The sequence below is a fragment of the Misgurnus anguillicaudatus genome, chromosome 23 (genome assembly GCF_027580225.2).
Source record: "Misgurnus anguillicaudatus chromosome 23, ASM2758022v2, whole genome shotgun sequence".
In the NCBI taxonomy this organism is placed as follows: domain Eukaryota; kingdom Metazoa; phylum Chordata; class Actinopteri; order Cypriniformes; family Cobitidae; genus Misgurnus; species Misgurnus anguillicaudatus.
The window spans coordinates 31,420,139-31,708,496 of record NC_073359.2 but is presented as its reverse complement, the minus strand read 5'-3'; the positions used below and the strand labels follow the sequence as shown (position 1 = coordinate 31,708,496).

Below are 288,358 nucleotides of genomic sequence, written 5' to 3'. Positions count from 1 at the left end.
GATGAGAGCAATCACGTGTACTAAGTAGAATTTTCATAGATCAAGCGGATCAGCAGTTATAACCATTTGAACATTGAATTTTTGCACTGCTGGTGGCGCTATAGAGTTAGTGCTAGAGACCCCATTTTTGGTCACTTGACTTTTCAGTACCACCTCTACAACTGTGCCAAATTTCATCATTTTCCTATGTACGGTTCATAGGGCTGCCATAGACTCCCATTGCGGAAAAATAATAATAAATATAGCTGCAAGCAGCAACACGGGGTCAAGCACCTTCGGCGCAATGCACACAAAGCACAGCAAGCACACAAAGCACAGCAAGCTCACAATGCACAGCAAGCACACAAAGCACAGCAGGCACACAAAGCACAGCAAGCACACAAAGCACAGCAATTACACAAATCACAGCATGCACACAAAGCACAGCAAGCTCACAAAGCACAGCAAGCACACAAAGCACACAAAGCATAGCAAGCTCACAAAGCACAGCAAGCACACAAAGCACAGCAAGCTCACAAAGCACAGCAAGCTCACAAAGCACAGCAAGAACCACCATAATGCAGAGCAACAACAGCAAACATGGAAAAATAGAACACATGTGAACTACAGACAGGTTGAGAAGAATTGATGAGGAAGAACAAAACGTCATGACTCAGGTGGGATTTGAACCCAGGAACTCAGAATCTCAATGCATATGATTAACTAGTTGCACCACTCAGTTGACACAGTTCATTGGGCAGCAGAAAAGAGATAACAGTATAATATCAATAAGAATTTTTATAGTTTATAACCCATAGGTGGCGCTGTACTCTGACTTCCCAGGTAACTTCAGGACATCATGTCAAAGTTTCTTACCAATTTTTGCGCGGATATCTCGAATAGTTCAAAAAATATAACAATTTATGTGAAATTTCAAAATGGCGGACAGGCGGTTTGGTCAAACCCGGCATAATACATATCGACAGATGCGGCATGAGGTAAGCAATCCATAGACATCAAGATCATAATTTTCTGACAAACAGTTCAGAAGTTATGGGCAAAAATAGCCTATTTTCCTATCTCATTACCCATAGGTGGCGCTGTCACCAAATTTGGCATGAACCCCAAGTTCATGGTCCACATGAAGTGTACCAAATTTCATTTCAATTGATCAAAGAATGACCAAGCTACAGCTTCAGAACCATTTTTGCGTCAACCTCGTTAAGTTTGCGCATTTATTACTTTTGAACAAAGATGAATATCAAAATTCTGTTCAGTCATTTCTATGCGGCTCACTCCAAAGATCACATGTGCCAAATCTCATAAGAATTGAACCACATTTGAAGGAGGAGTAGCGAAAAAACAAAATACTGTACATTTCAAAATGGCCGTTACTGTAATGGGTGGAGTCTTACTGTAAAGTATCAAATTCAATAAGCGGGATGAGAGCAATCACGTGTACTAAGTAGAATTTTCATAGATCAAATGGTTCACTATTTATAACAGTTTGAACATTGTTTTTTTGCACTGCTGGTGGCGCTATAGAGTTATTGCTAGAGACCCCATTTTTGGTCACATGACTATTTATGACCACCTCTACAACTGTGCCAAATTTCATCATTTTCCTATGTACGGTTCATAGGGCTGCCATAGACTCCCATGGGACGATAATAATAATAATAATAATAATACTAACAATTCCAATAGGTGTCTCAGCACCTTCGGTGCTTGACCCCTAATAATACTGACAATTCCAATAGGTGTCTCAGCACCTTCGGTGCTTGACCCCTAATGAATGGCTGTCTCTTTAGAAGAATCGCAAAGGCTAGAATTGACATCTATATCCCTCTTATATCTAACAAGAAAACATTTGACAGGGTATATTCTATGGATAAGTCTAAAGGTCACCTCTTTAATCTTGTTTGTGACAAAGTAATGATTAGGCAAAAGCCAAACCTTTTTCCAATTAACATCATTCACAAACCGATTCCAGTATGAAATTACCTTTGGTTGTGTAACAATATTATTTTGGAACAGTGCTCTGATTGGTTTATTATTATTGAGATAATGAAAAGATAAGCATATTTCACCAACAAAAAATTGTATGTGTGTAAAATGAGGATGTTGATTATAGTCCAGTCTTCTCTGTTGTTTAAATAGCATGCAAACTCCATCAGAGATTGCACCAAAATCTTTAGCAAATTCTCCAGGTGGTATAGGTATGTTATAATGTCTCATAAATATGTCATATGTAAAAAGAAAACCATCTGCATCAAACAACTGATCCACTAAAACAATGTTATTTAGAAACCAATTCTCAAAAAAAGTGTTTTTTTTTGTTTATATAAAATGTCCTTGTTGTTCCATATAAAATATCTATGATGTCAAAATTATGTTTGTAAATTAGTTTCCATGCCAAAAGTGCCTGGCGGTGAAAATTAAAAAGATTAAGGTATTTTGTTGACAACATAGTTACAAGCTAGGGAAAATCCATTCCACCTAAAGATGTGGAAGGGGATAACATTCTAGATGGGGTTAGGGCTTCTGATAAATAGTGCCATCCAGTTAATTTTGAATTTATTTTTCAAAGAACTAAAGTCTATAACATTAAGGCCACCATTTTCATATGAGTTCATTATAACCGTTTTTTATATAGTGTATTTTGCGCCTCCAGGTGAAATTAAACAGCATTTTATTAACCTCCTTAGTTACTTTATTGTCCACATAAAGAGCCACATAGGAAGAGCCAGAGCTGCATACGACGAAGCAGTCACGTGGGTGTGTGAAACGAAACTGCGGACGTCATTGGTCACGTGATTTTATAGAACGAATCAAGCATCGTTCGATGTCATGCTGCCTGCGCCGCAAGAACTGACAGATGGATGACGTCAAAGTACCACGAGAGCGAGTCGAAATTAGACATCTTCGTATAACGCTTTCACTTTTTAAACAGGCCTTTCTGTGTCACGGCTATCATATGCTGCATTCACTTTTTTCCGTGTAGGCGGTGTATTAAAAGGCTTCAAGCATGAACAGAAACATTACAGAGAACATCGCATTAATTTGTTTTATAACATTATTCATCAAGGGTAAGTATACATTTTCCTATTTATATGCTGTGATTTGCATAGTCACATCGTGTATAACAAGGTAAAACGAGACGCCATCTTTTAACCGTATATACGCCTACTGGGAACTATATTAGAAAACGAAGCACTGCTACTTGGGTGTTTTCATCAATTGGATCAAAAGTGGCCAGAGAGACACATTCTGTTCGTACCTGGTATTTAAATCCGTCACTTTTGTCTACTTTGGATTTCTTCCGGATTGTTGTGTAGTAGGCTTGCCGCGATAGTCGGTGAAACGGTGATAACCGGTGCTTCAGCCTCTCACCGGTTATATCACTTGCCCACCGCGACACCGTCTTTCACCGTCGTTTTGATATTTTCATGTAATTAAATCATTTAGTTTCGTTAGAGAGAGCAAACACTTACAACTGAATGTGTTTGTTGTCTGAATTCAGCGGAGCTGAAGGCGCGTGACGTCACAGAGCAGCAGGTGTCAGATTTCATTTATTTCTGTCAGAGTTTGCGAGGCTAGCTGACTGACCAGATGATGACAGAAGCTGCGTGCTTACTCGTTTTTGTTATAATATACATATATGATGTTTAATATAAGCGAGATCATTTTGTTGTTGTGTTTTTCATCAAGAAAAATATTAAACCCATCATTTAAGCAGCGCTTTTATGGAGAAGTAGCCGGTTGCTCTGCTTGGGACTGGCGGGTTCTTTGAGAATTACCTGCGCACATTGACTCAAGCACTTAAGTAAACCAGCTGTTGCACTCAAATTCATACGCGATTTAACACAGCTTACGCAAGCTCTGCATTTAAACAGTTGCGTAATTCAAAAGTGAAAGTAAAATGTGCACGTCTGCATGCGCATTTATAAGCCCCTCCCACTCGGTGATACCGGGGGCCCGTACCATGAAAATGGTTAAACAAACTCAGGGGCTGAATCCCAAACCGCCTACCTCCATACCATACAGTACGCAAAGTAGCGCATTTTACATACCATATAGTATGGAAGTAGGCGGCTTGGGATTCAGCCAGGGTTACAGGATTAGTTTCAGGTTGACAAAACCAAGCCAATGTGCAGGCCTTGTTGTTATACGCTATTTTCATGGTACCCAAAACCCAGGATTTGCACAAACTAATCCTAAACAAAGCTGGCTAACCAACTAAACCAGCTTCATGGTATAGGCCCCGGGATCACCGAGTTTGTGACGCGCCGATTAACCAGTGGGAAAATTACGTCACCGCGGCAACCCTATTGTGTAGACTGTGGGAGTCACTCTGTTTTCGTTTTGACGCGAGTGGACGTAATGACGGGTTTAAATGGACGCGAACTAATATTCCCACTAAACACAGGACGTCGAATAGACGTGCAGATCGTGTCTATATTGGGTCCGTCGGTCCATGACCAATTCTGGACATCTATTCGACGTCCAAACTAGGTCCACTATTTGGACGTCCAACCATGACCCTACTTGGACGTCATATTTACGGGCAACATATGACGTTTAAACTGGGTAATTTTTTGGACGTCATATGGACGTCATATTTACAGGCAAAATTTGCCGTTTGAACTGGGTAATTCTTTGGAGGTCATTTGGACGTCTATGGCCTATGTCTATATTACATGATTAGGCCTATAACATTTTTTTTATTTACAAATATGAGCATTATTGTACCAACATGATTAATACTTACGAATGTCTATATTATTTATACAGTAACTTACTGTTTTTTCTGCTTTCTTGAATTATATACAAATTCATCTAAATGTTCAATTAAAAATCTGTAATTAAATGCGTAGTTCGTTATATTAAAATATATGACCATACTAACAATTAAACATGAAAATATTCTCACCTATTCACATAATGTTGCGTTCGTGTTATGAATGCAATAAGTGTGCCTTATATTCAAAATTAGCATATGGCCATGTGGCCGAGTGGTTAGCGAGACTTGCTTGAAACCCAGAGATCGGTGGTTCGAATCCCACAGCCGGCAGGAAATGACTGAAGCGTTCGGTGTTGCAATGGATGGGTGAAGTGCAGAGATAGTTGTTTCTTTTCGCTTTTTTCATGTCTTTTTTCCTTACACGGAGGTCCTACGGATGTAAACTTTTAGACATGCAGAAGACGTCGAAAAAAAGACGTCGCCTGGCGTTACAAAACAACCCCTTTTATGTACCGAATTCGGACGTCCAAAAATTACATGAAAAAGACGTCATTCCGACGTCACTTTGCGCAGTGGGTTATGTCAGAGTCCACTGCTTGTGTTGTAACTAAACATGCTGCACAGTGTTTTGTACATGAATATGTAAGAGGTTTCTCTGATATTTTAGCGCAATTGATTAAATAAGATCGCGCAACTTTCACTTGCTTGCAAAATGAAACTAAAGATACGAAGAAGAACATCCGCTTTCGTTTAATCAATGAAAGGCTAAAAATAGCGCTGTACACTGTGTGTTCCTGCTAGAAGTCAGAAAAGATGTAAAAGCTCAAGCATGTACTGGCCATCGGGACTACCGGGTAGGGTTGCCAACTGTCCCATATTAGCCGGGACGTCCCATATATTTTAAGCCTAATTTTTGAGGCCGTTTTTTACTGCTACGCTGATCTAACCAGTGACTGATACCAGTGGCGGCTCCAGAGATTTTCTGATGCAGGTGCTATGGGGATGCTCAACACTTAAGAGAAGGTGCTTTACATTTTGGGGTGTTTTAAGGAGGTCGCATCGGACCACCCTTTATACACGCGTACACGCCCGCTTTAACTAGCCTATACTCGTTCCACGACTAGGTAAAAGTATTCAACACAAGGGCTATAGAAACAACATACATAAGCCTGCCAATGTAAACCTCTGAAAATAATATTTCACAGATCTGTCACAGTCTAGCCCTGATTACAACGGAGCAGCAAACGCAGCAAACGCAGCAACAGACACTGTGCACGCTTCGGCTTAAAATGCTCAGATCACGAAATCACACAGCCAGTTACCAACACTAGTGATGAATCAGCATTGTTTCTATTGTTGAAGCATCTTAGGGTGACCATACGTGCCATTCTTACCGGAGCCGGACGCTTCCTGTCCAGGATTTCGGGTGCATCTTCTGGAAGTCGTGTTTGTCTGCCGCATACGTCATAGAGGATTATTATTATTATTACAGAAAAGCAACTGTTACATTTTAAGGTAAGAATGAAACTACGAATGTATATCTTATGTTTTTAACTGAATGGCGTATGCGGTCAACAAATACGACTTCCGGAGGACGCACCAAAATCCTGGACACGACGCGTCTGGGAAGAATGACACGTATGGGCACCCTATAGATGTAACAAAGCAGAGCCAAGATTTGTTCTTTAAACACCAAATTAGTTAAATTTGTAATAGCCAACAGAGGGGAAAATCAAGCACTTATCATAGACGTCTTCACAACAAAACAGCATCATCAGTTTACTGGTCCTAGTGTGTCCACTGCTGTTCCTCGGGTAGTTTTTGGTGTATCCATTTTGGTGTATTTTACTTGGCTAAATTTCTAAACTTGCTATCAAAAACAAACTGCCGTGCGTTAAGGTCAAAAGTTCACCAGGCGCTGCATCCACCTGTCAGTCCTTGCAGCGCCACAAGCAGCAACACAACAGCAGCAGTGCTGATCACGACACTTGATAATGATCTCCAACATTTTTCATCCAATCACAATCAGTATACGTTTAAGAGGGTAAAATAATACGATCTCAAGTTTTCTTTTATATATATATATATATATATATATATATATATATATATGAAGAGTTTGGTTCCAAAACGCAATAAATCCATTTTGACAAATTTTGGTAAAAACTTGTTTTCTATACCAAGAAAGTGACAAGATGAAAACAACTATTTTCTGTTACAAACTTTCACACAGCATCTTTAGGTTATAAAAACTAGGGATCGACCGATATGGATTTTTTTGTGCCGATGCCGATACCGATTTTTTTCCCATCAGCCTTACACTGTAAAAAATTTCCCTGTAAAAAAACGGTATTATGCTGGAAGCTGTGGTTGCCAGCATTGCACTGTTAATTTACAGCGGGATACTGTTATTAGGAAAAACAGCATGATACTGTTTTGTTACCTACAGCAGTCAACTGTTATTTTAACAGCATGGTACTGTTTGTGTTATCTACAGCGGTTCTGCCTCTGTTAAATACAGTTCTACTTCCGTTAATTTACAGCTCCCCTATTTTAACAGTATGTTAATGTTATAATGCCCTGAAAGCAACTCATTTCATTTAGGAAACCAATAGCAGGATCCATTCAAGTTTATAAATAGATATATTTACATGGTGGTGTTAGTATTGTGAACTTAATTCATTTGAGTCCACTGAAAACAAATATTACTTCTAAAATTGAACTCCAAACATTTAAACTTTCACACAAATCTCATGTAGTTCATCACAAGTAAACTACACAATTACTGCTTTAAAATAAAATAACAGGCAGCATAACATCAATGATTTACTGCCCATCCTTGACCTAAACAACCACACTACTCTTCAGCACAATGGTAACCCAAAAACTGAGACAAATCCTAACAAAACAGAACATTAAACACTAAGACATATCTCACATTATCATCTTGTGTAAATCCCCTGAACAGTTTTTAAGTTAACATGATTTAAAAAAACAAAATACAAGGACTTTTCTCTAATGTCTGTGTGAAATTAACATATTTCTGTATGCAAATTTGACTGTTAGGTTTTCTGTTTCTAACAGCACATTCTGTTAAATAACAGTAATCAACTGGAAGCTTGGTTGCCAGCAAGATACTGTTTTTTTACGGTCTCCTTCGGACTGTTAAAAAACATTAGCATTCTGTGTTTTTATATCTTACACATTTAACCCTTTAAACCCCATCGCAAAATCCTTGGAACACTGCTTAATGTGTCCACACTACAAAGAGTAAAAGAAACAGACCCAATGTTGAAATTAATGAGATAATGAAGTGATGATTAAGTGATTAATGATGAACAGCTGCTTTTGGCGGGCACAATCACTGAATGAAAGATGAACAAGAACCGAATTAAAGAGAAAACAAGCAGAAACTCAACTTACAGACTTAGATGAGACTCAAACTTACTCAGATTTCCTAAGATCTCACAAGAAGATCATCAAACAACTCCACAAACAGCATTACCATCTTCACTTATTACAAACCAGTATGATTTTATTTTAAATGTACATTAGCTCTTACTGAGAAGTAAATCATAAGGTGTGGTTTCCTGGACAGGGATTATCTTAAACCAGGAATAGTTTAATTAGAAAATATAACTAGTTTTAACAAACATGCCTAACATTACTTCTGTGCATTTTCAGGCAAAACAAAGGGCATTGATGTATTTTAAGATATGTCAGTGCAAGTTGTTTTGAGTTTGGACAGCTGTAGTCTAATAGTCTGATCCCTAAATAATAGTTACCATTCTCGTGATCAGCGGTTGCTTTAGTAGGTCTCTTGATCCTTGGGTTTGCCCTTTGGTGTTATATTTATTCAGGCCTTTTCAATGTGATTTGAAAGACATTGAATATGGCAAAAAAGTATAAGTAAAGCATTATCACTGACTAATGACCATTATGGTGTTAGTGTCATGAGTTAAAAGTAATTTACTGACTTTATGCAGAAGCTCATAAGTGGTTAGATGGTACGAAACTCTTTGTAGTAGTCTTATAATGTGACAGAAACTGAGTATTGAGGTAGCCAGAGGAATCTTAAAAACATTGGGAATAAATGAAATAAAAAACACGAGCAAACTACACACACAGACATCAAGAATCAGGCTATGAATCTCAACAATGGTGACTATCAAATGAAAAGCTTCATGCTGCAATGCATGCTGGGTATCAGCATAGTACAAAACTCATTCATGACTCCCAGCATGCATTGCAGCATGAATAAATTATGCAGATGAACTGTTTTCCCATTTTCTTTTGTCACCATAGTTGAGAATCATACTCTGATTCTTGATGTCTGTGTGTGTCAGCTGAGGGCTAGGGTTTCACGTTCACCAAAGTCCATATGTATACAATTCTGTCAAGACATCAAATTACTGTAATAATAGTTGTAATGATTCTGATTCAAATATGTAAATACTCGATCATAAACATCCCTAAGTACTATTAATTGTTATGTTTAAGCTTCTTAAGGCTGGCGAGAGAAACTACTGATCAATAATCAGACACCCAACCTCATGAGACTCTATCATCTCTTGGTTTTCTTTACCATAACAAACATGCATCATAAAGACACAGTTATAGCTACCAGACTGAACACCAAGTCAAGAGCCCAACTAATGAAAACAGTGATCACCATAATGGTGACTTTAAAGAAAATGCTTGTAAAGTCTAGTAAACACCTGTTTGTTCTCAGTAAGAACTTTTGTAAATGTATAACAGAAATAAAGTCAAAGTGGTTTATAAGTGAAGATGGTAATGGTGTTTGTGTAAATGTTTAATTCTCCTCTGGTGATATATGGAGATGTTTAATGTTTTGTGTTATTTTTAGTTGATGTTCATCTAAGTCTTTGTGTCTGTAAGTGTTTCTGCTCATGTCTTCTCTTTTTTTGTTTATGTTTTCTTTAGTGATTTTTTAGCAGCAGGTGTCCATCATTAATGCTTCAGTTTCTGAACTCATTGACTTGATTTCAGGTGGATCATTAGGAAACTAATGTAGGGAATAGTGAATGAGGGTGTAGGGTGATTTGGGACGCAGTCTTAAACGGTGGACTCTCAGGGCTGTAAATTCACATTATTCTGAGAACTGATTTTTTACAGAATGCAGAATTTAACAGTATACTTCTGTTTTTGTTAAAAAACAGAATTATACTGTTAAATTTGGCTGTTTTTTAACAGCAATTTTTTACAGTGTAGCCGATGACCGATACAGTCTGCCGATTTTCTTTAGCCGATATTTGGAGCCGATACTGCTTTTGCTCATTCAGTTTTTATCATAAAAATGACACAATGATTTTACATTTAAAAAAGGAACATTTATTGAACTATATTTAACAAATAGTAAAAACAGGTGAGGTAGAACAAGTAAGAAAATTCAGGGCTGCTTAAAATATATAAATAAAATAATTACACCATTGCACACAGTAGCAGCAACCAAGCAGCATAACAAGGGGAACACTTTACTTTATCCATGAAAGTAACCAACTATTTACAACCTATTTAATGCTTAGGTCTTAAGTTTTAGTGCACTTAACTTAATCTTTTGTAGAGCAAATGTCTTTCATAAGAAGACAAGGAAAATGTAAACAGCAATACTGATCAAAAAACAACTTAAAAAGAATTCTGAATAACATGCGGATTGCCCCACTTCTGTATCTCACACACCCTAGTGCCCTATAATAAATGCGAGGGATAGTTAGTTTGCCTCAGCTCGCTTGAAATGCATAAAACTGAACAAACACATGAGGATTTGTGTACGGACTTCGGTCAGATAGTAGAGCGCGTGCACGTGGGAGAGGTGCAGTGAGAGAGACATGGATGAGAGAGTGCATGTATCTTTGCGCTCCCAGTGAACGGAAATGTTGACAAAACTTACAAAATAACACTTCTCCGGTCACATAAAAGTCATGTGGGAACTGCTCGGAACTAAGTGCTTTGGGTCGAATTCCTTATTTTTTTTTCGCTGACGAACATTCCGCGAAACTCCGCGTTAACAACCATAAACGTATGCAACCATGAACTGCGCTATCCACAATGACGAGAAACTATCAGCAATGGATATTGATTTTTAGCCTTTTACTACTACATATATTTATGGAGATGAGAATTAAAAACCCAGCATGTCCAGCTATGATCAGCTGTTCGGTTGATCACATGACCTGCGTTTGCTTGCGGCATTATGAGCACGCGTCGCGTCCAAATGTCAGACTGGTGGTCGCTGAATAAAACTCCTACAAATACCACGGAATCACGGAACAACGTCGGCATTATTTAATCCTATGACCAGTTTTCGTAACAGCTGCCGTATGTATACGGTTAGCCTAAAAGCTATTTGAAGCTCCCTAAATACAATGGCAAGCAGTTTTATAAGCATTCGCGTTTTCCATTATGACCACCAAACTTTCTTAGCTATGATTGCACGCACATATAGAGCAACGTGTTTACACTTTCAAGGTATATGGCAATATTTCAGTCAAACAGTTAAAAGATGCTATGAAGTTTAAAACTTACCAGCGCAGGCTTGGAGCGCTCCGCTCTGCTAGTGGGGGGAGGGGGACTGCACGTGCTGCAGGCAGCCTCCAGCAACACAGAGCTGCCTGTGGGCGCCTGTCTGTAATTAATGCCGGGGAAAAACTATCGGCGAACGCAAGCCGCGAATCGGCCGATGCCGATACACCTAAAACCTAGTAAAATCGGCCCGATGTATCGGCCGGCCGATATATCGGTCGATCACTAATAAAAACATAAAAAATTCAAATCCATAAGTTGATTTTCAAAGATTTATTATAAAAACGGATTATTTTTTCCACAAAATGCAATAAATCCATGACAAGTTTTTATTCAAAATGCTATAAATCTATTGAATCAATAGCCTATATAAATGTGCATTCATCTTTGCCATGTTATATTCATTTAGTTGACTAGTTGTACACACTAATTAAAAATATAAACATTAATGTCATTAATAAAAACACTTACTTTGTCATATTAAGATCACTGTCATTGCGGTTACTTGACGTCTTCGCTTAACGTCTTTCCCAGCGATCACCTGTAAAATGTTTTTGGTCCTGCTCGATTTTCGTTGACTTTGAGTAAAATTATGTACAGTTTTTCATAAGATCCTCTGGGGTCAATGTGTTAGCATGAGAAGCTTGATGCTGTCGGGAGAAGAAGCACCCGTCTCCCGAGTGCCTCTCAGGGAAATTGTTAGATGTTGATGGCTTACGTTTCTTTCCCATCACAGAAAACCATCACAGGTTTAGCGATGCAATTAAAGTATTATTTTGTTTTGTTTGTTGATCACGTAGTACAAAGTAGATGAGGAAAACCAGGACTCCGTGTACTACGCGCGTCCGCCATTGTTTGTTTACATTGCGTGAACGGTGGGCTGTAATATCAGAAATGGAGTTATTGCGTTCTGTAAAAAAGTGGGAGTGGCGTTTGTCGCATTTTGGGAAAAAAGGCAGAAAAGATGACAGAATAACACGGCGGATATTGGATTTTGCGTAAAATTAAGAATTTACTTTTAACTACTGACCTGATATAATACTGATTTTGGCAGTAACTCATTTTTTTCAAAAATGGCGTTTATTGCGTTTTGGAACCAAACTCTTCATATTATATATATATATATATATATATATATATATATATATATATATATATATATATATATATATATATATATATATATATATATATATATATATATATATATATATATATATATATATATATATTTAGCTGTTTGTGCATGCATAAGATCTGCAAAGTTAGAAAGTTCGTTCCTTATGCATGCACAATCTGCAAATTTAGAAAGTTCGTTCTCAATTCTGAAGAGATGGCTGATCCAGAGACCTACCTAAAACGCCTAAATCTGAAATGCCCCAAGGCAGTTCCAACTTTGCGAAATTCTCGCTCTTGTGATTTACAGACTGTAACAGTGTGTTTTAATTATTTAATGTTAACTCAAAACTCAATAACTAAAAAAAAATCAGCTCACAGAATCTATGTTAGTTTAAGTTTGTCACATGTAATATTAACATCAAGAGGATAACATTTTACCCTTAGTCAGGGGTTAAATTGGGATTTGTTATGTGGGGGGGGGGGGGCTCTGCGGGGAGGGTACTTTAAGGGGTAACATGTTTAATACTGATGACAGAAAAGCCACTGGTGTGTTTTAATGACATTCTGGACCTCTGATAGGATTTGATAAGTTTCAACTTTAATTCTGTGCCAGAGATTGACCACAAATATTTTATAAAGAGTGTCTGAATTTTAAATTATGCAAATCTATGAGTTTGACACCCTATATCCATTTGTTGCACATGTCATTATGCACAATTGATCAATCTTTAAATGAAGTAAAAGGAATCAACCTCCTTGAATAATTCTATATGCATAAGATAGGCTACCCAAAAAGATTAAATTAACAAGAAAAGGTACAACACACAGTACTGTTTTATCAACATGTCTAATAAATTAGCAATAGAGATTCCCTATGCTGGTCAGCAACTAAAACAATCGTAAGGTTTGATTTGTGTAATCAAAATACATAAATGTATTAAACTATACAATGAGTTATATGAAGTGTTATCCAGATAACATACTGTAATTAGATGAGTGACAAACATACTTTAGTCCTTAACACGTTTCTAGTCTTCTATTAAGTTTCCTCAACGTGGGCACCATTATTACCCCCCCCTCTCTCTCTCTCTCTCACGCTCTCTCTCTCTCTGTCTCTACAATGTCAAATGATCCTGTGTGAAAGCGCGTTCTTGAACTTCCTTAATTTTTTCGCTCGAGTTGCATAACTTGCGCGAAGACGCGTTTAAAAGGAAAAGCGCTTGTTTCCGCGGCAATTGCGCCGCCCAATTCGCGTCATTTGCATCGCCTCGTGCGAGGACGCGTCTGATTGCGTCTTTGCATTGACTTTGTATGTAATCTACTCGCGCAAATCGTTGAACTTGCGTTGGTGAGTATGCCCCATAATTGCACTAGCCCAGCCCAGCGAGTACACACGCACCAGCGCAGCGGGTAAACTGGCTAGAGCAGAGCGAGACCTTCAGCCTATGTGCCGGAGCTTAGCCCCGGACAGCCCCGGCCCAATTTAAACCCTGCCCTTAGTGCAGGAGTCAAGTGTTTTGTTTTAGCCAGATATTAAAGGTAATATTCAATTAAAGAGGACTGTGTAAAAAGTACCAGCTGTAAATTGACAAACTAGGCTATTAAAAAACCTGTTGCCAAGGCATAAGAGTTATAAATGAATAATATTTAATTAGGAGATAAGCTATCATTTTGACAAATGAATTAAATACACTGTATACACAAAACCAACGCTGCCTCTGAAAACTCAAGGCAGTGACTCGTTGCCTCACTGCCTCATGAGGAAATTACTTCGGAGGCCTGAAGGCAGCTCAGAGAAATACTTTCGGACACACTTCAAAGGCAGCGTGTTTGAAATTTAAACAGAGAGCGCCTTTGTGATAACTAATCACATATTTGAAAAATACAATACTAATTTCTCACTAGAAATGCAATTAAAAGGCGTAAAAAATCTACCTTTATTTACACTAAATTGGAGGTCCAGTCGCGTCCTTGGCCGCCATTTTATTTTTTCGAACTCAACCAAGCTCGACCAATCACATTCTTAATGTACGTCCACTCATAGGTATCTCAGGAGACAGGAAGTAAACCAAACATTGAATTCGGACATGCCTTGATGCCTTCCTGCCTTGGAAAGCTGCCTCAGAAGGCAGCAATTTAGAGTTTTCGGACGCAGCCCATATCATCACTGCTGCGACAGGCCATCCTTTGTCCCGTATTTCAGAGTGAGAAATTAGGCAACCCTACTACCGGGAGATACGCAGCTACTACTGCGTATGTAATATTAGGCTGGTTTGAGATGCACCTTGCCTCGCCTGAAATTTGGGCCCTGTCCCAAATGGAGCACTTCAGGTGGACTTTCGGTCTCGTGGCCTGAAATTGCACGTGCTCGCTTAGTCTACGAGTACGTAGCGTGTCCCTTCTGTAATTTTTACGTTCCGAAGTGTGCTAATCAGCGCACCCTTTATGCGGTTTTCAGCGAAACCCGCACTGCAGCAGGCTTCGCGCACTTTGCCAACCCAGAAGTCCTTGCGAAAGAAGAATCGGACCAATCAGACAACGGAAGGAATGAGTTCACACTGATGGGCAAGGCCGCTTTAATGCATGGGCTTACCTGGCTGAAGCCCTGGGGCCTCCCAAGCTCAGGGGCCTCCCATGTTCATGTTCATGATGAGCTGAAAAGGTCATATTGTTTTGTAACTTGTCAGGATTTCTGTCAATCACTCTAATTGCACATTACATGGCTGCTGATTGATCCGTGGTAACTTGCTGTGAAATAAAATGTCAGACATAAAATATTTTTTATTCCGTGTAATGTAAATAAGTGGGGGTGGTCCACTTGGCATTCCTGCATGTTTGACTGAGTGTGACAGAGAATTGGGAAATAATCCACTAACAAATGAAAGAGTAATTTCTGAAATTTCATAATAAGCACCAGCGAGGTGCAGGTCTCTCTCTCTCGTGCGCACTCGCTCTCTCTGTGCTTGTGCAGCTGAGTCTCTGGCATGCAGAAGTTTCTTGAACCGTTTAAACTGTGCCGCCAAATAAAGAAAGAAATTTCCGCACATAACGCTGTTAATTGTTGTAAAGTTTTCTGAACTTTAAGCAAGCCAAAACAAAACTCGCGTTTATATTAGTTACGCGTGCATAGCTGAAACGATGTAGTTTTGATGAGTCGTTTGCTCACAGAAGGTTACACAAATCTTGTTTTAGAAAGACGAGAAAGAGACGCAATGGTTAAGGTGCAAGTAAAGAGCGACAAGACCTCCTCAAAACAGACTCCATTATCATCACCGGATAGCACCATTTATATTTATAATCTCCTTATCTAAAGATCTTATACAGGTATGTTCTAGGGTTGCCGCGGTGACGTAATTTTCCCACCGGTTAATCAGCGCGTCACAAACTCGGTGATCCCGGTATCACCGAGTGGGAGGGGCTTATAAATGCGCATGCAGACGTGCACATTTTACTTTCACTTTTGAATTACGCAACTGTTTAAATGCATCACTTGCGTAAGCTGCGTTAAATCGCCTATGAATTTGCGTGCAATGTGAGTGCAACAGCTGGTTTACTTAAGTGCTTGAGTCAATGTGCGCAGGTAATTCTCACAGAACCCGCCAGTCCCAAGCAGAGCAACCGGCTACTTCTCCATAAAAGCGCTGCTTGAATGATGGGTTTAATATCTTTCTTGATGAAAAACACAACAACAAAACGATCTCGCTTATATTAAACATCATATATGTATATTATACAAAAACGAGCAAAGCACGCGGCTTCTGTCATCATCTGGTCAGTCAGCTCGCCTTGCAAACTCTGACAGAATGAAATCTGACACCTGCGGCTGCTCTGTGACGTGACGCGCGTTCAGCCCCGCTGATCAGACAACAGACACATTCAGTTGTAAGTGTTTGCTCTCTCTAACGAAACTAAATGATTTAATTACACGAAAATATTAAAACGACGGTGAAAGACGGTGTCGCGGTGGGCAAGTGATATAACCGGTGAGAGGCTAAAGCACCGGTTATCACCGTTTCACCGACTATCGCGGCAAGCCTAGTATGTTCCCTGTCTGTTTTGTGCATATTCACTTGTTCGTTTTACATGCTTATGTATGCATAAATACAAAATACAATGCATACTTCAATAGCCTAGAAAATAAATAACTGATTTAAAAACAAGATTCTGACTATAAAGTAGAGATCGACCGATATATCTGTTTTCCGATATTTTCCCAGATATTTGCGCATTTTCCAATGATTGGATATCGTTTTTGTAATATCGGACTGACAGATAAACGAGAGAATTGAGAATTGCGCGCTGGACGCATCTGAGGAGAGGAGCTCACAGCAGCAGCAGCAACGTGCACAGCAAATATGACAGCGGAGTGATGCGACTTCATGAAAAGGTCTTTGAGTATACTTACTTTGCATATGAGGCATTTATAACACATCTTATTTGTGCATTAATGTATGTTATGTAAAATAATTTGATATATTAAAAGCAATGTATGCAGCTTGTCCAAGAATAGAGACGAACTCACAGAGTCACGCTGATCCATAAAATCCGGTCCCAATAATGACGGAGCTTTAATGCTTTGTGTAATTAAAAACGCAAAATTAAATTTGTTTTTCTGTTATTTATGCTTATCATTAGCATCGTAAAATCACGTTCATTTGCTGTTCACTTACCAGGGTTGAAGGCTAATGCACATCTACCACTTTTAACAAGATTTACCCTAAGTTATATTAACATTTCCCAGATAGACATTATTTTGCTAAAATATCTAAATAAATGTTTGTGGATATTAATTAATTTTTTATTACCTCCGCAAGCGGTCACAGTTTGATACAGTTAATGCATGAGTAAATGCATAGATAAACAGCGCTGTCAACAGCCATTTCATAAGCTATAACAACAAAATATTCATTATTCTGACATCAAATAACATTACCAGTTAAGAAATTCAGTGATATTTAAGCCATTTTGTTTGTTATTTTCCTGAATGTAGTATTCCAGTGAGTGATATTATTTGTAAAATCTCTTTGCTAACTACTTGTTGGACTGCTGAAGACTACAGGCTGCTGGTCAAAACAACAATATTATATCCCAAAAAAGGCACTTAATCCACCTGTTTTACTTTATAAACTATGTATAACAAGCTGCCAACTCCGCTATACTTTTCTCTCTCTCCCGCTCCGTTACCTGGGGCACGTTCAATCTCACACCGGTGTGCAACGTTTTGCTACGGTTTCCAGGTTGAACGACATGTTTCCTGGAAACGGTGTGCAACGGAATGCAACAGGTTTTAGAAGCGTTTTCTCTTGTTTGGTGGGTGTGTCAGAAATGTCGGCCCAATCAGCGGCAAGATGTATAAAACCACACGGTAGTAAAGAGACAGCTCGCTCAATGGGTTCTAGTTAGAATATTGTCTTTCATTCTGGACGGCAAGATCAGTGACCGTAACATCAAGGGTATTTTACAGTATTAAACACACATTTATAACGATTTCATCAGGCTTCAGAAACATTTAAAGAGTAACCAAACACTTAACCAACTTTTTTTAGTTAATGATCTGTAAGAATGATGCTTTATTAGTAGGGATGCACCGATAGGATTTTTTTTGGGCCGATACCGATTTAAACCGATTTAAAGACTTCTGGCCGATACCGATGCCGATACCGATATTAAACACTTGTATACAATACTATACAGTTGGTCTATTAGCTAGTTTATTTCTGCATCAAATTATTTTTACTGAACATGGATTGGATCTAATTAACATTCAACTGACCAACATAATAAGAGAGGCACAAATTAAGCTAAAACAAATATAATAAGACAGCATGACAACCTTCAAAGGTGGTTTTTGCTATTCAGCATTTATTTTATTAACAACATCAACTCATTTTTTACATATAATGGATTTCTTTATGCAGTTAATTAATAAACAATCGGTATCGGCCTTTCGTGCTATTGCCGATATGCCGATGGTTTCAAATTCATCAAATATCGTCCGATTAATATCGGCGGCCCATACATCGGTGCATCACTATTTATTAGTGCGGTTCATTGATTTTAGTAAGTTTTTTGACATTTGGATGTAAAGTGTTTCAATACTACAATATATGGTCTAAAAACGTCTGAGTGCTGCCCTCTTCAGGTTGAACGGTGGCTACTGCAGTTGAATTTTCCTATTGGATGTTGGGTCCAAAAAGTAACTTGTGACGTAAGCAGGTTCAAGCTCACCACGCCCTTGTTACATCTCACCACATGCTTGGTACGAGCTTAGTTCGTCCCCTCTATCTCCGTTGGGATCTGCCTACTTTTCTTGCATTTTTCAAATATTGCCAGTGGGTGGAGTCAGGTTCTTACCAGGGGTTTAGTTACGCTTTAAAAAAGAACACAAAGAATGGCCTCTCAGCTACCGTAGTTGCAACTCTTGCGTCATTACAACAGAGTGTTCAATGCATCACCGTTTCTGTTTAATAAACGTTGTGCAATGTTTTGTCGGGGCTGAACGCAGCCCTGGAAACCACAGCGCGAACTTTGGATCAGTCCATGTCTGACGAAATGATAGGGGTGTTTGGAATGGTCCATGTATTGGAAATATAGTTTCTACATTATTCATTAAATTAATATTATTCTTCACTCTTTCAGACCCCTCTATTTATTACTTTGTATGCAAAGAGGGAGTGATTGTGATGATGATTATTAAGGGTTTGTTCAGTTCAGTAGTGTTTTAGTAATTATGTCAAAAACAGAAGTATAACAGTAAATAAAAATCGGTTCAGCATATCAGTTATCGGGCACATAAGCATCCAAATAGTTGTTATTGGCATCGGTTTAAAAAATGAGTATCGGTCGATCTCTACTATAAAGACTTATCTTTTGTTATCTTTAGTGCGTTTTCACTTTAAAGGCAGGGTATCTAATTTGATTCAGAAACTTTTTTAGTTATGCTGGTTAAAAGTCTCCTCACAGCCTGATAGCAATCACTGTGTTAAGTTGTTTAAATGTATTTGTAGAAATTTATGTCATCTGTGAAGGGCGTAGGACCAAAACATTTTCGACCAAAACATTTTCAACCAATCATAGATCTTGGTCCGAACGTACGTTGCATTTTTTGTACCTCATCCCTAAGCGTAATTTGAATGCCCACCGCGCAGCAAGTCCATGCAGACACCATACGTTCACGTGCGCTCACCTCCTGTCTGTAAACAGAGGGAGAATGGCAAACTTTTCTGCTAAATTGACAACCAGCACAGGAGCCACAAAACGAAAGACATATTTTATAACAACAACAGCAAAACTGCCTGGATCAGCAAAGAGCAAAAACCCAAATGAACATCGGTAACTTTACTGCTTTACCACGAGATGCAAACAGCTGCAAGAGGCAAAGGGTCTGAAAGGGTCGTTGCACTGTTTGTTTTGGTATGGTGGGTACGAGATATGTTTGTATTGGGGTGGATTCAGATATTCTACTTTGATGAAAGATTGTGTTGCTTATGAAATTTGGGTTCGTTTACGGATTAGCGTAACGATATAGTTACTACGTCTACCCAACCAAAAGTGTGCTTTAACTAATTCTGATGTAAACCAGTTGTTTATGTTGGTTATTTTGGTAATGTTATTCACTTTGTACTGCAAAGTTTTCTCACTGGTGAATGAGACATGAGATGTGACTTTCTGATCTGTGCGTGTTCACATGTTTTGAAAGAGGCGTGACTTTGGATGGCGATCTGAATGGAGAGTGGGATCATTATTTCACTGATAGTTGGCTACCGTTAGCATTTTTCAAAATGTGATACCCTACCTTTAACACTAAGTTTAACTTATTATATTTTTAAAACTGTGGTGAGCATTTAGTTATTAAGTAACTAAAAATTCTTTATAAGAAATAAACATTACGGTTTTTGAGGCTCAGATCAGATCATTTTTCGGATCAGCAAGAAAAGTGGTGGGAAAAATCTAATAAATAAATAAATAAATTACAAACATTTATAAAAAAAGGAAAGTTGCACACCAAAAGCGCTTTAAACGCTTGGAAACGAAAGGCACGACGCACTGCCTTTTTTAAAAACAGCAGTGCGACGCGGCTTTTTATATTGCTAAGCAACCACCGAGTCAGCTGTTTTGTCAATCAAATACTTAAGCGTGAGCACCCTTTTGCTGTGAACTGTCAAATTAGTAAAAAATTTTAAAAGAGGGCACTTGCTCTGACCTTGTTTGAGGGTGAGAGGTGCACAAACACAGAGGAGAAAGTGAGCGAGTGGAGTCCCGTTCTTCAAAGCAACTGTAAACCGAAAGCCCCGCCTCTCCCCTCATTCGATTAATATCACCAAGACATAATATAGAAAATTATGGCTTGGTGATATTAATCAATACACCATAAAACCATGGTTAATTTCGTAAGGGTAGGGTCTGCAGCCGTACGCTGCTTTGACGGGGACAGACCAAGCACTCGGACGAAAAGGAGAGACATCTCCTTTAACACAGAAACACTTGTAGCAGCTCACCACATGCACGCAGGGTGCCAGTTACGTATGTTTTTACAGGGTAAACGCTGTATATCACAGGCGCGTTAGGTTAAATATTGCAGAATTTACAGGGACAGTGTGCTTCACATGCTTCCTGCACCAAGGTGCAATACATGGCAGAGTCCTGCACAGGTCCATTTTTGGAGACCCGCTCCCGCCCGTACTCGCAAAGTTTAGCACCAGAGCCGTCCCGACACCCGTGATAATATCAAAATTAAATCTGCACCTGTCCAGACCCATTAATATTTGGCCGGTTAGCAAAATCTGGGTTGGTTTTCTTTTCAGATTTAGTGTCTTTCTCAACTCCTCTGTGCAGAATGTAGCTGTACTTCCTGCGTCCAAGAAAGCATACGTTTCCACGTATCTGTCACTTTTGCTGGATTTGACCTTTACCGGCACAATGGACAAGACACAGCTATTTCCTTCTGATTCTACAGCTGACTGATGGTTAAGAGAAACTTGAGCACAAGAGATCTTTTTGTCTGATATTTCAACATCCTTTCCTTCATCTTTGATATGCAAGATGTCAGGGTGTCTTTGAGAACATTCTTTGCATTCCATTCTTTTCTTGCACATTCTACTAAGATGACCTTGAGTTAAGCATCCAAAACATAAACCCTTAGATTTCAGAAACTCCACACGTGCTTGGTGTGGCTGTTCTTTAATCTCTCTGGATGACTCCTGTTAGATCTGGTCTCCACACCACAGACAAAATAAAAAACGATCCAGCCCCGGACACCAGATCACGTCAGAAAATATAAGTTTACTTTGTTAAAGCATCTGTCAGCTACAAGACTGATCAGTCGTTGCTAGAGGAGAGCATAAACAGAGGCGTAAACAGAGTCGTGAGACGGAGGTTTTAGATGATAAAATAGAACAGTGTTTTTATTGATGGACAGTCAGTTTCAGTTGCATATGCCTCAATGTTCAAACCTCGTCTACCCAGGAATACAGCATGCACTTGTTATATCCAGATTGCTCAGCTGCATCATCCCTTAGACCTTGGGCTTTCATAAACATTCTCTTTATCTATCTTGTTTACACATAGACAGAACAGCTCTATGAAACTTCCCAAATGTGAAACTGAACCACAAAGAGACATATAAAATATAGAAATACAATGAATTAATGAATGATATAATAAAATATAGAAATATAATAATGAATGAATAAATGAATAATGAATAAAAACAATAATGAAAAAATGAATTAATAAACAATAATGTAATAATAAAAATGATAATAATGAAATTGATAATGATAAAATAATATTAAATAATCAAATACAATAATTAAATGGATAATAACTAATGATTATAAAATGATTATGTAAATAAATGATTAAAGATAAAAAAACACAATAATAAAAACATTCTGCACATGAGGATCTAAGGTAGGGTCCTTCACTCCAAAGCATGATCTTTTAAGCAGAATATGCACGGTTTCTCGAAGGCATTGTCGGTTTTGGTCAAACCAACCTGTTTTCCTGACCAATTTGAATTTCCTTTCTCTTCAACGCAAATGCTGGTTGCAAAACTGCTCCTTTTTATTCCTTTCTTTATTGGAACTTTCTCTTTCATCTTTGATGTTGCAATATGGGTTTCCAGTATGTTTCCAAAGAGAGGGTCCATGGCCACATTAGCTTGCTGCTCTATAAAGTCAACGAGATGAGTAAATCTTGCCCTTTTTCCTTTATGTCATAAGCTTCTGATCGCCACCTCTCCTTCATCTTGTATGGCAATTTTGCAATTACAGCTCTCATATTGGTAGGATTATCCATTTCCTCCATAACTCCACGTCATCCATTGCATTACGACAACCAACGAGAAACATAGCATATGCGCTTAAAGCCCGGGATACACTGCACGATTATTGGCTGTCCCAGACAAAAGATTACCATCGTGAAACTATCGTCGCGATTTCTGTGATCGTGGCTCCCCACCGGTGATCCCACGTCGCACAGCGAGAGAGGTTCAAACACGGCCGCCCTCCCGGTCTTGCGTCCAAAGATAGCCTACGATAGTTTTCTGACAGTGTCAGAAATTCGGCATGATCACCGCACAGTGTGTTTGCTGCTACGACCTGCGCGCCAGTATTTGTTTACCACGAGCGCATGCTGGTGACGTTGTGCAACGTGTGACACTGCTGCCGAAGCTTCCGTGTCATCATCGTACAGTCTACATGCCTCTCGTACCCGAGTTTAAACGATACATGTTGCACAGTGTGATAAGGTAATGATCTTATAAGAGGACAAAAATCGTGCAGTGTATTCCGGGCTTAAGGCTTTTGCATCATCAGGTTTGATCTGAGGCCACTTTACAGCTTCGTCAACATTAGCACTTGCAATGATAAGCTCATCTCCATAATGCCTTTGAAGCAATCGTTTTGCCTCCTTGAATCCTCTGCTTGTTGGCATATTCTCACAGCTTCTGACAATTTCTTGTGGCTCTCCAGTAGTGTATTGTTCCAAATAATACAACTTATCCTTTTCATTGTCTGTATTTTGCTCAATGGTATGCTCAAAAGATCTGATGAAGGATTTGTATGTCAATGGATCTCCAGTGAACACTAACTGCTTTACTAAGCTTCACTTGTCTTTGCTGTTTTGCAAGTAACTCAGTTGAGTCATTTTGTTTTTGCATAACTTGAATGATCTCGTTGTCTGCTTTTGGCTCTATTTTTTGTCTAGGTTCTTTTGTGTGAGTTCTACTTTGCCTGGATTGGACACTGCTTTTTCCTTCTTCTGACCGTTCATACTCCTTTAATACTTTCAATTTAGCATCACTTTCTGCTAGTGCTGTCTCTATTTCAAGTGCTTCCATTTTAGCTCTTAGATGCATCTCTTCCATTTCAAGTTGTTGCTTTTTCTTTAATGATGCTGCTCTTGCGAACAAAACTGCACATTTTGATTCTTCTTTAGCACATGCAGATGATACAGAAGAAGAAACTGATCCACTTCCAATATCAGAACCACACTCCTGTTTAGGCTTTCCTTTGATTATAGATACTTGTGAGGCACTGTCATGAGGACTAACATCATCTTCCATGTCATTATCATCATTTTGGCCTTCTTTATTCTTTACAGCACCTATCCAGGTTTCCACTTTATTTTCAAAGAGTCGTAAAGAATCCATTTTAGGCTGATACCAATTTTTCTGATCTGCTATCCTTTCTTCTTCATTCAAAAGATCTTGAACTTGATGATTTAGATCACTGAACTCAATACACATCTTTGCATATTCAACCTGCATTAACTGTTGCACATTTTGTAGATTTTTCTCATCAGTCATCAATTTTTCAATTGTTTTTATTTTATTGGTTAGAGCAGAATATTTCCCTCTTCTCATTCCAATGCGTTTACGAAGCTGTTCACTTAAAGCCTTTTCAGTGGGCTTTGGTGCCCTCTTGTGTTCATCTACGGCAACCGCATCTTTACCTCCTTCAGCCATTTTAAGTCAATGAGCGCACAAACCACATGCGATGATTAAAAGTAGTTTACATACTTTTCTGTATGAATCATACGCAGATAATTTCTTCACACATGCATCAATGAAACTTTACAATTTTAGTTGGCTTTACCTTCATTAAGTTGCCGGATTGTCATGAGCAAGAGAGCTCTGGTTGTGGCTGTTTAAATCCACCAAAGTTTTTTACCGCAATTAAACAATCAATGTGCATCCGTCATCAAACTTTTCTGTACTGTTATACAACAGTTCGATGGCACACGTTTTAAAAACGAAAACTAGAAATCAACAACGGAGTAATTTTAAAAGCCTCTTTGTTTGAGAACTACTTCTTCCGCCACGGATTTGAGGGCGGCCAGAATGACAGGTAACACTTTCGACTGCTTTGAATCTCATATTAACTCAATGGACGGAAAAGCCATTTCTTTATATTACCGTTTCTTGGTCACAAAGTGTAGTTTTAAGATTAGTTCAGTCGAGAATATATATGTATTATATTTAAATCTGCAGTCGATTAGTAAAGATAGCGCCTGTATGAACGTTTGCTTAGTGAGATTCGGTACGAATGAGAACCAAAGCATGAGCGGACGTCAGTGTTCACTCGCCCCGCTGACCACCGCCCTCTCTGGGCTACATCTCTGACAGGGATTCCCTGGCTCTCATGCTGGCCTGATGGTCAAAAATTAGATCAAATCAGCAGTATTTGGTGTCATGATGAAACTATTACTTGTTCTCTTATTCATATTTAGTGTCTTTTGTGTTGTTGTTGTTTTGGCGCGAGGTAAAAGTTAATAAAACTATACTATAATGTTACTATTGGTTTACCATTTCATCTTAATGCGATATGAGCACTCGGTTATTATTAGACTTCGTTCTTGTCAGTACTATATAAAAATGTTTTTTTTATAAGTGTCAGAGAGATGTTGTTGCATGCTGCTTTTAAATATATCAGTGGCGATATCTCATAACATGTTTTAATAGTCACATCGCGATTAAATAAATGATCAATTTATTACCTGCAGTTCCACTGTGTTTTTGCGTTCTGAGAAGAGATATAGCTCCAGAAAAAAAGAGTGTTTACATTCCTCTTTCCAAGTGTTAATCGTCCACAAATGTGACAAGACATTACTCCCATTAACTTTAACGTAACATCCAAGAGCGCTGATCTTTGACGAAATAATAACTTCCGATTGGGGATTCACAGACTGATTTATGAGCTAGTGAACTAATGAGAGACACGGAGAGTGTTTAAAAACAGGGCGTCTGTGTTTTTCCATTCAGAGATGAGCCTGTTTAGGACCTCCATTCACTAGGTGGCGGAATGATACGAAAGGTGAAGCGGTTACTGTGCCGTTATCAGTACAATATCGTATAGCTCTTAGCCAATCAGATTCGAGAACCAGAAAGAACTGTTGTATAAAATAGGATATAGCATTATGAATAAATAATAATAATATGTATTCCTATGGGAGTGGGGGCATGTAACAAAAAACTGTCACTAAATTATTTCTATCATCAGATGACTTTGACATATGAAAACTACATTCTGAGAGCTTTCCAGTGATATATAGTTTATCAAGATTTTTGGGGTTTATGGTGTGGGTTTAGTGTTAGAAAAATGTAAAAACATATTGGGCCTACATGTGGGCCCGTGACCTTTTTGAAACTGACTTTCACTACGTCATTTTTTTCTCAAAATGGTAAAGATATATGATAACTACACTCTTAGAGCTTTCCAATGATATATAGTTTGTCAAAATTGTTTATGTTTGGAATAGGGTATTGGTGCTATAATACAGTCGTGGCCAAAAATATTAGCACCCTTGGTAAATATGATCAAATAAGGCTGTGAAAATTAATCTGCATTGTTAATCCTTTTGATTTTTCATTAAAAAAATTCACAAAATGTATTCTTTTATTGGATAATAATAATTTAAAATGGGGGGAAATATGATTATGAAATAAATGTTTTTCTCTAATACACATTGTCCAAAATTATTAGCACCCTTTTATTCAATACTTTTTAAAACCTTCATTTGCCAGTTTAACACGTCTAAATTTTCTCCTATAATGCCTGATGAGGTAAGAAATCACCTAACAAGAGATCAGAGACCATTTCTACATCCAGAATCACTTCAGACCTTTTAGATTCCCAGCTACATGTTGTTGCTTCTCTTCTTCAGTTCACTCCTCTCATTTTCTGTGGGGTTCAGGTCAGAAGAGTGGAATGTCTTTAGCAGAAGCTTGGTTTTGAGCTCAGTGACCCATTTTTGTGTTGTTTTTGAGGTTTCTGTTTTGGTTATTGTACAGTTAGAGGATCCAAACATGGCCCATTATAAGAATTCTAACAGAGTCAGTCACTTACGGATTTTTTATCTGTTGGTATTTGATAGAATCCATGATGCCATGTATTTTAACAAGATGTCCAGAACCTCCAGCAGAAATATAGGCCCACAACAGTAGTATATTTCATGGTACACATGGGGTACTTTTTTTCTCTGTGTTTACCAAACCCATCTTGAGTGTTTGCTGCTAAAAGCTCATTTTTTTGTTTCATCTGACCATAGAAGCCATTCCCATTTAAAGTTCCAGTCATGACTGATAACTGAATATGCTTTAGTTTGTTTTTGAATGAGCTAGGAGAATTTTTCTTGTAACCCTCCCAAACAACATGTGTTGATGTAGGTTCTGTTTGACAATTTTTTTAAAGGTTTTCTGAAACGGAGAATCAACAATTTTCTGCAATTCTTCAGCTGTGACCCTAGGAGAGTCTTTAGCTACTCAAACTCTCCTTCTCACCGCACATTAGGACCATATAGGCACACGTCCTCTTCCAGGCAGTTTTGTAACATTTTCTGATGGTTGGAAATTCTTAATTATTGCCCTGATGATTGAAATGGTCATTTTCACTGCTCTAGCTCTTTTCTTAAAGCCACTTCACCAATTTGTGAAGATCAATTATCTTTTGCTGCACATCAGAAATATATTCTTTGGTTTTTCTCATTGTGATGGATTATTAAGGGAATTTAGGCTTTGTATCCTCTCCTCTTTATATTTTTGTGAAACAGAAGCCAGAGCTGAATGATTTTGTGTTTACAATCATGCTGGAGTTCTGAAAATTGTGAAAATTAATGGGAATATACTTCAGAGATATTTTACCAATAAGAATTTCTAGGGGTGCTAATAATTGTGTCCAACGAGTATTTGAGAAAAACATTAATTTCATAATGATATTTCCCCTCCATTTTAAATTCCTATTATCCAATGAAAGTATACATTTTTGTGAATTTTTTAAATAAAAAATCAAAAGGATTTACAATGCAGATGAATTTTTTACCCCCTTATTTGATCATATTTACCAAGGGTGCTAATATTTGTGACCACGACTGTATGTTAAAACAAACTGGGTCCACCTGTGGCCCGGTGACATTTTAGAATCTGACTCTCACTCTGTTATAATTTCTCCAAAATGGGGATAAAATATGAATACTACACTCTTAGAGCTTTCCAATGATATATAGTTTGTCAAGATATTTTAGGTTTAGATAGGGTATTCGTGTCCCCAATATATAATAACAACATGGGCCCACCTGTGGACCTGTGGCATTTTAGAAAATGGCTCTCCCTATGTAATTTCTTTCCCAAAATTCTGATGCTAAATGGAAACTACACCCTTAGAGCTTTCAAACGATATATAGTTTGTCATGATTGGATAAGAATTCACATGGAAAACACTGAAGTAAATGTAGGCGCCCCGGTGGCGAGACAGTGACATTTAGCAGTATATAAATGTTTTGAGGCGCACTCTCTTTATAAATGAATCAATTACTCTCCCTATATAATTTATTTTATAAAACACTGCTGAAATATGTATTCTAGAGACTTAGACCTTTCCAACAATATATAGTTTGTAGTGATAGATTAACATTTACCTCAACAATATTGAAGTAAACTTAGGTGTCCCGTATACGGGACGGTGACGCTTAACACTTTTACTCAGACAATAATCAAAGTTTGTAATTATAGGGATTCCTCATCAAAACATATTTACCACTAAAGACTCGATGATCTGAATTTAATCTTTGTACTAACAGTGTTATAGATGTGAGTTTAATCTCTTTCTGTTTGTGTGTGCAGGTGTGTTTGGTGATGAAGTGAAGTCAGTGTCACTGTATGTGGGAGATTCTGTTACTCTATACACTAATCTAACCTACATATTGAGCAATGGTCTGATAGAGTGGAGAATTGGTAATCATCAGGATCTCCTAGCAAGAATCAATGGGTTTGACAATATCGCAATACATGACGATGTTCTTAATGGGAGATTTAGTGACAGACTGAAGCTGGACAATCAGACCGGAGATCTCACCATCACAGACATCACAACTCAACACACTGGAGATTATCAACTAGACATCAGTGAAAAGAGTATCACGAGAAAGACATTCAATGTCTGTAAGTATATAAATATAATCTCACTAGATTATCATATTTTATCATCATTTTTAGCACTCTAAATAAAATGTACAGTATGCAGTAATATATATATTCAGTGTTAAAATGATCACATCAGTAAAGTTGATGTATGTTACGGTCACAACCACAACACAATAAGGGAACACGAAGGCTCAGTAAATTTGGGGTATTTATTAGAGGTAATGTAAAGCAAAAGCTGGGAAGCGAAACACACACAGCCGCAGCACCACAGGCTTTCGTCTGATAGACGCCGACACCAAGTGCTCCCCCATTTCCTCGCCAGTCTTTGGTTTTTAAAGGCACATGTGGAGGAGACGCAGGTGCAGCGGATCACCTAATTAAAGGAACAATAACACAGCCACAGACACTAGAGGGTGACAAATGTTTATAAACAATACAATAAACTAAAACATTACATTCTAAATGTAACACTTTTACCCCCAAAAGAAAAAAAAATCATCTTTTTTTTCAATAAACAGAAGTGAACAAACTTTACGACATGGAAAGGGCATCTGCGACTTTATTGTCTTTGCCTCGAACATGCTGAATGTGGAGGTTGTAGGGTTGTAAAAACAAACTCCAGCGCATAAGACGGTGATTTGAATTTCACATTGAATTCAGAAATTTTAAGGGGTTGTGGTCAGGGCCTGAAGTTAACTTTTTTGACCACCAGCCACTGTGGCAGGTGGATTTAGAAATCCACCTGCCACAGAGACTTTTTACCAGCCAGTGTTTTTTTTACCTGAATAGTGAATTATAACACTGTCTTTAATGTATGAATTAAATATAATTTTTTTTCAGAGCTACAAAAGTGAATTTCTCTTTGTCCTAGGTTGTTTGATTAACATTAATGACACATACTTAAGTAGGTTTATTGACGTTACTGTCTCTTTAAGACCAGCACAGACTGGTTTTTGACTATCTATACATACACTTAAGACATAAAGAAATGTTTTATTAGAGAATGAATACTGTTGAGATCATTTTGTTTATATGTGCCCGTTCAAGAGCAGAAAGATTTTATATACGCATGCTTTTAGGAACGCGTCTCTCCGATGTGCTCTATTGAGTCCCTTTAAACCAGCGCACGCACACAGAGACAGAGGGGCACAAACTGCGCACATAAACGCCGCACATACGTTGTTTTTCATTAATACATTCGCAAAATGTATGTTAATGTACTACAGTATAAGACACAGTTGCGCAACTCTCTCTAAAGTTTACACATCAAGATTTCTGATCCGTCACAGCAGCACTACACATCTGTGCAACTGTGATTGTACAGTAGCCTATGTCAGCATTGCATTCTCTTCCCATCTCACCAACAGTTTAATACTTACTCGCACATCCAAACGTAGTCAGAGAAGTGCCTCATCTTCTTTACAATCCCATGAACGTTGCGAAACAGCAGTCGCATCCTCTCAATGAATCACTCAATTTGCATCGTTGATATGCGCAGGTTGATAAGAAATGAGCGGGTGCCGGTTACGAGTCATCCAAAAATATTTTAATGATATTCAGGCCGCAGTCAGTCGGTCGAGTTTAAAAACTATTTTGAACAATTGCGGGCAGGTTAGTTGAAAATGTCGGTCGGGAGTGGGTTGTTCATACAATGACCCGCGCATCACTGATTTGCATTGGCTACCCGCCAATGTGGCTGGTAGATTGACAGTGTTACCCGCCAATTGCAAAATCCACCCGCATTTGGCGCGTGGTCGGGTGTTAATTTCATGCCCTGGTTGTGGTCACAATATACAATTACGAAATGTGAACCCCCCAAATACACTTCGAAATGCTTAACTGCAAGAACTAAAGCCAATGCCTCTTTTTCAATGGTGGAATACCTACGCTGGGCAGCCGTAAATTTCTTTGAAAAATAAGACACGGGGTGAGTTATACAATCAGCACCACTCTGCTGAAGAACAGCTCCTATTCCCGTATCACTGGCATCCACTGCAAGGCTAAACTGTTTAGAATGGTCTGGGGCGGCTAAAACAGGTGCGGACATCATTAAGGTTTTAACATTTTCAAACGCACACTGACGAACACCTGACCATTCAAATTTCGTTTTGGGGCTTAGCAGATCAGTAAGGGGAGATACCACAGTCGTGAAATTTTTGCAAAATGCGCGGTAGTACCCTACCATTCCGAGGAAACGACGCAACTGTTTACGGTCAGCTGGAGGTGGAAAATCACAGATGGCACTAACTTTGACAGCAACTGGACGAACTTGTCCCCTCCCTACTACTTTACCCAAGTATATCAAAGTGGCCTTTCCAAACTCACACTTTGCTAGATTAATAGTAAGTTTTGCATCCACAAAACGACTAAAAACTTCTTGAAGCAAAGTTAAATGCTTAGTCCAAGATGAACTATATAGCACAATGTCATCAAGATAGGCTTCACAGCCAGAAAGACCAGATAATATAGTAGCAATTAAACGTTGAAAGGTGGCGGGTGCGTTTTTCATTCCGAAAGCTAAAACGTTGTACTGCAGGAAAGTATCAGGCGTCACGAAGGCGGAAATTTCTTTCGCACGCTCCGTCAAAGGAACCTGCCAATACCCTTTTAACAGATCGAGCTTGGAAACATACTTCGCAGAGCCGACTCGATCTATACAGTCCTCGATTCTCGGTAAAGGGTAACAATCAGTTTTGGTTACTGCATTTAACCGTCGATAGTCAGTACAGAAACGATAAGTACCATCCGGCTTACTAACCAGTATGCACGGAGAACTCCACGGACGTGAGCTAGGCTCTGCAATATTATTTTCCAACATGTATTCAACTTCCTTTTGTAGAAGAGTTCGTTTTAATGGGTTCACGCGATATGGATGTTGTTTTATAGGCAAAGTAGAGCCTACATCAATATCGTGTTCCATAATTAAAGTCTGACTAGAAATATCAGTGAACAACGTCGGAAATTGTGTCACAAGATTTTTAACATCATCTCTCTCAACGGGAGACAAGTGCGGTAAGTGGGAAGACAAAGTAGATAACATTTCGGAGTTTCTTAGTCTACCTTCATTTGTGCACCTGGAAGGTTCGACCTCGATCTCCTCCCCAATCTCCTCTAACTCTGCAAGTGCAACAGAACACACCAGATTTTGTTTCTCATCCTGGAAAACATCCTTCTCAGAACTGAATTTTCTCTCATGATAAGCTTTAAGCATATTCACATGACAAACTCGAATATTTTGGCGGCGATCGGGAGTATGGATAACGTAATCTCGATCGGAGAGTTTACTGTCAATCACGTATGGACCAGAATATCGAGCTTGTAGCGATCCACCAGACACAGGTAAAAGCATTAAAACTTTATCACCAGGTTTGAAATTTCGTTCTTTGGCTTTCCTATCGAATATGGTCTTCATTTTTACTTGTGCCTTTTCAAAGTTTTGCTTTGCTAAATCACGAGCTCTGTACAGACGTGTACGAAATGTTGAAACATACTCAGGAAGAGTAGAGCATTTAGGATCATCGAGCCATTTCTGTTTGAGCACAGCCAATGGACCACGCGGTGTGTGTCCAAATACTAACTCCGCGGGACTAAATCCCAATGACTCCTGAACTACTTCGCGAGAGGCAAAAAGTAACCAGGGAACACCTTCTTCCCAATCTCGTTCAAGTTCGAAACAGTACGCACGCAACATGGACTTCAAGGTCTGATGATATCTTTCCAAAGCACCCTGACTTTCAGGATGGTAAGCAGTAGAGATGTTATGTTGAATACCAAGTTGCTTAAGCATACGAGAAAAAAACAGAGAAGACAAATTCGTTCCCTGGTCAGTCTGAACTACCCTCGGCAAACCGAAAAGTGTGAAAAACTTAATGAGTGCCTTTGAAATTGCTTAAGTAGTAATAGAACGCAACGGGATTGCCTCGGGAAACCACGTTGCAGCGCATATGATCGTTAATAGATATTTGTGACCAGACTTTGACCGTGGAAACGGACCCACACAATCAAGAATAATGTGTTCAAACGGCTCGGACACCATCGGAATTGGATACAGAGGAGCAGGAGGAATATTTTGGTTGGGTTTTCCAACCATTTGGCAAACATGACACGTTCGGCAGTAACGAGACACATCCTTTTTCAGACTGGGCCAAAAGAAGTTTCGCAGAATTCGATCGTAGGTTTTTAATATGCCTAGATGGCCAGCTGCACCATCATGGGCTACACTTAATATCATCTCTGGGTAGACTTTAGGAACTACTATTTGATTCACAGTATTCCAGTTACCAGGAGAGTTGCTAGGCATCCACTTCCTTATTAGAACTGAATTTTTAAGAAAGTAACCTTGAGACATACTTTCGATTTCTTGTTCTGAACGAACCAAATCAAACAATGATGCCAGAGTAGGATCAGAATTCTGCGCAGCAACTAACCTCTGAGGTGGTAGTACAGCATCTAGATCTTTAAAATCTGTTTTAGTAGAATAAGGAGAGGAATTAACTTTCTCCGGAGGAGAAACCCGAGAGTTCTTAACCACATTTGAATCCGAAAAAGACAAACTTTTCATTTCCACATCTTTCGAAACACTATTTGCGGATCTGGTCACGGAGCGTGTAACAGCGCAGGCGGAGAACACATCGGGGTATTCTTTCACACAGTTATCGTTAGAAACAACGAGTGGCACGGAGACAACAATAGGAGGCACATTTGGGCAACACCACACATTTCCTCCAGCCAAATCATTTCCCAATATGAACGATACATCTGTAATTGGAAGTGACGGACGAACGCCGACTACTACATCTCCAGAAACCAATTCAGAATTTAAATTTACCTGGTGTAAAGGGACTTTCATTACGCCTATTTCAAATCCTCGGACAAGGACATCACTACCGGTTGCGGTTTCATCAGATAACGGCAGCACTCCTTCCAAAATAAATGATTGAGCTGCACCAGTATCACGCAGAATGCGAATAGGTACAGGAACAGAAAGACCAGGAACGGAGACGGAGCCATTATGCATAAAAGGCGCATAACTGTTTTTACTATGTAAAGAAAAATCCGGAGAAACATTAGAAATTGGAGTCTTGACGCTAAACCAACAGGTTTTGCGGTATACTTCTTTTTCAGGACAGGACAATTTGCAATCATATGTCCCGAGGTTTTACAATAGACCCGGTTACGAGTTGGGCTGACAGTTTTGTTAATTTGTGGAGTTCGAAGCTCTGAGCTGAACGGAACAGTAACAGTCTTGTCACGCGGTTTCTCCCTAACGAAGTGTTTGTGAGTTAAGACAAAATCATCAGCTAAAGACGCAGCTTTTTGGAGTGTATCTGCCTTTTGCTCATTTAAGTATGTAGATGTGCAGTAGGTAAACAATTTTTAAAATCTTCTACAAGAATTAATTGTCTTACCTGTTCTTTACTTTCTGCTTTTTGTGCCGCACACCAACGATCAAATAAAATCTCTTTCTCCCGTGCAAACTCGACATAAGTTTTATCAGGAGGCTTTACATGATGTCTGAATCATTGCCTATATGCCTCCGGGACCAATTCATACGCTTTCAGAATAGCAGCTTTGACTAATCTATAATCTTTAGATTCCTCCAGGGACAAAGTCGCATAGGTTTCTTGCGCCCTACCCGTAATTACGCACTGAAGTAGCAGTGGCCAAACACTTTCAGGCCACTTCAAAGAAGTAGCAACTCTTTCGAAATGGCCGAAATATTTCTTGACGTCTTTTTCACAAAACGGAGGAACCATCCTCCGATTCCGGCCAACATCAAATTCACTAGAAGCAGCAGTCGCCTGGGCACTTAATTCCAACTCCATTTTCCTTAACTAAAATTCATGGTCCATTTCATGTTTCCGCAATTCTAGTTTTGCTGCTTCCAACTCAATCTGCTTTTCTTGCAGAGCTAGCTCTTTTAAACGAACGGCGACTGCACTTTCAGGGGGAACAGACACATCCTCATGGGGATCCTCCTTGGGTTTCTCTAAAACACCTAACTCAACAAGACTGCCCTTTAGGACATCTAACAGTTTCTTTCAGTGTCTTGCGTCGGGGAGCTAATTTAACTTTGTAAAACTCTGCAATTTGCAAGAGCTGTTCTTTTGTACACGTTAAAAGTAGCTCTTCAGATGGAGACTCTTGAAAGACATCCACTATTGATGTCATGTTAACCACGAATGTAATTAAAAATAGCAAAATTTCAGGCATTTAAATCCCCATTTAATTTATATTATTACCAAAGACCATGAACTTCATGCAAACCACGCGATTCACAAAGTTTTAAATGACTTTTACCGAAATACAGTCCCAAAATACTAAATTTACCCACTTTTAAAAAAATTAAAACAAAACGAAACAAAAGTTCCCTAGACTCGGGGTTACTTTAAACGTTGAACTCATGAACAGCTGCGCACCATCCCATTGACGAGATGAGCGACAGCTGAACTGAAACGTACCCCCACTCCGAATAACCACCAGAAAATTAAAAAGGCAAAATAAAAAAAATGGTGGGTCCACAGACTCACCCGATGACTAAAAAAAAAGGGTAATCACTTACATGAGACTGCAGAAGGTATCTTAATGTCACACGTCGGGGCTGGCTGCTACTAGAATAAAGCCACGCCCCTTTTAGTTTCCACCTCGAGGAGGTCCCCAAAGCCAACCCAATGACCAGACAACACAAGAGCATGTGAGTATAAAAACATAAACTTTATTTAAATTAATTAAAATGAATATGGGAAATGGGGAGGGAAAGGGGATTTAAAACTAAGGGTCTTTGTTCTGCCCTCCAGGTGGGCCATGGTCGGAAGAGTAAGGGGGGGGGATGGGACCAAGTGTCCGAGGTCCAAGCACTATAAAGGGGGTGCAACTCAGGCTCCTCCGCCTGGTTTCGTGATCCCGTGGCGCCCTCCTCTTCCTCCTGGAGGCAAAATGGAAATAGCAAGATAAGTGCCGGGTCAATGAACTTTCACTCCGTAGACGTACCCTTCTCTACTTGATACTGTGGCTCTCCAGTACGTGATGTGGTGGCCAGCCTACGTTGGTATTCCTCTAATCACGAGTATCTCCCTCTCCTTTCTCTTCACAGATCACTGGCTGGGACACAAAGATCGGTTAGATACACAACTGGGGGTTTTTTCTCACCTCTCCAACAGAGTACAACATACAGTAAGTATGGTACGGGTAGGTTTCACTTTCTTTCTCTCACTCTGCACAGGCTGCTGGCCGGGACACACAGATCAGTTAGATACACAACTGGGGGTTTTCTCTCACCTCTCCAGCAGGATACAACATACAGTAAGTATGGTACAGGTAGGTTTCACTCTCTTTCTCTCACTCTACACAGGCTGCTGGCTGGGACACACAGATCGGTTAGATACACAACTGGGGGTTTTCTCTCACCTCTCCAGCAGGATACAACATACAGTAAGTATGGTACAGGTAGGTTTCACTCTCTTTCTCTCACTCTACACAGGCTGCTGGCTGGGACACACAGATCGGTTAGATACACAACTGGGGGTTTTCTCTCACCTCTCCAGCAGGATACAACATACAGTAAGTATGGTACAGGTAGGTTTCACTCTCTTTCTCTCACTCTACACACGTGGCAAATCGACAATCGGTTTATGCATATGTTTCGTTTTGGGTTGATGGAAAATGGTGGACTTACAGTGACCGTTGTTTTCACAGCTCGCCTGAAGCCTCGAAGCGAGGTGACGATGATGGTGTCAGGGAATTAATCCTCCCAGCGGCCTGCTGCTACGGCGGGGGCACAATACACGCTGTCGCACCGAGCCGAGCGCTGCCCTCTCCTCTCCACTTCTTCAACTATCGAGCACTGGACAGGGGCGCCCTTTCGAAGAGGCTACGGGACAGGTGAGTTCTAGCTCCGCCTCACTCCGCAACAGTAGCTGTTATGGACAGACATACACAAGCAACATGCATCCTCAAATGTACTCACACAGTCCCCTGCGGTCAAAACGCTTCACCACCACTCCACCGAACAACCCAGATCCACCAGAAGTCTGCCGATTTCCACCACTGTAATATTTCCACTCGGGGCTTGCCTACAGCGTATACCAGCAATATTCAGCAACCGAGGCCGGCAGCCTTCCCGTATTTCCATGGTAAAGGGGAAGGAGGCGGGGGTTTAGCTGACAATACACACATGCACAGCAAAGACACTGCACCACTTCAAAAGTGAATTTTTCCACAGCAATACAGACTCACCCACCGCACTCAAGTGAACACTTAGAGACCCTGTCTTCTCCTCCTTCTCCTCAATTGGCGTTGTTTAGCACGGCTCAGCCTACGTTCGTGGAGCTATAGCAGCCACTAGCTCGTCCTCTTCCGGCGCTCCCACCACACTGCTCCGTGGTAGGGCCGTCCTCCCTTTTCTAGAGTGGTCTGTCACACAACGGGTTAACACACAATGTCTCAAAACCACAATTATTGTACTCACAACCACCGTGAAATCTGCTCCGTTGCTTTCCTCTTCAGCACACACACACAGGTCAGTATTCCTAGCTTCACACGGTAAGGTGTAGCACCCCTATGACGATACTTTACACAATGATGATAATAACTTTCAGTTTCTTGAGATCAGTGACCACTCACACTGACTCCGTTCCACTTCCTGTTCTGTTTCAGATCACAGCAACTATGCTTTCCTTCGTCCACACAGCCACGCCAGCCCAGCCTGGAAAATGTACGAGCGAGAACAACAACGCAACACAGCGTCAACAATGACTTCAGCAACAAACTCCAAACTGTGTTTTTGGATGGTCTCTTTATACTCCCTTGCTTGTTGTTTCTTCCAATCACCAACCGCTAGCGTAAATCAGCTGCACCTGCATTGAATCAGCTGATTTTCTTCTCGCGGCCTTCACCGGAAGTTCTAGACGGAAGCACTTCCGGGCGGAACCAAAACTCTCCAAATTTTGGTTCTGCCCCTGGAAAGATCGTCACCGTGTGACATCAACGCAAAGTCTTACTCAGAGTATTTAACAAAGACGAAACGGTATAGAAAAAACGGGGCGGCAGCACTCTCTTTGCTTTCATCCCTCCTTACAAAAGTTTATAAATGTGTGGACGAGCCCCCAAATTATGTTACGGTCACAACCACAACACAATAAGGGAACACGAGGGCTCAGTAAATTAGGGGTATTTATTTAAGGTAATGTAAAGCGAAAGCTGGGAAGCGATACACACACAGCCGCAGCACCGCAAGCTTTCGTCTGACAGACGCCGACACCAAGTGCTCCCCCGTTTCCTCGCCAGTCTTTGGTTTTTTTAAAGGCACATGTGGAGGAGACGCAGGATCACCTAATTAAAGGAAAAATAACACAGCCACAGACACTAAAGGGTGACAAATGTTTATAAACAATACAATAAACTAAAACATTACATTCTAAATGTAACAATGTAGGATATATAAAAACTGTCCTGTAACTTGCATCTTTCTTGACATAATAATACATAACATGTTGGGGTGGGACGATTCTCGGGAAAATTCAAAGTTTCGTTCACCTCCCACGGGTCGGTAAGTATATAATCCGTGGTTCATCACCGCATTTATAATGAATGTTTTATAATGAATGTCGAAGCTCCACTAAGCCCTGCATAACTGTAGATTCTGAGCGTTCGCTCACGTTCATCACAGCTACAGTAGAGCTGTTTAATTGTATATCAATCACTTGATGAGACTGTATGCGACAAACAGTTAACATCATATAATTTTACTGTGTAATTGCACACAGCAGCAATGATCATAATATGAAGAAATAAAACCTGTGAATGGAAACATTGCTCAAATTCCGCGGGCTTTGACAATACATTACACTTTTGACGAGTCCGGGCATAAGATTACACGTGAGCAAAGGTATCGCTGAAACCAAAGCACCTATACACTATAAAGCACCTTAAAACATCTATAAACATTACATAGATAGACGGACCAGATATTTCTAACACTTTGTTAACTCTTTCCCCGCCATTGACGAGATTTTCCATCTTTCTGCAATACCGCTTTTATCTGAATAAACTTCCGCAACTTATACAACCTGGAAGTATTGCCCTCTGACAAGCTGCTGCATGTCCGTGTCTGTTTTAAAGATCGCTCTGAATGGGAACTCTATGAAAAGTTCGTCACAAAAATGGAATTATCTCTGCTTTTTGCTCAAAATGTGGTGTTTTTGCAGAAACCTACCCATATTCAAAAGCTGATTACAAAAGAACTACTCAAGGTAGGATGAAACGGTTTTTTTTTTTTTGAAAGCACACTGTAAAAAGATTCCGTAGAAATTACAGTATTACTGGCAGCTGGTTGCCAGTAACTTACTGTAGATTTATGTTAATTGCCTGCCACAGTTTGTTCAAAGTTGGATGAAAATTAAACATTAGCAAGTCTTTATCTTTATAGAATAAAGGTAGAATAACGGCCTCAGGCAAAGCATTCTGGGAAACAAAATCTGAAGGAAAAAACAGAAAACGGTTGATGAGGATTTTTGGTTCCCAGAGTGCTTTGCATGAGGCTGTTGTTTTATATTTTTATTCTGTAAGACAAAGACTTGTTCATGTTTAATGTTCATTTAACTTTGAACAAACTGTTGCCAGTAAGTGACATAAAATTGAATTTGCGGTGAGTTGCTGGCATCCAGCTGCCAGTGATGCTGTGGTTTCTGCGGAATCTTTTTACAGTGCAGAGGGTCTGTTCTTTCATTTGGTATATTGTATGTTTATATATCTGAAGAAGAACATTTTCTGGAAGGCATTAAACTTTGGTGAAAATTAGTGATCGACCGATATATCGGCCGGCCGATACATCGGGCCGATTTTAGCAGGTTTTATGTGTATCGGCATCGGCCGATTCGCGGCTTGCGTTCGTCGATAGCTTTTCCCCGGCATTAATTACAGACAGGCGCCCACAGGCAGCTCTGTGTTCCTGGAGGCTGCCTGCAGCCCGTGCATTGCCCCTCCCCCCACTAGCAGAGCGGAGCGCTCCAAGCCTGCTCTGGTAAGTTTTAAACTTCAAAGCATCTTTTAACTGTTTGACTGAAATATTGCCATATACTTTGAAAGTGTAAGCACGTTGCTCTATATGTGCATGCAATCATAGCTAAGAAAGTTTGGTGGTCATAATGGAAAACGCGAATGCCTATAAAACTGCTTGCCATTGTATTTAGGGAGCTTCAAATAGCCTTTAGGCTAACCGTATGCATACGGCAGCTGTTACGAACACTGGTCATAGGATTAAATAATGCTGACGTTGTTCCGTGATTTCGTGGTATTTATAGGAGTTTTATTCCGCGACCACCAGTCTGACGTTTGGACGCGACGCCTGCTCATAATGCCGCAAGCGAACGCAGGTCATCAGCCGAACAGCTGATCATAGCTGGACATGCTGGGTTTTTAATTTTCATCTCCATAAATATATGTAGTAGTAAAAGGCTAAAAATTAATATCCATTGCTGATAGTTTCTCGTCATTGTGGAGAGCGCAGTTCATGGTTGCATACGTTTATGGTTGTTAACACGGAGTTTCGCGGAATTTTCGTCAGCGAAAAAAAATAAGAAATTCGACTCAAAGCACTTAGTTCCAAACAGTTCCCACATGACTTTTATGTGACCGGAGAAGTGTTTATTTGTAAGTTTTGTCAACATTTCTGTTCACTGGGAGCGCAAAGATACATGCACTCTCTCATCCATGTCCCACGTGCACGCGCTCTACTATCTGACCGAAGTCCGTACACAAATCCTCATGTATTTGTTCAGTTTTATGCGTTTTAAGCGAGCTGAGGCAAACTAACTATCCCTCGCATTTATTATAGGGCAAGAGGGTGTGTGAGGTACAGAAGTGGGGCAATTGGCATGTTAATCAGAATTCTTTTTAAGTTGTTTTTTGATCAGTATTGCTGTTTACATTTTCCTTGTCTTCTTATTAAAGACTTTTGCTCTACAAGAGATTAAGTTAAGTGCACTAAAACTTAGACCTAAGCATTAAATAGGTTGTTAATAGTTGGTTACTTTCATGGATAAAGTAAAGTGTTCGCCTTGTTATGCTGCTTGGTTGCTGCTACTGTGTGCAATGGTGTAATTATTATTTTATTTATGTATTTTAAGCAGCACTGAATTTTTTTACTTGTTCTACCTCACCTGTTTTTACTATTTGTTAAATATAGTTCAATAAATGTTCCTTTTTTAAATTAAGAGCTGTAACATTTGGTTTTATCATTGTGTCATTTTCATGATATAAACTGAATGAGAAAAAGCAGTATCGGCTCCAAATATCGGCTAAAGAAAATCGGCAGCCTGTATCGGTCATCGGCTAAGGCTGATGAAAAAAGATCGGCATCGGCACAAAAAAATCCATATCGGTCGATCCCTAGTGAAAATCATGAAAAACGCTGGCGCTGGCTGGCAACTTTTTAAAAAAATGCTGGCGGTGAAAGAGTTAAGGGTTATTAGTTGGTTTTGTTAGATTTTCTTGAATTTGGCTGCTCAGTCTTTTGTGGCTCGCTAACGCATTAAGCATCTAATACGTAAAATAAGGAAGCAGAACCAAGTGCTTATGGGGAAAAGATATTTAATAAAGATTCTTATGTAGCATAGTTCTTCAGGAGCTATGTTGTCATGTCTACCTTCTACATTCTTAACCCAAAGTTCTAGTGATGCAAAGTCCAATTCATTTCCGCGAACCGGCTCTTTTTGGACAGTTCGGCTCATTGAACAGGTTCAAAAAGCCGATTCACCAATTCCTGACGTCATCAAGAAATGACATCACTATGCATTTATTTTCTTGTATCAATGAAACATTCACAAGTCGTTTTTGTCAACACATTAAAACATTCAAATGAAAAGTTGTTTTTGTGAAGGCATAGCTGATTTTTTGCCTTTCATTCACACATTAGTAATGTTTGTGGTCACAGTATCAATCACGGATCGTAAATGCCAGATACAACTGACCAGTTTTGACTAAACTACAAACTATAAGATTCCTAAAAAACTGATGATATCCTAAGTATAAAGAATAAATAAACTTGTCTTTTAAACTTGGTAAAATTGGTTTTCCTTAAAGGGACACCATGAAACTTTTTGGCCACTAGGGGGTGCTAGACACGTTTTTTTCACTTCTAGCGCCCCTAGAGCCCACAAGCGCCGCAGCACTGTCGCAAAGGAAAGGAACTGGCCAACCTTAAAACTAAACTAAAAACTAAACATTTAAAATGCTAAACGATCAACATTTTGAGACAACAGGGAGAAACGCAGTCATGTTACAACTTTCTGATGAGGAACTCGTCGTGGCAGAAGCCATTTCTCAATCTGAAGGTTGCCGCCTCCGGATGTCGTATTTCTAAGCTGTATACGTCATCAAGACTTTCTTATTTCACAATATTAACAATTACAAAGTTGACTATTATACTTAGTTAATCGTAAATTGTTGCAGTATGCTTATGACTTGCGAATGTAATGCTCAGTTTACCTTAATAACCCAGGCTTGATGACGTGTGCAGCCTGCATATTTGACCTCCGGAGGCTGCAGCCTTCCAATTCAGAAACGACCAGACGTATTTCCTTGCCTTTTTCCAAACAAATATTGTTGCATCCTCTCTCTCTCCCTCGCCACCAGGATTTTCCGCAATGGCGCTCGTTATTCCTCTTTTTTGTGTGAAAATCGCTCCAAATCCAAGTAAACCGATGCGTTTAGGTATGCCGCTTTGTAATACGTCACGCGAGTGACAGCGGAACGCAGCAAATGAGGAAGAGAGAAGAGAGAAACGCTCGGATCTGATTGGTGAATGAATAAGGTTTGGTTTTACACTGTGAGCAAGTTTGAGTGCTATAGCATCCTGGATTGTAATTTAAATATCATAGACACAGTAAAAGAAAGGTAAATACGTGAACACAGCATCTGAATACAGGGAACTATATGCAATATAATCGCCGTAATTTATAAAGAACATCGCATTTATGTATGAATCAACAGTTTATATAAAAAATTGCCTTAAAGGGGAATCGAACCCGGGTCGCCCGTGTCATAGGTCCGTGACACTAAAGACTGTGCCACAGAGTCACATAATAGAAACTGCTCTCTACACTCCTTAAGTAGCCTCCAGCAAAATTCACGTTAAAAACAAATTGTGTGGAGGAAGTGACGTATGCCGTAAAGCAGTCGAATTTTGTAGTTTTTTTGTGCTCTGGTTACTACCAGAAACCCTAAGTTTTAAAATACGAGTAAAAGAGATACAGACCCCGTCAGGCTATGGTAGACATGTCATTCAATCTATTTAAAGTCGATGTACTATCACAAGGGTCTTGAAAATGTATTATGAAGGTTGAAAAATTACATGGTGTCACTTTAAACAATTAAAATATGATTTGCATGCTAAATATATTGTACTAAAAATAAAGCTTTTTAATAAAACAAGCATATCAAGAAACTAATAAAACAAGAAACTTCGTGCATTAGGCTCGTTCAAATCCTCTGTGATACACACTCAGTGTCAGCAACTCATCTGTCAGAATCGTCAGCAATCCTCGCCTCGGCAATCATTGATAAACTTTGGTTCTTTTTGAGTCCGACGTGCTATACCCGGAACCTATGCCCAAAACTAAAGTTTGATTTGTGAACCGGCTCCACCGATTACTTCCTGAGAACCGGCTCAAAAGAATGATTAGTTCAAGAATCTAACATCACTACAAAGTTCTGCCTGTGTGAGCAGACCTTTATACATCTTACACAAACAATACAATGGCACCCCATGGAGACTTTGATCTCTGAGGTAACAATCACACCCAAAGAGAACCTACGAGAATGTGACCTTTTATGACGCTTTTCCATTGCATGGTACCCCACGGTTTGGTTTAGTTTGGGTCGGGTCAGCTTACTTTTGGGAGCTTTTCCATTAGGTGCAGTACGTAGTACCCGATACTTTTTTCGTACAACTTTGGTTGGGGTTCCAAGCGACCCGAGCTGACACCAAACGTGACGCGAAAACACTGTAGGTCACTGATTGGTCTGAGAGAAGCGTCATTGCTATAATGCGCTTTAGCTTACTGCTAGCTTGCGCTGTCTTGAGCAAACATGTTGTTATCCGTGTTCTGCTATAAGTTTCCAAACACCCTTTTAGCAATGAAACACATTCACAGGTTGAGAATCCGGGACACCCTAACAGTTTTTTCCAAACTTGCAGTTTGTGGCGGCACATTCGGGATGTGCACATCCGCATTATATATGCTTAAATGCAACTTGAATGAGGCTCAGCAGAGTGCCGCCGACTGACACCACGGGTGTTTGAACAGAAACTGTTATGTGAGACAGAGGTAGTTATAAACGCGATGTGCAATCATCTATTTGTGGTGGCCAATTTTAATTTTGTGGCGGACTGAGAAATAAATGAATGTATGGGAATGTACAACAACGCTCTCACTTGTATGATGTCACAGCAGTAGGCAGCGCAAATATAACAAATAATCCCTCCCACTTCAAAGTGATACTAAACTCAATGGAAAAGCTAACCAAGCCAAAGTGAGGTGAGCTGACCTGACCCAAACTAAACTAAACCGTGGGGTACTATGCAATGGAAAAGCGCCATTAGTGACCTGAGGGGCTAATTGTATGGACCATTTGCGTAAACAGTAATAAAGTTGATAAAATCAGGGCACAGTTGCAAAGTAACACATCAGACATTGATTACACTGAAAGGAAATGTACACAAAATCCTTCAATTTTTGAACTGTCTATAAACATTATCTGGGTGGTTATTATAAAGTTGCAACAGATGTCTATAATACATTGCTAAATAGTTTATAAGCAGTACCAGTAAAACATGTGTTGTCCTGATACTGTAACAGTGTAAAAATTGCCACACAGAAGATCCTTTGGTAAATATAAAAAATAATGCCATATTTGCGTAAACTGTCACTACCGTATATCCCGACACTACCACATTAAGATAAGCTATGAAAATCATGTTCCTATGCCTTTTTCTGGTTAAAGGAACACACCCAGATTTTGGGAATTTAGCTTATTCACCGTATCCCCCAGAGTAAGATAAGTCCATACATAAACTGAAAAAACGAACTTTTTGGTGTAGTAATATTTATTAGATTAACTCTCATAATTTCTACATAATAATATTAACATTTATTGAGAACTAGATTTTCCTAAGTAAAATGATGATAAATAACAATTAATTCATGTAAAAAATGAACTGTGTGGGAATAGTAAGTCTTATTAGATATTTTCTTGTATTATTTAACTGTTTTATAGTCACTGCACATAGTCCTAAAATAATTAAGTAAATTTTAATCAAAAACTTTAGCAGATTCAAGTAAAAAATCTTAGTTCATTTTACTTAAAAATATTAAATCCATTAAACTAAAAATTTTTTAAAAAGTAAAATTTACTTACATTTATTCGCACATGTTGTAAGGAATACCCACAATTCTTTGCGCCTGAATATTTTTATTTTTTAAGCTTTATCACAGAATAAGAACTGATAAGAACTTTAACTACTTTAATATTTGTTAGCAAAATGTCATAAATGTTTAAGCTCTTATATTATTGATGTTGTTTTATAATAATAATAATATCTTTATTTTGTATAGCGCCTTTAAAACTCATTTCTTAAAGCGCTTAACATAAGTAAAAAAGTTAGATATATAAAATAGACATGGTGATAAAAAATAAAAAAACACATAATAATAAAACAATGGAAGTAAAGAATTAAAAGGAAGAATAAATAAAAGTAAAATAATAAAACAATTAAAAGTAACCATTAGAAGCCATAAAATAAACATTTAAGATACAATCATAAAAAACAAGAAGAAACACTATGGGCGTTTTCACATCTGTAATGCGGTTCATTTGGTCCAGACCAAAGCAAAATATGATAGATTGTAACTGTTGTAGCCGAGTTGGTTCCATTTCACACCACACTGATTGCTCTTATCTGCACCAATTGAAACGAACCAAAATTCTGTCATGTGATAAGATCAACATCACTCATTGGCCACATGTATTTGAACGTATTTCCTAAACGGCTTCACGATTGGTCAGAATCCACGTGCGGCAAATTCCAACGGAACCCCCGGAAGTAAACAAAAGAAGGATTATACAGCAGACACCATGGATAGACGGCTGCGCGCTGGAATTATGTCTCCGTGTTTGTTATACATAGTTTGTATACAGCACTCTAGACAAACTGTTCATTTTCAGAATGAATCGCGGATGTGGCTTGAAAACAACGGTTTAATGCACTACAAACGGCGAAGACAAAAAATTTTCGAGGCTCCGCCTGCACCTCCTCGCAACTCCAGGTATGTCCGCGATTTGTCATTGTGCTAATATTGCTCATAGGAACGGTCAACAAACACTTCCTCATCTGATAATGCACTGCGCAGTTGACTACGGCAGCTGGTTTAGTTCAAAATGCGCAGTACTTTTGCAGTTAGGTCGGTTCGATCTCGGATCGTGTTCTCACCACAAACGAACCGCTCTAGAGTTTGTTTGAAAGCGTACCGAGACCACCTCTGCAAGCTGGTTTCGGTCCGCTTGTTTGGTCCGCTTTTGGTGCGCACCAGAGTTCGATTGCTGCATTCTCACCTGCCCAAACGAACTGCACCAACTGAGCAATCGAACTCTGGTACGATTCAATCGAACTAAACAAGGCAGGTGTGAAAACCCCCTATATCAACCAAATGCTTCCTTAAAATAATGAGTTTTAAGTGATGTTTTAAACCTTTTCAGGGAAGCTGCATTTCTGATCTCAGAAGGCAAAGAGTTCCATAACTTTGGGGCATAACTTCTTAAGCGTGTAACCGGAACAATTAAAAGACCAGCATCAGCCGAGCGAAGATCACGTGCCGGGATGTAGTGTTTTAAAAGCTCAGAGAAATATTGAGGAGTAAGGCCATTTAGTGCCTTGTAAGTCAACATCAGAATTTTAAAATCAACACGGAATTTGACAGGGAGCCAATGCAGGGTCTCTAAAATGGGTGTTATATGATCTCTTTGCCTTGTCCTCGTCAGAATACGCGCTGCAGAGTTTTGAACCCACTGTAGTTTATTCAATGTAGATTTTGAAGCTCCTGCTAGCAATGCATTACAATAATCAAGTCTAGAGAACACCAGGGTATTAACTAATTTTTCAGCCACCGGAAAACTCAGCATGGGACGTAATCTGGATATATTTTTAAGATGAAAGAATGAAACTTTAACAGTATTCTGTACGTGAAGATCAAATGTTAAATTAGGATCAAAAATTACTCCCAAGTTTTTTAGTTTGCTTGGAACTGAATGACGGAGTCATCCACATGAAAAGCTACAGGTTTCACTCTGCGTAACTGGTGGGGCGAACCAATAAGCATCACTTCAGTCTTATTACTGTTTAGACATAGAAAATTATCAGACATCCATTTTTTGATTTCTGTGATACAGTCAGAAAGACATGAAAGAGCAGCATTAACATCAGGCTTTGAGTGTATGTATATCTGAGTGTCATCAGCATAAAAATGAAAGTCAAGACCAAGAGACCTCAAAAGTTGGCCAAGAGGGAAAATATAGAGACTAAAAAGTAGAGGGCCTAAAATTGAACCCTGAGGAACACCATATTTTATCACACCAACCTCAGACCTACAGCCACCCAACACAACAAATTGTTTGCGATCTGTAAAATAGGACATAAACCAGCTTAAAGCAGTGTCTGATACACCAAAGACAGACTCCAAGCGGGTAAGTAAGGTACAATGATCTATAGTGTCAAATGCAGCACTGAGATCAAGCAAAATCAGTATTGATAAGCATCCTGAATCAGAGGCCATCAATAAGTCATTTGTGACTTTAACTAATGCAGTCTCAGTGCTATGCATTTTTCGGAAGCCAGATTGAAGAGGCTCAAAAAGATCATTTGCAGAGAGATGGGAGAGTAATTGTGAAGCAACAATACGTTCCAATATTTTAGCAACGAAGGGGAGATTTGAAATTGGGCGGAAATTATTTAAATTCTCAAGGTCAAAGCTATTTGATTTTGGAACAGGGGTTACAGCAGCAATTTTAAGTGCAGATGGCACCATACCACAAATCAAGGAATCATTTATAATATTCAAAGTAACAGGACACAAGGAGGAAAAACATGACTGAAACAATTTAGCAGGTATGGGATCAACTACCGAGGTGGTAGCTCTCATTTTTAAAACCACGTTACACAGAGATTGAGAATCTAATGTGGAGAATTTTGAGAGAGTAACACCAGAGAATTCTGTGTTATGTACTATAGAATTAACAGATACATGTGACATAGCAATCTGATCTCTAACCACCTCAATCTTTTTGCTAAAGTACACAAGAAACCTGTTACATAAATGAACAGAAGAAGAAACATTAGACATGTTATTTCTGTTTAAAAGTGTGTTGATTGTATGAAACAGTTTTTTTGGATTATCTTGATTACATGCAATAATCTGAGAGAAATGAGCAGATCTTGTTGATGCAATTTCAGACCTATAATCACACAAACTATCTTTCCAGGCCTGATGATACACAGTTAAACCCGTGAAGCGCCACATGCGCTCCATTTTGCGACACTGGGTTTTCATAGCACGAAGATCATCAGTATACCAGGGGGCAGATTGTTTAAAAGAAACAGTTCGTGTCTTAAAAGTAGACAAAGTATCAAGTCCGGACAAGAGAATTTTGTTTAGGCCGTTAACTTTGTCATCCAATGTAGCAGGTGGTAAAATGCAGCTTGTAGCAGAGTCAATAAAGTCAGAGAAGTCACTAGGCGTGATAGATTTCCATTTGCGGTAGCTGATAATACGGGATGTGGAAGCAGAAATATCAGGTAGCTCCAGATTAAATAGTATGGCTAGATGATCAGATATCCCAAAAGAGACCAAGAGTTGAGACACAAATGTGTTTTGTTGTAAATAATAATTTTGTGAAGTCACTGTTCATGTGATCAGTGTTTCTTTACATGAACCCTGTTCAAAACATTCTATTGTAATTCTCTCCACAGTGCTGATAATGCATGTCAGAAACAAAGTTTATTCAATGACTGACTTGTTGTCAGTCACGAATTTTGTGTTATAATGCCATTTATAACACTAAAAATAACTAGGTCCATAGGAATATGTTAAAGAAAATAACAAACAGAAAATACGATTTATTTAATATCATTAGGACAGCAGTGCTTAAATTTAAAAAAAAAAACCTAATAGACTTTACCTAAACGATTAAAATAAATCTAACTTCTACATAAAATAATTAAGTAACATTTAATTAATTATTTAACATATGTTTTATCATGCAATTTTAAGTAAATTTTATTTGATTTTAGTAGGTAAGTTTTACTTATAAAAAAGCAGTACATTTTACTTAAAAAAGTTCGTGCAAATTGTTACGAGGATTTTTTAAGTAAATTCTACAAGTTGTTTTTTTCAGTGTACCTTTCTCATCTCCGTGTGTGCTGTAACTTTGTCTGACGCAGCCCCCGATAGCTTAGCTTAGCACATAGACTGGAAGTAAATAGCTTCAGCTAGCATACTGCTCCCAATAAGTGACAAAATAACGCGAACATTTTCTTATGTATGTGTTGTGATTTGTACAGTCACACCGTGTACAAATAGCAAGGTCATATGAGACACAGCTATCTTTTACATACTGGAAACTATATTCTCAGAAGACGAAACACTGCTACTTGGGTGGAGTGATTCGCACAACTACCGCACTCTCTGCTCCTCACCAGGGGGCTTCACGGGTGCTGCGAGCAAATCACTCCGCCCAAGTAGCAGTGCTTCACCTTTTCCTGATCTGCGTCTTTTTTTCCCGTTAAAAACCACATTACAGTATGCAACCATATTCCGTTTGTTCGAAAAAAAAGTTGCACTAACTGTTCGTTACAAGCAGCATTTGTCGTCAGGCAAGACAAGTAAAGCTATTTTATCCAGTGTAATTTATCACTTACCACTATCTTGTTTTTTCTTCTCCTCTTCTTCCTTTCTCTTCTTTCTTTTCTGGCTTCCTGAAGCATAACTTCACTTCATGATCACTGCCAAGGAAGTTTTGTATTTTGCCGTGGTTGGCTGGCTGCTGTCAGCGACTACTGAAAGGGTGGCCACAGGTTAAGAATAAGGAACACCACACCATGTTTTCCATGCTTGCGGTTTGTGGCAAGCCTGGAAAACACTGGTGTGTTCCTTATTCTTAACCTGTGGATTTTTTTCACCACTAAATGGGAGTTTGGGAACTGGCAACAAACCACAGATGACAACAGGCAAGCATGAAGGTAAAGCTTTCATTATACTTAAGCTTTCTTTCATTATAGTGATGACACTGGTAGTGACGATTCTCTCAGACCATTCAGTGGGTCTACAGTGTTTTCACATCATGCTTTAGTATCCGCTCAGCTCGCTTGGAACCTACGTACTTTAACCAGTGGAAACCCCCCAAAAGTAAGCCGACCCAAACAGTGGGGTACTTTGCAATGGAAATGTGCCAAAAGAGAAGGCAAAGAGAGTTTGGGGTGGTTGTATTTATAAAATTAATATAAATGTTCAATAAATCAAAGTATTGGGCCAGGGTCCCTGCAGGTCCTTAAAAAGTTTTGAAACGTCTTAAATAAAATGTTCAATTCTTAAGGTCTAAAAATGTCTTAAGATCTGGAATTTCCGTTAAGGATGTCTTAAAGGCGGACTCCACGATGTTTGAAAAACCCGTTGGAAAAGGAGACGGGCCGACTACCAAAACACACTTATAGCCAATCAAATCAAATCAAATGCCGGTTTGCGTATGTGTGGGGCGGGTCTATCAACAGAAGGTCCAGATTCTATTGGGGTAGGGGCGTGTTTGTTTAGGTGATTTCAAATATCAACATTGGCTTTCAAACATCATGGACTCCGCCTTTAAATGTCATGTGGGACCTTAATTTTAATTTGATTCATCATCCAGTGTTTCCCATACATTGTTATATTTTATACATTTTCTATATGTTTTTGTAGTATTATAATTGTAATATATACTCTCAAACTGGCGTAATAATCAAGGACTTTGCTGATGTAACATGGCTGCAGCAGGCGTAGTGATTTTACACACTGCCCGAAAATAGTCCCCCTGGTTATTCTCAGTAGCAGGGGACTATTTTCGGGCAGTATGTAATATCACTATGCCTCCAGCAGTCATGTTACGGCAGCAAAGTCCTTGATTATTATTCCAGAATGAGAGTATAGTTCCTAGCCATATCTGCCTAGAAAATCGCAACTTTTAATTTTCCGTCAGTCTTACAAGTTTTAAATAGGAAAAACATCCAAACTCCTTTGATTATTTTTGAGGGCTAATGGGCTAATCAGATTCAATGGATTGTGCTAAGCAATGCTAAAACTGCTAGCGCCAGACCCAGAGATCAGCTGAATAGATTCCAAAACGGTAAGAATCAAATGTTTAACTCTTGGGAAACTGAGCATATTTTCAAAATAGGAGGAATGTCCCTATAACACTACACCAACCGCAAACACTTGTGACGTCACACATATGCTAAGTACGTGACGGCATCAGTTTTCAAAATTCTGTGATTTTTTTTTATTATTTTTTTTTTTATAATTTTTTTTTAAACTGAAATATTTTCTTCGGGGAGAACTCCTAAACCCCCCTCAAGGCTATTTGGCAAACACATTTACCAATAATTTAGAGAAAGATGATGAATACTTAAACTTCGGTGTATTCGTGGGCTTTTGTAATAGTGCTGTGATGGATCGCAGTATGGATCACGTCCCACGTGCAGATCAATATGCATATTTAAGAAAGTTTATCATTTTCACATGTTTCAAAGGCTTGCAAATATTAACATTCAAGTGACACGCATGTGCAGTTAAATGTGTCTGGTCAAGCTCCAATCAGACGTGATCATCACTATGCCATTCAAAGATCAGTTTCTAAATAATATCAATCTTTTTCTGACTTAATTGTTACTGGCTCGTGTAGATGGACATCAGATTTTTTGTGCAGAGCAGGGAAAAAGAAGTAGAAAGTAGATGATGAAGGAGGTCAAACAAACTGCTCAGCCAGTCAAAACCATAGTCAAGTTTAGAGAATGGCATTATTGCTAAGAAAAGTTTACTCTTGCTAAGTAGTTTACTCATTTATTTATTTGTTAATTTTTTTTTTACTCCTCTATGACAAGTCACTTGGTGGTAAAGAAGAAACAAGGGCAAAACTGTCATGAATGCAACCTTCTTAAAACTGATGCCATTAATCTGTGCACGTCATTAAAGCCCAGGCGCGCTAAAATTTCCTGTGTTCCGGGGAGCGGGAACAACACGCTCACTGGTTTTAAACCTAACAACCTCTTTAGTGCAATGAAATATACGCATATAACTTTTCATATGCATGTGCACGTGGCCGTCAGTACTTTTTTGTAATGTTGGACTTGCGTCCATTTCTCGTCATGGATTTCAAACACTGAAAAGCGCCTTATTAGAGCGCAAGCAGGTTGCATTAAAGCCCGGAACATAGCAGACAGAAAAGGTACATTATACTTTCTTCACATGTCCGTCTTGCATGCACACGTGTCAGCACCGCTTTTAAAGTATATTTACAGGACATTCTCAAATTTAAAAAAGTAGCGGATCCACCGCTGCAGTGAATATACTGTACTGAATGAGGGCGCGACTGTGCGTTTCCGGCCCGACTGTGCGTTTCCAGCGTGACTTTTGACACCTGTTTACCAGCGTATATAGCTTGTATGTTCCTCAGACATGAGGGCTCACAAAGCACGTACACAGTGAGCAACACATGCGTGATCACTAAACTAAGTTTTCTTTCTAGTTTAACCGAACATAAACAGCTAGATGTTTATCAGTATATTGACACAGTGCATTCTGTCTTGGGTCTTAAAGCGACTGTAGCCTGCTGCTTTCTGTATCAGAAATGTTCATTACACACAAAAAAATGAACATTCCTGACTACTGTTAACTGAATACATTATGCAGCTACACATTTAATTCATACAGTGAGGACTGTGCAGTGTTTTAATTTTTTGCTAATGTTAAATCATGTTGACAGACAAGTTCATAACTAATAAATTTATATTTATGACAGATGCCTGAAAAGTAAAACAAGATGAGTATAGTGTTATGATTGAGAGGGAAATGTAAAGATTTGGTTGCTTGTCAGTAGCATTGTTGTAGTGACAGCCAAAATACATCGGCCTATATGTAATACACAATTATCCAAAGATGATGAAATTGTAGACAAAAAAGGTAGCATAAATTCCATTATATGGAAATGGTTGGGCTATAAAAAAATGACGAGGCGCAGATCAAAATTTTATTGAATGAACCCTCCTATTTTTGTGGCGTCAGCCATTGTTGGCATACTGTCTTAAAGCTGAAAGCCTAAATATATTATATCGAAATATATATATATATATATATATATATCGTTATCGGTCAATATGGATTTTTTCGATATAACATTTACCCATATCGTCCAGCCCTAGATACTATAGTCTATCGGCACAATCCTACTAGTGGCAAAGAAAAAGAATTTTAAATTGGATGTGTGGAATATTTTGGGTTCACTGTGACTAAAACAAGAAAAACAATGAAAGATGACAGACATACATAAAATGAGTGTGAGTGAATCCATGAGTGAGGAGAGCATATGAGTGTTGCCAGTTCTCAATTGGAAGGCTTCAGCCTTCCTGCGTCGCATAATGCAGGCTGCATACGTCATTAAGCCTGATTTATTTAAAGAGCCACTAATTTGACCACCAAAAGTTTATATATTTATTGTTGGGGTATGTCACAATGCTGTTGTGTGATTTAAAGTTAAAAAAACACATTATTTTTTTTCAAAATGTAAATATTTGCAACACCTCTCTCTAAAACGCTTTATTGCAGTGCATGTCTCGTCAAAGCCAGTACCTTATCCTCAGTCATTAAAATATATTATCTGCTTGTGGCTGTTTGTCTGTATGTATTCTTATACAATGTTACAATCAAGCACATTTTAAGCGTTACAAACATTAACTTCTGAGAAATGTCATGAGGTTTGTCCTTTTGACCTTATTGGTTGTTGTGAACGCTATAGCATGTGTCGTGTTACGTCAACTGATAGAGCAAAAATACATTAGGATGACAGCGCCCTCTTTTAACTTTTAATTTTTTAACATCTTGGAAGCAGACATTTAAAGGGGTAAAACACGACAAAAGAAATTATGCGAGGTGTTGCAGTTTGCCATCAGGTTTCGAGAAAAGCAGACAAGTTGAAAGCCTTTTTCGTTAGAACAAGCAACTAACGTAAACAAATCCTCGAAGCTCATGAGAAAAACCGACAGCACATAGCGCTACTCAAATCTTTTTTTGGTGGGGCCAGTGAAAATCTTGGCAGGGCAAGTAAAAACCAGTATAAAACATTATCTCCGTTTGAGCCTTGCAGCGTCTTCTAGACCTATTGAAATTAATAACTAGGCAATACCGTTAGCAAACAGATTGGGCTAATTAACAAAACAGGTCTCCTTGGCAACAGAAAGTAGGGGGCTAAGTCATGACGTAAGGAATACTGTTTCCGGGTCCAAGCATCCACTCATTTTAATAGAAAATATTATTTAAACAGACTTTTATGAGCACTATTTATTCATATTACACATTGAAGTGAAAACTTTATGAACAGAACAGAATCACTGACAGCAATATATTAATAATTCATGCAAAATCCATGTCCATGTCTGGTCAACTCGGATTTTGTTATGGAGATAAAAGTTTGGATCTGGTCGTTTTGCATTATTATATAAGTGTATATTAGCATGATTTTTTGTTATTTCCCTATGGCTTTGAGATCGGTTTGACCCAGAAAGGATGCATGACGTCAAACTTAACAACCGGAAAAGCAGCTATTAGGCGGGCATTATTCAAATGAACACGTCCACGTAATCAGGTCACGGAAATAACTGTACACTCTAAAAAAATAATCCGTAAAAAAACGGATAATGTCCTGGCAGAAAATTACCGGTACCTTTTCCGTTATGTTTACAGACATTTCGTTTATTCAAAAACTGAACATTCTGTAGATTTATAGAACACTGTCCGTAGATTTACAGAACATTGTCCGTAACCTTTAGGGACACTTCAATCTGCCTATGAAACGCAACAATGGTGACAATCAACAACAAAGCTTCATGCCGCAATGCATGCTGGGTACCAGGACAGAAAACTTTCTTAACATTTACTCTCACCATTGTTGAGATTTGTATCCAAAGTGTTGATGTCTCTGAAGCAAAAACCACAGCTGACACATTTGGTGTTTTAGATCAGCATAGAGTGTCACTCTAAAACATTTCAGTTCTTTGTTCTTATTTTATCATTTCATATTTAAATGTTAGGCAGAAAAACATAAAAACAACTAAGCTTATATGATATTATAAACAATTCTCCTTCCTCAAGCATCAAACAAGTTGTAATTGCTACCAGCAAAAACACTGTTGCAATGCTAAAAGAGCAGAGTCAGTTCTGTGAAGGTCAAGGGACAAAAGCCTAACTAAAGGGAACACTAATCTCCATAGTGGTGACTTTAAATGAATCTAAAAGAAACACAAACTTTAGATTTAATGTGATAAATGTTGTGGTAAATATCCATTTGACTTACACGTCACGTCAGAAAGAAGATTTGTCTACTAAATCACATGTGTGGATGCTGGAATAGTTGAACACTTGTATCTTGTTCTGACAGCATTTGTTTAGAAGTTAAACATCATCCATGTTTAGAAAATATCTCTGCTAGCACGTTGTAATTTTATGTTTTAAACAGAGATGATGATAGAGAGGCAAAAGTGAAAGATTGCAGCAGGAGTTATTGTACCCATAATGCAACATGTTATTAAAAAAACAGATACATGCACTCTAAAAAAATAATCCGTAAAAAAACGGATAATGTCCTGGCAGAAAATTACCGGTACCTTTTCCGTTATGTTTACAGACATTTCCGTTTATTCAAAAACTGATCAGTCTGTAGATTTATAGAACATTGTCCGTAGATTTACAGAACATTTTCCGTAACCTTTATGGACACTTCAATCTGCCTATGAAACGCAACGATGGTGACAATCAACAACGAAGCTTCATGCCGCAATGCATGCTGGGTACCAGGATTGTGGAAAACTCTTTCTTAAAGGGGACATATTATGAAAATCTGACTTTTTTCATGTTTAAGTGCTATAATTGTGTCCCCAGTGCTTCTATCAACCTAGAAAATGTTAAAAAGATCAACCCAATAACTTAGTTTTGGTAAACCATTTTCTGCAAGCATGTGAAAAAATAGGTCATTGTAATTTGGCCCTTATTGTGATGTCAGAATAAGGTAATACCGCCCCCTTTATCTGCACTATCCAACCACAGCACAACCATTTAGTATGGAGAGAAAGAGAGAGATAAAATATTTCACAGCACAATAGAGTTTCAATTGCAACAAACCACCATCATTGTGATCAGTGGTTGCACTTCATCCGCTCATTTGCATTTTAAATGACACACCTAAAACGGCACACTTTTGCTCAGACCTATTTTAGACTTAGTTTACATCTTAAAAAAAATCTCATAATATGTCCCCTTTAACATTTACTCTCACCATTGTTGAGATTTGTATCCAAAGTGTTGATGTCTCTGAGGCAAAAACCACAGCCGACAAATTTTCAGCCATCTTATTCAATACATTGTGTTTTTAGATCAGCATACAATCTCACTCTTATACATTTCAGTTCATTATTCTTATTTTATCATTTCATATTTAAATGTTAGACAGCATAACATAAAAACAACTTAGCTTATATGACATCACAGACAATTCTCCTTCCTCAAGCAACAAACAAGTTGTAATTGCTACAACCAAAAACACTGTTGCAATGCTAAAAGAGCAGAGTCAGTTCTGTGAAGGTCAAGGGACAAAAGCCTAACTAAAGAGAACACTAATCACCATAGTGGTGACTTCAAATGAATCTAAAACAAACACAAACTGGAGATTTAATGTGATAAATTTTGTGGTAAATATGCATTTGACTTACACGTCACGTCAGAAAGAAGATTTGTCTACTAAATCAAATGTGTCGATGCTGGAATAGTTTAACACTTGTATCTTGTTCTGACAGCATTTGTTAAGAAGTTAAACATCATCCATGTTAGAAAATAACTCTGCAAGCAAGTTGTAATTTTAGGTTTCAAACAGAGATGGTGATAGAGAGGCAAAAGTGAAAGATTGCAGCAGGGGTTATTGTACCCATAATGCAACATGTTATTAAAAAACGGATAAATGCCTGTAAAACATAAATACGGAAAATTCCTTCATATTTACACAGTACTTTGTCCGTTTTTTTACGGATTTTTTTTAGAGTGTGTGTAAATATGAAGGAATTTTCCGTATTTATGTTTTACAGGAGTTTTACCTGTTTTTTTTATTAACATGTTGCATTATGGGTGCAACAACTCCTGCTGCAATCTTTCACTTTTGCCTCTCTATCTTCATCTCTGTTTGAAACCTAAAATTACAACTTGCTTGCAGAGTTATTTTCTAATATGGATGATGTTTAACTTCTAAACAAATGCTGTCAGAACAAGGTACAAGTGTTAAACTATTCCAGCATCGACACATGTGATTTGGTAGACAAATCTTCTTTCTGACGTGACGTGTAAGTCAAATGGATATTTGCCACAAAATTTATCACATTAAATCTACACTTTGTGTTTGTTTTAGATTCATTTGAAGTCACCACTATGGAGATTAGTGTTCCCTTTAGTTAGGCTTTTGTCCCTTGACCTTCCAGAACTTACTCTGCTCTTTTAACATTGCAACAGTGATTTTGCTTGTAGCAATTACACATTGTTTGTTGCTTGAGGAAGGAGAATTTCTATGATGTTATATAAGCTTGGTTGTTTTTATGTTTTACTGCGTAACATTTAAATATGAAGTAGTAAAATAAGAATAAATAACTGAAATGTATAAGAGTGACACTCTATGCTGATCTAAAAACACACTATATTTAATAAGATTGCTGCAAATGTGTCAGCTGTGGTTTTTGCTTCAGAGACATCAACACTTTGGATACAAATCTCAACAATGGTGAGAGTAAATGTTAAGAGAGTTTTCTACAATCCTGGTACCCAGCATGCATTGCGGCATGAAGCTTTGTTGTTGATTGTCACCATTGTTGCGTTTCATAGGCAGATTGAAGTGTCCCTAAAGGTTACGGAAAATGTTCTGTAAATCTACGGACAGTGTTCTATAAATCTACAAAATGTTCCCTTTTTGAATAAACGGAAGTGTCTGTAAACGTAACGGAAAAGGTACCAGTAATTTTCTGCCAGGACATTATCCGTTTTTTTACGGATTATTTTTTTAGAGTGTGGGCTTTGTGAACCATGCCACCCCTACTACATAATAATGTATTGCTTATCTTTGTTGAAGATTAATACAGATGATGAACAGCAAAAAAATATATATATTAAATCGCAAATTGTCTTGACCAATTACTTAAATTTGTATATATTTGGAGTGACGCATGCTACATTTACTGCATGTTGCTTGCTTATTTTACTTAACACTAATACAAAACTACACTCTTAGAACGGATGTGTTAAAAACAACACATTAGTGTTGATTCTAGGACAACACACTAAATTTGCTGTCCCAGAATCCACCCATCTCTGTGTTATTATTGAAACAACACATTTTGTGTTACTTAGTGTTACACAACTTGTGTTTTAATTTAACACAAAATCAACAGAAAATTACACAATGTGTTAAAAGCTCAACACAAAAAATTAACACATCCTTTCTAAGAGTGTATGCTTTTAGCCACGGCTTGAGAAAAACCTGCAACCATGAGTGACGAATAATGTATTTGGGAATTATACAGTTGTAGTGGGTCATTTAGGCCTGCATCTCAGTTTCCTCTGAAAATATTAAAATACATATAAACTTTATTCTTTCTTATTCAGGAAGATGTCATTTGAAACTTCTTGTTTTTTACAGTGGTTAGTTGACAGGTGAATATGCGGTCATTCACTGTTGTCAGGAAAACAAGATGATATTAGCGTTTTTTTTTAATCTGGTTTGCGACTCTGTTTACACCTCTATCAGTGCTGTTTGTTTGTGTCTGTATTACCTAAATTTTGAATTTGACACGACGTTTATATGTCTAATGTTTATTTACTTCTGCAGCTTTTGACTCTCTCTGTTTGTTCTTCAGATGTGTTTGGTGTGATTGTGAAGACAGAGATGAAGGGAGATTCATTCATTCTACACAATAATGTTACCAAGAAATCAGGAGATGAGAAGATTGTGTGGAGGATTCGACACAACAACTCTCCTGTAGCTGAAATAATCAGAAATGGAAAGGAGATAAATGATGAAGTTCATGATGAGAGATTTAGAGACAGACTGCAGGTGGATGATCAGACTGGATCTCTCAACATCACAAACATCACAACTGATGACTTTGGATCTTATGACGTCAATATCACTGTCGGCAACAATTCCTATACTATACACAGATCATTCAGTGTCCCTGATAAAGGTGGGCAGATTGTATCATTCAATTAAAAAAAGTATACCAAAACAAGGTTATAAGTGTTAGAAATAACTAGTCAAGTAAGTGATAATAAAAGTGCAGTCAGTCAGTGTTTGATTATACTTCACTGTCTCATCAGTGATGATCACTTAGACACAAATATATATAAACTTCTTTACACTCTTACAGTCCTTAGGTAATTTGAGCCAAGAAAGATGGAAAATAATAATCAGAATTTATTGTTTTATCGATTTTCTTTAGTAACTTAATTTTAATTTATATTTTAAAAGAAATATATACATGAGTACAATTTATTTAGTTTCACACTGCAAAAGATGACTTTCTTAGTATTTTTGTCTTGTTTTCAGTAAAAATATTTTAAAAATTCTTAAATCAAGATGTATTTTCTTGATGAGCAAATTGACATAGGAGAATAAGTCTAGTTTTTAGACAAATAATATAAAATTTAAGCGAATTTGTGCTTAAAACAAGCAAAAAAATCTGCCAAATTTCCTTAAACATTCATCACAATGGGTAAACCAAAAGTAAATACAGTAGTTCAGATGTCAATAAAAGATTGTCGAGCTTCACAAAATAGAAAGTAATTAACAAAACAGCAAAAACATAAAAAAAATCACATTTCCATCATCAAAACTGTAAATAAAATACAAGCTAATTTTACAAGTCTGCTGGAAAGAAGACACTTGTATATACTGACTTGATGCAGAATAAGAGGACCAGTTAAATGAGACAAAAATTATTATAGCTGGAGAATTGAATTCGGAGGAACAAAGCCTCAAAAAATGTTAGTTCATATTTGTACTCTTGTGAAACAGAAAGAGGACACTCTTATGTTCCTGGTCATGATGTTGTGCTGTAAATATAAATGAGAGCAAATTTCAGAGATTTTTTGCTCATAATATTTTTTACAGATTATTGTGGTCATTGTGTTTCAGAGAATAAAAATATTTAAAATAAAGTGAGATTTTACCCTCACTTTTGTAAGGGATCTCAGGTTTCAGAAGGGTAACAAAAGTGCAATCGTTCCCGGGTTTCGGACACAATATGTCTGAGAGCGTTGCTAAAGTAAGAATATATTGTATTGCAATATGGAGTGTTTAAGTATTGACACTAAATCAAAACTAAACAACAGTTTTGTAAATGAAAAGGTTTAATAACAGTACTGACTTAAGTTACAGTTGAAATGGTTACACTATAAATGCATGAAATGGTAAATAATACAAACAATTGACTGTTTCCAATGTATGTGAGATATTACCTGATAAGATAGAGAACAGAGAAAGAAAGTTTAGAAGAAAGAGATTCAGACTTGTGAACTGGAACCCCAGAGCTCAGGTGAAGAAGAAAAGGAAAGAGAGAAGGACAATGCAAAAAGCAAAAGCCCAGAGCTCATAAAAACATTGACCTTTATCCTCTATCTCTTGACCATGTGACTAAACCTAACTTGATACATTCAAATAGACCAATCAGAAGATCACCTTTAACCCCCACTGTATTGGATAAACAGCTGTGACAATAGTCTTTAATCACTATCAGCACAGGGGGTTGTGACAAGTTGTGACCAAGTATTAAATTCCTATATTTTTAATCTTACACTTTCAATTGTTTTTTTAATAAAACATTTGTTAAAAATATCAAAAGGATAAACAATGCAGATTTATCTTTACATCTCAATCATTTTGACCAGGACTTTATATCTTGTTTGTTAATTTATTTAGGTTATTTGTCACATGATGTCTTAACTGAAGAGCTGAATAGTTCTAGTATAAGTATTCATTTTTTTTCATGTTTTTTCTCCAGATCCACAGAAAGATCATCATGGAGGTAATAAAGGTAATAGTGTACGATGTTCTTAACTCTGCATTGATAAATTAACCCAACATGGTTTAAAGCAGAGGTGGGCAAACTTTTAACTGGCCCTTCACCTCTGTTTCAAAACCTGATGTGGTTTTTAATGTTATATGTCTGCAAAGTGTTTATTAAGACAATGATGTCCAGACGTATTGGTGAAAAAAACATTGCTGAGCATTTTCTCTTTTTTAAACTGCAGTTGAAGTTGTTTAAAAGAACCTTCATTTTCTGCGTCACAAACCTGTAACTTCACTTCGGTGTCCAGGGCGGGACTTTTAACTGTTATATATTATTAACTATAGTTAAATTCAATTCGGTTTTATTTATATATTGGTTTTTTAATGCAAAAATGCAGCGTGCTTTATCCAGAGATAAAGCATGAAAAAAGTACAAAGTCAAAGTTGAGTTGGAGAAAGTTGTTTTTAAGAAGTTTTCAGATATAGGGAAAGAAAACACACTTTTTGAAAGGCACACTTTAATTGACCAAATTGTGACTGTGGGTTGAACCAACAAGTATTAGGCTTAAATATGGTTTAAATCCAGGCTTATTTTATAATTCTCTTGCATCAAACTTTAAATCTTTTTTTTAATTAACAGGGTTGCATTTTAACTCTCATTTTGATCCAGGTTTAAATTTTACAGTAAACCTGATTATCTGTTGCTCCATTACTTTAAACTCTGTTTCATATCTCAGTTAGGGATTAACTTTAAACTTGCATATGAGTAGGTTTAAAGATGCAATTTGTATTTATGCACCGCTAGATGGCGCCAGATCAAACAATAAGAATGATGTTGTTTAATGACGCTCTGAAGCAGCGTGGAATTATGGGATTTGTAGTCTTTAACTCAACCACTGATGGCCATCAATCAGACGCGAACGAGAAATAACGGATAAGGATAAGGTAATCAAGTCTTATAAATGTTGCGTTTGATGACACGTTTATTTCATTATGTAAGTTTATATGTGATGTTCAAAACGAAATTGTTAGTCATAGATATTACAGTATTAGTCCAAATTCAATGGTTAACACAGCACAGGATTAAGTTTTCAACTTACAATCTTCAATGATTTTTCACATAATGTATTGACAGTACAAATCTTATTGTCTTAAGTGTCTTAAAATTACCATTTATATTGCTGTACAATACCTTTTGATGTGCATATTGTCCGCGGGAAGTTATAAGGTTCTAACTGACATTTTTGTCAAAATTGAGTTATTCACATATTCTTATTGTGTGACAACTTATTTACATTAAGTGATGTTTTTTTTTAAGTTGTGTTCATTTTGGAATGTTTTATTAAAAAAACAAAAAGGTTCTATCTACAAAATCGAACTCTAACTTGGCTCTATCTAAAAGGTTCTATCTGCGTGAGCTAATCAGCACTTTGAATTCACAGAAGAGGTCCAATCAGGATCAACTTTATGGGGTGGTTTATCAGACAGGGATTAGTTTAAGCCAGAACTAGACCTTAGTTTCACTGGGAAATATAACTAGTTTTGTTCTTACTAAAAACATTACTTGTGTTCATTTTGAGGCAAAACAAAGAGCACTCCCAGCTAGAAATAAAAAGTTCTAAGAACGTTCCCTGAAAGTTCCCGAATGTTCCCAAAACATTCTGCCAACGTTAAAAGCAGCTAGTTTTTTTTAAGTTCTAGGAACGTTTCTGTTGTCTGAACGTTAGAGTAATGTTACATTTTACCATTTTAAACGCTATGACAATGTCATGCCTCAATGCCCAAACAATGTTCAAAACAACAGCTGTTTATTATATTGACTTGTTTAATTGTTATGTAAATGATAGAGAAACACTGCACCCCATTATTTAACAAAACATTATTTCTGTATGCAGTAAATATATTGCTGTAGAAAACTCAATTCACTTACTAGGTGTAGATGTTGATGTTTGTTTCATTTTAAGTCACCCTTATTGTGATTAGTGTTTGTTTTAGTTGGTCTCTTGACACTTGACTTTTTGCTTGCTAGTTTTTTCCTGGTTGTGTTAACTTTGTGTTAATGCACCACCTTTGTTATGAACATGCCAAGTTAATGGTGTTATTCTGTGGTTGTTGGTGCATGGTGGTGAAGATCATCACCTAGTTCATTTGCTAGTCAAGACTTTATTTTCTGTCAAGAATGTGGATGGGATCCAGCACTTTCGCGGCATTTTGTCATTGGGGAGTTTTAGAGGCTTTGGACAGGGAATATCTGCTGTGTAGCTGGGATGCACAAACATCAAGAATCAGACTATGAATCTCAATCATGGTGACAATTAAATGAAAAACTTCATGCTGCAATGCATGCTGGGTATTAACAAATTACAAATCTCATTCAGGACTCCCAGCATGCACTGCTGCATGGATAAATAAGGATTTTTTTAACAATTTTAATTGTCACCATGGTTGAGATTCATAGTCTGATTCTTGATGTTTGGGCATCCCAACTATACAGCGGATATTTTTTGTCCAAAGTTTCTAAAACTCCTTAATGACAAACTGCTGTGAAACAGTTGGATCTAATATACAATATTGGCAGAGAATGGACTTTTGATTGGTGGATGAACTGGGTGATGATCTTTGCCATTGTGTGCCAACAGCCACAGAAGTACACTAATAACTTTTCGTGGCAAATGTGGTGCATTACCACAAAGTCAACACAACCAGGAAAAAACCAGCAGGCAAAAAGTCAAGTGTCAAGAGACCAACTAAAACAAACACGAATCACAATAAGGGTGACTTAAAATGAAACATCAACATCTAAACCTAGTAAGTGAATTGAGTTTTCTACAGCAATATATTTACTGAACATTCAGAAACAATGTCTTCCAAAACAACAAAATGCAATCATTCTCCACCATCCACATAACAACCAAACAAGTCAACACAACAAACAGCCGTTGTCCCAAACATCGCGTGAACATCAAAACATGACATTGTCATAACGTTTAAAAATGGTAAAATGTAACATTACTCTAACGTTCAGACAACAGAAACGTTCCTAGAACTTAAAAAAAACTGGCCGCTTTTGGCGTTGGCGGAGTGTTTTTGGGAACATTCGGGAACTTTCAGGGAACGTTCTTAGAACTTTTTATTTCTAGCTGGGCTGATGTATTATGTATATATGTATATGTCAGTGCAAGTTGTTTTCAGTTTGGACAGCTCTTAAAAATATTTTAATCCTGGACTAGTCTAATCCGTGTCTGGGAAACCGCCACTATATGTCGTGTCGCTGTCTTTTTTTTGAAAAATCACAGACACGCAATATCTGTGAGTATTATGGCATGCAACGCGACATTTTTAAGAAACCTTAAGATCGACAGCCCGAATTCCAGGCAAGTTCACCCTACTGTAAAATCCAGCTTAAGCCGGTGAGATGGTTTTAGCTGGTCTCCCAGCTTGGTTTTAGCTTGCTGGTGTAGCAAGCTGTTCTAGCTGTGTTTTGGACACTTTTTAAGATGTTCTAGCTGGACTTAGCAGGTCATGCTGGAAGGCCAGCTGACCCACCAGCTTGACCAGCTTTGCGAGGCTGGTTGGACCAGTTTAGACCAGCTACTGCCACCTTAAACCAGCTTAAACCAGCTACCAGCTTATGTTGGTCTTTGCTGGATTTTTCATTTTCAGTAGGGGCAGTGTTTTTTTGTTTTGTTTTAGGTCTTGCTGAGGAGATTGTTTTCATAGTTAGACTAGGGTGGGCATTCGTGCCAGTTCTGCTGGACACGTCCCGAACATGTTTTCGGGTTCGTTCTCCGGAAGTCCCGTTGGTCGACCACATACGTCATCACGGTGTATTATTTCAGGTTCTATTTCAGAAAGTCAACCGTTACATTTCAAGGTAAGAATGAAACTACAATGATTGTATATCTTAAAAGAAATAAATCTTAATGTATTTTAACTAAAATCTGAGAACCTTGATGACGTATGCGGTCAAGCAACGCGACTTCCGGAGAACGCACCCGAAAACATGTTCGGGACGTGTCCGGCGGAACTGGCACGAATGGCCACCGTAAGTTAGACACCACACTAGCCAGCAGTGCTAGCTTCATAGTTCCTGATAATAAGAAACAAGCACTAAGATAAAAATCCTACTCGAAATAGTGCTGTTACAGTAAGTTATGATAAACATGTGAAAGATCATTAAAGCAGTTACCTCAGTATTAAAATGATTTTAGAATGATTGTAGCCTGTAGCTGCTCAATGCTAAAAAAAATTGTCTATTTTTGTAATGAACCCGACATACCCAGCAGAAGAAAAAGTAATGCTAGAAACAACACCAGGAGAATGAGAAAGAGAGCACCAGGCAAAGAAAAAAAAAACATCATCAGAGAACGGGAGAGAAACTGAGGCAGAAGAGGGAAGTAGCAATGTTGTAAATGAGCAATGTAAGATTTTTAGAGATATAAGTGCTAAGAATATAAAATAAATGTCATAGAAGGATTAAAATGTTACTTTCTAACACATGTTGAAAAATTGTTAACAACATTAATTTTATATTTAATGTTTAAATAATGTTTTGGCAGATAGAACCTTATAATTCTAAGCAAAGTGGTTTTTTTTAGAATTAGAAGGTTCTATCTGCATTTGACCCCTTCCAAAAATCCACATTTAGAAATTTGAGAGGATTTTGATATTTTATATTTACAATACATTTAGGGTCCCTGTTATTTTCATGTTTGAAAGAAACTTCTTCCCCATATATAAGGTTTCTTATATGTAATGCAAAAACTTTAAAGCTCAATATCTCAAAACTCTTCAGAACGTAGAACCTTATAATTCTAAGGGGACGACTTGTCCACGACACTGGCTGCGTCCTAAAACTCAAGGCAGTGAGAACTTGTTGCCTCGCTGCTCATGAGGAAATGACTTTGGAGGCATGAAATGAAGGCCGCTCAGAGAAAGACTTTCCGACGCACTTCAAAGGCAGCGTGTTTGAAATATAAACAGAGAGCGCCTTTGTTATAACTAATCACATACTGTATTTGAAAACTACAATACTAATTTCTCGCTAGAAATGCAATTAATGTGTACAAATGAAAATATAACTTTATTTACAATAAATTTGTGCTCCAGTCGCTTTCTTGGCCGCCATTTTATTTTTTCGAGCTCGACCAGTGTTGTCATGTGGTTTACGTCAGTAAAGGCATTGACAACGGGTCACATGGATATTAACGTCATTGACAGGAGACTGCACTGCCCCGTAACAATGTTTTGAATGGAAATTTTCTCACGATTTACAAGTAGTTGAAAACATTACAGATATTGATAGTTATCAGCTGGACAAAATATATAACACTGGCCTAGTGGTTTTTGGACATTTTACTGCAAATATCTTACAAATTGCACATTTAAATCATTTTTTTACGCTGCAGGTAAAAACGGACACAATGAAGCTTCGTAACAAATGCGTTGATACATCTTGTTCATTATATTACAATATCTGACCTTCTCAATATTTCCTGCCACATTGCTTTGTTAATCAGTACAATAGATTGTTTTAATAGATTGCCAAGTGTTTGATTTTGAATCATCCCTTTAGATTACTGATGTATGTAGGTAGTGATTTATATTTTAACACAAAAAATACATCATACCTTTATTATGAAACAGAGCGTCCATAGTAACTCCAGTTATTGTTATGAGAAATATTGATATTCCATCGGATTTTTCCTCCAATAATTGCGCACGCAGCACGATTCTACTGTGGAGAAGGCATAACGCTACGCAATCAGGGCAGATTCAAATTCTTCTCCGTTTTCAGTCGTTTTCCATCTTTCAAAAGCATCTCCTATACAAATCCTTGTTTTAGACTTTGTCACAACGTATTTTGGATTCATATCAAGGTCTTTTTGGTTTCGTAACATTAGACATTTTTATGCGACACGTTCATAGCTGCAGCTGTGGTAACTAGAGCAGGGCTGGCAACTCAGATGCCGAAACACTACTGACTTCGTGATTGGTAGATAGAAGGAGGGTGGCGCATCAGACCAAAACACAACATGACAACATCAACATCAGTTGAGGGCTGCAACTCCACTTTTTAAATGACAATATCTGTGCCGGGCCACTGTTGTAAGTGATATAAGTATTTGAAATGAACATGATTTCTTAATGTCTAGTGACATATCAGGGCCATTTTATGATTAATTGATTTACATTTCTTACATACTGTTCCTTTAACTTAATCCTTGTTGGTGCAACCCACCCTGTGACATAAAATGACAAGGCCTTTGCAGCCAGATGAAACCTCCTGATGCTGAGATCTCAATGCCCAGATAAGTGTAGTGCAGTTAGTGCTGTTCATACAACTTAATTTCTGAGTTATATAGAGATAGACCTGGAGCGGTCCAGAACTTCTGCCAGCTCATTGATGTAGATTATAACAAAATTGGTTTCAGTTTGGTCTCAGACTACATCCTTGCCTTACTTCACGATCCCTGATGGAAGATTTCAAATGTTTCTCCACCAATGCCAATAAACCATCATGCCAAATAGTGTTGAGCTGCCTAAATGGGATCTCTCTCCCCCTCTCTCTCTCTCTCCCTAGATCAAGGTCAGTCTTCTGGTTCAAAACCATTTACAACAGGAGAAATCGTCGGTATTGTTGTGGGTGTTCTTGTTGCTGTTGCTGCTGTTGGTTTGATCATTTACTGCAAGCGTTCTAGGACTGCTAGGCAAGAAACATCTTCAGCTAATACAAGATTAATATAATGACATTTATTCTGCTAATGTGCAGATTTAATTTTAAGATGTAAACATGTTTGTGTATTCAGGGGATTTGTTTAGGTTTTTATCCAGATACCAAACATATCATTATACTGATTTAGACTAAAGAACAGCACTGTTAATACATTTATAGTAGTGCTATCAGTTGAAATCGTGTTATAAAACTGGTTGAAACAACCGGCTAGAATCCCTCCTGACATAAATGTATTAACCAGGGGGTGTATTACAGAAACTTTCTATCTTAGGTCTTAACTTAAAATATGATGTGTTAAATTAAGATATTCACAAATTCAAATTACAGAAGCAAATCTTAAGTTGATGTAGGATCTTATCTCACCAAATCTTATCTCATCTTTAGTTAGAAAATCTTAAATCGCTTAATCATGTTCGGCTATCAACTCTTAGGTCTGTAAGCAAGCAACCAACAATGCGTGAGCTGCTGCTACAGTACACAAAAAAATTGTCCTTTTCATTTCAATGGGACAGAAAAAGCATCATCAGAATAGCCCATCATGTGTGTCGTTCGTCATTTCAAAATGTGCTTGACGCGTCATGTGAGCCATGTGCATCATGTGTCTAGTCAAAATAAGTGCCTGCTGTACATGCATTTGTAGATGTTTGTCAATGTTTCTGCTGTTCATTTTCTACATTTATCTCTCATCTGTGTCTAACACAGGCAAGAAGTCCCCACAGAAATTCCCCTTGAGGACCTCCAGCTCCAGCAAGAGTGATGTTTCTCCAGTGTACTGTGACCAACATTCCACAGGGTTTTTCATGGGTCATTGAAACTGCCCACCCTGGCAACTACCTCTTCACTTTTTTTCACTCTTGCAGACCTGCCAACCTGTAGGCATTTTGCGTAGCAGGTACTCATTTTGACCTCAAAGTACAGTGATACGATTTGTCTCTCTAAACTATGCAAAAACCAGGTAACGCGCGCAGTACTCAAAACAAGCAACAGAAAGAAGAACAATATGTCTAATCATAGCACTAGGTTCATCCACCAAATACAAAGTGGGGATGATTGACAGGTTGTATGGCCTATCAGTAACAAGGGTCCGCAATCAACGGAACCACAAAATTCTGTATGATTTCAAGTTCCACCCGTACTTTCTGACGATTCTTTTAACAGAGAGTCAAGACGTCTGACCCCCTAAGGTAAACTCGTCTAATCGAATGTACAAAGTTGAAATACTGAATTAGCTTAATCCTGTGAAGTTGACTGTCTCGCGGGCTTTTTTCATTACATGCACTTGACCGCAAGATGCGCTAACATTACTTCAGATTTGTAAATGACCATAATTTATAAATGAGCACTGGTGGATTCTCACACTGAATAACGTGCACTCATATCTGCGAGAAAGCATCCAGTGTTCACATAAAACAGAAAGTTATCTCTCAGTGAAGGGAATCTGCCTTACATTTGAGCGGAGTGGATTAATGTGCTTTATAACGTGCTCTTGATAATTGTCAAGAAAATAAAACATTACATACAAACCAACTTGTATTAAGTTTTATACATGGAGAAAATATCTCGTGTCTCAAGCACCCACGTGAATGGCGCCTATACTGTTGTGTAGTGTAGTGTACTGCATTATCTTTGTTTAAAGAATAAATATATAAAAGACATACAGTAAATTTCAGTACTGTCATAGTTATTGTTGAATTTTAAGCAGTGTTAACTCTAAAATACTGTCTTAAAGGGATAGTTCATTCGAAAATTTTAATTCAGTCATAATTTACATAACAGGCCGTCCAAACCTTTATGAGTTTCTTTATTGTGTGAAACACAAAATATGTTATTTTGAAGTGTTGGACAAGTGTGTGGCCTCACTTCTCTCCATTTGTATTTTTTTCGTAGTCAGGGAAAACCAGCAACTATTTTTTTCAATAAATAAATAAATATTAATAAATAAACTTTTATAAATAAATAAATTGACATGATTTTATTCACATTTATACATATTTCAAAAGCAGATTATGGCAGGATGGGAAAAAGTGAGTGCATGTGGAGCATGTCGCGTTGAAAGTTACCAAGAGAGGTTTGTCTGTCTCTGTGTGTGTGCGTGCATTAAATTATATGTTAAAACCTGTGTTCAGTCCTTTCGGCTGATGCTACTAAAAAAAATTCCAAGGTTGGCAGGTCTGCCTCTGGGAGGGTTCTCTTTTATTATCCTCTTTACCCATTTTCGGTTATCTGCAAGTGATGCACGGTGACGGGAGGCTTCCCCAATGATTAGCTTCAAAAAAGCTCTTCACAAACTATGGTTCACATTATGGACATTACATCTATATCTTTTAAAGTCTATGCTTCAGCCACAATTATTTTATTGTGTAAACTGTACAGCACATTGGTCAACAATTGTTCTTTTTAAACCTGGAGAACACACGGGTCAAATTTGACCAATGTTAATTGCTGCTAAGAAAAGCGTTCTTAGGTTATTAGTGCTGTAAAAAGAAATTGACATTGAATATCCACAAGGTTGCACAGTAATCCACCTTGTTTTTTGCTATGTCAGTGCCAAAGAATGGATTGTGTAGACAATTATGCATTTACATCATGTTACTTCATACATGAAGAGCATCTGTAGGATTGTACTATTTATTCTATGTGCTATGCTTTCTGATAAATGTGCCTTTATATAAGACATCTCATCTTATCATCTCAGGACTTTTTAAATGTGAAGTAAATCTTTTGTGTGCCCAGAGTACGTATGTGAAGGTCTAGCTCAAAATATCATATAGATAATTTATTATAGATTAATATATTAAAAGTGCCACTGTATAGGTGTGAGCAAAAATGTGAAATTTTTGGGCATTTCATTTAAAAGCAAATTAGCTGATATCTGCACTAGGGTTGTGACAATTAATCGGGCAAATGCGTGTTTTCTCAATGAATGAATTACAGTGAAATGCCGCCACATTCAAAAGCCAGAGGGCGCTTTCGTGCAGAAACTCCATTTGTGCCATAGAAGAAGTATCATTACAAACACTATTCCAGGAAATGTCTACAGGAATATTTATATCGCTGTTCTTCAGATTGTTTCAGGTATTTTCATGATAATAGAGAATATTTTGAATGATTGTGTTTGACGAGTGTTGCTTTTTTAAATTCTCGTTATAAATGAGTCAAACTCGTAATGATTTTAGATTGATAAGGACTTCCTGCTGATCACGGAGCCGTAGTACATGCATAAGCTGTGCATGAAACACAGAATTGGAGCCTTACGATTCAGAATCGATTTTTAGACGGGTCTTTTCAATGGGAACGCGATGCACATCCCTAATCTGCACTAAATGGCAGTGCCGTGTTGGATAGTGCCAATTAAGGGGCGGTATTATCTCCTTCTGACATCACAAGGTGGGGGGCCAAATTTCAATTATCTATTTTTCAAATGCTTGCAAGAATGATTTACCAAAACTAAGTTAGTGGGTTGATCTTTTTTACATTTTCTAGGTTGATTGAAGCACTGGGGACCCAATTATTGCACTGAAACATGGACAAAGTTAGATTTTCATCACATGTTCTCTTTAACATGTAAAATGTTAAGCACAGATGACACGTAGCTTCATACATTCCTCGGTAATGGCTTCTGCTCCCGGAAAAGTATGTGACAATCGACACGACTGATTGAGCAGACCCATAGCGTTCCAAAATGGTCCAAAAATATGACACTCGTGTCACTGAATGTCTAACTCAATGTCTTATGTTTTTTCCTTTTCTGTTATATACTTTTATTTGTATTTATACTTGAATCATGTGTGCCAGTGAATTGTCCAGAGAGAACTTAAATTGAAACTGTAATTGACCCATTTACCTGTTTTAAGATGTTGATTTTTAAGATGTTGAATTTTGAAATACCCTTTTAATATTCTTGCCTGCCTATTGTAAGAATTACAGACTGCCTCTAAACAGATTCCACTTCAACTTACAACAAGCTCATCATTAATCAGATCAATTTGATTTGATTAAGTACTCCTTTGGTGACTGTAAGGAATTGAGACATTTACATTGGTACTCATATGTTATTGGGGTACAGCATTCGCATTTGGAAATGAGTACAAAGAGTTAGAGAGTGGCCATTTACATGAGTATTCTTGGTTTACATCTCAAAGGGTACAGCATTGGCATTAGGGGAGGGTAAACTGATTTCAAATTGTATAAAATGTTAAAACTGACTTTGTTCAGGGTTCACTCCAATTCCTGAATACTTCATGTACTTTTCTACTGTTTTGATTAAATAAACCTCCTTTTGATTGAGACCTTCAATGTCTTCCTCATTTTTCCTTACACTAAATATATTGTAAATACTAATTATTTGAGAAAGTAGGGAGTCTGACGCCATTTTTGGGGGTTTGTATATTGTATTTTTTTCCCCTTTGCTTTGGGCTAGGATAGGGCTTAAAGAAGTTTTAAAATAAGGAATTTTTGTTTTTTATTTTGGCTTGGTCAGCTCCTGAATCACAAGTGCCAAATAGAAATCAATAAATTTATCATTGTTCAATTTTATTACCTTTCTCGGAGTCTTTCGTGTTGCACCCTTTCCCTAAACGGAGCATAACAACAACTGAATGTTATCTGAATGTAAAAGTGCACATCTGAATCCAATTCTGGCTATATTTCTCAGATGGTAGTAAACTGGTTGGCTTATTCCTTTGACACGACTGCTAAAACTAAGGTCTATATACTTTTTAAATTCTTGAGTCACATAAAAGTATTCATAAATATTATTGTTATCAAGAGTATTTGTTGGCTTGATGTATTTATTCATTAACTGATGTAACAAACACATGTGTCTCTTGAAGGATTGTGGTGGTGGTATCTGATTTTGGTATTCTTTATTCTAGTAGATTGACATCTGTCAGTCAAAGGTTAAATTGTAGAGGTGAACATCTGCTGTGGACACAAGATGGCGCTCCACTGATGCTTTATGGATCCCCCTTAAACTCTCTTTTATTTCAGTTTCAAAACGCGCAAATGTGTTACTATGTTGTGCATGTAGTTCAATTAGATGAATTTGATATTATTGTCAAATGTATTGGTTAAAGAAGCAGACCACGTATTCGAGCTCATCGGCGCAGGCGCAGATCGACGTCACTATCGGGACACGCCCCCTCAGTCAGCACACAACGTTCTGAGGTAAACAAACGATTATATGCTAAGATTAATGTCAATTGAAGTCGACATTGATCAGACTGAGTGACTAAGTTAAGGTTCAGCTTAAAGAAACAAGAAATAACTGTTAGTTCACCCAAAAAATAGAAACAATTTCATACAGATTTAGAACAACATGAGGATGAGAAAATGATGATTTCATTTTAGGGTGAACTATATATTTAGATTTATTGTTTCAGAAGTAAATCTATGAGAGGTAAACACTGTATATATGTCCACACAAGTTAAGTGTAGTAAAATTGCTTATTTATCTATATAAAGTTATATCAATAAAACAAAATTGTGTAAATGTATAAACTTTTAATATAACTTTACACAAACAATAATGTTGATTTCATCACACAAAAGTAGTGTTTACATTTTAAACATTTGAGAAGTTTTTCTGTTTATTTACTTTATATTGAAAATGTCCCACTAAAATCATGTTTTTTATATATAAGACCCAGATTCATATTAGCACTGACAATAAAAATGTAAAAAAGAAGTTATAAGTGATTATTTTGTGGTCTTTGGTAGCTGTGAAATGTGTTTGATCACAGTCAGATCTTATCATGATGAAGAGGTGAATTCCTGTAGTGTACACTAGATGACTCTCTACTCAACATAAAATATTAAGGGATCTTAACAGCATATACTATCTTGTTTATGTGTGTATTGCACTTTGAATTGCAGTGTGTGTCATTTATAGCTTGAGTGACTGCATCACTATGTTAGTGAGTTACTCCCTAAAACTAAAGAAACAGATGACTAAAAATATACTGATCAAGTCTTTTGTGCCCTGTTCTGATCATTTAATATTGAGCATCTCCCAATACCCAGTTCCAATCTTATATGTGGGTATATATATATATATATATATATATATATATATATATATATATATATATATATATATATATATATATATATATGTCTCATCAATGGTGTGAAAAGTGTTGGCTTCCTTCCTGATTTTTTTTGCATGTTTGTCATAATGTTTCAGATTAGGAAACTAATTTAAATATTAATAAAACAAAGATAATACAAGTTAATACAACATGCAGATTTTAAATAAAGGTTTTTATTATGAAGGGAAAACAAAATCCAAAACCACATGGCCCTGTGTGGAAAAATTCTTGTCTCCTAAACCTAATAACTGTTTGGGCCACCTTTAGCAGCAACATCTGCTATCAAGTGTTTGCGATAACTTGCAATGAGTCTGTTACAGCGCTGTGGATGCATTTTGGTACACTCATCTTTGCAGAATTGTTGTAATTCAGCCACATTGGAGGGTTTTCCAGCATAAAACCACATTTCTAGTCAGGACTTTGACTAGGCCACCCCAAAGACTTTATTTTGTTTTTCTTCAGCCATTCAGATGTGGACTTGCTGGTGTGTTTTGGATCATTGTCCTTGCTGCTCCAAGTTCACTTCAGCTTGAGATCACGAACAGATGGCCGGACGTTGTCCTTTAGGATTTTTTGGTAGACAGTAGATATCATGGTCCATTTATCACAGCAAGTCTTCCAGGTCCTTAGTGCAAAGCCCACTTTTTCACACCACTGTATGTTTTTTCCTATTGTTATAAGTGCACTATTCAAGTACGTTAAGGTTATTGTGATGTAAATACTTGACAAATTATTATGATTTAACTACTGTTTATTAACAATAACTTAGTGCAGTGTTCTTGTATGTAACTAGTAGCCTGGCTCACACCAGACCAGTCCCATAGAGAATAAGACGTCTGGTCTGGGAACCATATGCTAATTTTTTCGTATTTGAGGCGTGGTTTGCGAATGCCCAGAGCGCTACGGATGTCTATCAAATGCGTCTGTACGTAGCTCATAGCCAATCGTTTCAATTTTACCAGATGACGTATGTAGAGCGACATGAATTCAACAACTTTTATCTGTACTTTTAAGGCTGCATTGAAAAGTAACTTTGCGTCTGCTCCTGCGTTGGATAAACAAAACTGCTTTGGTGTGTCACATATATGTCATCATCGTCTTGCTGCCCCTCCCCGTTCTGTGATTGGTTCCCTATTTCAGGTGCCAAAAAGGGCCATAGTTTCCATGATAGACTTGCAGCGTGAATAAATTTGCGCGCAAGGCAGCATGGGGAAACCCAGGCTATGTAACTAGTCAATATTAGTCAAAATACTTATAATTCTAGCAGCAGCATAAACTAGAATGGGATTAAGCGTGGGCTTTACATATGAATCAATCAGGTAGCAGCCGCCTGCATATATGAACCAATCAGAAGTAAGGGAGCCAACATTTTTACAGGCAGTAAAATTTCAGTACAACACTGTGTGACAACTGATGTAAAATAAAGGATCTGGTTTAATAAAGAAATATTGCGGCTTTCAGGACATCATATGCATATACTCCTCATAATTAGGGCCCGAGCACCGAGGAGCAGGCCAGAATGGCCTGCACCGAAAGGTGCGAAGCCCTATTGTTTTTGCTCGAATTTATTATTTTATTTTTTTTTATTTTTTTCAACACTTGTGCTAATTTGGGAGCCTTAACATACTCGAAAAGTCTTGAAATTTGGCACACACGTCAGAGTCGCGTGCCACTAGGCTCATGCAAAGGCTGGAATACGGGCGTGGCAAGGGAGCTCTGTAGCGCCCCCTGTAATTCAAAAACAAACATTGGGGCACAGATCGGGCAAAAATGTACGCACATGTACGAGAGTTGGTACACATATAGATCTCATCGACCCGAACAACTTTCGCCCTCTAACATTTAAGCTCCGCCCAACAGGAAGTCGGCTATTTCGGATTGTTTAAAAAATGCATGCGGTGAACTTTTGAATACTCCTTCTAGGGGATTCATGGGATTGACACCAAACGTGGTGATCATGATGTCGAGACATTGTACTTGCTAAATTGCGAAGGGATTTTTGATATCTCGAACGGTTCTGCCATGGCGAAGCGTCAAAGTCATGGCGAAATCAGAGAAACAGGAAGTGTGTAATATCTAAGGCAAAAAATGTCTTATTGTGATGACACGCGGGGCGTTTGTTCGTCTGAAGATTCCGATCGCATTGATGTGCCTATTGTGAGTCTCGGGTATAGCGCCACCAGCAGGCGCCAGGAAGTGTGTCAGTCACAAAGGTGGATTTTTTTGACAGTTCCATCCGATGTTCTTTTAAATACTCCTTCTAGGATATTCATTCGATTGACACCAAAAGTGGTCAACATGATGCTGAGACATTGTAGATGATAAATTGCGAAGGGATTTTTGATATCTCGAATGCTGTTCCCATGGCAACGTGTCAAACTTTACTTTCATTTTAAAGGCATATTGAAGCCTTTCAGTTCCATGCAGTGAACTTTTAAATACTCCTTCTAGAATATTCATTCGATTGACACCAAAAGTGGTCAACATGATGCCAAGACATTGTAGATGATAAATTGCGAAGGGAATTTTGATATCTCAAACGGTGTTCCCATGGCAACGTGTCAAAATTTGCTTTCATTTTCCGGCATATTTAAGGCTTACAGTTACATGCAGTGAACTTTTCAATACTCCTTCTAGGACATTCATGCGATTGACACCAAATGTGGTCAACATGATGCTGAGACATTGTAGATGATAAATTGCGAAGGGATTTTTGACATTTCGAACGCTGTCGCCATGGCAACGGATCAAAGTTTACTATTTTTTCAGGAATATTTAAGCCTCTTGGCATGCTTAGATTAACTTCAAATTTGGCACACACATCAGAGTTGTCAACTGTTAAGTGTTGACAAACAGGTCAGACATAGGCGTGTCTTTTAAGTCACTCACTAGCGCCCCCATTTGTCCAAAATGTGGGGTTTCTTTTACCTACAGTCCCCAAATGGGTCAGTAACAACATAAATAGTCCACCGATATTTACCCATTTGATGCAATTGCCCATCGTGCATTGTTTTCTCGGAGGCACCGTGTAGCGGTAAAAATACGTGCGAGGGCCTGCCATCGCTGCTTGCAGCTATATTTATTATTATTAGGGCCCGAGCACCGAGGAGCAGGCCAGAATGGCCTGCACCGAAAGGTGCGAAGCCCTATTGTTTTTCTTAGGATTTATTATTATTTTTTTTTTTTTTATTATTATTTTTATTTTTTTTAACACTTTTGGGCATTTTGGGTGCCTAAACATACTCGAAAACTCTTGAAATTTGGCACAGACGTCAAAGTCGTCTGTCATTGCGAACGGGCAAAGGCTGGAACACGGGCGTGGCACAGGGGCTCTGTAGCGCCCCCTGTAATGCAAAAAAAAACATTGGTGCACAGATCGGGCAAACATGTACGCACATGTACGAGAGTTGGTACGCATATAGATCTCATCGACCCGAACAACTTTCGCCCTCTAACATTTTAGCTCCGCCCAACAGGAAGTCTGCCATTTTGGATTGTTTAAAAAATGCATGCGGTGAACTTTTAAATACTCCTTCTAGGGGATTTATGGGATTGACACCAAACGTGGTGATCATGATGTCAAGACATTGTACTTGCTAAATTGCGAAGGGATTTTTGATATCTCGAACGGTTCTGCCATGGCGAGGTGACAAAATCATGGCGAATTTAGAGAAACAGGAAGTGTCTAATATCTATGGCAAAAAATATCTTATTGTGATGCCATGCGGGATGTTTGTTTGTCTGATGATTCCGATCGCATCGATGTGCCTATTGTGACTCCCGGGTATAGCGCCACCACCAGGCGCCAGGAAGTGTGTCAGTCATGAACTTTTAAATACTTCTCCTAGGGAATTCATACGATTGACACCAAACGTGGTGAAGATGATGCTGAGACATTGGACTTGCTAAATTGAGAAGGGATTTTTGATATCTCGAACGGTGTTGCCATGGCGAGGCGACAAATTTATGGCGAATTCAGAGAAACAGGAAGTGTCTAATATCTAAAGCAAAAAATGTCTTATTGGGATGAAACGCAGTGTGTATGTTCGGCCAAGGATTCCGATCGCATCGATGTGCCTATTGTGAGTCTCGGGTATAGCGCCACCACCAGGCGCCAGGAAGTGTGACAGTCACAAAAGGTGGATTTTTTGACAGTTGCATGCGGTTAACTTTTAAATACTCCTCCTAGGATTTTCATGCGATTGACACCAAAAGTGGTCAACATGATGCTGAGACATTGTAGATGATAAATTGCGCAGGGATTTTTGATATCTCGAATGCTGCTTCATTGGCAACACGTCAAATTTTACTTTCATTTTCAGGGATATTTAAGCACTTGGCATGCACTTTGGGTGCCTTAACATGCTCGAAAACACCGGGAATTTGGCACAGACCTCAAAGTCGTCGGCCATTAGGACTGGGCAAACGCTGGAACACGGGTGTGGCAGTAGGGCTCTGTAGCGCCCCCTGTAATGCAAAAAAAATATTGGTGCACAAATCGGGCAAACATGTACGCACATGCACGAAAGTTGGCACGTATATAGATCTCATCAACCCGAACAACTTTCACAATCAAACCTATTAGCTCCGCCACACAGGAAGTCGGCCATTTTGGATGGTTTCAAAAATGCATACGGTGAACTTTTGAATACTCCTTCTAGGGGATTCATGGGATTGACACCAAACGTGGTGATCATGATGTCGAGACATTGTACTTGCTAAATTGCGAAGGGATTTTTGATATCTCGAACGGTTCTGCCATGGCGAGGCGACAAATTCATGGCGAAATCAGAGAAACAGGAAGTGTCTAATATCTAAGGTAAAAAATGTCTTTTTATGATGACACACGGGGTGTTTGTTCGTCTGAAGATTCTGATCGCATCGATGTGCCTATTGTAAGTCTCGGGTATAGCGCCACCACCAGGCGCCAGAAAGTGTTGCAGTCACAAAGGTTGATTTTTTTGACAGTTCCATGTGATGTTCTTTTAAATACTTCTCCTAGATTGTTTATGTGATTGACACGAAAAGTGGTCAACATGATGCTGAGTCATTGTAGATGCTAAATTGCGAAGGAATTTTTGACATCTCGAACGCTGTTGCCATGGCAACGCTTCAAACTTTACTTTAATTTCAGGCATGTTTAAGGCTCTTTGCATGCTTAGATTAACTTTAAATTTGGCACACACATGAGAGTTGTCGGCTGTTAAGTGTTGACAAAAAGGTCAGATAAAGGCGTGTCTATTTAGTGGCTCACTAGCGCCCCCGTTTGTCTAAAATATGGGGTTTCTTTTACCTACAGTACCCAAATTGGTCAGTAGCAACATGAAATAGTCCACTGATATTTACCCACTTGATGCACGTGCCCACTTTGCGTCGTTTTCTCGGAGGCACCGTGTAGCGGTAAAAAAACGTGCGAGGGCCCGCCATTGCTGCTTGCAGCTATATTTAGGGCCCGAGCACCGAGGAGCAGGCCAGAATGGCCTGCACCGAAAGGTGCGAAGCCCTATTGTTTTTGCTCGGATTATTATTTTTATTATTTTTTTTTTTTTTTTTTTTATTATTTTTTTCAACACTTTTGGGAATTTTGAGTGCCTTAACATACTCGAAAACTCTTGAAATTTGGCACAGATGTCAGAGTCGTCCGTCATCGCAGAAAACCAAAGGCTGGAACACGGGCGTGGCAGGGGGGCTCTGTAGCGCCCCCTGTAATGGAAAAAAAAACATTGGTGCATAGATCGGACAAACATGCACGCACATGTACGAAAGTTGGTACGCATATAGATCTTATCGACCCGAACAACTTTCGTACTCTAACATATTAGCTCCGCCCAACAGGAAGTCGGCCATTTTGGATTGTTTAAAAAATGCATGCGGTGAACTTTTAAATACTCCTCCTAGTGGATTAATGGGATTGACACCAAACGTGGTGAACGTGATGTCAAGACATTGTACTTGCTAAATTGCGAAGGGATTTTTGATATCTCGAACGGTTCTGCCATGGCGAGGCGACAAATTCATGGCGAAATCAGAGAAACAGGAAGTGTCTAATATCTAAGGCAAAAAATGTCTTATTGTGATGACACGCAAGGTGTTTGTTCGTCTGAAGATTCCGATTGCATCGATGTGCCTATTGTGACTCCCGGGTATAGCGCCACCACCAGGCGCCAGGAAGTGTTGCAGTCATAAAGGTTGATTTTTTTGACTGTTCCATCCAATGTTCTTTTAAATACTCCTTCTAGGATATTCATGCGATTGACACCAAAAGTGGTCAACATGATACTGAGACATTGTAGATGATAAATTGCGAAGGAATTTTTGACATCTCGAACGCTGTTCCCATGCCAACGCCCCAAACTTTACTTTTATTTCAGGCATATTTAGGGCTCTTGGCGTGCTTAGATTAACCTAAAAGTTAACACACATCAGAGTTGTCATCTGTTAAGTGTGGTCAAAAAGGTCAGACATAGGCGTGTCTCTTAAGTGGCTCTCTAGCGCCCCCTTTGTCTAAAATGTGGGGTTTCTTTTACCTACAGTCCACAAATGGGTCAGTAACAACATAAAATAATTCACTGATATTTACCCACTTGATGCACTTGCCCACCGTGCATCGTTTTCTCTAAGGCACCGTATAGCGGTATATAAACGTGCGAGGGCCCGCCATCGCTGCTTGCAGCTATATTTAGGGCCCGAGCACCGAGGAGCAGGCCAGAATGGCCTGCACCGAAAGGTGCGAAGCCCTATTGTTTTTGCTCGAATTTATTATTATTTTTTTTTTTATTTTTATTTTTTTTTTTATTTTTATTTTTTTTAACACTTTTGGGCATTTTGGGTGCCTTAACATACTCGAAAACTCTTGAAATTTGGCACAGACGTTAGAGTCGTCCGTCATTGCGAACAGACAAAGGCTGGAACACGGGCGTGGCACGGGGGCTCTGTAGCGCCCCCTGTAATGCAAAAACAAACAGTAGTACGCAGATCGGGCAAACATGTACGCACATTTACGAAAGTTGGTACACATATAGATCTCATCGACCCGAACAACTTTCGCCCTCTAACATTTTAGCTCCGCCCAACAGGAAGTCCGCCATTTTGGATTGTTTAAAAAATGCATGCGGTGAACTTTTGAATACTCCTCCTAGGGGATTCAAGCAAATGACACCAAACGTGGTGATCATGATGTCAAGACATTGGACTTGCTAAATTGCGAAGGGATTTTTGATATCTCGAACGGTGTTGCAATGGCGAAGCGGCAAAGTCATGGCGAAATCAGAGAAACAGAAAGTGTCTAATATCTAAGGCAAAAAATGTCTTATAGTGATGACACGCGGGGTATTTGTTCGTCTGAAGATTCCGATCGCATCGATGTGCCTATTGTAAGTCTCGGGTATAGCGCCACCACCAGGCGCCAGGAAGTGTTGCAGTCACAAAGGTTGATTTTTTTGACAGTTCCATGTGATGTTCTTTTAAATACTCCTCCTAGAATGTTTATGCGATTGACACCAAAAGTGGTCAACATGATGCCAAGACATAGTAGATGATAAATTGCGAAGGGATTTTTGATATTTCGAACGTTGTTCCCATGACAACGCGTCAAACTTTACTTTCATTTTAAAAGCATATTTAAGCCCTTCAGTTGCATGCATTGAACTTTTCAATACTCCTTCTAGGATATTCATGCGATTGACACCAAACGTGGTCAACATGATGCTGAGACATTGGAGATGATAAAATGCGAAGGGATTTTTGACATCTCGAACGCTGTTGCCATGGCAACGCATCAAAGTTTACTATTATTTCAGGAATATTTAAGCCTCTTGGCATGCTTAGATTAACTTCAAATTTGGCACACACATCAAATTTGTCAACTGTTAAGTGTTGACAAACAGGTCAGACATAGGTGTGCCTCTTAAGTCGCTCACTAGCGCCCCCGTTTGTCCAAAATGTGAGGTTTCTTTTACCTACAGTCCCCAATTGAGTCAGTAACAACATAAATAGTCCACCGATATTTACCCACTTGATGCACTTGCCCACCGTGCATCGTTTTCTCGGAGGCACCGTGTAGCGGTAAAAAAAACGTGCGAGGGCCCGCCATCGCTGCTTGCAGCTATATTTTTTATTTATTTTTTTTTTTTTCAACACTTGACCTAATTTGGGTCCCTTAACATACTCAAAAACTCTTGAAACTTGGCACACATGTCAGAGTCCCGTACCACTAGGCTCATGCAAAGGCTGAAACACGGGCGTGGCACTGGGGCTCTGTAGCGCCCCCTGTAATGCAAAAACAAACATTGGTGCACAGATTGGGCAAGCATGTACGCACATGTACGAAAGTTGGTACACATATAGATCTCATCGACCCGAACAACTTTCGCCCTCTAACATTTTAGCTCCGCCCAACAGGAAGTCCGCCATTTTGGATTGTTTAAAAAATGCATGCGGTGAACTTTTGAAAACTCCTCCTAGGGGATTCATGCAAATGACACCAAAAGTGGTGATCATGATGTCAAGACATTGGACTTCCTAAATTGCGAAGGGATTTTTGAGATCTCGAACGGTGTTGCCATGGCGAAGCGGCAAAGTATCAAACTTTACTTTAATTTCAGGCATGTTTAAGGCTCTTGGCGTGCTTAGTTGAACTTTAAATTTGGCACACACATCAGAGTTTTCAGCTGTTAAGTGTTGACAAAAAAGGTCAGACATAGGTGGTCTCTTAAGTGGCTCACTAGTGCCCCTGTTTGTCTAAAATGTGGGGTTTTTTTTGCCTACAGTCCCCAAATGGCTCAGAAACAACATTAAATTGACACCAAAAGTGGTCAACATGATGCCGAGGCATAGTAGATGATAAATTGCGAAGGGATTTTTGATATCTCTAACGCTGTTCCCATGGTAACGCGTCAAATTTTACTTTAATTTTAGGCATGTTTAAGGCTCTTGGCGTGCTTAGATTAACCTAAAACTTGGCACACACATCAGAGTTGTCGACTGTTAAGTGTGCACAAAAAGGCCAGACATAGGCATGTCTCTTAAGTGGCTCACCAGCGCCCCCGTTTGTCTAAAATGTGGGGTTTCTTTTACCTACAGTCCCCAAATTGGTCAATAACAACATGAAATAGCCCACTGATATTTACCCACTTGATGCACTTGCCCACCGTGCATCGTTTTCTCGGAGGCACCGTGTAGCGGTAAAAATACGTGCGAGGGCCCGCCATCGCTGCTTGCAGCTATATTTATTATTATTTTTATTTTTTTTAACACTTTTGGGCATTTTGGGTGCCTTAACATACTCGAAAACTCTTGAAATTTGGCACAGACGTCAGAGTCGTCCGTCATTGCAAACGGGCAAAGGCTGGAACACGGGCGTGGCACGGGGGCTCTGTAGCGCCCCCTGTAATGCAAAAACAAACAGGAGTGCGCAGATCGGGCAAACATGTACGCACATTTACGAAAGTTGGTACACATATAGATCTCATCGACCCGAACAACTTTCGCCCTCTAACATTTTAGCTCCGCCCAACAGGAAGTCCGCCATTTTGGATTGTTTAAAAAATGCACGCGGTGAACTTCTGAATACTCCTCCCAGGGGACCCAAGCAAACGACACCAAACGTGGTGATCATGATGCCAAGACACTGGACTTGCCAAACCGCGAAGGGATTCCTGACATCCCGAACGGTGCTGCAACGGCGAAGCGGCAAAGTCATGGCGAAATCAGAGAAACAGAAAGTGTCTAATATCTAAGGCAAAAAATGTCTTATAGTGATGACACGCGGGGTGTTTGTTCGTCTGAAGATTCCGATCGCATCGATGTGCCTATTGTAAGTCTCGGGTATAGCGCCACCACCAGGCGCCAGGAAGTGTTGCAGTCACAAAGGTTGATTTTTTTTGACAGTTCCATGTGATGTTCTTTTAAATACTCCTCCTAGAATGTTTATGCGATTGACACCAAAAGTGGTCAACATGACGCCAAGACACAGCAGATGACAAATTGCGAAGGGACTTTTGATATCTCGAACGTTGTTCCCATGACAACGCGTCAAACTTTACTTTCATTTTAAAAGCATATTTAAGCCCTTGAGTTGCATGCAGTGAACTTTTCAATACTCCTTTTAGGATATTCATGCGATTGACACCAAACGTGGTCAACATGATGCTGAGACATTGGAGATGATAAAATACGAAGGGATTTTTGACATCTCGAACGCTGTTGCCATGGCAACGCATCAAAGTTTACTATTATTTCAGGAATATTTAAGCCTCTTGGCATGCTTAGATTAACTTCAAATTTGGCACACACATCAGAGTTGTCAACTGTTAAGTGTTGACAAACAGGTCAGACATAGGTGTGCCTCTTAAGTCGCTCACTAGTGCCTCCGTTCGTCCTAAATGTGGGGTTTCTTTTACCTACAGTCCCCAAATGGGTCAATAACAACATAAATAGTCCACCGATATTTACCCACTTGATGCACTTGCCCACCGTGCATCGTTTTCTCGGAGGCACAGTGTAGCGGAAAAAATATGTGCGAGGGCCCGCCATCGCTGCTTGCAGCTATATTTAGGGCCCGAGCACACAAGTGTGAGGACCCTATTGTTTTTGCTCCGTTTATTATTATTATTATTATTATTATTATTTATTCTTCTTCTTCTCCAAAGTGAATCGCATTTTTGAGGGGCGAAACATGCTCGAAAACTCATGAAATTTTGCACACATGTCAGGAGTGGCGAAAATTTACATGTGGCATAGGCGCCAGAAGTGGGCGTGTAGAAATGGCTCGATAGCGCCACCTGCAAAATTTCAAGAGAACAGCCCCCCCACTACGAAAAACGTACAGATACGAAATTTGGTAGGATCATCTATCACCCCAAGACCTACAAAAAAGTCTCTTGGAGCGAAGCTCTAAACCCAACAGGGAGTCGGCCATTTTGAATTTTTGCCTTGATTTTTGTGCAAATTTTGTCATTTCCAGCCTTCATACTTTAACGAACTCCTTCTACAGATTTAATCCGATCATCGTCATATTTGGTCAATCTCATCTAAAGGCCTTTGCGGTGTTAAATTGCGGAGATCTTGACTTTTCGTCAGAGGGTGTGTCCGTGGCGGCCTGACAAATTTCGGCATTTTCGCCATGAAACAGGAAGTGGCTCTAACTCAGGCATACAATGTCCAATCTGGCCCACGCTTCATACGTTTGATAAGGGTCTTGGCCTGAACACATTTCAATGCCAATATTTAACATCACTCATAGCGCCACCTAGAGGTAGGAGGAAATACCATGTTTTATGCTCTGATTTACTGCTCTTAGAGATTTAATCAAATCATCATCATATTTGGTCTGACTGATGTTAAGCCCTTTTCCTTGATAAATTGCGAAGATCTTGACTTTTCGTTGAAGGGCGTGTCCGTGGCGGCCTGGCAAAGTGTGATGTTTCGCCATGAAACAGGAAGTTGTTATAACTCAGGCATACAATGTCCGATCTGCCCCTGACTTCACACGTTTGATAAGGGTCCAGGCCTGAACACATCAACATGGCATAATTCAGTAACACTCATAGCGCCACCTAGAGGCAGCAGGAAATACCATGTTTTACGCTGTGATTTACTGCTCTTAGATATTTAACCATATCAACATCATATTTCACCAGTGTAATCTCAAGACCTTGTGTGATGATAAAAAACAACGACCTTGACTTTTCATTAAAGGGCGTGTCCATGGCGGCCTCGCCAAGTATCGCTAAATGAATCGCATTTTTGACAGGCTAAACAAGCCCAAAAAGTCATAAAACGTTGCACACACGTCAGAAGTGGCGAAAATTTACATGTGGCATAGGCGCCAGAAGTGGGCGTGTAGAAATGGCTCGATAGCGCCACCTGCAAAATTTCAAAAGAACAGCCCCCCCACTACGAAAAACATACAAATATGAAATTTGGTAGGATCATCTATCACCCCAAGACTTACAAAAAAGTCTCTTGAAGCTAAGCTCTAAACCCCACAGGAAGTCAGCCATTTTGAATTTTCGCTGTGATTTCTGTGCAAATTTGGTCATTTCCAGGCTTCATACTTTAACGAACTCCTCCTACAGATTTAATCCAATCATCGTAATATTTGGTCAATGTCATCTAAAGGCCTTTGCGATGTTAAATTGCGGAGATCTTGACTTTTCGTTTGAGGGTGTGTCCGTGGCAGCCTGACAAATTTCGGCATTTTCGCCATGAAAAAGGAAGTGGCTCTAACTCAGGCATACAATGTCCAATCTGCCCCATGCTTCACAAGTTTGATAAGGGTCTTGGCCTGAACACATTTCAATGCCAATATTCAGCTTTAATCATAGCGCCACCTAGAGGTTGCAGGAAATTACATGTTTTACGCTGTGATTTACTGCTCTTAGATATTTAATCAAATCATCATCATTTTTGGTAATACTGATCTTAAGGACTTTAATATGATATATTCAGAAGATCTTGACTTTTCGTTGAAGGGCGTGTCCGTGGCGGCCTGGCAAAGTGTGATGTTTCGCCATGAAACAGAAAGCTGTTGTAATTCAGACATACATTGTTCGATCTGCTCGAGACTTCACACGTGTGTTAAGGGTCCCGGCCTGAACACGTCAATATAATAATAATCATGTACAGTCATAGCGCCACCTGCTGCACATTTTCCTTTGAATATCTACCTATATTTACCCACTTTAATTCATATCTCCCTGGTTCACTGCTTTACTAATGCCATAGGGTAGCGGTGCACATGCGTGCGAGGGCCCTTCCATCGCTGCTTGCAGCTTTAATTATTATTTATTCTTCTTCTTCTCCAAAGTGAATCGCATTTTTGAGGGGCGAAACATGCTCGAAAACTCATGAAATTTTGCACACATGTCAGGAGTGGCGAAAATTTACATGTGGCATACGCGCCAGAAGTGGGCGTGTAGAAATGGCTCGATAGCGCCACCTGCAAAATTTCAAGAGAACAGCCCCCCCACTACGAAAAACGTACAGATACGAAATTTGGTAGGATCATCTATCACCCCAAGACCTACAAAAAAGTCTCTTGGAGCGAAGCTCTAAACCCAACAGGAAGTCGGCCATTTTGAATTTTTGCCTTGATTTTTGTGCAAATTTGGTCATTTCCAGCCTTCATACTTTAACGAACTCCTCCTACAGATTTAATCCGATCATCGTCATATTTGGTCAATCTCATGTAAAGGCCTTTGCGATGTTAAATTGCGGAGATCTTGACTTTTCGTCAGAGGGTGTGTCCGTGGCGGCCTGACAAATTTCGGCATTTTCGCCATGAAACAGGAAGTGGCTCTAACTCAGGCATACAATGTCCAATCTGGCCCACGCTTCATACGTTTGATAAGGGTCTTGGCCTGAACACATTTCAATGCCAATATTCAACTTCACTCATAGCGCCACCTAGAGGTAGGAGGAAATACCATGTTTTATGCTCTGATTTACTGCTCTTAGAGATTTAATCAAATCATCATCATATTTGGTCTGACTGATGTTAAGCCCTTTTCCTTGATAAATTGCGAAGATCTTGACTTTTCGTTGAAGGGCGTGTCCGTGGCGGCCTGGCAAAGTGTGATGTTTCACCATGAAACAGGAAGTTGTTATAACTCAGGCATACAATGTCCGATCTGCCCCTGACTTCACACGTTTGATAAGGGTCCAGGCCTGAACACATCAACATGGCATAATTCAGTAACACTCATAGCGCCACCTAGAGGCAGCAGGAAATACCATGTTTTACGCTGTGATTTACTGCTCTTAGATATTTAACCATATCAACATCATATTTCACCAGTGTAATCTCAAGACCTTGTGTGATGATAAAAAACAACGACCTTGACTTTTCATTAAAGGGCGTGTCCATGGCGGCCTCGCCAAGTATCGCTAAATGAATCGCATTTTTGACAGGCTTAACAAGCCCAAAAAGTCATAAAACGTTGCACAAACGTCAGAAGTGGCGAAAATTTACATGTGGCATAGGCGCCAGAAGTGGGCGTGTAGAAATGGCTCGATAGCGCCACCTGCAAAATTTCAAAAGAACAGCCCCCCCACTACGAAAAACATACAGATATGAAATTTAGTAGGATCATCTATCACTCCAAGACTTACAAAAAAGTCTCTTGAAGCTAAGCTCTAAACCCCACAGGAAGTCTGCCATTTTGAATTTTTGCTGTGATTTCTGTGCAAATTTGGTCATTTCCAGGCTTCATACTTTAACGAACTCCTCCTACAGATTTAATTCAATCATCGTAATATTTGGTCAATGTCATCTAAAGGCCTTTGCGATGTTAAATTGCGGAGATCTTGACTTTTCGTTAGAGGGTGTGTCCGTGGCAGCCTGACAAATTTCGGCATTTTCGCCATGAAACAGGAAGTGGCTCTAACTCAGGCATACAATGTTCAATCTGCCCCACACTTCACAAGTTTGATAAGGGTCTTGGCCTGAACACATTTCAATGCCAATATTCAGCTTTAATCATAGCGCCACCTAGAGGTTGCAGGAAATTACATGTTTTACGCTGTGATTTACTGCTCTTAGATATTTAATCAAATCATCATCATTTTTGGTAATACTGATCTTAAGGACTTTAATATGATATATTCAGAAGATCTTGACTTTTCGTTGAAGGGCGTGTCCGTGGCGGCTTGGCAAAGTGTGATGTTTTGCCCTGAAACAGAAAGCTGTTGTAATTCAGACAAACATTGTTCGATTTGCTCGAGACTTCACACGTGTGTTAAGGGTCCCGGCCTGAACACGTCAATATAATAATAATCATGTACAGTCATAGCGCCACCTGCTGCACATTTTCCTTTGAATATCTACCTATATTTACCCACTTTAATTCATATCCCCCTGGTTCACTGCTTTACTAATGCCATAGGGTAGCGGTGCACATGCGTGCGAGGGCCCTTCCATCGCTGCTTGCAGCTTTAATTATTTATTTGCTCCTTTATAGCTCAGTTGTAGAGAATTGCGTTAGCAACGTGTGAGGTCATGGGTTCAAACCCAGGGAACATATTCTGATGTACCTAGTAATGCAATGTATTAAGTCACCTTGCATAAATAGATTTGTCCCTGACATTGACAAAAACAGGATGTGCTCTTTTATAAAAGGGTTAAGGATGGCAAATGTGGTTAATGTGTGAGGTGAAGAGGTGTGAGGCCAAGATATGAAGAATAGATATTTGCTAATACTGGAAAAAGTTTTGTTCTTTACACGATCAAAGCATGAGCAAAACATTTATGCCTTTTGCAAGTGACTTATAATGCATTACAAGATGTACAGTTTATCAGTATTTATGTTTACTGAGAATGAAACAATGCTTTACCAACTGAGCAACTGCATTAAAGTGACAAATATATCATAAATTTCATTATTTTACATTCACAGAGTAAGAGCTCAAAGTAACAACACTGTTTGATTAAAAAAAACATCATTTATTTGTAAAACGTTAGCATTGATGAATTTACTAATTCATTTTAAAGCTGCTTTGTGTAGAGTTACAACGAAAGACACAAACACAGGTCACACCTCTTACACCGATACGATATACATCAACCACAAACAGCCACTATTAGTCACATCTCCAACAGATGTCCAACAACAGAATATAACCACATTTCTTTAGACATCTGTTGAACCCAGAAATGAAGCATTCAGTTACAAACATAAAACATTTAACATACTGTGGGCCTCATTTATGAAACGAGCGTATAACAGAAAACTGGGTGTACGGCCGTTTTCACCCAAGAAAAAATATGGCATTTATCAATATGGACGTGAGCGGCGGCTACAACAAAATGTCACTTTATTTCTCACCTTGTTTATGCAAGTTTTGAGTTACTTGAAGATGTGTTTTACCTGTTTCCTGTCTGAAAAAAATGAGAAAAACTTAATAGCGAGAGGGGAGTTTGTTTTTAGTCCGTCTGAAGAGAACCGTAATCATATAATTCGTCATAAGTACTACATACACTGTTATATTTATTGACATGTTGTGTTGTTGCATGAATGTAAACAAAGAACAGCGCTGTTTTGCTCTGCTAGCCAGTTAGCTACATGCTAATTCATAATTATCTGACAAATACCTACAAACCGTAGACTGTAAAAATAGCTACAAACACTTGCAAACTTCTTTTTAATCCCACTAGCGAACTTAGAATGTTGCCGTTTGTGTGATCTGTGTAAATTAAGATTTAATCAGAGCGTTTATGTAGTGTTTACTCAAAGGCTGTAGTAAAGCCACTGTACTAAGTAAAGCCATGGTTTGTTTTTATATTGGGCTCGTATCTGGCGACAGATATTTAGCTAAACTCATTCTATAGACCATTTCATCGGGCGCACGTGCGGTGATGCGATAAGCGTCTGGCCCGACTAGTTGCTGAAACTGAACTCTTAAACAAATACCTTGTTGAAAATAACAAATGTTTTGGGTTCCTATGTAATCTACTTATTTATTTTGCTTGTTATATAAATAAACTACTTTTAAAGGACTTTCTTGTTACTTATTCTTCGTAGAGTTTACCGGACGTTACGTGATGACCACGAAAGCTCTGTGTTTATGTTGTTACTGCTGAAACGGTGCTATACATGCCTTAATGATCCACAGTCTGTAATCAAATAATACTGTTTCAGACTCAAATTGATAAGGAAATATTGACGTCACTGTTTACAATTAGGGTTAGGCCAGCTAACCAATCTGAGCATATTGCGTATTTCCGATGGAGGGGCTTAATGGTTCTTATGCGTGGCCGAGCGTTTCTTCGTGTAGTAAACTCTAGATGCGAGGCTTTATTTATATGGTCATGATATTCAAATAATTATCGTTTTCATCCGCAACATTTATCAACGGGGATTATTCATATGATGAGATTGACAGCATGTTTTATCAATCCCACGTCACTCCGTCGTAAAGTGACATTTGTGGATGGATTTACGCTTGTTTCTAAATTAGATTGATAAATGAGGCCCATTGTGTTTTAAAACCACTTTGATTCTTTTTAGCACAGTGTTATTGATAATATTTTAATATTCAGTTGAGTTTTACAATATCTTGACTCCGTCATACAGCACATTATCCTCCATTGGAACGCTCTGTACACAACATAAAAACAAAACATTAAATAAAAATTACTGTTTAATCATCACATTTTTACAAATCTATATGTAAAGTATACATGAAATGTGATTATAGACAGCATGTTAAGTTTGAAATAATCTGACATCAGAGCTGGGTATGGTAAAAACATTTAGGTGTCATTATAGATGCTGTTGTTTGATGCACCTTTTTAGTTTTTAATAACTCAATTAAAATAAATAAATGTAATCTAATTGCCCTACATTATGTCTGCTTTGCGTCTGATTTAAAGTGGATGCATGCCGTAACTTACAGAATAGCTTTAATTGTACCCATTTGGTCAAATACTGCACTGCAAAGAGCATTGCTAATTTTAACATTTCTATAACTTGACAAAGTACCTTGTGGCACTTTTACATTGCATAGTACCCCATGAGTCGGGTCGTGAAAGCTCACTTTACTTTGGCTCGGTAAGCTTTTCCATTGGGTTTAGTTAAACTTTAGACTGGTAGGGATATAGGCACTTTTCAAAAAGTGGGAGCGAACAAGGGGAGCATCATTCTGCTAAAAAAACCAATAGACACCATCATAGAAATTCGATTTGTTATATTGGTTTTATTGGGAATTTTATTGGTTCTAATGGAATATGGCCAGTGTATTGGTCTTTGTTGGTCTCTAATGGTATGTACTGGCTATATTGGTTCTATGTATTGGTTCTAATGGAAAATGGCCCAAAACACACTACAGTGTAGTGGTTTTAATGGTAAAAGCTAATGGTTCCTGTTGGTATTTTAATGTAAACCATTAGAATTTTCTGTAATGGTTTTATAGACCCCTTCACGGTTCACGTCACAGGCAGTTTCCATTGCGCATGTCGGGGTCAGAAAAGCCATTACAGCAGATAGAGTTGCGTATTATTCGGTATCGTCAAAAATGCCTACTTACGTCGTGGGCTGTGAAAATCGCACCAGGTCTGCCGTTAAGTTTTCGCGATTCATGCAGAATCTCAAAAACAAAAAAATACAACATCTGCAGCTGCAAGCAATTAACGTGCAGACTGGGACAATGCAAGTATCAAAGAGGCTTATGTTTGTAGTGCTCGCTTCATTTGAGGTAAGTCATCATTTTTCAACCCTGTTAGATTACATTATAAAGCCTGGATGGTATGAACAGTTTGACCCCATGCTGCGCGCGCACCTTATAGTCATTCAATGTTTACAAACTTTGAAGGGGTCTATTGTTTTTGCAATATTTCCCATTTATTTATTTATTTATTTCTCAGTCTGTCACAAAATTTACCACCACATAGATGTTTGCACGTCACGTTTATCACCAATGTTACCTCTGTCTCACATGACAGTTTCTGTACAAACAACCGTGTTATCAGTCATGCTCTGCTAAGTTGCTAAAATGTTGTGCATACATATACAGATTAGCAAACGAGGAAACGCTGCTCCGTGCATTGGAGCTCCGTCGAGTTCATAATCTAAATCCTATTTTCTTACTATCTCGTTCCTATCTATATAATATAACGTACTAGTTTATCTTAGGAATACTTTACCGTGACGATTTTTTGAACAGTATTAATAAGTAAAACGATCTATCACTAGTAAACACCTAGTGCTAGCATATAGCCCACTAGCATAAACAAACGTGCCGGTTGAAGTTAGCACTTGCTCACTGTCTGTTTACTGTAAATCTGCCTTTTTCGATCTAATGGCGGACTCATCCGATGTATGTTTTTCAGACCTTTCCTCACCAGAGCGGGAAGCTGTGGAGGAGTTGTGTCCCGGCATTAGCACCAGGCGGTACAGCATGCCTCACATCACCCTGGCTCCAGGCACCCGGAGACGACCGAGGCACGCAACGAGCGAGCACCCATCTCGATGCAGCTTCACGGACCGCTGTCTGGCGAACGGAGACGCCATCGCCCAGCATGAAAACGGTAAGACTCCGCTTGTCATTGTAACCTGCACTACTTGCCACATGTACAGTTTAGCTTCTTCCGTCAGCATAGAGGGGTTTACATGTGCTAAGTGTATTGAAGTAGTAAGGCTGACGGAGAAGGTTGCAGAACTAGAAGCGCGCATCCGAACGCTAGTTGAGGACAGTAAGACCGCTAATGTTAATGTTACAAACACTGTTTCGGGTGCGCCTAGTGTTAAACGTAATACACATGGCTCGGTTCCGACTTCAGAGTCAAGGCGGCTGACTAACTGGGTGACTGTCAGGCGGCCTAGTCGCATTCGGCATCCAAATCACGTTCCTGTTTTAATATCAAACAGATTTTCTCCACTCAGCAATACACCGGCTGAGACATCTGTTAAAGGTGCCCTGGTTATTGGAGATTCTATACTCAGGAACGTTGGCATTGAGGCACCAGCCACCATAGTCGATTGTATACCGGGAGCCAGAGCGTCTGACATTAGATCCAAACTTAAAGTGCTGGCTAATGCTAACCGTAAGTTTTCTAAGATTGTTATTCACGCCGGCACGAATGACACCAGACTCCGCCAGTCGGAGATCACCAAAGATACTATTAAAGAGGTGTGTGAAATTGCAAAAACAATGTCAGACAATGTAATTTGCTCTGGTCCCCTCCCCGCCTACCGGGGGGATGAAACTTACAGTAGATTAGTGTCTCTTCATGGCTGGATGTCAAAGTGGTGCCCTCAGCATAACGTAGGGTTTATAGACAATTGGAAGCATTTCCGGGGAAGACCTGACCTGCTAAAGAGAGATGGCCTCCATCCGTCTCCGGAAGGAAGTGCTATACTCTCTAGAAATCTGACCAATAGTCTTACTTTTGATATTGTCTGACTATCCAGGGCCCAGGTCAGGAAACAGACAGATCGGCTTACCCATCAGTCTGTTAGCTGCCTTGACATGTCAAGATCACATATATCCCAGCACATAGAGCCTTTTTTAACAGAGTACCAACACATCTCGACTGTGTCTGTTCCTCGAACAAATAAATACAGAGCACCGTTTACCCCGTCTCGCACAAATCTTATTAACATAAAACTAGAACATAATACATTAACAGATGAAACTCAAATGTTAAAATTCGGCCTTCTTAACATTAGATCACTTACCAACAAAGAACCAATTATCAATGAAATAATTACTGACCAAAACTTAGATGCACTCTGTTTAACAGAAACCTGGCTTAAAGCAGACGATTACACCAGTTTAAACGAATCCACCCCACAAGACTATTATTATAAACATGTTCCTCGTCTAATAGGGAGAGGGGGTGGTGTAGCTACAATATACAATAAAATATTCAAAGTAAACCATAAATCCAACCTAAAATTTAATTCGTTTGAAATAATACTGTTAAATATGGAAATAACTGATCGCAACAACAAACGACTTTCGTTCATTTTAGCTACCATATATAGGCCTCCAGGCCACCACACAGATTTTCTTAAAGAAATAGCAGACTTCCTATCTGAGCTTACAGTCACTGTAGATAAAGCTCTTATCGTTGGTGATTTTAATATCCATGTGGATAATCCAAAAGATGCATTAGGACGTGCGTTTATGGATGTTCTAAATTCTCTCGGCATTAAACAAAATGTGTCAGGGCCCACGCATACTCGTAATCACACACTAGACTTAATTCTGTCACTCGGACTCAATATTAATGACATCGAAATATCACCCCAGAGCGATGCCGTTTCAGACCATTGCCTTGTGTCATGCACAATACTTCTAGATAGGACCGCTCAGTCTACAACATGCTACAGATTAGCCAGAACAATAATTTCCACCACTAAAGATAGCTTTATTAGCACTCTTCCAGACCTGTCCCAAATGAAACATGTAGCAGATAATCGTGAAGATCTAGATATTATAATAGAAAACCTGAACAACGTCTGCTCTAGCACGTTGGATGCCGTTGCTCCCATTCGAAAAAAGAGAATCAAAGAAAAACCGCCAGCTCCATGGTATGACCATCATACTGCAGCCCTTAAAAAAGTAGCTAGAAAAATGGAAAGAAACTACCGAAGCACAAAGTTAGAGGTATGGCGTTCAGCATGGAAAGAGAGTGTTCAACACTACAGACAGGCTATTAAAACTGCCAGATCTACCTATCTCAGTACGCTTATTAAAGAAAATCATAACAACCCTCGTTTTCTATTTAGCACAGTTGCGAAACTGACTAGAAACAAAGAACAAACAGAAACCAATAGTAAACTCCAACACAATAGTGACGACTTCATGAACTTCTTTACTAACAAAATTATGTTTATTAGGGAAAACATAGAAACTATGCAAGCAGCCATCACTCTACCCAATAGTACATTTTCCACTAGATTACCAAACGAACATCTTGAGTCATTTAATCCTACTACAATAGAAGAGCTCTCTAAACTAGTAACGTCATCCAAATCATCGTCCTGTATACTAGACCCCGTTCCCACAAAATTACTAAAAGAGGTATTTCATGTAGTGGCAGACACTGTACTTAATATCTTTAACTCATCTCTAGAATTAGGATACGTTCCAACAGCTTTCAAACTAGCAGTTATTAGACCGCTCATTAAAAAGCAAAACCTTGACCAGGGAGATCTTAATAACTTTAGACCAATCTCAAATCTACCTTTTCTTTCTAAAATATTAGAAAAAGTAGTGGCAAGCCAGCTACGCACATTCGTAGAAAATAATAATACATATGAAAAGTTCCAATCAGGATTCAGGCCCCACCATAGCACAGAGACAGCGCTGCTTAGAGTTACAAATGACCTCCTATTAACATCCGATCGTGGTGAAATCTCAATCCTTATATTACTAGACCTTAGTGCAGCCTTTGACACAATAGATCACACAATCTTACTCAATAGACTAGAAAACTATGTTGGCATCAGTGGTCAGGCGTTAGCCTGGTTCAGATCGTATCTAACCAATCGATATCACTTTGTTTATGTAAATGAGGAAGAGTCATATCACTCCCCCGTTAAATACGGCATACCTCAGGGATCAGTTTTAGGCCCTATCCTATTCTCGTTATATATGTTACCTCTAGGAGACATTATCAGGAAACATAACATAAGTTTTCACTGCTATGCGGATGATACCCAGCTTTACATCTCGTCGCATCCTAGCGAAACCCACCAGTTTTCTAAGCTAACAGACTGCATTAGTGATATTAGGGACTGGATGGCACAAAACTTTCTTATGCTAAACTCCAATAAAACAGAGATACTTATTATTGAACCGAATCGCTACAAACATAATATGTCAGATTACAAGTTGCCCATAGATGGCTGCACGGTGGTGCCATCTTCCACGGTTAAGAATTTAGGCGTAATGTTCGACAGCAATCTATCTTTTGATAGTCATATCGCCAACATCTGCCGCACAGCATTCTTCCATCTTAGAAATATCTCAAAAATACGCCATATGCTGTCTGCATCAGACGCAGAAAAGCTTATACATGCTTTTATGACCTCTAGAATAGACTATTGTAACTCGTTACTCGGGGGATGCCATGCAAATCAGGTAAACAAGCTACAGCTGGTTCAAAACGCCGCCGCAAGAGTGCTTACTCGATCTAAAAAGTATGACCGCATCAGTCCAATTCTGGCATCTTTACACTGGCTACCAGTTAAATATCGTATACAATTTAAAATATTACTAATCACCTACAAAGCCTTAAATGACCTAGCGCCTTCGTATATTAAAGAACTACTATCAGAATACAATCCATCACGTAAACTGCGCTCACAAAATTCTGGTCACTTAATTATCCCTAGAATATCAAAAGTGTCTAAAGGTGGTAGATCCTTTTCCTACTTAGCCCCTAAGCTCTGGAATGATTTACCAAACAATGTTCGAGTATCAGACACAGTCGATCAATTTAAATCTAAACTTAAGACATTCTTCTTTAACAAAGCATTCACATAAAATGTCCAGTAAATGTACATTTCCCGCAGTAGTTAGTTTGTCCAGAACAAAGCACTCACATACCTCATATGGGTAATATACTTATGCCGCAATAGTTAGCCTGTCTGGAACCGAGCCGACTTGAACCACTATAATGTTTGACACTTGCATTGCATGTGAACGGCCCCTACGCTAATAGAATTCTGTTTTTCTCTCCCTGTCTCGTCCTCAACCACGAGGACCATGAGACAAACAGACCCAGTTCCGGTTGCTGTGAAGATCATTGCATCACTGATCCACTGGCTGTCCTTCAACGTGATGACCAGCCGATGCCCGACCAACGACCACCGGCTAAACCAGTTTAATTCGCTTACCCGCCTCCTATCCCTACTGTTTCTATATATATATATATATATATATATATAAATATATATTAATTCCTCCCAAGGGTTTTTGTCCTTCTAGGACTTTTTCCCATTGGGTTTTTTTTCCTAGAGGGTTTTTAATCCCAGGGAGAGTCAGCCAACTTTGGCTTAATTTAGCACTTTACAGTATACGTTACTTTATTAATATGCTCGCTTGTACGGTTTAACCGCTTTCTCTACTTCTTATATTATCTATTGATTTTTTGTGTTCTCCTCTACATCTTCTCATGTAAAGCTGCTTTGCAACAATTAACACTTGTGAAAAGCGCTATATAAATAAAATTGAATTGAATTGAATTGAATTGAACAGATGTGCACGTTGCAGATGTACCGCCACAAATTGCAAGGTAAACACTGGTATGGTGTTCCTGATTCTCAACCTTTGGATGTTTTTCATCGCTAAAAGGGAGTTTGGAAACTTACAACAAAGCACAGATGACAACAGGTGTGCTCGAGACAGCGTAGGCACGAAGGTAAAGCTAATCTTGTGTTTAGCGATTGCGCTGGTAGTGACGATTCTCTCAAACCAATCAGTGATCTACAGTGTTTTTTACGTCACATTTTAGTATCAGCTCAGCTCGCTTGGAACCCCAACCGAGGTGATACTAAAAAAGTATCGGGTACTACGTACTGAACCCAGTGGAAAAGCCCAAGTGCAAAACTGCTTCTGTGTGTCGCATAGACGTCGTCATCGTCTTGCTGCCCCCTCCCCATTCTGTGATTGGTTCCCTCTTTCAGGGGCAAAAAAGGGCCATAGTTGCCATGCTAGACTTGCAGCATGGGGAAACCCAGGATACATTTTCATGTATAATCATCTCAAAGCGCGCAGACAAAACTGCAAAGTATTTTCTTGTAAAGTAATATTACTGAACCCTTGAAATGACAGACTTGTTAATTTCAGAACTTCCAAAACTTTATTTTAGATTATTTAAATGATTGCTGTATGTTGGTTAATCCAGTTATGCCATCAAACGCACTTTTTTTAACGCGCATAGGTTATAAGTGTTTCCATCGTAGTTTATGTGCACATTTCTCATTGGATAAAAAATTATCCGACTTAAAGGCGGAGTCCATGATGTTTGAAAGCCAATGTTGATATTTGAAATCACCTAAACAAACACGCCCCTACCCCAATAGAATCTGGACCTTCTGTTGATAGACCGCCCCACACATTCGCAACCCGGCATTTGATTTGATTTGATTGGCTATAAGTGTGTTTTGGTAGTCGGCCCGTCTTCTTTTCCAAAGCGTTTTTCAAACATCGTGGACTCCGCCTTTAACTGAGTTCATGCGTTTTTATGCACATTTTTAGAATCGCCGTTTCCATCCGGCATTTTTTCCGAAATTTGCACCAAAATAGGTGTATGGAAACATGGCTAACATAGTATGAAAACAGCTCCAGTCAAGACTGCAAAGCCTTGCAGAGAGTTGTGAATGTAGCTGACCGCATCTCTTGGTTTGCCCTATACCACCTTTGCATGACCTCCACCACAACTGTTGCAAAAGCAAAGCTGTTAAAATCATAAAGGACTCAAACACCCCTTTTAGCTGTCTTTTCACCCTGCTGCCATCTGGTAAGCGCGTCCGTAGGCTGATGGCAAAAACTAAGAAACTTAGGAGGACCTTCTTTCCCCAGGCTCTTAAACTCTTAACACTAACATGTATCACCTTGATCATTTAGATATTTAATATACCGACATTGTAACTTGCATACGGCACTTTCTGTTTTTCTGTTGCTGCTACGAACCAACATTATACAACCTATTTGCATGTCTCTGCTCATCTCATCTATTTATTATGTTAACAGTATACTCTCGTATTTTATGGAGCTGTCCTGATTATTTATTTCACTACTGGTTATATAGTCTCTATACAACTGTGATTTTATATTTGACAAATAAAACCCTTGAAACCTTGAGCTTCACTTGCTAAGTGCAAGCTGTTGTGTGTTTATGAGTGATAGAAATAAATCTGACAGATTTCAGGTAATTATATAAACAAAAAAGATTGATCTTACTGGTTTATGTCTTTGATGGAAAGTTGTTTCTGTGTAAGTGATTTCCTCTTCACCAGTCTGAACTGTTTTTACAACACAGAAAAAAAAACATTGGAAAAAATCTCTAAACTTTCTTCACAAAATGTATTGTTGAGTATTTACCCTGTTGCTTTGTGTTTTTGTGTTTTCTGTAGATCCAGAAGATCAGAACTGCAGCTACAATAATCAGACATCCAACAACAGCACAACAGATCAGAAGTTGAAGAACAAAGGTGAGCGCTGTAATAAATAATAGAAGACCCTTCAGTACCTGAATCTGATCTAAGATCAGTAAAAATCATTACTGTAAGTAAATCTTTTGGACTCATCTGATATCATCTTAAGGTCTAAGCAGTAATAATCACACCTGTTGTATCTGAACGCGTTTGACAGAGATCCTTGATGTTGTAGAGATGTTGAGTTTGGTTTGTGATGGTATTGTTGAGTACACATCTGTATGTGTCTGTATCCTGATATTCAACCTCCAGAGGTAGAGAGAGTCTGATGTTGAGATCAGACACACTGATGATGGACAATAAACTGTTTCCTTTATACCAGGACAGACTCACATCTGTCACATTCAACACTGAACACAATAATGAACAATTTGAACATTGTGAAGAGTTTTGTGTGGTGATGACAGGAATGGGCAGATGAGCTGAATAACATGAGAGAATAAGCAGAAATAAGAATCAAAACAAATATTATCAATATTAGTCAAGAGGTCTGATCTATTCACCGTGTTTAATGTCTTAAGTCATGAATTCCTAAATAAAATAGACTTAAACTTTAAGGATTGCCCAAACAAATAACAAAACTGAAAGTCTGAAAAAATGAGGTGCATTAATATTCAATTAAAAGTCCTAATAAATTTGTTAACATTGCTAAGATAAATATGACGGTAAATATGAATAGGTAACCAGCAAATCTTTACTCACCATAGACAGTAACATTGAATCTGTGTGAGGTTATTTTGTTGCCTTTGATGGTTACATTATAAATTCCAGTGTGTTGAGTTGTGATGTTTGTGATGGTGAGATCTCCAGTCTGATTATTCACCTGCAGTCTGTCTCTGAATCTCCCATCAAGATCATCATCATATATAGTATTGTTTTCTTTGTTGATTGTAGCTAAACGAGCCCCTTGAGGTTCAAACCTCCACTGTATCCGATCATCTCTCTGTATTTCAGTAATATTACTGTATAGAGTAAGAGAATCTCCCTCCATCACTGACACTGACTTCACTTCATCACCAAACACACCTAAAACACACAAACACATTCACACAGATTAAACATCTTCAGTCAGTTTAAGTTGGTACAATAAAGCTTAGAAACGTAGCAGTCGTTTTAAAAAATTACAATTTCGAGTTCTGTCTTTGCAAATTAGATTTCATGAATTTTCTCACCTTTGCGCAACAGCATGAAAAAATGTATATTTAATGCATTTATTTAATATAACTTACAAACAATACTTTACGTTAGAAAGGCTGACTTTAGTTTTTGAGTGTGTCATTATTTATATAAAATATAAAAATTTTAATGAGATATTGATTTAACAATATTTTATTATTTATATGAGATCATAGATATAAAATCAGATTGCGTTAAATCAGACACAAAATAAAAGCAAGTGCAGATCTGCTGAGTAACATATCGTTATTATTCTGGATTAACTGCTCCAAAAAATGATATAGGGGTGGTTTACGGACAACGATTAGATTAATCCAGGACTAGGCCTTAGTTTAATTAGGAAATCTAACTAGTTTTAACAAGCATGTCTTACTAACATTACTTGTGTGCATTTGATGCAAAACAAAGGGCACTGATGTATTTTAAGATATGTCAGTGTAAGTTGTTTTCCGTTTGGACAGCTCTTACATTTATTTTTAGTCTAGGACTAGTCTAATCCCTCTCTGTCCGGGAAACCGCCCCTCAAAGCATATTTTATAACTCACCCATCAGACAGCAGAAACACAAAGAGACATAAACAAACATGAGAAACATTTTCTTCATCAGGTGTTGTGTTGTTGTCTGCAGTGAATGAGATGAAGACGACTCTGTGAGCTCTCCCTTATTCTTCATGTGCTTCATACTTCCAGTTTTACACCCCTGTGGGTTTTTTCTCTCTGATGTTTCCACTGAACTTGTGTGACATCATCATATGTTGTGTTTGAAACAAACCTCACAGACTGTTGTATGGACTTTATTATACACGTGTTTGATGAGCACACGATTACATTACACAGTGTTATTTGTATTGTCTCACCACAATAACCATAACCATTGTAGTAAAACTAGGGTAATACAAATCGTAATCAATCTGCCAAATAAAATTCACTATAATAAAAGCATGGTAATTTTTCTAATGAAGTAACTATACAAAATAATGTTTGTTTGACAGACGGGGAACAAACACCTGTCATTCAGGGCTATAACATAACAGAGACGAATGTGCTCAGTAAACGGAAGTTATATAATGTAACTGTAAGAATACAATTTCTTTAAATATAACAGCGTGTTTGGTGCATTTACCTTAGTTTAATTCAATAATATTGTTCTGGTAATAATAATACAATTTGCATGTCAATCATGTTTCCTTGTCTGTTCATGTCATTATGCTGTTATTTTAAGTTATGTGAACATATTTTTTGTTATATGAATACTCGTGTATACGTAGTAGGAAATGTATAATGTAGTATACTTCAAAATCTTATACAAATCTGCCTGTTACCTTTTCAAGCGCAACAGGTGGATCCCACTGCATGCATGCAATGCCCCAGCTAACAGAAAAAAGTTCTAAGAACGTTCCCTGAAAGTTCTTTACGTTCCCAAAAACGTTCTGCCAACGTTAAAAGTGTCCAGTTTTCTTGACGTTCTAAGAACGTTTTTGTGTTGTCTCAACGTTAGAGTAATGTTACATTTGACCATTTTTAAACGTTATGACAATGTCATGTTTTAATGTTCACACAATGTTTACAACAACAACTGTTTATTATATTGACTTATATGATCGTTATGTAAATGATAGAGAAACATTGCATTTTGTTATGTTTGTTTTTTATATTTGTATTATTTTATTATATTTGTTGTATATTGTATGTTTATTATATGTTGTGTATCTATTGTGTGTGGGTTTGGATGTTGATGTTTCGTTTCATTTTGAGTCACCATTGTTGTGGTTGGTGTTCGTTTTGGTTGGGCTCTTGGGCCTTGTCTTTTGCTTGCTGGTTTTTTCCCTGGTTGTGTTAACTTTGTGTTAATACACCACATTTGTTATGAACATGTTAAGTTAGTAGCGTAATTCTGTGGTGTGGTGGTTGGTACATAATGGTAAAAAAATCATTCCTAATTAATTTACTAATCAAAAGTTTATTTTCTGTCAATAATGTAAATGAGATCCAGCACTTTCACAGCAGTTTGTCATTAAGGAGTTTAAGAAACTTTGGACAAAAAATATCTGCTGTATAATTGGGACGCACAAACATCAAGAATCAGACTATGAATCTCAACCATGGTGACAAAGAAAATTGAAAAAAAAAATCTTTATTTATCCATGCTGCAGTGCATGCTGGGAGTCCTGAATGAGATTTGTAATTTGTTAATACCCAGCATGCATTGCAGCATGAAGTTTTTCATTTAATTGTCACCATGGTTGAGATTCATACTCTGATTCTTGATGTTTGTACGTCCCAATTAAATAGCGGATATTTTTTGTCCAAAGTTTCTAAAACTCTTTAATGACAAACTGCTGTGAAAGTGCTGGATCTCATTTACATTATTGACAGAAAATACACTTTTGATTAGTAAATTAATTAGGAATGATTTTTTACCATTATGTACCAACCACCACACCACAGAATTACACTACTAACTTAACATGTTCATAACAAATGTGGTGTATTAACAAAAAGTTAACACAACCAGGGAAAAACTAGCAAGTAAGGGACAAGGCTCAAGAGTCCAACTAAAATGAACACTAATCACAATAATGGTGACTTAAAATGAAACAAAACATCAACATCTAAACTTACATATAATAGATATATAATATATAATAAATATATAAGATATAATAAATATATAATATATAATAAATATAATAAAATAATATAAATATAAAAAATAAATATAATAAAATGCAATGTTTCTCTATCATTTACATAACAATCAAAGAAGTCAATATAATAAACAGTTGTTGTTTTAAACATTGTTTGAACATTAAAACATGACATTGTCATAACGTTTAAAAATGGTAAAATGTAACATTACTCTAACGTTCAGACAACAAAAAAACGTTCTTAGAACGTCAAGAAAACTGGACACTTTTAACGTTGGCAGAACGTTTTTGGGAACGTTAAAAACTTTCAGGGAACGTTCTTAGAACTTTTTTCTGTTAGCTGGGGCGCACCGCAAACGCACTGCACACAGAGTATGTGTGAATCAGGCGTAACTTGTGAATATTTTGCTAACAACTATGTTGTTTGTCACTAGTAATTATGCTGAAATTCTCACAAATTTGAAAACTATCCTTCTATTTAGGTAGTTGAAGTATGTGAATGTGTGTTTTTCATGCCTCCACAGGTGAGGTGAATTTATATCATTTACTGTTTTTTCAATAAATTGCATTGTGCCATTTAAATAGAGAATTGTAATGTTATGTGGTTGTATGTGTATGTGTATGCTGTATGCGGTTTCTTTTGTCAGTACATCGAAAATGGTAGGTTAAAAGAAAACACTGCCCCATGCACATGAAACATGTTTAACCTTAACATAAACAAACCGATTTGAAAAGCTATATGTCCCTGATTGGCAAGCTAATCTTACGTTGTGACTGGCCTGAATATGACGTCTGACGTCAGCAGGAAATGTGACGCTCCTTACCATGTTTAAAAGATTCGCCCACAATGCAATGCTAACAGAAGTTAACTTACAGGTCTTTTGTCTACATTACCAATTCCACGAAATAAACTTTTGCTTACAACAGTGTGTTTGATGTAGTCCAAGAAAACAGCTTTATTTTGGAGATGATATTTTGTGTCATTTTGACAAGTTTACATCTTCTGAAATTATACATGTACGTATATTTTTGAACAGGCTTTTATAAATTATTTACTTTTCGAAAGTAACTCAAATATTAATGTGTACATTTATAGAGTAATGTGTTACTTTACTCGTTACTTCAGAAAAGTAATATTATTACGTAATGTAAATTACTTGTAATGCGTTACCCCCAACACTGCTCAATATGAGTGTATAATGAAGTATATTGTGCTTGCTATACAGTTACACAGAGCAGTAATGTTCAATTTTGCAGAGAGGGATCAATCAAGTTAATACTGAATCAAAACAAATCAAAACAGAAACACATTCTTTGGTGGAAAATAATGTAGGCTATAATAGTTCATAAATGTATTCAGGAATTGAATTTGTTCAGTGCAAGGTTTTAATAGAGAATGTTATTTATTAAAATATTTATACTGTTATAAAATAATATAAAACAATGTTATTGTTAAGTATTGTTTTTATAAATAATACATTTTTTATGTTTTTATGTCTGCGGCAGAAACGAAGTTTTGATAAAACGAATCACGCAACGATACAAAGCTGCACTAAGAATTATTTCATTTTTTGGACACACGCCTCGGGGCAGATGGTGCCAAAGAGGCATCAACACGCCGATAAAGTAGTGATGGGAGAAACTAAGCTTTTCGAAGCTTCGAATCAATTGAACCAATTGCTTCGCAAACGGATTCAGTTTTTCGAAGCGTTCGAAACATAGATATGTATAAAGGCTAGATGTGTTACAGTGGAGAATCTAATGTCATCACCTGGTGGCCATCTTACCACAGGGTGCTCGTTCACTCGTAGCATTGAGTTTTAATGGTGCAGGTACTTTAAAGTGACCATAACTTGCTCAATTTTCTACCGATTTTAAACGTTTTGGTTTCTTACAAACGTTATTAACGTGGCTATAATTCTGCTTTTTTATAAGTATGCAGGGTACATCTTTGACGTTTATAACAAACCAAACCGTTTGAAAATCGGTAGAAAATTAAGCAAGTTATGGTCATTTAAAAGTACCTGCGCCATTAAATCTCAATGCTAGGAGTGAGCGAGCTGCCTGTGGTAAGATGGCCGCCAAATGCGGACGTTCCACTCAGCCTTTATACATATCTATGGTTCGAAACACCACACACGCTGGCGACCATAGATATGTATAAAGGCTAGATGGCTCAAGGCGGAGTCCCTAACGGCATCACCTGGCGGCCATCTTGCGGCGGGGCGCTCGCTCACTCGTGGCATTCGGTTTGATGGTGCAGGTGCTTTTAAATGACCATAACTTGCTCAATTTTCTACCGATTTTCAAATGGTTTGGGTTTTTACAAACGTTATTAACGTGGCTATAATGCTGGATGCTTTAACATGTTTCATGAATTTATTTTTTATTTTTAGTATAGGTAGCCTATGCAGTGTCATAGGTACATCTTTGACGTTTATAACAAACCAAACCGTTTGAAAATCGGTAAAAAATTAAGCAAGTTATGGTCATTTAAAAGTAACTGCATCATTAAAACTCAATGCTACGAGTGAGCGAGCGCCCTGTCGTAAGATGGCCGCCAAAATGCGGACGTTGCCCTCAATTGGCCAGCAGCGCGGACGAGCCATCTAGCCTTTATACATATCTATGCTGGCGACACCTGCTGGTCAAAATAGTGTAAAAGCAGGAAGATCTGTCCAAACATTTTACACTTTTTACAAAATAATAGCAAGATTGTTCTAATAATATGTTTTTGAGAAAAATACATTATATAATTTAAGACATAATTAAAAGTGTATGTTTTATTTATGGCAAACAAATAATTAAAACGAACTCCCTTTTTAATTATGCACATTTTTGTCATTAAATCTGTCTATAAACAAAGTAGACACACTGGTAGTGTTATTAGTCAGAAGGATAAATGTTTTATGAACTTTTATAATCGTCGGATTTTCGAAACAGTTATGACGTAATGAAGCCTCATGAGGCGTGCTTCGAAGTCGAAATCGCTCATCACTCCTGTACAGTTATCCAGTAGATGACAGTATATCGTGAAGATATGATCCGCTATTAAGAAGAAGAAGTAGTTTACAGAAGTAGTTTACTGAATCAGCCAAGCGCGAGAGACGGTTGGTGGTTGGCATTTCGCAAACCGTCGAGATCCGGAAATGGAGCATATGTTTGAGGGAGATGATGAAGAAAGCACAAGTTGGTGGAAAATGGTTAAAAGAAAGAAAAGTCGAGATTTATTTTCAGACACGGACGGCAACAAGAAGTCATCTGAACGCAAGGAAAAGTTTGCTACCAACTCTGTAAGTAACATAATCAATTTATGCAAATCTAATGTATTTTCCGAATAGTAAAAAAACAGACTAGCAACTGTGACAAATCGGTTGATCATATATTAAACTGCGAGCCTTACATAATGTAATAGAAAGATTTAAGTTTGCTCTGAAAATTTAGTTTCGAGCCAGTTAGGTAATGGCCCATAAAATATATGAAGAAGTATCTAATTTCTTAAAAGATACTCATTTATTTAACAGAATTTAGGTCACTACCATAATTAGGGATGGCTGTCTGGGTGCTTCTTTCTGCGTCCCAAACCGCCCACCCCCACACTACATAGTAGGCAAAGAGCACGAAAAGTAGTGCTTTTCGCCCACTATATAGTATGGAAGTATGCGGTTTGGGACGCAGCCTCTGTTTCCTTTCCCCGCTTTAACTCCACCCTGCTAGGATGCAAGCGAGGAAAGACGAAAGGGCGGAGGAGACAAAGTATTAAGTGAAATGACATCCTCTTTCCTTACCCTCTTTATAACGTTTATGCTCCGTTATCAAATTATCAAGTGCATTTAAAAACCCAAATATTTAATAAAATAAAGGTAAATACATACTTGAGTTATAGGTTATATCCTTACTACATTAAAATTGAGACATTCTTAAAAGTGCTGTAAAATTAATATATATGTCTATACCACTGATCATTTATATCAGGGGTGGGAACCCTGTTCCTGGAGGGCCACTGGCCTGCATAGCCTAGTTCAAACTATAATCAAACACACCTGAAAAATCAAACTAAATTATTTAGGATCACTTAGAAATGAAATACAGATGTGTTTCTTTAGGATCACTTCGAAATGAAATACAGATGTGTTTCTTTAGGATCACTTAGAAATGAAAAACAGATGTGTTTGATTAGGGTTAGAACTAAACTCTGCAGGAGAGTGGCCCTCCAGGGCTGCGTTCCACTCCAGTTTTAGACACGCACTCGTGAACTTCCCTAAACACTTCCCCTCGGGGGAATCCCTGTCGCCATTTTGAAGTGCGTTCCAGTTCGTCAAGTGGACGAGGGAAGTTTATATGGACAGACCCTCACTTCCCTTGATTTTGACTAAGGGAGCGAGTCTACTTCATATGTACACTTCAGGCAGCTTCATATCCCACAATGCAACACGATTGAGGTGGATTTATATTGGTATTGTATTTGTAACAATATAAAGTGGGTTAAAAATCTGCAAACTTGCGCTTTAGGGCAGTAATTACAATATTACATTTTGCAGTTTTGTATGTCCATCTGTAGTTGCCATCATCTAAAGTCTTTGTGAGTGTTGCTTCATCTATTGTTGCCATCGTCTGTAGCCTCTGTGAGTGTTGCCGTCTTCTGAAGTCTTCACAAATGAGGCTGGATCCAAAAAGGAGCTTCCGTAACCTCTAGTTAATTTAGGATACATATCCTGTTGGACAAAAAAAAACAGGAAAGCAAAATTGGAAGGATTAGGATTGCTGCTGTTCATATTATTTCAAGCAAAAACTTGTGGGCACTTCTTAACATTTCATTACTGGAAAACAAGGTCATAAGATGTGTATGTGAATGGTTGGTTCAGAAGAGGGGTTTTTTCTAGATTAAGAATGGGAGAGTTTAGGAGTTTTAGTATATTTTTGTTAAAGAGCAACTCCGACTCACGATTTTACGTTTCCTTTGGTGTAAGTGTGTATTAGTAAATGTTAATGATATGCACAAGGTACAAACCCCAAAGGGACCGATGACGCAAGTTATTGTCTCCAACGTAAATCTCTTTTCTTGGACTACAACAAACACGCGAACTGTAGGCAACAGTTTACTTCCTGGGCTTGTTGACGTAGAGTAGACCGACATTATCATAATGCAAATACCGGTATACAAAAGATGATTGTCCGAAGAAGAGATGATTGATTGATTTATTGGTCTGTCTGTCTGTACAATGTTATATCAACTAACTTATCATCTACAACTAAGTTGTTGGCCACCCACATGACTCTCTTCCAGTCACTGTGACATCGACATCCCACTTAGTGTGTACTGAAATAAATACTGGTCCATGTTGGTCCTTTATACGAATGACTAAAAAAAAAATATTGACTCACCATATACTGCTATGTTTAGATTCTGATTCTGCGCATGCGTAAAAGATCAACGTGGTTTACGACCCTACCTGTACAGATCGAGCAGGCACGGATCGGGTACTGACAGGGGGCAGAATTGCTCATGACAGGTGTCGGATTATTTGGCTAAAGCAGTGCTTCTCAATTATTTTCTGTCACGCCCCCCCTAGGAAGAGGTAAACATTTCGCGCCCCCCCCTCCCAACTCTCCGCCGCGACTGTAAATAGTATAATTTGCCTATAAAATTACACATCTGCAAAACATTGTATCCTTATTAACATTGAGAAAACACAAAAAGAAAACAAAAAAAGAAATATCGATCAACTTACAACAAAGAATAACTTTATTAACATTGTTTTTAGTCTGTAACAGAAAAGACTTTAAATAAGGATTGATTTTTTTTATTTCAGGCAAATTGATGCATTTTAAGTATAATATTTTTTGACCATTTGATACTGAAAAATTAAATATAATCAATAAATAACACAAGCGGTTTACATTGTGATTGGGGTGTAATGTCTTTAAAAATCACTTCCTGAAAAAGTATTTTCCCTGGGGGTCCCGCCCCACTTTTTGAGAAGCACTGGGCTAAAGGGTGGCCATTCGTGCCAGTTCCGCCGGACACATCCCGAACATGTTTTCGGTTCGAGTCGCGTTTCTCGACCGCATACGTCATCGAGGTTCTCACATTTCAGTTAAAATACATTATGTGGCATGACAAGGGGGTTGGGGGATAACTTCATGACGAAAGCAAAGATTTTCCATAAAACTCCGACTATGCCACCCCGGGACTTACACCCAGGGAAATATTCAAACACCCAAAAAAGGGGCATCACTCTACTTCAAATGCACCCCAAGCACACACACACAAATCTCAAAATTAAAATGTAACAAAAACAAACAGTAACCGGCAGAGCTGAGGTTCCCAACAGGAGAAATTACCTAATCACGACTTGTGTTTACAAAAAGGCGCACACACACCCCGCTGTGCAGTCAGATTACACAACCACACCCTTCAAGTGTTACACCACACATACTGAGGAGGAAGCACTAGGCCTGGCAAACTCGATTCCTTTTAAGGATCCAGGTTATTGTGAGTCACTCACTAAAATGATCCGGGTTGTGCGAGTCACTTGAGTCAGTATTGCTGAATCGCCAAGGAAACTCAGTACAGACCCACTTGTAACCGGCTGATCCATGCAACTCAAGATTCTCAGAGCCGGAATCATTGCAGACTCGGAGACCATGGGACTCACTCTACAGATCCACTAACAGTCTGATTCGCGTGGATCAGCCGGAGCCGGTTAGTGGATCTATAGAGCATCTGAAGTCTACTCAAAAGCAAATCCACAACAAAAGCCTTTCACTTCTGAAATAACATGCTTATAGGTTTTGGGTTTGCTGTGTATGGTAGGCTTGCCGCGATAGTCGGTGAAACGGTGATAACCGGTGCTTCAGCCTCTCACCGGTTAGATCACTTGCCCACCGCGACACCGCCTTTCACCGTCGCTTTGATATTTTCGTGTAATTTAATCATGTAGTTTCGTTAGAGAGAGCAAACTGAATGTGTCTGGTGCCTGAATTCAGCGGAGCTGAACGCGCGTCACGTCACATAGCAGCCGGTGTCAGATTTAATTTATTCCTGTCAGAGTTTGCGAGGCGAGTTGACTGACCAGACGAAGGCAGAAGCCACGTGCTTACTCGTTTTTGTTATAATATACATATATGATGTTTAATATAAGCGAGATCGTTTTGTTGTTGTGTTTATCATCAAGAAAAATAATAAACACATCATTCAAGCAGCGCTTTATGGAGAAGTAGCCGGTTGCTCTGCTTGGGACTGGCTGGTTCTTTGAGAATTACCTGCGCACACTGACTCAAGCACTTAACCAGCTGTTGCACTCGCATTGCATGCAAATTCATACGCAATTTAACGCAGCGTACGCAAGCACTGCATTTAAACAGTTGCGTAATTCAAAAGTGAAAGTAAAATGTGCACATCTGCATGCGCATTTATAAGCCCCTCCCACACGGTGACACCGGTACCACCGGGTTTGTGACGCGCTGATTAACCGGTGGAAAAATTACGTCACCGCGGCAACCCTAGTGTATGGGCGACCATTTAAAAAAAATAGGCCTAATAGTAATAATAGCATAATAATATAGAGAAAATATAGAAAAAAAAACGGTGTCCTGATTATGTAGTCGATTGAACTAACTCAGATCCGCTGTTCTGTAACCGAAAACTCAAGAGTTTTCTATATCAGAGTAAGTCAACTCAGAGTTCAAGTTTAACTCAGAGTTGGTTGAACCTCCTTATTGAAACGGGCCCCAGGTGCGTCTGATTATTGTTGTTGTGACTACTGAGGTCAGGCACACCTGGATTAATCAGTTTGTCCAATAATGGCAGACAGGAAACAAGGAGCTGGCTGAAGTTCAGGAAGTAGTGCAGCTGGGCATAAAACCTATTCTCGCGCAGATCAGCCGGTTACGAGTGGATCTGTAGAGCGAGCAAAGTCTCATTAATAATGTTGAAAGAGGTTTGTGTGTGTGGTGGCGCTGTTTATGGTTTTACATTGAATTGTAGTAGGACTCAACTGATCCGGGTTATTGATACTAGAGACTCACGACTCATGAGTTAAAGATCCGGGTGAAAGATCCGAGTGAGACACGACTCAAACAGGTCTAGGAAGCACCACCACCGGACAGATCCATCCACCCGTGGGACCCCGGCTCCTGCAACAAATCATAACAATATAAATAATTGGTTCACACAAAACAAAATGGTGGCAACCAGCCTTATCACAAGGCCGTCAACCACCACAAGCAATAAAAGAATCACAAATTAAATAATGAATTTAATAAATCACAATTAAACCACATCTATACAGTAAGGCAATATACAAGATGTATATGGTAACAATGTAGCAGTCAATGTTATGAACAGAGCACAGTTCTCAAGAACCAGCTGCAATGAGCAAGCCAACATATTAGAACCTTTGGGTCATATGAACAAAGACAGGTTCACAGACACATGTGATTGTCAACTATGACAATAAGGAAAAATAAACAAATACACAAAAGCTACTCGTTCACACGCCGAGAGCGAACCACGGCTCTGTAATATAGTCAAGTTAAAAGTGGAGCGTTAACTCTAGACGCCCACCAGAACCAGACAGTGTACTGTCCAGATTATAGTAGTGCAGATAATAACATTGTTAAAAGCGGTGCAACACTGCAGTGCAATAGTTAAACACACAGCGCAAGGAGAGACACGGCGTAGAACGAAACGGAGAAACCTAGAAAAAACAAATATCATTTTAAAACTAATCGCTACATCATACACTCAAACATTGACCTCGTGCTGGACACTTACCGAACAGTGGTATCACCCCAAACAATTCACTCTTTTACGGCACCGGTTAACCAACAGCAGGAAAACCAGCAGCCAACTGAGGGTACACAATCACATACACCACTAACAGTGCGACAAGGGCACCAGCACGATGGACAATCACACTAAAACCAGCGCAACATTAGTTTTAAATGACAAACAAAGATAAATACTATTAACAATAACACGTTAGCAAAAACTCACCTGTTGCTATCGTTGTGAACACACGGGGGGGGGGGGGGAGTCGGACATGACGCATTCAGAGCAGCAGCCTAGTGATGGTCGCTTTCGAAGCAGTGCTTCATGAGGCTTCGAAACATTTACGAATCTTTTGTTTCGAATCATTGGTTCGGAGCTTGTTTCAAACTGGCCCAAGTCACGTGATTTTAGCAAACGAGGCTTCATTACGTCATAACTGTTTCGAAACGTTTCGAAAATCCGATGGTTCACCAGTAGGGGGAGTTGATCACATGACCGGTGTCTAATAAGTTTAGGTGAACTCGGGTCAGTTTTATTATGAAAGTTCATAAAACATTTATCCTTCTGACTAATAACACTGCCATGTTGTCTACTTTTTGTTTATAGACATATTTAATGACAACAATGTGCATAATTAAAAGGGTAGTTAGTTTTATTAATTTGTTTTCCCTAAATAAAACTAGAAACACATAATACACTTTTAACTATGTCTTAATTAAGTTAAATACTTTTTTTAAACATATTTTAATAAAAATATTGCTATTATTTTGTAAAAAAAAAAGGTGTAAAATGTTTTGACACATCTGCTTTTACACTATTTTGACCAACAGGGGTCGCCAGCGTGTGTGGGTTTCGAACTGCTTCGAAAAACTGAATCAATTTTCAAAGCAATTGGTTCAATTGATTCGAAGCTTCGAAAAGCTTCGTTTCTCCCATCACTACAGCAGCCAATCACCGTTTAAAAAGGGGACTGCCACTCTCTGATAGGTGATATCGGCTGTCAGTCACAGCTCACCTAATCCTGCTACAATTAAAAAATTAAGATTTATTTATTTTAAGACAGACAATCATTGTAGTTTCATTCGTGCCTTGAAGTGTCGGTTGCCTTTCTGAAATGGAACCCGAAATATTAAACCTTGATGACGTATGGGGTCGACCAACGCAACTTCCGGAGAACCCACCCAAAAACATGTTCGGGATAGTGATGGGAGAAACGAAGCTTTTCGAAACTTCGAATCAATTGAACCAATTGCTTTGAAAATTGATTCAGTTTTTCGAAGCAGTTCGAAACCCACACAGGCTGGCGACCCCTGCTGGTCAAAATAGTGTAAAAGCAGATGTATCCAAACATTTTACACATTTTTTTACAAAATAATAGCAAGATTTTTATTAAAATATGTTACAAAAAATGATTTAACTTAATTAAGACATAGTTAAAAGTGTATTATGTGTTTTTAGATTTATTTAGGGCAAACAAATGAATAAAACTAACTACCCTTTTAATTATGCATATTTTTGTCATTAAATCTGTCTATAAACAAAAAGTAGACAACATGGCAGTGTTATTAGTCAGAAGGATACATGTTTTATGAAGTTTCATAATAAAACTGACGCGAGTTCATCTAAACATATTAGACACTGGTCATGTGATCAACTCCCCCTAGTGGTGAACTATCGGATTTTCGAAACGTTTCGAAACCGTTATGATGTAGTGAATCCTCGTTTGCTAAAATCACGTGACTTGGCCAGTTCGAAACAAGCTCCGAACCACTGATTCGAAACAAAAGATTCGTAAATGTTTCGAAGCCTCATGAAGCAGTGTTTCGAAAACGGCCATCACTAGTTCGGGATGTCCGGCGAGACTGGCATGAATGGCCACCCTATTTGGCTGTCATATTTTTGATGATATTTAAAATTCGCCCATCAATACGTTAAATTCGCAACGTCATTAAAATATGTGATGGAAACCAGTCGGACACCCAGAGAAATACTGAAATACCTGGCGATCCTTTTACTCATCATCTCTTTGTTGATCAACGGTAAGTTCCAGACACAAGTAGACGTAGGGATTCGTTTTCCAAACGACGTTTGAGTTTCAACATGTCCCCCACGACGTCTGTGATTTTATGTACCGATTCGGACCAGGGGGGCAGGGTTTCGTATTTTATTGAAGCTTCCCCGGGCGCCGCCATTTAGCGAACCCTCAGCTGCTGTTAGAATCCCATTGACTCCCATTCATTTTGTCATTACTTTGACAGCGAATAACTTTACATCTGAGGCGTTTAAAGACTCCATTTGTCCATTAATTATTTCTAAAGAAACACGAAAATGTATAAAAAGCTCCGTTACCATGTATCTAACGTTATGGCCCAGTAGAAGCAGTTTTTGTAAAAATAGGCTAACGATTGCGTCATAACCTGCTACTCTAGTTCACGCGATCGCCGTCTTTGCAAGATTCGGTGGGTGATTCAGATTTCTCGTGGCACGGCTGTTAGAAGACCATAGATGTACACTCGGGCTGCGTCCGAAACCGCATACTGTATAGTAGGTACTGAATTAGATGAAGTACCTACTTACTTGGTAACTTGGCGTTAAAACAGTAGGTACTGTATAGTATGAATCCTGGTAGTATGAATTAGATTTGGACGTACTACATCCGCCATGTTGCTACATCACGTGACATACGTCGTCATCACGTCGTGTCATTTCAGCGCGAAAACAGCCGCATGCCTCTTCTTCTTCGTTGGATAACTCCTCTCTCGGGGCATCATGGGATAGTGAAGCGTCCATCGTATGCACACTGCAAAATCTAACTGGAAGTAGTAGGTCATCCGGGTACTTTTCGCATACTGTTTTTCGAATACTATGTATTCGGACATACTTCTCGCCTCGCCTACTGCTTTTCGCGTACTATATAGTATAAAGTAGGCGGTTTCGGACGCAGCATCCAGATAGCATATTGTAATGAGATGAGTAGGGCAAAATACATACTTGGACTGTATCCTTTACACGTTTCTTGTATTCAATCCATTTTTTCTTAACTGGGCACTGATGTCTAAAGCCCGGAATACACTGCACGATTTTTGTCCTCTTATAAGATGATTACCTTATCACACTGTGCGACATGTATCGTTTAAACTCGGGTACGAGAGGCGTGTAGACTGTACGATGATGACACGGAAGCTTCGGCGGCTGCATCACACATTGCGCAACGTCACCAGCATGCGCTCGTGGTAAACAAATACCGGCGTGCAGGTCGTAGCAGCAAACACACTGCGCGGTGATCATGCCGAATTTCTGACACTGCCAGAAAACTATCGTAGGCTATCTTTGAACGCAAGACCGGGAAAACGGCCGTCTTTGAACCTCTCTCACTGTACGACATAGGACCACCGATGGAGAGCCACGATCACAGAAATCGCGACGATAGTTTCACGATGGCAATCTTTCGTCTGGGACAGCCAATTATCGTGCAGTGTATCCCGGGCTTAAGACATTTATTCTCATCTGTAATGCTTTTGGTGTTAATGTAGACTAGAAGTTCTCCCGTTCTTTCTCTCCGTCATCTCTGAAGTGTCTAATTAAACTCACGCGGGAGCGTCTTTTCACGGTTTTGAGTGAGTGAGATGTGATGACATTACCCGGGCTGCTTAGAGACCCATCGGTAGATTAAACTGAGCACGTGTGTGGTAAAAACCCGACCGCGCTTTCCGTATTTTTGTCACAGGTGCCTGCACATTCGCGAGTACTTCTTAAAAAAAAGTACTGTGCTTCTTTTGGGCACTAGATGATCCTGCTGCTCAGTTAAACAGTGTTTGAGTTCTCCTCCATGTTTCGCTGTGCCACTGACAGGACGGGGCGGAGTTACGCAACATCACACGCAGCAGTTTGTTTTTAAAGGGAAAGTATTAACAGGATTAAAAACCGAAATAACCGACATGATAAAATAATGTCGGTTAGAGGTTCTGAATTTCGGTTTCGGTTATTTTTCAATTAATCGCCCAGCCCTAGTTTCACGATTGGTCGGATTTACCACATGATAACAATCACATGTGTTTTTCGTGTTTATTTTCACGCCCTCAGTTCCACAAATGCTCACAAATCTGTATTTTTGATAACAGTTAAAGCGCTCTTCATGTAGTTGCGATGTTATATTGTGTCATGTTCATCAAAATAAAATGGATACAAAATGTAGAGCCCACTACATAGGTACTTAAATAATATATGCTTATGTTAAACTTTATTCCTGTAAAAACAGATGCTGTAAGCCTCTTCAGTTCCACTCATGCTCATACACGGACATTCAAAACAGTATAATTCACTTTTTATGTAGTTTACATGTTACAAATCATGTTTACTGTCTGCGATAAAGCAAGCACGTGATCAGCCATGCCTGACGTAAATGCAGCAAACTATGGGAACCACAGCGTGTCCGACTTCTGGTCTCCGTTTTCAGCTCCTCCCCACCTGCACGCGGCTAATCTCGCCGATCGGTTACATCCAGCCGCAGCCGATGTCGAACACACATTTTTTGAAATGTGACATAACTTTTAAAAAGACAAATGTTTGTTTTAGTTTTAAATATAAACACACATCTCTAGTCTACACAGTAAGGGACCACAATCTACTCAATATTTAAAACAATAATATTTATTTAAAATTGTAAAAAAATATATACATTTTAAGGTATAGCGGAAGATTTTCCCGAATTATTTAAAAGAACCGCCCCTTGATATTTTTACAAAAATGCAAACGCAACACTCCCGAGAGGGAACGCCTGTTAAACGCGTGCACGAGACAGAGAGAGAGCATGCAGGAGCTCAGTTCTTCTCTTCGCTCTGTTTACAAGTTGCTGTCGGCATGTTTACCGTGTCTGTGCGGTTCGTGACTTGTGCCAGGGCTAGCATCACTAATCATAGCTTACATCAACTTTTACTAGCAGTGATTTGAAATGGATTTCTCCAAATAGCATGACAAAATGTACCTTTCCAGTAGAAACTTTGCGTGGGAAGCCCAATCTGTCCTTTTAGCTCACGCCAGTGTGTGAAATAGTCTCCCATAAACACTCTGGTCTTGTTTCTTTCTTTAGTCCTTTCTCTTCTTGTCATACAATTCGTAGACACTTTTTCTCTTGCGACCCTCAGACATTTTGAAAAAAAACACAGCGAGAACGCGAGCATCAATGAATGGTTGAAACCGTAGCACAACACACATACACGTGAAAGTGCCCATGTGCAGCAAGCGAACCTAGAGGCGAGCACGTACGACGGTTATACGTCAACATATAATCAGAATGACTGACATCTGGGATGACCAATAGTCCTGATGATCCACCCGGAAAACGGAAATCTTCCGCTATACCTTTAAAATTAAGTAATTATATTCCGCAATTTTGTGCACGGATATGTAAGAGAATAATGACAGCGTTTTTCCACAATGTACTGTTTAAAATTGAGTCAGAGAGATGTTGGTTTTCTCGGTTGTTGATGAGTAACAGCTGTGAGTGATTACAACGCGCTTAAGCAACCACAGCTGTGAGTGATCACAATGCGCTTAAGCAGCCACGTGACAGAAAAGTAAGTGAACAGTGTCCCAATGTGAAGTGAACTAGGGTCCTTACCAGTGCCCGAACCTGTGTACACGATATACTGATTAACGACCCTGGGAGCTAGGGAACGAATTGAGACACAGGGTATGATTCGGACGGGTTAATGATTCTCAGCCTGTTCCAGAGATGGGAGTGTCTGTTTCATGTGTTGGGGGTTGCAGAAGAGTGCTCTGGATATGCATGTTTGTAATGTTTGATATTTTGCTTAAAATGTTGAATTATTACAGAACATGTAATTTATTAATTTAATTTTAACAAATCAAAATAACTTATACAAATCCTACTAAAGTAGCCTATGTGTTTTATATAACCGGCTGCTTATAATAAACACAAACAAATGAAGAAATAATGATTAATAACAATTTATTTTCTTTATTAATTGAACAAAATAAGGTTGAGTTTACCTTGTACTGAAATTACAGTGGCCACACTTGACTGTGTTTAATATTCAGATTGTCTTGATTCAATTATTTTATTTCGCCGAATGTAAAAAAAAAACATCCATATCTGAATAATTGGGACTCAGTAAGTACAATATAAGCGCGTTAGCAAATAACTTATTTTGAAACGAAGTTAAAGTCAATAGAAGGTTCCATTGGAACACCTGGGCCCAGCAGCAGCCCTAAAAATCTGCCATTTTGTATTTAGAGCGACTCGGGAGTCGACTAGAAGTGATGGCAATATCAGCTACTTTGTATTAAAAAAGTACATATATAGCATATATATGTACTATACTATAGTATATATTGCACATTTATTCGCAAATTGCATGCGAGCCGAACTGTGGGTCGTGATCTGTACGGATCATGGATCAACTGCGATCCGTTACACCACTAATTAGTAAAAAACAACATCTTAAAGGTATTGCGGAAGATTTTCTTTTTCCGGGGGGATCATCCAGACTATTGGTCCTCCTAGTTGTCAATCAGGAGTGTTGCGCAATTGCATTTTTTAAAAAAGTGGAGAAGGCGGTTCTTTTTTAAAATTCGAGAAAATCCTCCGCTATACCTTTAAGAAACTTGGTAGCCTACAATATTTCCCTCTTATGATTGAGCATTAGAGACTTGGGCTTGAGTAGGCTACTTGCTGGTGGCAAGCTTCTCATTTCTCCGATGAGTCAACGACGACATTAGACAGAAATCTTGTCAAAGAACGAAAAAAATAATGGTATTAACTGATTACCATTATTTTAAATAAACGTTTCTGTTCCATGCAAAACATCAAAAGTTTCTGGTTTTTGTTTTTGTTCCATGAACCGGTTCAAAGCCTTGTCTTGCCTCTAGCGAAACGCTGCAGTTCATTTTATTTTACCAAGTAATCTGGCAAGACATAAAGTAGTATTTCTGTGGAACAAATGGAAGAAGAATGGATTAAGGAAGAAGAAGTGCTCTACAATTCAGTTGTTACTAGTAAGAATACAATTGCAGAGCTCTAATAATTCTATTAGAGAGGTCTACAATCATAATTGTTAATAGTAATAATTGAATTATAGAGCTTTGTAATTGTTACTAGTAAAAATTAAATCATAGAGCTCTTAAATTTAATTCTTACTAGTAAAAATATAATTACGATGAGTAACGCTGGCTACAATAAAAGATAATTCGGCTTCCCATATGCCCCAGAACCGACATTATCAGGATCAGCAGGTTTAATGTTAATCAACCGAAAGTTTAGGGTTTTGCTGATGGGAAGTTAACCTCGCTTTCTGGAGTTAATTTATCAACATTTCTGTCTGCCCCATGATCAACCCATGCGCACAAACACACATATTATTTATACAAGTCTGCACTCAGCTACCTTGAAAAAATAGTTTTTTCTTTTCAGACAACTATCACACAAATGCTGCAGTCTTGGTCCTCAAAATCTGTCTTCTGGTGTGTTTCAAAAGTACTGTATTGTTATAAGCTAAGGCAGAATACAAATGTTTTATTGATTTTTATTATTAAAACATTAAAGGCGCTCTAAGCGAATTGAAGCGTTTTAGACCATAAAACATTTTTTGTTACATACCGGAAACATCTCCTCACTATCTGCTTGCTGCCTGTCCGCTGATCAAACTGTAAAAAAAACGTGATCTCTGTAGACAGTCCAGGCTTCACAAACGGCAATATCAACATAGTGGCCAAACCTAGCATCACAAAACAAAACAAAGTATTCCAGCCAATAAACGACAAAAAGGATTTGGGGGGTGGGGTTTGGGCGCGTTCATGAAAGCACGGAAGGGAGGGGGAGGAGTTAGCTACGCTCCGTCTGTTTGAAAACAGTTTCAAACGTCAACAATAACTAACGTCTCGCAGATTCGCTTAGAGAGCCTTTAACAGTAAAGGTATTAGTAATCCTTTATATAATTTTTGTACTGGCAATGTTATAGAAGTGATTTTAATCTATGACACTCTCTGTTTGGTTCTAGGTGTTGTTAGTGATGTGTCTGTGTCACTATATGAGGGAGATTCTGTTTCTCTACACACTAATACTAAAACACAAAAAGATCATCTGATCGAGTGGAGGTTTGGCAAGCAACAGGATCTTATAGCGAGAATCAACGGGGAACCTACCTCACTCAAAATATATGATGATGTTCTTGATGGGAGATTCAAAGACAAACTGAAGGTGAACACTGAGAATGGAGATCTCACCATCACAAACATCACAACTAATAATAACACTGGAGATTATAAGCTAGAGATCAGCAACAGAGCAATCACGAGAGAGACATTCATCATAAGTGAGTATCTCAAGCTTTACTTTAAAGGTCCCATTTAACATGTTTCGAAGCTATGATTTTGTTTATGGTACAATATTAAAGCAATAAACCCCAAGAAGCGGTGGGTTACCAGTGCATTTTATAACAGCTAAGGGGCGTTGTTACGCATGACGCGAAGCGGAGTGCCTAAACCCCCTTAGCTGTTATAAAATGCACTGGTAACCCACTGCTTTGTGGGGTTTATTGCGTTTATAAAACGGTTACATCATATGCATAGCAGGATTTCATAAAATTAAACACAAATAAGTTGTAATTATATTAGTACAAATATTATTCTTCCGCCAAACAAAGTAGTTCCTCAGAATCAAGTGTAACTGAAACAGAGCGCAGTTCACAAACAACACAGATGCAGCAAAGACACAATGAAAACATGATTAAAGACTGTGGTGCAGTGATACTTGTGATGCGGTCTGAACCGTGGGTTTACCGGGGTATTTTATCATGCCTTAGAACGCGTTTCAACCAATCAGAATGATGAACCAGAATGAGCCGTTTTATAAAACATGTTTTTTGATCCTTGGGAGTCTTAATTTGTAAACGTTTTAAAGCCTTATGAAGCAGTGTTTTGAAAGCGACCATCACTACCTGTTAGTGATGCACCGAAATGAAAATTCTTGGCCGAAACCGAAAACCGAAAAAAGGAAACCAAGGCCGAAAAACCGAAACCGAAACACCGAAATAAATTATTATGCCAATTATTAGTACAATTGCATTTATGGCTATCACTGTGTGCTAACTTTACTAGGGGTGTGTGACGGATAAAAAAACTCACAGTTCGGATCACATTACAGTTTTTGAGGCACAGATCAGATTATTTAAGCAGGTGGGAAAAATCTAATAAACAATAAAGAAATTGCAAACATTTATAAAAGAGAACAAAGTTGTACATTAATAAGGTCTGAAATTAGCATTAGGGACAGAAATCAAATTAAATTAATTAACACAATAAATTAAATATATTATTATTTTTGAGAGCTATTTGTCTCTTTGTCATGGGTTGTTTGATCAACATTAATGACACAGACTTCAGTAGGTTAATCTGACTAATCTATACAGACATAAACAAATGTTTTTATTAGAAAAAGAATACTGAACTGAGAATTTTGTTTATATGTGCCCTGTCAATAACAGAGAGAAATTATGTTTGCTTGTTTTTTTTTTAAACGCGTCTCTATTCAAATTATTATTCTAGTGCAGCACTGATTTGGAGACATTTACAGTACATTAAAACATTAGGATAGGTGAAGAAAAGAAACCAATCCACCATTGCAAACACAGTTTAGAACAAACAAGAAGACAACAAAGAACAGGAATCAAACAATATGGTAACAAACATGCTCCACAGCTTTCTGTTTATGGATGAAATAAAATTAAAGAAGAAAAACGATAGTATGTGTGCAAATGCTGTCTATTTCCTTTGTATAATTGTTTGTAGTGGAGTGTCCTGTCTAAATATTTTCACGCGCATGCGATTTTGTACGCGGACTGTACGCACACTGTCCGTGCGGTCTCAAATTTTGGGCTGCACGCAGACGGTCCGCGCGGCCGGCCGCGGACCCTCCTGATGACGAAAATGATGGCGCGCATACGCGGACGTCCCTAGTGTACTTTCGGCTTTAAGGGCACTTAAACGCATGCATATACAGAGACTGATGGTGAATCCCAAACAGCGCAACAGTCGCTCCACATAAAAACGTTACGTTGTGTTTCATTGCTTTATTCGCCAAATGTACGTTAATGGATTACAGTAAGAGACACATAGCGCGACTCTCTCTAAAGTTTACACATCAAGACATTCTTAATCTTTGCAGACGCGTGCAAACAGCTGGACCCTGAGTGAAACCTGCTTGAGCACGAAGGGGAGGGGTGGGAGACGACTGATCACCGTGAGGCTGAGTGAAACCCACGCGCTAGCGCACAGATGAAAGGGGCGCGGTTGACATTCATTTTCGGTTTACATTTTCGGCTGGATTTTTTATTTCGGCCCGAAACCGATAATGGCATTTTCGGCGACCGAAATTTCGGTGCACCCCTACTACCTGTACATCTTTTTTATTGCATGATAGCAATAACCACTAAAATAAATGTTACGCTTTGTTCTTCAGATGTGTCTGGTGACAAAGTGACAGTGATTGTGGGAGATTCTGTCATTACAGTCAAAAATGTTATCAAGAAACCAGGAGATGAGAAGATAATGTGGAGGATTCGACACAACAACTCTCTTGTAGCTGAAATGAATGAGACGGTCTTAACTTATAATGTTAATAATGAGAGATTCAGAGACAGACTTCAGGTTAATGATCAGACTGGAGATCTCACCATCACAAATATCAGACCTGATGACTCTGGATCTTATAAAGTAGATATCACTGTCGGCAGTCACACACATACTATACACAGATCATTCAATGTCAGTGTCAAAGATCAGTAGATTGTTTCAGTATAATAAAGATTTTAAAATGTATAAATTCAGTTTTCTTAAAGTAAAATATCTTAATGTAGATAAAATGGTGGAATTAAATTAAAAATAGAAGAAAAAAGACTGATAAAAACTGAAAAAAGAAAATAAAAACTGAGCTTATATTTGCTTCATTACTGATAATATAAAAGTAATCAAATTAAATGTCTCTCTCTCTCTCTCTCTCTCTCTCTCTCAGATCAGCCATCTGGTTTGTCTTCAGGCGTTATAGCAGGAATTTGTGTTGGTGTTGTTCTCGGTGTTGTTGCTGCTGCTGCTGCTGTTGGTTTTATCATTTACCGCAAATCTTTTAAGGCTAATGGGTAAGAAACTTTTTGAGCTAACACAAAATTTATATATTGATCTTTATTCTGCTACAGTAGAGATTAAGTTTAAAGATGCAAAATGTTTGTTCATATTTAGTTGTGTTGTGTATTTTGTGTGTGTTTGGGTTTTTGTTCAAATATCAAACATATAATTATACTATCACTATACTAATTTAGACTAAAAAAGAGCAGCACTGCTAATACATATTGGGCGGTTCTCCAGACAGGGATTAGTTTAAGCCAGGACTAGACTTTAGTTTTATTAGCAAATACAACTAGTTTTAACAAACATTATTTGTGTACGTTTTGAGGCAAAACAAAGGGCACTGATGTATTTTAAGATATTTTCAGTTTGGACAGCTCTAACATTTATTTTAGTCTAGGACTAGCGCCTTACAATATAATAATTTTTACTGCATAATAGTTTAACAGTTAATTTGTTAATGTTTTTTATAATTAATCCTGTTTATTACAGTAAAGTAGTAGTGTTCATGCAGCAACTGAAAATACAAATGCAGAAATCCAAATTTAATTGATAGGTTTCATGTGTCGTCACGCACTCCGGGATCGCCCCACTGGCAGGCAAGAAAGCATTATCTGCCATTGACCGCAGGTTAAGAAGTGCGAAAAAGTAAAAATTTATTATTTTCGTTATGTGTTATATGTTTTGGGGTGTCCCCTAGCTAAGCCAACCCACCCCGCCGTCATTATAGAGTCGCTGTGATTTCACAAAGTAAGATGTGATCAACTTTTTATTTAAAGAAACCCAAAATCACCCTTAACTCAAACACTAACCATTTTCACTCCTCAAATTAGTGTAAAATAATAGTTTGATAGAATTTTTTGAAGCCCCAATCCTAAATCTAACAATCTGTCAATTCCTTTAGAAAACAGCTTGAGGCGCACTTTAGATTTTACATTAATTTCAGACAGAAATCATTTGGATTCGTTTATTGCGAAATTGGGACAAATAATGGAGAGTATTGCTTTATGGCAGTGCAGCATGAGAATTTTAAATATATGTAGTATTTTAATTTGAATAAAAACCAGGGGACCCCCTAATATTTTTTTGTCTTTTATTATTAGGGAGTACAGGCCCACCTCAGGCCCCGTTTGATTCAAACACTGATTTACATGGACCACTTCATCAAAGGTAACCTCACGTAAACACTGTATATTTTATTAATCATTGCATTTTTGCATATCTTTGCATCATTTTCAAAAGGGCAACTTAGCAAGCAAACAACAACAAAATATCCATATTTGTCTTATCAAATTCATGTTCCCATTCAGATGTAATATCAATAAATTTGCTGTTGTTGGCACACTTCGTAGACAAAAATACAAAAAACCCAATGCCTTCACAAAATAAAGACAGAGAGATTAAAGTGAAACTGTAAATCATATACAATATTTAGCAGATTGTCACACTTTAATTCTTATTATTATATTTCCCATTTTAATCGTGTGTCTTTGTTGATGCAAGTAATCTAAAATAACACATTATATTTATAATACTTCATTAAAACTACCCCCCTTAGGGCCTGTTTACACGAGAACGCTCGTGCCATAGCAGCTCTGATAAATATACAAGTCTTTCCAGCAGTTGTACGAATTATACACAGCTAGTATTACTGATCAGAGAAGGCGCATTAATTACCTCAGTGAAACTGTTGATGCGCCAATTCGTTGGAGGCAAACCAGACGGCTTTGGACGAGACCTGGGAGAACCAGGAAGAAGGTTGTACGCAGGCACATGGACTTGGTGTTGTTGTGTGTCAGTGCTTCACATTGCCACCTAGCCGCCTGGAGTAAATACTACATCAAATATCACACACTTTTGATTTCCCCCTCAAAATGCTTGTATAAACGCGGAATAAAAAGTGATAACGCAACGCCACTTTTGCGGTTTCTTTTCAGATTGTTTCCATGTAAACGTAGCCTAAGTTCCCTTTTTGGTTTGGGCCACTACCCCATTATGCATTTTCAGTTCCTAAATGACGTTCTCATTACAAATATATTTTCAAAGAAAGTAAATGGTTTATAAATGATTTTGGTATTATTAAAGCATAATACTGTTAAGTTATCATGCATAGGAAGTTAAATTAAGGAAGTTCATCCCAAGGCCATTAGGCCAATAATGGGTTTTGTACAGATGTAAAGTTTATGTTTATGTACAGAGCTGTGTCTGCAAATACTTTATTTGTTGTACTTTGACTGGACTAAACTTTATTGTTTTTCATTAATATGATTTAATAAAATACAATATGATAGCATAATATAATACTGGTGATAGTATAAGTCGAGTTAAAGAGGTCTGGCGTTAATCTAATGGTTTTTAGTGAGTATAAAATATGGAATTGGGTGCTGTGTATAATTGCAAGTACCCATTTTTTTTATTCTGTTAAGAGGTTATTTCAATAATTGTGGCTTGAAACCGAAGGAAAATTGTCTGACTGAGCGAGAGAGTTGTAATGTCAGATTAATAAATCAATTAAATGAAATTTGTTAATGTGTTACATCACCTGCTTTAATATTAATATTTCAGAAATGAGCGGGAAGGTGTAGGCCCCTCAATAAACAATGAAGCGACAGGTAAGCATGCTGATTTTTATAATAGTGATGATTTTTATTGTAGTGCTGAAGTGGTTAAGGAGTCAGACTGCAATAAACATGCAGCATTATAAACTCAAACCTTATATTCAGTTTTACTTTTAGAATGGAAATAAAGTGTCTGTATATGTTATTAATAATAATAATTCACTTCAAGCTCTTAATTCTCAATTACTCATATCTGCTCTCTCGCTGTTACATGAGCTTGTGATATGATGACTTATTATTGTAATTCTAAATTAATTAAATATTAATTTATTAATAATAATTCAATGCTTGCAAAAATACTTGTCAATGGCAGATGATATAAGTAGAGGAGTCATTGCCATTTTTAAGAGCATTTAATTGAATCGGTGTAACACTTTATTTACAGCATCTTTGGTACACGTGGTACACATGTACTTCTTATATTAATAACTGTTAATTATGCTTAATTAAATGCAGCTTACCCTAAACCAAACCCTAACTCTACAGTGAGTACATGTTGTTAGTTTATATTACACATCACTTAAACATGTATTTACACTGTAAAATAAAACAGGCATGGACTACAAACTAAAAAGAAACCTTTAATGAAGTCTTAATTTTTAGTTGAGATCTTGTACCTCAATGATTGTGAACCTGAGAATTACAATCATTACAATCCAACAATGAAAACACAATTAATGTCTCACATTTATGCATTTGGTAGACATTTTTATCCAAAGCAACAGAGTCCAATTCCACAACCTTTGAGCTGCTAAAATAATACTCAACCAAATGAGCTACAGTAATGCATTTGTAGATGTTCATCTTCTGATTTTCTCTCTTGTCTATGTCCAACGCAGGAGAAGAGTCAACAGAGATGAACAAACCATTGAGGACTGGAGATCACAGCAGCAGTGATGTTCCTTAAAAGTGTAAAATGATCAATATTACAAACACATCAACATTATTGACTTATAACATCACTCTCATTTCAATGACTTTAAAACCTGTCTGCCTGTATGCTGATGAGGAACTGAACCAAAAGAAAAGCTCAAGACTACTGAAACACTAAAAAAATAAAAAGTCAAGTTTATAGAGCACTTAACAGACACTGTATACGATGTACACTATATACACACATGCATTAACATTACCTCATAATAGATGAGGTACTACACTGGAAAGACTTGTGTGTTTTGAATGTACTATTTGCTGTTTCATGCTCATATCTGCATAGCTATGATAACTCTGTATAATTGCAATGTAACAGCCTGAATGAACACAGATGCAAATGTAACTAGCATTGCAAAGTGCAAGCGGCCTTAACATTTTCTTTAAAATAAGTTTTGACAATCTGGTGCTACTACTTTGATATGTGTGAGATGGCTTTGTTTAATTTAAAGATTTGATTTAAAAAGTAAATAATAACTTTCTTTACACCAGGAGTGGGGAGCCCTGGGTCCTGGAGGGCCGCTGTCCTGCAGAGTTTAGTTCCAGCGCTAATCAAACACACCTGAATTTAATTTCCAAGTGATCGTGAAGACTTGAATTCGATTTTTCAGGTGTGTTTGATTGGGGTTGGAGCGGGGCTCTGCAGGACAGTGGCCCTCCAGGACCAGGGTTCCCCACCCCTGCTTTACACCAACTCTAAGCTATGTTTTTATTATTTGGGTACAGTTTTTAGTTTTAAACAACTTTAAAAGAATTATTACGGTACTTGTATTTTCTCAATCATTGAAGAACTTTGTAAATTAAAATCTAAAGTTCTTACTGTGATTTTTTTTTCTTACTTTTATTTTGTTAATGTTAAAACTGTTTAACAGATCGCTTCAGATCTCTGGACCTCAATTAAATCTCTGTTCTGATCTCAGTGTGTACTTTTTTGAACAGTGTGTTGTTTGGCATTAATTAATTTGTTATATTAATTGTGTGTTAAAAATAAAAGCTGGGTTAAGTGAAAGAATTTATAGAAATATTTTTGTTTCTCTGACGTCATTCTAATACCCGCACTCCAGTCTAGTAGGTGGCGGTAATGCCCCTTTGAGACGAGTTGCCAACCGCCTGAAAGAAGAAGACGGATTGATGCGTTTATTTATTTTTTAAATAAATAGATAAATGTCCAGGGATGAAAAATGCGAATGACCATTCTTTTAAACTTAAACACCTACATCAACATGAAGACGATACCTCTACTCATAATCATCATATCTTTATTTATTAACGATTCATTTATCAACAATTTTGTGACGTTTACACTTCTCTACAGAAGTGCACACGATGTTATTTATTTTTATGAGTTCGGTTTTGTAAATCAATTAAGCTCAAATCGTTGCGCAAACACAGAACGTCATGTCTTATAGATGGGAATCACTAAAATATATGTTAGTTCTCACATATAAATTACTAAATTAAGAAAGAAAATAAAAATTGCTAGAAAAATGTAAGATTGAGGTGAAACCTATTGACAAATACATAAACATTTCATTCAGTTTAGGTTAACAGATCAGTTTAACGTTAGCCGCCTAGCTCTCAGTTTTACAACAATCAAAAGCTTCCAACATCATATTCTTGTCATGGAAATCATCAAAAAAAAAAAATTTCACATATTAAAGTTAATTTAAGAAAGATAAAAGAATTTGCGCCTTTTGCTGAGCACAAGAGAAAGCGGGTACTCGTGAAGAGCACGCGCATTTCAGACGTGCACCCTAAAAGAATAATGTGTTTAATTATTTAATTATTAATTTCCTCCCAAAAAAAAACAACAACCAAAAAAGTAGTTCCAAAAATTGTATAGTTCCAAAAATAACCATTAGAGAACGTTCTGTAGAAGTTATTTTTAGGTTATTTAAAAATAACCATCCTGCGTTATGGGTCCGTTATGGGAACGTTATTTTATGGTTCTAAAAAAAATAACCATTAGAGAATGTTCTAATAAGTTTTTTTTTAAATAACCACCCTGCAACGTTATGGAAACGTTATTATTTGCTTCCCAAAAAATAACCAAAAACTAACAGTAACGTTCTGTGTTGCTGGGTTAATACAAAACATAACTTATAATTCTAAAGCACAAAAACACATTTCTGCTAAATACACACTTTTTGTAATGAAGGTTTTAAATGTTTATTTTAAAATATCCAGCCGTTATATTCGACCGCAAGAGGCGCGCAATGAATCTGATAGGCTGTGAAGAATCCATTCGTTCTATGCTTTAACAGCGAGGAGAAATAAGGAGGCGTTTTTTTAAGTATCACGGGATGCATTAATCCCGGAATACTGCACGATTTTTGACATCTTATAAGATCATTACCTTATCACACTTTGCGACGTGTATCGTTTAAACTCGGGTACGAGAGGCATGTAGACTGTACGATGATGACACGGAAGCTTCGGCGGCTGCGTCACACGTTGCGCAACATTGCCAGCATGCGCTCGTGGTAAACAAATACCGGCGCGCAGGTCGTAGCAGCAACACACTGTGCGGTGATCATGCCGAATTTCTGACACTGCCAGAAAACTATCGTAGGCTATCTTTGGACGCAAGACCGGGGACACGGCCGTCTTTGAACCTCTCTCACTGTACGACATAGGACCACCGATGGAGAGCCACGATCACAGAAATCGCGACGATAGTTTCACGATGGCAATCTTTCGTCTGGGACAGCCAATTATCGTGCAGTGTATCCCGGGCTTTATTCGTTCAAGGTAGCTTATGTTTGCCATGCTGTAATGTTTGCAAACATAATGATTCATGTTGTTCCTGTGAGATTGAGCATGTTTTTCAGAGGTCATGTTGGACACGGCTTGTGTGCCATCCCTACACAACAAACAGCATGAAGACGATCGCTTTACTGTTCATCATCTCTTTATCCATCAACGGTAAGTTCATTCATTATTCAACCCTTTTGCTTTCGCTTCTCAAACCGGAAGTATCCAGATGAGCGTTACAAGCTACAACCCAGCTAGAAATAAAAAGTTCTAAGAACGTTCCCTGAAAGTTCCCGAATGTTCCCAAAAACATTCTGCCAACGTTAAAAGCGGTCAGTTTTTTTAAGTTCTAGGAACGTTTCTGTTGTCTGAACGTTGGAGTGATGTTGCATTTTGCCATTTTTGGGCGTTATGACGGTGTCATGTTTTGATGTTCACACAATGTTTAAAACAGCGGCTGGTTGTTGTATTGACTTGTTTAATTGTTGTGTAAATGATGAGAAGCGTTGCATTTTATTATTTTGTAAAACATTATTTCTGTATGCAGTAAATATATTGCTGTAGAAAACTCAATTCACTTACTAGGTTTAGATGTTGATGTTTGTTTCATTTTAAGTCACCATTATTGTGATTAGTGTTTGTTTTAGTTGGTCTCTTGACACTTGACTTTTTGCTTTCTGGTTTTTTTCCTGGTTGTGTTGACTTTGTGTTGGTGAACCACATTTGTTGTGAGGGTTGATGGTGTGTTTCTGTGGTTGTTGGTGCATGGTGGTAAAGATCATCACCTAATTAATTTACTACTCAAAAGTTTATTTCCTGTCAAAAATGTAAATGAGATCCAGTGCTTTCACAGCCGTTTGTCATTAAAGGGCGATTTATAGTCGTGCGTAGGTCCTACGGCGTAGCAGTGACGGCGTAGGTTCCGCGTCGGTTTTCATTTATACTTGTGCGTCGCCGTCCGCGTCGACGTGCAAACACACGCGAAACCGCTGGTTGGCAGTAATCACGCGTGTAACCACAGTAGCAGCAGAAGTCGTCACAGAAGAAGAAGCTAAGCAAGTAAACCCACAAACGAAGAAGAAATAGCAACTTGTTGTGTATAATTTGAGAAGACCAGCAATGATGGAAGTAAATAAACAGCGACTTATGTTTCAGTTTGAGTCAAATCACTCCTCAACTTGGCTCATCTTTGTTTTCACCGTCTCAAACGGAAATACCTATGACGCAGTTTTTTTTACCTGACGAGAGGGGTTCTGGTGGACCAATCACAGCGCTTACGGTCCGCGTAGAGCCGTCGCGCTGTTAGAAATTTTGTGAGGTGCGCGTCAGGCTACGCAGAGCTACGCACAGGCTACGGATAGCCTACGCCGTAGCTACGCCGTAGGACCTACGCACGACTATAAATCGCCCTTAAGGAGTTTTAGAAACTTTGGACAAAAAAAATCTGCTGTATAACTGGGATGCACAAACATCAAGAATCAGACTATGAATCTCAATCATGGTGACAATTTAAAGAAAAACTTCATGCTGCAATGCATGCTGGGTATTAACAAATTACAAATCTCATTCAGGACTCCCAGCATGCATTGCAGCATGGATAAATAAGGATTTTTTAAACAATTTTAATTGTCACCATGGTTGAGATTCATAGTCTGATTCTTGATGTTTGTGCATCCCAACTATACAGCGGATATTTTTTGTCCAAAGTTTCCAAAACTCCCCAATGACAAACCGCTGTGAAAGAGCCGGATCTAATACACACCATCGGCAGAAAACAAACTTCTGACTAGTAAACGAATTAGGTGATGATCTCTACCATTATGTACCAACAACCACAGAAACACACTAATAACTTTTCATAACAAATGTGGTGCATCAACACAAAGTTGACACAACCAGGAAAAAACCAGCAGGCAAAAAGTCAAGTGTCAAGAGCCCAACCAAAACAAACACAAATCACAACAAGGGTGACTTAAAATGAAACAAAACCTCAACATCTAAACCTAGTAAGTGAATTGAGTTTTCTACAGCAATATATTTACTGAACATTCAGAAATAATGTTTTATAAAATAATAAAATGCAATGTTTCTCTATCATTAACATAACAGTCAAACAAGTCAATATAATAAACAGCTGTTGTTTTAAACATTGTGTGAACATTAAAACATGACATTGTCATAACGTTTAAAAATGGTAAAATGTAACATTACTTTAACGTTCAGACAACAGAAACGTTCCTAGAACTTAAAAAAACTGGCCACTTTTAACATTGGCAGAATGTTTTTGGGAATTTGGGAGCTTTCGGGGAACGTTCTTAGAACTTTTTATTTCTAGCTGGGAAGCAGCAGATTACTCTAAAAATAAATCCAAATTTAATTGTAACAGAATGATGATTAGTTGTATCGCTGTGTGATGCAACCTAAACAGATGACGTGTATTAGGCGAGACAATGTTTACTGTAACATTTTTTTTATTGTGCATTAACAGACAATTACAAGGCAAAAAACGTGTTACAATCTCAGAACAGCACGGTTTTAAGGAATGAGTCAAACAAAGGAAAGCAGATAAAGTTCAAAGACCGAAATTAAGTCTGGACCTTATACTCTTTTATACGGGTTTATTAAATGTTATGGTCCTTTGAGAATATATTTTAAAATGGTAGCTAGAATGTGAGGGATGTACTCACTTTCGTGAGATAGGCCTACTGTAAGTTTGAATTAGTGTAAACACTGAATAATAATAATACAGATTCAAAAACGCATTGAATTTTTTTCCCCGTTATTTGCACATTTATTTTCTAATCATGATAGTGACTTTTAGATGTTTTGTTTCTCACGTGACTGTCAAATGGATAGACTTTAAAGGAAAACACCACCGTTTTGCAATATTTTGCTGTGTTCTTGCCTTATCTTGGACGGATGGATGCATACCTTTCTTTTTTCAACGCGTGCACTTAATATTTGTACAGCGTCTCGTGAATGTGTTAGCATTTAGGCTAGCCCCATTCATTCTGTAGGATCCAAACAGATGAATTAAGAAGCCACTAATCATTTTCATGTTTTCTCTATTTAAAGACTGTTACATGAGTAGTTACACGAGTAAGTATGGTGGCACAAAATAAAACGTGGCCAAAAGTGGATAAAAATGAGACACAGATTAAGTGTATGCATTGAAAAAAGAAAGGTATGCATTAATTCATCTAAGTTGAGGTAAGAACATACTAGTAAAATGTTGGAAAAGGGTGGTGTTTTCCATTAATACAGCATGTTTATCTCTCACTGTCTCTGTTTGTGTGTGCAGGTGTGTTTGGTGATGAAGTGAAGTCAGTGTCAGTAATAGAGGGAGATTCTGTTACTCTACACACTGATCTTACTAAAATACAGAGAGATTATTTGATACTTTGGAGGTTTAGAGATGAACCAGACCCCATAGCTACAATTGACAGAGTGGTAAATAATATCTCAATATATGATGATGTTCTTGATGGGAGATTCAGAGACAGACTGCAGGTGAATGATCAGACTGGAGATCTCACCATCACAAACATCACAACTCAACACACTGGACTTTATATATTACAGCTCAAGGGAGTTATTGTTACAACAAAGAATTTCAGTGTTAATGGTGAGTATTTGAAGCATTTGCCTTAATTTTTGTCTTATTTACATTATTATGCAGCACCTTGAACAGGAATAAGAACATTAATTAATTCAGACTCTTCCTTTATTTGTGTGAGCAGGTGTGGTTGGTGCAGGTGGAGTGAATTCAGTGTCTCTGTTGGAAGGAGATTCTCTTACTCTACACACCGATGTTCCTGATATCAATAAATATGATGAGATACGGTGGAAATTTCATCATGAAAACTCTCCTCTAGCTGAAATCAACAGAAATGCTGCTATTTTCTCTTCATATGATGATGCTCATGATGGGATATTTAAAGGTAGAATGCAGCTAAATTGTCAGACTGGATCTCTCACCATCACAAACATCAGAATCAAACACTCTGGATTTTATGAAGTAAACATCACCTCCAGCGGTAGTTATACCATACATCAGTCATTCACAGTTATTGTCAGTGGTGAGTAAATTAAATCCAATATAATAAAAAAAATGATTCATACTAACATGGTTTATATTTTGTTTCTTTCATATGTTTTTCTCTGTCTTACCCACATTGACATTTATGGATTTGGCATATGCTTTTATCCTGCAAACTGCAACAAAAACAAAGTGGTCAAACCTACCACCAGGAAACATAACAAACGTGCTCTAGCTAGTGATGGTCATTTTCAAAGCACTGCTTCATGAGGCTTCGAAACATTTACGAATCTTTTGTTTCGAATCAGTGGTTCGGAGCTTGTTTCAAACTGGCCCAAGTCACGTGATTTTAGCAAACGAGGCTTCATTACATCATAACAGTGTTTCGAAAATCTGATGGTTCATCACTAGGTGGAGTTGATCACATGACCAGTGTCTAATATGTTTAGGTGAACTCGGGTCGGTTTTATTATGCAAGTTCATAAAACATTTATCCTTCCGACTAATAATAACACTGCCATTTGTAAAATGTTAGGACATATCTGCTTTTACACTATTTAGACCAGCAGGGGTCGCCAGCGTGTGTGGTGTTTCGAACTGCTTTGAAAAACTGAATCAATTTGAACCAATTGCTTCGAAGCTTCAAAAAGCTCCATTTCTCCCATTACTAGTTCTAGCCAATAAAACGATAAGAAGAATTTGGGAGTGGAGTTTGGGCGCGTTCATGACTCGTTCAGAAAGCGCGGAAGGGATGGGAGGAGTTAGCTACGCTCTGTTTTGTTTGACAAATTCGAACGTCAACAAGAAGTGACGTTACACATATTCGCTTAGAGCGCCTTTAATAGGAGATATTTCATAATAGTTTAGTAAAGGGATGTGCAGAGGGGTTACTAAAAGGCAAAGCCCAGTTGCATGAAAGTCCTTAAGCTGGGAAATGTTAGAATGTGTTGAAGCATCGAAAATACATTAATCCATACTTTTCCCATATGTATTCCCTGGGAATCAAGCTTGCAACCTTTCCACTGTGATCCCAAAACTCTACTAATTGAGCTACAGAAGCACAACATGTTGAAATAACCTACTTTTGTAATTCTGTTTTTGTAGTTGCTCATTCAGTTGGTGCTGATGCATGATGTGCATGAATGTGCCTATATGAATAAAGTAGAGGTTAAATTGTAGATATTTAAATGATTCATATGAGGCATTCGTGATGATAATGAGATGTGTTTTAAGTTTGTGTTTAACGCGATGGGTGTTTTAAGTGTTTTATATCTCTTCTTTAATGTTCTTCTGTTTTATGTTGCTATAGGTAAAGTGAAGTCGGTGTCAGTGATGGAGGGAGATCCTGTTACTCTACACACTGATAGTAAACTACAGACAGATGAACTGATAGTGTGGATGTTTTTACCTGATGACTCTCAGATAGCTCAAATATATAAACTAAACAAACTGTCTACAACATATGATGGTGATGATGGGAGATTCAGAGGCAGACTGAAGCTGAATAATCAGACTGGAGATCTCACCATCAGCAACATCAGACCTGAACACAGTGGAGATTATGAAGTAAAGATGAACATCAGAAGACGATCCATTCAGAGAAGATTCAGTATTCATGTCAGTGGTAAGTCTTGTGTTTTCAGATTTATGAGGATTTCGGCATTAAATACTTTTGGTTTTTAAACAATTTAAAGCTACAGTCCATAACTTCAGCCTTTTAATTGATATTTTTGCTTAAAGGCGGAGTCCACGATGTTTGAAAAACGCTTTGGAAAAGGAGACGGGCCGACTACCAAAACACACTTATAGCCAATCAGCAGTAAGGAGCATGTCTACTAACCGACATACTTGCCGGGTTGCGTATGTGTGGGGCGGGTCTATCAACAGAAGGTCCAGATTCTATTGGGGTAGGGGTGTGTTTGTTTAGGTGATTTCAAATATCAACATTGGCTTTCAAACATCATGGACTCCGCCTTTAACCCTTGTGCATTGTTCAAAGTAACTACCCTTTTGTTATGTTATATAAAAAGTTTTTTGCAAAAGTCTGTAAATCAACCTCAGTCTTGATCAAAACTACTAAATATTTACAAATATTCCATGATTTTAACTCTTTAATTGCCAAGTTCAATAATGATGTCACTGATTTGGGGAAAAACACACAAAATTACTTATTTTCAATAGAAAAAAATGTGGATTTGATTCTTTTAACTTTAACATGACCTGTAGTATACTATACCTTTTTAACTTGGTTTTACATCCATGCACGATGTATCACTAATACCTGCGGTCCCTAGGATCACAAGTTAGTTAGTTTTCATTTCACTAAAAGGCTATCTACTACTTTGTAATGCAGAGCAGTAGCAAAGCTTCCCTGCTGGCTTCCCTGTTGCAAATGCAAACGAAAGTAACTATCATGCGAAATTTTCGATCGTGTTCCCCTCAAATGTATACAGCATAAAGAAATTTAAATGTAGTTATGTGTTTCTCTAAAGGTTATGTAAAAAGAGGAGGATTCATTCACTGCAGGGTAGAGATTGCTGTCTTTTAAAATTGTCAAAAAAAATGTGACTGTTTAAAACACCATAGTCATCACATTCACGAGTTTATGTTGTAAAATTGCGATAAAAACTGACCTTTTTCATGTTTAGGTGCTATAATTGGGTCCCCGGTGCTTCTATCAACCTAGAAAATGTAAAAAAAAAAAACAGTAACTTAGTTTTGGTAAACCATTCTCTGCAAGCATGTAAAAAAATAGTTCATTGAAATTTGACTCCCCTTGTGATTTCATAAGGGGATGTTATTATAATAATACAGTTGCTTAATCTGCACTATCCAACCATGGCACTGATGTTTAGTGCAGAGAGAAAATAATTGACAGCACAATTGAGTTTCAATTTCAACAAACCACCGTTATGGTGATCAGTGTTGCATTTCATCAGCTCATTTGCATTTTAAAGGGGACACCCAAAAACTGCTAATTTTTGCTCACATCTACAAAGTGCCAATTTTAACATACTATAATAAATTATCTATATGTTATTAAGCAAAATCTTCACATAACTTCACATATGTGCTCTGGGGACACCAAATATTTATTTGACATCTTAAAAAAGTCTTGTGAAATGTCCACTTTAAAGGGATGGTTCACCCCAAAATAAAAATTCCCTCATTATTTACTAACTCTAATGTTGTTACAAACCTGTATAAATTTCTTTGTTCTGATGAACACAAAGGAAGATATTTTGAAGATTTTTTGTAACCAAACCAATCATAAGCCATAGTATTCTTTTTCCTACTTTGAATGTTAAGATTACCGATGACAGAATTTTAAATTTTGGGTGAACCAGGGACGTCGTTAGGCCTATTTTAGGGGGGCTGAAGCTACCCCAAAATGTTCCTAAGCCCCCCTAAATGACAGGGCTCTCAAGTGTCACGCATTGAGCGTGACAGTCACTCATTTCGGTCTTTTGTCACGCACTCCCGCCACACATTGTATTTCTCACGCAGAAAGACTATTTATAATATATTTAATATATGCCGCAGCGCACAAAAGTTATCTGGTCGCGCCGCTCTCACTATGGAAACCGGCAGGAATCAAGCGCGTATCCCCTAGAGCCTGCCACTTATCAGCCAATCCAAAAAAAAGAAATAGGCTACACAATAGCCAATCAGAAAATAGCACTATTGTATCTGGGTAAGATTTAACGCAACAACCAATGAAAGGCGGCATGCTGCGTCAAGTTTCGTCTCCTCCCCTGATCTGAGTCAGCAGCATGGATTTAGCGCGTTTATCAATCCGCAGGGGGCCGAGCAGAGCGAACATCAGTAGTACAAGGTGTGTGCAGGGCGGACTGGCCATGTTGACCTGGCGGCTGTTCTGACCCGCCGTGCAGTCATCTCAGGTTGACATGTGAAAGAGAGAAAGAGACAGACGCAGCGAGATGCTGCAAAATCAATCACAGAAATATTCTCCAGGAAGGGAGCAGGTCAGTCACCAGTAAAAGCACACATCTATATATTGCTTATTAACGTAACAGGTTTTAAAGTCATGTGCTGGCGTGATGCATTGCATTATGTACAGTTGTTGTACTGAACGCATCAGGCAGATCATTTCATGCAGCGAAACACCAGGTGATTGTGAAGTGTATCCTTTTATAAAACTAGTTTTTTTTTGTGGAAAAACTGGATCAAACGTGCAAATTGAGCTTTTAATGGGCATTTCACCTTATATTTGCAGTAAAATAACTTTTTTAAAATCTAATAATATAATTAAATTATAGCTTATTAAATATGTTTGTTTCATTTCATTTAAAATATTAATATTTTAACATTTGAACTCCTTCCTTTTAAAAAGTGTAAGGCACCTGTGTATTTGTCTTTGGTATGGTAGTATAATGTGTATTCCTAGTAAGTTTTTGAGGGTTCAACATGGTATTTTTAATATTAGCTTGGCTTGGTTTACCTATCTTAACATTTTAAACAATACTAAAACGTATCAACAAGTAAAGTAAAATAAAACAACAAGTAAAAGAAAAACGTTTTGATTAAACTATATCAGAAAGTAGTAAGTACCCATCCAGATAGTTTTATCCATTGTGGTAGCCCTTGCTTATAAAAAGGTTGGAGACCCCTGACCTACAGTATAGACATAGGGGCTGTTTCCCAAACAGGGCTTAAGTCTTGTTCAAGACTAAAATGCCTGTTTGAGTTTTAGTTCTTAACTAAAAGTAGCTTGCACTAACATATCTTAAAATACATCAGTCACGTTGTTTTGTCTCAAGATGCACACCTGTACTATTTTTGTGCTTGTAAAAACTACATAAACATCCTAATATAACTAAGGCCTTGTCCTGGCTTAATCTAAACCCTGTCCTGAAAACCAAATCATACTGCATCTTGACAACTCAGTATTAAGGTAGATCACTTGTTGGTCATTCCCCTTTTCTAAATTTTAGATCTGTATAATTTCCAGATTAACACAGTGGCTATCAACTAATAATATTAACCTATAAGATTAGCAAATCCGGTTTATGTTTACATTTATGTGAACACACACATTTATCTTATTTTCTGGTTAAAAGTTTATTTTGTCAAAAAAATCCTTGGCTAAGGTTTCTATGTGAGCATAGAAATGCAAACAGTAAAATGATGTGTTTGTACTGGAAATGTGTACGTGTATTTACACAGTGAATAATGAATCAGGAAGTCTTCATTGTAAAAAAATCTCCATTCCCAAATGAAAATTAGTCCCATTTATGACACACAGGGAATACAATGGAATAGTGGATTGCAATAAGGTTAGTAGTATACAACCTAATAGTTAAATAATATTTGGGGTGGTGGGGGGGGGTGTTTGGAGGGGTGTCACTCTTGCCTGTCTTCAAAACTTGAGAGCCCTGGTCAATAGCTTACCTGGTAAAGTATGCAGTGATGCCAATTTTTTTCTATTTCTTGTACTGCTTTTTCTCATTTGTTTAACTTACCAACTTTTTAGCTGTCTGACCTCTGTTTATGGACATTTTGGGTGTTTCATGTGACCAATTTGCAGATAGCATTTAAGTCATTGCTTATAGAATAACTAATCAGGAGCAAAGTCTGGCCTAAATTCCCCCATGCAGCTTTGATGTGTCTAAAAGCTAACAGTAACTTTTATTTAACAGAGTAGAAATGGAAGAGGAGGATATGTCTGTCATGTTTTACTTGTTAACATCTTGGTTTCTTGACTGGTTGTTGACATAATTGTAGCTCAGATGTGAGTGTAAAAATTTTGCAAACACAAGTTACAAATACTCTGTGGGCTGAGTCCCCCCTGTCTTCCAATCCTAGTGACGTCCCTGGGGTGAACTATCCCTTAAAACCATAAACAATGTCTTTAAGCGTGAGTACTGCGGCAAAAATAGCCCCGTGACCAAAACCCAAAAGGGTACTGATGCGCCACTGCTGTGATGTGAGCATGTGCTACTTTCATGTGCAGTATGAATGCTCTAAGGCTATGTTTACATTAATGCGTTTATCTTTTAAAACGCGTTACTTTTGCTATGTTTACGCCTTTCATCTACACTACATCACCGTTTTCGACCCTCATAAACGGATTCGTTTGCAAACGCTGAAGACCCTGTTTTAGTTTGAGAACTCAGACGTTGCTCTGAGTGTAAATGAACGTAGACGGAGTCTTATGTAAACGAACAGCTGATGTTAACGTGACAGCGCATCATTTTCAAAGTAAAAATTATTTTATTGATGTAAATGTTGGTTTGCAATGGAGGTTTTGCCAAAAATAGTAAACATCTACCAACCAGCTATTATAAGCGCTATATCGGATTGTTTTAACATGTATCCTTATAGATAATGTCTGTTTTATATTAATGTTTGAGTATTGTTGTAATGTGTTTATGTTTTGTTTAAATTTAGTTAGCTTACGAAAGATAGACTGTAATTTTAAACGCCAAATAGGGCGTTGTAAAGGCCAATATGAAGGGAGAATTGTAATGGGTCAGACATTATTTTCCAATTTAATGTAAGTTTTGTTTGCTACTTTAAAATTAATTTCGTTTCAGATAATTTGTCTCTTAATTTTAATCGATGTTTTGTTGATAAGTTTTGTGAATATAAATTAATAAAAACAATAAACTCATCGTCATTAATATATAATGCTCGTTTAGGCGTTGCGCTTTTAGCTATTTCTGTGTTGCTAGCGGAGGACGTGCACGGACCTCGCACACTTTTAAAAATGAATGCAATAAGCATAGTAACCTCTTACTATGTTTGATTGAAGTTTGCATTTTCTGAAATTTATTTTTGCTTCAAGTTCGCTACTGTTTAGTACTGTTCACTTGAATGCTTTCTTTTTAAATCATAAAGATCGTTCTGTTTAGTTATAAAATCAAAATTAACCTATTAATCATATTAATATGTTGTAGGGGGGAGCTAGAACAGTATAAGACTTTCCCAAACACATTTTTATAGGTTCAAAAATAGTGTCTGTAATAGTTGCCAGCAAAGGACCCAGGTATGACTTTTTGTCAATATCGCACACCCCTAGGCTGCATAAACGCGCAAAGGTAAGCTTTTATTAGAGTAATAAGTTATTTTACACTTTAATGCGCATGCCCAGTTACATGATTGGGCATGTTTCATGCATTTATGGTGGTGTATAGTGTGGATGAAGATTCTTTTTAAAATGCCAGTATAAACGAGGATCGTTTTCATTTTAAAATGCCATTAACAGATTCAGTTACAATATTGATGGTGTGTTTTTATTATTACAGAGCGAGGTCTGTCTCCAGGTGCTATAGTAGGAATATGTGTTTTCTTGCTCTTGCTTATTGCTGCTGTTCCTGTTGCTGGTTTGATTTACTATCGCCGCAAGATCTTGGAATTGGGTAAGAATTTTCTACAGCTGAGGGAATATAATGATCTTTATTTTTTGAGTGTGCGGATTTTACCCTCCCTTTATTCTTAAGGTGGATGTCAGATTTAACAAAGTAGGGGAAGTCCTTTTTCAGAATCAAGGGGGTCAGGTGAGACCCATTGCCTACACAAGCCATGGCCTGAGACCCAAAGAACGTAATATGATGAACTGTAGTTCCATGAAATTAGCATTTTTGGCACTGAAATGGGTAATGGCAAAGAAGTTTAGGGAATATTTGTTAGGCCAGAAATGTGTAATGTTTACAGATGACAACTCTCTCAGCCATTGGTCTTCAACTAAGTTGGGGATCATTAAACAATGCTGGGCAACACAGTTCCCACTCAAGACTAGCGAGCGGAAACTGTAGTGTAATTGCTGGTGAATTAGGTTTTTTTTAAGTTTGGGGTTCCAGTGAGAATTCATTCTGACCAGCGCTCTAACTTTGAGTCCTTGTCCAACAACTTTGTATGCCCTATGGGGTAGAGAAATCTTACACTACACAGTGCCACCTAGGGATGCACAGAAATGAAAATTCTTGGCCGAAACCGAAAACCCAAAATGAGGAAACCAAGGCCGAAACCGAAACACCGAAATAAATTATTATGCCAATTATTAGTACAAATGCATTTTTGGCTGTCACTGTGTACTAACTTTACTAGGGGTCGTTTGTTATTTGTTTTATTTGCTGTGTTAAATAGTTTAATTCTATAGATTAATATTTCACTGAAAAAATAAATTTATTAATTTTATTTATATACTGATAAAGAATCTGAAAGATTGAGTTAATAAACAGAAATTCATTTATGAGAATATGAGCTAATGTTTATAATCTGTAAATAAAACACTTATTAGATAAAAATAAGTGTGAAATATTTAATTTCTTTGATTTTGTTTTCTGCTGTTACAGGTGAAATAGAACGCCTGCAAGTAGATGAGAGACGATCTGTCTATCTGAAGACTGAAGTTACCGACATAGAGAGAGATGATCTGATAGAGTGGAGATTTGGAGAAACTCTCATAGCTGAAATCAATCCTGCCCGCAATATCTTCAGTACATATGATGATCTATTCAGAGATATGCTGATGCTTAATCATCAGACAGGGGATCTCGTCATACATGGCATCAAACCGGAACACCAAGGAGATTATAAACTGAAGATCATCAGAGATGGAAAAACCTCATACAAGAGATTCAGAGTTCATGTCACAGGTGAGTAACTCAAATGTTTCAGTGTAATAATGATTTTATGATCACCTGTTTACCGTATACTGTAGATGTAAGAGGGATATATGACTAGTAACTTACACTGGAGATTTTTTATTTTCTGTTTAAACCTGAAAATGTACATCATTTTGAGTTAGTAACACCAATGTTAAACAACTAATATTTTAATATAAGTTTGCCCATTAGATGTTTTTACATTTTCAGGACAGTCATAAATTCGACAAATTGATTTATGCTGGTGTTTAGATATAAATAAATACTGAGAGACTCTGAAAGATAAATAAGAGTATAGATGAAAATCACCTGAATTGATTTCATTTCTGTTATTCTGTTTCTGTCTGCTGCTGTAAAAGGTGAAAGAGAAATACTGGAAGTGTTTGAGGGAGAATCTGCTGATCTGGAGACTGAAGTTAAAGACATACATAGAGTTGATCTGATAGAGTGGAGATTTGAAGAAAAAAAACCTCTTATAGCTGAAATCAATCCTGCAAACAAGATCTTCAGTACATATGATGGTGATGATGATCTATTCAGAGATAAACTGAAGCTGAATCCTCAGACTGGAGATCTCATCATCAGTGACATCAGAATGAAACATCGTGGAGATTATAAACTGAAACTCATTAGAGATGGACAAACATCATATAAAAAATTCAGACTGGTTGTCAGAGGTGAGTAAACACGTGAGTCATACGCTCGTCTTTGACTGGTCACACACACAAGGAAAAACGCGCTGTTTTTAAACAGTTTCTGTGTGTCTCGATAAGTTCCCTAGCTTGTGAATCAGTCTGTGAATCCCAATCGGAAATAATTATCTCTATGCCCGTCGAAGATCAGCGCTCTTGGATGTAAACTGAAGTGCAATAATGTAACATTGTGTGGACTAAAAGTGGATTAACATACACTTGGAATAAATTAAACAATAATTTTCTCTGGAGCGATCTTTCTACGCTCTCGTTTCCAATAAAAAGGAGACGAAGTTATATGATGGTTGGTAAATAGGAACAGAGTTTATTGAACAAACTAACCAGCATGAATTCAACATACACTGTTATACCAAAACTGCTTAATAGCAACATCCCATAAACCTTGAGCTTCCATAAACATTCTCTTTATTTATCTATGTTAACACAGACAAGACATCTCATGAAACTTTACAAATATGAGATTGAATAACAATGAAATGAATAAGACATATAAAATAGGAGTTTCATATATTCATCATCTAGATGTTATAGTTGTGTTTATATTTATATACTGATAGAGAATCTGAAAGATTAAGTTAATAAACAGAAATTCATTTATGAGAATATGAGCTGATGTTTATAATCAGTAAATAAGACACTTAATAGATGAAAATCACTTGAATTGATTTCATTTCAGTGCTTCTGTTTCTGTCGGCTGCTGTTACAGGTAATTTAGAAGTATTGCGAGTGAATGAGGGAGAATCTGTTCTTTTGAAGATTCATCTTACTGACATACAGAGAGATGATGTGATAGAGTGGAGATTTGAAGAAACTCTCATAGCTGAAATCAATCCTGCAAACAATATCTTCAGGACACATGATAAAGGTCTATTCAGAGATCAACTGAATCTGAATCATCAGACTGGAGATCTCAAAATCAATGATGTCAGTTGGGAACACACTGGATTTTATATACTGAAGATCATCAGAGGTGAAAAAACCTCATACAAGACAATATCTATGTCGGTTACAAGTGAGTAACTCAAATCTATCAATAATAATTTTATGATCATCTGTACTCTGTTGACAGTATACTGTAGATGTAAGAGTGATTTATGACTATTAACTTACAGTGGAGATTTTCACACTGTGTTTAACTCTAACTTATCATCTGTTTAAACCTGAAAAAAATTAACTGCAGCTAAAGCCACTCTTCACACTTGTCATATTTAAAGTGTTAACTGTGACAACACATGTGAACTCTGTACATAACTGTTGATATTTGTTTGGTTTTATAATAACATTGACTTGATCATACTTGACAAATTGTTATGGAAACCCACAGACCAGGTAGAGACAGATGTTATGTATATAAAACAAGTTAAAACCCCTTCAAGTCAACCAGATATTTGAGGAGACCACCTCGACGTCTAGAGTCCAGGATCTCCCAAACGATATAGATTCCATCTTTCTCCTCCAGAGGGGGACTTCTTCTTCACCAGGTTCTGTTGAGAGAGACAGGTGAGTAATACAGTTTAACTCGTGACATGTAGAAGACAGTGTGAATCCATTAGTGTTGTGGGAGTTGCAGTTAAAAGGTTTCCGGATTGATCTCCTTGAGGATTTTGAAGATGTATCTATTATTCCGCTTTTTTCATGGAAGCAGAGGCAAAGTTCTTCATGGACAGCCACACCATCTGTCCCAGCACGATGAGCATCCGCAGTTTGTTGTTGTCGCCTCACAGCCCCCTGCAGATGGTGGTAAGCTGATCCCCTGCCCCTCTCAATTTCTTGGAGCCATTGATGCACTAAGGGGACTTCCGACAGCTCCTAAGTCCAAGGGAAAAGAGGTAGTTGATACCCAAGCAGGCACTGAAACTGAGTGAGACCAGGCGTATGCTGATGGAGGGAGTTCTGTGCGTACTTGGTCCAGGGGAAAATTGGCTCCAGGAGTTCTGGTAGCTATGGCAGAAGGTTCAAAGGAATTAACCAACCTCTTGTATCTTGAGTTCTGTTTGTCCATTGGTTTTTGTGGATGATAGCCAGAGGAAAGACTTAGGATCACAACTACGAGCTTCATAAAGGATTTCCAGACTTGTTATATAAACTGAGGACCACTTCAGTCGATGGGACAAAGGAAAAAAGTATCAGGGAGGATACTTTCAGAAGTGGTCATTTCCTCTTTAGAGGCATACAAACAAGAAAGAGCATCAGCTTTGCTGTTTTTATTTTCTGGAAGGTAGGTTATGGTGGAAGTTGAACCTGGTGAAGTTTCACTTCATGTAAGTATTGCAGATTTTTGTGGTCTAAGTATTCTGAAAGGATGCCTTACACCTTCTAGCCCATGTCTCTATTTTTCTAAAGCTAGTTTTATGGCAAGTAACTTACGGTTTACAATGTCATAATTCACTTCCACCAAACTGAATTTATAGGAATAGAAGGCACATGGATAAAGTAGCAGTGGATTCCCCTGCTGCTGCAAAAGGACGGCTCCAACCCCTGTCAATGAAGCATCCACTTCTATAGCAAATGGTTTCATTGTATCTGAATGGACAAGGATAAAAGCAGAGGTAAACACAGTCTTGAGGGTTTGAAAGGCTTGGTTGGCTTCAGGGTTTCATGTTAGAGTTTTGGGTTCACCTCGGAGTAAGGTGGTTAATGGTTTGGACTATTGAGCTGTATTAGTGAATTAAGTGGCGATAGAAATTGGCAAATCCCAGGAATCTTTGAAGGTCTTTGATGATGGGTGTTGGCCAGGATATGATGGTTTCCACCTTCCTCTTTACCATACTTACACCTTCTGGAGGAAAATTATAGCTCATGAATTGGATGGATGCTTGGTGAAACTCTATTTTACTGCTTTAAGGTACAGCTGATGTTGTTATAGGTGTTGAATGACTTCTCCCACATGGCAATGATGTTCTGTTGGATTTGTGGAATAGATTAGAATGTCATCAATATATATTAATACAAATATTGGAAGATGTATCTTTATTAATTAGTACGGCATGATCAAATATTCAAAATGGCCGGTATGGGTCACAGAAGCAGTCTTCCATTCATCTCCACTTCTTGGGGAATCAAAGTTTGGATGTATCATTGAGTGCTTTTTCGATATACTTCTCCATGGCCTCCTGTGGTTAGTGGATATATATTACCCGGCAGGAAAACCATTGCACAGTCCCATGAGGTGGTAACTGGGAAAGGGTCACTTGGGACAGAAGGCATTTTGTAAGACTAAATACTCCTTAGGAATAGAGACTGGAACATCTACCTTCAAGCTTTCAATAGATGTAGAACACATAGGCAAAGGCATGAGATAGTGATGACGATATAGAGGTAACTGTGGGAAACAGGGAGGGAAACCGTAATCCCTCCATATTCATTCTTCACGGGTGTGAGCTGCAGATGGTGTAACATTAACAACGATGACTTCTGCTGTTGAGTTTTCCAAAAACAGGAACTTGATGTTTTCTTGATGATGTACCCTCACTGTCAGAACGATGTTCACAGTACATTTATGGATGGATGAACTGTTGAGGAGTTTTCCAGTTATTGACTGTATTTGAGGCTTTGGGTGGATCCATTCCTTACAGATTTGAAGGTTTGAGCAGAGTTTTGAGAAAATTAAGTTGAGACAATAAAAGCGATCTTTATACAGTCTGTGGAGAAATAGGGTGCCTTTCAAATATCTTGTTGGGGGAGAGTGCCCTGTGAACCTGGTGAATCTGTAAAACAACTACATCACTAATATTTTATATTAGAGAGTCTAACAGAGTGACTAAATATTTAGTGAGTTAGTTACACTAATATTGAACAACGGAAGTCATTTACCAAATTGATGAATTCTTACTGTTAGGAGATTTATGAAATTCATCACCTAGATGTTATACTTGTGTTTAGATTTATATACTTGTATAGAATCTGAAAGATTGAGCTAATAAACAGAAAATCACCTGAATTGATTTCATTTCTGTGTTTCTGTCTGCTGCTGTTACAAATGAAATAAAAATACTGGAAGTGGATGAGGGGAAATCTGTCAATCTGGAAACCGAAGTTACTGACATACAGAGAGATCTGATACAGTGGAGATTTGGACGTAAAGAAACTCTGATAGCTGATATCAATCCTGCCTGCAGTATCTTCAGTACATATGATGGTGATGATGGTCTGTTCAGAGATAAAATAGAGGTAAATCCTCAGAATGGAAATCTGACCATCAATGACATCAGATGGGAACACACTGGAGTTTATAAACTGAAGATCATCAGAGGTGAAAAAGCCTCATACAGGAGATTCAGTGTGTTTGTCAGATGTGAGTAACTCAAATCTTTCTGTGTCATAATGATTTTTTTAACATCTGTACTCTGTTGATAGTATACTGACTCATTTTAGGTTAAGGGCCAGATATTAAATAATGTCACCATGTGAGGGCCAGATCATTATTTTAAGTTTTAGTGTGCTGATAATCTTGCTAAAGGGGTCATATAATGATATTTTTTTTAAAGATGTAATATAACTATTTGATGTCCCCATAGTACATATGTGAAGTTTTAGCCCAAAATTGCCACCTTGTAGCCCTGAGCAAAAGTGTACAGTGTTGGGTGTTTCCTATAAAATGCAAATGAGCTAATGAAATGAAAACACTGATGATGATGGTGGTTTGTTGCAATTGAAACTCAATTATGCTGTTAATTCTTTTTTTACTCTTATTTATTTATTTATTTATTTATTTATCTCTGCACTGAATGGCAGTGCTGTGGTTGGATAGTGCAGAGGAAGGAGTGGTATTATTGTTACCTACCTCACAAAGCAGAAGAAATCTGAAAGATCAAAATTGTCACATGCTTGCACAGAATGGCTTACCAAAACAAAATTACTGGGTTGTTCTTTTTCACGTTTTCTAGGTTGATAGAATTACTGGGCACCTAATTATAGCACTTAAACATGGAAAAAGTCAGATTAATTAGCAAGAAAACGTCTCTGTTACGGATGTAACCTCTCATTGCCTGAAGGAAGGGAACGGAGACGTTTCTTATCCCACGATAGTGAACCAGCTAACTAGGAATCGATCTGACTGAGCGGAGCTAGGAACGCTGCGGAAGCCATGATATGAACAACCGATGGGTTGGTATAAATAGACTGTAAAAAGACATACAGGGGAGACACAGAGCGGGCTCTGCTGAGGAAAAACGTGGGCCAGGAGGATTAACCCCCACGGAAAATACTCACAAAGAAACCCTGGGTAGGGGACACAATGTGGAGGCCCAAGCCAAACACACAGAATCACAGAGAATACAGCTAGTGAGAGGCTGACAGATTTCAAGGCAGTGGAGGGAGGTCAATTGGCCGCTTTTTGACCATACGGCCTTTCATACTGGTACTACGGTGGAGCTCCAAATGGGGGCTGCAAAGCCGACACACGAGAAGTCTGTAATCTAGTGAATGTGTTAGGTGTCGCCCAACCAGCAGCTCTGCGAATATCTGTTAGCAAGGAACCACGAGTGAGTGCCCAAGATGAGGCAACACTCCTGGTAGAGTGCGCTCTCAAATTAAAGGGGCAAGGGGTGCCCTGCAGATTATAAGCAAGAGCGATAGTGGCTACTATCCAATGAGAAATCCTCTGCTTGGTGACAGCTTTCCCTCTCTGCTGACCACCGTAAAAAAAACAAAGAGCTGGTCTGAGGTCCTAAAGCTTTGCGTCTGGTCCATGTAGAGGCGCAGTGCACGTACGGGACATAACAAAGCCATGGTTGGGTCTGCCGCCTCTGGCAGCAGTGCTTGCAAGTTCACCACCTGATCTCTGAAAGTAGTGGTGGGAACCTTGGGCATGTAGCCTGGCTTGGGTCTTAGCTTTACACTAGAGACAGCAGGTCCAAACTGAAGGCATGAATCGCCAACCGAAAATGCGTAGAGGTCCCCTACCCTCTTAATGTAGGCCAATGCAAGTAGGGTCAGTTTTAATAGAGAGAAATCCACAGCTCGCGGCAGTTGATGTGTCAATGCAGCTGGGGTGCTGTCCACACTGTATGTGGCCCCCACCCTGTGTTGGAGGCATCCGTGTGTACCTGTCTCAAGGGCACAACAGCCCAAAAAAATGTTGAGTCTATCCATGGAGCGAAAGTGAGACGACACGCAGGTAACGGCACTAACGTTGTACCCGTGGTAGGCAGCCAAGCGAAACAAAGGTGATCCCCGATGTGTGCGCCGTGGCAACAGGATCATCTGCGATGTGTGGTGTAACCCTGACCTGAGTCCGCTGATGGGTGGCAGGGTTGTTGGGACTCTGAAATGAAGTACCCAGACTCCTGGAATCACCTGCTGGTGACAGAGGAAGAGGAGGGTGAGTGGGAATGGGCCCACTTAAGACTCTCACGTTCTTTTGGAGACCTGGAGAAAAAAGGGGGAATGCAAGGGGGTTTGTGGGTGCTGGCTGAAAAGCCGTAGGAACAGAAACTAAGTGACCTTTTTAGAGTGATCCCCTGCATCTCCAGCTTGCCCGTCTCAGGGTCGCTAGGACTTTAGTTTACCTTCACGGGTGGCAGGCTGAGAGGGCAGGCTGGCTACGGCGGGTTCCTCAGCGCTGCCTGGAGGAACAATAGTAGCCATAGCGTAGATGGACCAGAAGGTGTGTGACACACTCTATGCTGAAAAGGCCAGTCTGCACGTTCAGGAGACGATTCTTATTGTCCTCCTTCATGTCCGCAAGACACAGCCCGAGATGGCGTTCCTGGACCAATAGAGTGGACATCGCACGACCAACAACCTTGGTGGTGACCTTGGACGCACAAAGTGTCAGATCAGTAGCTGCACGTAGGTCTGAAAAGATAGCTGAGTTATGACCTCCAGCAACGGCATGACGTCCAGTGCAGAGGCCGCTTCCCCGCGAACCCAATACGCAGACACCGTTCAGTGCGGACGACTGCTACTGGTCGGTGAGGGAAGGGCAGGCTTATCTGTCCAGGTGTCCGGGTGGCTGGACGCAGCTGCGTCTCAACCAACCCCTTGAGTGTCGGGACATATCCTTTAGCGGCCCCGTGAATCGAGAGAGGTGAGGGATAAGGGCTGAAAAGGTCTGAGAAGAGAACAGGGTTCTCCATGACCTAGCCTAGGGGAAGAAAGGTATTGGAGATGAGTGTTAAGATGCACAAGCAGCTCCGAGTACCAATCGTGAAGGCAGGACAGTTCGGGTGGGGGAGGTTGAGTGGACTTGTGTTATACTTGTATTAAGAATTATATACTGATAGAGAATCTGAAAAATGGAGTTAATAAACAGAAATTAATTAATGAGAATATGAGCTGTTTATAATCAGTAAATAAGACACTTAATAGATGAAAATCACCTGAATTAATTTAATTTCTGTTTCTGTCTGCTGTTCCAGTTGAAACAGAAACACTGCGAGTGAAAAAGGGAGACTCTGTCGATCTGGAGACTGATCTTACTGAAATACAGAGAGATGATCTGATAGAGTGGAGATTTGGAGTTGAAGAAACACTTATAGCTGAAATCAATCCTGCCAACAATATTTTCAGTACATATGATGGTGATGATGATCTATTCAGAGATAAACTGGAGCTGAATCCTCGGACTGGAGATCTCACCATCAATGACATACTAAAGAAACACACCAGAGTTTATATACTGAAGATCATCAGCGATGGAGAAACATCATATAAGAGATTCAGGGTGGTTGTCAGAGGTAACTTAAATCTTTCACTGTAATATCACTGAAAAAAAAATGCATTAACCGAGAGCTTTGTTCAATACGCTAAATGCTGTGGTTAATCCTCCAGTTTCAGACTGCCTTGTTGCCCCCACACTAACTTGAGGAAATGTTATGTTATGGACAAAATTATTTTATGGACAAAATTTATGTAATTAAATTAGTTTGATGTAATTAAATTAGTTTTAGCATCCTGCCCACAATCCATCATTCCCATATACCTGCTCTGCTGTCTTTTTGTCTATAAAGACAAAGTAGGCAAAATTTCCAGTTTGATAGGGTACACTGACGCAGTTTGGCTTCACCGTTTGTTTGTTTTATGTTAATGCTGGATTTTCAAACCTGCTAATTTTACACTTGTTTTAGTAATGTTGCGGGTCTTTTTCACATTTCTTGGATTATTGCTTTTTCTGGCTGTGTTCTCTGGAGGACTTTGTAGCTAAATCTACCTTAGTCTACCCTGTTGCTGCTGTGGATTTGTTGCGCTCCTGGCCTCACGAAGTATGGCTTTAAGGTACACAGCACACCAGTTGCTTAACCTAAAACAGAACTACAGGTTACAAAAATATTCCTATGATCTAAGTTGTAATGCTGGCCTGCTGAGGCAAAGGCAGTACATACATCGGAGTTCAGGACTGAGTCGGCGTCTGACTTTTTTTAGTCTGCAATCTAGTGCAGTCTTCGAAAATTTATCTTCGTTCGTTCGATTGGAGTTGCCTTGTTCTGAGCATTTCTGGAACATTTAAAGGCTAATTATTTTTCAGTATGTCTCTGTAATGTAAAACTATGTTAGAAATGTTACACATAACGTTATGGATTGTTGAAAATACATTATTGCTCCCAAACTCAGGTGACTTTGGCCTAATGTTGATATCAAGAGACCTTATGAGATTTAGAGGGAAATTTAGTTATGATATATAATGCAACCTTAAATCAGATCCATAACGCTACATCTTTGTCTGAAACATTATCTTTAAAAATTAAGTTCTTCTTAAAAATGGCACTTTCATCCCTGCTCTTTCCTACGGTATATGTTAGAGTGATTTATGACTATAAACTTACAGTGGAGATTTCCATACTGTGTTTAACTCTTTAGATCGTCAATTCTAAGAAACTCTCTGCTACTGAAAGCTCTTAACTACACTTTATTAATATTTGTGAATTTATGTGAGTATAATATATATATATATCATGCATATATGTTTTTTAGATGGTAAGTATATTCTGAAAGACATTCTGAGAGGTTGAGATCATGTGATCATGAGATCAAGTTTATTATGAGAGTCTGGGCTGGTATTTATAATGACGAAAAATACATTTGACAGAATGTGTTTCTGTTCTGTTTCTTTATATGTGCAGATTATGCAGTTGAAGTGAAAAGAGTGAATGAGGGGGAGTCTTGCACTCTGAAGAATGATCTTACTGACAAAGAGAGAGATGATGTGATGGAGTGGAGATTTGAAGGGACTGTCATAGCTCAAACGAATCCTGACAACTGTATCTCAAGGCAATTTAATGGTGATGATAGACTTAAGCTGAATTATCAGAATGGAGATATCAACATCAGTAACATCACAGTGGAACATGATGGAGTTTATACACTGTGGATCATCAGAGGTGGACTACCACAACCTACATACAAGAGTTTCAGAGTATTTGTCAAAGGTGAGTAACTCAAATATTTCAGTGTTATAATGATTTTATCATCTGTACTCTGTTGGCAGTATACTCTAGATGTAAGAGTGATTTATGACTATTAACTTAAAGTGGTTACAGTATTTTTTGCTAATGATAAAGATCAGGATTGTTATGATTCTGAGAAAGTTTTAGCTACAGAATACTTTACACTACACCTTATTAATATGTGTGAATCTTTTGTGAAAGCATTTAATCTATAAATGACAACAAAGAGGTTTCTTTACTGGTGGAACTGCTGTACATGACTTTATCAAGCTGAAGTCATTTTAATTTTGTATTTGTATAATATGTTGTCATTTGTCATCCCATTTACATTTATACTAATTTAACATGTTGTGAATAAGAGTGATTAATGTGCTGTTTTAATCGGCAGAAAACGAAACCATAAATAATATATCCACTTGATGCAACAATACTTCACTATTTGCGCTGCATTTGTTTCTGATGCATTACATGCATCATTTACTTATTTCATTCTTGAAATGAATTCATGATGACTAGCTAAAAAGTGATCTGATCTAAACCAGACTGGGAGACCAACTAAAACTAGCATTAGATAAGAAGATTAATTTCTTACAAACTAGGATTGCCTGAAGGGTTGTGATTTTTTAACCATTAATTGTGCAGCTGTGTGTGACATGTGGGTGAAGCAGTTTTTCACATTTGTGATTTTACATTTTTAATACGTCATTTAGTTTATTTATAAACTACAATTTAACTCCAAGGACTGAATATTTATCAACTCATTTGTCTGTTGAGTGGATTCTGACCTGAGAATAATTGAAGAGTTTCGTTTCAAAACGAGAGAAATCCATTTTTTAACATTTTTGTCAAAACATGTTATCTTATCATGTTATTATTTTGTTTTATGGTACTTAGCTGTATTTTTTAAGTTATGAAGGTTTAAATTAAAAAAACCCAACTGCAGTTCAATTGATGTTAATTTGAATGCACAACCAAAAAACGAGATCTCTGAACAATTAAAAAAATGGTGGTTATCTCGTTTTGCAACGAAACTCTTCAATTCATGTTACAGATTCACTAATCTGAAAAAGTCACAGCTTTTGACTTCAAATACAATGCATGTATATTTCTTTATGTAAATTATATTCTGAAAGACATTCTGAGAGGTTGATATCTTTATTATGACTTAGTTGATACCCAAGTCCAGTTTAATTAAAAGAAAACATAACCAAAAAAATCAACTTGACTCAAACATGAACAAAACAAAGGCATGACAGCATGAAAACAATGTAAACTCACCAAACTAATAGATTTACAGATGAACAACACTTGATGGAGACAATGTGAACATGAGGGGAATATAAATAGACACTGGACCAATCACAACATGAAATATCAGGGAAATAGGGAAACTATTTTTCAAAATAAAAAACCTGAACATGAAACAAGAACTTTAAAATAAAAGACATGATCATGACAAGACAGAACCCCTTATGATGAGGAAAAATACATTTGACAAATATAAAGCAAATGATTGTTCTGTGTTTCTGTTCCATTTCTTTATATGTGCTGCTTGTTCAAATTAAATGGAGTCAGTCTCTGTGTATGAGGGGAAATCTCTTTATCTGAAGACTAAAGTTACCGACGTACAGAGAGCTGAGAAGATAGAATGGAGATTCAGAAAAACTCTCATAGCTGAAATCAATCCTGCCAACAATATCTTCATTACATCTGATGATGATCTATTCAGATATAAACTGAAGCTGAATCATCAGACTGGAGATCTCACCATCAATGACATCAGAGAGAAACATGATGGAGTTTATAAACTGAGGATCATCAAAGGTAGAGAAACCTCAGACAGGAGATTCAGAGTGATTGTCACCGGTGAGTAACTCAAATCTTTCAGTGTAATAATGATTTTATTAAAAACCATTCACAGTATCAATGAACTATGAGTTTCTGTATGCAACATGATCTCACAAAGTTCCGTGGGATAGTCACAGAATTTTTGCTCACTTTTCCGTGGCATTCTCACGGATTGGTTACTCAACAGCTTTTTCCTATTTTCAAACCATTGTCGCTTCGGTTTAGGGTTAGATTTGGTGTTTGCGTTAGTATGTCACTAAGTATTGGTTTATACAATTTTTTCTAATTTATTATTTTATATTTTCTAAACTTTAAACAATTGTCGCCTGGCGTTGGGGTTAGAGTTGGGTTTGGGGAGGGATATCATTTTATGTAAATCTAACACTAAACCAAAGCGACAATGGTAAGAAAATAGGTGAGCAAAAAAACTCTGTGACTATGCCACGGAAATTCGTAAGATCAGGTTGCTGTATGACATTACTTCACACTTTCATTTTAAATCATATAAACAGTACTGTATAATATTTAATTTTTATTTGGTCATGTATTTTTTGTTTCTGTGTTATGGCTATATGACACTGAGATGTTGTTTGAGCTCTTGACCTCTTTTGTTGTTGTAGTTCAGTTATTATACTTTTTAGTGTTATATGACTCACAGCCTTTAGTTTATGAAACATCATCAAACCATTTACTTGATCATATCAGTGAAATTATTACAAGATACATTCTTAATATTGAGAGCTTCTAAGTGAATGAGTGTTATCAGATCATTTTAAAAACTAAACTGCAAAACTACAATCATTGACTGAGATCACCTTCATTTAAAGATGTTTATCGCTGCTGCTTTCTCTCTAAACAACTTTTGATTTGATCTATCATTTCTGTTTCTTACAGGTATCGAAATAGAAGATTCAGTGAGGAAGAGAAGAGAAGATTCAGTGGGGAACAGAGGAAAAGATTCAGTTGAGATAGAGATGGAGCCTTTGTTGCCTAATAGCAGTCAGTAGCAGTGATCTTCCTCTTATGTAACATCATCAACATTACAAACACATCAGCATCACATCTAAGCTGGCTAGCACCAGACCAGTATCATAGAGAATGAGACGTGGTTTGGGAACCACATGCTAATTTTCTCGTATTTGAAGCATGGTTTACAGAATGGCAGATGATAGGTGTGATAATAACCAGTCATTTGTTCAATGTTTTCCCTCTGATTATGATTATTACCAGGGTATGATTTGCTGGGGGGGATTATCCCCCCTCAGGGCTTTATATACCTGCCTCTGATTCTTTTTTTATCCCCATTGGGGACAAAATGTATCCCCCCATGATTAATGGTCATCAAACGGCCATATAAACAGCTTAAAATAAAGATTATTTAATATGAGTGTAAGTAAAAATGTGGCCAGGCAGTTAAATCAGGAATGGAGTATTACTGTCAGCGCTTCCGCTACTGTGACAATAGGTGAAATCCGAGTCATGTCCTTTTTTTAATCCAAGCCCGGATTTTCTAAATGTCGCTAAGCACCAATAGTTTATTTCAGTGCAAAAACAGCCAAATAATAAATGAAAGAGATTCCAAGCAGCATATCATTGTATTTTACTGGAAACTATCGTCGTTAGAATCGATGATAACTCCGAGGATGACAGAAGGAAAGCAAACAAAAAGGTCATATTCTATTTCACCAGCTACAAGAAATATCTTAATACTCTGAATAACTAATTTAAGCAATTTATATATAATATGATGTTTTTCACAAATTACACACTTGATTATTAGTGTGCATCACTGACAATCATAAGTGACCATTGTATCACCGCTATGTTTGGTAGTCGATCTGTAGTTAAGATTGTATACCAGTGGCGAGGCTACATAGAGCCTCAGATTGATGGCTACACCACCCCCCCCCCCCCCTCAGTCAGAAAAGACACAAAATAAAAGTAAAAGTTTCATAATAATCATTTATAAAAATCTCCAATGGTTATCGATTGAAGTGCCTATCAGGTACAGCAAGATGCTACTACTCACCTAAAACTTTCACTGGGACCACACCGGCATACTTTCACACTTCGTTACTGAAAATTCCAGCTAAGACTAGCATAAGCTGGTGAGCTGGTTTTATCTTTGCTGTTCCTCATTGTCCAGACATAACTGAAGATCTTCCTCACATGTGTGTATAATGTTTATCATCCAAATACAAAGTAAATTCTTTAAATCTGATAAAACTCTATGCTTTGTTTGTCATTATTTGAACTGTTCGTCTGTTCATTACCATGTGAACAGCGGGTACTGCCTGTGGGCGTGACCGCATTAGAGATAATGAAGTCAGCCAGAAAAAACTGTACTCTGTTTACTTCAATGCAGATTATATAAACAGGCAATATTTGTTTTCGATAACTAGCTTGTTTAAAAGTAAACATTTCAGGCTTTCTTTGGATATGTGTATCATGTTTGTGTGACGAGTATTCGAGTTTCAATTGATTTTTGTAACGTGTTTTGAGAGAAAGCTGGCAGAGACAGAAATGTCTGAATGCACACCCTGTTTATTTTCTTTATTTGACAAAAACACAAAGATTTGTTGTTATTGTGAATGAACACAAATTAAAGAAGACCCTTCACAGTTTCAAATGATGTATTAATATTATTAATGATGAAGTATTTTAAGTTGATTCTGCTATAATAATAAGAAAACAGGTCAAAATGCGGTGCCTCGTTTTTGGACCCCAGGGAGTTAAACATTAATAAGTCTTTGTTATTATATTTTATTCTGTAAAGACAGTCTCATGCAAATCATTCTGAGAACCAAATCCCCATCAATGTTTCTGTTTTTTCCTTTAAATTTTGGTTGCCAAAACCAAAGGCATGGATGGACATATTCCATATTCTTTGTTCAACTGTAAAATAAATCCAGATTTCTTATCTGTTAAGCAAACTGTGTGTACTGTACTGCACATAATATTTGTTGTTTCATACTTACAACTTTACTGAGTTCATTAAATTGTATGCCTGAATAATATAGCCTTTAGACTTCGTATAATTTCTCTAATTGTTCTCGCGGTACTTTGACGTCACCTGGCTGTCGGTTCTTGCGGCGCCGCACAAAGTCGAACAAGCCTATAAACACATAAAATAGCAAATGGAATAAAATGGCTAAGAAAACATGTAAAACCTATTTAAAACTCAAATATACATAAAACCAACTGCAACTTAAAGGGATACTCCACTTTTTTTAATATGCTAATTTTCCAGCTCCGCTAGAGTTAAACATGTGATTTTTTTACCCTTTTAGAAAACATTCCAAACGGTACCACTTTTAGCATAAAATCCATAGAATCTGATTAGTCTTATAAGCATCGCTCCTAAAAAATATTCAAAGAGTTTCAATATTTTTCGTATTTAAAACTTAACTCTTCTGTAGTTAGATCATGTACTAAGACTGACGGGAAATTAAAAGTTGTGATTTTCTAGGCAGATGTCTAGGAGCTATACTCTCATTCTGGCATAATAATCAAGGACTTTGCTGCTATAACATGACTGCACTCTAAAAAAATAATCCGTAAAAAAACGGATAATGTTCTGGCAGAAAATTACCGGCACCTTTTCCGTTATGTTTACAGAATTTCCCTTTATTCAAAAACTGAACATTCTGTAGATTTACAGAACATTGTCCGTAGATTTACAGAACATTTTCCGTAGTCTTTAGGGACACTTCAGTCCGCCTATAAACGCAACGATGGTGACAATCAACAACAAAGCTTCATGCCGCAATGCATGCTGGGTACCAGGATTGCAGAAAACTCTTTCTTAACATTTACTCTCACCATTGTTGAGATTTGTATCCAAAGTATTGATGTCTCTCTGAAGCAAAAACAACAGCTGACACATTTGCAGCGATCTTATTAAATTTAGTGTGTTTTAGATCAGCGTAGAGTGTCACTTTTATACATTTCAGTTCTTTATTCTTATTTTATCATTTCATATTTAAATGTTAGGCAGTAAAACATAAAAACAACCAAGCTTAAACAACATCATAGACAATTCTCCTTCCTCAAGCAACAAACAAGTTGCAATTGCTACAAGCAAAAACACTGTTGTAATGCCAAAAGAGCAAAGACAGTTCTGTGAAGGTCAAGGGACAAAAGCCTAACTAAAGGGAACACTAATCACCATAGTGGTGACTTCAAATGAATCTTAAAAAACCACAAACTGTAGATTTAATGTGATAAATGTTGTGGTAAATGTCCATTTGACTTACACGTCACGTCAGAAAGAAGATTTGTCTACTAAATCACATGTGTGGATGCTGGAATAGTTGAGCATTTGTATCTTGTTCTGGCAGCATTTGTTTAGAAGTTAAACATCATCCATGTTAGAAAATAACTCTGCAAGCAAGTTGTAATTTTAGGTTTCAAACAGAGATGGTGATAGAGAGGCAAAAGTGAAAGATTGTAGCAGGGGTTATTGTACCCATAATGCAACATGTTATTAAAAAAAACGGATAAATGCCTGTAAAACATAAATACGGAAAATTCCTTCATATTTACACAGTACTTTGTCCGTTTTTTTACGGATTTTTTTTAGAGTGTGCAGCCAGCCAAAGGTTCTTAACAGTTAAACTGTTTGTTTGTTTATTTAATACTTTGGTGCATGTGTTACATGCAGTATACATTTGAAAATAAGGTGCCGCAAGTTGTGTTGTGTTTTTTTTTTTTGCTTTAAAGGTAAATATTACAAAACGCTAATAAAAATATTTTTGTCACATTTGGCAATTAGCCTACTTCAGCATTAGCATTACTCTAATCTTATTCAAATGCAATCATGTTTAATGTCTGCCCAGCTAACAGAAAAAAGTTCTAAGAACGTTCCCTGAAAGTTTTTAACGTTCCCAAAAACGTTCTGCCAACGTTAAAAGTGTCCAGTTTTCTTGACGTTCTAAGAACGTTTTTGTGTTGTCTCAACGTTAGAGGAATGTTACATTTTACCATTTTTAAACGTTATGACAATGTCATGTTTTAATGTTCACACAATGTTTAAAACAACAACTGTTTATTATATTGACTTCTTTGATTGTTATGTAAATGATAGAGAAACATTGCATTTTATTATATTTATTTTTTATATTTATATTATTTTATTATATTTATTATATATTATATATTTATTATATATTATATATCTATTATATGTAAGTTTAGATGTTGATGTTTTGTTTCATTTTAAGTCACCATTATTGTGATTAGTGTTCGTTTTAGTTGGGCTCTTGAGCCTTGTCTTTTGCTTGCTAGTTTTTTCCCTGGTTGTGTTAACTTCTTGTTAATACAAAACATTTGTTGTGAACATGTTAAGTTAGTAGTGTCATTCTGTGGTGTGGTGGTTGGTACATAATGGTAAAAAATCATTCCTAATTAATTTACTAATCAAAAGTTTATTTTCTGTCAATAATGTAAATGAGATCCAGCACTTTCACAGCAGTTTGTCATTAAAGAGTTTTAGAAACTTTGGACAAAAAACATCCGCTGTATAACTGGGACGCACAAACATCAAGAACCAGACCACGAATCTCAACCATGGCGACAACCAAATGAAAAACTTCATGCTGCAATGCATGCTGGGTATTAACAAATTACAAACCTCATTCAGGACTCCCAGCATGCACTGCAGCATGGATAAATAAGGATTCTTTTTCCCAATTTTCTTTGTCACCATGGTTGGGATTCGTGGTCTGGTTCTTGATGTTTGTGCGTCCCAATTGTGCAGCGGATGTTTTTTGTCCAGGGTTTCTTGGGCTCCTTGATGGCGGGCTGCTGTGAAAGTGCTGGATCTCGTTTGCATTGTTGACAGAAAATAAACTTTTGATTGGTTCATTGATTGGGAATGTTTTTTTGCCATTGTGTGCCAGCCACCACACCGCAGAACTACACTACTAATTTGGCATGTTCATAACGAGTGTGGTGTACTGGCGGGAAGTTGACACAACCAGGGAAAAACTAGCAAGCCAAAGACAAGGCTCAAGAGCCCAACTAAAACGAACACTAATCACAATAATGGTGACTTAAAATGAAACAAAACATCAACATCTAAACTTACATGTGGTGGATATATAGTATATAATAAATATAATAAAATAATATAAATATAAAAAATAAATATAATAAAATGCAATGTTTCTCTATCATTTACATAACAATCAAAGAAGTCAATATAATAAACAGTTGTTGTTTTAAACATTGTGTGACTGTGAACATTAAAACATGACATTGTCATAACGTTTAAAAATGGTAAAATGTAACATTCCTCTAACGTTGAGACAACACAAAAACGTTCTTGGAACGTCAAGAAAACTGGACACTTTTAACGTTGGCAGAACGTTTTTGGGAACGTTAAAAACTTTCAGGGAACGTTCTTAGAACTTTTTTCTGTTAGCTGGGTGTTATTCTGGATATTAATCTGAACTAATGTTTGGTCTAAGCATTTGTGTAATTTTTTTTCACAAGCTCTGAGAAAATCTGCGGGCTGGATGCAGGTTGCGGGAGTGGGCGGTCATGGTCAGAAATTCAGCGGGTGCGGGTTTTAGAAAAGTCCTGTGCAGGGCCCTACAGCACACTGCTTACTAAAGTGTCAATGAGGCCACACCCCCTACATGTACTTGCATTCTTCCATACCATGCACAGATCATTTCTTGAATCCTGCACATAAATGTCAAAATGTCTATCTTTGCATGTGTTCTCTTAAAGAGCACCTATTTCATTGCTAAAAACAATATTATTTTGTGTTTTTTGTTTTATCCAGGCTTGACAAGCGTATCAGGATTACAGGAGTATCAGGAAGTATCTGCTTATGACCAAACAACATGTTTTTTATGTTCGATATGATAAAGTCTATACACATTTCCAAATAATTCACATAAATTCCTGTTAAGTTTAAAAAAAAAATCAAAAATTCCCCAGAGTAAGTTTCCATGGCTCAGTGGTAAAGCATTGCATTAGCACACACTGATACATGTATACCTAGTAATGCAATGTAGGTCACTTTGGATTAAGGCGTCTGCCAAATGCATAAATATATTTGTCCCTGACATTGACAAAAACAGGATGTGATCTTTTAGCAAAGGGTAAAGGATGGCACATGTGGCTAATGTGTGAGATGAAGAGGTGTGATGCCATGATATAAAGATTAGTCTCTTGCCAAAGCTGGAAAAAGTTAGTATTGTTTGCACAATCAAAGCATGAGCAATACAATTACATTTATGCATTTTGCAAGTGACTTATAAAACATTACAAGATGTTTATCAGTATTTATGTTTACTGGGAATGAAACAATGCTCTGAGCAACAGCATTAAAGCGACACATCTAGCATGTCATGAGTCATAAATCTCTTTATTTTACATTCACAGTTCACAGTAATACAGTTTAATTAAAAAAAAAAGTTTATTTGCATTGATGAAATCGATAATTCATAGTAAATTTATTTTTGTAGAGTGGAAAACTGCTAAACACACACACACACACACACACACAAGTCTGACCTCTCACATGCTGTACACACACACAGATACACATCAGCCACTATTAGTCAAACACATGTCTCATGTCCACCAGCAGAACAAAACCACATTTCTTTCCACATCAGTTTGAACTTCAACCCAGAGGTAAAGCATTGAGTGACAAAAATAAATGTTTAACATTGGGCCTCATTTATGAAACGAGCGTATGACAGAAAACGTACGGTCGTTTCCACGCAAGACTTAGCAATATGGACAAAAATGAGCCATTGTTACGATAAAAACTCACGTCAGATCTCACCTCATTTACAGAAGTTTTAAGTTATCATCTAGCGTGAAGATGTTTGGTTTATCCGTTTCCTGTCTGAATAATAAGAAAAAGTTAAAAAATATTCTTTTTGTTTACTTTAAAAAATGGAAAATGGGATTCTCATTTTTTCGCACACAGAATAAATTAATTTAGTATTTACTACAGAAATACGCAATAACAGCCATCTAATTTAATGCGTGCGTGCGTGCGTGTGTGTGTGAGCTATGTAGAGCACCGATGCTAAACCCGCTAATTGCGTCTGGCATAATTTCTTGTTAATTATATTTAGCGCTAGGCGAAGATTATTCAAAATAAAAGTTATACAAAATAAAATTACATACAAAATAAAAGTTATTTTTTTAATATTTAAATATATATATATTTTTTTTAATTATATATAATATATAAAAAAATTACCCCCTACGTATAATACAATCACTATCTCATTTTTAACAAAAGTATAGCGTTTTAGCAGCTTTTGCATCTGAACTCTTCAAATGAGGCCCATTTTGTTTTAAACCCACTTTGATTCTTTATTATTTTAATCATTGTGTTTTTGATAATATTTTACAGTTTTTGTTTGAAGTATGGTCATCGTCTCATGAGTCCGGCATACATCACATTGGTCTCCACTGAAGCTCTCTGTACACAACCATAAAAACACAACATTAAATATCTATAAAATTATTACAAATTTATAATCAAAGTAGTAATGTTTTGTATACATGAAAGGATTAAAGACAGTGTGATAAATAATCTGACATTACCAACATGTTATATGTTATGCTATGCTATGTCACGCACGTTTTTCGGATAAGAAATGTATCGAACTCAATTGAGCGCACATTTTTATGCACATTTTTAGAAATTATGCGCATCTTGGCATTTCCATTCAACGTTTTTTATGTGATATTCCAAAATGTGGATGGAAACATAGCTAATGTGGTATTGGAAAAGTTCCAGTGAAGACTTCAAAGACCTGCAGAGTGAACTTAGCTGAGAACTCATCTACCACCTCTGCATGACATTTATCACAAACGCCACAAAAGCAGAGCTGTTAAAATCATCAAGGACTCAAAACACCCCGTTAACTGTCTTTTTACACTTTTGCCATCAGGTACCTTGATGACAAAGACTGAGAGACTTAGGAGGAGCTTCTTCCCCCAGACTATCAAGTTCTTAAACTTAGGGTCAGATTATGAACCATACTCTTATTTTGTTGCTAAATAAATATCTGTAATTATTAAAGATTATTGCACATGAATTTCTAGGAGTTTCCCTTTCAGACGCAAAATTAATGGAAGGAAATTATTTAAATCACTCAAGCAACGCAATTTACTTATGTTTGTGTGTTTTATATTTGTATTATACCATTATTTAATGCCGAAGTCTTAAATCATTTTGCGCTTGAAATATCTGCAATTGTTGATAGTAGGAGGCATCACACAGATCAGAGAGCTTGTGGTACAAGGCATGGGATTTTTTAACATTTTACAGTTTATTTGGCATGCCAGAGGAACATATTTTTCAAAAATAGCTGTAGGCCTAATGTACATGGTGCTGAGCTCAAGCGCATCAGGTGTTAGTAGATCCCCCGCACCTCATCAGCTCTGCTTATTTGTGACCCTGAACTAATTTGCGCTGCTCTTAGTAGATCAATCAGCTGTGCGCCTGTGTTATTTATTTTGTGCCTTTTTACATAACCCGCAGATATTACCACTCCCATCAGCACTTTTTTGGAATTTTACATTATAATTAGTAAATTAGTAAGTCTGGCACTCAATCTCTTAACACAAACATGTCTCACATATAAATCATTTAGATATTCAATATACCAACATTGTCACTTGAATACTGCACTTTGTTTACACATTATGTCCATGAAGCGGTTATACTACTGGTTATACAACTCTGACTTTATATTTGATAAATAAAAACACTTGAATCCTTCAGCTTCACTTGCTAAGTGCTAGCTGTGTGTGTTTATGAGTGACAGATTTTAGATCTCACCGGTTTACATCTTTGTTTCTGATGGAAAGTTGTTTCTGCGTACGTGATTTCCTGTTCATCGATCTGAACTGTTACAACAACACAGACAGACAAAAGCATCGAAAAAAAGTCTTATCTTTGTTTCTTCACAAATTGTATTGTTTAGTATTTACCCTGTTGCTGTGTGTTTGTGTGTTTCCTGTAGATCCGAAAGATCAGAACTGAAGCTACAATAATCAGACATCCAACAGCAACACAACAGATCACAACTTGTAATAAACCTGTAATAAATAATAAAATATATTATTGTAACTGAGTCTGATCTTAGATCAGTAAATAAGCACTAATAATCACAGCTGTTGTACCTGAACACATCTGACAGAGTTGAGTGATGTTGAGATGTTGAGTTTGGTTTGTGATGGGATTGTTGAGTACACATCTGTATGTGTTTGTATCCTGATATTCAACCTCCAGAGGTAGAGAGAGTCTGATGTTGAGATCAGACACATTGATGATGGACAATAAACTGTTTCCTTTATACCAAGAAAGATTCACATCTCTCACATTCAACACTGAACACAATAATAAACAGTTTGATGATGATAATGAAGAACATTGAGAAGAGACTCTGCTGATAACAGGAACAGGCAGACGAACTGCTAATAAATAAAAAAGAAATTAGTTTATACTGCTAAGATAAATTTGACAGTTTATATGTCAACAGCAAATCTTTACTCACCATAGACAATAACATTGAATCTGTATGAGTAAGAGTCTTTTTTGCCGCTGATGATCATGTGATAATCTCCAGTGTGCTGAGTTGTGATGTTTGTGATGGTGAGATCTCCAGTCTGATTATTCACCTGCAGTCTGTTTCTAAATCTCCCATCAAGAACATCATCATATATTGAGATCATGTTGGCCTCTTTATTGATTTTACTTATACGAGTCTCTTGAGGTCCAAACTTCCACATTATCACATGTTTACTCTGTATTTCAGTAATATTCGTGTGTAGAGTAAGAGAATCTCCCTCCATCACTGACACTGACTTCACTTCATCACCAAACACACCTGAACACACACACACGTTAAAGATCTTTGATCAAAAATTTTATTTTGTGCTTTTTGCAAATCCGATGTAACATCATGAAAAATTATGTGTTTGTTTAATGCATTTATTTATTTTACTTATATACGTTACTTTACGTTAGGAAAGCTGACTGACAGTCCCTCTCTGTTTTAGTTACAGTTTTTGTGTTTGCCATTATTTAGATAAATATAATTTTTGATGAGAGATCGATTTAATAAATTCTTTCATTGATGTAAGATCATAAACATAAAATCTGATTGTATTAAAAGTATAAAAGCAAGGGCAGATCTGCTGAGTAACAGATTATCGTTTTTCTAGATAAACTGCACCTAAATATGATATAAAATATGTTTGTAACTCACCCATCAGACAGCAGAAACACAAAGAGAGATAAACAAACATGAGAAACATTTTCTTCATCAGATGTTGTGTTGTCGTCTGCAGTGAATGAGATGAAGACGTCTCTGTGAGCTCTCACTTACTCTTCATGTGCTTTATACTTCCAGTTTAACACCTCTGTGTTTTTTTTTCTCTCTGTTGTTTCCACTGAACTTGTCAAGTTATTGGTCATTGCACCGAATCGGTGCCATTTCTGTCCCCAGCTCATTATATGTAAAATGCATTTTATTATTAAGCAAAGTGTCCTGCATGTTAATCGAACACCAAATTTAAACTAAATATTTTAAAACATTAATAAAAACTACACAGAACACTGAAAAATAGCATTTTTTTAATCTGTCCCTGCTCTTTATCTCTATACTTTACATTTAAATATAAAGCAAACTGTTCTTTAGATATCTTTCATTTTTTGCATTTTTGCATATTTAAATATTTTTTACCATCTAAAAGTTATAATATTTTATAAATGCACATTTTATTTATGTCCCCAGGATTTCGCTCAGTTCTCTTACTCAACACGTTCCCCCCTGTAAAAATTTAGGAATATCCCACAAGTCACATTTTCAAGAGTAAGTGACTTCATCTGGGTCTTCTGAATGTCATGTGAAGATCAAAAGTTACTTTTCTCATGTTCTTTTCTGTATATTTTATAAAATTGATGCTACGACTGTGGGACCTCACTGCTTTTGAATGTCAAAAAGAAATCTATCCACAAAAGAACCACAAAAGCGAACAGACTCAGATCACCTTGCAGAATCTGAAAAATGCTGAAAAATGATTTATCCAGGAAGTCCCATTTGATATCAATAATCCAAAATGGCCAAGGTAGCAGCCATACAAACTCAAATAAAATACAATAAATTAAAATACAACTTACACAAATATGTGTATCTATTTTTTTATGAAACAAAGTTGTTCTACAATCATTCGAAATTGTATTTTTGAGGCAGGATTGATAATATTTATAGTAAAATGCTAGTGTTATATTTAGGATGACCAGTAGAGAGCGTTATTCTGTTGAATATGTTGCCTTTCCTTAAAGTCATATTTTAGTCATCTGAATTGTTTTAGTTTTATAGTTTTACTCAACTAAATGCCATGAGATTTTTGTAGACTAAATTTACGTTAGATTAAGCTGACTAAAATTGAATGGGTTTAAATGTTATTTAGTTGGGTAATTGGATGTGCCATATGCTACTGCCAATTTTTTTTACTGTAAATTTTCAATATTCTCATTTATATAACTTGAAGTTGCAGACAAATAGTCACAAATGTGTAAACTTGTATTATGACTTTCGAATATAATGCTCAGTTTACTGAAATAAATCAGGCTTGATGACGTATGTCGCCTGCAAATGCATCTCCGCAGGCTGCAGGCTTTTTATTGAGAAATAGACAATATTAAAATAAGATTACGTCTAAATATAAACTAAAATCCTCACTTAATACATTTCACTAAAACCTTATTCACACAGCACCTTGGTCCCAGAAAATATCTGTAAAATTAGTAAACAGGCTTCCGTTTGAACACAAACACGTCCCATAATGTTCTGGGATCACTCCTGGTAAGAGGACTAAAGCCCTTTTTCACACAAACATTACGGAAAATACAGAGAAAATGCATCTAGGATTTGGTTCATTCACACTGCCAGTGATTTTCCCAGAATCGGTTCGTTCACACTATTCAACACTATACAACATATAAATAATTTCCTTTCAAGCCTTGCAATTGGTCTAAAATCATTAAAGCAAGATATCATATATGCTATTCTTCAATGTTTATTAAGAATTAGTAATGCAGTGATGTGGCTGATAAACTATCTAAGTAAGCTCCAAATCTTGCAGATATTAATATACAAGTGGATATATAAGTAAAAAAGAGGTCCAGTCCAAAGTAAAAGATTGAAGTGGCCAGAAACATTGAATAGGCTACTGATAGCATCTTCATAGTATTCAACAATTTGTACAAAAAAAAAATGGAAGAAGTGCATTTAAGAACAGAAAAGAAGGTATTATCATATCATCGGGTAAAGTGAGACACCCCCTGTATCTAGGCAACGGAACACATTTGTGGTCCTATGACTATTATGTTTTTAAGCCCCTCAAATTTCCCCTTGGCCATAAAGGACAGGACCTCATGCTGCTGTGGTTAGCATGTTTTTTTCACAAAAATATATTTTTTGCTTGTAAAAGTAAATTTTCTTGCTGTCAACTTAATCAACTGTTGTGCCAAAGCAAATTGATTCAGGTAGAAAAACTTATATCACACATGTTTATGAACTACCAACATATAAAACCTTGTGTTGATGCTAGCTGAAGATAAGCCTGAATTTCCAAGAGAGAGAGTTTTTTTCCAAAATGTGGCGGTGGGGTAAAGTGAGACAAATGCTGTGGGGTAAAGTGAGACATGAGGCACAAGCTCAGTTTAGTCTAAAACATACTTTAATGTAATATTACATTACATATGTTTTATTTTTAATGTTATAAACATTGCAGAAAAAACATTATGCCTAGTCAATACACCAGGAAGAAAGCCTGGCGAAAAACACCCCTTGAGGAGATGGAGAGTGCAGCTGCTTAGGTCAAGGAAGGAAAGAAGTCTCTAATGCTACGTACACACCAAACGCGAGGCATCGTGGTACTGTGGGTTCACACCAGACACAAGTTCAACAATTTGCGCAAGTACATTACATACAAAGTCAGTGCAGGGACGCGATCAGACGCGTCCTCGCGTGTGGCGATGCGAATTACGTGATATGGGTGGCGTGTTTGCCACGAAGGCACGCGCTATTCACCGCAAACACGTCTTCGCCCAATTTGAAGATATTCAACTCGAGCGAAAAATTCGCATTACACAATGTTAAATCCTGCGAGTAATCTAGATCAAGTAACACGATGCCCCGCATTTGGTGTGTACGTAGCACTACTCACTCCAGATCACTCACGGGACCCAACACTGTGTCATGCAAATTCCTCGCTCAAGATAAACACCTTCAACCTGGGCGAAGACACGCCTGAGGCGAACAGCGCGTGTCCTCGCGGCAAACGCTCCGCCCACACGGCGTCGTTCGCGTCGCCCCACGCGGGGATGCGTCTGGTCGTGTCTTTGCATTGGCTTTGAATGTGGTTTGCTTGCGCAAATGGTTGAACTCACGTCTGGTGTGAACCCACAGTAAGAGGAGCTGCAAGGGATAGAAATATTGATAGATGGTTCAGATTGTCTTTTGCGCTGACCCGCAGACACTAGCTGGCTCTAAGGGTCCTTTGTTCTGACCCCCAGACTGCGTTCTAATCTAACTGGTTCTATATGTCATTTGAATGTTAATTTAAAAAAATTGAATTGTCGGAGCCAATGGTCTACAGTGGGCAGCGCTCCGACATGTGGTGCTTTCACACTTTCTGGGACCCGAGTTCGATTCCCGGCTCGTGGTCATTTGCCGATCCAATACCCTTCTCTCCTCCCTGTCCTTTCCTGTCCTCTCCAAAACTCACTGTTAAATAAAGGCAAAAACTGGCCAAAAAATATAACTTTTGAATTATATTATGTTGTATTTGATTTTGGGTTAGAGTTACTGTACTTTCAAGTGTTTAGAAAAATAATGTTTTTAATTGACCAATCCCCTTGATTCTTTTACTAATCCAACATTAGTTCTGGAATGTGTGGTTGTCAAGCTAGCCGTCGGGATTTTATCTGTTACAATATGTGCTGTTATGGTAGTTTCAGAGTGGAAAAAGTAAGTGGATCAGTTTACCCCGAGCTGGTTCACTTTACCCCCTTGATTTTTCTGGTCTGTCTCAGTTTACCCCTAAGCTGGGGTAAAGTGAGACACAAGACCACTTTTTTTAAAACAATCATATTTTCACTGCTCTTCGTCCTGAATACATTCTGGTAATTTCCATAGCTAGGAAACATCCTGAATTAATGGGAAATGTGTAAATTTGACTGATATATCATTTTAGCTCGCTTAGAGGGGAGCAAATGTAAAAAATGTCTCACTTTACCCCACTCTCCCCTACACGTCTTTGAATTGGACATATTGGACAAAATAATTTCCTTTATTAAATAGGAAAGCATGCAACATGAAAATGTAAGCATTGTGATCTAACAGACCATCAAATAGATAATATTTTATTAACATGTACACAGTATGGAGAAGTGTCTCTCTCTCTCTCTCTACTGAGTAACCCCAGTGTGTTGGTCACTTTCGCTCGTTTCGCCGGAAATCGCCAGGTTTCCATTGAAATGAATGAGATCGCGTCGATCTGCTACTGCTTGTCATTGGCTGTATCGTCCAGGCCACACTCTGGGATACTTATCTCTACTTGCATATATTTGCTCCAGTTCAGCAGGTGGCGGTAGTGCACCATACTTTGGTTTGCCAACTAAAACATCAGAAGAAGCCCTATGGCACAGGTGACACCATAGATATGTGCTGCGTCCGAAAACTCAAGGCAGTGACTCGTTGCCTCGCTGCCTCATGAGGAAATGACTTCGGAGGCATGAAGGTAGCTCAGAGAAAGACTTTCGGACACACTTCTAGGCAGCGTGTTTGAAATTTAAACAGAGAGCGCCTTTGTGATAACTAATCACATATTTGAAAACTACAATACTAATTTCTCGCTAGAAATGCAATTGAAAGGTGTAAAAAGTGAAAATATACCTTTATTTACACTAAATTGGTGGTCCAGTCGCGTCCTTGGCCGCCATTTTATTTTTTCGGACTCGACCAATCACATTCTTAATGTACGTCCGCGCATAGGTATCTCAGGAGACAGGAAGTAAACCAAACATTGAATTCGGACATGCCTTGATGCCTTGGAAAGCTGCCTCAGAAGGCAGCAATTTAGAGTTTTCGGACGCAGCCACACACACAAAGATGTCGCCTTTGCTACGGCAGTTCATTGGACCGAATGCGTCAAAAAGAGCCGCCATATTGAAAAAGGGGAAAACCGCATCACATCATTGTAGGCAATGGTGTAAAAGAAATAAAAAAACTTTAAATTGTCATGAATTCGATTTTCTGTGTTTTCTTTTGTTTCGTTTTAACAGTCAGACATGTATTTAGCATTGAGTCCAGAAAAAAATAAAAGTTTTGATATTATGAAAATCTACTTTATCTAACTATAATGCATAGTGCTAGTATGCCTAACATAGGGTGACCAGATGAGATTGGCTGAAATTCTGGACGGGGGGGATGTCAGACGTTACGGGGGGGGGGGGGGGGGGTCATCCAATAATAGTTTTATTTATTAATTTTATTTAATAATAAAAGACAATGAATTTCAAACTGAATCAATCGTATTAATATAAGTACATATGCTTATAAATAAATTGATATAATACGTATAGTATTTTATACTTTATACAATAATAGTTTTCTTTATTTTACTTAATAATAAAAATAAGGAATTTCAAACTGAAGTTACTGAACTAATCATATTTTTATTACTATAAGTACATATGCGTATCAATTTATATAATATGCATAGAAGTATTTTTTAAACAAAGTGCTTTGCGTGCCCTCGACCAATCTGACTCCTTCACGCGACTGACTGTCACTGCCTGCACTTTCAACTGTCCTCGCGGCTGCTGCAACTTTCGCTCTCTTAGTCAACTATATAAAACAAAAAGGTCCTATTGTCTTTGTGTATATAGATGAATTAGATAAATTAATAGAAACAATACAACGTCAGCATATTTCGCGGAGGTTTTAACTGCTGCCAGCACAATGAGAGTCTACAGTATAAAAGCAAGATGCTGCAGCCAATGAGCAGCCGGCGGCGGCTGGCTGCAGCCAATGAGCAGCCGGCTGGGGCTGGCTGCAGGATGACTTAACCTCCTCGCTCATGTTTTATCAGACAACTACACTACTCAAGATTTTGCTTTAGTATAATTTTCGGGGAAATTAAAGCGGGATTCGGGATTAAGATTTTGCTTCAGTATGATTTTCGGGACAATTAGAGCAGGATTCGGGATTCGGGACAGCAGCTTAGATTTCGGGACTGTCCCGAATTTTTCACCCTAGCCTAACATCCACACGCAGCACAAAAGTCTGGCATCGCCAGACAGGCGGAGATAGCAGCTTTAACCTAGCTATGACAAGAGCCCTGTTCCAACCCAGTTAGTTAACTTTAATTGTATTAATTTTTTCTCACCTCCGTAGTAGAGTAACATAATTGATTTCCCAAGGAGTTCACACCTCAGTCCAGAAGATGGCGGTAATGCACACTGTTTGCAAACTGCCAGTAAAAACTACCTAAGAAGAAGAAGCCCTGTTCCAAGATGGCGGAGGTTTTGACGCATGCTTAGAACCCCAAGGGCGACATATCTATGTGGTGACTTGAGGCATGACCATTTTATTATCCATAACATGTGGTGCTCGCTGCAAAGCCAAGCATCGCTTCAAATCTTCCATCACTAGCGGTCGGAAGTATTGACAACAATACATTGATGTTGCGATATCGACAAGCACATCAGAAAATGCAGGTCGGGACGAAGTGAAGTCACTGCAGCGCTTTGTGTGAGAGGGTGCAAGTCTGAAGTGCAAGTAGCTACTGCAGCTAACGTTAATTCGGTAACACTTTACAATAAGTTTCATTAGTTAACATTAGTTAATGTATTAACTAACTTGAACAAACCATGAGCAATGCATTTGTTACAGTATTTATTCATCTTTGTTAGTGTAAGTAAGTTAATAAAAATGTAAGCTTTAATTGTTTGTTCATGTTAGTTCAGGGTGCATTAACTAACAAGATTTTAATAAAGTATTAGTAATTGTTGAAATTAACATTAACAAAGATTAATAAATGCTGTATAAGTGCAGTTCATGATTAGTTCATGTTAAGTAATGTAGCTAACTAATGTTAACTAATGAACCTTATTGTAAAGTGTTACCGTTAATTCTTTGTCATTTCTGATGACATTTCGACAGTTTTGAAGACAAAGGTATCGTAAATGTGTAATGGAAACCAGCCTGACACTGAAATACTTTGATAACTACATGAAGAAGATCGTTTCACTCTCCATCTTCTCGCTATTTATTAACGGTATGTTCATTTGTAAACATTGCTGCAACAGGTCAATGTTTTTTCCTTCACAATTTAATTTTCTATAATTTTCTTAACTTTAACTAAATTGTCTTAAAAAATGAAAATTTTAAACAAATGAAAACTAGGCGATTTTCTTTTGTGTATTTTTCGTTTTTCTGTTTGGGATTTGTGGGTGAGAAGGTATCTGCGGTGTCTTCCAATTAAAGTAGGTGTCTCTCCACCTCTTTATCTGATTGGCTCAAATTGAGTGCCTTATAGGGGAGAGTGGGGTAAGATGAGGCAATTTTTACATATGTTGCCTTATCTGCATGAAAAAATTAGACAGAAGTCAAACAAAAACATCAAACTTTATTTAAGGACGTCTCCTGTCAAATGAAATGATAAGAATGCCGTTATAACAAAGGACTTTGAAAAGTTGGCGTCTCAAAAAAAAGTGCTCTTGTGGCTCAACTTGCCCCAGCTGAGGGGTAAGTTGATCAATGTGAAGGGGTAAACTGACCCACTGACTTTTTTTGTTTAAACCTGAACATAGTTAAAAAATTCACACCATTTTTAACTTTAATTTTAAGGGTGCCAAAGAATGCATTGAAATAATGTGTTAAATTGTTCTTTGATATTTACATAGAAGGTATGTAACTTTATTAAGTGCAAACATTATTCAGAAACGTTTTTAAATGTCCATTTACAACCCTAGGATTTGTCATTTTAATGAAATTGTCTATTTTTGCCCTATTTGGAAGGGTAATAATAATAATAATGTTAATTGCTCTATTTAAATTTTTTTAACTAAACATCGTGGTGGGGTACATTGAACCGCTGGTTCAGTTTACCCCACAGCATTTGGTTCACTTTGCCCCACGGCCACCATTTTGGGAAAAACTGCCTATGTTGTATTTCTAAGCTGCATTCGTCATCAAGACTGTCTTATTTCAGAATATTAACAATTATAAAGTTGACTATTATACTTAGTTAATCGTAAATTGTTGCAGTATGCTTATGACTTGCGAATGTAATGCTCAGTTTACCTTAATAAACCAGGCTTCATGACGTATGCAGCCTACATATTTGACCTCCGGAGGCTGCAGCCTTCCAATTGAGAAACGACCAGAAGTATTTCCTTGCCTTTTTCGAAACAAATATTGTTGCATTGTCTCTCTCTCCCTCGCCACCAGGATTTTCCGCAATGGCGCTTGTTTTACCTCTCTTTTGTGTGAAAATTGTCGCTCCAAATCCAAGTACACCGATGTGTTTAGATCTTCGTCTGCCGCTTTGTTATACGTCACGTGAGTGACAGCAGAACGCAGCAAATGAGGAAGAGAGAAGAGAGAAACGCTCGGATCTGATTGGTGAATGAATAGGGTTTGGTTTTACACTGTGTGAGTTTGAGCATGTTTGACTGCTATAGCATCCTGGATTGTAATGTAAATACAATAGACACAGTAAAAGAAAGATAAATACGTGAACGCAGCATCTGAGTAAACAGTGAACTATATGCAAGATAATCGCCGTCATTTATAAAGAAGATCGCATTTATGTATAAATCAAGATCGTGAGTTTATATAAAAAATTGACTGAAAGGGGAATCGAACCCGGGTCCCCGTGTCAGAGGTACATGACACTAACACGGTGCCACAGAGTCACATAATAGCAGTTGCTCTCTACATTCCTTCAGTAGCCTCCAGCAAAATTCACGCAAATAAAAAATTGTGTGGAGGAAGTGACGTATGCCGTAAAGCAGTCGAATTTTGTAGTTTTTTTGGTGCTCTGGTTACTACCAGAAACCCTAAGTTTTAAAGTACGAGTAAAAGCGATACAGACCCCTTCAGGCTATGGTAGACATGTCATTCAACCTATTTAAAGTCGATGTACTATCACAAGGGTCTTGACAATTTATTATGAAGGTTGAAATATTACATGGTGTCGCTTTAAAGAAACGGCGTACCTGTTTTGTAGTTTAACTTTTGACAAGATAATCACTCTGTTTGAAATACATTTTAAAACTTATACCCGTCGAAAAACATCCGTTTTTAATGTTTAGTTTGATGAACTCCTAAATATGAGATGCAGAACACATAGCCCCGTTCGGCTAAATTGCATGCGCAAGCATGGCCAGCATGCAATAGCGCAACATCGATACAACAAAAAGCAATCCAAAATTTACAGACTTAAATTAGATCAGAATTTACGTTTATAATAAATATTTTTTATAAAATAAGGTCAGAAGTAACAAAGTGCAGAAAAAATGTGCATAATGCCTCAAGTGCACGGAAACAAAACACAAGCCAAAAAGATAAATCAGATAACCCAGAGTGATTTATAAATAAAATAAAATAAAATAAAATAAAATAAAATAAAATAAAATAAAATAATAAAGAAATTATTAAAAGAACGAAAGTATTGCCAAAATTGCCAGCTTTGTCTTTTAAATGTAGAAACAAAGAGGCAATGGTTTATTAACCTAGAAACCTCTTATGGACGTAGCCCTGTCAAAGCGGCTGTTGGATGTATTAACGAATTTTAAAAATATTTATTGAAAGCTGCTACTCCACATATTATTTGCAGCATTATAATAATATGCTGTATTTTAATATATTGGGAGAAAGCTGTTATGTGAAGTCAGATAATGTGTGCACCCATATACGGCCAAAATTGAATGATCCTCATTTCATAACACATCTGCGACGATTTGATTGTGAGATTGGTAGTCGAATCAGGCTTCTCCTATCGATGCATCAAATCTTCGACTATTCAGGGTCACCCCTTATTTACATATTTTGAAGCGCAACAAATACTCTTATTATGGCATGGTATAAAATGGTTTGTGAATTATTCTAGATTACGTCATAGTTTTTGAATAGATTGCGCCAAAAATGTTTTTCTTTTTTGTAATTTTGGCACAATAAATAGTTTGTATCGCTTTACATATTTTATTTGTCTGACTGAATTAGATTATTGATATGTAGTTGCCTGCCCTTCAACTGCCCCTAGCAACTTCAAATTATTTATTTTGTTTCTTTTAGGCGTACTTGAAGAAAATGTTTCCATACGTCTGTACTCACGGGCACTCAGAAAAGGTGACATGCTGTATTCTTTTTTATTTATTTATTTTATTTTTTGTAGGCTACATAAATCATTGATCAAGAGAAAACGCAAAAGAAAAAATAATGATGTTTGGCTTTTCATGGCTTCCATACTTTTTGATTGGATGGTTAAAACCGCCTAATCCCAGTCTGAAAACACCCCAAATTGGGAAACATCCCCTTTTTTGTTCTGCAGAGACCTGTACTTACTTTGGGTCGTACATTAGCAGGGGGGTATGATGCACACTATTCTGGTGAAATTTTACTGTAATAATATAGTAATAAGCGCACATATGAATTGTCCAAGTCTTAATGTGTAGACTACAGGAGACTTTACTAGTAAAGATATAAATGATCTAAATTAACAGTGTTATAGATGTGAGTTTAATCTTTGACTCTCTTGTTTGTATTTGCAGGTGTTGTGACAGGTGAATCAGTGTTAGTGTATGAGGGAGATTCTGTTACTTTACACACCAATACTAACACACAGAGAGATCATCTGATCGAGTGGAGGTTTGGAGACCATTGGGATCTTATAGCTAGAATCAACGGGGACGCCAATTTACTCAAAATATATGATGATGTTCTTGATGAGAGATTCAGTAGCAGACTGAAGATGAACAATCAGACTGGAGATCTCACCATCACAAACATCACAACTCAACACAATGGAGTTTATAAACTAGAGATCACCAACAGGGCGACTACAACAAAGACATTCATCTTTAGTGAGTATAAGAAGCTTTATTTGAATAATTATGATATATACATCATTATCCAGCAACGTAAAAAATTTACAAAATTAAGTAATATTTGTACATTTTAAATTAAAGGGACATTCCACTTTTTTTGAAAATATACAAATTTTCCAGCTCCTCTAGAGTTAAACATTTGATTTTTACAGTTTTGAAATGCATTCAGCCGATCTCCGCGTCTGGCAGGAGCAGTTTTAGCTTAGCTTAGCACTATCCATTGAATCTGATTAGACCATTAGCATTGCGCTAAAAATAACCAAAGAGTTTCGATATTTTTCCTATTTAAAACTTGACTCTTCTGTAGTTACATCGTGTACTAAGATCGACAGAAAATTAAAAGTTGTAATTTTCTAGACAGATATGGCTATGAACTATAATCTCATTCTGGCTTGACTTTGCGACTGCAGCAGACGTAGGGATATTACGCACTGCCCGAAAATAGTCCCCTTAGTAACTTTCAGTGGCAGGGGACCAGAGTTGGGTAAGTTACTCAAAAAAAGTAATTAATTACTAGTTACTAATTACATCTTCAATCATGTAATTAGATTACTTTACAAATTACTTTCTCCAAAAAGTATTTAATTACTTATTACTAATTACTTTCTAAATCCTATTTAGTACATGATACAAGGATAGGCTTGAAATGGCTCGAATAAATAATAAATAAAAATACATCAATTATTCTGGTCCCACTTTAGGGTCCAATTCTCTCTATTAACTAACTATTAACTACTTTTTCCTCAATATACTCCAACAACTAATACTAAAGAAGTTATACATTTTAAGTATTGGTAGAAATGGGAAGGGTTAAGGATGTAGAATAAGGTTTTGCAGAATCAGGCATTAATATATGCTATTAAGTATTAATAAACACCCAGCATCTCATTAATATTAATGCTAATAATCAACCAGTTAATAGTGAGAATTGTAAACTTAAACCATGTTAAATCCACTTTTGTATTATAGTATATATAATTGTTTAGAGTCCATACACAGTATTTAGTTACATCAGAAGTAACTGTAATTAGATTACAAGAAAAATAAGAGTAATCCCTTACTTTACTTTTTCAGGAAAAGTAATTTAATTACAGTAACTAATTACTTAGTAACTAGTTACACACAACACTGCAGGGGACTATTTTCGGGCAGTGCCTAATATCACTTCATTTAGTGCTGACTGCTTCATTTTAATATTATATTTGATGTCTCTGTTAATTTGTCTTTTCTGAGTTTAACTCTTTCTGTTTGTTCTTCAGATGTGTCTGGTGATACAGATAAAGTGAAGACAGAGATGATGGGAGATTCTGTCATTCTACACAATAATGTTATCAAGAAATCAGGAGATGAGAAGATGATGTGGAGGATTCGACACAACAACTCTCTTGTAGCTGAAATAGAAGTCTCACATGCGGATGTTCATGAGAGATTCAGAGACAGACTGTATGTAAATCTTCAGACTGGAAATCTCATCATCACACACATCAGACCTGAAGACTTTGGGTCGTATGAAGTAGATATCACTGTCGGCAGTCACATATATACTATACACAGATCATTCAGTGTCAAAGTCAAAGGTGAGTAGATTGCTTCAATATAAAAAATCCTTTTATTAAAGTTTCATCTTAATTTAGATAAAACATCACAATAACACAATTTGAAGTGTAAGAAACAATATGTCAAGTAAATTTGGTTTAATTGAAATGACAGATATATTTAATTTCAACAAAGAATATATATAAATGTGTGGTAGCGAAATATATAAATTAATTACAAAAAACAAACATTGATTACCTGCATGTTCAGTTTTGTTTTTGCTTCATTCATTATAATATTAAAATAGATATACAGAAGAACAAAAATTAAAAATATTGAAGAAAAAATCTATAAAATATTTATAGACCATCTCTATTTCTCTCTCGAACAAGATCAGTCTCCTGGTTCAACCTCAAGATTAGTTACAGCAATAATCTGTGTTGTTCTGCTGCTGCTTGCTGTCGCTCTTGCGGTCGCTGTCATTTTTTACAAACGTCGTTCTAGGACTACTGTGTAAGAAACATCTTAAGCTAATACAAGATTAATATAATGACCTTTATTCTGCTACAGTACAGATTGAATTTAAAGATGTATAAATGTTTGTTCATGTGTTGTGTATTTTGTTTGTTTGGGTTTGTATTCATAATTTAACGTATCATTATGCTGATTTAGACTGAAGAACAGCACTGTTAATACATTTACATTAAAGCCGTCATTTGAAATTACTTTACAGTAATATCATATATTTTACTGCATAATTGTTTTGTAGTTAATGTATTAACACATACAGATGTTTTTTGTAATTTTAAGTTTGAATTAAAGTAATAGTGTAGGAGAGAGCGGGGCACAAACTAACGTGGGGTTAATTGTAACGCAGCTACTTTACATATTTATACATTTTACGCTTGGGTTAATATTTATATTTCAGAATTGAGACCACAGTCAATGAGACAGTCCTGATGAACGAGCAACATGGTGGTGGTAGTGGTGGTGGTGGTGGTGGTGCTGCTGCTGCTGATGATGTTGATGATGCTGCTGCTGCTGATGATGGTGCTGCTGCTGCTGATGGTGCTACTGAAGATGATGATGGTGATGATTTTTATTTATAGTATAACACTTAAACATTTCTTTATATTTGTCCCAATTAAAATGAGTGTTTTAATCACTTTTTTATAGCAACTAGATGAAATTATTGCTAGGGACAATTTAGTGTTCCCTGAATATTTGTAGGGACATGTCCATATTTACACCCCAAATTGAAATACAGCACAGATGTATGTCTATACTCTCACACACACACTAACATCCTTCAGTAACGCCAATACTGAACAAGTGATATTTTATTAAAGTCATTTAGCCATTAGATGAATTCTCAATGTTAGAAGATTCATAAAATTTATCATCTAGATGTTATAGTTGTGTTTATTAGGCGACTTGTGTATAAAGTAACTCTTTGAAAAGTACTCAAGAGTATGCGACACCTTCAATACTGAAGGTCTGGTGTTTTTCGCTGCTTTTTCTGGACAAAGCCCACCCACGAGCTGTTTGACCGACATGTCACACAACCAATCACAGTTTGTTTTGTCTAGCGTCACGTTTCGGACTCCCCACAATAACGAGCCGGCTGGCAACAAGTCAGTTATTGAAATAACCAGCCGCAACCGAATAGCATCTAAATAAACAACATTACTCACCATAGAACAACGTTGTGCACTTCATCAACAGCCACACCAATGAAACGCTCCCGTTAAACATCTGTTTGAAGCATATCTCTCCACTTTAACACATAGAAGCAATTCAGGAGAACCGAACTTTTTGACTCCACTAACTGCCTCAAGCAAAACTCTTGGACGTCTTTTAGAGAGTCTATGCTGCGAACTTTGCATATTTTTGAGAATCCAATGTTTAGCTGATCATGATAACTGCTCATTATTATCCACGTGAACACGACTGATTCAATGGAACGTCAGAGCTTTGTTTTCCAGGGACCGAAACTAATCGCGACACTCGTGTCTCCTGGAAATCCGGTTTATTTCAACCAATCGAAGACGACTTTGACATTCTCACAGGGTTTCCAGAAAAGTGTACGTGGGCGTGTGGTCTGAGGCTGAGACTATGGGCTATATGACTATGAGATGATATTTGAGCTCTTGACTTCTTTTGTTGTTGTAGTTCAGTTTTTATACATAACACAATAACAGCTTTTAGTTTATGAAACATTTTCACACCATTTACTGCTTGATTATATCATTAATATAACAGGAGACATTTTAAACAAACATTATAGCATTATTATCCAACAAGTTGCTTTATTGACTGAGATCATCCTTTATTTATAGATGTTTATCACTGCTGCTTCCTCTTTAAAAAACTCTCATCTCTGTTTCTTACAGCTTCCAGAGAAGAAGATCCAGAGGAGAAGAGAGGAAAAGATTCAGAGAAGAGAGGAAAAGATTCAGTGGAGATAGAGATGTCCAGGTTGGCTGAAAGCAGTTTGTAGGAAAACTACAGAATCGTCAGTTTCAATTTTCATAAATTCATCAATTTCGGTGAATTACCGTACATTTACCAGAATGAGGATGCAAGCTCAGTGTTGTATCTGTAAACAGTATTAGGTTATGTAACAGTCCGTGGGTAAAAGCATCATCTGGGGCCCATTTCAGAAAGGAGGTTAAGTGAAGTTTCCCTGAATGAGGGAAGCTCTGGATTTTTCATTTCAAAATGGGAGGTATGTTAAACCCAAGACAGATGGGTATCCCCCTTTTGCCACCAAAACAGCGCTGACCTGTCGATGTATGGACTCCACTGGACCTTTCAATCAGAACCAGCGTTCACTTTTTCAGCAATTTCAGATACAGTTACTTGTCTGTTGGATCAGACCACACGTACCTCAATGAGCCTTGGCCGCCTGGTTCACGGCTTTTCCTTTTGTCCATGGGATTGCATCTGCATGAAAGGTTCAAAAACTTATCATAAGTTCGCAGACATCCTCCGAAGCTTAGTATCATGAATGAACTAACTCTGCTTCGGAGCAGGTTATCCTCAGAGAGTCAGTTGCTGTGGTTACTTCCGAAAGTTACCTCCGTTTTTGGAACGGAAAGTGGAGATTATCCGATTGCTTATCTGAAACTTAGCTGAGTAAGTCATATAACTTGCTTACTGGAATACATTCCAGGGGCCTCATTTATCAAGCGTGCGTACGCACAGAAGTGTGCGTAAAGTGTGCGTAGGAACAGTTTTACGCAAAGTGTGAAATTTATCAAATTGCACTTATACGTAGAAATGTGTGTAAATATACGCACACCTCTGAGTATGTGTACGCAGAGCATCTAGTGGTAGAATAGCGATACTACACAGGACCCTGTTCCAGTGAGTAAAGAAGTGTCTATTTTTTATCCACAAGCAGGTGTTAAAAATGATTATTGTCAGTATGGTAACAGCAAATAAGTATAATTATTTATTTGTGATATGTATCTGTATGTGAAAGCTCTACATGTGATTTGTATAAATTAAGTCTCCGACAAATGCTTGACACAGTGCAATGGCTTATCTTGCGTTATTGGAAGACTTGGCAAATAATCCATTCCGCCGGTAGCGCGTTTTCAAAGATCGCGCCAATGATGCTGCTTAGAGATGCTCCGATCAGCATTTTTGGGGCCGATCACCGATTACCGATCACCAAGATCATGATCTACCGATCGCCGATCAGTGCCAATCACAGCATGGCAGTGGAATGGGAATTTTTTATCTATAATCTAGCAGAGTTTGCACCATTTGTAGAAATGAAACTAACTATAAATTAGGTATATTATTGTTTTAATAGAGAATCAAATAAATAAGCACAACAAATATTTCTTCTTGCAAAGAGAAATGTAATATGCCTTTAAAAAGGTTTATGTCTGTTAAAGTAATTAAAATAAAACACTTCACAGTCTTTACTGTATGAATTAAATATACACGCATTCGTATGAAGTACAACAAATCTTTCTATGATGAGCAGAGAGTAATTTTATTGAGAGATGAATTAGGATACTGTAGCTTTAAGATGTGGGAGAGAGATCGTTCTCTTCACGTGCACTGATGACAGGCTGCTGTCTATGCGTGCGGCGGGTGTCCGCAAACAAGTGCAGCTGTGAGGTAAATGGAAGTTCAAACCTTTAAAACTTTAAAACGAATGCCAGTAATAAACTTTCGGCATGAGGATGCAATTAATTGCGATAGATATGTGTTGTATAGGCTGTTTGATAGGCATGTGAAGATGCATCACGCTGAGGACCGGAGCGCGTCCTCATAGAAAATACGCATATTTCTGTAAAGGCAGAGAGAGAGATCCAAATCTGCACGTCACACATGAGCAACGGGTTACAAAATGCTCACACTGTGTAAAATGGTCTCTAATTGCAGCCGCATCAGGAACGCTATGATGACAAAAGTAAACAGAAAGATCGGCTCATGAGATCGGCAAATTTAGTGAGTGCCGATCGCGTCATTAATGCCATTTTCAGCCGATTACGATCGGTGCATCCCTAATGCTGGTTATATGCTGCTGTCCAAGGTGGAAAGTTGTCTGTCCTCCTCCAGTTGCACTCGTTTCACGTCGGTGTGCTGTGACGAGTTTTTTTTTTTTTCTAATAATTTAATGTCAAACCACTTTTTTATTTCTGGAAGTGTTCTCTCCTCATATTCGACGGAATTAAACTCACTGGTAACATGTTCCCATGTAGATTTGTTTTCTTTTGTTAGTCATTCCTCCCGCACTAAGTAAACCAAACAGTATGTGTTATTAGGATTTAACCTCATTCACCAGTAACTCAATTTCTGCGTCTGTAAAGTTTCTCTCTTACGCTCTCTTTGCAATTATTGCGATGAGGGAAAAAGCACAACCACGTGACTTATAACGGGAGGTGTTGTCACCATATATGGTTCATTGGAGGCGTTTCGAAATGCAAATGAACATGAACTTGCACGAGCATGGTGCTTAAGAACAAGTGGGATTTATCATCAAGGATTACTTACTGATGTGCGTACGAATCACGTGCGCACGTTTGATAAATCCCGATTTTTTTGTACTGAGGCACATTCTAAATTTCATTCGTAGCTACAAATATAGAACATTTTCTACGCAATGTTGATAAATGAGGCCCCTGGTCAGTCAAAACTAACAATAAAAGCATGCACCTATAGAGGCTCTGCTGCTGCAAGTTTTAAAGGAATGTGCCGGCGTTGTGTGCCGTTGTTATCGGGGAACCCCTATAGACAGTTTAAGCAACAACATTCTACATCTTTACAACAATGTGCAATGACTGAGGGAGAAAACACAACTGCACCCCAAGCATAAAAATTTAAAATTAAATGAATGTACCTGGCTTGTGTGTTGTATATTTAATTGAAATTCCCTTGAATGTAAAAGATTATTATTGAGTCTCTTGGACATAAATGAGGACTAATTATGAGACGTTAGAAGGCGCAAAGAGCTGCTTCATCTGCAGCCTGGTAAGATTTATTGTATATGATGACTCTGTACCTGTGGTTATAGTGAGGTGAGAAACATTTGTAAGTAATGCTTAAAAAAACTCTTTGCTAAAAAACGCTGTCCAAAGTGCTGAAACGAACGTGCGGAGAGCCGCTTGTAAATTCTTTATCTCCTGTTTGTTACAAATAAAGTATTTTTAGAGTACAAACCTTTTCTTACATACTTGTAAATTATGTTTTGATGATATTGGATAGCCATACATTTAAAGCAATTACAAGCTTGCTTTTTACTTCCATGACTAAAAGAAAACAGGATTTTAAAGGTTTTAATAAAAAAATAACAATTTCAATACAAGCAAAAAACAACACAATTATTTAACATTAATCTTAAACTGGGGATCTTTTTCCTCCACTTAGTTTTTCAGTTTACAAAGTCCGTCATCTAAATAAGGATTAGACATAGCGCCAGCGCAACTTGCTTTTAAAGGGAATGAGAGCTGTGACTCTCATTGGTTTACTGCACGTTACGCCCAAAATACTCCCATTACAATAGGACCTACCCTTTTCGACCATGCGCTCGGCGCAGAAACCATTTTTCCCGTCGTTAAATTAGCAAAAGTGGATTCGGACACGCCCATTTAGAGGTTGCGCTGTGCGCTTTAGACAATGCGCTTAGATCGTTAAAATAGGGCCCCAAGTTTCACATTAAATAACAAATACATTTGTGTGACGTATCAATATAAACATTGAAAGAAATAAACAAACCCCAAGTTTGCGTCTCATTGAAGGGATGCTTTCAACATTTACGTTAAATTATTATATAAATAAAAATATTTATCATTAAATTATTCGATTGGGTTTAAATGTTGATAGCGCCTCATTGTGGCCAAACATACGAATAAGAGCAGATAAATCATGACGTCTGTGTGATGGGTGCATTTATTTTGACTTGTGCGCCATCTAGTTTTTTCTTTCCCAAAATGCAGAGATGGCACAGATGAGCAAAAAACAGTAGACAATAACATGTTAACGTTTTAAGGACAGATTTCTCGTTGCTGTTTGAAGGAAACGGCACTTGATGTTATGTAAACTACAGTATGAGGAAACTTTTGAAGCTTTTGTGTAATTTAACACAAAAAGTTAATGGTACAAATAGGTCATTTATGATTGAAATAGAAATATTTTAAAATAAATAAAGACAAAAAGGGTGTTTCAGTTGGTATAACCAAAAAATAAAACAAGCCAAAGTTTTTTTTAATGCATATCAACCCTGTTTCCAAGGAATGAATGAGGCTAGGCTAAATGCTAACACATTCACGAAATGCTGTAGGCCTACAAAGATATAGTGCACGCATTGAAAAAAGATACAGCATATGTATTAATTCGTCTAAGTTGTGGTAAGAACATAGTAAAATATTGAAAAACTGTGCCGTTTTCGTTTAACTACCTCAATATAAGGATAATAGCCACAGCAGTGCGATTTTAACAACCACAAAAAGCTGAAACTGAATCAATATAGTTGCAGTGTATTGACATATATTTAAAGGTGCAGTGTGTAATTTTTAGAAGAATCTCTTGACAGAAATGCAAAATAATATACAAAACTATATTATCAGGGGTGTATAAAGACCTTTCATAATGAAACGTTATGTTTTTATTTCCTTAGAATGAGATGTTTTTATCTACATACACAGAGGGTCCCCTTATGTGGAAGTCGCCATTTTGTGCCGCCATGTTTTTTACAGAAGCCCTTAACGGACAAACCTTTTTTACGAAGTTGTCTCCGACAATGACATTTTTTTCTGGTGGCGGCTACCGTTACTTTTCTATGCGTTTCAAAAGCAAGGGGTGAGCACTGGACTAAACCGTTGGTTGCAATTCTCAACCTCACCACTAGATGCCGCTAAAATTTACACACTGCCCCTTTAAAAAAACTCTCTTTTCGTCTCTTTCATATTTAAAAGCATTTTTGTGCTGCTGCGCATTCATGTACTTTGTGATAAGCAAACCCGCGTTGTCCTCCCGTTTATAGGCGCATTTTACTAATGCGCACTTTAAATAACATAAAACATATTGCGCCATTGACTTTAGACTTTAGAGCAGGTTTTTGTTGGTCAATGGCGTAGTCTATTTTAGTTGCCTCAAAATAGCAACGCGCCAACAATGCGCCTGAACACACCTCATTTTCACACCAGAACGCCCATGGGCGCAAAAGGGGGCGCAAATGCATTTGCTATTTAAACAACGCGGCGCTAAACGTGAAAATTAGGGTGGAAACGAAAGACACTTGCGTCGCGCATTGCGCTGCATTGCGCCGCATTGCGCCGGGTGTAAGATAGAGCCCTTAATGTTAATGTATTTATTTGGAGACGCGAACAAGCTGCAGGCACATGCGCGGATTACGGCAATGACGTCACTTCATCACAGGTCCTTTCAGGCAGCAAACTCGCAACATGACTATTTTTGTCGAGGAAACTAAGTAAAACAAACGATTATGTGCTGAAAAACACTAAGACATTTAAAATGAAAATAAAACTGCTGTGAGACCGACTGAAAAACATATTTAACAAGACATCAACAAACATTTTTATTCTTTCAGGTATGTTACTGTAATTAAAAAAATATGTTTACTGTAAACACTTACCAAAATTAACCATGGTTTTAGTGGGGTAAAAGTGTAGTAACCATGTTTTTTAGTGTATTGATTACTATCAACAAAAACTATGGTTTTACTACAATAACCCTGGTTTAACAGTTGTCAAAACCATGGTTATTTTGTGGTTACCATGGTTTTACAACTACTTTTTTTAACTGTAGTAAAACCATGGTTAATTTTCGTAACACTTCCTCGCTGTGAATCACTAAATTTGATGTCTTTACCCTGCTGAAAAAACTATAGAACCATTACAGAAAATTCTAATGGTTTCCATTAAAATACCAATAGGAACCATTAGCTGTTACCATTAAAACTACTACACTGTAGTGTGTTTTGGGCCATATTCCATTAGAACCAACAAAATTCCCAATAAAACCATTAGCATATAATGGTTTTATTGTTTTTTCAGCAGGGTAGGCTTCACCTTTGACCATTTCTTTTACATCCCAGCATGCAATGGCCATCATTTTGCCATCTTAACCCACTTTTAGGCTAGCCAAAATAAACTTACATTTGTAAAATGAGATGTCTGATATTCCACCATAAGCAAAGTAAACAGTGATCAAGGGTGTTTGCTTGCCCCTGGGTCCTTTCCTCTTCAGCTCACCCCACAGGTTTTCAATTGGCTTCCCAGCTAGAAACAAAAAGTTCCAAGAAGGTTCCCTGAAAGTTCCCAAATGTTCCCAAAAACATTCTGCCAACGTTAAAAGCGTCCAGTTTTTTTTAAGTTCTAGGAACGTTTCTGTTGTCTGGGTGTTGGAGTAATGTTGCATTTTGCCATTTTTGGACGTTGTGACAATGTCATGTTTTGATGTTCACACAATGTTTGAAACAGCGGCTGTTTATTGTGTTGACTTGTTTGATTGTTATGTAAATGATAGAGAAACATTGCATTTTATTATTTCATAAAACATTATTGGTAACACTTTACAATAAGGTTCATTAGTTAACAGTAGTTAATGTATTAACCAACTTGAACAAACCATGAGCAATACATTTGTTTCATTATTTATTCATCTTTGTTAATGTTAGTTAATAAAAATGTAAGCTTTAATTGTTTGTTCATGTTAGTTCAGAGTGCATTAACTAATGTTAACAAGATTTTAATAAAGTATTAGTAATTGTTCAAATTAACATTAACAAAGATGAATAAATGCTGTATAAGTGCAGTTCATTATTAGTTCATGTTAACTAATGTAGCTAACTAATGTTAACTAATGAACCTTATTGTAAAGTGTTACCACATTATTTCTGAATGTTTAGTAAATACATTGCTGTAGAAAATGCAATTCACTTACTAGGTTTAGATGTTAATGTTTTGTTTCATTTATAGTCACCATTATTGTGATTAGTGTTTGTTTTAGTTGGACTCTTGACACTTGACTTTTTGCTTGCTAGTTTTTTCCTGGTTGTGTTGACTTTGTGATGGTGCACCACATTTGTTCTGAACATGCAAGGTTGGTGGTGTGGTTCTGTGGTTGTTGGTGCGTAGTGGTGAAGATCATCACCTAGTTCATTTAGAAATCGGGAGTTTATTTTCTGTCAAAAATGTAAATGAGATCCAGCGCTTTCACAGCAGTTTGTCATTAAAGAGTTTTAGAAACTTTGGACAAAAATATCTGCTGTATAATTATGATGCACAAACATCAAGAATCAGACTATGAATCTCAACCATGGTGACAAATAAAATGGTTAAAAAAATCCTTATTTATCCATGCTGCAGTGCATGCTGGGAGTCCTGAATGAGGTTTGTAATGTGTTAATACCCAGCATGCATTGCAGCATGAAGTTTTTCATTTAATTGTCACCATGATTGAGATTCATAGTCTGATTCTTGATGTTTGTGCATCCCAGTTATACAGCAGATATTTTTGTCCAAAGTTTCTAAAACTCCTTAATGACAAACTGTTGTGAAATAGCTGGATCTCAATTACGCTTTTGACAGAAAATAAACTTTTGATTAGTAAATTAATTAGGTGATGATCTTTACCATTATGTGCCAAGCACCATAGAATTACACTATTAACTTTTCATAACAAATGTGGTGTATTAACACAAAGTTAACACAACCAGGAAAAAAACTAGCAAGCAAAAAGTCAAGTGTCAAGAGACCAACTAAAACAAACACTAATCACAATAAGGGTGACTTAAAATGAAACAAAACATCAACATCTAAACCTAATGGGTGAATTGAGTTTTCTACAGCAGTATATTTGCTGAACATTCGGAAATAATGTTTTCTAAAATAATAAAATGCAATGTTTCTCTATCATTTACATAACAATTAAATAAGTCAATATAATAAACCCCTTCAAGGTTTGTAAACATTGAATGACTATCGGGTGCACGCGCAGCACGGGGTCGAACTGTTCATACCATTTAGGCTTTATAATTGAATCTAACAGGGCTGAAAAATGATGACTTACCTCAAATGAAGTGAGCACTACAAACGCAAGCCTCTTTGATCTTTGCATTGTCCCAGTCTGCACGTTAATTGCTTGCAGACGCAGATGTTGTATTTTTTTGTTTTTGAGATTCTGCATGACTCGCGAAAACTTAACGGAAGACCTGGTGCGATTTTCACAGCCCACGACGTAAGTAGGCATTTTTGACGATACCGAATAATACGCAACTGAATCTGCTGTAATGAATTTTCTGACCCCGACATGCGCAGTGGGAACAGCCTGTGACGTGAACCGTGAAGGGGTCTATAAACAGCTGTTGTTTTGAACATTGTGTGAACATTAAACCATGACATTGTCATAACGTTTAAAAATGGTAAAATGTAACATTACTCTAACGTTCAGACAACAGAAACGTTCCTAGAACTTAAAAAAAAACTGGCCGCTTTTAACGTTGGCAGAATGTTTTTGGGAACATTCGGGAACTTTCAGGGAACGTTCTTAGAACTTTTTATTTCTAGCTGGGTTAGCACACACTGATACATGTATACCAAGTAATGCAATGTAGGTCACTTTGGATTAAAGTGTTTGCCAAATGCATAAATGTATTTGTCCCTGACATTGACAAAAACAGGATGTGATCTTTTAGCAAAGGGTTAAGGATAGCACATGTGGCTAATGTGTGAGATGAAGAGGTGTGATGCCATGATATAAAGATTAGTCTCTTGCCAAAGCTGGAAAAAGTTAGTATTGTTTGCACGATCAAAGCATAAGCAATACAATTACATTTTTGCATTTTGCAAGTGACTTATAAAACATTACAAGATGTTTATCAGTATTTATGTTTACTGGGAATCAAACAATGCTCTGAGCAACAGTATTAAAGCGACACATCTAGCATGTCATGAGTCATAAATCTCTTTATTTACATTCACAGTAATACAGTTTGATAAAAAAAATGTTTATTTGCATTGATGAAATCAATAATTCATAGTAAATTTATTTTTGTAGAGTGGAAAACTGCAAAACACACACACACACACAAGTCTCACCTCTCACATACTGTACACACACAGATACACATCAGCCATTATTAGTCAAACACATCTCATGTCCACCAGCAGAACAAAACCACATTTCTTTCCACATCAGTTTGAACTTCAACCCAGAGGTAAAGCATTGAGTGACAAAAATAAAACACTTAACTTTGGGCCTCATTTATGAAACTAGCGTATGACAGAAAACGTCCGGCCATTTCCACGACAGATTTAGCATTTATCAATATGGACAAACATGACCATAGCTACGATAAAAACGTTGGGTCTCACCTCATTTACAGAAGTTTTACGATATCAAACATAACATACAAGATGTTTGTTCTAGCCGTTTCATGTCTGAATAATGAGAAAAAGTTCAAAATAGTGTTTTTGTTTACTTTACCAAATGGAAAATGGGATTCTCGTTTTTTCGTACACAGAATAAATTAATTTAGTATTTACTACAGCAATATGCAATAACAGCTATCTAATTTCATGCGTGTGTGTGTGTGTGTCTATGAAGAGCACCTCTATATATATATATATATATATATATATATATATATATATATATATATATATATATATATATATATATATATATATAAAATTATATAGAATATAGAATATATTTCAAAAAAATACCCCCTACGTTTAATACAATCATTATCTCATTTTTAACAAAAGTATAGCGTTTTAGCAGCTTTTGCATCTGAACTCTTCACATGAGGCCCATTGTGTGTTTTAAAACCACTTTGATTCTTTATTATTTTAATCATTGTGTTTTTGATCATATTTTACAGTATTTGTTTGAAGTATGATCATCGTCTCATGACTCCGGCATACACCACATTGGTCTCCACTGGAGCTCTCTGAACACAACCATAAAAACACAACATTTAATATCAATACAATTATTACAAATATATTCAAAGTAGAAATGTTTTGAATACATGAAAGGATTAAAGACAGTGTGTTAAATAATCTGACATTACCAACATTTTATATGTTATGCTATGCTATGTCATGCACGTTTTTCGGATAAGAAATGTATCAAACTCAATTGAGCGCATACATTTTTTATGCACATTTTTTTAATTATGCGCATCTTGGCATTTCCATTCAACGTTTTTTATGTGATATTCCAAAATGTGGATGGAAACATAGCTAATGTGGTATTGGAACAGCTCCAGTCAAGCCTTCAAAGACCTGCAGAGAGTTAATGTGAACTTAGCTGAGAACTCATCTACCACCTCTGCATGACATTTATCACTAACGCCACAAAAGCAAAGCTGTTAAAATCATCAAGGACTCAAAACACCCCGTTAACTGTCTTTTTACACTTTTGCCATCAGGTACCTTGATGACAAAGACTGAGAGACTTCGGAGGAGCTTCTTCCCCCAGACTATCAAGTTCTTAAACTTAGGGTCAGATTATGAACCATACTCTTATTTTGTTGCTAAATAAATATCTGTAATTATTAAAGATCATTGCACATGCATTTCTAGGACTTTCCCTTTCAGACGCAAAATTAATGGAAGGAAATTATTTAAATCACTCAAGCAACGCAATTTACTTATGTTTGTGTGTTTTATATTTGTATTATACCATTATTTAATGCCGAAGTCTTAAATCATTTTGTGCTTGAAATGTCTGCAATTGTTGATAGTAGGAGGCATCACAGAGATCAGAGAGCTTGTGGTACAAGGCAGGGGATTTTTTAACATGTTACAGTTTATTTGGCATGCCAGAGGAACATATTTTGCAAAAATAGCTGTAGGCCTAATGTACATAGTGCTGAGCTCAAGCGCATCAGGTGTTAGTAGATCCCCCGCACCTCATCAGCTCTGCTTATTTGTGACCCTGAACTAATTTGCGCTGCTCTTAGTAGATCAATAAGCTGTTGCGCCTGTGTTATTTTTTTGTGCCTTTTTACATAACCTGCAGATATTACCAACCCAGCCAGAAATAAAAAGTTCTAAGAACGCTCCCCGAAAGTTCCCGAATGCTCCCAAAAACATTCTGCCAACGTTAAAAGCGGCTAGTTTTTTTTAAGTTCTAGGAACGTTTCTGTTGTCTGAACGTTAGAGTAATGTTACATTTTACCATTTTTAAACGTTATGACAATGTCATGTTTTAATGTTCACACAATGTTTAAAACAACAGCTGTTTGTTGTATTGACTTGTTTGGTTGTTGTGTAGATGATGGAGAGTGATTGCATTTTATTATTTTGGAAAACATTATTTCTGAATGTTCAGTAAATATATTGCTGTAGAAAACTCAATTCACTTGCTAGGTTTGGATGTTGATGTTTCGTTTTGGGTCACCCTTGTTGTGATTCGTGTTTGTTTTGGTTGGTCTCTTGACACTTGACTTTTTGCCTACTAGTTTTTTCCTGGTTGTGTTAACTTTGTGGTAATGCACCACATTTGTTATGAAAAGTTATTAGTGTATTTCTGTGGTTGTTGGTACATAATGGTAAAGATCATCACCTAGTTCATTTACTAATCAAAAGTTTATTTTCTGCCAATATTGTATATTAGATCCAACTCTTTCACAGCAGTTTGTCATTAAGGAGTTTTAGAAACTTTGGACAAAAAATATCCGCTGTATAGTTGGGATGCCCAAACATCAAGAATCAGACTATGAATCTCAACCATGGTGACAATTAAAATTGTTTAAAAAAATCCTTATTTATCCATGCCGCAGTGCATGCTGGGAGTCCTGAATGAGGTTTGTAATTTGTTAATACCCAGATTAACTTGGCATGTTCATAACAAATGTGGTGCATTAACACAAAGTTAACACAACCAGGAAAAAAATAGCAAGCAAAAAGTCAAGTGTCAAGAGACCAACTAAAACAAACACTAATCACAATAAGGGTGACTTAAAATGAAACATCAACATCTAAACCTAGTAAGTGAATTGAGTTTTCTACAGCAATATATTTACTGAACATTCAGAAATAATGTTTTATAAAATAATAAAATGCAATGTTTCTCTATCATTTACATAACAATTAAACAAGTCAATATAATAAACAGCTGTTGTTTTAAACATTGTTTGAACATTAAAACATGACATTGTCATAACGTTTAAAATGGTAAAATGTAACAACGTTCAGACAACAGAAACGTTCCTAGAACTTAAAAAAAAACTAGCCGCTTTTAACGTTGGCAGAATGTTTTTGGGAACATTCTGGAACTTTCAGGGAACGTTCTTAACTTTTTATTTCTAGCTGGGAATGCCATCGGCGCTTTTTTGGAATTGTACATTATAATTAGTAAATTAGTAAGTCTGGCACTCAATCTCTTAACCCAAACATGTCTCACATATAAATCATTTAGATATTCAATATACCAACATTGTCACTTGAATACTGCACTTTATGTTTTCACATTATGTCCATGAAGTGGACCTGACTTTCATTTCACTACTCTCAATACAACTGTGACTTTATATTTGACAAATAAAAACACTTGAATCCTTCAGCTTCACTTGCTAAGTGCTAGCTGTGTGTGTTTATGAGTGACAGATTTCAGATCTCACCGGTTTACATCTTTGATTTTGATGGAAAGTTGTTTCTGCGTACGTGATTTCCTGTTCATCGATCTGAACTGTTACAACAACACAGACAGACAAAAGCATCGAAAAAAAGTCTTATCTTTGTTTCTTCACAAAATGTATTGTTTAGTATTTACCCTGTTGCTTTGTGTTTTTGTGTTTTCTGTAGATCCAGAAGATCAGAACTGCAGCTACAATAATCAGAAATCCAACAACAGCACAACAGATCTCAACTATATGAACAAATGTGAGACCTGTAATGAATAATAAAAGATATTATTGTAACTAAATCTGATCTTATCAGTTCATTAAATAAGCACTAATAATCATACCTGTTGTATCTGAAGACGTCTGACAGAGTTGAGTGATGTTGAGATGTTGAGTTTGGTTTGTGATGGTATTGTTGAGTACACATCTGTATGTGTTTGTATCCTGATATTCAACCTCCAGAGGTAGAGAGAGTCTGATGTTGAGATCAGACACACTGATGATGGACAATAAACTGTTTCCTTTATACCAGGACAGACTCACATCTCTCACATTCAACACTGAACACAATAATGAACAGATTGATGATGATGATGAACATTGAGAAGAGACTCTGCTGATAACAGGAACGGGCAGACGAACTGCTAATAAATAAAAAAAGAAATTAGTTTATACTGCTAAGATAAATTTGACAGTTTATATCAACAGCAAATCTTTACTCACCATAGACAATAACATTGAATCTGTATGAGTAAGAGTCTTTTTTGCCGCTGATGATCATTTGATAAAGTCCAGTGTGTTGAGTTGTGATGTTTGTGATGATGAGATCTCCAGTCTGATTATTCACCTGCAGTCTGTCTCTGAATCTCCCATCAAGAACATCATCATATATTGAGATCATGTTGGCCTCTTTATTGATTTTAGCTATACGAGTCTCTTGAGGTCCAAACTTCCACAGTATCACATCACGTCTCTGTATTTCAGTAATAGGAGTGTATAGAGTAAGAGAATCTCCCTCCATCACTGACACTGACTTCACTTCATCACCAAACACACCTGAAGAACACAAACACATTAAACACGTTAAAGATCTTTAATCAAAATTTTTATTTTGTGCTTTTTGCAAATCCGATGTAACATCATGAAAAATGATGTGTTTGTTTAATGCATTTATTTATTTTACTTATATACGTTACTTTACGTTAGGAAAGCTAACTGACAGTCCCTCCTTGTTTTAGTTACAGTTTTTGTGTTTGCCATTATTTCGATGAATATCATTTTAGTTGAGAAATTCATTTAATAAATTCTTTCATTGATGTAAGATCATAAACATAAAATCTGATTGTATTAAAAGTATAAAAGCAAGGGCAGATCTGCTGAGTAACAGATGATTATTATTCTGGATTAACTGCATCTAAATATGATATAAAATATGTTTATAACTCACCCATCAGACAGCAGAAACACAAATAGAAATAAAGAAACATGAGAAACATTTTCTTCATCAGATGTTGTGTTGTCGTTTACAGTGAATGAGATGAAGACGTCTCTGTGAGCTCTCTCTTACTCTTCATGTGCTTCATACTTCCAGTTTCACACCTCTGTGTGTTTTTTTTCTCTGAAGTTTCCACTGAACTTGTCAAGTTATTGGTCGTTCCACCGAATCGGTGCCATTTCTGTCCCCAGCTCATTATATGTATAAAATGCAAGAAAACTAACTCTTAAATACATTTTATTATTAAGGAAAGTGTCCTGCATGTTAATGTAACACCAAATTTAAACTAAATATTTTAAAACATTAATTAAACACTACACAGAACACTGAAAAATAGCATTATTTTGTATCTGTCCCTGCTCTTTTTCTCTATACTTTACATTTAAATATAAAGCAAACTATTCTTTAGATATCTTTCATTTTTGCATATTTAAATATTTTTACCATCTAAAAGTTATAATATTTTATAAATGCACATTTTATTTATGTCCCCAGGATTTCGCTCAGTTCTCTTACCCAACACGTTCCCCCCTGTAAAAATTTAGGAATATCCCACAAGTCACATTTTCAAGAGTAAGTGACTTCATCTGGGTCTTCTGAAAGTCATGTAGAGATCAAAAGATTGATGCTACATCTGTGGGACCTCGCTGCTTTTGTATGTCAAAAAGAAATCTAACCACAAAAGAACCCAAAAGCGAACAGACTCAGATCACCTTGCAGAATCTGAAAAATGCTGAAAAATTATTTATCCAGGAAGTCCCATTTGATATCAATAATCCAAAATGGCCAAGGTAGCAGCCAGCCATACAAACTCAAATAAAATACAATAAATTAAAATATAACTTACACAAATAAGGATATCTAATTTTTTAAATGAAACAATGTTGTTCTACAATCATTAGAAATTGTATTTTTGAGGCAGGATTGATATAGTAAAATGCTAGTGTTATATTTAGGATGACCAGTAGAGAGCGTTATTCTGTTGAATATGTTACCTTTCCTTATGACAGTAGTCATATATTTTAATCATCTGAATTACTCAACTAAATGCCATGAGAATTTTGTCGACTAAATATACGTTAGATTAAGCTGACTAAAATTGAATGGGTTTAAATGTTATTTAGTTGAAGGGTAATTGGATGTGCCATTTGCTACTGCCAAATTATTTACTGTAAATTGTGAATATTCTCATTTATATAATTTGAAGTTGCAGACAAATAGTCACAAATGTGTAAACTTGTAATATGATTATGACTTTCGAATACAATGCTCATTTTACTGAAATAAATCAGGCTTGATGACGTATGTCGCCTGCATATGCAATCATCGCAAGTGGTCTTAAATCATCAAGGCAAGATATGCTATTCTTGAATCTTTATTAAGAATTAGTAATGCAAGTCTAAATATGTTTCTGTTCATGTGGGAGTGGAGGCTATGAAGTGGCTGATAAACTAGCTAAGTAAGCTCCAAATCTTGGAGATATTGATATACAAGCGGATATAAAAGTAAAAAAAGGTCCAGGCTAAAGTAAAAGATCGAAGTGACAAGAAACATGGAATGCTGATAGCATCTTCATAGTATTCAACAATTTGTAAAAAATGGAAGAAGTGGATTTAAGAACAGAAAAGAAGATATTATTTATGTTTATGCGAATCTCATATGCCTACCAGTGCTTCACACTCCAGTCCAGTTGGTGGCGATAAATGCACCATAAGTCGGTTTGCCATCCGCCAAGTCAATAGAAGAAGAAGCCTCAGTGGTGACACGATTCAGGATCATTTATCCATATGGTGTTCGCTTCAAATCTCCCATCACTAGCGGTCGGAAATATTTACAATAATACATTGATGTTACGATGTCGACAAGTACATCAGAGAATGCAGGTCGGGACTGCAAGTGAAGTCACGTGACTTTGTGTGAGCGTGCAAGTCTAAAGTGCAAGTAGCTCCTGCAGCAAAATTTTTGAAGACACAGATATCGCAAATATTTAATGGAAACCAGCCTGACACTGAAATACTTTGATAACTACTTCACAACAACATGAAGAAGATCGTTTTACTCTCCATCTTCTCGCTTTTTATTGGCGGTAGGTACATTGCTGCAACACTTTAGGTGTGTTCGAGGTCAATGTTTTTTTCCTTTTCGCAAATGAAGGGAATTAACGCAGCAATTAAAATACCGACAAGAAGCGAAACAGGTGTTGTGTCGAACTCAGTTCCCCCTATGTTTCCCTTTAGTGTAGTGCTTTTATAGCGTTTTCATCACGTTACATTTAGAAAGATTAAAGATTTGAATTGGTTATACTAAAAACGCATAATATCATGTATTTTATAATACAATTTATTAAATATTTCATACATTTGACAGTTTTCTATTAGGGTATTTCTTTTAAAATATAGCCTGTCTTTTTCTTTTTTTCCATTTACTGGTTGTTTTAAAAATGTAATGTTTGCATACATAATTAAATAAATATTATAATATGATTCATACTGTAAAAATAATTGAGAACAATACTGCCCTACAAAGCGAAAGCGCAGTAACTACGCATTTGGTCAAAATTGAGTTAAGGGTTAAAATGGGCTTTGTGAGATCTGTTGTGTCTTGTGACAAAGTCTCCTGGTTAAATTTTGTCCCATTTCAGAGAAATGTGTATGCCAAAATTGCAGTAACATGTTTGACTGGCTGGTGTAAAAAACTTTAAAGCCATTTTTCTCAGTTTCAGTGTTTGCGTAGATACTGCACTTAGCCTTTGGAGGGCAGAATAATACAGATAACTTACATTACAGAAATGCACACATATACATCTCAGTAGCCATTAAAACTTTAAATATATAAATAATAAAACCTATAACGTGATAAAAGCGCCATAGAAGCACTAGGCTGAAGGGAAAAATAGGGGGAACAGACTTCGACACAACACCTGGTCCGTGTTACTCACAATTTCAATTTTCTCTCCTTTTCTAACTTACCGTTTACTAAATTGTAATTAAAAAATAAAAAACTAAACAAATAAAAAACTAGGCGATTTTCTTTTGTGTATTTTTCGTTACTCTGTTTGCGCTGTGTGTGTGAGAAGGAACCAAAATGGGCGTTTCCCAGTTTTGGGGCGTCTTCAAACTGTTTTCAACCTCTTTGTCTGAGTGTCTTTTGTCGTTTTCTTTGTTATTTACATATTTTGAAGCGCAACAACACAATACTGTTATAGCATCCCTGCCAAAAAACAATAGACACCATCACATAAATTCTGTTTTATTGGGAATTTTATTGGTTCTAATGAAATATGGCCCAAAACATACTACAGTGTAGTCAGTGGTGTAGTGGTGTCTGGAGAAGTGGATATAACCTTAGTTTATGCCCCAGTAGAAGTGGGTATACTCTTAATGTATGCCAACAGTAGAAGTGGGTATACCCCATGCCATCAAATAAAGAGGTGGGTATACTCTGTATACCTGCTTATACCCTGCACTACACCACTCAGTGTAGTGGTTTTAATGGGAAAAGCTAATGGTTCCTATTGGTATTTTGATGGAAACCATTAGAATTTTCTGTAATGGTTTTGTTGTTTGTTTGTTTTTCAGCAGGGATGGTATAAAAATGGTTTATGAATGATTCCAGATTACATCATAGTTTTTCAATAGATTACGCCGAATACACTTTCTTTTTTGTAATTTTAGCACAAAAAGTATCCGTTTACATATTTTATTTGTCTGGCTGAATTAGATTATTGATATGTAGTTGCCTGCCCTTTTAGAAACTTAAAATTATTTATTATGTTTCCTTTAGGCGTACTTGAAGAAAATGTTTCCATACGTCTGTACTCACGGGCACTCAGAAAAGGTGACATGCTGTATTCTTTTTTATTTCTTTATTTTTATTTTTTGTAGGCTACATAAATCATTGATCAAGAGAAAACGCAAAAGAAAAAATTATGATGTTTGGCTTTCATGGCTTCCGTACTTTTTTGATTGGATGGTTAAAACCGCCTATTCCCAGTCTGAAAACACCCCAAATTGGGAAACATCCCCTTTTTTGTTCTGCAGAGACCTGTACTTACTTTGGGTCGTACATTAGCAGGGGGGTATGATGCACACTATTCTGGTGAAATTTTACTGTAATAATATAGTAATAAGCGCACATATGAATTGTCCAAGTCTTAATGTAGACTACAGGAGAATTTACTAGTAAAGATATTAATGCTCTTAATTAACAGTGTTATAGATGTGAGTTTAATCTTTGACTCTCTTGTTTGTATTTGCAGGTGTTGTGACAGGTGAATCAGTGTTAGTGTATGAGGGAGATTCTGTTACTTTACACACCAATACTAACACACAGAGAGATCATCTGATCGAGTGGAGGTTTGGAGACCATTGGGATCTTATAGCTAGAATCAACGGGGACGCCAATTTACTAAAAATATATGATGACGTTCTTGATGGGAGATTCAGTAGCAGACTGAAGATGAACAATCAGACTGGAGATCTCACCATCACAAACATCACAACTCAACACACTGGACTTTATAAACTAGAAATCACCAACAAGGCGACTACAACAAAGACATTCATCTTTAGTGAGTATAAGAAGCTTTGTTTGAATAATTATGATCCAGCAATGTAAAAAATGTACAAAATGAAGTAATATTTGTAAATTTTAAATTAAAGGGACATTCCACTTTTTTTGAAAATATACACATTTTCCAGCTCCTCTAGAGTTAAACATTTGATTTTTACAGTTTTGAAATTCATTCAGCCGATCTCCGCGTCTGGCAGTGGCAGTTTTAGCTTAGCTTAGCACTATCCATTGAATCTGATTAAACCATTAGCATTGCGTTAAAAATAACCAAAGAGTTTCAATATTTTTCCTATTTAAAACTTGACTCTTCTGTAGTTACATCGTGTACTAAGATCGACAGAAAATTAAAAGTTGTAATTTTCTAGACAGATATGGCTATGAACTATAATCTCATTCTGGCTTGACTTTGCGACTGCAGCAGACGTAGGGATATTACGCACTGCCCGAAAATAGTCCCCTTAGTAACTTTCAGTGGCAGGGGACCAGAGTTGGGTAAGTTACTCAAAAAAAGTAATTAATTACTAGTTACTAATTACATCTTCAATCATGTAATTAGATTACTTTACAAATTACTTTCTCCAAAAAGTATTTAATTACTTATTACTAATTACTTTCTAAATCCTATTTAGTACATGATACAAGGATAGGCTTGAAATGGCTCGAATAAATAATAAATAAAAATACATCAATTATTCTGGTCCCACTTTAGGGTCCAATTCTCTCTATTAACTAACTATTAACTACTTTTTCCTCAATATACTCCAACAACTAATACTAAAGAAGTTATAAATTTTAAGTATTGGTAGAAATGGGAAGGGTTAAGGATGTAGAATAAGGTTTTGCAGAATCAGGCATTAATATGTGCTATTAATAAACAGCCAGCATCTCATTAATATTAATGCTAATAATCAACCAGTTAATAGTGAGAATTGTAAACTTAAACCATGTTAAATCCACTTTTGTATTATAGTATATGTGGCAATGCTGACTAATGATTTGTACCAACTACGCCACCCGGGGGCTATTTCCGGGATTGCCCTCAATTTAACAGCACACAGGTTCGTCACGACTGGGTCAGGTATCAGACAAGAGTTGAGTCAATCAGAAAAGCTTTATTTAAAATGAATTCAATTTTATTCACGTTATCAAATAGTAAAAGTAGCAAATAAGAAAGACAAACAACACTTCAGGGTGGGAGAAGGCCTGACGTTCTTTGGGCAGAAAGCACACAGCACTCACACGTGCACACACGCACCACAGCACACTACAGCACGGCACACCTCACTGTGAACACAGCACTGCAACCAAATAAGGAGCCCACCACCTTAAAGGAACAATCTGCTGATACGGCCAACCCACACCTGAAGAGAAAGCAACAAAAAAAAAAAAACAAATAAGTAACCTTTAAAAGACACAATAAAAAAAGGACATCACTTCTAACAATCTGGGTTTTTGTCATGCAATTAACTGCCCAAAAGTTATTACTGTAGGCGCCGCGTCCGGTCACCCCAGCTACCAAACAGGCAATAGGCAGGAAGCCTGTAAACTGGTTACAGAGGCAATGAAAACTACAGAGAAAGAAAACACCTCACAGGTCACCAAAATTAGAAAGTACTTAACTTGATTAATACAAAGAAAACAAACAAGCGGTAGCTTAAGACTGAAAACAATAAAGTGATACACCAAAATAATTCTAAATAATAATAAATATCATTATAGATAATAAAAAAAAACAATAATCAAAGTAAGTAAAGAATAATGCTAATAAGAATAAATGACAACAGAAATAATAGAGATAATACAAAAATAAACTAATAAATCAGAACCAAAGGAATTCAGAGTAGAATAATGCTAGTGACAGTCAGATAATGACTACTCTGTCACACGCCGATTTCAAATCAGTTACTCACGCTACAATTGGATAAGCACCACGCCCCAAATCCAGACCACGGTCCAGCTGATCCTGCGAAATACTGCAATGCTGCAACAGTAAACTATTAGTACATGAGCAGCGCAATGTTAATCAGCTGGTATAACCCAGCAACGCCGCAAACAGCGCAAACCCGCAGCAGCACAGAGCGCCACCCGTCAGAAATGTAAATTAGAAGGCCCAGCTGACCCAAGCGAAGCAGACAATGCAGAGCGAAGCAGGCAAAGCAGAGCGATGCAGGCAAAGCAGAGCACAGATGACGTAGCGCGAAATCCCTTCAGTAGAGTTAGTACAGCCCAGATGATGACGTAGCGCAAAGCGGCTGCAGTTGAAAGCAGAAGGTAAAGCCAGCAGTGTAAGCGATGCGCGTAGCGCAAGAAAGCCATGCAGCCAGCAGCAAGCCCACTACAGCAACCCACTGTAACGTCCCCTGCACATTGACCCACACCTTAAATAGGAAAATAACGCACTTTACTCAATCAATCATTACAGCCTTTGTAACATTAGGAGTGAAGTCACCACATACCTGTATTGGAACTCACGAAGCACAGATGGAGACGTGTAATGTAAACGTCTCCATTCACGCAGCGATTGACGGGTTTCCCGAAAAGCTCCTCAGTCCACCCTTAAGTTAATGAATTTCATAAAGCCCAGTGCAATACACCATAAACATTGCAAATCATTCACTGAAAGCAGCCCTTACCTTACTACCACTTGTACACAAAAACCCGGAAGTACGGCGGCTCGCTCGCTGATGGAACAAACGCACCCACATAACGTGAACTGAAATGCAGATAAATGATCATCAATACACACGCATCAGCTGGCTAGATGACGTCAGGGGATAGCAAACCGTACTGCTACATTTTACCCCCCCATTCATCATTGTCGTCCCGACGATGAAACAATCAAGACTCTAATTCCAAGGCCTAAACCACGCCATAACTGCATTAGTCCCACAGGCTGGAGCATCTGGAGCGTTTACACTTCCAGCTCCTACCGTTCGTGGCAAATGGTGCACATTAGAATGTTGCCCTGCCCCTACTCGTCCTGTCCGACGTGGAACTACACCTGGTGGGTTAGAAGTTTCCCGAGAGGGGGAAGCCACTACAGGTACCAACTCAACATTGGCTACTTCTGTAGGTGCTGGAGGATCGTTGGCCTGCACTATTCCAGCTGGTTCTGGCCTTGCCGTATTTCCGCTCTGAGCTAACGGTACAACCTCAGAAACCACATATGCCAAGTCCCCATCTTCAGGCTCTATCTCAGTCTCCAAGTGCACAGGTGAATCAACTGAACTTTCAGAAAGGTCATCTGATACCACCTCCCCTTGGGCTCGAAGTTTCAATGCCGACCGATGAACCTGTCGGACTTGAGTCAGATTGTTTACTGGAGCTACTGAATACACAGAACCACCAGGTGGAGGGGCTTTAACCACCTGATATACTGTGGAGCTCCAAAGGTCATGAATCTTATGCCTACCTCGAACCCCAAAGTCTCTCAAAAAGACAAACTGGACCTCCCCTAACGGCAGCACTTTTACCCGTTGATCATGCCCCGCTTTACGCCGGCTTGCTGCAGCCTGCAGCCGCTCTCGGGCGCCATCAACCGCCACCTGCAACTGTGCCTGATGCTCCTCAATCCACTTGTGGACTCTACCTGGCACCGGCTCTTGTACTTGCCCGAGCAAAAAGTCTATGGGCAACCGTGGTTCTTGCCCAAACATCAACAAGAAGGGCGACTCACCAGTAGCCTGGTGGGGAGTGGTGTTATAGCAGAACACCACCTGTGCCAGGCAAGAGGCCCAATCTCTCTTACGGTCAGTGGGCAAGGTCCGCAGCAAATTGTGTAAAGTCCGATTGAACCTCTCACACTGGCCGTTACCAGCCGGATGGTATGGAGTGCTGCGCGACCTTCCTACCTCATACAGGCTACACAACTGTTGAATCAAAGTGGACTCAAAATTGCGGCCCTGGTCGGAATGAATCCGCCCAGGAACCCCAAACTTGAAGAACCACTCCTCCACCAAGACCCTAGCCACAGTGCTCGCTTGCTGATCCCAGGTGGGAATTGCCACTGTAAACTTACTGAACACGTCAGTCATCACAAGCACATTTTCTTGTCCAGCCTGGGATGGCTCCAACACCGTAAAATCAATAGCTACAATTTCGTTTGGACGAGAGGCCAGTAAATGCCCCATGTAGCTCCGAGGGATTGGTGCCACATCTTTAGCTTGTTGACACCGCTCGCACTCCTGAACCCACTGTGCCACGTCTGCAGACATGCCCGGCCAGTAACAGCGTTGCCGTACCAGTTCTAAGGTACGTTCGACACCTTGGTGTCCATGCTGCTGGTGTAAAGAAGTTAACACCTCTGGCTGTAAAGCAATTGGCACAACAACCTGAAGCACTGACTCCCCTCCATCTGGCCGGAAAGCTCTTCGATATAATAGGCCCTCTTGCTCTACCAATCGGTCCCATTGTCGGAGGAGTGTGATTACTGGCTTAGCCAAAGTCCGTCGCTCCTGCGGGCCTGGGCGCTGCCCTTGCCGCCAAAATCGCAAGGCTTCCCCTACCACTGAGTCTGTCTGCTGTAAGGCACTGATATCAAGCACTGAGCGACTAGGCCAAGCCTGCATTGCATGCACAGTGGTAACCTCCCCTGGCGTTACCCTTACTGCTCGCCTCAGCAGCTCGGGTACCACAGCACCTAACTGCCCACTATCATCAGCCCCCAGCTGCACAGTAGTTAATCGTGACAGCGCATCGGCATTCTGGTTGGTTCTACCCGCTCTGTACTGAATCACAAAATCAAAGGCGGCTAACTCAGCAGCCCACCTTTGCTCGGTAGCACCCAACTTAGCTGTAGCAAGATGACTTAACGGATTGTTATCAGTACGTACAACACACTTATGCCCCAACAGGTACTCACGAAACTTCTCAGCCATGGCCCACTTAAGGGCCAAGAATTCAAGCCTCATGGAACTATAAGTGGCCGTAATCCGTTCCGCAGGTCGAAGACCACGGCTAGCATACGCGATGGGTCTAACCTTCCCTTCGACTTCCTGTGACAGCACAGCTCCAAGCCCTGCATAACTGGCATCGACCTCCGATATAAAAGGACGCGTAAAATCCGCATATGCCAACACTGGCGCCGTGGTAAGCTTCCGCTTTAAAGTTTGAAAGGAGTCCTCACATTGTGAGGACCATACCGCTGCCAACTCTAGACTGCGCTTACCTACCTTACCTCTTGTTAACTCTGCCACTATTTGATGTAACGGGGCTGCCAATTTCGCAAATCCCTCGACAAAACGCCTATAGTAGCTAGCAAATCCCAGGAAGGTCCTCAGCTCGGCCACTGTCCTAGGACAAGGCCACTGGGCTACAGCCTCAACTTTACCTGGGTCTGTTGCCACTCCGGAAGAAGAAATTACATGCCCCAAGTATGTTACCCTTTCCTGAAAGAACGCACATTTTTCCAGCTTAACCTTTAGGCCTTCGGCCCTCAAGCGACCCAACACCATCCTTAACCGCTCTAGATGCTGTTGTATGGACGATGAAAACACAATGATATCGTCTAGATACAGCAAAACAGACTGGTGCCGCTGGTCACAGAAGAGCCGCTCCATCAGGCGCTGGAACGTACTTTACACAACCCAAATGGCATACGATTCCATTCAAACAAACCGAATGGCGTGCAAAAGGCAGTTTTGGGACGGTCGGATTCAGAGACGGGAACTTGGTTATACCCACTGGCTAGATCTAAAGTAGAAAACCAGTGGGCACCAGTCAATGAATCCAACGTCTCCTCAATCCGAGGTAACGGAAACGCATCCTTGCGCGTTTTAGAATTAAGCTGACGGTAGTCTACGCACATGCGTAAACTACCGTCCTTCTTCTTAACTAACACAATCGGGGAGGCGTATGGGCTGCAGCTCTCCCGGATAATCTGTGTATCTAGCAACTGACTAATGTGAGTCTTAACCACTTTGTACTCCGATGGTGGGATACGTCGGTACCTCTGCCGAACTGGAGTGTCATCGGTAAGGGGGATCTCGTGGGAAAGCAGGTTGGTACAACCCAGGTCTCCTTCATGTGTCGAAAACACACTTTGATACTCCCGAAGGAGAGCCCTAACCTGATTTTGTTCCTCAACTGACAGTCCTCCAAACTCAAGTGACGCTATCTGCCCTAACATATCTGATGCATCACAAGAGGCCACCTGAGCGGTCATGGTTGAGACCTCCGTCAACCGATTTGGCAACCCCACGAAATATACTTCCCTCAACGTACCTATAACTGTAGTGGGATACAGTACTACATCAACGGTACCGACATTTACGACCGGGACCGAAACAGTACCCCCGCTCACCTGTACTAATGAGGGTGAAGCCAACAGTCCTGCAGGCAAACCAGTCTCAGTAGGCTCAAACAACACGGTCTTACCTGCAAGCAAGGAGGAACAGGTAGCTGTGACAAATGTCAAGGTGCTGCCTGAAATGCGACACACCTTGTGCCCCCTTACTTTTACATTATTCCCGCGATCAGCGGCACGAACAGCTTGTTGACAATTCTGAAATACCTGAATCATGTTCACATCCTCAGCCAAACTTGGCAACTCCAATAACGTGGATCCATGACGACCGAACAGTTCCCGGTAGCAGCGGCTAAGAACATTCATGCCTAGAATACCAGGCACGTCCGGGCCACTGCCCGGAGGATCACGGACCACCAATACTCCACAATTAGGAATTGTACTACCGCACAGCTCGATATCTAATTCAAGATACCCAATATACGGAATTTCCAATCCATTTGCTGCTCGGAGCTGCAGCCAGTGACATGATTGCAGACGACCCTGGCCCCATGGCTCAAACATCAACCGGAAACATGTTTCCGTGATGGTCGACACCATGGAACCAGTGTCAACCAAACAGGGCACTGAAACCCCCCCAATATTTACAACAAGGCGTGGACATGAGGACACTAGTCGGGAACCCGTCTCATTACCATGAATACGAGAGCCACGCGCACTCCCTACCGAGCTGTGGCTCAGCAGCTCGGTAGGAACTAGTTTTCCGGACGGTTAGGGCCAGGCAAGGACCTTGGTTCACCGGCCGAAGGAGCAACAACCGGGCCTGGCGGAGCACGAGGCGGACGACGCTCCCCATTGCACTCCCGTGCAAAATGACCCGGTTGTTGACACCGTCGACAGATTAATTGAGTTGGACGAGGTGCACGACCATGGGAAAAGGTAGTTTGATTCCGGGCGATAGTCTGGGTAAGCAAATCTAGCTGCTGTTGCTGCCTATGCAGCATTTCTCGTAGCTCACTTAACTCAGATGTACGATTTCTCTGGGCCCAACCCATCTCTGGACTTCCCCGGACCTCATACTGGATTCCACTCACCAGGGGGACTGACTGACTTCTACCCCAAACACCCCCTGGTAATCCCTCTCTTTCCCAACGGATCGCTTCTCCTCGAACCTCTAGCAACGTTACAGTGGGCTGACTTCGTATCAATTGTTTTAATTCTCTACGAAGTGCATTATCTGACACGCATTCGACAAATTGATCCCTTACAATTACATCACCATTTAAAACTTCACATGGCGACTGGTTTTTTACTTTTTCAAAAAGACCTAACAACGCCAAGGAGAACTCCAACAATGTTTCTCCCTCGCGCTGTCGCCGAGAGAAAAATGCTTCCTGCAGTGCAATGTACGACTCTGCACAACCATACACTTCACGCAAAGCTGCAATAATTTTGTCTGGATCACTTTTATCTGCACTAGAACGGTATTTAATCTCGTTTCGGGCCTCTCCTTCAAGGTGATCATAAAGGAAAAAGGCTTGCTCTTCTGATGTCATATTACGAACTCTCATACACGCTCGGGCCTCCTCAAGCCACTCATCAAGATTGACACCAGATCTGCCATTAAAATTTGGGCAGCGTCGGTCTCTCGGAATAAATACAAAACGTTCGACTGTACTGGCACCCACATCAGCCGACCGCGGTGTAGATGGGCGTGCTGCACTACCAGATGGTGCGACAGGATCGGGCCGCTCAACCGCCGCACGCTCCTGTCGCAGCCTCTCATTATCAAGTTGTAATTGGGCAACTAAGTCCCGCATCTCCTGTAATTCGTTTTCCATGGCGTGTTACAAAAGTACTCACCCAATCACTGCTCTGTCACCAGCGTGCTGAAAAAGAAAGGGAAAAGGAAAAACTCTCCTCAAAGTCTGAATCTGATAACCAGTCGAATACCCTGCCGATCATACGCCAAAATGTGGCATGACGAGGGGCTTGGGGGATAGCTTTATGACAAAAGCAAAGATTTTACATAAAATTCCGACTACCCTAAAATAAACAAATACGATATTAAAATTAATTACAACATCATACAAACATTGACTTCATGCTGGACACTTACCGAATAGTGGTATCACCCCAGACAAATAACAGTTTTATGGCATAGCTTAACCCACAGCAGATCAACCAGCGGCCAACTGAGGTTACACAGTCATGTACCACTACATGTAGAAGGGCACCAGCACGCTGGACAAACGACACACTGAATCCAACACAAACTAGTTTAAATAACATACACAGATTAAAACTATGAACAACAGCACATTAACAAAGCTCACCTGTCGCTATCGTTAAAAACACCCCGGGGAAACACAGGACATGACGCATTGCAGGGAGCACCCAATCAGCGCTTAAAAAGGGACTGCCCCTTCCTGATAGGTTATGTCAGCTGTCAATCACAGCTCACCTAATCCTGCTACATATATATAATTGTTTAGAGTCCATACACAGTATTTAGTTACATCAGAAGTAACTGTAATTAGATTACAAGAAAAATAAGAGTAATCCCTTACTTTACTTTTTCAGGAAAAGTAATTTAATTACAGTAACTAATTACTTAGTAACTAGTTACACACAACACTGCAGGGGACTATTTTCGGGCAGTGCCTAATATCACTTCATTCAGTCCTGACTGCTTCATTTTAATATTATATTTGATGTCTCTGTTAATTTGTCTTTTCTGAGTTTAACTCTTTCTGTTTGTTCTTCAGATGTGTCTGGTGATACAGATAAAGTGAAGACAGAGATGATGGGAGATTCTGTCATTCTACACAATAATGTTACCAAGAAACCAGATGAGAAGATGATGTGGAGGATTCGACACAACAACTCTCCTGTAGCTGAAATAAAAGCCTTACATGCTGATGTTCATGAGAGATTCAGAGACAGACTGTATGTAAATGCTCAGACTGGAAATCTCATCATCACAAACATCAGAAATGATGACTTTGGATCTTATGAAGTAGATATCACTGTCGGCAGTCAATACTATACACAGATCATTCAATGTCAATGTCAAAGGTGAGTAGATTGCTTCAATATAAAAAATCCTTTTATTAAAGATTCATCTTAATTTAGATAAAACATCACAATAACACAATTTTGAAGTGTAAGAAACAGTATGTCAAGTAAATTTGGTTTAATTAAAATGACAGATATATTTAATTTCAACAAAGAATATATATAAATGTGTGGTAGCGAAATATATAAATTAATTACAAAAAACAAACATTAATTACATGCATGTTCAGTTTTGCTTTTGCTTCATTCATTATAATATTAAAATAGATATACAGAAGAACAAAAATTTAAAATATTGAAGAAAAAATCTATAAAATATTTATAGACCATCTCTATTTCTCTCTCGAACAAGATCAGTCTCCTGGTTCAACCTCAAGATTAGTTACATCAGCAATCTGTGTTGTGCTGCTGCTGCTGCTTGCTGTCGCTCTTGCGGTCGCTGTCATTTTTTACAAACGTCGTTCTAGGACTACTGTGTAAGAAACATCTTAAGCTAATATAAGATTTATATAATGATCTTTAATCTGCTACAGTAAAGATTAAATTTAAAGATGTAACTTTTTTGTGTGTTGTGTATTTTGTGTTTGTTTGGGTTTATATTTAGGTATCAAACATATTATGCTGATTTAGACTGAAGAACAGCACTGTTAATACATTTACATTAGAGCTGTCATTTGAAATTACTTTACAGTAATATCATATATTTTACTGCATAATTGTTTTGTAGTTAATGTATTAACACATACAGATGTTTTTTGTAATTTTAAGTTTGAATTAAAGTAATAGTGTAGGAGAGAGCGGGGCACAAACTAACGTGGGGTTAATTGTAACGCAGCTACTTTACATATTTATACATTTTACGCTTGGGTTAATATTTATATTTCAGAATTGAGACCACAGTCAATGAGACAGTCCCAATGAACGAGGAACATGGTGGTGGTGCTGCTGCTGCTGCTGCTGATGATGTTGATGATGGTGCTGCTGCTGATGATGGTGATGGTGCTGATGGTGCTGCTGAAGATGATGATGGTGATGATTTTTATTTATAGTATAACACTTAAACATTTCTTTATATTTGTCCCAATTAAAATGAGTGTTTTAATCACTTTTTTATAGCAACTTGATGAAATTATTGCTAGGGACAATTTAGTGTTCCCTGAATATTTGTAGGGACATGTCCATATTTACACCCCAAATTGAAATACAGCACAGATGTATGTCTATACTCTCACACACACACTAACATCCTTCAGTAATGCCAATACTGAACAACTGATATTTTATTAAAGTTATTTAACCATTAGATGAATTCTCACTGTTAGAAGATTCATAAAATTCATCATCTAGATGTCATAGTTGTGTTTATTAGGCGACTTGTGTATAAAGTAACTCTTTGAAAAGTACTCAAGAGTATGCGACACCTTCAATACTGAAGGTCTGGTGTTTTTCGCTGCTTTTTCTGGACAAAGCCCACCCACGAGCTGTTTTTACCGACATGTCAAACAACCAATCACAGTTTGTTTCGTCTAGCGTCACGTTTCGGACTCCCCACAATAACGAGCCGGCTGGCAACAAGTCAGTTATTGAAATAACCAGCCGCAACTGATTAGCATCTAAATAAACAACATTACTCACCATAGGACAACGTTGTGCACTTCATCAACAGCCACACCAATGAGACGCTCCCGTTAAATGTCTGTATGAAGCATATCTCTCCACTTTAACACATAGAAGCAATTCAGGAGAACCGAACTTTTTGACTCCACTAACTGCCTCAAGCAAAACTCTTGGACGTCTTTTAGAGAGTGTATGCTGCGAACTTTGCATATTTTTGAGAATCCAATGTTTAGCTGATCATGATAACTGTTCATTATTATCCACTTGAACACGACTGATTCAATGGAACGTCAGAGCTTTGTTTTCCAGGGACCGAAACTAATCGCGACACTCGTGTCTCCTGGAAATCCGGTTTATTTCAACCAATCGAAGACGACTTTGACATTCTCACAGGGTTTCCAGAAAAGTGTACGTGGGCGTGTGGTCTGAGGCTGAGACTATGGGCTATATGACTATGAGATGATGTTTGAGCTCTTGACTTCTTTTGTTGTTGTAGTTCAGTTTTTATACATAACACAATAACAGCTTTTAGTTTATGAAACATTTTCACACCATTTACTGCTTGATTATATCATTAATATAACAGGAGACATTTTAAACAAACATTATAGCATTATAATCCAACAAGTTGCTTTAAAACACCAGAATTATTGACTGAGATCATTCTTCATTTATAGATGTTTATCACTGCTGCTTCCTCTTTAAAAAACTCTCATCTCTGTTTCTTACAGCTTCCAGAGAAGAAGATCCAGAGGAGAAGAGAGGAAAAGATTCAGAGAAGAGAGGAGGAGATTCGGTGGAGATAGAGATGTCGAGGTTGCCTAAAAGCAGTCAGTAGCAAAACTACAGAATCATCAGTTTCAATTTCATCAATTCATCAATTTCGGTGAATTACCATAAACTTACCAGAATGAGGATGCAAGCTCAGTGTTGTATCTGTAAACAGTATTTGGTTATGTAACAGTCCGTGGGTAAAAGCATCATCTGGGGCCCATTTCAGAAAGGAGGTTAAGTGAAGTTTCCCTGAATGAGGGAAGCTCTGGATTTTTCATTTCAAAATGGGAGGTATGTTAAACCCAAGACAGATGGGTATCCCCCTTTTGCCACCAAAACAGCGCTGACCTGTCGATGTATGGACTCCACTAGACCTTTCAATCAGAACCAGCGTTCCCTTTTTCACCAATTTCAGATACAGTAACTCGTCTGTTGGATCGGACCACACGTACCTCAATGAGCCGTGGCCACCTAGTTCACCGCTTTTTCTTTTGTCCATGGGATTGCATTTGCATGAAAGGTTCAAAAACGTATCATAAGTTTGCAGACATCCTCTGAAGCTTAGTGTCATGAATGAGCTAACTCTGCTTCGGAGCAGGTTATCCTCAGAGAGTCAGTTGCTGTGGTTAGTTACATAACCTGAAAGTTACCTCCATTTTTGGAACGGAAAGTGGAGATTATCCGATTGCTTATCTGAAACTTAGCTGAGTAAGTCATATAACTTGCTTACTGGAATACACACCTGGGGCCTCATTTATCAAGCGTGCGTATGCACAGAAGTGTGCGTAAAGTGTGCGTAGGAACAGTTTTACGCAAAGTGTGGAATTTATCAAATTGCACTTATACGTAGAAATGTGTGTAAATATACGCACACCTCTGAGTATGCGTACGCAGAGCATCTAGTGGTAGAATAGCGATACTACACAGGACCCTGTTCCAGTGAGTTAAGAAGTGTCTATTTTTTATTTACAAGCAGGTGTTAAAAATGATTATTGTCAGTATGGTAACAGCAAATAAGTATAATGATTTATTTGTGATATGTATCTTTATCTGTGAAAGCTCTACATGTGATTTGTATAAATTAAGTCTAGGACAAATGCTTGGCACAGTGCAATGGCTGATCTTGCGTTATTGGAAGACTTGGCAAATAATCCATTCCGCCGGTAGCGCGTTTTCAAAGATCGCGCCAATGATGCTGGTTAGAGATGCTCCGATCAGCATTTTTGGGGCTGATTACCGATCACCAAGATCATGATCTGCCGATCGCCGATCAGTGCCAATCACAGCATGGCAGTGGAATGGGATTTTTTATCTATAATCTAGCAGAGTTTGCACCATTTGTAGAAATGAAACTAACTATAAATTAGGTATATTATTGTTTTAATAGAGAATCAAATAAATAAGCACAACAAATATTTCTTCTTGCAAAGAGAAATGTAATATGCCTTTAAAAAGGTTTATGTCTGTTAAAGTAATTAAAATAAAACACTTCACAGTCTTTACTGTATGAATTAAATATTGTTCTCTTCACGTGCACTGATGACAGGCTGCTGTGTATGCGTGTCATGAAGTTTAAACCTTCAAAACTTTAAAACGAATGCCAGTAATAAACTTTCGGCATGAGGATGCAATTAATTGCGATAGATATGTGTTGTATAGGCTGTTTGATAGGCATGTGAAGATGCATCACGCTGAGGACCGGAGCGCGTCCTCATAGAAAATACGCATATTTCTGTAAAGGCAGAGAGAGAGATCCAAATCTGCACGTCACACATGAGCAACGGGTTACAAAATGCTCGCACTGTCTAAAATGGTCTCTATTTGCAGCCGCATCAGGAACGCTATGATGACAAAAGTAAACAGAAAGATCGGCTCATGAGATCGGCAAATTTAGTGAGTGCCGATCGCGTCATTTAGTGCCATTTTCAGCCGATTACGATCGGCTGCCGATCGATCGGAGCATCCCTAATACTGGTTATATGCTGCTGTCCAAGGTGGAAAGTTGTCTGTCCTCCTCCAGTTGCACTCGTTTCACGTCGGTGTGCTGTGACGCGTTTTTTTTTTTTGCTAATAATTTAATGTCAAACCACTTTTTTATTTCTGGAAGTGTTCTCTCCTCATATTCGACGGAATTAAACTCACTGGTAACATGTTCCCATGTAGATTTGTTTTCTTTTGTTAGTCATTCCTCCCGCACTAAGTAAACCAAACAGGATGTGTTATTAGGATTTAACCTCATCCACCAGTAACTCAATTTCTGCGTCTGTAAAGTTTCTCTTTTACGCTCTCTTTGCAATTATTGCGATGAGGGAAAAAGCACAACCACGTGACTTATAACGGGAGGTGTTGTCACCATATATGGTTCATTGGAGGGGTTTCAGAATGCAAATGACTATGAACATGCACGAGCATGGTGCTTAAGAACAAGTGGGATTTATCATCAAGCATTACTTACTGATGTGCGTACGAACCACGTGCGCACGTTTGATAAATCCCGATTTTTTTGTACTTAGGCACATTCTAAATTTCATTCGTAGGTACAAATATAGAACATTTTCTATGCAATGTTGATAAATGAGGCCCCTGGTCAGTCAAAACTAACAATAAAAGCATGCACCTATAGAGGCTCTGCTGCTGCAAGTTTTAAAGTCAGGTGCCAGCGTTGTGTGCCGTTGTTATCGGGGAACCCTTATTGACAGTTTAAGCAACAACATTCTACATCTTTACAACAATGTGCAATGACTGAGGGAGAAAACACAACTGCACCCCAAGCATAAAAATTTAAAATTAAATGAATGTACCTGGCTTGTGTGTTGTATATTTAATTGAAATTCCCTTGAATGTAAAAGATTATTATTGAGTCTCTTGGACATAAATGAGGACTAATTATGAGACGTTAGAAGGCGCAAAGAGCTGCTTTATCTGCAGCCTGGTAAGTTAATAAATGCTTTGCTTTGAACAAATGCATCTGTTTTTAAATGTTTTTTTTTAATGCTACCTCACGGATTTATTATATGATGACTCTGTACCTGTGGTTATGGTGAGATGAGAAACATTTGTAAGTAATGCTTAAAAAAACTCTTTGCTAAAAAACGCTGTCCAAAGTGCTGAAACGAACGTGCGGAGAGCCGCTTGTAAATTCTTTATCTCCTGTTTGTTACAAATAAAGTATTTTTAGAGTACAAACCTTTTCTTACATACTTGTAAATTATGTTTTGATGATATTGGATAGCCATACATTTAAAGCAATTACAAGCTTGCTTTTTACTTCCATGACTAAAAGAAAACAGGATTTTAAAGGTTTTAATAAAAAAATAACAATTTCAATACAAGCGAAAAACAACACAATTATTTAACATTTATCTTAAACTGGGGATCTTCTGCCTCCGCTTGGTTTTTCGGTTTACAAAGTCTGTCATCTAAATAAGGATTAGACATAGCGCCAGCGCAACTTGCTTTTAAAGGGAATGAGAGCTGTGACTCTCATTGGTTTACTGCACGTTACGCCCAAAATACTCCCATTACAATAGGACCTACCCTTTTCGACCATGCGCTCGGCGCGGGGGCCATTTTTCCCGTCGTTAAATTAGCAAAAGTGGATTCGGACACGCCCATTTAGAGGTTGCGCTGTGCGCTTTAGACAATGCGCTTAGATCGTTAAAATAGGGCCCCAAGTTTCACATTAAATAACAAATACATTTGTGTGACGTATCAATATAAACATTGAAAGAAATAAACAAACCCCAAGTTTGCGTCTCATTGAAGGGATGCTTTCAACATTTATGTTAAATTATTATATAAATAAAAATATTTATCATTAAATTATTCGATTGGGTTTAAATGTTGATAGCGCCTCATTGTGGCCAAACATACGAATAAGAGCAGCTAATCATGACGTCTGTGTGATGGGTGCATTTATTTTGACTTGTGCGCCATCTAGTTTTTTCTTTCCCAAAATGCAGAGATGGCACAGATGAGCAAAAAACAGTAGACAATAACATGTAAACATTTTAAGGACAGATTTCTCGTTGCTGTTTGAAGGAAACAGCACTTGATGTTATGTAAACTACAGTATGAGGAAACTTTTGAAGCTTTTGTGTAATTTAACACAAAAAGTTAATGGTACAAATAGGTCATTTATGATTGAAATAGAAATATTTTAAAATAAATAAAGACAACAAGGGTGTTTCAGTTGGTATAACCAAAAAATAAAACAAGCCAAAGTTTTTTTTAATGCATATCAACCCTGTTTCCAAGGAATGAATGAGGCTAGGCTAAATGCTAACACATTCACGAAATGCTGTAGGCCTACAAAGATATAGTGCACGCATTGAAAAAAGATATAACAGCATATGTATTAATTCGTCTAAGTTGTGGTAAGAACATAGTAAAATATTGAAAAACTGTGCCGTTTTCGTTTAACTACCTCAATATAAGGATAATAGCCACAGCAGTGCAATTTTAACAACCAAAAATGCTGAAACTGAATCAATATATTTGCAGTGTATTGAATTATATTTAAAGGTGCAGTGTGTAAATTTTAGAAGAATCTCTTGACAGAAATGCAAAATAATATACAAAACTACATTATTAGGGGTGTATAAAGACCTTTCATAATGAACCGTTATGTTTTTATTACCTTAAAATTAGACGTTTTTATCTACATACACAGGGGTCCCCTTACGTGGAAGTCGCCATTTTGTGCCGCCATGTTTTTTACAGAAGCTCTTAACGGACAAACCTTTTTTACGAAGTTGTCTCCGACAATGACATTTTTTTCTGGTGGCGGCTACCGTTACTTTTCTATGCGTTTCAAAAGCAAGGGGTGAGCACTGGACTAAACCGTTGGTTGCAATTCTCAACCTCACCACTAGATGCCGCTAACATTTATACACTGCCCCTTTAAAAAAACTCTCTTTTCGTCTCTTTCATATTTAAAAGCATTTTTGTGCTGCTGCGCATTCATGTACTTTGTGATAAGCAAACCCGCATTGTCCTCCCGTTTATAGGCGCATTTTACTAATGCGCTCTTTAAATAACACATAACATATTGCGCCATTGACTTTAGACTTTAAACAGGTTTTTGTTGGTCAATGGCATAGTCTATTTTAGTTGCCTCAAAATAGCAACGCGCCAACAATGCGCCTGAACACACCTCATTTTCACACCAGAACGCCCATGGGCGCAAAAGGGGGCGCAAATGCATTTGCTATTTAAACAACGCGGCGCTAAACGTGAAAATTAGGGTGGAAACTAGTAGCGAAAGACACTTGCGTCGCGCATTGCGCTGCATTGCGCCGGGTGTAAGATAGAGCCCTTAATGTTAATGTATTTATTTGGAGACGCGAACAAGCTGCAGGCACATGCGCGGATTACGGCAATGACGTCACTTCATCACAGGTCCTCTCAGGCAGCAAACTCGCAACATGACTATTTTTTGTCGAGGAAACTAAGTAAAACAAACGATTATGTGCTGAAAAACACTAAGACATTTAAAATGAAAATAAAACTGCTGTGAGACCGACTGAAAAACATATTTAACAAGACATCAACAAACATTTTTATTCTTTCAGGTATGTTCCTGTAATTAAAAAAATATGTTTACTGTAAACACTTACCAAAATGAACCATGGTTTTAGTGGGGTAAAAGTGTAGTAACCATGTTTTTTTAGTGTATTTATTACTATTAACAAAAAACTACGGTTTTACTATACTAACCATGGTTTAACAGTTGTCAAAACCATGGTTATTTTGTGGTTACCATGGTTTTACAACTACTTTTTTTAACTGTAGTAAAACCATGGTTAATTTTCGTAACACTTCCTCGCTGTGAATCACTAAATTTGATGTCTTTACCCTGCTGAAAAAACTATAGAACCATTACAGAAAATTCTAATGGTTTCCATTAAAATACCAATAGGAACCATTAGCTTTTACCATTAAAACCACTACTGTCACGGTCCTGTCGGACATCCGTGCTAGATGTAGGTCTGAGTGCATCTGACAGGACCGTGGCAGTATCATGTTCGGTGTGGGGACATGTGGGATCACATTCTGTGTGTGGCTTCCACATGTTCCCGGTGTCTTGTTGCTGTCGTGATCTTGCCAGACCTTAGTATAGGTTCAGGTCTGTGTTCTGTGGGCAAGGTCAGGGCAGCAGTGTGTGTACGTGGGAACACGTGTGTTCACATTATATCTGTGTGACACGTGTTCCCAGTGTTTTGTGGCTGTCATGGTCTTGCCTGACCTTGGTTATTATCCAGAGGACAGGACCAGGGCAGCATTGTTTTATGTGGGAATACGTGTGTTTTCACATCATGTATGTGTAACACGTATTCCCAGTGTCTTGTCACTTTTACCCTACTCCCTTATGTAATCATGTCTTAAGTGATTAATTATGTTCACCTGTTCCCCATTGATGTGCTGTCTATATAATGCCCTTGTGTTCTCTGTGTGGTGTGCGTGCGTTGTTGTAGATACTGTGTTTATGTTCACCAGTTTACAATCCGAGTTTTTCTCGTGTTCTGTTTTATTTGTGTTCCAGCACAGTGTTTTTGTTCCCTTCTGTTTTTACCCCCTCGTGGGTGTTTTCAGTTTTGTAAATAAATCATAGTTATATTTTCATACATCTTTTGCATTTGGGTTCTTCTATTATTTTCCACTATCCGGTTTATACCTACCGTGACAACTACACTGTAGTGTGTTTTGGGCCATATTCCATTAGAACCAATACAATTCCCAACAAAACCATTAAAATTTTCTGTAATGGTTTTATTGTTTTTTCAGCAGGGTAGGCTTCACCTTTGACCATTTCTTTTACATCCCAGCATGCAATGGCCATCATTTTGCCATCTTAACCCACTTTTAGGCTAGCCAAAATAAACTTACATTTGTAAAATGAGATGTCTGATATTCCACCATAAGCAAAGTAAACAGTGATCAAAGGTGTTTGCTTGCCCCTGGGTCCTTTCCTCTTCAGCTCACCCCACAGGTTTTCAATTGGCTTCCCAGCTAGAAATAAAAAGTTCTAAGAAGGTTCCCTGAAAGTTCCCAAATGTTCCCAAAAACATTCTGCCAACGTTAAAAGCGTCCAGTTTTTTTTTAAGTTCTAGGAACGTTTCTGTTGTCTGAACGTTAGAGTAATGTTACATTTTACCATTTTTAAACGTTATGACAATGTCATGTTTTAATGTTCACACAATGTTTAAAACAACAGCTGTTTATTATATTGACTTGTTTAATTGTTATGTAAATGATAGAGAAACATTGCATTTTATTATTTAATAAAACATTATTGGTAACACTTTACAATAAGGTTCATTAGTTAACAGTAGTTAATGTATTAACCAACTTGAACAAACCATGAGCAATACATTTGTTTCATTATTTATTCATCTTTGTTAATGTTAGTTAATAAAAATGTAAGCTTTAATTGTTTGTTCATGTTAGTTCAGAGTGCATTAACTAATGTTAACAAGATTTTAATAAAGTATTAGTAATTGTTCAAATTAACATTAACAAAGATGAATAAATGCTGTATAAGTGCAGTTCATTATTAGTTCATGTTAACTAATGTAGCTAACTAATGTTAACTAATGAACCTTATTGTAAAGTGTTACCACATTATTTCTGAATGTTTAGTAAATACATTGCTGTAGAAAATTCAATTCACTTACTAGGTTTAGATGTTAATGTTTTGTTTCATTTATAGTCACCATTATTGTGATTAGTGTTTGTTTTAGTTGGACTCTTGACACTTGACTTTTTGCTTGCTAGTTTTTTCCTGGTTGTGTTAACTTTGTGTTAATACACCACATTTGTTATGAACATGCAAAGTTAATAGTGTAATTCTGTGGTTGTTGGTACGTAATGGTAAAGATCATCACCTAATTCATTTACTAATCAAAAGTTTATTTTCTGCCAATATTGTATATTAGATCCAACTCTTTCACAGCGGTTTATCATTAAGGAGTTTTAGAAACTTTGGACAAAAATATCTGCTGTATAATTATGATGCACAAACATCAAGAATCAGACTATGAATCTCAACCATGGTGACAAATAAAATGGTTAAAAAATCCTTATTTATCCATGCTGCAGTGCATGTTGGGAGTCCTGAATGAGATTTGTAATTTTTTAATACCCAGCATGCATTGCAGCATGAAGTTTTTCATTTAATTGTCACCATGATTGAGATTCATAGTCTGATTCTTGATGTTTGTGCATCCCAATTATACAGCAGATATTTTTTGTCCAAAGTTTCTAAAACTCCTTAATGACAAAATGCTGTGAAAGTGCTGGATCTCATTTACATTTTTGATAGAAAATAAACTTTTGATTAGTAAATTAATTAAGTGATGATCTTTACCATTATGTACCAACAACCACAGAATTACACTATTAACTTTCATAACAAATGTGGTGCATTAACTCAAAGTTAACACAACCAGGAAAAAAATAGCAAGCAAAAAGTCAAGTGTCAAGAGTCCAACTAAAACAAACACTAATCACAATAAGGGTGACTTAAAATGAAACAAAACATCAACATCTAAACCTAATAAGTGAATTGATTGCTACAGCAATATATTTACTGAACATTCAGAAATAATGTTTTCTAAAATAATAAAATGCAATGTTTCTCTATCATTTACATAACAATTAAATAAGTCAATATAATAGACCCCTTCAAGGTTTGTAAACATTGAATGACTATCGGGTGCGCGCGCAGCACGGGGTCGAACTGTTCATACCATTTAGGCTTTATAATTGAATCTAACAGGGCTGAAAAATGATGACTTACCTCAAATGAAGTGAGCACTACAAACACAAGCCTCTTTGATCTTTGCATTGTCCCAGTCTGCACGTTAATTGCTTGCAGACGCAGATGTTGTATTTTTTTGTTTTTGAGATTCTGCATGACTCGTGAAAACTTAACGGAAGACCTGGTGCGATTTTCACAGCCCACGACGTAAGTAGGCATTTTTGACGATACCGAATAATACGCAACTGAATCTGCTGTAATGAATTTTCTGACCCCGACATGCGCAGTGGGAACAGCCTGTGACGTGAACCGTGAAGGGGTCTATAAACAGCTGTTGTTTTAAACATTGTGTGAACATTAAAACATGACATTGTCATAACGTTTAAAAATGGTAAAATGTAACATTACTCTAACGTTCAGACAACAGAAACGTTCCTAGAACTTAAAAAAAACTGGCCGCTTTTAACGTTGGCAGAATGTTTTTGGGAACATTGGGAACTTTCAGGGAACATTCTTAGAACTTTTTATTTCTAGCTGGGTTAGCACACACTGATACATGTATACCTAGTAATGCAATGTAGGTCACTTTGGATTAAAGCGTCTGCCAAATGCATAAATATATTTGTCCCTGACATTGACAAAAACAGGATGTGATCTTTTAGCAAAGTGTAAAGGATGGCACATGTGGCTAATGTGTGAGATGAAGAGGTGTGATGCCATGATATAAAGATTAGTCTCTTGCCAAAGCTGGAAAAAGTTAGTATTGTTTGCACGATCAAAGCATAAGCAATACAATTACATTTATGCATTTTGCAAGTGATTTATAAAACATTACAAGATGTTTATCAGTATTTATGTTTACTGGGAATCAAACAATGATCTGAGCAACAGTGTTAAAGCAAAACACATCTAGAATGTCATGAGTCATAAATCTATTTATTTACATTCACAGTAATACCGTTTAATAAAAAAAATTATTTGTTTATTTGCATTGATGAAATCGATAATTCATAGTAAATTTATTTTTGTAGAGTGGAAAACTGCTAAACACACACACACACACACACACACACACACACACACACACACAAGTCTCACCTCTCACATGCTGTACACACACACAGATACACATCAGCCACTATTAGTCAAACACATGTCTCATGTCCACCAGCAGAACAAAACCACATTTCTTTCCACATCAGGTTGAACTTCAACCCAGAGGTAAAGCATTGAGTGACAAAAATAAAACACTTAACTTTGGGCCTCATTTATGAAACTAGCGTATGACAGAAAACGTCCGGCCATTTCCACGCAAGACTTATCAATATGGACAAACATGACCATAGCTACGATAAAAACTCACGTGTGGTCTCACCTCATTTACAGAAGTTTTAAATTATCAAACATAACATACAAGATGTTTGTTCTAGCCGTTTCATGTCGGAATAATGAGAAAAAGTTTAAAATAGTGTTTTTGCTTATTTTAACAAATGGAAAATGTGATTCTAATTTTTTTCGCACACAGAATAAATTAATTTAGTATTTACTACAGCACTATGCAATAACAGCCATCTAATTTAATGCATATGTGTGTGCGTGCATGTGCGTGAAGAGCACCGATGCTAAACCCGCTAATTGCGTCTAGCATAATTGTTAATTAGTATTTAGCGCTAGGCCAAGATTAATTGCGATTAATCGCATACAAAACAAAAGTTTATTTTCGCATTATATATATGTGTGTGTGCTGTGTGTAATTATTATTTACATTTAAACACATACATGTATACATTTACAATTATATATAAAATAAAATATATAAAAATATAAATAAATATATGTATACACATGTAAATGTTTCTTAAATTCTTACATGTGTGTGTGTGTGTGTGTGTGTGTGTGTGTGTGTGTGTGCTTGCGTGCGTGCGTGCGTGTGTGTGTGTGTGTATTTATATAAACATAATAATTATACACAGAACACACTTGTATATTATGTTACAAATCACTTTTATTTTGTATGCGATTCATCGCGATTAATCTTTGCCCAGCACTAAGACTTCTGCCTAAAAACTGGCATTTCTGAATTGATGAGGGCAGAATTAGGCAGATCTGATGGGAAAGTATTTGATGATATAATACCAAGTGTAAACAGCCTCAAATAGTAGGCCCTACGTATAATACAATCATTATCTCATTTTTAACAATAGTAGCGTTTTAGCAGCTTTTGCATCTGAACTTTTCAAATGAGGCCCATTGTGTTTTAAGACCACTTTGATTCTTTATTATTTTAATCATAGTGTTTTTGGTCATATTTTACAGTTTTTGTTTGAAGTATGATCATCGTCTCATGACTCCGGCATACACCACATTGGTCTCCACTGAAGCTCTCTGTACACAACCATAAAAACACAACATTTAATATCAATACAATTATTACAAATTTATATTCAAAGTAGGAATGCTTTGTATACATGAAAGGATTAAAGGCAGTGTGATAAATAATCTGACATTACCAACATGTTATATGTTATGCTTTGCTATGTCATGCAAGTTTTCTTATTGGATAAAAAATGTACTCAATTGAGCGCATACATTTTTTATGCACATTTTTAGAAATTATGCGCATCTTGGCATTTCCATTTTAACGTTTTTTATGTGATATTCCAAAATGTGGATGGAAACATAGCTAATGTGGTATTGGAACAACTCCAGTGAAGCCTTCAAAGGCCTGCAGAGAGTTAATGTGAACTTAGCTGAGAACTCATCTACCACCTCTGCATGACATTTATCACAAACGCCACAAAAGCAAAGCTGTTAAAATCATCAAGGACTCAAAACACCCCGTTAACTGTCTTTTTACACTTTTGCCATCAGGTACCTTGATGACAAAAACTGAGAGACTTGGGAGGAGCTTCTTCCCCCAGACTATCAAGTTCTTAAACTTAGGGTCAGATTATGAACCATACTCTTATTTTGTTGCTAAATAAATATCTGTAATTATTAAAGATCATTGCACATGCATTTCTAGGAGTTTCCCTTTCAGACGCAAAATTAATGGAAGGAAATTATTTAAATCACTCAAGCAACGCAATTTACTTATGTTTGTGTGTTTTATATTTGTATTATACCATTATTTAATGCCGAAGTCTTAAATCATTTTGTGCTTGAAATGTCTGCAATTGTTGATAGTAGGAGGCATCACAGAGATCAGAGAACTTGTGGTACAAGGCAGGGGATTTTTTAACATGTTACAGTTTATTTGGCATGCCAGAGGAACATATTTTGCAAAAATAGCTGTAGGCCTAATGTCTATGGTGCTGAGCTCAAGCGCATCAGGTGTTAGTAGATCACCCGCACCTTATCAGCTCTGCTTATTTGTGACCCTGAACTAATTTGCGCTGGTCTTAGTAGATCCATCAGCTGTTGCGCATGTGTTATTTATTTTGCGCCTTTTTAGTACATAACCCACAGATATTACCACTCCCATTAGCACTTTTTTGGAATTTTACATTAATTGTACATAATTGTTAAATTAGTAAATCTGGCACTTAATCTCTTAACACAAACATGTCTCACATATAAATAATTTAGATATTCAATATACCAACATTGTCACTTGAATACTGCACTTTATGTTTTCACATTGTGTCCATGAAGTGGACCTGACTTTCATTTCACTACTCTCAATACAACTGTGACTTTATATTTGACAAATAAAAACACTTAAATCCTTGAGCTTTACTTGCTAAGTGCTGTTGTGTGTTTATGAGTGACAGATTTCAGATCTCACCGGTTTACATCTTTGATTTTGATGGAAAGTTGTTTCTGCGTACGTGATTTCCTGTTCACTGGTCTGAACTGATACAACAAGACAGACAGACAAAAGCATCGAAAAAAAGTCTTATCTTTGTTTCTTCACAAAATGTATTGTTGAGTATTTACCCTGTTGCTGTGTGTTTGTGTGTTTCCTGTAGATCCGAAAGATCAGAACTGAAGCTACAATAATCAGACATCCAACAGCAACACACCAGATCACAACTTTATGAACAAATGTGAGACCTGTAATGAATAATAAAAGATATTATTGTAACTGAATCTGATCTGACATCAGCTCAGTAAATAAGCACTAATAATCACACCTGTTGTATCTGAACATGTCTGACAGAGATGAGTGATGTTGAGATGTTGAGTTTGGTTTGTGATGGGATTGTTGAGTACACATCTGTATGTGTTTGTATCCTGATATTCAACCTCCAGAGGTAGAGAGAGTCTGATGTTGAGATCAGACACACTGATGATGGACAATAAACTGTTTCCTTTATACCAGGACAGACTCACATCTCTCACATTCAACACTGAACACAATAATAAACAATTTGATGATGATGATGATGAAGAACATTGTGAAAAGTCTCTGCTGATGACAGGAACTGGCAGACGAGCTGTAAAACATTTGAGAGAATAAACAGAAATAAGAATCAAAGCAAATATTATCAATATAGGCCAGAGGCCGTGTTTGGTGACTTTAGTCATATAGATTCTAAAATAATATGGACTTTTAATTTGAGAAACACATAAAAAACAGTATTAAAGAAATAAGGTGCATAGGCTAAATGTGTTTATATTCAATCAAACTTTAATGAATTAGTTTATACTGCTAAGTGCTAAGATAATATAAGAGTTAATATGTAAACAGTAAATCTTTACTCACTGTAGACAGTAACATTGAATCTGTATGAGATCTTCTGTCTGCCACTGATGGTTAAATTATAAAGTCCAGTGTGTTGAGTTGTGATGTTTGTGATGATGAGATCTCCAGTCTGATTATTTAACTGCAGTCTGTCTCTGAATCTCCAACCAAGAACAGTGTCATTTAATGAGATTATATTTTTCTCTTTGTTGATTCTAGCTATACGAGTGTCTTCAGGTCCAAATCTCCACATTATTACATCATCTCTCTGTATTTCAGTAATATCAGTGTGTAGAGTAAGAGAATCTCCCTCCATCACTGACACTGACTTCACTTCATCACCAAACACACCTGAAGAACACAAACACATTCACACAGATTAAAAATTTTTAGTCAGTTTAAATTGGTCTATTAAAGCTTAGAAACTTAACAGTAGTTTTAAACAATTACAAATGAGATTTGATTTTCAGTTTTTGGAAATCCGATGTAACATCATGCAACAATATGCGTCAGTTTAATGCATTTATTTATACAATACATTAGGAAAGCTGACTGACAGTCCCTCTCTGTTTTAGTTACAGTTTTTGTGTTTGCCATTATTTAGATAAATATAATTTTTGATGAGAGATCGATTTAATAAATTCTTTCAGTGATGTAAGATCATAAACATAAAATCTGATTGTATTAAAAGTGCACAAGTATAAAAGCTGCACCTAAATATGATATAAAATATGTTTGTAACTCACCCATCAGACAGCAGAAACACAAAGAGAGATAAAGAAACATGAGAAACATTTTCTTCATCAGATGTTGTATTGTTGTCTTCAGTGAATGAGATGAAGACGTCTCTGTGAGCTCTCTCTTACTCTTCATGTGCTTTATACTTCCAGTTTCACACCTCTGTGTTTTTTTTTCTCTGATGTTTCCACTGAACTTGTCAAGTTATTGGTCGTTCCACCGAATCGATGCCATTTCTGTCCCCAGCTCATTATATGTATAAAAATGCAAGAAAACTAACTCTAAAATACATTTTATTATTAAGGAAAGTGTCCTGCATGTTAATCTAACACCAAATTTAAACACTGAAAAAATTATTTTATCTGTCCCTGCTCTTTATTTCTATACTTTTGCATTAAATATAAAGCAAACAATTCTTTAGATATCTTTAATTTTTTGCATATTTAAATATTTTATACAATCGAAAAGTCATAATATTTTAGATAAATGCACATTTTATTAATGTCCCCAGGATTTAATTGAGTTCTCTTACCCAAGACGTTTCCCCCTATAAAAATGTAGAAATATTCCTCAAGTCACATTTTCAAGAGTAAGTGACTTCATCTGGGTCTTCTGAATGTCATGTGAAGATCAAAAGTTACTTTTCCCATTTTCTTTTAAAAAAAAATTTTTATCCAGAAAGTCCCATTTGATATCAATAATCCAAAATGGTAAAGGTAGCAGCCATACAAACTCAAATAAAATACAATAAATTAAAATACAACTTACACAAATAAGTGTATCCAGTATTTTTTTTAATGAAACAATGTTGTTCTACAATCATTCGAAATTGTATTTTTAAAGCAGAATTGATAATATTTAGGATGACCAGTAGAGAGCGTAATTCTGTTGAATATGTTACCTTTCCTTAAAGTCATATTTTAGTCATCTGAATTGTTTTAGTTTTATAGTTTTACTCAACTAAATGCCATGAGATTTTTGTTGACTAAATCTACGTTAGATTAAGCTGACTAAAATTGAATGGGTTTAAATGTTTTTTTAGTTGAAGGGTAATTGGATGTGCCATATGCTACTGCCAATTTATTTTACTGTAAATTGTGAATATTCTCATTTTGAAGTTGCAGACAAATAGTCACAAATGTGTAAACTTATAATTATGTAATATGATTATGTCTTTCGAATATAATGCTCGGTTTACTGAAATAAATCAGGCTTGATGACGTATGTCGCCTGCATATGCAATCTCCGCAGGCTGCAGGCTTTTTATTGAGAAACGGACAGTATTAAAATAAGATTAGGTCTAAAAATAAACTAAAACCTTCACTTAATACATTTCACTAAAACCTTATTCACACAGCACCTTGGTCCCAGAAAATATCTGTAAAATTAGCAGACAGGCTTCTGTACACAAACTCGTGCCGTAAATATTCTGGGATTGCTCCTGGAGAGAGGACTAAAGCCCTTTTTCACACAGACATTACGGAAAATGCATCTGGGATTTGCCCGGGATCATTAGAAATTTGATTCATTCACACTGCCAATTATTTTCCTACAATCTGTGCGTTTACACTTTTCAACACTATTTAAAGGGGACATATTATATTATTATTTTTTTTAAGATGTAAACTAAGTCTAAAATAGGTCTGAGCAAAAGTGTGCCGTTTTGGGTGTGTCATTTAAAATGCAAATGAGCGGATGAAGTGCAACCACTGATCACAATGATGGTGGTTTGTTGCAATTGAAACTCAATTGTGCTCTGAAATGTTTTATCTCTCTCTTTCTCTCCATACTAAATTGTTGTGCTGTGGTTGGATAGTGCAGATAAAGGGGGCGGTATTACCTTATTCTGACATCACAATAAGGGCCAAATTACAATGACCTATTTTTTCACATGCTTGCAGAAAATGGTTTACCAAAACTAAGTTATTGGGTTGATCTTTTTAACATTTTCTAGGTTGATAGAAGCACTGGGGACACAATTATAGCACTTAAACATGGAAAAAGTCAGATTTTCATAATATGTCCCCTTTAACATATAAATAATTTCCTTTGAAATTGCAAGTGGTCTAAAATCATCAAGGCAATGTATCATATAAGCTATTATTGAATGTTTGTTAAGAATTAATGCAAGTCTAAATATGTTTTTGCATGTGGGAGTGGAGGCTAATGAAGTGGCTGATAAACTAGCTAAGTAAGCTCCAAATCTTGCAGATATTGATATACAACAAGTGGATATAAAAGTAAAAAAGAGGTCCAGGCTAAAGTAAAAGAAGTGGCAAGACACGTGGAATATTTATAACAGCTTTAAAGTACTCAACAATTTGTAAAAAAATATATTAAAGAAATAGGAGTATTTGATAGAATTTAACATTTATTTTATTTATATTTTTAATACGTTTATGCGAATGTCATATGCCTACCAGTGCTTCACACTCCAGTCCAGTTGGTGGCGGTAAATACAGCATAAGTTGGTTTGCCATCCCCCATAAAAAGTCAATAGAAGAAGAAGAAGAAGAAGAAGAAGACACGAGTCATCATTTTATCCATATGGTGCTCGCTTCAAATCTCCCATCACTAGCGGTCGGAAATATTGACAACAACACGTTGATGTTACGATGTCGACAAGTACATCAGAGAATGCAGGTCGGGACTGCAAATGAAGTCACGTGACTTTGTGTGAGCGTGCAAGACTAAAGTGCAAGTCTAAAGTGCAAGTAGCTACTGCAGCTAATTCTTTGTCATTTCTGATGACATTTCGACAGTTTTGAAGACACAGATATCCCAAATCTGTTATGGAAACCAGCCTGACACTGAGATACTTTGATAACTACTTCACAACAACATGAAGAAGATCGTTTTACTCTCCATCTTCTCGCTATTTATTGGCGGTAGGTACATTTATAAACATTACTCTTTATGTGTGTTCGAGGTCAATGTTTTTTTCATATTCTCGAATGAAGTGAATTAACGTTAATTAAAATAACGTTACTGACAAGAAGAAGCGAAACTGGGTCCGTGTAACTCTTCACATTTCAATTTTCAGACCATACAATGTCCATGCAAAAATTAAAAATGAAACTAAAAGTTTTCTTAACTTAACTTTTACCAAATTATTATTTAAAAATGGAAATTTTAAACAAATGAAAACTAGGCGATTTTCTTTAGTGTATTAGTGTATTTTTCGTTTTTCTGTTTGCGCAATGCTGAGTCCCACAACGCATACTATCCGTCCTAAATAGTATTTGAAACTAGAATTAGTACTTCCCAAATCGTAGTATGTTGAAATGAGTATCCCAAAGATACCCAGATGGTCTACTACAGGGTTCCTCAAATCTTACCCTGGAGGTCCAGACAGAGCACTACAGAGTTTAGCTCCAACCCTATGTAGCTGCCCCCTGGTTTCCCGATAACAAGCAGAGAGTCTCTAACGGGTGTAACGTTAATCATTTATTTTCAATCTTCTTCAAGCACCGTGAAAACTAAAAGTAAACACAAATAGCAGGTCACATAAACCTGATTATAACATTGTTTTTTATACTTATAAGCTTATCACAGTATTTTTCACATCAAATTACATTCAAGACATAGAAATAAAAAGGTACAAAATATAAACATTGTTAACACGTGATGCGTTCAGACCACGCGAACAGCTTGCAAAACAGATAATGATATAAATAAAAGTTTGATAAACATAACACAAACTACACACCTCATTCCGCTCACCAAGGGGTGCAACTGCAAATCCTCAATATAATGCTGCTTGCAACAATCGCTGACTTATAATCAAAAAGGCATATCCAAGTCCCCCAGACACAGGCAAGAAAACACAAGCAGAGAAACCATCTGTCGCTATTCAGATTCCGGGGTTGCAGTCTCAACCCGGTAATATGATTGACATTCAATGGAAGCATGAACTTAGTGACCTCTAGTGGCCACTTACACTCCCACCAAATCATGTTATACTGAATGAATTCAAAGGAAAGGAATTAACCAACAGTTATTCAGAACATGATTTCTAGACTATGGAAAAGCAGACTATAAAGGATATGAATAGCAAGCAGACATAAACTTGTTTCACATTCCTTAACTGAACACGTCTGATGTAAGTGTTTTCCCTTAGTTAACAAGGCGTTAACTTACTGGTTTTATCTTCAATGAGAAGTACCAATTTTTGAATCGGCCGTTCAATAATTGAATGTTTGTAGCTATGACTTTGTTTCTGTTGTAGTCCTTTATCTCCAACTTGAACCTTTACTCTACGAACCAAACCATCTGATCCTTCTGTAGTCTCTACTACACGAGCTTATTGCCACTGATTCCTTGGAAGTGTATCCTCTTTGATGATGACTATATCGTCTATTTGCAAGTTGCGTCGAGGTACGTGCCATTTTTGCCTCGTAGACACATTCAAGAGGTATTCTTTCTTCCACCGGCTCCAGAATTGTTCAGTTAAGAACTGTACTCTGCGCCATCTCTTTGCAGCATACATATCTTCTTTGACGAACTTTCCTGGAGGTGGTAAGGCGACCTTAGAATTCATCAGTACAAGGTGGTTTGGAGTTAAAGGTTCCAAAGTCATTGGGTCATTAATTCCATCAACATTTAGTGGACGGCTGTTGACGATGGCCATAGCTTCGTAGAGTAGGGTTCTCAGGGAAGCATCGTCCAATCTTCCTGGACATTGAGCAATTGTGATGTTCAGCACATTACGAATAGACCGAATTTGGCGTTCCCACACCCCGCCTGCATGACTCGCAGACGGGGCGTTGAAAATGAATTCACACTGTCTGTCCGCAAGAAAAGCTTTCAAAGCCTCTGCGTCACATTGCTTGAGCGCTTCCTTTAACTCGTTCTTCGCACCCACGAAGTTTGAGCCCTGATCGCAGTAAAGGTGACTAACAGCTCCTCTAAGGCTAATAAAGCACCTCAAGGCGTTGATAAAAGCGTCCGTGGTCATGTCTTCCAGCATTTCAAGATGAACTGCTCGAGAAGCTAAGCATGTGAAGATAAGTCCATATCTCTTACACTCCTTGCGGCCTCGTTTAGTGATGAATGGGCCGAAACAATCCATTCCACAGAATGTGAAAGGAGCAGAGACTTCACAGCGCTCTCTGGGGAGTTCAGACATTCGTTGCTCTTCAGTCGGTCTTCTGAGCCTCCGGCATCTCACACATTCATGTATTAATTTGGCGACTGACTTATTCCCACCGAGAGGCCAGAATCCGTTTGCTCGCAGCTCATTCATAGTCTGATTTCGACCTTGATGACAGGTCTTTTCGTGGTAATGGGATAAAATCAGCTTGGTAATGTAGCTGTCCTTAGGGAGAATGATGGGGTGCTTTTGTTCTTGGCTGAGAGTGGAACCTTTAAGTCTTCCTCCAACGCGAATAAGTCCCTCCTCCAAAATGGGGTCGAGGTGACGAAGAGGACTTGAGTTTGGAATAGTGCTCCCACTGGGATTTCTTTGCAACGTCCTTTGATCTTGGGGAAAGGCTTGCAGCTGAACGAGCTGAAACACCACTTTAGCGGCTCTCGAGCGTTCCTCAACGGTCACAACTTCACCAGCTGAATGGCTCTGCCTAGACCCAAGTCTTTTAATTCTGGCTACCACCTTAATCAGTGTCGTCCAGGTGGAAAATCGACTCAGTCGCTCCAAGATGTCGTTTTGTTCGCTAGATTGAGTAGCATGCACTTGAATTGACTTGATTTCAGGGTCACCTACAAGCAACTCGGTAGATGGTTTAAGCAAGGGCAGTGGCTTTTGGTCCCACAGAAACTTGGGTCCTGACAACCAGCTAGTGGAGGAGATGTCACGAACAAGGAGACCTCTAGACGCATAATCCGCTGGGTTATGGGCTGTGTCTACATAGTTCCATTGGCTTGGGTCTGTAATCTCTCTTATCAATTGTACACGGTTCGCCACAAACACGTGAAATCTTCGCACCTCGTTGTTAATATAGGCAAGTACTACTTGTGAGTCTGTCCAGAAGAATTCTTGCTCGATTTTCATGTCAAGCTCCGCCTTTAGCATGATACTCATTCTGGCTGCAGTGACTGCGGCAGAGAGTTCCAATCGTGGAATGCTTGTGATCTTCAGAGGAGCTACCCTCGCTTTAGCCATAACGAAGCTGCAGTGTATCTCATTCCTGTCGTTTTGGTATCTTAGGTAGGAGCAGGCCCCGTAACCTGTGGTACTAGCGTCCGAGAAGTGATGCAGTTCCACTCTGACGATCTTGCCGAAGTTTCGAGGATGATAACAACGAGGTATGGTGACTTCTTTAAGATTCTGCAAGTCGTTTTTCCACTCCTCCCACCGTGAACGCAAGTACTCAGGAATAGGGTCGTCCCATTCAATGCCTTTGCAACATAGTTCCTGCAGGATGCGTTTGCCACTCAGAATGAAGGGGGCTATAAACCCTAGAGGGTCGTACAGGGATGCCACAACTGACAGGAGACCACGGCGAGTTGGGGGGTGGTCCTTTACATTACCGTGGAAACTGAATGTGTCGTTTTCTGCTGACCACTGGATACCAAGTACGAGTCCTTCTGAGGTTGCATCAGTTTGGAAGTTAAAAGTATCAGTGCTTATGGCTCTTTCTGAGGGAGCAATGCAGGAAAGAACTTCCTTAAGGTTGGAGTTGAACTTATGCAGCCGCAGGCCGGCACCTTGACACAATTCTTGAGCGCTGATGATTAACTCTTTGGCTTCTTTGGCTGTAGGGACGCTGGTTAATCCATCGTCCACGTAGAAGTTCTTTTCCACAAATTCAGAGGCTACAGGATGTTTTTCCTTGTTGTTTTGTGCCAGATATTTAAGACAAAAGTTGGCACATCCTGGGGAGGATGCAGCTCCGAAAAGGTGGACCGACATTCTATACTCCTGTGGTTCTGTGTTGAGCAATCCGTCCTTCCACCACAGAAATCTCAAGTAGTTGCGGGCTTTGGGCGAAACGCTAAATTGGTGGAACATCTTTTCGATGTCGCAGATCACAGCCACAGCTTCTCTTCTAAAGCGACAAAGAACTCCTACTAAAGAGTTAATCAGATCGGGCCCCGTTAGCAGAGTGTCATTCAGGGAGATCCCTCGAAACTTTGCCGAGCAGTCGAACACGACCCTTAATTTCCCTGGCTTCTTGGGGTTGTACACTCCGTGGTGAGGAATATACCACACCGTCTCTCCTTCAGCGAGTGGAGGGGCTGGCTCAGCGTGACCTTTCTGTATAATTTCACCCATGAAAGCAATGTATTGTTCGAGGTACTGTTTGTTAGCCCTTAGCTTTTTCTCTAGGTGTTGCAGTCGGAGAGTAGCCAGCCTTTTGTTGTTCGGTAGAGTCGGGAAACAATTGTCCTTGAAGGGTAGAGGTATCTCGAGACGGCCGTCATCTTTCTGTTTAATGTTGTCATTAAGAAACTGTATGAAGTGAACGTCGTTCTGTGATACATACTTGTCCTCGTAACCTTTCTCATTAAAGTCTGACTCCAGTACTTTCAACACATCAGTGGCCAATGGTACCTCCTTCACTGCGACGCGATGCACAAAGCTTTCATCTCCTCGTCTGTCCAAATAAGGATTGGCTGATCCGATTATGCTCCATCCAAGCAGAGTTTTTTGCGCAAATGGTTCGCTGTGTTCACCTGTGATAACTTCCAGAGGAGCCAGAGCTGACGGACAATTGTAGCCGATTAACAAACCCACCTCGCAATCTTGAAGCGGGTGCAACTCTTTTGCCAGACTTTTCAGATGAGGCCAATGGAGGGCTGTATCTCTAGTAGGGATGTGAGACTTATCGACTGGAATAAACTCTCGTGCATACGCCTGATGTAGTTGGACGTAAGTTTCAGAGTTGAGTCCCCGGACCTGTAGACCGCACACAGCCTTGCTTGCTATGACTGTATCGACAGCTGTCATTGTGCTGAGTTTAAGCTGCACAGGCTGTACACTTACATTAAGTTCAGCAACCAGATCATCCAAGATGAAGGTGGAGTCGCTCTGGGTGTCGAGCAGGGCATAGGTGAGTGTTTCCTTCTTGGGTTCTTTGATTGACGACACGAGAACTGGAACAATGCTAGATGTGGCAGAGGTATGCTGGGTCAAAGCATGTGACATAACCCTTTGAATTTCCTTGCTTGTACGGTTCCCTGGAGCCGTAAACTCTCTGTCTGCAGGTTCAGCGGGATTCCTGTCTCTGTCTATGTGCAGACAGGTTGGATGACGTCGGCCACAAGTACCACAGGTGTGACGCCTCTTACATGCCTTGGTAATATGCCCCTTCCTTAGGCATCCGAAGCACAGGTGGTTTTCGAGGATGAAGGCTTTCTTTTCATCTGGAGTCTTTGCTGCGAAGGCTGGGCACTTGACGACGCCGTGTGTTTCATCCTTACAGACTAAGCAAGGTAGCCTCAAGTTTGGGTTTTCGATGGTTCCTGAGATGGGACTTTTCGTTTGTATGCTTGTGTTGAGTGCCTTAGCTCTTCTTGGGAATCTCTCGTCGCTAGGTTTAAGGTTCATCAAGAGAGGGGATGCAATGGGGTTGCAGGCGACGCGAGCTTCTTCTTGCATAAATCCTGTGAAGTGTGCAAAGCTTGGAAATTCTCCAGACCTGTCTAGCTCTTCTACAACTATACGGCTCCATCTGCGTATCATCCATTCAGGCAGCTTTTTAAGGAGTTTATGATTTTCTTCACAATCGTTTAGAATGCTCAGGCCCTTGACGTGAGGTATGGCCTCGACGCAGCCTTGAAGAAAATCTGCGAACTCTCTTAATGCTATTGGATCGTTTGCCGCAATTTTTGGCCACTTTGTGAGCTTGTCCCTGAATGCTCTTTGGACAATAAATGGACTTCCATATCTGTCCTGTAAGACTGCCCAGGCGCCCTTGTATGCTTGCTCTGAGTTGTGGAAGAAAAATCCTTCTACGGCCTTACGTGCCTCCCCAGCGAGGTAGTTCTTTAAGTAAAACATTTTCTCACTAGCAGGAAGGGGTTTCTGATCGATGAGAGCCAAGAAAGATATCCTCCAGTCTATGAACTTTAGGGGGTCACCAGAGAACACAGTCGGTTCGGGAACAGGTAGGCGGCTTAAGGTAAGTGAGCTTGCAATTGCCTGAGCGAGACTTGTTTCGTCCTGAGTTACTTTCACGTTGGAGGGTATAAAGTGAGGCTGGAAAGGTGCTGCTTGCGGATTTAGCGAGATCTCGGGTCCCATGTCTTGTTGATCATGCTGAGTTTCCTGATCTGTGTCTTCCTTAAAACTTTCGAGACCATCAAAGTTGTTATAGGCTCTCACGCGAGCTGCTGCTACTCTTACTTCACTATTTACCTGTAGTTGTTGCAACTTTGTCTTTTCCGTTTCTAGCTTTTGTTTTATTTCAGCCTCCCTTTGCTTTATTTCTGCTAACATTTGAGTTTCCTTGAGTTTCCATTCACTTTCCAGTTTGTCGAGTTTCGCTTGTTGGGCTTGTATTTTTTGCATGGCTTTAGCCTCTTCTACTTTGGCTGCTAATTCTGCTTCGGCGTCTGCACGTTTGCTAGAGGATTTTGAGTTGACGCTTGAGTTAAGTTCTGATCTTTGTAATGATTCAGAAGTTACTGTTTCTGTTTTAGTATTCCCAAAAACTGACCCATAATCGTCCTTATTTAGCGCTATTCTCACTCTTGCTTTCTCTAGTTTGTCATTGAAAGCCTCGTGTATGTTCTTTAGTCTTTTGCTGACAAGGTCGCAGATCTCAACCGTTAGAGTGTCACATGCATCCATTCTTTTGGTGATAACTGGAGTAGCGGTTTGATTGCGTCGAATGGGTTCATAATTTTGGTGTACTATAGCTTGTTTAGATTTGACTTCTGTTTGAATCCTATCAAGATCCTCAGCAGAGCAGAAAACTTTTAATTTGGTTCTAACCTCCTTTGCTACGTGTTTCCAGGCATCATAGGCTTTGTTGAATGTCCTTTCATTTTTCATTGCTTCCTGTTCACGTAACTCTTGACCCTTTGTTGTTAAACTACGCTCACAGGAGCTTGACCTAGTCTGGTGTGCTTCTGAAGGGTTTTCCATATTGTCGGCAGGAGATGACATTGTAAAGACTCAGTAGATCTGTTTGAACTATAAAGCTTTGGGGGGGGGTTTACGTCTAAACTCAATTTGAAGTAAATGACGGATTTGGCTTCTCAACTATGCTGCCACTTACATCAGACGTTTACACTTGTGCTGGCCCCCAAAGAGTAAACAGATACAATACAAATGTCTTAACAAGATTACCCCGCAAGTAAGCCTACGATGGGCCTGTATGGGCATAGCCCAAGGGCCCCGCACAGGTTTGCTCACTGGCGAAACGTTGGCCCCTTAGTGCTGGCCCTGCATGGGCAGCCCTCACTTAGCCCCCAGGAAGCCCTCACATAGAGAAATCCCCAGAGTTAAATGAACACTGCTGGATGTATATATTGTCCCATCTTACAGAGTGTTAAAAAGTAACAATGAAGCAGATTTAAAACCGCCGTTATCCTCTCTCTCACCCTCCCCGTCCGAAATCCAAAACCGCACTCCACATCTTATTTGTAGAGTCATTTTCCCACTTTAGGCCGAGATTTTGTTTCATCCAAAGTCACCACCATTGCGATCAGTGCTTGATCCAGTTAAACTTGACTCTTGACTCTTGCCTTGTTCAGTCTTTTGATTGCTATAACTTTGTGTGTTTAAAACATGTTTGTTATGGCAGCATGTGATCCTTTGGTGGTGGTCAGTTCAGTAAATAAAGTCTGAACATCATCATATAAAAACTTATGTATTAATTTATTGTTTGCAAACTTAACAGAAGGATCTTTCTCTGACAATGTGATACTATAGTATGAGATTGAGCTCTCTCTTAGCAGTTTTCTTCCTGAAGAAATTTGAAACACTGACACTTAAAATTAACTGCTCTACAATGTAGACACACAAATATCAAGAATCAGAGTATGAATCACAATGATGGTGACAATAAAACGAAAAGCTTCATGCTGCAATGCATGCTGGGTATCAACAAATTACAAATCTCATCCAGAACTCCCAAAATGCACTGCGGCATGAATACATAATGACCTTTTTTTTACCATTTTCTTTGTCACCACCGTTGAGACCCACACTCTGACTCCCGACGTCCGTGCATCCACACTGTTCAGCGGCCAATGTTTGTGTGCAAACTATCAAGGTCCTTCAGAATGACAAACTGCTGTGAGAGTTCTGGACCTTACACTGTTGTATTTCATTATTAACAGAAAATTATGCTTCTGATGAGGGGGGAAAACTATATTAGTAAATCTGTTCATTAAATGATTATGTTTGACAATGTTTATGTATCAACCAGCAATATTCAACTACAATTGCCTTTTCTTTGCTATAACATGTGTTTTAAACACACTTAGATATAGCAGTTAGAAAACACCAACAAGCCAACGGTCAAGAGCCAAAGTCCAACCAAAACAACCACCGATCACAACTATGGTGACTTTAAATGAAACAGCCAACATCTCAACATAAGTTAAGAAAATGACTCCACAAGCAAGATGCAAAATGCAACTCTATTTCAGACAGAGATGCTGAGAAAGAGGACAACAGAGCTTTTAATTCTGCTTCATTGTTACTTTTTAACACTCTGTAAGATGGGACAGTATATACATCCAGCAGTGTTTATTTAACTCTGGGGATTTTTCTGTATGAGGGCTTCCTGGGGGCTAAGTGAGGGCTGCCTGCGCAGGGCCAGCGCCAAAGGGCCAACGCCCCGCCAATGAGCAAACCTGCGCGGGGCCCTTAGACTAGCCCTAAGTGGGCCCATAAAGGGCCATTGTAGGCTTACTTGCAGGGTACTGCTGACAATTTGCAAACAGACAATTTATTTCTCAAAGATGTCAAAATTAAGGGGTTAAAGTCTTTCAGGAGAAGTGAAACAATTGTGCCATTAGACTTTGTACTTTGTCTTACTGGTCTAGCATTTACAGTACCTTGTAGCACAGTCAAAATCCTCTTAAAGTAATTTGGATATTGCCTTTCTTTATTTTCTTAAAATGTGCAAAGTCCCATATGAATTAACTGAGCTTGTAATTCCGTTTGTGGCACTGACTTCTATATTGATGTCTCAAGTCGAGTTTACCAGCTTAGTCGATGAAGGCCTCTCGCTGCAGCCATGGAATCCACACACTCGCACGTGTAGCGTTAGCCGATCACATATCAGCTGAACGAAGATGGCATGGATGGATGGCTCAGCGGCTGAGTTTTCACTGTAGCTGCCCCCTGGTTTCCCGATAACAAGCAGAGAGTCTCTAACGGGTGTAACGTTAATCATTTATTTTCAATCTTCTTCAAGCACCGTGAAAACTAAAAGTAAACACAAATAGCAGGTCACATAAACCTGATTATAACATTGTTTTTTATACTTATAAGCTTATCACAGTATTTTTCACATCAAATTACATTCAAGACATAGAAATAAAAAGGTACAAAATATAAACATTGTTAACACATGATGCGTTCAGACCACGCGAACAGCTTGCAAAACAGACAATGATATAAATAAAAGTTTGATAAACATAACACAAACTACACACCTCATTCCGCTCACCAAGGGGTGCAACTGCAAATCCTCAATATAATGCTGCTTGCAACAATCGCTGACTTTATAATCAAAAAGGCATATCCAAGTCCCCCAGACACAGGCAAGAAAACACAAGCAGAGAAACGATCAGTCGCTATTCAGATTCCGGGGTTGCAGTCTCAACCCGGTAATATGATTGACATTCAATGGAAGCATGAACTTAGTGACCTCTAGTGGCCACTTACACCCTAATCAAACTTACCCACCTGTGATTTTCTAGTGATCATGAAGACCTTGATTAGCTTGCACAGGTGTGTTTGATCAGGGTTGGAGCTAAAATATGCAGTGCTCCGGACCTCCAGGGTAAGATTTGAAGAAGGGGGGTCTACTATTTCCGGTTAGAATTCGAAGTGCAGATCAATCCACAGGCCCTGTCCCAAATGGCGCACTTCATGTGGACTTTCGGTCTCGTGGCCTTAAATTGTGCGTTCTCGCTTAGTCTACGAGTAGTCTACGAGTCCGTAGGGTGTCCCATCTGTAAATTTTACGCTTTGAAGTGTGCTCATCAGCGCCTCCTTTGCCCCCATGATGCGGTCTTCAGCAGCAGGCTTCGCGCACTTTACCAACCCAGAAGTCCTTGCGAAAGAGCAATCAGACCAATCAGACGACGGAAGGGAGGAGTTCACACTGACGGGCAACTTCTCTACCCATTTCCGGTGTGACGCTCGTCTGTCCCAAAATACGACTCCGGTGCACCCACGTGGACTCGCATCAAGGGTCCCTAAAGTCTGGACATCATGATGTCGTCAAAGTGTGGACTCTAAGGAGGACCACAAGTCCAGAGTGTGCCATTTGGGACAGGGCCATTCTCTAACGGCTAATATTGCCCACAACCCATTGCGTGCGGGAGGGAGGAGCTTAACCACACTGACCCTCTTGTGTATTGTAGTAATACTGTGGCTGTAGAAATGTTAACTTTATTAGTCCAATGAAAGAAACATGGTTACTACACTTTTACTATAGTAAGAGCATGGTTCATTTTCATTTGGGTATTTTTGAGTTATACACATAAGTACACTAGTCAACATTTGAACTGGATCAAAACCTTTCCTTAAAGTTTTCTTAAAACCAATATCCAATGCCCGTTCTTGTTTTAGGACAAATTTGATGAATGTTTTTGATCCACTTCAAATGTTGACTACTATATAAAATTAAGTATAAAATACGTTAAACAATAGTTATATTATAAACTTTAAATATTTTGACTTTAAAATAAGTAGCTTTGTTACACACATTGACATGAACGTCAGATCCAGCCGCCTCCCAAACGACCTGCGTTATGTGTTTGGTTCTAATGACGCTCTGCTTCACTCCTCAACTTGGTAGAACACATTGTAAAATGTATTGTGAAAAAAAACGATGAGAAAGAAAGAAAAAAAGACGGGAATAGTAAATAAATTATATTGGACATAAGTTATAAGAATGAATGAAATATTGTTAACAGTCGTGGTGTGCGTAGCAACCAAGTTTTCGTTCATGTTGCATGACGTCATCGAAGTATGTCCCAGAATGTGCATACTCTCTTGCTACACACTCAAAAGTATATACGTTTTCCTCACAAAAACAGTACATACTTTTAGGTCGTAGTATAAGTAGGCGAATTGGGACTCAGCTATAGTCCTCTCGCTCTCTGTTGTACGGAAGCAGAGAGAGGCCATCTAGTATTATTTTTGCTTGCTTGTTTTCTCATGATCACGACTTAATTTCTCATTATCTCAAGATAACAAAGGTTGTTTAAAAAAGTAGTTAATAACGTTGGACGGTGATGTTCGTGAATTTAGGGACCATTGCTAAATTAATACTGTACACGTTTCTATCTTCAATAGTATTTAACAGTTTATTTAAATAAATATCAAAAATCAAAAAAATGTGCATTATAGCTGACAACCACATAAACATGTTGGTTTTGTGACTGTTTGTTGACTTTCAGTCATTCCATTTAAATGCTGTTAAAAGCAGAAACATGTATATTATTAAGTAACTTAAGGACGGTCCCTAAATTCACAACTGTAAAATCTATTTCAGCTTGAGTGAATCTCTGATCCAAGTAAATCTATTTTGTTCATCCATGCTAATTTAGCAAAATGTGCTTTTGCTGTTTACAAACAAAACAACACGTTCTATCGAGTAAGAATCTATCACAAGAATACAACTTTTGTTATGTCGAGATCACGAGAAATTAAGTCGTGATCATGAGAAAACAAGCAAGCAAAAATAATAATAGTGCATGTCCTCTCTCGGCTTCCGTACTATTGCTTGTTTTCTGTGTTATTTACATATTCTGAGGCGCAACAACATAATACTGTAATGGCATGGTATAAAATGGTTCATGAATGTTTCCAGATTACTTCATAGTTTTTGAATAGATAATGCCGAATACTCATTCTTTTTTGTTATTTTGGCATAATAAATAGTTAGTATCCCTTTACATATTTATTTGACTGACTGAATTACGTTATTGATATGTAGTTGCCTTCCCTTTTAGCAATTTAAAATTATGTCACACGTTTCCTTTAGGCATATTCGTAAAGAAAATGTTCCATACGTCTGCACTCACAGGCACTCAGAAAAGGTGACATGCTGTATTCTTTTTTATTTCTTTATTTTTATTTTTTGTAGGATACATAAATCATTGATCAAGAGAAAACGCAAAAGAAAAAATAAGAAACATCCCCTTTTTTTGTTCCGCAGAGACCTGTATTTGGGTTGTACATTAGCAGGGGGTATGACACACACTATTCTGGTGACATTTTACTGTAATGATATAGTAATAAGCGCACATATGAATTGTCCAAGTCTTAATGTGTAGACTACAGGAGACTTTACTAGTAAAGATATAAATGATCTAAATTAACAGTGTTATAGATGTGCGTTTAATCTTTGACTCTCTTGTTTGTATTTGCAGGTGTTGTAACAGGTGAATCAGTGTTAGTGTATGAGGGAGATTCTGTTACTTTACACACCAATACTAACACACAGAGAGATCATCTGATTGAGTGGCGGTTTGGAGACCATTGGGATCTTATAGCTAGAATCAACGGGGATGCCAATTTACTCAAAATATATGATGATGTTCTTGATGGGAGATTCAGTAGCAGACTGAAGATGAACAATCAGACTGGAGATCTCACCATCACAAACATCACAACTCAACACACTGGACTTTATAAACTAGAGATCACCAACAAGGCGACTACAACAAAGACATTCATCTTTAGTGAGTATAAGAAGCTTTATTTGAATAATTATAAAATATGCATCATTATCCAGCACTCTTCATAAAATGTACAGTATGAAGTAAGAAATATTTGTAAATTTTTAATTAAAGGGACATTCCACTTTTTTTGAAAAAAAAAATGCTAATTTTCCAGCTCCCCTAGAGTTAAACATTAGATTTTTACCGTTTTGGAATCCATTCAGCTGATCTCCGGGTCTGACGCTAGCACTTTTAGCATAGGTTAGCAAAATCCATTGAATCTGAGTAGACCATTAGCATCATGCTAAAAATAACCAAAGAGTTTCGATATTTTTCCTATTTAAAACTTGACTCTTCTGTAGTTACATCGTGTACTAAGAAGACCGACAGAAAATTAAAAGTAGTAATTTTCTAGACAGATGAACTATAATCTCAATCTGGCGTAATAATCAAGGACTTTGCTGCCGTAACATGGCTGCAGCAGGCGTAGTGATATTACGCACTGCCCGAAAATAGTCCCCTTAGTAACTTTCAATGGCAGGGGACTATTTTCGGGCACTGCTCATATCACTACGTCTGCTGCAGCAATGTTACATCAGCAAGTCCTTGATTATTACGCCAGAATGAGAGTATAGTTCCTAGATACATCTGCCTAGAAAATCGCAACTTTTAATTTTCCATCGGTCTAGTACACGATGTAAATACAGAAGAGTCAAGTTTTTAAATAGCAAAAATATTGAAACTCTCTGGATATTTTTAGCGCAATGCTAATGGTCTAATCAGATTCAATGGACTGTGCTAAGCTAAATGGATCAGCTGAATGGATTCCAAAATGGTAAAAATCAAATGTTTAAATAGGGGAGGTGGAAAATTTGCATATTTTCAAAAAAAGTGGAATGTCCCTTTAAAGAGGACACTTACAAGACTTTTTTAAAGATGTAAAATAAATCGTTGGTGTCCTCAGAGTACGCATGTGTAATTTTAGTTAAAAATACCATATAGATTATTTATTATAGCATGTTACAATTGCCACTTTTGTAGGTGTGAGCAAAATGTGTGCCATTTTTGGGTGTGTCCTTTAAAATGCAAATGGGCTTCTCTGCACTAAATGGCAATGCCGTGGTTGGATAGGTGAGATCAAATACACAGATCATCTATATGCACATGTTGGAATGTAACACTCTAAAAACAAAGGAAAACATGAATTCGGGTCATGTGACTCCTTTAAAACAAACACTTTTTGTTTTTTGTATATTTTACTGTTTTTGACTTTGAATGTTTAGACTTAAAATCTTCATTCAGTCCTGACTGCTTCATTTTAATATTGAATGTGACTTCTGTAATTTGTCTTTTCTGAGTTTAACTCTTTCTGTTTGTTCTTCAGATGTGTCTGGTGATACAGATAAAGTGAAGACTGTGATTGTGGGAGATTCTGTCATTCTACACAATAATGTTATCAAGAAACCAGGAGATGAGAAGATGATGTGGAGGATTCAACACAACAACTCTCTTGTAGCTGAAATAGAAGTCTCACATGCTGATGTTCATGAGAGACTCAGAGACAGACTGTATGTAAATCTTCAGACTGGAAATCTCATCATCACAAACATCAGACCTGAAGACTTTGGATCTTATGAAGTAGATATCACTGTCGGCAGTCACATATATACTATACACAGATCATTCAGTGTCAAAGTCAAAGGTGAGTAGATTGCTTCAATATAAAAAATCCTTTTATTAAAGTTTCATCTTAATTTAGATAAAACATTACAATAACACAATTTTGAATTGTAAGAAACAATATGTCAAGTAAATTTGGTTTAATTGAAATATATTTAATTTCAACAAATAAAGAATTTAGATATATGTGTGGTAGCGAAAGATATAAATTAATTACAAAAAACAAACATTGATTACCTCCATGTTCAGTTTTGTTTTTGCTTCATTCATTATACTATAAAAATAGATAAAATTATACATAAATACAGAAGAACAAAATGAATAATATAAAAATATTGAAGAAAAAATCTATACAAATATTTATAGACCATCTCTATTTCTCTCGAACAAGATCAGTCTCCTGGTTCAAGATCAAGATTAGTTGCAATCTGTGTTGTGCTGCTGCTGCTGCTTGCTGTCGCTCTTGCGGTCGCTGTCATTTTTTACAAACGTCGTTCTAGGACTACTGTGTAAGAAACATCTTAAGCTAATACAATATTAATATAATAATCTTTATTGTGCTACAGTACAGATTGAATTTAAAGATGTAGAAATGTTTGTTTATGTGTTGTGTATTTTGTTTGTTTGGGTTTTTATTCATAATTTAACGTATCATTATACTGATTTAGACTGAAGAACAGCACTGTAAATACATTTACATTAGAGCCGTCATTTGAAATTACTTTACAGTAATATCATATATTTTACTGCATAATTGTTTTGTAGTTAATGTATTAACACACACAGATGCTTTTGGTAATTTTGAGTTTGTATTAAAGTAATAGTGTAGGAGAGAGCGGGGCACAAACTAACGCAGGGTTAATTGTAACGCAACTACTTTACAAATTTCTACAGGGCCGCGCAACTTTAAAGGAACAGTATGTAAGAAATTGATATCAATTAATCATAAAATTGCCCTGATATGTCACTAGACATTAAAAAATAATTTTCATTTCAAATATTTATATCACTGACATCAGTGGTCTGGCAAGGATATTGTCATTTAAAAAGTGGAGTTGCAGCCCTCAACTGATGTTTATGTTGTCATTTTGCGTATTGGCCACTAGTTGTATGATTGCAGTACCAGTTTTAGCCACAAGGTTTGTGATTGCAATACCAGTTTTGGCCACAATCCTACATACTATTCCTTTAAGTGTTCATTTGTATCAGAGAGATGTGTGTTGATTGTGTAAAAACTATGAATCTAACTTTAATATTTTTTGAATGATGAAAACTACATCAAAACACTGAAAATACAAACACAGGAATCCAAGTGTAATAGAAAAACCTTTCTCCTAATTATACATGTATGTGCACACATACTGTTTTGTGCTTAAGTTCACATTAACATTTTTAATCACAGTGTTTCATATTTGTTTAATAAAATATGTTAATGTGTTACATCAGATCTAAGTTTGTCATGGACTTTTTTTCTGTTGGGTTAATATTTATATTTCAAAAATGAGAACAGAGACGATGAGGAAGACCAGATGAATGAGGAACCTCTTGGTGGTGGTGGTGGTGGTGCTGCTGCTGCTGATGATGATGGTGATGTTTATGTATACTATTATATATTATACTTATATTTCTTTATATTTTTCCCACTTAAAATTAACTTTTAACTCATTCACCGCCATTGACGAGTTATCTCGTCGAGTTATCTCGTCAATTATGAGTTAATATTTAACTAATAAATATGCCTTTCTGGACGAATTTCAAATTGAAAGTGTAATACTGCTTTTATCCACTGGATGGAAACCTAATTTATCAAAAACGGAAGTTAAAAAGATTTAATGATTGATTTTAAATGCCTTTATGTTTGATAGTCATTCTAAGTCTGATCTCTAACATAAATTCATTTACAAAAACCCAATTTTTTAAGCTTTTTGCTCAAAATGTTGTATTTTTGAAGAGAAATATCCATATTTCAGTGGTTAAATTAAGTGGAAAAAGTAAATATATAATGAAACGTTTTTTCCCCATTTTGTTTGTTTATTGTTTGTTTGAAAGCAGAGGGTGTGTTCTTTAATTTGATATAATTTGCATGTTTACGTATTTATAGAAGAGAATTTTTCCTGCAAGGAATTTTGTGAAACTTTTGTTCAAATCACAAAAATGCAGGTGGGCAACTTTTCTCAAAAAGGCTGGTGGTGAATGAGTTAATCTACACTAGTCAACATTTGAAGTGGATCAAAACCTTTAATAAAAAAATTACATAAAACCGATCACTAATACCTGTTCTTGTCTTAGGACAAGTTTGATAAACTTTTTTGATCCACTTCAAATGTTGACTAGTATATTTTTTTATAGCAACTTGATGAAATTATTGCTAGGGACATCAGTTGTTCAGTATTGGCATTACTGAAGGACGTTAATGTGTGTGTAACCAACTTATTTATTTATTCCGGATGCATTGATTTTTTTTGACAAATAAAAAAAGGATTTTTTGCATTTCCCATTCATTTTCTGTTGGGTTCAAACTTTTTACACATCCTCAGGACGAACAAATCAAGCCCAGTTTTTTATTTGAATTTTGACAGAAAAGTCACAAAATCTTACCACTGAGATGAGATGAAGGAAAGCTTTTTTTTAAATAAAGAAAAGTGGCTTGGGGGTCATTTTGACCCAAAGGGACATATAAGGGTTAATAAACAGAAATTCTTTAATGAGAATATGAGCTAATGTTTATAATAATTAATAATTAATTTCTGTCTTTCTGCTTCTGTCTGCTGCTGTTAAAGGTGAAAGAGAAGAACTGAAAGTGGATGAGGGAGAATCTGCTGATCTAAAAACTGAAATTACTGACATACAGAGAGTTGAGAAGATCGAGTGGAGATTTAATGAAACTCTCATAGCTGAAATCAATCCTGCAGACAATATTTTCAGTACATATGATGGTGATGATAATATATTCAGAGATAAACTGGAGCTGAATCCTCAGACTGGAGATCTCAACATCAAAGACTTCACACAGGAACACACTGGAGTTTATACACTGAAGATCATCAGAGATGGAGAAACATCATACAGGAGATTCAATGTGTCTGTCAGAGGTGAGTAACTAAAATCTTTCAGTGTAATGATGATTTTATTTATTTAGCTCAAGTATCACAGCTACCAAAGCGCTCGGCTGAAGAAAGCTGGTGCTCAGCTGGAAAAAAAACTGGCAATCGGACGCGTTTAAAAACTGGCGTTTTCAGACGCGTTTAAAAGCTTTGGTGTGCACAACCCCTAGTTTCACTCCTTGATTCTGATTGGTCAATAGTTGTACTTTACTCCACTTTGTGTTGTGCCTAATACAATACAGAAGCTTCTTGCACCTTACTGCTTACTACTATCTATATCTTTAACTCTTTCCCCGACAGTGTATTGAAAAAAAGTTGCATTTTTTATGATTTTCACAAAAGGGGGTTGAAAACGTTGAAGACCCCTGAAATTATTATCATCTGTCTATAATAGACAGGTATCTACACTATTCATCTAACCATAGCTCAATTATAAATGGATACAAATGTCTTAATATGTGAGAAACAGTAGCACAATTTTGACAAAAAAAAATTTTTAATATGTGACCCAGTCTGTAAAAACTATACTTGAGTCGGAGCCGATGGTGTAGCGCTTCGACATATGGTGCAAACGCACTTCTGGCGACCTGAGTTCGAATCCCGGCTCGAGGTCCTTTGCCGATCCCATACCCCTCTCTCCACCCTCTACTTTCCTGTCGTCTCTCAAAAACTACTGTCTATCAATAAAAAGGCAAAAATGGCCCAAAAAAATAATTATTAAAAAAACTATACTTGAGTATTTTGAGTTGAGATATAATGTATATTCTGAGAGGCAGTTTAAAGGTGCAGTGTGTAATTTTTAGAAGGATCTCTTGACAGAAATGCAAAATAATATACAAAACTATATTATCAGGGGTGTATAAAGACCTTTTTATAATGAACCATTATGTTTTTATTACCTTAAAATGAGACGTTTTTATCTACATACACAAGATATGGAGGTCGCCATTTTGTGCCGCCATGTTTCTACAGAAGCCCTTAATGGACAAACTTTTTTTACTAAGTTGTCTCCGATGATGACATGTTTTACCGGTGGCGGCTACTGTAGCTTCTCTATGTGTTTAAAAAGTGAGGGGTGAGCAGTGGATTGAGCCATTGGTTGCAATTTGCAACCTCACCACTAGATGCTGCTAAAATGTACACACTGCACCTTTAAGAAGTTAAGATCATGAAAAGAAGTTTATTATGAGATCTGTGTTTATAAAGAAGAATAAAAAATCTGATAGAAATAAAGTAATGATTGTTTTGTGTTTCTGTTTTTCTTTCAATGTCCTTCTTTTATAGAGGAAAAAGAGACAGAACCACTGATTGAGGGGAAATCTGCCACATGTGAGTAACTCAATCATTTTATTTACATCCAGTCACATAATAAATTATTAGCTCTTTTTTTCTATGCTATTGGCTATTTGACTTTTAGATGATGTTTTGAGCTCTTGACCTCTTTTGTTTTTATACTCTTCGCTTATAAATGACTAACAGCTTTTAGTTTATGACACATTTTCAAACCATTTACTGCTTGATTATATCATTGATGTTATATCATGAGACATTGAGAGCTTTTAAACAAAACATCATAGCATTATAATCCAACAAGTTGCTCCAAAACACCAGAATTATTGACTGAGATCATCCTTCATTTAAAGATGTTTATCACTGCTGCTTCCTCTCTGAATAACTTTTGATTTGATCTCTCATTTTTGTTTCTTTCAGTTTCCAGAAGAGAAGATCCAGTGGAGACGAGAGGAAAAGATCCAGAGGAGAAGAGAGGAGGAGAGTCGGTGGAGATAGAGATGCCGTTGTTGCCTACATAACCCAGTTACTTACATAACCCAAAAGTTACCTCGGAAAGTTACGTTTTTGCAACTAAAAGCAGGGATTATCGGCTTGCTTAATCTAAAATTTAACTGGGTAAGTCACATACTTGGCTTACTGGGATACATCCCAGGTCAGTCAAAATTAACAGTAAAAGCACGCATCTATACAGGCTCTGCTGCTGGAAGTTTTAAAGGAATGTGCCGGCGTTGTGTGCCGTTGTTATCGGGGAACCCCTATAGACAGTTTTAGCAACAACATCAGAAGCGGCTTTTGTAGAACCAACATAACTTCTGGTGAACGTCTGCAAAGAATCAATAACAACAGAGACCTTTTGGGGTAGTTTATTTCTGATAACAAGATAAATAAATAAGAAGTAGATTAACTCTGTTTAAATAATAGCTAAAGTGTATCATAAACGACACTGAGCTATGGTGCTATGTAAAATGTGTACTATATACAACGTTTGATTCGCAGTGAAACAGCGACTTATCGGTATGAAGATGCATTCCCAGCAATGAATGTTGTACAGAACTCATATCGCAGCAACTTGACTACTGAACATTTACGTCAGTGTCTCCGTCTAACAATCACATATTTTTTTGCCACGGTTTATGTATCTAATGAAAGACAAACAGTGCCTTTTCTCTCATTAGGCATCTTTGCACTTTGTTACTTTTGGCATACTTCTTGTGTTTCACTTGTTGTTATGAATGTACTTGAAATGCAAAATACGCTTTGTTACAATTTGAATTTACTTTATTTGTGATTTACATAAATTATCAACTAACCAGTTGTTCCGGATCTATGAAAATAATGAGAATTCAGATGTGAACCTTTAATTGTAAACTTTGAGAACCCCTTTCATAGAAGGTATGTAACTTTATTTAGTGCCAAAATTATACACACCCTACAATTTGTCTTTAGATTAAAGGTATAGCGGAGATTTTCGTTTTCCGGGTGGATCACCTCTGTTATTGGTCATCCCAGATGTCAATCATTCTAATTATATGTTGACGTATAACCGTCGTACGTGCTCGCCTCTCGGTTCGCTTTCTGCACATGCGCACTTTCACGTGTATGTGTGTTGTGCTACGGTTTCAACCATTGAAGCTCGCGTTCTAGCTGTGTTTTTTTTTTCAAAATGTCTGAGGGTCGCAAGAGAAAAAGTCTACGAATTGTATGACAAGAAGAGAAAGGACTATAAAGAAAGAAACAAGACCAGAGTGTTTATGGGAGACACGCTGGCCGCTGGCGTGAGCTAATAGGACAGGTTGGGCTTTCCACACGAAATTTCTACAGGAAAGGTACATTTTGTCATGCTATTTGGAGAAATCCATTTAAAATCACTGCTAGTAAAGTTGATGTAAGTTATGATTAGCAATGCTAGCCCTGGCACGAGTCACGAACCGCACAGACACGGTAAACATGCCGACAGCAACTTTTAAACAGAGCGAATAGAAGAACTACTGCATGCTCTCTCTCTCTCTCTCTCTCTCTCTCTGTCTCGTGCACGCGTTTAACAGGCGTTCCCTCTCGGGAGGAGGTAGAGAGTTTCGTGTGCATTTTTTTAAAAAATACGGAGGGGCGGTTCTTTTAAATAATTCGGGAAAATCTTCCGCTATACCTTTAAATTGGTCTATTATTACCTAATTTGGAAGGGTCATGAATAATAATGTTGAGCTCTGCTCTGATTGGCTGTTTCTCAGAGCAGCTCCTTCAGTAGCTCTGTGTGTGTAAACAGATCTTGGCCCGGTTGCATAAAGCACCTTAAGTTTTTCCCTTAAGTATTACACTTAAGGGGTAAATTCCCCTTAACTACTCTAAGATAATAATTAAAGAGTTTTGCATATAATCCCTTAAACGGTTCTCTTAGGTAAGGGTAATCGTTAAGTGTTTCATGACAGCGACCCCGGTTTGTTGTTATAAAATACTATTGTTGCCATGGAGACGCAACAGAAAAAACTTAAGGGTTTTTCTGCAACACCATTAAGTTTAAAGGAAACAACTTAAGGGAAAATTACACTTAAGGTGCTTTATGCACCTGGGCCCTTATGTTTAAGTCTGTAGCAGATGAACATGCCCTGCAAGTAAGCTTACGATGGGCCTGTATGGGCATAGCCTAAGGGCCCCGCACAGGTTTGCTCATTGGCAAAACGTTGGCCCCTTAGCGCTGGCCCTGCATGGGCAGCCCTCACTTAGCCGCCAGGAAGCCCTCATACAGAAAAATCCCCAGAGTTAAATGAACACTGCTGGATGTATATATTGTCCCATCTTACAGAGTGTTAAAAAGTAACAATGAAGCAGAATTAAAACCGCTGTTATCCTCTCTCTCACCATCTCTGTCTGAAACCTAAAATTGCATTTTACATCTTACTTGTAGAGTCATTTTCTTACTTTAGGTTGAGATTTTGTTTCATTTAAAGTCACCATTATTGTGATCAGTGTTTGATTTAGTTAAACTTGACTCTTGACGCTTGCCTTGTTCAGTCTTTTGATTGCTATAACTTTGTGTGTTTAAAACATGTTTGTTATGGCAGCATGCGATTCTTTGGTGGTGGTCAGTTCAGTAAATAAAGTCTGAACATCATCATATAAAAACTTATGTATTAATTTATTGTTTGCACACCTAACAGAAGGATCTTTCTCTGACAATGTGATACTATAGTATGAGATTGAGCTCTCTCTTAGCAGTTTGTCTTTCTGAAGAATTTTGAAACACTGACACTTAAAATTAACTGCTCTACAATGTAGACACACAAATATCAAGAATCAGAGTATGAATCACAATGATGGTGACAATAAAACGAAAAGCTTCATGCCGCAATGCATGCTGGGTATCAACAAATTACAAATCTCATCCAGAACTCCCAGAATGCACTGCGGCATGAATAAACAATGACCTTTTTTTACCATTTTCTTTGTCACCATTGTTGAGATTCATACTTTGATTCTTGATGTCTGTGCATCTACGTTGTGCAGCGGTTAATGTTTAGGTGCAAACTATCAAAATCCTTCAGAATGATAAACTGCTATGAGAGTTCTGGACCTTACACTGAAGTATTTCATTATTAACAGAAAATTATGCTTCTGATGAGGGGGAAAACTATATTAATAAATCTGTTCATTAAATGATTATGTTTGACAATGTTTATGTATCAACCATCAATATTCAACTACAATTGCCTTTTCTTTGCTATAACATGTGTTTTAAACACATATAGATAAAGCAGTTAGAAAACCCTAACAAGCCAATGGTCAAGAGTCAAAGTCCAATTAAAACAACCACTGATCACAATTATGGTGACTTTAAATGAAACAGCCAACATCTTAACATAAGTTAAGAAAATGACTCTACAAGATGTGAAATGCAATTTTAGATATCAGACAGAGATGCTGAGAAAGAGGATAACAAAGCTTTTAGTTCTGCTTCATTGTTGCTTTTTAACACTCTGTAAGATGGGACAGTATATACATTCAGCAGTGTTCATTTAAAGGGGACATATTATGAGATTTTTTTTAAGATGAAAACTAAGTCTAAAATAGGTCTGAGCAAAAGTGTGCCGTTTTGGGTGTGTCATTTTAAATGCAAATGAGCGGATGAAGTGCAACCACTGATCACAATGGTGGTGGTTTGTTGCAATTGAAACTCAATTGTGCTGTGAAATATTTTATCTCTCTCTTTCTCTCCATACTAAATGGTTGTGCTGTGGTTGGATAGTGCAGATAAAGGGGGCGGTATTACCTTATTCTGACATCACAATAAGGGCCAAATTACAATGACCTATTTTTCACATGCTTGCAGAAAATGGTTTACCAAAACTAAGTTATTGGGTTGATCTTTTTAACATTTTCTAGGTTGATAGAAGCACTGGTGACACAATTATAGCACTTAAACATGGAAAAAGTCTAATTTTCATAATATGTCCCCTTTAACTCTGGGGATTTTTCTGTATGAGGACTTCCTGGGGGCTAAGTGAGGGCTGCCTGCGCAGGGCCAGCGCTAAAGGGCCAACGTTTTGCCAATGAGCAAACCTGCGCGGGGCCCTTAGACTAGCCCTAAGTGGGCCCATAAAGGGCCATTGTAGGCTTACTTGCAGGGTGCAGATTTTGAGGAATAGTCAATTGTTTGCAGATTGTAAATGGACATTTCTTAGTGGTAAGTTTGTGTTTGTGCAAAACATAATTGTATCGTCAATAGTAGAACTTCAGCCTAAATGTTAGCATATAGCATTAACTAGCGCATAGTGCTAACTCAGCAGTCACAGCTTAGTTTTACTTATCGGTAACATAGCGCTAACTCAGCAGTCACAGCTTAGTTTTAAACATTGTAACAACATTGTTATTAATTTAATGTTGGGGTGTATGTCTTGACTGTAATGTTACACTCAGTGTTATGTTGAGATTGGTCTGTTTTCCAGCAGTCTTTTGCTTGCACAAGGTTTACATAAAAATTAGGAAACAAACACGTTTGAGGCTCATGATATGTCATTAGCTTGTATAGAACTCTTATTGGGGTTCTTACTGGGAAAATTATGTAATTTAAAAATCTAACTTTCCAGGTCTGATAAAGTGCTAAAAAATTATTAACCCAGAAAGTTTTCGAAAAGTCATGAAATTTTCTGAAGAATGCATGTAAAATATAAAATATGTTCATTTTAATCAGGCAGAGGGAATGCTTGTGGAGATGAGTAGGAACAGTTGGCTTGCATGGAAATCCAGATTTTTTTGCATCAAAAATAAGAAGAATAGCAGAGCAGCGGCCCTATAGCTTTGTATTGGCCAAATTTGGCTTGTGATGAAAGGTAATCAACGCCGAGTGGCATTTTTTATCTGTGCCGTCTAAAATACAAGATTTGAAATGTTACTGAAGATAGTTTGTCTTGGTCACTGTAACCTTTTTAATGTGATGTCAGTGTTAATGGATATTTGATTCATTTAATGTATTAATACTGCTGCCTCCAAGTAGTGTTACTTAACTCTCTCAGTGTTACTTAAATAAACTTTTTTGTAAAAAAAATCAAATAGCCTGTCATTGATTTTAGTTTAGTGTGGTACATTTACATGTGGGCATGTACTAGATGCTTTCATCCAAAGCAAAAGGCACATTTTTTTATTGGATTTTTATTCTTTATTTTACTGGAATTTTTTGTGTCATGATTTTTGCCTTAAAAAAACTTGGAAAAGGTGGAAAAGTTATTACTTATCTATGCATAAATAGTATGTAAATAATAGAGTTTTACATTCTACAGCATATTTACAACAATGTGCAATGACTGAGGGAGAAAACACAACTGCACCCCAAGCATAAAAAATGAAAATTAAAAATTCAATGAATGTACCTGACTTTTGTGTTGTATATTTAAACGAAATTCCCTTTCTGCATGACAGATGAAAAGATAGTTTTTTAAGGTGCAGTGGTAAATGTTAGCGGCATCTAGTGGTGAGATTGCAAATTGCAACCTACGGCTCAGTCCACTGCTCACCCCTGGCTTTTGAAACGCATAGAAAAGTAACGATAGCCCCTCCGGAAAAACATGTCATCGTTGGAGACAACTTCGTGAAAAAGGTTTGTCCATTAAGGGCTTCTGTAAAAAACATGCCGTCACAAAATGGCGATTTCCATGTAAGTGTATGTAGATAAAAACATCTCATTCTAAGGTAATAAAAACATAACGGTTCATTATGAAAGGTCTTTATACACCCCTAATAATATAGTTTTGTATATTATTTTGCATTTCTGTCAAGAGATTCTTCTAAAAATTACACACTGCACCTTTAAATATATGTCAATACACTGCAACTATATTGATTCAGTTTCAGGATTTTTGGTTGTTAAAATTGCACTCCTGTGGCTGTTATGCTCATGTTGGGGTAGTTAAACGAAAACTGCATCGTTTTTCAATATTTTACTATGTTCTTACCACAACTTAGACGAATTAATACATGCTATATCTTTTTTCAATGCGTGCACTATATCTTTGTAGGCCTACAGCGTGTCGTGAATGTGTTAGCATTTAGCCTTGCAAACAGGGTTGATATGCATTAAAAAACTTTGGCTTGTTTAATTTTTTGGTTATACCAACTGAAACACCCTTGTTGTCTTTATTTATTTAAAATATTTTTATTCCAGTCATAAATTATATATTTGTAGCATTAACTTTTTGTGTTAAATTACACAAAAGCTGCAAATGTTTCCTCATACTTTAGTTCACATCACATCAAGTGCTGTTTCCTTAAAACAGCAACGAGAAAACTGTCCTTAAAACGTTTACATGATATTGTCTACTGTATTTTGCTCATCTGCCATCTCTGCATTTTGGAAAGAAAAAACTAGATGGCGCACAAGTCAAAACAAATTCACCCATCACACAGACGTCATGATTTATCTGCTGTTTTTCGTATGTTTGGCCACAATGAGGCGCTATTAACATTTAAACCACCGTAGGTGGAGGGGGGCCAACTAGGGGCCCTTAATTGGACTAAAAATACAACACAAAGATGAAAAATTAGTTTTAAAAACTAAAATATAAGATATTGGTTATTTTATTAATATTATTATTATAATTTTTTGTTAATTTTGTAACAAATACATCTGTCTACCCTTTAACCATAGTTTTATTGTGGTAAAATTAACCATGTGTTTTGGGGTATTGGTTACTACCCGCAAAACCATCGTTGTCAAAACCATTTTGTGGTTGCATGGTTTTACTACAGTAATCGTGTGTGTTTTTTTTTTGTTTTACGTAAAACCCAGGTTAATTTTCATAAGGGTGATTATGCCAAGGTCTATTATTTGGTGGAAATTATGAGGGGACTTCAAATATTGTTGTGGACAATATCTTCACCTCTTTCTTAGAGAGATAAAGTTTAAGAACCCTTAAACGATAACATTAATAATCAATAGATGCTGCTGAGTCCTCGGTTCACCCAATTGAATATTTTAATATTAAATATTTTGATTTATATAATAATTTAACGTGAATGTTGAAAGCATACCTTCGATGGTTATAAACAGAGACGCAAACTTGGGTATGTTTACTTCTTTCAATGTTTATATACATTTAACATGAGAAACTTGATGAACATTTATTTGTTTAAAGGAGACGCGAACAAGCTGCAGGCGCATGCGCGGATTACTGCAATGACGTCACTGCATCACAGGTCCTCTCAGTCAGTCAGCAAACTCGCAACATCCTGCAACATGACTATTTTTGTCAAGTAAATTAAGTAAACAAACGATTATGTGCTGAAAAACACTAAGACATTTAAAATGAAAATAAAACTGCTGTGAGACTGACTGAAAAACATATTTAACAAGACATCATCAAACATCTTTATTCTTTCAGGTATGTTAATTTAAAAAAATATGTTTACTGTAAACCCTTACGAAAATTAACCATGGTTTTATTGACGTAAAAGCATTGTAACCATGTTTTTTTGTATATTGATTACTATTAACAAAAAACGTCTCAGGTTACGTATGTAACCCTGGTTCCCTGAGAAGGGAACGAGACGCTGCGTCGCCATAGCAACGCTTTGGGGAACGCCTCGGCGTGACTAATCTGAAGCACATGTAAAACATAAACAATGATGAGATAATTGTATACTGACCGTGATGCCGTGCGGACCAGGGGTATAAGAAGGCATCCTACACAAACACACTCGCTACCAAGTGCCGAAGCAAGTGCCTGCAGGGATGCAGGGAGTATGGCATGGAGACGCAGCGTCTCGTTCCCTTCTCAGGGAACCAGGGTTACATACGTAACCTGAGACGTTCCCTTTCGAGGAACTCGAGCTGCGTCGCCATAGCAACGCTTTGGGGAACAAGATGCCCACGCTTCCATACTACCAAATGCCTGCAGCGTGTATAACTGAACACAGTCAAGGCAAAAGAACCTGGGACCCTAAAGAGGAGTCTAGGTCTAAATCATAAAATCTGACGAAGGTGAGCGGCGAAGACCAACCGGCCGCATCACATACGTCCTGGAGTGAAGCGCCTGACCCTAAGGCCTTAGAGGCAGCCATACCCCGGGTAGAGTGGGCACTCACAGCGACGGGTGAGGGTATACCCTGATGTTCATAAGCCTGTGAGACAGCATACACTGTCTATCAGCTCAGAGTCTGCTTGGTCACCGGTAAACCTTTTCTGGGTGAACCAAAGCACACAAATAACTGCTCGGACTCCTCCACTGAGCAGTCATGTGAACATATGTATCCAGTGCTCGCACAGGACACACCAAATTCAGCTTTTCCTGGTCCGCACTCCTGAATGGGGGAGGACAAAGGGCCTGCAGAACAATGGGCCTCGGCACATTGTTCAGCACCTTAGGAACAAAACCTGGCTTTGGGTGTAGAAAAGCCTTAGCCATTCCGGGTGCAAACTCAAGACATGTCGGGGATACCGACAGGGCCTGAAGGTCCCCCACTCGTTTTAAAGAAGTGATAGCCAGAAGGAACACAGTCTTAAAGGCCAGAAACCTATCTGGCGAAGTCTCAAGTGGCTCGAACGGAGCTAACGAGAGCCCTTCCAGCACGACCGCTAGGTCCCAAGTGGGCACCCTAGAGCGACTAACAGGTCGCAATCTACGAGTCCCACGAAGAAAGCGAGCCACTAATGGGTGTCTACCCACTGACGAGCCTTCCACAAGAGTATGGTAGGCAGAAACTGCTGCCGTTAAACCTTAATGGTGGAAGGAGTAAACTCATCAGAGAAACGCTCCTGCAGAAACCTCAGAACTACGTTGACAGGCAGTTATAACTGGGTCTGTCAGATGAGCTGAACACCAAGAGGTGAACATTTCCCACTTAAGGGAATAAAGTTGCCCCGTGGAGGGATAAACACAACCACGGGGGAAAGCATACAGACGTAGCCTCGGCCATGCCTGTACCATGGAAAACCACAGTGGGCAAAGTGTGGTGTCCTGGGATGCAAACAGATCTACCTCTGCGCATCCAAATCTTTTCCAGATGTGGTTCACCACATCTAGATGAAGTCTCCACTCCCACCGGAGATGTATGTTGTCTCGAAGGGGCATCTGCCACATTCAGGTGGCCTGGTATGTAGACTGCCCTCAGAGAGTCCAGAAGTGTATGGTAGGCAGAAACTGCTGCCACCTATATCTTAAAGGTGGAGTAAAGATATGGTCTCCACAACCTCAGTTGGTAGCATGACATTCTTCCAAAGGAGTATGGTAGGCAGAGACTGCTGCCACCTAAACCTTAGTGTGGAAGGAGTCAACCCAGCAGAGAATTGCTCCTGCAGAAACCTCAGTACTACGTCAAGGGGCAGTTGACTGGGTCTGTCAGGTGAGCTGAACACCGAAAGGTGAAGATTCTCTACTGAAGGGCATAAGCTTCCTCGTTAAGGGAGCTCTGAAGTTATCATCTGGTTCCCACAACCTCATTCGGGAGCATGAGGTCCTTCCAAAGGAGCATGGTAAGCAGAGACTGCTGCCACCTAGACCTTAAGGGTGGAAGGAGTTAAGCCAGCAGAGAATTGCTGCTGCAGAAACCTCAGTACTACATAAACAGGGCAGTTGACTGGGTTTGTAAGGGGAGTTAAACACCAATAGGTGAAATATTCTGCACTAAAGGGCATAAAGCTCTCTCGAGGGGTTGTCCAGACGAGGTATGAGGTCCTTCCAGAAGGAATATGGTAGGCAGAAACTGCTGCCACCTAAGCCTTAAGAGTGGAAGGAATCAAGCCAGCAGAGAATTGCTCCTGCAGAAACCTCAGCACCACATAAACAGGGCAGTTAACTGGGTCTGTCAGGTGAGCTGAACACCATGAGGTGAAGTTTCTCCACGTAGTGCCTAAGCTCCTGAGGGAGCTCTGGTCTCCACAACCTCAGTTGGGAGCATGACATCCTCCCAAAGGAGTATGGTGGGCAGAGAATTGCCCCTACAGAAACCTCAGCACCACATAAACAGGGCGGTTAACTGGGTTTGTCAGGAGTAAAGTGTGGTCTCCACAACCTCAGTTGAGAGACCTGAGCCTATGAGCCTGGCCCCCTCAGAGGCCAAACCAACAGGCCATATCGCTGGCAAGCTTCCTCCAGAACTTCTGTGGCAGAGTGATTTGGGAAAAAAGAAAGCCACATTGGGCAGTGTGTGCGGTCCTGAGACGCAAACAGATCCACCTCTGCGCGTCCAGATCCTCTCCAAATGTGATTCACCACATCTGGCTGGAGTCTCAACTCCCCAGCAATGGGTGTTGCCATACAGGGCATTTGCCATATTCAAGTGGCCTGGGATCTAAACTGTCGTCAACGAGCACAGTTTGTCCAGAGACCACAATGCCATTATCCCAAAATCAATAATGTAGTGATTTTAGCCCTCTCAGCTTTCCATACTGTACTCCAACCTGTGGGGAGTGCGTCTGGTCAGCATAACACGCCAGTGGCGCGCACCCAAAAACAGGCCTTAGGATGGAAACCAAGGTCTTCTCCACACCACCAGAGCACGCAGGCAACAATGCGTGACTTTGATTGCAGACCGCCTTAGAGATTTATTTAAGAAACCACCGATGTGATGTCTGTCTAGACAAACACATGATGGCTCCTCCGGTCTAGAAGGAAATGGGAGTCCAACCCATACCATCATCATTTCCAAGGCAATTTCAGTGCCATAGCCGATGATGAGTTTCAGCGATTTTTGACCCTTTTGGCTTTCCATAATCGCAACAACCTGTGAGGGATGCGTCTGTTGTCAGCGTCACACATCGACAACGCGCACCCAACACAGGACCTTGGGACAGAAGCCATGGCTTTCTTCCTGTTACCAAAGCACGCAAACAACGGTGCGTGACTTTGATCATGCGAGACGGGTTTCCCCTCAGGAAAAACCCTCCCGTGTTGAATGGAGACATAAGCTCTAATGTAAGGAATCAGTCCTCGGATCTGATTGCACCACAATCGGTTTCAGTAACAGCATAGCACTGAGCCGCATCACTGAACGATTCCCCTCCTTTTGGAACAATAAAGTAAAGGCTGTAAGCTGTCATTTCTCATGTGGAGGTTCTACAGCCTCCTGCACAAGAATGTAGCCATGCTCCACTACTGGAGCCAGCTGTATGCAGATGAAGGTTAATGGCGGCTGCCTGTCGTACTACGCACCGAAAGGGAAGCAGGCACCATGAATGAGGTGTGAGCTGCTTTGCTTTAATAAGAAAGTGAGTGCCACGAACGAAGACGTCACCCGCCTCAGCAGATGAGGGTCTCGAATCGTAACACACAAAATCATTATCTGACTAATGGCGCACCAGCGGCCGATCAGGAGAATAAATGCTGTGCACAGCTGTACAAGCAACACACAGCATAGACACGAATTCACTGTTTGACTCATCGAACAATGACAAACAGCTCATGCAGGCTGTGACAGGCAGATACACATACATAGTCTACACATACAGGTGTAAAAAACGTATGTATATATAATACCTCCATACTGTAAAAAGAGGAGGCTTCACGTGGAAACTGCACGTTTAGCCTTAAACAGTAGGCGGATTATGAAGAGGATCCATCGGAGACAGACAACTGAAAATATATGGCTCTCACGCAGGGCGCCTTCCCGATCCGGCGAGAGAGAGACTTCACGTGCAGGCGGAGATACCGCCGCCTGCACGAAATCATATGGCGACTCCCACGAGCGCAACCGCCGCTGAAAAGCGGGATCGCAACCGCAAGCCCAAGCTTCCTAGAGAGTGAGAGACAGATGTCACGGGTGTAGGCGGAGATACCGCCGCCTGCACGCACGAGTGCAGTCACCGCTCTGCCTCGACAGAAGCGGGACCGGATCCGCGAGCCTGAGATATCCTTCTCTAAACGCGAAGCTGGAGCGCAACACGTGCACGGGAATGATCACAGTGCACACAGCCAATATCCTCAAAAGCCAACTGTGCGTGCTGCGCTCGAAGACACATATACATGTGTATCCTTGTCTGTGATATCGCCCTGACAGGGAGATACACATACTTGAACTTCTTGAACATACTTCAGATTTATGCAAACATACACGTAGTCACTTGCTGAGGCTCTAAAAGCGAGTGTGTTTGTGTAGGATGCCTTCTTATACCCCTGGTCCGCACGGCATCACGGTCAGTATACAATTATCTCATCATTGTTTATGTTTTACACGTGCTTCAGATTAGTCACGCCGAGGCGTTCCCCAAAGCGTTGCTATGGCGACGCAGCTCGAGTTCCTCGAAAGGGAACTGTGGTTTTACTACAATAACCATGGTTTAGCAGTTGTCAAAACCATGGTTATTTTGTGGTTACCATGGTTTTACTACTACATTTATTTACTGTAGTAAAACCATGGTTAATTTTCGTAACACTACCTCGTTGTGAATCACTAAATTTGTCGTCTTTACCCTGCTGAAAAAAAACCAATAAAACCATTACAGAAAATTCTAATGGTTTCCATTAAAATACCAATAGGAACCATTAGCTTTTACCATTAAAATCACTACACTGTAGTGTGTTTTGGGCCATATTACATTAGAACCAATAAAATTCCCAATAAAACCATTAGAATTAATGGTTTTATTGTTTTTTTCAGCAGGGTAGGCTTCACCTTTGACCATTTCTTTTACATCCCAGCATGCAATAGTCGTCCTTTTACCATCTTAGCCCACTTTTAGGCTAGCCAAAATAAAATTAAATTTGTAAAAAAAAATTAACAAAATGAGATGTCTGATATTCCACCATAAGCAAAGTTAACAGTGATAAAAGGTGTTTGCGTGCCCCTGGGTCCTTTCCTCTTCAGCCCACCCCACAGGTTTTCAATTGGCTGAAGGTTTGGGGACTGAGACCGCCATGGGAGGAGCTTGAGTTTGTGTTTGATGAACCATTTTTGTGTAGATTTCGCCACGTTTTAAGTTATTATCATGCTAAAAGACCCAATGATGGCCCATCCTCAACCTTCTGGCAGAGGCCATCAGGTGTTGATGTGAAATGTCTCGGTATTTCATTTAGTCCTGGATGCCATGCACCCTAACAAGGTTCCTGAGGACTTTGGAAGAGAAACAAGCACTGGACATGAGGAACTTTTCCACACACTCATATTTTTCATTCATGCCAAAGTGTTTGTTGCCAAAAAGCTCAAATAGTCTCATCTGACCACAGCACACAGTCCCACATGAAGTCTCAGTTGAAATCCCAGTACTGCTTATCAAACTCCAGATGTGAAAGTTTGTGATTGTACGTGAGAAAATGCTTTTTCCTTGCATGCCTCCCAAACAGCTTGTTGGCATGCAGATTGCGTCTGATGGTTGTGATGGAGATTTTGTGACCCCAAGATGCCACTCTTTGATGCAGTTCTCTAAAAAGTGATTTTTTTACTCCTCTTTCCTCCTAACTGTGGATGGTGGCAAGATAAACTTTTTTTAACTTCTTTATGATTGTTCTGACTGTAAACAGTCCCTCCAGAAAAACGTGATTATGCGATCGCATGATTTACACTGTAAAAAGTGCTACACCTACAAAGTAGGATTTATATACTTTAAATAGTTGTAATCTACCTTATTTTATTGGTTTTATATTAAAAAGTATCAAAATACTTGCTCTTGACTTAAAATATAGAAGTGTTTATATAACTATATATTTTGAATAAAACCAATGCAATTTATTTAGGTTGTTATTTGAATGTGGTTGTCGTGTCCAATAAATGTTATAAAAGTGATTTTACATAGACAATTTTTTTGAGCAGCAGTCGATGTGGCAGCTGCTTTCATCAAACACAATTATTTTGCATTTTGTATAAGTTGCTGGCATCCCTTTTCATTGGCTCGGACTTTCACGGGCAGATGCAGTATCTTCCTCGACCTCGATCGGCTCTTCAACAGTTTGTTCGCGGCAGCAGATCTGAACTTTACTGTTTAACACGGTGAGTTGAGCAAATTTAGCCTAATAACTGATGTAAAGTCACTCGAAATCGCTTAACTTACTCCACTAGGGAGCTGAGATTGTGTTAGGTTTGCAAATTGTAATAGCTAACGTTAGCTATCCTGCACACATGGCAAGCTAATGGCTAACGTTAGCTATCCTGCACACATGGCAAGCTAATGGCTTCACAGTGCTAGGCAGTGTGGTCGATCGATACGTTAGCGGTTGAGACCGTGTTGTTAATATGAAATTAATTAAGTGCTTTAGTGTGGCCTATGTGTTTTATTGGATGTTTTTAGCAGCACCTGCTAACATCATCGCCACTATAACAACATTTAGGATGTATGCAGACGTATTAATTAGTTGCACAAATTTGCTCAGTTAACTTGTATATTTTTATTTCACAAATTCATAATTTACAGTCACGCGACTACCACGGATAAGTTACCTGGTAATATTAGTGTGTCTTTGACATGACTCGACCTGGAATCAGAGATTATATACTTTTGCATTACTAAAGCAGATGCACAGATTAGACTGTAGAGATGTAACGTTATGCTTAGTAGTCTGTCTGATTTTAGAGATTTGATCCACGGTTTTTTAATGCTGCATAGTCAATTAATTATATAGTTTTGGTTGAGAAAAAAACTATTTCTAACCCATTACTTAAATAAGTTACATTTACCACTGATTTTAAAACTTATTCTAACATGCTTTTTCCTGGTCTTTAGATACCCAAGAGCTACCTGGGGTCTACAAACTTCACATCCAGGTAAGGAAAACCTCAGAATTTATACAATTACAGCTAGCCTATATATATTCACAGGTAAGTAACACATAGGTAAAATTGCAAACAATAGTGTGGGCATACAATAAAATTTCTTGGTTTTTATGTACCAACCACCAATAGAAGGCAGATACGATCATCACAGAGTGTGCACTGCTCCTAAATGGTCTCTTTACACACAAAAGGTCTGCTAAAAATGTTTAAGAAAGCATTTGAGGTGAGAAATAGATTAGTACAATGTACTAGTATAAGCTTGATTCATATTGATGAACACAGCATACTTCGACAGTTAAATCTCAATTTTGTGACCTGTCCCCCTCGACTTTTTTAAAATAAACAACATGCACATATGTTTTTATTTTCTGAGATGCTGGTGATAGTGTGACATCTTGTAGTACAGTGTGGTATGTATAGTAGGACTTTTCATAGCAATTGAATGGTTGAAAAAATACTGGGGTTCTGTGGTTTGTGCTACTGCCATTTGGCTGTGAAATTTGATCAGATTATACTTTTTGACAGGATTTATCTGCCTCTGTGGAGAAAAGGAGAGAAGTGGTCCTGAGATGCCTGATTGAGTACATGGGGGAGAGACAGGAAGACCTCGTCAGTGTCTACCATGTATGTATTGGGCTTAAAGATACTTGTCTTTTTTATGTCTGTCCCACTGAGCACAGTTTCTTTGTCACAAATGTTGTATGTTGAAGAGATGTCCACTGAGGAGCCTGAATGAAAGATACGATGTCCTTTTCATGCGCTCTGCAAGTCATTATAGACGTTCATGGGAGCTCCATAAAATGTCAAAAACTAGTTCAGATGTGGACATCATTTAATGTCTCATTTAGACAGTTCATACTGTTTCTGGACAAAACAAACACCTTCAGGATGCCCCAAATTAAAACTCAGGTTTATTTCAACGTAATTTCTATTTGTAATCGCAAAGTAGCTCACAGACAGTGTGTCTGTCCATCTTTGTAAATCACACATCTTTAGATCGTGAAAGATATCGGATTTGAACCAGGGACCTTCAGCTGCCTGCCATAAGCTGGAGACGAAGATACAGCTACTTTGACTATTTCTGTCAGACATCTACAGAAGTTCTAATTGAGAATTAATTGAGGTTTAGATCTTGATATCTATGTTTCATTTGAAGTCACCGTTGTAGTGGTCAGTGTTTGCTTTAGTTGACCTCTTGATCTTTGTACGTCTTGTATTATTTTTTCTTTTGGTTCTGTGTGTTTTTAAAACACAATTAGTATGGCAAACAATGCCCAGGTAAAGTGAGAACAGGTGTTTTCAGGTCCTTGTTGATGAAATCAGCCCAAAACAAGCATCTAATGTTGTGTTTTTAATTTTACTGTTAATAGTTTGCATTTATAGCCACCAGCCTTGTGAAATTGTAGTATCGACACCAGTAACATTATTATGATCATGTATTCTGAAGGTGTATATAAAGCATGTGCACACAATGTTTTGAGCGAGTGTATCATGTAGTCACACACAGACATAAAGATTTTGCATCTGAATCACAACAATGGTGACAAATAAACATTAAAAAAGCTTGGTAATCACAAATGAGTTTTATATTATAAGTTACCCATCATGCATTGGATCATGAAGCTTTAATGTAGTTTTTTTTTATCGTCACCATGGTTGTGATTCATATGCAGAGTCTTGATGTCTGTGTGTGACTTCATAGTTCACTCGCGCAGGACATTGTGTGCACATGCTTTTTGTTCACCATCAGGATATGTGATCGTTTTTGTGTTATTGATGCCGATTCTGCAGTTTCAGAAGGCAGGTGGCTTTGAATGTCAACTATGAACATTACATTTAGAAACGTAACATTGGACTTGTTTGTGATTTTGTTATCAACAGGAACCTGAAAACCTGATCTCACTTGATCTTAGGATTCTTTGCCATAGCAACTGTTTGTCAACCACACAATTACAGCAGTCAAAGAAAAGTTAATACAAGACAACCAAGGACCAATATCCCAACTAAAGCAAACACTAACTACTATAATGGTGACTTCAAAAGAAACACATATCAACATCTAAACCTTTATTAATTCTCAATAAGATCTTCTGTAGACATCAGAAAGAAAGTCAAATTATTTGAATTGTATGTCTTCTAAGGGCAGGCAGCTTAACAATCCAAATATGTGTGAAATACAGATGTTATGCTGTCTAAAGGTGTGAGTGAAGTTTTTTTCATGATTTTTGGACAAACGAAATGGAAACTACATTGGAATAAATATGAGTTTTAATTTAATGCATCCTGAGTGTTTATTTGGTCCAGAAAAATAATACATTGTCTAAATGAGTCTTTAAATGATGTTGAAAATGTTCACATTGTCCACATCTGAACTAGTTTTTAAACTTATATGGAGGTTCCATGAACATTCATTACAGAACACGTCAAAATAAGACATTATAAAAATGTTCATTCTGGCTCCGCAGTGGACAAGTTTGTGACAAAAACGTTGAAGTTAGTGGTTGTGTTAATATTTTTATCATATGGAGTAATTACGTTTGCTCTTGAAAGATATTTAAACTTTGTAGCTTAAACCCTAATGTGATGGTCAATCAGGGACAGGCAAGGACAATTGCATTGTTTTATTGTAATCCATCCTTTAAACCAGAATAATACAACACTCAGGCTACAGTAGATCATGATAGTTTAGTACCCACACTCTATGGCATTGTCATGGTAGACTTTACTCTGGTCACATACTCTAGTCACAGTAGCCATCTAGTATCCTACACATTTAGTAACAAAAGTAAAATTTTGACTATGTCTTATGTCTTCTACATTCATCTCATTACCTGTTTGTCTGACCAAACTCTTGATTCTTTTTTGTCTCCACCAATAAAATCGTGCTGAAACAGAGGTGCACGCTGAGCTTTGCATTTGCCCACTGAACATTTACATGTGCCATCATCCCGACACAACTGGTATTATCATCGAAGGACAGCCCGTGGTCAGAGGTTTGCCAAACCTGTCAAAAGCATGCTGCCTCCTGTTTGGACTTGCCTATGCTGTCGACCTCAAGTATCCATCAAAACTGGTGTATGGTTTTGAGATATATCAGAGGCTTTTTGTTGGATTGGACCCCATGCGTCCTAAGCCATCATCCAAGTACGCAAATCTCCTCAAAAAGTTGTCTTAGATGATTTCTCAATGGAATCTGGCTGACTTTTTTTCGCTGACTTTTTGGGACTTTGGCTTGTTCACCGTGTCCCCCAGAGTTGGATGGGTCCATTCATGCCCTTCTCATCTCCATGCGTGCCGTGGCTCTGTCTGGCGCACTCACCGCTGGCCTGGCTTGGCACGGGGATCGGAGGTGGACCGCTCCAGCTGGCATACTGATCTTGCCAACACATACCAACATTGGCGTTATTTTGTCACTTATTGAGATCAGTATGCTAGCTGGAGCGGTTTGCCTCCGATCTTTGTGCTGGGCTGGGCTGGCGGTGGATGTGTCGGACGGCGTTGCGGCGCGCGTGGAGATGAGGGGGGTATGAATGGACTTGTCTAGCTCTGGGGGATGCGGTGAATAGGCTAAAGTCCCAAAAAGTTGCCGTGTTCCTTTAAGACTCCTTGAAGAAGTTGCTGAAGGTAATATGTGTTCATTCTTCATTGTCTTAATTAATGTGGACTTTGGACTGTGTTCTGTGCCAATCATTACCTCACGAGGTATAAATGTCTTTAAATAAATGTTATTGTCTTCAATCCATCTTCTCATCTTTTTTCTTCTTCAATTGAATATGTAATTGTTATTGACAAATTCTGTTTATGTAAAGTTAATCACTGTAGTTTTTAGAATGTAACATTTAGATTGCTGAGGTAATAGCTAGGACTCAATTAAAATGTTTATTCACATATGAATAGGTTTATTTTACTAAAAAAAAAAAAGTTCATAAAACCTAATTAAAATGAGTACAGGTTAATTGTAGCAACCCATAAATGCATTACCTGTACCAAAAAAAAGTAGGTTTATCTAACAGAGTAATACTTGTACAATTAGTTGACTCAAATCAATTTTAATGCATTCATATTAAGTAATGTTAGTGTGTTCAAAATACATATAAAAGGTTGGAAGTTGACTCAACCTAAAACTTCCCATGCAGCCACTTGCCTCACTTTTAATAAGTTGGATCAAGGTATTACTTTTTACAGTGTAACGCATAATCAGCCAAAGTCTGCATATTTATGCGGGCCGCATTTTTTTCAAATACGCCGCACTTTTGCAGCATAAATTGCAGATTTCCATGCGCAAAAATGGGGGGATTTTTTCCCATACATTTATTTACTCATGACGCACTGCCACAGAATCAACACTGGCTGCCACAAAAACAATTTCGTAGCAAAAATCACATATATCTTAGCAATAAGTGGAAAAATGTTGCATTTACTTCACACAAGCGCCATGGGAACGTTATGAAGTGACGTGATTATGTGACGTGAACATCACTGAAAAGCTGCAAACAGTTTTAGCAAGTTCCCGCAATTTTTGCAAGTTCCCGCAATTTCATTGCATAAAATTTTATAAATATCCTGCATATTCTACCGCATTTTTAAAGAAAACGTGCTGCAAGGTCAAGGATTTTTGCTCGCAACAATCACAAAAGGAAGGACTGTGTAAATATGGGCAAGTTTAGGCGAGTGGCTATTTTCTTGTAGCCATTGCCTGACTTGGGGGACGATCACACCAAATGCATTTGAAACGCCTGTAAACGCAAGGCACAGCGCATTGCCATTTAATCGGACACTTTAGAAAAGAGCAGTGTAGCACAGCTTTTATACAGCGAGGCAGCTGTATATTGAGGCGCGAGTGCTCTTTCCTGTTAACTGTCATATTAGCAGAAAAGAGGACGCTTGCTCTGACCTTGATCTAAGGTGAGAGATGCACAAACACGCAGGTGACGGTGAGTGCAATACGGTTGTTCCAAGGAACTGTGACCACAATGGAAGGCCCGCCTGTCCTCTAATTCGATTGGACAATGCAAGAACGCGAATTGGGTGAAGTGGGCCCCTTCAAAAAAAGGCATGGTAACGGAGACGGCCAAAACGCAAGACGTTTGGTGTGGATAAACAGTGTGCATAACCCTCACTGCCCATATAAAACCATTTAAAAAGGCACCTTCCACTGCCATAAACACGTTAGGTCTGATCGGCCTCTTATGAAGGTTGACACAAGTCTTGTCTTTTCCATGTTGAAGAGTGAATAAGAGAAATTGGACTTTGTCTCATCAATTACCCGGAAAAAAAACAGGAAGTCATGAGTTACTAATTAGATAATTAAATCAACTTTAAAAACTACAGTTTTTAAACAACATGTATGTTATAGTGTAGGAGTTGTAAGGGGTGCCAATATTTGTGGAACAGGTGATTTTATAAAAGTGTAGATTTTTAGAAAACCTCAAATGTTTGCACATTTTACTTTTCAATTGCACATTAAAGGGAAACTATGCAGTTTTTTTTACTTTTTTGAATTCATAGACATTTGATGCTATAACAGAATCCAAAAAAATCAGAAAGAACAGTGATTTTTTTTTACCTCAAAAACAATCTTTTGTAGATAACTGTCAGGAAGATTCAAATGTGTCTCCCTTTATGGCAAGAATGGAGGGAAACTATACTGCCTTACGAAGGCTAAGTGCAGTAACTACGCAAACACTGAAACCGAGAGAAATGCCCTTACATTTTTTTTACACCAGCCAGTCAAAAACATTTCTCTGAAATGGGACAAAATTGAACCAGGAGACTTTGTAACAAGACACAACAGATCTCACAATGCCCATTTCAATGCTTAACTCAATTTTGAACAAATGCGTAGTTACTGCGCTTTGGCTTTGTAGGGCAGTATAATTGAGCATGTGCACAGTGAGTGTCATCCCTCTAGGTTGTTTCTGATTGGAGGATTTCAAGGTGTTACAACTAAGTCACAACAATAGAGAAACACAGTCTGCTTTTACCGCACAAGCATTATACGTTTTCATGTTTTTATTGAACACAACATGTAAACATTCATAGTGCAGGGTGGGAAAAGTATGTGAACCTTTGGGTTTAATAACTGGTTGACCCTCCTTTGGCAGCAATAACCTCAACCAAACGTTTCCTATAATTGCAGATCAGAACTGCACAACGGTCAGGAGAAATTTTGGACCATTCCTCTTTACAAAAGTGTTTCAGTTCAGCTCTTGGGATGTCTGGTGTGAATCGCTCTCTTGAGGTCATGCCACAGCATCTCAATCGGGTTGAGGTCAGGACTCTGTCTGGGCCACTCCAGAAGGCGTATTTTCTTCTGATGAAGCCATTCTGTTGTTGATTTACTTCTATGCTTTGGGTCGTTGTCCTGTTTTCCTGCAAAATGTCTTGATAAACTTTGGAATTCATTTTTCCATCGATGACAGTAATCCGTCCAGGGCCTGAGGCCCAAAGCAGCCCCAAACCATGATGGACCCTCCACCATATTTCACAGTTGGTATGAGGTTTTGATGTTGGTGTGCTGTGCCTTTTGTTCTCCACACATAGCGTTGTGTGTTCTTTCCAAACAACTCAATTTTGGTTTCATCTGTCCACAGAATGTTTTGCCAGTAGTGCTGTGGAACATCCAGGTGCCAAACGTGCTGCAATGTTTTTTTTGGACAGCAGTGGCTTCCTCCGTGGTGTCCTCCCATGTAGTCCAATCCTTATTGTAGATTTGTCAACAAAAATGTTAGCATGTGCCAGAGATTTCTGTAAGTCTTTAGCTGACACTCTAGGATTCTTCTTCACCTCATTGAGCATTCTGCGCTGTGCTCTTGCACTCATCTTTACAGGACGACCACGCCTAAGGAGTGTAGCGACAGTGCTGAACTTTCTCCATTTGTAGACAATCTGTCTTACCGTGGACACATGGACATCAAGAATTTTAGATATACTTTTGTAGCCCTTTCCTGCTTTATGTAAGTCAAGAATTCTTGATCGTAGGTCTTATGAGAGCTTCTTTGTGCAAGGCATGGTTCACATTAGACAGCGCTTCTTCAAAACTGGTGTGTGTTTTTTAATCAACACATCCAATCTCATCACATTGATTGGCCCCCAGGTTGGCTGACTCCTGGCTCCAATTAGCTCTTGGAGAAGTCATTAGCCTAGGGTTTCACATACTTTTTCCACCCTGCACTATGAATGTCTACATGTTGTGTTCAATAAAAACATGAAAACGTATAATGTTTGTGCGGTATTAGTTTAAGCAGACTGTGTTTCTCTATTGTTGTGACTTGGATGAAGATAAGAACACATTTTATGACCAATTTATGAAGAAATCCAAGTAAGCCCAAAGGGTTCACATACTTTTTCTTTCAACTGTACAATAAAAAGTCTAACAGTGTATTGCGAGCCTGTGAGATTGTGAGATACATTATAGTGTCGTGGGGCAGGGCATTGGTTTACTCATTTATTTGTAAATTTCTTTACTGTGAAGCACACAAACTTTCTCATGTGAGGAATAGCACACAATGTGCATGTTAATGTGAACTATGATGATGATGATAATAATACGTATTGCAAACTATAGTCATGAAAGCCCGCCATTGGCAATATGTCTTTTGTCTATTGGCACAACCCTAATGGGTGCGACATTTGGCATTGAGACACATAACTTTGGTTAAGTTGGTTTCACACAATGCATACGTAACTTGCACGTTTGCAGCACTAGTGTTTAAGCACTGATGTAAACAGGTTATAGCTTTCACCCTGCATGTGTGAGCAGCAAAAAAGCAGATATTTTAACTCTCACTTTGATAAGTCTAGGGTTTTTATTCAGGAAGATCAGCATATCTGCTGTAGGTTGATGTGGATTTCTGGTTCCCAGAACGCTTTGCATGGGAACCAATAAGAAGAAAGTGAAAACCAATTTTTTACAGCCAGTAAAATTTCAGAGTTTAACACTATGTGAAAGCTGACGTAAATAAAGGATCAGGCTTAATAAAGCTTGTTCTGATCAGTTTAAACATGCCTTGATCAATTCTGATGACAGATCTTTGTCATAGTATCAGAGTATCCCTATTAACAACCAATGAACAGAAACATTGCAGCTTTCCGCACATCATATGCATTTGCTCCTCAAAGTTATTCATTATTATTTGTCCCTGACATTGACAAAAACAGGAAGTTATCTTTTACAAAATGCTAGGTGTGAACTCCACTTAAGTCAGTATTGTTTTCACGTTCAAAGCATAAGCAGTAAATTTACATTGATGCGTTTTGCATGATTTTATCAGTATTTATGTTTACTGGGAACCATTAACTCTACAATTGCTAATGCAACCTTCTACCAATATATACAAATATATAGTATTTCTTGAGTCATAAATCTTATTATTTCACATTCACACAGTAAGAGCTCACATTAATAACACGTTTGATTAAAAACATTGTTTATTTGTAAGCCGTTAGCATAGATGAATGTAATATATAATTGTAAAGCTGCTTTGTATAGAGTAAAAGACCGCAAAAGAAGGTCACGCACACAGGTCACACGCAATGATCACACCTCACATACACACACACACCGAGACATTAACCACAAACAGCCATTAATAGCAAACACAAACACATATCTCATACCCACCAACAGAACAAAACCACATTTCTTTCCACACCAGGTGTAATGGCAACCCAGAAATGAAGCATTTAGTAACAAACATTTAACATACTTTGTGTCTTATTTATAAAACAAGCGTATAACAGAAAACTGGGCAGACGATTGTTTTCACGCAAGACTTGGCATTAATCAATGTGGACGTGAGCAGTGGCTACGATCAAATCTCACGTCAGGTTTCACATCGTTTAAGTTTTAAAATAGTGTAAAGATGTAAGCTTGAATGGTTTCCTGCCTAAAAAAGAATAAGTAAAAAAGTTGAAAATAGTTTCTGTTGTTCAGTTTAAGAAATAAAAAATCTCAGTTTTGTCCCACAGAAAAATAGTTAAACTTTGTAATTAATTACTATAAAATAGTACAGTTTTAACAGCTTATATATTTATATACACTGAAAAAATGGTTAATTGAATTTAATCAATTTTTTAAGGTAAGTGGCTACAATCAATTTATTTAAGCTACATTTAAACAAAAGTTTTGTATTTTATTTTACTTAACTAATCTTTTTTATTTAAATGTAGCTTAAATAAATTGATTGCAACCACTTACCTTAAAAAAATTGATTAAATTCAATGAATCATTTTTTTCAGTGTATATATGTATATGTATATATGTATATATATATGTGTGTGTGTGTGTGTGTGTGTGTGTGTGTGTGTGTGTGTGTGTGTGTGTGTGTGTGTGTGTGTGTGTGTGTGTGTGTGTGTGTGTATGTATATGTATGTATATATGTATTTATATGTATATATGTATGTATATATGTATATATGTATGTATATATGTATATATGTATGTTTAATGGTCTCACTAGTTGATAAACTGATCTCTTGAACAAACGCCTCATCGTATATATAACAAAATAACAAATGATTTGGTTTCCTATGTAATCTATGTGTTGTTTTTTCCTTGTTATATAAATAAACTATGTTTAAAGAACTTAGTTGTTATTTATTCTTAGCGAAGTTTACCGGAAGCTGCGTGCTGACCACAACAGCCGCTTGTTTATAACAGTAACAACATAAACAAGCGGCTGTTGTGGTATGTATATATATATATATATATATATATATATATATATATATATATATATATATATATATATATATATATATATATATATATATATATATATATATATATATATATATTCACAACACGCTGTACAAAGATTAAAAGTGCTATCTATTAAAAATAGATAGGTATGTATTGATTTGTCCAAGCTGAGGTAAGAACAACGTAAAATATTGAAAAACACTGATGTTTTCCTTTAAGAGTCCTTCAAGAATGTACGCATGTTTGTATGTATGCATGTATGTCCTTTAAACCCACTATGACCCTTTATATTTTATATTTATATTTTAATAATTTTTTTAAATAATCTTTTACAGTTTGGTTTAGTTTTACAATATCTTTTTGATGTTTCAGCTGAGTTTGATCATCGTCCCTTGACTCTTGCATACACCACGTTATCCTCCACTGAAGCTCTCTGTACACAACACATAAAATTACACAACATTTAATGACAATAGCTGTTCAAATTATTATACATTAATATTCAAAGTAAAAATGTTATGTACATGAAATGAAAAGACAGCGGGTCTTATTCACTAAGCATGCCTACGCATGTGCTTGAGATGTGCGTAAAGACGTTATCATAAACAAATCATGATTCAACAAAAAAGCACATTAAAATTTCTTCTAAATGTGCAAAAAAAAAAACTTTAAAAAAATACTAGGCTGTATACTTATAGGTGCGGTTTCTCGGCTTATCCTAGTCCCAGACTAAAATACAGGTTTGAGCTGCTTTAATTTAGAAACTGTCTTGACTAATTTTAACATATATTGGTGACATTTTGTTTGTCTTAAGATGCACACATGTAGTGTTTTTTGCAAGGTATGTTTGTAAAAACTTCTTAAATTACCTAATATAAATAAGGCCTAGATCTGGATTAACCTAAACCTTGTCTGGGAAAATACTTTATTAATATATAAAATGTACATTATTTTATTTTATATTATTAACATTTTGTGTAATATATATTATATACATTATCTATATTAATATTATATACAGTATATTATACATTATTATATAGCCTACTTATTTTTCTACACATCATGCACGCAAAAACAAGCCGAACGCTGACGTGAAATGGAACCGGGTGCTCACCAAAAGGGCTAAGGTGAAACCCCCCCTTAACCACTTCTTTGAGCTCTTTGAGCTTCTTCAAAAGTCACATACGCTATCAGCTGTTGTGTTTGTGTATGTAATAGTAATAAATCTGACACATTTCAGGCAATTCTATAAAAGATAAAGATTGAACTTACTTGTTTATATGTTTGTCTTTTATGGAAAGTTGTTTCTGCGTAAGTGATTTCCTCTTCACCGCTCTGAACTGTTACAACAACACAGACACAAACAAAAACTTTCATCTTGACCTGTTAACAAAAAGTAATGTTTGATATTTATATATTAGTGCTAGTTAACATTTACCCTGTTGCTGTGTGTTTCTGTGTTTTTTGCAGATGCAGACGATCAGAACTGAAGCTACAATCATCAGACATCCAACAACAGCACAACAGATCACAACTATATGAAGGAAGGTGAGACCTGCAATCAATAATAAAAGACATTACTGTAACTGAATCTGATGTCAGATCAGTCAATATCGTTACAGAATAATCACAGCTGTTGCACCTGGACACGTCTGACAGAGATGAGTGATGTTAAAATGTTGAGTTTGGTTTGTGATGGTATTGTTGAGTACACATCTGTATGTGTTTGTATCCTGATATTCAACCTCCAGAGATAGAGAGAGTCTGATGTTGAGATCAGACACACTGATGATGGACAATAAACTGTTTCCTTTATACCAGGACAGACTCACATCTCTCACATTCATCACTGAACACAATAAAACACAGTTTGAACATTTTGAAGAGTTTTGTGTGGTGATGACAGGAACGGGCATACGAGCTGAAACATGAGAGAATAAACAGAAATAAAAATCAAAGCAAATATTATCAAAATATTAGTCAAGAGGTCCGATCTATTGACACTGTTTAATGTCTTCAGTCATAATGGATTAATAAAGAAACACATTTAAAAGCAAAATACATAAAAATAAGGTGCATAAAATATTTATATATTTAATCCTAACCTATATAAATTATTTTACATTGCTAAGATAAATATGACAGTTAATGTATCAACAGTAAATCTTTACTCACCATAGACAGTAACACTGAATCTGTATGAGGTCTTCTGTTTGCCACTGATGGTTATTTTATAAAGTCCAGTGTGTTGAGTTGTGATGTTGGTGATGTTGAGATCTCCAGTCTGATGATTCACCTGCAGTCTGTCTTTGAATCTCTCATCAAGAACATCATCATTTATTGAGATCTTATTAGCCTCTTTATAGATTTGAGCTATAAGAGTTGCTTGCGGTCCAAATCTCCACAGTATCAGATCATCTCTCTGTAGTTTAATCTTAGTGTATAGAGTAAGAGAATCTCCCTCCATCACTGACACTGACTTCACTTCATCACCAAACACATCTACAGACACAAACACATTCACACAGATTAAATATCTACAGTCAGTTTAAATTGGTCTAATATAACACCGTTTCAGCATCTATGACTGCATTCTTGGGGTATAAATATTTTAATAACTCACCTGTCAGACAGCAGAAACACAAAGAGAGATAACGAAACATGAGAAACATTTTCTTCATCAAGTGTTGTCGTCTGCAGTGAATTAGATGAAGACGACTCTGTGAGCTCTATCTTACTCTTCATGTGCTTCATACTTCCAGTTTCACGCCTCTCTGTGTTTTTTCTCTCTGACGTTTCCACTGAACTTGAGTGAAATCATTAATGTCATGCATTCTGACTTATTAACACATTTAAAGAGTTGGATTCCTCATGCTAAACATTGGCAAAGGTTTAAAAAAAAGCAGTTGTACGTGTGAGAGAGCATTTCTGAGCCAAACACACTTGTCCTCTTCTTCCTGAATCTGTTTTGTAATTGACATGAGTACTGAAAAGAGTTGTTAGTTTTTGTTAAGTGTCAACGGGAGCCTGCCCTGCTACAAAAAACAATAGACACGTCACAGAAATTTTTGTGGATTTAATGGTTTTAATGGGAATTTTATTGGTTGTAATGGAAACTATAATGCATAATTGTTGGTGGGGGAATTATGTCCAAAAACACACTACATAAAGGGAATTCTGTAAATAGTAAAAGCTAATGGTTCCTATTGCTATTTTTATGCAAACCATTAGAATTTATGTGACTGTTTCTATTTTTTTTTCAGTGGGTCCTTCAGAGGGAGCATATATATGCTGCATACGTCAAAAAGACTGTCTTATTTTAGAACAATAACAATTAGTAAACAAAAACTTTACTATACTTAGTAAATCATAAATTGCTACTTATGACTTATGAATGCTCAGTTAACTGAAATGCTCAGTTAACATTTAAAAAAAAACAATTTTAAGACAACAACGAACAGATAACACAATCAAATATACTTTACACAGAATTAAGTATATTAAAAGTTTTTTGAGCTTTTAAAGGCTTTGTCATACTGTCAGAAGTTTTGAAAAGGGACTTAATGTCTGTGGCAAACATTCTAAAATTAGGATTAGAATGAATGGATCTGGCTTTATGAATATGAAATTTTCCTAGAAGAGAAACCAAAATAGTGTTATCAAGATTAATTTCCTTAGAATAAAAATCTGAAAGAAAAAAGGCTCTGAAAATTCAATAATTTTTTTACAGCATAGATAAACCAAAAAAGTAACATCTGGCCAAAAGGATTTTGAGAGTGGACAATGAAAAAAAACAGTGAATCCTGACTCTACTGACTGATCCACACTCCGGAACAGAAGATGGCGGTAATACACCAATAAGATTGATGCTAACACATTTTTAAAAGAAGAAGAAGAAGAAGACAATGAGTATTTGGTGGGACACATACTTTTTTAGAGCGTTTTATCTCAAGAGGATAAATATGTTTTAATTACATAACATCGGTTAATGAAAACACCGTCATCTCGCAATAGTTTTTAATCGACATTTTGAACAGTATAACATTTTGCGCAAATTTGTGAATGAAATGGAAACCCTAAACTTAAACAGTAAAATTATTTAATAACTTTATCGTTTTTACCTCAAACACCTACAGCAAAATGAAGACGACATCTTTAGTTTTCATCATCTCTTTATTCATCAACGGTGAGTTAATTTATCAACATTTCTGCAACGCTTTCGTTTTCTACAAACCGGAAGTGCGTGAGATGTTTATATTACTTATTTATATGAATGGGGTTGGATTCGTGAACAGACTTTATGATACAGATTAAGATATTTATGAAAATACTTTTCCACATTTTTCGGTCATCTCATTGCAGATTAATACACATATAACTTGACTTCATATTTAGCGTAGACTACAGCAAAATATCAGTGATCTTAATTTTATCTTTATACTGCCAGTGTTATATATGTGAGTTTAATCTCTGACTCTTTCTGTTTGTATCTACAGGTGTTGTGACAGATGAGTCAGTGTCAGTGTATGAGGGAGATTCTGTTACTCTATACACTGATATTACTGAAATACAGAGAGATGATCTGATAGACTGGAGGTTTGGAGATCAACAGGATCTCATAGCTAGAATGTACGGGAAGGCCAATGCGTTCTCAGTAAATGATGATGTTCTTGATGGGAGATTCAGAGACAGACTGCAGGTGAATAATAAGACTGGAGATCTCACCATAACAAACATCACAACTCAACACACTGGAAATTTTACACTAGATATCATCATCAGAGGGAAGATCACAACAAAGAAATTCAACATTAGTGAGTATCTCAAGCTTTAATTTAATAGTTATCCATATCATTATTCAGCACTATAAATAAAAACTGTCCTGTTACTCGCATATTCTTTATGACAAACTAAAATTTTTTATATTATTTTAGCTTGTGTTTATATTTCTTTAGAAAATACATTTTACAAAACTGAAAAGATCAAAACCCTCACATTTCTCCAGTATTCATTATAATTTAAACAAGACTTCATTAATCTCTCATATCAGATATGTTACTGTGGGTCATAGACCTGCATCCCAATTCACTGACTTGTACTAGCCCTAAAAGTATAGACTGATTTTGATATTATGGGGAAGTATAGTGTGCGCTGAAAGAGTTAGGGGGTTACATACCAAATCTCATTCTGAATATTATAAAGTACTAATAGTTATAAACATATTTTACATACTAGTATGTTATAAGGAAGTGTGAATGTATTTTTTACTTTTATTTTTGTTTTAATTATTTTGTTTACAAAATTAACAATGAATATAAAAGCAGTATTAATAGGGAGGGAGGACAGAAATTATACATTAATTAAACTTTAAAATACATACTACACAACATACACACATGTATACTTAGGCATACATAACAGTACAGTAATGTATCTGTATTTGTACATCTTCAGTTTATCTGATCACAGGAGAGATCATTTTTACACCTGTTATTAACACTCAGCAGATGAATACAACAATAATAATGAAGTAAGCAAAATGCTGCTGTTTCTTTCAAATATACTTTGGTTGTAGGACATCTAACATTACTGCCCTTCACATGGGCTGTGTCCAAAAACTTAGGCAGCTGACTTGCTTAAATACCTTGGAATTATTATCGATGACAAACTCACCTTTGAGCCAAAGGTAGACGCTGTCTGTATAAAATCACATCAACGTATGTTTTTTTTTACCGTAAACTTCGGAATTTTAATGTTGATAATACTTTTATGAGGATGTTTAACTGTTTTTTTATTGAATCCATTATTTAATTTGCTCTTGTGAGTTGGTTCGGGTCCCTTTCACTTAAAAACAAGAACAGGCTTCAAAACATAAGCCGTTTCTCAATATGCGTTCTTGTCTGTACTTGCGTTCTTGTGGACTTGTGAAACGTCATCAGTCACAGACCAAGTACTGTTCCAATTCAAAGTTCGCATCAAGCCCAAGTTCACATAAAATCCCCGGATGTGTTCTTGATCCGCCCATTTTATCGAGGATGCTTCAGAGGAGACTTGTGTGGACTTATGACAGCGAAGTTTCCCAGAATGCATTTCGCGTCAGGAGTTCGTTCTTCCGAGTCTGAACTTGCAAGTTCGAACTACGAAGGACACAAGTCCGAGTTTGGCGTACTTGGTATTGAGAAACGGCTCTTGTGAAGGTGTGCGGCAAAATTTCCCACAATTCCTTGCCTGATTTAAACACTTTATATGAGACTAGAGCCGTTTCTCAATATGCGTTCTTGTCTGTACTTGTGTTCTTGTGGACTTGAAACGTCATCAGTCACGGCCAAGTACTGTTCCAATTCAAATTTCGTGTCAAGCCCAAGTTCACATAAAATCCCCGGATGTGTTCTTGATCCGCCCATTTTATCGAGGATGCATCAGAGGAGACTTGTGTGGACTTATGACAGCGAAGTTTCCCAGAATGCATTTCGCGTCAGGAGTTCGTTCTTTAGAGTCTGAACTTGCAAGTTCGAACTACGAAGTCCGAGTTTGGCGTACTTGGTATTGAGAAACGGCTTAGGACTGTCAAAAACGCACATTCAATCTCACCCATTGTACGACTGTTTTATTTTGTTGCCGTCAGGTCGTAGATTCAAACTGCCTAAATGCAGGACCAACAGACACAAACATTCTTTTGTTCCCGCTGCTATAGGTGGTCTTAACAAGTTAATGTGAGTTGCGGACTTTTGTGTTGTATGTATTGAATTTATTTCTGTTGATTGTATGGTTGTTGTTTTGTGTAATGTGTATTGTATGCTGCTGCACAACATATTGCCCTTCGGGGATAATAACGTTTCTTGAACTTGAACTTGCTTTTGTTGCTTTGCTGCCTTATGAGGCAATGACTTTAAAGGCATGAAGGCAGCACCAGCAATGCATTTCAGACAGATTTAATGGAATTTTGTTTAAATTATAATAGGGCTGCACGATAAATCGCATGCGTTTGTCACGCGCATCTCGTCAGTAATGCCGGTTCCTTGATTAGTATTAAATCGCCATCAGCTGTTTTCAGATGGGGCGACATTAACTGCACAGAGCCGTAGTTCACTGACAATCGGGGCAATTTTGCATGAATTATTGCGGACGTATCGCCTGCGATATGTATGCGATATGGCCCAGCTTGTCAGGGAACTACGGCTCTGTGCAGTCAATGCCGCTCCACTTGAAACAGCTGATGGCGATTTAATAATCAAGGGACCGGCATTACGGACGAGATGCGCATGATATCGCATGCGATTTATCGTGCAGCCCTAAATTATAAACAGAGAGCACCTTTGTGATAACTAATACCATATTTGAAAACTGCAAATTTAATTTCTCACTAGAAACTTAATTGTCAGACATGACAATAAATGTATCTCAGGAGACAGGAAGTAAACCACACATTGGATTCAGACATGCCTTGATGCCTTCATGCCTTGGAATGCTACATCCGAAGGCAATCATTTAGAGATTTCGGACACAGTCATGATCTGTGTGTCACTACATGTTAATATCAGACAAACTGGAGATGTTCCCTCTGAAAATGTGAGTTTTCTTTTTCATTCAGAAAGCTGTTTGGCTGTAGAGGGGCACGTAAAAGCAACATTTTAAACAGTTGAATAGGCGGTCATTCACTGTTGATATATTAGTGTTTAGAGTACAAATGTTATGTATTTTGAGTATTTTTGTAACTGGATGGAGTGTTTACACCTGCGTTCAGTGCTGTCTGTTTAATTTAATATTAAATGTAATGTCTCCGTTCATCTGTTCATGAGTTTGACTTTTTCTGTTTGTTCTTCAGATGTGTTTGGTGATAAAGTGAAGACAGAGATGAAGGGAGATTCTGTCCTTCTACACAATAATATTATCAAGAAACCAGGAGATGAGAAGATGATGTGGAGGATTCGACACAACAACTCTCCTGTAGCTGAAATAATCAGAAATGGAAAGGAGATAAATGATGAAGTTCATGATGAGAGATTTAGAGACAGACTGCAGGTGGATTATCAGACTGGAGATCTCATCATCACAAACATCAGACCTGATGACTTTGGATCTTATGAAGTAGATATCACTGTCGGCAGTCACACGTATACTATACACAGATCATTCAATGTTAATGTCAAAGGTGAGTAGATAACATTAATATAATAAAGATCAGTTTAATAATGCTTAATCTCAGTTTAGATAAAACTTTGCAGTGAAGAAGTTTTAAGTGCAAGAAATAATGTGTCAAGTAAATCTGATAATAAAAGTGCAGTCAATCAATATTTGTTTATGTTTTACTGTCTGATCTTCATCTCAGTGCTGCTAGACACAAATATATAAACTTTTTGTATTAACTTCTTACACTAAAGTTTTTTTCCAGTCCTTACAGACATGAACACATCCGGTGAACTTTACAATCATTCATTCATTACACCTGATGTTAGAGGTTTTTCAGGATTCATTTAAAATAGAATCTGTTTAACATGTATTGTTTTATTGTACATGTTTTATTCAGATCTGCTGATGTTTACTATTGTTTGTTTGTGATCAGATGAACAGATTGAGTTACAGTAATGTTTGTGTGTTTACAGAGCAGCGAGGTCTGTCTCCAGGTGCTATAGCAGGAATATCTGTTATCTTCCTCCTGCTTATTGCTGCTGCTGCTGCTGGTGTGTTTTACTATCGCCACAAGACCAGTCAAACAATAAAACTATTGGGTAAGAATTATTTTGCTATAATTGAGACTGAATATAAAGTGGTAAAAGCATTTGTTGGGGTTAAGGTTTTAGACTTGGATGCAGTTTGTATTGATTGTGATGATTGTGATGATTTTGTTTGGGTTTTCATTCAGATATTAAACAGCGTTATTATACAGACACATCAATAAAACAAATTTTATAGACAGGGCATATCTTACATTATTTTAGACTGATGTAGGGGGAAATGAAAAAATGTAACTAAACCCATTTTTATTATTTGTATGTTATGTAAGGTACAATGTAGAGACTGCTGGTTGTTATCGCAGAAATAAGCCATATTAAAATAATAATCATGATATTGTATCATTACATGTCATGTGTGTTGAATGTCAGAAGTGTTTTGTGTGTTATAAGAAGAGATTGATTTCATGATCAACACTTTAAAACTGATCAGATTGATATTAAACACAAGACTGTATGACTTTAGTTCAGTGTTATATAAGATTATACTGATGCAATAACACAAAATATATTTCTGTAATGAGGTTCTGTGGTGATTAAATATATTTGTCTAACAAGTATACAGTATGTGCTGGATGTTCAGAAGTGTAATAACTATGATTTTATTTTTCCATGCCATCTTCTGAAACTTGAATAACACCAGAAATATTTGAACTAATTTTAATATTGCTGAAACAGTTTGTTTTATAGCAGGTGTGTGATGTGGAGTAAATAATAATAAAATTAATCATCATTTATAATCTGTGTTTCATGGGTTGATATTCTTTTCTTTCTGTGTCACTTTAACAGATGAAAAGATGACAGTGGTTGCAGGACTTTGTGCTGTTCTACAGGCTGGTCAGAAAGAACTAAAGAAAGATGTTAAGATTGAATGGAGATATGGACAGGCTGGTCAGAAAGAACTAAAGAAAGATGTTAAGATTGAATGGAGATTTTGGCAATATACAGAGATGAAATATACTCTGATAATGTGTCCATGGAGATCTCCAGGTACTCTCATAGCTAAACGTGATGAAGAAGGCAGCAACACTTATGATTTTCCTGATGAGGGATTCAGAGAAAAAATGAATCTGGATCGTGAGACTGGAGGTCTCTACATCAGTGATGTCAGTAATAAACACTCTGGAGTTTATCAACTAAAAATCACTAGCGGTGGAGAAACCTCATACAAGAGATTCAAAGTGTTTGTCAGAGGTGAGTAACTCAATTTTTTTTAGTCTAATAATAATCTTACTTACATCTGCACTAAACTGTTAAATATATAATAGTATAACTTGCGGTTAACAATTTCCAGTGTGAAAAGCCCTTTCCCATTGTCCACCCCTGCCCCCCCCCCAAAAAAATACAATAACTGAAGTAGATGCCATTTTTATATTATGTTCCCTTTTAATTAAAATAGTTTGTTTTATTGAATTAAATGGTAGCGCTCGGAATTCTGGAAAATCCCACTCCCCACATCCAGTTTGACAGAGCAGCATATTCACACTTTACTCATAACTGATCACCTATACAGATACATCTGAGGAGCTGTTCGCTTCTGAAATCATTGTCAGACAGTCAAGGTTTTTCGAGATGCTAAGATGGTTGTCAAGGGGATATTATTTTGTTAAGAAGATGGTGGTTAAAAAGTTTATTGATAAGGTGATTTCATTTCGCATAAGCCAATGGGTTTTCTTCATTCATATTTTGCAAATAATTTGAGTGACAGGTGTCATATTTCATTTATTTTCTATGGGACATTTTTTCTACTCTGCTGACAGTACAATGTTTAAAGAGCACCAATTACCTTATTCATGATTGTACTTTTCCTTTGGTAAGTGTTTATTACATGTTTACAATATGCAAAAGTCAACGATGACGTGAGTAGGGATACACTGAATTTTCAGTAACTAAAATTATTCGGCTGAAAATGTCATATTTTCAGATGTCCTCAGAGGTATTTAGTAGGGATGCTCCGATCAATGCCAATCTCCACTAATAATAAGTGGCCGATCACTATTCTAAATCGGACGGCCGATCTTATTACAGCTATTTCATGTACTATGGCTTTTGAGTCTAGTTTGGCTAGTTTGAGTCGTTTATAACATGCATTTGAAAAAGCAACACTCGTCAAACATAATTATTAAACATATTCTTTATTATAATGAAAATACCTGAAAAGGTTTTAAGAACAGCAATATAAATATATCCTTCAGCCATTTCATGGAGCTGTGTGTCATCACAGCTGCGTCAGTGTTGCCAGATAGAGTTGATGGTTTTCAGCCTAAAACTGTTCCAAAACCCGCCCAAACGCACAAAAAAACGCCCAAAATATTTAAATCAATATTTTGGTTTAGTTTGATCAGCATTTAGTTATTTTAACTTCCAAAATTAATGCACCATACTATAGCTAGCGACACCAGAACAGAACCACACACTAAAATGACATAACTTGTTCACAACAGCTACATTATGCCCCATCTCCCACACGCACAATGCACTTTTACAGCGTATATTTAACTGGTTTTAAGATTATTCAAATACCCAATTCGTTAATAATAATTTCAACAATGTCCGTTTTTTATCTATTTATATTATTATTAATAATGTATTTTTACTCCTGATAAATAGGTGTGTATGAGAGAGAGATCGTAAATAGGCTTAATTACCTTATGCAGTAAATGCAGAACAATAATAGGCTGTTGGTTGGATGCTGAAGAACATATTAACATCTGAACGTTTCAGAACTATGTACAGTCTGGCAGAAGTTCATAGTGCCAGAATTGACTTGATGACAGCCGAACATTTGGTTTGGTTCACCTGAAATGCTCCGATGATAATTCATCCACGGCTCAACCACATGTAATTGATGTCCGTTTCTCACTCCAGCTACAGCCTGCGGAGGTCGCATTTGCAGGGTGCATATGTTATTTTAATTAACTGACCATTACATTTGCAAGTCATAAGCATATTACAACAATTTACTGTTAACTAAGAATAAAAGTCAACTTTATAATTGTTAATATTCTGAAACAAGACTGTTTTGATGACATAAAAATGCGACCTCCGGAGGCTGCAGCATTCGCATTGAGACAGGGCTGATGTGTGACAAGCGTATACGTTGCAATCCGGAGTCTGTGTTGTAGAATTTGCAGTGCTATTTTCCGATTTTAAAAGGCATTATCCATTGCTTCAGGCCCGGGTCACTCTCCCACTCCTATCTGTAACTTTTCGACCTCTAGATTTCCCGCTGAGACTGAGAGCTGGCTGGTTAGCTGCTATCACTTGTGATTGGCTAAACGCGGACTCGTCATCGGCGTGGCGTCAACACAAACACATGCAGTGGGCATGTTTAGTAACGTCAGATGAAATGCATGCACACTTGGTTTTTTTTGCTAAATAATTAGCCTATAAAATGCACGTTTCAAACCCGCCCAACTGATCCCAAACCAGCCCAATTTTTGCACACCCGCCCAAGCCATTTTTTACCCGCACAATCAAATTCAAAACCGCACAATTGGGCGGCAACCCGCCCTATCTGGCAACACTGAGCTGCGTGTGTATTGTTCTTCGTCTACAGCGCATTTTGAGTTTCTGCACGAGAGCGCCCTCTGGCTTTTGGATGTGCGGCATTTCACCGTAATTCATTGAGAAACATAGTAAGCATTATCGGCCGATCGATTGGAGCATCCCTAGTATTTATTCCAATCACAATGTACAGATTAGTTGATCAGAGGACACAGAGCTTTTCATATCAATTAGTTTGTACAAAATCAGAATGGAAAATTTCACAAAGGTGCCAGAACTGTTATCACAATGAAATGACATTTAGGGCAAAATTTGTTTTAATACAATTTTAGAAATCTTATTAAAGCTACTACCACTGTTTACGTACTGGTATGTACCCCTCCCTGTGTTACCTGGTTTTGCTGGTAAATTAATTTGCTCTGAATAATGTTGTATAAAACTTAAAGTGAGAGATATTCACCATTAGATATGGAACAAAAAACACAAAGTCAAAGCCTCAGGTTTAACCTTGTTTTGTGTCATGGTTAGTAAGACAGCGAGCATTAGGAGTGACATAAAGTCACCCCAACACAACTGCAATGTATAAGACTGAGAGCATAAAAGGACACATGAAAGATATAGACGGTTTCAGCAGTAACAACATAAACAAGCGGCTGTCGCGGTCCGCATGAACTTCCGGTAAACTCCGCTAAGAATAAATAACAACAAAGTACTTTAAACTTAGTTTATTTATATAACAAGCAAAAAACAACAACACATAGATTAAACCAAAACATTTGTTATTTTCGACGAGGCATTTGTTCAAGAGATCAGTTTAGCAACTAGTCAGACCATTAAAAAAACGAAACCGGAAGTAAGGTTCGGATCCAGACGTGTATCACGTGCGTCCGATGAAACCGTCTATTATTAAAAATCAGGCTTATTCCATCAAATATTCACTTTCAAAACATTAGCAATGTGTTGTTAAAAAAAGAACTAGAACTTGTTTTTTTTTACAGTAAGCTTATTCAAAATCTGAATCTATTTTGTATTTTATTTTTCCCATTTCAATTTTTAGCAAATAAATGCAAATTAAATATTTTGTAAGGAATTTGGCAGAAAAGTTTTTTGGTAGTTGATAGAAGGAAACAAAATATTATCATTTTTACTTAAACACATACTTATAAATAGTACATTTTGATAATCTGAAAACAGTCTTAAAATGGTCTCTTAATTTTTTCTACGGCTGTATATTTTACCTTTAAAGATGTAACTTCAGAAAGGGTACCACCCTTGAGTATTAATAAAGGCTAGAAGCCTTTCATCGTCCACGTTTTTTTTACTTGCAAGTTGCAACAGTTTGAGAACCCTGATCTAATTCATCTGAAGGATTTTGTGAGATTCTGGCCTAGCTTGCAGAACCCTTTAAAGGGGGGGTTTAATGGTATTTCAAGCATTCTGACTTATTAACACAGTTATAGAGTTGTTTCCTCATGCTAAACGTAGGCAAAGTGTCAAAGCCGCAGTTGGGCGTGTTTCAGAGTATTTCTGTGCCGAATGCACTTCGCCAGGGTTCGTACAAGTTTCGGCTAGTTTTTTTCGATTACGGTTCTAACTGACGTTTCAGGGGTTTTCGATACGTATCACTTCTTTATATGGGCTTCCGCCGGAAAACTTCCCCCGGAAAACCCCGCCCAGCTGTCAGTCAGCGGGAGACGCTAGAGCTTGCTAACAGCTTATCACGCCACTCAGCTTTGTTTAATTTCAAAAGTCAACAATGGCACAACAAGAAGTGTGTTTTTGGATGTAAGGAGAAGACATCCAGCCTTATGGAAACAATGGATATAGTTTATTATCCGGATTAGCAGCGGAGTTTTGCGTGTGTGTTTAATGCAGTGGATTTTCAGAACCGGGTCATGACGAGTTACACGTGGTAAGTAAGACTTCTGTCTTATGTTGGAAATAGGCGCGTGTATATTATATAAATGACACGAACATGTAGTGAATCATAAGTTAAAACAGTGTTGTATAGTGTTGCATGACTCGTACTCGCTCCTCCCGTGTTATAACTCCTCCTTCTTAATTTTTCGTACGTTATCGGAAAGATTCGGTAAAGCTAATCTTTCTTTTATAAATCTGATTAAACTAAAGACTCTTCAGAGATATAAAGGATGTCATACTACTCTATAGGTACTCCAGATTAACATCAGAAATGCAGAAACAGCGTGTGTTACGTGAGCTTTAACGGTATTATCAACACAAGAAAGACACCGTGGTAATAAAATAGAATTTATTAACAAAAATAAAATAAACAAGAATAACTAAAAACACTACTAAATGATACTTAAATACTAAAGAATAGAAAGTAGAAGTGAATTTATAGCAGAATGTTACATAAAAGTAGTAAAGAAAAAATAATTAAAATACAACACAGATGTTTGTCTTTGCTGTTTAGTCATATCTCAAATACACAAACAGGTAGCTTTACACAACAGATACACAACATAAACTCAGATTCTTTAGTAGCAGCATTCTAGTAATTCTAATTTTCACTGTTAGGAGATTCATAAACTTCATCATCTAGATGTTAAAGTTGTGTTTATATTTATATACTGATAGAGAATCTGAAAGATTGAGTTAATAAACAGAAATTAATTTATGAGAATATGAGCTGATGTTTATAATCACTAAATAAGACACTTAATAGATTAAAATCACCTGAATTTATTTCATTTCTGTCTTTCTGTCTGCTGCTGTTACAGGTACAACAAAACTGACAGTGTATGAGGGAGAATCTGTCCATCTGAAGACTGAAGTTACTGACATAGATAGAGTTGATCTGATAGAGTGGACATTTGGACTTAAACAAACTATCCTAGCTGAAATCAATCCTGACAACAATATCTTGAGTACATATGATGGTGATTATGATCTATTCAGAGACAGACTGCACCTGGATCCAAAAACTGGAGATCTTATCATTGATGACATCACATGGGAACACCGTGGATATTATACACTGAAGATCATCACAGATGGAGAAACCTCACACAGGAGATTCCTGTTGGCTGTCAAATGTGAGTAATTTAAAGGGATACTTTACCATAAAGTTTGTGGTGAGAGGAGTATCAGTATGCTTTTCGAGTTGAACCGTACTCACCAAAGCTCTTGGGGGTCGAAAGGGGCAATCTCCAATCTCCTGGCTTAGTACAGACAGAGACCCTGGGTGAGCCGGGTCACCCAATGTTGGGAGACACCTCCTACCTGTCCATCAATTACCCACTGTATGTATATTAGGCAACATCCCAGAGTTTACAACCACCAATCACTACAATTTGCTCTGTATTATTGACTCTTCTGTTACTATAAAGTATTATCAAATATCCTTTGTCACTATAAATCTACGACCAAGGTATAAATTCAAGTTAATTGTCTATACCGCTAACTAATATGTCCAATAATTGCATTACTATAAGTGGTCTATCAGGTGATAAGTCAGGACCCCGATCATTATCTCTATTATAATTACGTTATTATATAGTCACATGATTTACTTTATCAGGTTGGACGGTTTATCAAACGGGACCTCTGGTTATAGTTTGAGTCCTGTATTAAGTTATATATAGGTAATTGGCTGGGGTTGCATGGGTACTTTTTAACAAGAGCACGCTAGCATGGGCAGTATTGTTAAACTGCTTCAACCATTTCCTCTGGTTACATGGATAGACAAATTATTTTACCCTAACTAAGTTGTATGTTGTTACTATATGTGGGCTATAAGGAGATAAGCCTGGACCTCTGGTCATACAAACAACAAGATTTTATCTTTTGTAGTCAGGTGAAACTATCTAAATTACATAACGTTAAATCGTCATCTGTAAGCACCGGAAAAGACAGAACGAGTTACAATCCTTCGCGATGCTGATTGGTTTCCTCCATTGGGCCAAACGGATGAATAAATCTATTATTTTTCCCTTACATAAGACACTTAATAGATGAAAATCAGCTGAATTGATTTCATTTCTTTGTTTCTGTCTGCTGCTGTTACAGGGAATACAGTGTGTGTGGATGAGGGATACTCTGTTGATCTGAAGACTGATCTTACTAACATAAAGAGAGATGATGTGATAGAGTGGAGATTTGGAGAAACTCTCATAGCTAAAATCAGTCCTGCCAGCAATATCTTCAGTACATATGATGATAATCTATTCAGAGAT

General features: G+C 37.8%; 7 protein-coding genes and 6 long non-coding RNA genes across 18 annotated transcripts; 7 read left to right on the top strand and 6 right to left on the bottom strand.

Annotated features, from left to right (window-relative positions):
• Positions 1 to 35,500: 35,500 nt before the first annotated feature.
• LOC141359464 (uncharacterized) lies at positions 35,501 to 37,702 on the bottom strand. The gene is made up of 2 exons (XR_012365918.1): positions 37,428 to 37,702; positions 35,501 to 37,217 (listed from the first exon to the last, which is right to left on the bottom strand). It is a non-coding gene; the product is annotated as an uncharacterized lncRNA (long non-coding RNA).
• A 68,424-nt stretch (positions 37,703 to 106,126) lies between these two features.
• Positions 106,127 to 127,882, top strand: LOC129452799 (uncharacterized). Its single transcript, XM_073861943.1, has 7 exons — positions 106,127 to 106,798; positions 119,714 to 119,763; positions 120,300 to 120,614; positions 122,759 to 123,082; positions 123,317 to 123,434; positions 125,986 to 126,032; positions 126,878 to 127,882. Exons 1-7 carry the CDS (start codon positions 106,677 to 106,679, stop codon positions 126,943 to 126,945), a joined length of 1,044 nt encoding a protein of 347 aa, XP_073718044.1. The 5' UTR covers positions 106,127 to 106,676; the 3' UTR covers positions 126,946 to 127,882.
• LOC141359461 (uncharacterized) lies at positions 106,837 to 114,649 on the bottom strand. Of its 4 annotated transcripts, XR_012365913.1 has the most exons (4): positions 112,285 to 112,432; positions 111,537 to 111,644; positions 111,288 to 111,408; positions 106,840 to 108,220 (listed from the first exon to the last, which is right to left on the bottom strand). It is a non-coding gene; the product is annotated as an uncharacterized lncRNA (long non-coding RNA). The 4 variants fall into 4 exon arrangements; XR_012365912.1 differs by having other exon boundaries at positions 106,837 to 108,220; positions 111,288 to 111,644; positions 112,285 to 112,429; XR_012365914.1 differs by lacking the exons at positions 111,288 to 111,408; positions 112,285 to 112,432 and adding an exon at positions 114,631 to 114,649 and having other exon boundaries at positions 106,843 to 108,220.
• A 1,162-nt stretch (positions 127,883 to 129,044) lies between the features above and the next one.
• On the top strand, positions 129,045 to 142,088 carry LOC141359632 (uncharacterized). The gene is made up of 5 exons (XM_073862370.1): positions 129,045 to 129,893; positions 133,024 to 133,347; positions 133,463 to 133,801; positions 135,071 to 135,378; positions 142,080 to 142,088. The coding sequence occupies exons 1-5, from the start codon at positions 129,848 to 129,850 to the stop codon at positions 142,086 to 142,088; spliced, it is 1,026 nt and encodes a 341-aa protein (XP_073718471.1). The 5' UTR covers positions 129,045 to 129,847.
• LOC141359459 (uncharacterized) lies at positions 140,539 to 146,769 on the top strand. The gene is made up of 4 exons (XM_073861947.1): positions 140,539 to 141,143; positions 142,080 to 142,382; positions 142,751 to 143,068; positions 143,811 to 146,769. Exons 2-4 carry the CDS (start codon positions 142,250 to 142,252, stop codon positions 144,122 to 144,124), a joined length of 765 nt encoding a protein of 254 aa, XP_073718048.1. The 5' UTR covers positions 140,539 to 141,143; positions 142,080 to 142,249; the 3' UTR covers positions 144,125 to 146,769.
• On the top strand, positions 144,740 to 160,974 carry LOC141359631 (uncharacterized). Its single transcript, XM_073862369.1, has 7 exons — positions 144,740 to 144,844; positions 147,062 to 147,398; positions 150,466 to 150,783; positions 152,167 to 152,472; positions 154,066 to 154,356; positions 155,233 to 155,337; positions 160,834 to 160,974. Exons 1-7 carry the CDS (start codon positions 144,740 to 144,742, stop codon positions 160,911 to 160,913), a joined length of 1,542 nt encoding a protein of 513 aa, XP_073718470.1. The 3' UTR covers positions 160,914 to 160,974.
• A 1,380-nt stretch (positions 160,975 to 162,354) lies between these two features.
• On the bottom strand, positions 162,355 to 164,505 carry LOC141359463 (uncharacterized). Its single transcript, XR_012365917.1, has 3 exons — positions 164,314 to 164,505; positions 164,162 to 164,229; positions 162,355 to 162,793 (listed from the first exon to the last, which is right to left on the bottom strand). It is a non-coding gene; the product is annotated as an uncharacterized lncRNA (long non-coding RNA).
• A 7,362-nt stretch (positions 164,506 to 171,867) lies between these two features.
• On the top strand, positions 171,868 to 249,293 carry LOC129452792 (uncharacterized). 3 transcript variants are annotated; one of them, XM_073861940.1, is made up of 8 exons: positions 171,868 to 172,677; positions 176,177 to 176,488; positions 177,772 to 178,089; positions 208,911 to 209,034; positions 209,445 to 209,551; positions 245,415 to 245,726; positions 247,023 to 247,067; positions 247,449 to 249,293. In XM_073861940.1, exons 1-8 carry the CDS (start codon positions 172,593 to 172,595, stop codon positions 247,547 to 247,549), a joined length of 1,404 nt encoding a protein of 467 aa, XP_073718041.1. In that variant the 5' UTR covers positions 171,868 to 172,592; the 3' UTR covers positions 247,550 to 249,293. The 3 variants fall into 3 exon arrangements, with proteins under 3 accessions (XP_073718041.1, XP_073718043.1, XP_073718042.1); XM_073861942.1 differs by lacking the exons at positions 171,868 to 172,677; positions 176,177 to 176,488; positions 177,772 to 178,089; positions 208,911 to 209,034; positions 209,445 to 209,551 and adding exons at positions 196,449 to 196,750; positions 240,664 to 240,975; positions 242,339 to 242,656; positions 243,026 to 243,143; positions 244,145 to 244,221; XM_073861941.1 differs by lacking the exons at positions 171,868 to 172,677; positions 176,177 to 176,488; positions 177,772 to 178,089; positions 208,911 to 209,034; positions 209,445 to 209,551 and adding exons at positions 227,628 to 228,023; positions 240,664 to 240,975; positions 242,339 to 242,656; positions 243,026 to 243,143; positions 244,145 to 244,221.
• LOC141359630 (uncharacterized) lies at positions 198,378 to 208,562 on the top strand. Its single transcript, XM_073862368.1, has 3 exons — positions 198,378 to 198,501; positions 198,923 to 199,234; positions 208,249 to 208,562. Exons 1-3 carry the CDS (start codon positions 198,435 to 198,437, stop codon positions 208,560 to 208,562), a joined length of 693 nt encoding a protein of 230 aa, XP_073718469.1. The 5' UTR covers positions 198,378 to 198,434.
• On the bottom strand, positions 221,900 to 223,845 carry LOC129452801 (uncharacterized). The gene is made up of 3 exons (XR_008647260.2): positions 223,650 to 223,845; positions 223,498 to 223,565; positions 221,900 to 222,095 (listed from the first exon to the last, which is right to left on the bottom strand). It is a non-coding gene; the product is annotated as an uncharacterized lncRNA (long non-coding RNA).
• On the bottom strand, positions 228,523 to 235,365 carry LOC129425647 (uncharacterized). The gene is made up of 2 exons (XM_073861934.1): positions 228,845 to 235,365; positions 228,523 to 228,614 (listed from the first exon to the last, which is right to left on the bottom strand). The coding sequence occupies exon 1, from the start codon at positions 235,205 to 235,207 to the stop codon at positions 229,439 to 229,441; it is 5,769 nt and encodes a 1,922-aa protein (XP_073718035.1). The 5' UTR covers positions 235,208 to 235,365; the 3' UTR covers positions 228,523 to 228,614; positions 228,845 to 229,438.
• Positions 249,294 to 261,044: 11,751 nt separating the features above from the next.
• Positions 261,045 to 262,890, top strand: LOC141359460 (uncharacterized). Its single transcript, XR_012365906.1, has 3 exons — positions 261,045 to 261,437; positions 262,168 to 262,208; positions 262,743 to 262,890. It is a non-coding gene; the product is annotated as an uncharacterized lncRNA (long non-coding RNA).
• Positions 262,891 to 272,081: 9,191 nt separating this feature from the next.
• LOC141359462 (uncharacterized) lies at positions 272,082 to 273,481 on the bottom strand. The gene is made up of 3 exons (XR_012365916.1): positions 273,362 to 273,481; positions 273,196 to 273,263; positions 272,082 to 272,353 (listed from the first exon to the last, which is right to left on the bottom strand). It is a non-coding gene; the product is annotated as an uncharacterized lncRNA (long non-coding RNA).
• Positions 273,482 to 288,358: the final 14,877 nt, after the last annotated feature.

Bases quoted from the DNA above. Each gene is read 5' to 3' on its own strand.
- LOC129452799 (XM_073861943.1), top strand. From the start codon at position 106,677: ATGATGAAGAAAGCACAAGTTGGTGGAAAATGGTTAAAAGAAAGAAAA. The intron at 120,615-122,758 runs GTGAGTATCTCA...TTTGTTCTTCAG, and splicing joins GAGAGAGACATTCATCATAA to ATGTGTCTGGTGACAAAGTG. The intron at 126,033-126,877 runs GTAAGCATGCTG...TGTCCAACGCAG, and splicing joins AATAAACAATGAAGCGACAG to GAGAAGAGTCAACAGAGATG.
- LOC141359630 (XM_073862368.1), top strand. From the start codon at position 198,435: ATGTTTCCTTTAGGCGTACTTGAAGAAAATGTTTCCATACGTCTGTAC. The intron at 198,502-198,922 runs GTGACATGCTGT...TTGTATTTGCAG, and splicing joins CTCACGGGCACTCAGAAAAG to GTGTTGTGACAGGTGAATCA. The intron at 199,235-208,248 runs GTGAGTATAAGA...TTTGTTCTTCAG, and splicing joins AACAAAGACATTCATCTTTA to ATGTGTCTGGTGATACAGAT.
- LOC141359459 (XM_073861947.1), top strand. From the start codon at position 142,250: ATGCTGATGCTTAATCATCAGACAGGGGATCTCGTCATACATGGCATC. The intron at 142,383-142,750 runs GTGAGTAACTCA...CTGCTGTAAAAG, and splicing joins ATTCAGAGTTCATGTCACAG to GTGAAAGAGAAATACTGGAA. The intron at 143,069-143,810 runs GTGAGTAAACAC...CTGCTGTTACAG, and splicing joins ATTCAGACTGGTTGTCAGAG to GTAATTTAGAAGTATTGCGA.
- LOC129452792 (XM_073861940.1), top strand. From the start codon at position 172,593: ATGGAAACCAGCCTGACACTGAAATACTTTGATAACTACATGAAGAAG. The intron at 176,489-177,771 runs GTGAGTATAAGA...TTTGTTCTTCAG, and splicing joins AACAAAGACATTCATCTTTA to ATGTGTCTGGTGATACAGAT. The intron at 209,035-209,444 runs GTAAGAAACATC...TTTATATTTCAG, and splicing joins CGTCGTTCTAGGACTACTGT to AATTGAGACCACAGTCAATG.
- LOC129425647 (XM_073861934.1), bottom strand. From the start codon at position 235,207: ATGTCATCTCCTGCCGACAATATGGAAAACCCTTCAGAAGCACACCAG.
- LOC141359632 (XM_073862370.1), top strand. From the start codon at position 129,848: ATGAAGACGATCGCTTTACTGTTCATCATCTCTTTATCCATCAACG. The intron at 133,348-133,462 runs GTGAGTATTTGA...TTGTGTGAGCAG, and splicing joins AAAGAATTTCAGTGTTAATG to GTGTGGTTGGTGCAGGTGGA. The intron at 133,802-135,070 runs GTGAGTAAATTA...ATGTTGCTATAG, and splicing joins ATTCACAGTTATTGTCAGTG to GTAAAGTGAAGTCGGTGTCA.
- LOC141359631 (XM_073862369.1), top strand. From the start codon at position 144,740: ATGGAAGCAGAGGCAAAGTTCTTCATGGACAGCCACACCATCTGTCCC. The intron at 150,784-152,166 runs GTAACTTAAATC...TTATATGTGCAG, and splicing joins ATTCAGGGTGGTTGTCAGAG to ATTATGCAGTTGAAGTGAAA. The intron at 154,357-155,232 runs GTGAGTAACTCA...TGTTTCTTACAG, and splicing joins ATTCAGAGTGATTGTCACCG to GTATCGAAATAGAAGATTCA.